A 288,358-nucleotide genomic window follows, 5' to 3' on the forward strand; every position below is an offset into this window, starting at 1 on the left:
GGACCAAAAACAGATTGTTTGCTCATGGTCACATGATAAAGTGGCCTCTTAGAAGCCATGTGATTGCAGGAAAGCCTCTTGCTCTGGTTCTCCCAATGCTCGTCTGCAGGATGGTTTCAGATGAGCATTTGGCTATGAGGTATGCGTGACACACACACTCCAGGCCCTGAAGACCCACTAGTTCCCTTCCATGGCTGTTTCACCCTTGCTGTCAGTGAGAGTCTCAGGAAGAAAGAAAGAAAAGCGAACAGATACCTGTCTGTCAAGGACAGGACACTCCTATAGTAAGAAATAGTTTAGAATGGTTTTAGCATAATTTCTACAGCTAACATTTTTATGTTCCTACTCTATGCCACTTAATGTTCTAAATACTTTACATGTATTAATGCGCGTAAGTCTCACAGAAATACTCTAAGGCAGGTACTCTCACTACCTCCTTTGTGCACCTGAAGAAACCGGAGCCCAGAGAAGTAAAGTAACTAGCCCAAGGTCACACAGAAGGAGCTGTGCTGAATTCAAATTCAGGCAGTCAGGAGCCTAAAGTCCTCAACACATTTTCGTGCTGTCTTGAGACAAACCACGTAATTTATTTCAAGTTGTTTTTATCTTTTTAAAAAAGTCATGACTACATCAAAATTGCTTCTGGTGCTTTATAGATTATTATTCAGTGATTGTAGGTTTTGACTTTCCTTGTGAGGCATTTGTATTTCTTTGTCATTGATGAAGCTTCCTGATTATAAATACTGTTAATGGGTCCAGTGAAGGAGGTGAATTCGACCTCCCCCAGGACACAAAGGTTCTGTGGACCCTCCATATTTTTACGTGTCTTTTGTGATGGGAACAAAGGAGTCTGAGAATTGCAGTGATATGATTATCACAGGAAAGCTCATCGAGGGAGTCAGAGGTAAAAGAAAAGCAAATGAAATCGTCCGTCACTGATGGAATAGGACTGAATTACCCACTGTCCTCGGCTGCTGCTGGCCCACAGTCTAGAAGAGAAGTTAGAGAAGTGACCACACTGAGGGGCATTAGTCACAGCTCAGAACATGACCTGGGGACGCAGAGGCCAGGAGTGGGTCACACCCACAGCCTGGAGTAAGCATCCCCAGGGTGAGGAACACGGCATTGGGAATTTTATTAATAGTCTGTTCACAAGGATAAAAACATTCATCTTTCTAAAGACTAATTTTCAGTGGATTGATCATTCCTGGAGTGGGGAGTGGAGCTCGGGGGTGCAGGAGACGGAGTCAGGGCTCCCACGTGGTCTCAGGAGCAGGTGACTGGACCCTTCTACATCCTCTGCTGGTTCAGGAAACACGTGCATCACGTAACAGTACACACAGGCTGCATAGCACACATGCATGTGCACCCACATAGATTTCGTGGTAACATGTGTGTGATGGGTGCAATGGTGTGTTCCCAGGCACCCTCCTCCAGAGCCCTGTGGAGCAGTCTCGCCCGGGAACCGTGGTCACCCTGGACATTTTCTGAGAATCCCCCTCAGCTACCCAGAGCCCCCCTGCCCAGAAATGTGCCCCTCACTTGGGGTAACTCGGATCTAGTGACTGACCAACGCCAGGCACAGGGGTTTCAGGTGAGAGCAGCTCTGAAGGGTGTCCGGACTGAGTACCTGTGGGACTGGCAGGGATGTCACTGTGACAGACCCGAGTTCCGCTTCTCCCTCTGCGGGGTCCCACCCGCGTTCCACCTCCTTGCTTCCTGCACCCCTCAGGCTCAGCTCTCAAAGCATTGGGGCAGGAAGGAAAACTGCCTGCAGACCTCCGTCTCTCAAGGTCTGTTTCCCAGGGAACCAGATATAAATAAACACTTGTCTCCTCCTGACAGGGTCGAGGTGGGGGGAGCATATCTGACCCTAATGGAAGATAGGGGTGCTCCCTGCTCTGCTCCTTTCATGGATGCTCAGAAGGCTACTCACGGACCAGGGAGCTACCAAAGCTAACTGGAAGTCCAAACTGCAGTCTGTCCCCGATAAAAAGTGGACAGTCGAAACCTTAGTTATCGCAGCTAAAATTTAGAAAAATCTGTGGGAAAGCTATTGCTACATAAATTTAAGAACACAGAACAAGGAATATCCTAGATTCTCTTTGAATGAAAATTAAACCATTTCTGCTAATAGTCATGTTATTTTCTATCTTGATATAAGATACTTTCACAAAAATATGCTCTCAACTGTTATCTGCAGACTTTTTAGATGGAAATTGCAGAACTAAAAAGGCAACTTAATTAGGACTCCATCAATTTTTTTTTTAATAAGAAGAACCCTCTAAATTTTAGAATGGGTATTAGTGACAGTAAATGAATAAGAAGTCAGTCAGATAAACAGGACACAGAGTAACACACATCAGGCCTTTATACCAGATGTCCTTTTGAAGGAGAGGAGAGAGGAAGAAGGTGAGAGAAGTCAAACCTGAATAAATTTGATGATAATTCTTTTCTGATATGGAGATGTGAATGGATAGAAATGGTATATGGGGCATATGTCTGTGGATTTCTTTTTTAAGATTTTTTTTAATGTGGACCATTTTTTTTTAAGTCTTTGGTAAATTTGTTATAGTATTGCTTCTGCTTACTGTTTTGGTTTTTTGGCTATGAGGCCTGTGGGATCTTAGTTTCCTGACCAGGGATTGAACCCACATCCCCTGCATTGGAAGGTGAAATCCAAACCACTGGACCACCAGAGAAACACCTGCCTTTGATTTTAGAAAGTGGGACATTTTGCTGTGTCATTTCTGATCTTTTTTCAGCCACATGCATCTGTGATCTATTCAGGTTGGTTTGCACACCTGTGTTCCTGTGACTGGGTCTTTTGGTTGGTCATGGTGGAGGATGGGATTGTCGGGGAGAAAACCTGTTTTAGATATGATGAACAGTTGCAAACCTTGATGACAGCGTTTCAAAATACAACACATAAAAGAACTGCAAAAGGAGTGTCTTTTCAACCAAGTTTCTATTTCCAGCTCTACACAAAGCTAAGGATTTGTATGGTAGAATTTTAAATATCATGAAGAGACTTCTAAGGAACTAGGTGGCATGTCCCACAAAGGAGGACGTGCTGAAAGGCCACATGTGGGCTTCTAGAGCTTGGGCATCGTGATGACAAACCTCCGCAGGGATGGGAAGTACCCCTACTTGTCACTCTACTGTTCTTTAAAGAGCAGGGCTCACAATGGAAATGAGTGTGTGTGCTGCTCTTTCCAATGAAGCACTTCATCAGGACACAGAAAATAAAGTCATTCGAAGCAACTCAAACGCCCCTTGCCCTACAGTAACTACACACACACACACACACACACAGAGTAAACACAGGGAGAATCTCTAGAGAGAATGTGGGAAAAGAAATTCACATCTCTGGAATTTCTCAACAGTCTGTTCTGTACTGTGAGGTTTCTACTAAGACCTTATGAATTCCAAAGATGAAATTAGAATACCCTCCTGTACTGCTTCCCATACAGAAAAAAAGCTAAAAATACATCCGTGGGTGTTTTATATAATGCTTCCAATCTTATTTAGTCTTTTGACAGTTTGATAAAGGGAACGTGGAATATTTGATCATTTAACTTCCTGCCGGTCAATAAAGCACATGAGAGAGATGGGAACAAGGCTGTTAGGGGGTCTGGTCACTCCCACCGTCCACATGGGACCCCAGGTGAAGGGCTTTCATCACATGACCAGGACACAGCTTCAAGGCTTGCTTAGAGGGTCACTGGTTGCCCTGGAGATGTGATAAGTGCCTAGTGGAGGCATCTTGTTTGCTCTGATTAAAGCCCATGTCAACACTTAAGAGATTCATTACCTTGGCCTTTGAAAACCATGAAAGTTCAGATCAGAACTGAGGGGAGCAGATGAAAGGGGCACCCGGGTTTTCTGCAGAGACATCAGTGCCCAGGACCCCTCGGGGCTCCCTAGGGACACTGCCGAGCTCTGGAAAACAATGTATTCTCCAAGGAGGGCCTTCTTCCTGAGGATGTTTTCCTGTCCGAAATGTCAGATCACTTCCACTACTTACTCCTCACTTAGTAGTATTCAATTTGTATTTGTGATTTTATTTGTCTTTCTAATTTGTATTGAAATATAGTTGATTTACAATGCCATGTTAGATTCAAGTGTACAGCAAAGTGGTTCAGTTACACATGTATTTTTTTCTTTTCCCTTATAGGTTATTATAAGATATTGAATATATTAATAGTTTCCTGTGCTATACAGTAGGTCCTTGTTGGTTATCTATTTTGCATATAGTAGTGTGTGTATTTTAATCCCAAACTCTTAAAGTATCCCTCCCTCTCCCCTTTGGTAACCATAAGTTGTTTTCTATGTCTGGAATTCCATTTCTGTTTTGTAAGTAAGGCCATTTGTATCATTTTTTTTTTCCAGATTCCACATGTGAGTGATATCATATGATGCTTGTCTCTCTCTGACTTATTCACTCAGTATGATTTTGAATTGCTCCACTCTCTAAATAAATGTTGTATCACAAGTTTTTATTCACAAATTCTTTACTTTAATACAAACATTGAGATGGGCCTCCATGGAATTAATGAGACATTTTTAGTCACTGGAGAGAAAAACTCAATGGATGCTTTCCCACGTTCACTACTTAGGACCTTGGGTGAGGTCCAGGGTTTGAAATTTGAAACTTGGAAGTTGAAAGGGGGAATTCTCTATGGCAATTTCTTTTTGAAAATGTATACAAACTCCCAAGTTTCAAATCCTGGCCATGTGCTTTCTTTGTCCAATGACAGACACAGTCCAGAATCCTTATTCAAACATCTGTGTTTAGAATTGATACCCACACCTTTGAAACATGGCTGGAAGCAACTGTCAGTAGAAGTTAAAGATGTGCCAAGAAATGAAGGGATGAGGTAGTCGTCACACTAAAAATCATAAAAGCAGTTAGAGTGAGGGAAGACTGAAATGCCCATCTGTCCCAATGCCAGCAATGGTCAGGGGTCAGGGGAAGTGATGGAGAGCTGGTGGCTGGACTGGGGACTCAGGTGAAAGCTGACCTCGACAAGAACTGTCGGGAAAAGCCCACTGCGGGGGCTTTCAAGTACCCAGAGAAGAACGGCAGGTGTCAAGTATTGCCTACAGGACAGTGAGGAACAAAAACAGACAATGCAAGCAATTAGTTTGAAAAACTGAGAAAGATGAGCTGAAGTGTTTTAATAACTGGTCTCTTAGATTTAGTGGTTATAACCAGACTCGTGTTCTCTAAGTCAGTGGTTTCATTAAAAATGGACAGCTCGATCTGTTTCTAGAAGTTTTGCATCTGTAGGAAGACTGGGAGGTATCTAGGCATTGATCTCTCAAAGACCACGGCTGTGTATATGATCACATACTTATTTTTTCACATTTTTAATAGCTCTGAAAACAGAATGCATCTTACAGTTGATGGCCGTTTTCAGTGTTTATTGGCAGTATGTTTTCATTCTCTGTGGTTCATAACATAATGGTACATTTTATGATCAATATTGCTTAGACTCCATAAAATATGGGTGTATGATGAGTGACTCAGCTAAGGAGAGGGAGCTATGAGTGGATAAAAGATGCAGGAGAAGGAAGCAGAGGAGATAACTCTGAACAGCCGTGTCATTCAGTAAATATTTGCTGAGTGCATGAGTTATGCACACTGATGGGGTGGTGAGGGTGAAGTTTAATTATACTCTGTGTCTAGGGCTGGATGGACAGAGGCAAGATGTATGGGGTGTGGAGACGAAGACCAGCTGATTAAAACCCTGGGTGGAGTGGCCGACAAGCTCGGAGACGCCATGGAGGACAAACATCTCATTAGGAAGGGGCCTTTCTGGGGAGAGCACCCCAGTGTGGTGTGTGCTTGATTGGTGTCACGAAGGGAGACAGAGGTTAAGGCCGTGGGTGTCCTAAACAACCCATCAACCCTGATGTGGGTGTTGAGAGGGCACTCCATGGGTGGAACAGGGCAGGAACGACTGGAGGAAAACCCAGTCGGGCTCAGAGTCCTGCAGGGGGCCCAGAGCAGATTTTTCTGAAGCCAGGAGAGCCCCAGTCTCAATTTCTCCCTGGAGGCTGGGCTGTAGCCACAGAAGACTCCGGTTTGATCCCTGGATCAAGAAGATCCCCTGGAGGAGGGACTGGCAACCTACTCCAGTATTTTTGCCTGGAGAATCCCATGAACAGAGGAGCCTAGAGGGCTATAGTCCATGGGGTCACAAAGAATTGGACATGACTGAAGCGATTTAGCATGCAAGCACACAAATATTTTAAAAATTTTAAGGACAAGGAGTCACTTTTTCCTAATCCAGAAGTAAAGATTGCCCCTCTAGATGATAATGTGATAAAAGAGTACACAGTCTGCAGTCTGCCTTCCAATTTCAGCCAGATTCCCGGAGGACAAAGAAAATAGATAAAAACAGCTGATGGTGGGTGGAGGTAGAAACACCATCCCCCCCCCCCCCCCCCGGCCCTGATCCTGGTGTGTTTCATGTGATGGCAGCTGCACACACTCCAGGCAGAAACAAACATCAGCCATAGCTCTTAGCCACTGTTGTCCTGTGATCAGATGATGCCTCTTTCAAGTAAAACATCTTTGTTTGAAAATTCTCTACTCTCCATTCATTTCTCTAAGTCATGCACAGCCACAGTTATATGTACATATATGAAAGGCCCATTGAAAATATTTCGCTTACCCTAGGAATAAATTCTGCAAACCTCTGCACCCTGGCCCTGCCTTCTGATAACTCACATATGACAAGCCCCAGAGAAGGGGTCCAGCCTCTGAGGTCCAGGGTGGGAGGCTGATGGAGACCCTGCAGCTGCTGACTCTCTGCTTTCTTGTCCTCTACCCCTGGAACTGTCTTCAGGAACCGTCCCATCCTCCAACGTAACTTTCCAAATGTGCTCTTTTCCTTCTCAAATCCCTTACAGTTGTATCCCCTTGGTAGCCGTTTAGTTGCTAAGTCAATGTTTGACTCTGCAGCCCCATGGACTGTACCCATGAGGCTCCTCTGTCCGTGGGATTCTCCAGTCAAGAATACTGGAGTGGGTAGCCATTCCCTTCTCCAGAGGATCTTCCCAATCCAGAGATTAAACCTGGGTCTCCTGCAATTGGCCAGTGAATTCTTTACCACTGAGCCACCAGGGAAGCCCTTGCATTCCCTTGCTGTTGCTACTGCTGCTGAGTCGCTTTAGTCGTGTCCGACTCTGTGCGACCCCATAGACGGCAGCCCACCAGGCTCTGCCATCCCTGGGATTCTCCAGGCAAGAACAGTGGAGTGGGTTGCCATTTCCTTCTCCAGTGAAGGAAAGTGAAAAGTGAAAGTGAAATCGCTCAGTTGTGTCCGACTCTTCGAGACCCCATGGACTGCAGCCTACCAGGCTCCTGTCGCATTCCCTTAGTTGTTCTCAGATTTAATTCTCTCCCAACATAAGAGGGGAGTGAGACACCACCCAGGGACCCCACACAAGCCTCTCCCCTGGGACATGGGAGGGCACCCGTCACCTCCCTACTGCCCTCAATACATTTCAGTCTCAGCTCAGGGAGCAAGCCCGACTTAACAGACAGCTTTCACTTCAGACAGCCAATGCAGGAGACACAAAAGACATGGATTTGACCCCTGGTTGAGGAAGATACCCTAGAGGAGGAAATGGCAACCCACTCCAGTATTCTTGCCTGGAGAATCCCATAGACAGAGGAGCCTGGCAGGCTGCAGTCCAGGGGATTGCAAAAGAGTGGGGCATGACTGAGCAATGGATCACAGCACAGCACTCTGCTCCAAGGGGGGTTCTGCTGTCTTTAGGAATTCACCAACTCTGGGAGGGGCAGTCTCTCCCTGGTCAACATGGGCCCATGATATGAAAACACCAGAAAATACAAAACATGATCAACATAATCATTCAGGCCTTCGAGCCACCCATCCCCACCCCCACTCCAACCATGACCACAGGCAAGGAGAATCACTCTGCTTGATTCTAGAGATTCGGAGAGAAATAAAGCTTCGTTAACGTGCACTAAGCCCAAGGGCCTCAAATTTTATCGTGCATGTAATTTTCTGAGCCTTCTTAAGAAGGTTTCTGATTGGGTGGGAGGAGTGGGATCTGAGTAGCTTCAGGTCTAACCATCCCCCAGATGATGCCTTGGCTGCTGATCCATGGCCCACACATGTGGGAGGGCATTCAACTAGAATCATGTGCCCCATTTTTTCAGGCATGTTGATTTGTTAACTAACGACGGAGAATATTATTTAATGTGTAAAAACGAGCATTAACCTAAGACTTGTTTATTCTAAAGCAATTACATTTAAGGCTTTTTTTTTTTTCTGTACCAGCCACTTTCTATCCCCAAATAAAATTCGATCTTACCATAAGGCTCATCTAATGAGAACTGGCCCAGGGACCTTATTAATTCTCAAGACAAAAGGGTGCCCTCAGCCCCCTGTTGTTCAGAAGCCCTGGACTTAGGCAGGAAGGAAGTGGGTCTGTTGAGGGGGACAGACCTGGAGGCAGGTTAGGAGACTATGTCTGCCCTGGCATTATATTGGACATGTAGTCATCCCTGTGATGGACTCCGCAAATGTAGAAACTCCAGCATATTTTGAAATCCCAATCGGGTTTGGTCATGAGAACAGAACCCCAGCTGGGTGGTCAGGGGCAACTTTCTGTTGTTCAGTCACTCAGTCATGTCCAACTCTTTGCAACCCCAGGGACTGCAGCACACCAGGCTCCCCTGTCCTTCACTATCTCCCAAAGTTTACTCAAACTCATGTCCATTGAGTCAATGATGCCATCCAACCATCTCATCCTCTGCCGCCCCCTTCTCCCCCTGCCCTCAATCTTTCCCAGCATCACAATCTTTTCCAGTGAGTTGGCTCTCTGCATCAGGTGGCCAAAGTATTAGAGCTTCAGCATCAGTCCTCTCAAGGAATATTCAGGACTGATTTGCTTTAGGATTGACTGGTTCAATCACCTTGCAGTTCAAGGTGCAGCTTTAAGGGCTCCTTAAAACCAGGACCACAGGACTTACAGTGGGCATCACCGAGCAGGCTGTGGCTGCTTCTGGGGGATCACCCACCTCACCACCGGATGACCTGCACCTCCCCTTCTCATCCAAGGGCACTCCTCACTGCTGGCCAGTCTCTAAAGCTGCAGTTCTCAACCTTGCCTGCCCTTTGGCATCAACTGGGGAGACTCAGAAACTCAGAAGAACAAATCCTAGAGGCTATTAAATCAGGGTGCCCTTGGCCCCGCAAGGGGTAGATGCAACCAAGCTGAAACCTACCAGAAAGGTTCCCCTTGGACACAGGATGCAAGAGGCAAACAGAACCACCTATAGTGCTGCTTTTAAAAGGTTTTATCCAGGGGAAAATAAAGCACATGCTCAATTCCACTCTTTTCCTCTTCGAATAAATTTCACTTTATTGGAGAGAATGTAGCATCAACTGTTTTACTCTGTGTGGAGCTTTTCAGTTTTCCTGTTCCATTTTGCAGCACCTCCACTCCTTCAGCTGTAATTTTATATGATGCCTTGCCGGCATTTGCAGAGTAAAACATTACATGTAGTTCTAAGTGCCAAAAGGTATAGGAAGTTTTGTAAAACTCTGGAAGGGAGAGAGCAATAGGTTTATCTTAAGGTCATAAAATTTTTTATTTGATTTTTTTGCCCCTCCTTTATACTTGTTGCTGTTACTTTAAAAGTCTTCGGGCATTTAACTGGCAATAAACAGGGCAAAACAAACTGTTCCTTCCTTTAGATTGTGCAATTTTTATGGCTTCAGTTTACAGCCACCAAATATGCCTTTTCGAAAAATGCTTGTTTAACCACCTTCTGTTTGTAAGCAGTAGGGCTGTGAGCCAACCCTCCCTGGAGGTGAAGTCGTACTGTCTGAGTGCCCCAAGGTTTTCAAAGATGCTTAGAAACAATCCAAAGTTAAGTGACACTGATAATGCTGGTTCCTTAGCCAGACAATTGCGTGGAATTGAATCAAAGACAGCTGAGCTTGTGTTGTACCCACTTGTCACGCCCAGGCATTTAAAGCAAATGGAAAAGCCAGCAGGAACGTGGTTGTAACCAAAGGAATCAGGGAGGAATTGTCCATTTCCACGATAATTTAGAAGCCAGTGACCAGAGTAAATACTTCCACGCTAAATCAGGGAACACATTTTGGATCCCGTAGGCAATGTGGGCGGGGAGGGTGAGTTTTATTTTGGCTGACACTATGCCATGCTTCCAGTTTTCACATCTTTTCGGTACATCTCCACCTCAACCTCAAAATCTTCAGGGTAATGAGTCAGGATCCAGCTGGATTGGGGGGAGGGGGATTGGGGATTGAAAGGTTGCCTACCAGTATATTCCTTGGGCAGGAAAAGAAAAGTAGGATTTCAGAGCAGTAAGTACTGTCAACATAAAAAATAGTCACACCCTAAAAGTTGAGAGTTACGTTTTATTTGGTGGGAATTTTTAAAACGTCAAGCCTACAAGACAGCATCTCAAATGATCCTGAAAAAACTGCTCTTAGGAGGTAGAGGGTGGCGGTGCGGGGCAGGGTGGCAGTGAGGGGGTGGTTAGGGGTGGTGGTGGGGTGGGCGGGGGGAGTCAGGTTATATAGAAGTTTGCAACAAAAGGTAGCTAATCTGAACATCAAAAGTATTATTGTGAATTAAAGAAAACCAGATATCTCAAGTTCCTAGAGAAGGAAATGGAAACCCACTCCAGTATTCCTGCCTGGAAAATCCCAAGGACAGAGGAGCCTGGCAGGCCACAGGCCACAAATGAGTCGGACATAACTGAGCACACACAGATATCTCAAGTTAAGGAATTTAGCACTTTTCTGTTTATGGGAAGATGCAAGAGTCTGGGCTCACTGAAATCAGTCCTGTATCTAGGGCCAATGTCCTGTGCTTTTCACATCCTGAGCTCCTCAGGGCTCCCTGTGGGGAATGGCTACATACAGGCTGATGGCCGCCATGTAACTCAGGTCTTCTCCTTCCTGGATGCCCTGGAGGGCTGGAATCCCTGAGGATGGTGACATCCTTGTTCACTGAGATGGCAGGAAATTACTCTGTTTCTCAGTACTTAAACATTTAAAGACAAAATTCGAAGAATTCGGAGGATTTTTACTCTTCTCTGAACACCTATGTTTTTTGGCAATATGTTTAGCCTCCAAGGCAAATAGAGCAATAATCTCCACCATCACATAGCTTTTTTGTTTTGTTTTTCATCATTGACTTCTTTATTTATTTATCTTTGTAGTCATGGCAGCAACATGAAATGAAAAGGTTATTATTTCCTATTTGAAAATAGGAAAATCTGGAGCTTCCAGATACCCCCCAGCTCCACAAAAATCCTTCCTCCAGAGTTTTCTATCTCCTGTCAGTTATTACACAATGCAATTAGAATCATTTGTCTCTAATATTGCTTTATCATGTTGCCACCTTCCTCAAGAACACTGTAATAATAACAACAATATTATTTAATTTTATGGCACATTTCCTTCCCACTAGACACTTTGCTAAGTACATTATCCACACTGCTTATTTAGTATCACATTAGGAAGCTCTTATTATTTTATTGTATCATTTTACCATTAAGAATCATCAGCAACTTAAGTAACAGCCAAATATAGCTAGAAAGTTGAGCCCAGCTCTACAATAATGCATGAGTGCTCAATCACTCAGTGGTATCTGATTATTTCTGACCCCATGGACTGTAGCCCATCAGGCCGCTCTGCCCTTGGGATTTCCCAGGCAAGAATACTGGAGTGGGTGGCCGTTTCCTCCTCTAGGGCATCTTCCCAAACCAGGGATCCAACCCCCATCTCCTACACTGGCAGACGGATTTTTTTACCACTGCGCTACCAAAGAAGTAGTTGTCTTGCCTGCTGATAGAATGTTGAAAGCTGTCATTTTCTCCCTGTAGATCTGACAGTGTTTCCTCTCAATAGTTCATTGTTCAGCGCACTAAGCTTAGCTGTTTGTACATGGCCAGTTGCTTCAGTCATGTGTGTTTGTGACCCCATGGACTGTAGTCCACCAGGCTCCTCTGTCCATGGGATTCTCCAGGCAAGAATACCGGAGTGAGTTGCCATGCCCTCCTCCAGGGGATCTTCCCAACTCAGGGATCAAACCAGGGTCTCCTGCATCTCCTGCACTGCAGGCAGATTCTTTATTGTTGAGTCACAGGGAAAGCCCCAAGCTTAGCTAGAAATCATATCAAATACATATGTAAATATTTACCTATTTATTTATACATATATAATTCCATAGATGTAAATTAGATGAGCTAAATTTGCTCTAGTGTCTGGTGATTCGAATCTTACAACTAAGTGTGAAGCACATACAAGTCTGAGGCTCTTTCACATAGGACACACCAAGTTTTCAAATGACCAGTCTCTGGGCAGGGTCCCAGTCATGTCATGACCATCTGAGGATGAGAAGGGGCAGCTGATGGGGTCGACAGGTGGCCTTTCTCTCCGGTGCTCCATTGATCACTGCTGGGGGCATTCTGCACACACTCTCCGGCTAGTGGGTCCCTGTGCAACTCTCTCCATGGTTTCAGGACAGCTCCCATCCCTGAGCATGTCCAGCCCCTATTTTAATGCTGTGTTTGGAGGTCATCTCATGCCCTTCACATGAAGGGCTCCCTGTGATGAGCCGGCAGGAGGTGAACCTCGTTTTTAATCCCAGCTCCATCATTAGGAAACCGTGTGTCTTGCACTTCCGGCCTGATTACAAATGGGGGTGGGAGGGCTGTGGCCCTTCTGATCCCTGGGAGGAAGATGAGATCATATTTGTGCACATCTGTGTGTTGGTGTGTGCACACGCATGTGGAGTATTTCTTTCAAGAAGTGGGAAAGCCCATGAATAGCAGGAAGCACTTATTTTTTCCCCCCGCATCTGCCAATGTTTTCTGGGTCCTTGGAGAGGCACTAAACACCTGGTTCTCACCATAAACGCTCTGCAGAAGAGCGAATCCATGCTTCCCTCTGGGCAGGACCTGCGGGACCCAGGGACCACAGGGCCTTCATCCCAGACTCACCTGCCTTCCCAGCACAGGCAGCCTATACCCATGCAGGCATAAGGGTAGCAAGTCATCTTTTAATAACGTTCATCGGTATATTTGGAAAGACAGTTTCTGTGAGCAAGAAAACAGAAATGAGTTGCTTACTCCTTGTAAGGGAAGACTGTTCAGTTTTATTGTATCTTTAATAACCAGAGAATTAACTCTGACACGTTTGACTGCCACTAGGAAGGGAAAACAAAAAGCAAACAACCCAGCAACCCCTTGCTTCACCCTGCACGTGTTTGTTTTTGAAATGCTATGAATAAAGAGTTTAAATACTGTCCAATACTCATGAAGATTAGTGAATAACCTTCTTCTTTTTAAATATATATACCTGCATACATGCGTGTATAGTTATCATCCCACTTTTTTATTATGAAGGATAATTTGTGGGTAGACAAGAGGGTCATGTCAAATTATAGCTGCAGGGGTCACTAGTTTTACGAACTTGGAAAATCACTCCAATTCACTTTTCTTTATTTATAGGTGGGATTGCAGTGATGCCCACCTCAAGAGGTTTCGTGAAAATTCGATTGGAAGAGTCCATAAAATTTTATCTAGGGCAAGCAATAAGGAACCACGACCACACAAGTGGCAATGAAAAATTAAAAGTAATCTTCGTTAAAAAATGTGAAGTCAGTTTTTAAAGCACCATAATCACATGAAACCACATGAATCCACAATGGAGAGGAGTTCCTGTCTAACTGCATACTGGCTTCTTGCCGTTCCCACACCTCCCTCTCTGGTCCCATCTCTGTGTGTGGTTTTGCTGCAGAAATAGGACAGACTCCCTGAGATTCATCACCTCCTTCCGCCAAGCAGTGCTATGCTCGGGATGTTGCTAAATGTAAACACAGACCTGGATCAGCTCGTCGTCATTCATGGGCGCCTGGTAATCCACAGTGTACCTAAAACAGGACTTATCTGACCAGTCTCCCACTGACAGCCCTTCATGGTTCTTACTTCCTTTCTGTCTTTTCTGTAATGATGATGCTTACTTTTCAGTTTTTGTGAATGTGACCTCTTATTGGATAAATTCCAGAAAGTGGAACTGAACACTCAAAGGGTCCACATTGCTAAGATTTTGGGTCCAGGCTGACAAGTTGCCCCCAAAAATATCATGACAGTGTACTCCCCCACAAATAACACATGAGGACATCTACTTTCCCACAGCTTTTCAACCTTTGCTAATTTTTTAGCCCCAAATTATCTTTTTATTGTGATAATGCATTTAGTTTTGATTGCTAGTATAAAAGACGTGGTGAGGTGACATTTATGAAATTAAGTCACCAGGTTGCTGCAGAAAGTGGGAGACAGCAAACCACTGTGATGCACTGAGAGGACTGCAAGTTCCCTGGACTCAAGGGGAGGCTGGGGCCCTGTAGGCGACCCAGAGAAGGTTCTTCCAACCCATGGTTCTAAGGAAAGACAACGTACTCATGGTGGAAGACAGCTTGGGGGTGAATGGATTTACGACTCTGGAAGGGCTCATACCCATGGAGGGTGTAGGCAAAGCTGGAACAGTCTACCGGGGAGCCACCTAGTGACCCCCTTTAGTGTCGAGCAATGACTGTGAACCACAAAGGTTACAGACCTGAGGGCAGTGGTCCAGTACCCAGACCAAGAGAGGCATTCCCACCAATGAACACATCCATCTACAGAGCGCAAGCCTGACTCCTGCATCCCTGCTCTCCTTCTCTTTGCCTGATGTTTGGAGTAGGATGGTGGCCGTTGGGACCACGTAAGCCCCAGGATCTCTGGATAATTGAAAGGAAGTCTCAAGAGGGTAGAAATGCTATGCCATAGACTCTGCAGATGAGAGCATGTCAACATTGGAGCAATTTGCTGGGAAAGAAAGAAAAACCAAGCTGGGGAAACATACCCAGTGTCATTGAAAGAAAATTTCACATGATTACTGGCCTTGCAGAATTCATGTTCCGAAATTGTCCTATTTATAGCCTCCATCCATTTTTTCCTGGACTGCTTCTCTGGCTCTTGGAACAGGAAAGAGCTGTTTATATGCTGGTGATGTTGACGTTGTTGTGAACACTGGAAACATCAGGGAAGGGAAAGACCTAGGGGAGAGAAATGGAAATGCAAAGTGAAGCAACTTCTGGTTTGTGAAGACTTTTTGTTGACTTCTGCCTTCACCAATCAATTTTTAAATAGGTTAAGCAATAAAAACATTTTAACACATTTAGAAACCTTTTAAAGCATTCAGGGATTCCTAAGGGAGCCTAGAAACCTCAACTTCTTTGAGGCTTAGAAGCTGCAGAATGTGAGCTGGGAGTTGGGGGATGGATAGGGGAGAGGACTCAGTCATTCCATACGTGGCCCCGAGAATGAAGGGCTTTGGAGCAAGGAGAATGCCTGTGGTCAGAGTACTCTCTCTTTTTTTTTAAGTTGAAGTATAGTTGATATACAATATCATGTAAGTTTCAGGTGTACAAAACAGTGATTCACAATTTTTAAAGATCGTATTCCATTTATAGTAATTATCAAACATTAGTTAAATACCCTGTGCTGTACAATATGTCCTTGTAGCTTATTTATTCTATACATAGTAGTTTGTACCTCTTACTCTCTTACCCCTATATTACCCTGGTACAGTATGTTCTCTATGAGTCTGCTACTGCTTCGTTAGTTGTATCTTTTTAGATTGCACATATAAGTGATATCATACAGTCTTTTGCCTTTCTTTGCCTGACCTGGTTCACTTAGCTTAATACCCTGTAAGTCCGTCCACATTGATGCAAACAGCATTATTTCATTCTTTTTTTACAACTGAGCAATATTCCACTGTGTATATATACCACATCTTTATTATCCATTAGTATGCTGATGGACACTTAGGTTGCTTCCTTGTCTTGGCTATTCTTGAACATTCTAGTCGTCTAATCCATACTCCCAGTTGGAATTGGGACAACAAAGAATGTATCATTCAGAAAACAAGTTGACCTATTTTTGACAAAAAGAAAACCATGAAACCACATTTCAAAGAAGAGTCAGAAGTCTGATTTCAAATGGGAGCATGAATACTTACCATCCAGGAGCCTTGAGAATTCTCAAGCAAACATGTTCTGAACATCAGCTCCACGCCAGGACACAGAGCTGTGTGGGCACCAGGATTTTTAAAGATGTGAATGAAATAAACGATTTCAGTCAAGAAGCAGCCCAAACTCTGTAAAGATATGCAGATGTGTCAACATACAAGTGCAATGCAGCCGCAGGTAGTGGCATGTAATGACAAACACAGTTCAGCAGAGCAGTTAGGATCAGAGGAGCTGAAGAATAACCAGGTTCCAGTCGTTAGCTGTGTGACCTTGGACAACTTGTTTAACTTCTCTGTGCTTCACTGCTTCATCTGTAGAATGAAAATAATACTAGTCCCTACTTCCCAGGTTTGACTGAGGATGAAATTAGTTGATACTCATGAGTGAGCAGAACAAAGCCTGGAACATAATAACAGCTCAGGAAGTGTTAGCTGTTGTATGTTCGTAAACAGCTCCCAGCCTCAGCCTTCCCATCTGTAACATGGGAGTAATAATTAGAGGTTGCCTTTAAATTATGACCATGGGGCTTTCCTAGTAGTTTAGTGGTAAAGAGTCTGCCTGCCAATGAAGCAGACATGGGTTTGGGAATATCCCACATACTATGGAGCAACTAACCCATGGGCCACAACTACTGAGCCCCTGCTCTAGAGCCTGAGAGCCTTAACTACTGAAGCCCATGTGCCTGAGAGCGTGTGCACCAAAACAAGAGAAACCTGTACGGTGAGAAGCCTGTGCACTGCAACTAGAGAGTAGCCCCTGCTTGCAGCAATGAAGACCCAGCACAGCCTTAAATAAATAAATAAAATTTTTAAAAGGATGACCAGAATCCAACAACATATTAAAAAAATCACACACCATGACCAAGTGGGCTTTATCTCAGGAATATAAGGATTTTTTAATATCTACAAATCAATCAATGTAATACACCACATTAACAAATTGAAAGATAAAAACCATATGATTATCTCAATAGATGCAGAAAAAGCCTTTGACAAAATTCAACATCCATTTATGATTAAAACTCTCCAGAAAGCAGGAATAGAAGCAACATACCTCAACATAATAAAAGCTATATATGACAAACCTATAGCAAGTATTACCCTCAATGGTGAAAAATTGAAAGCATTTCCCCTAAAATCAGGAATAAGACAAGGGTGCCCACTCTCACCACTACTATTCAACATGGTTTTGGAAGTTTTGGCCACAGCAATCAGAGCAGAAAAAGAAGTAAAAGGAATCCAGATAGCAAAAGAAGTGAAACTCTCGCTGTTTGCAGATGACATGATCCTCTACATAGAAAACCCTAAAGACTCTACCAGAAAACTACTAGAGCTAATCAATGAGTATAGTAAAGTTGCAGGATATAAAATTAACACACAGAAATCCCTTGCATTCCCATACACTAACAATGAGAAAACAGAAAGAAAAATTAAGGAAACAATGCCATTCATCATTGCAATGAAAAGAATAAAATACTTAGGAGTATATCTACCTAAAGAAACAAAAGACCTATACATAGAGAACTATAAAACACTGATGAAAGAAATCAAAGAGGACACAAACAGATGGAGAAACATACCGTGTTCATGGATTGGAAGAATCAATATTGTCAAAATGGCTATACTACCCAAAGCAATCTGTAGATTCAATGCAATCCCTATTAAGCTACCAAGAGTATTTTTCACAGAACTAGAACAAATAATTTCACTATTTGTATGGAAATACAAAAAACCCTGAATAGCCAAAATAATCTTGAGAAAGAAGAATGGAACTGGAGGAATCAACCTGCCTGACTTCAGACTCTACTACAAAGCCACAGTCATCAAGACAGTATGGTACTGGCACAAAGACAGAAATATAGATCAATGGAACAGAATAGAAAGTCCAGAGATAAATCCACGAACCTATGGTCACCTTATCTTCGACAAAGGAGGCAAGGATATACAATGGAAAAAAGACAACCTCTTTAACAAGTCGTGCTGGGAAAACTGGTCAACCACTTGTAAAAGAATGAAACTAGAACACTTTCTAACACCATACACAAAAATAAACTCAAAATGGATTAAAGATCTAAATGTAAGACCAGAAACTATAAAACTCCCAGAGGAGAACATAGGCAAAACACTCTCCGACATAAATCACAGCAGGATCCTCTATGACCCACATCCCAGAATTTTAGAAATAAAAGCAAAAATAAATAAATGGGACCTAATGAAACTTAAAAGCTTTTGCACAACAAAGGAAACTATAAGCAAGGTGAAAAGACAGCCCTCAGATTGGGAGAAAATAATAGCAAATGAAGCAACAGACAAAGGATTAATCTCAAAAACATACAAGCAACTCCTGTAGCTCAATTCCAGAAAAATAAATGACCCAATCAAAAAATGGGCCAAAGAACTAAACAGACATTTCTCCAAGGAAGACATACAGATGGCAAAAAACACATGAAAAGATGCTCAACATCACTCATCATCAGAGAAATGCAAATCAAAACCACAATGAGGTACCATTACACACCAGTCAGGATGGCTGCTATCCAAAAGTCTACAAATAATAAATGCTGAAGAGGGTGTGGAGAAAAGGGAACCCTCTTACACTGTTGGTGGGAATGCAAACTAGTACAGTCACTATGGAGAACAGTGTGGAGATTTCTTTAAAAACTGGAAATAGAACTGCCATATGACCCAGCAATCCCACTTCTGGGCATACACACCGAGGAAACCAGATCTGAAAGAGACACGTGCACCCCAATGTTCATCGCAGCACTGTTTATAATAGCCAGGACATGGAAGCAACCTAGATGCCCATCAGCAGATGAATGGATAAGAAAGCTGTGGTACATATACACCATGGAATATTACTCAGCCATTAAAAAGAATTCATTTGAATCAGTTCTAATGAGATGGGTGAAACTGGAGCCCATTATACAGAGTGAAGTAAGCCAGAAAGATAAAGACCATTACAGCATACTAACACATATATATGGAATTTAGGAAGATGGTAATGATAACCCTATATGCAAAATGGAAAAAGAGACACAGATGTACAGAACAGAATTTTGGACTCTGTGGGAGAAGGCGAGGGTGGGATGTTTCAAGAGAATGGCATCGAAACATGTATATTATCTAGGGTGAAACAGATCACCAGCCCAGGTTGGATGCATGAGACAAGTGCTCGGGCCTGGTGCACTGGGAAGACCCAGAGGGATCGGGTAGAGAGGGAGGTGGGAGGGGGGATCGGGATGGGGAATACATGTGAATCCATGGCTGATTCATGTCAATGTATGACAAAAACCACTACAATATTGTAAAGTAATTAGCCTCCAACTAATAAAAATAAATGAAAAAAAATAAAAAGGATGACCATTACCAGATGAGACTGTGCAAAGACTTGGAGCATGGTCAGGACTGTTCAAAGGCAAAATGTTACTTGAATGATAACGTTCCCCTGCAAGACTCTTCAGCATATAAGGTGTGTGTTTGTGGATTACATCACAAGGCCATCTGCCTTAACTTTCCACAGTGTTACACTTTGTGATTTTACAAGTATTTGTTGGTGATGAGGCCAAAATCATGCTGTGATGCTCTGCCTCCCATGTCACACATCCCGTTAAAGAGAAGCAGAGGGGACATATATACACCTATGGCTCATTCATGTTGATGTTTGACAGAGAACAACAAAATTCTGTAAAGCAATTATCCTTCAACTGGAAAAAAAAAATTTTTTTTTTTAAGAGAAGCAAGTAATGGATACAAATCTAGCTCACACAAGACTGACAACAAAACCTTTTGCCTTCCCAAAGATACAGGAACCCAGAACCTGCTTGCTTCTGCTGGGCCGCCGAGGAACCATACACGTGCAGCCTCTGGGGATCAGCACCAGGGTAATGGATTTGCGCCATCACAGAGTCAGGCCCAAAGCAAAGTCCTCACCACCAAGTGAAGGATTAGTACGGATGGAGCGGCATAACTAAACTGCTGACCACGTGAATTGCTGTCATCATTTGCCACTCTCCAATCAGCTTCACCGACTATGCAGGGAAGTCCCCACTGGTGTCTGAAACCTTCCCACCCCGACAAACGACCCCTGAGGACACTAGCCCATCCTCCTTTGTCCATAGGCTTCCCCTTCCAGCCCCTCTCTCCACCTGTCCAGCTCTTAACCACCCGGAAAACCCCAAGCATGCACTTTCCAGCTTGAATGTTTGAGCTGTTCATTTCTAAAGCCCCTCATGCTTTCCTGCAAAACCTTTAAAAAGAGCAGACAGATAGATGAGGCCAAAATAAACACACAGGTCTTACCCGGCCCATCAGAGATGCTCCAAACCATGAAAACAGGACTTCATAAATGTTGCTCTGTTAATACCAGGTCAAATGTTCCTAATCACTAGAAAGTAAAGTAAGATTTCTGTCAAGTTAAATGCCATTGTTCTCATCATTAGACCCTGGCATCTGAAAATAAGAGAGAATGTGTCTTCCTCTTTGCTGTGAATGACAAGCCATGAGCCATCTTTACTGTTGACTGACAGCTGTTTAATAAGCCATGTGATGGGATAAAGCTTGTCTTTCAGCCTAACTAGTGGCTCATCTCTGTCCCTAAACACCTGCTGAAAGTGAAAGTGAAAGTCTCTCAGTCACGTCCAACTCTTTGTGACCCCATGGACTATACAGTCCATGGAATTCTCCAGGTCAGAATACTAGAGTGGGTAGCCTATCCAAAGATCCAGCAGATCTTCCTGACCCAGAAATTGAACCAGGGTCTCCTGCATTGCAGGCTGATTCTTTACCAACTGAGCTATCAGGAAAGCATAACACCATACCCTGTTACCACTACAGCCACGGAAATCTTAAGTCTGTTAAATGGACATTTCTTTTTTTTTTTTCTCCCAGTTATTGAATTTGGAATGTTTCAGGTTACTGAGACAATCAAACAAATAATGATTAGATATCATTTCTACGTGTCACACCAAATGCTTTCGGAATGCCTCTTTTTTGTTAGCTTCATATATTTTGGTGATTTGTTTTCTGTTCCTATCACTGATGCTGAAGTAGCTTAATGCAGTGGTCCTTGTCTTCCAAGAGTTTCTCATCCAAGTAAGGCAGTGGGATCAACCACTGTGGAACAACTGGAAAAGGCGGGATAATCAGGGAATGAATGACGGTGGGTTTCTGAGTGAAGAACACCCCTGAGAGCTGGCACAATCAAGGAGAACTTCTGGGGGAGGTGCTTCCGCTGGTCAGAACCCTCCCATGATAAGAGGAGACAGACCGTTAGCTGGCCCTGGACCATGGCAGGTGAGCATCAGGGTCGGTCCCTGGAGGACCTCGTGAGGCAGTGGGGGTGGCGGTGGGACCTGGTGCCTTGCGATACGTATGGTGATGGAAAATGAATGAGCAAGGAGACAGATGAAAGTAACCTTTGAGGAAGGTTAATCTGGCTGTAGTGCACAGAATGGGGGGAAATGGGGGAGAATGGTCTGGCCATTCGTCTGTGAGACTGTCGCAGAGATTCTGGGGTGATGGTCGCAACCTCTCCTAAAAAGACACACCTAGAAAAAGTTGAGGGGAAATAACAGGACTTGGTGATCTGAGGAATAGTGAAGGTATCTATGGGGCTTGGAATACATGGTTCTCCCTGTTTTCAAAAAAAACCAATGACTTTGAGTCAGCTTTGGGGGGCTACACTCAAGACTATAGAAAACCCTAAAGACTCTACCAGAAAATTACTAGAGCTAATCAATGAATACAGTAAAGTTGCAGGATATAAAATTAACACACAGAAATCTCTTGCATTCCTATACACTAACAATGAGAAAACAGAAAGAGAAATTAAGGAAATGATACCATTCACCATTGCAACAAAAAGAATAAAATACTTAGGAGTATATCTACCTAAAGAAACAAAAGACCTATACATAGAAAACTATAAAACACTGATGAAAGAAATCAAAGAGGACACAAACAGATGGAGAAATATACCGTGTTCATGGATTGGAAGAATCAATATTGTCAAAATGGCTATACTACCCAAAGTAATCTATAGATTCAGTGCAATCCCTATCAAACTACCAATGGTATTTTTCACAGAACTAGAACAAATAATTTCACTATTTGTATGGAAATACAAAAAACCTCGAATAGCCAAAGTAATCCTGAGAAAGAAGAATGGAACTGGAGGAATCAATCTGCCTGACTTCAGACTCTACTACAAAGCCACAGTCATCAAGACAGTATGGTACTGGCACAAAGACAGAAATATAGATCAATGGAACAGAATAGAAAGCCCAGAGATAAATCCACGAACCTATGGTCACCTTATCTTCGACAAAGGAGGCAAGGATATACAATGGAAAAAAGATAACCTCTTTAACAAGTGGTGATGGGAAAACTGGTCAACCACCTGTAAAAGAATGAAACTAGAACACTTTCTAACACCATACACAAAAATAAACTCAAAATGGATTAAAGATCTAAATGTAAGACCAGAAACTATCAAACTCCTAGAGGAGAACATAGGCAAAACACTCTCCGACATAAATCACAGCAGGATCCTCTATGACCCACATCCCAGAATTTCAGAAATAAAAGCAAAAATAAACAAATGGGACCTAATGAAACTTAAAAGCTTTTGCACAACAAAGGAAACTATAAGCAAGGTGAAAAAACAGCCCTCAGATTGGGAGAAAATAATAGCAAACGAAGCAACAGACAAAGGATTAATCTCAAAAATATACAAGCAACTCCTCCAGCTGAACTCCAGAAAAATAAATGACCCAATCAAAAAATGGGCCAAAGAACTCAACAGACATTTCTCCAAGGAAGACATACAGATGGCTAACAAACACATGGAAAGAAACATCACTCACTATCAGAGAAATGCAAATCAAAACCACAATGAGGTACCATTATACGCCAGTCAGGATGGCTGCTATCCAAAAGTCTACAAGCAATAAATGCTGGAGAGGGTGTGGAGAAAAGGGAACCCTCTTACACTGTTGGTGGGAATGCAAATTAGTACAGCCACTATGGAAAACAGTGTGGAGATTTCTTAAAAAGCTGGAAATAGAACTGCCATATGACCCAGCAATCCCACTTCTGGGCATACACACCAAGGAAACCAGATCTGAAAGAGACACTTCATCGCAGCACTGTTTATAATAGCCAGGACATGGAAGCAACCTAGATGCCCATCAGCAGACCAATGGATGAGGAAGCTGTGGTACATATACACCATGGAATATTACTCAGCCATTAAAAAGAATTCATTCGAATCAGTTCTAATGAGATGGATGAAATTGGAGCCCATTATACAGAGTGAAGTAAGCCAGAAAGATAAAGACCATTACAGTATACTAACACATATATATGGACTTTAGAAAGATGGTAACGATAACCCTATATGCAAAACAGAAAAAGAGACTCAGATGTATAGAACAGACTTGTGGACTCTGGGAGAAGGCGAGGGTGGGATGTTTCAAGAGAACAGCATTGAAACATGTATATTATCTAGGGTGAAACAGATCACCAGCCTAGGTTGGGTACATGAGACAAGTGCTCGGGCCTGGTGCACTGGGAAGACCCAGAGGGATCGGGTGGAGAGGGAGGTGGGAGGGGGGACTGGGATGGGGAATACATGTAAATCCATGGCTAATTCATTTCAATGTATAACAAAAACTACTGTAATGATGTAAAGTAATTAGCCTCCAACTAATAAAAATAAATGGGAAAAAAAAAAAGAAAATTTAAAAAAAAAAAAAAAAGGAAGCAGCGGTTTGGAAGGAGACCCTGCACAGACTTCCTAAAGGACCAACACGATTCCTTTACAGGGGGCTCCTCACCCACAGCCCTGCCATTCCAGTGTTACATGAAATATCCTTCCTTATCATTATGTGAGCCTCAGCAGCCTACAAATCTCACAGGAATAACTTCCCGCCTTCTCTGGAGGCTTGATCCCAGAGCTGCAGACCCCGAGCCCCTCATCAGGCCGGACTGACTGATGGCCTGGTGTGGACACAGCACCCGGCTCCCTGCCAGGACACCTTCAGCACCCTTGGTGAGCAGGTCCAACTGCAGGTCAGCTGGTCTCCCATGGGTTGGGTTACAACCCTTAACAAAGCAGACCTGGAATTCTCCTCATGGAGCACAGTATCCAAAATATCCTTTATAGTGAAGCACATTTAAAGGTTTCTTTTCAAAACATCCTCCCAACTACTGAAAACAACCTTTTTCTTTATTATTTTTCACAGTGCAGGATAGCACAAACAACCTTGATCACTCATGTGTCTAAAACACCATTCTAATGAAAGCAATGATAAATCAATTGTGGCTGTCACAGGCCGTTTAGATTTGGCAAATTTGCGGACTTCAGTGTACTCACCTGGCTAAGTCATGCCCGGGACTGTAGAGTTTCTAGGAAGGACACATCACTGCTGAATTCTACTTCCAAACTCTGAATCCTGGGAACATGCATTACACCCCAAAACCAAACGCTGTATTGTTATAAGGCCTCGTAAGCAATGAAGAGATGGTTAATACAGTATATGACACCAAAGATAAATTATCCAGTTATACCTCCCATAATTAAGAAAGAGGCATGAAATCAAAGGTAGAGACCTAGACAAAAAAAAAAAAGGAAAGCAGTTATACTTGTAATTCTGGCTTTCTGGCTATTCTTGTTTGCTTCATAAAGTGATTGTGTTTGCACACACCTCAGTGTTCATAGCAGTAGTGTTAACAACAGCCCAGACATGGTAGCAAAAGAAGTGTCCACCAGCTGATGAATGTTTTCTATTGCCTGCCAAGGCAGGAGATGCAGGAGACGTGGGCTCAGTTCCTAGATCCAGAATATGCCCTGGAGAAGGAAACGGTAACCCACTCCAGTATTCTTGCGTGAGAAATCCCAGAAACAGAGGCACAGAGTGGGCTATAGTCCATGGAGTTGCAAAGAGCCAGACACAACTTAGCGACTAAACAACTATGTATATATATAGTCACATCTTCTCCATCCATCATATATATATATATATATATATATATAAAACCACCGAAAGTGAAAGTCGCTTAGTCATGTTCAACTCTTTGCAACCCCCCATGGACTATACAGCCCATGGAATTCCACAGCCAGAGTACTGGAGTGGGTAGCCTTTCCCTTCTTCAGGGGATCTTTCCAACCCAGGGATGGAACCCAGGTCTCCTGCATTGCAGGTAGATTCTTTACCAGCTGAGCCACAAGAAAAACCCCATATATATTATGTATAAATATACATAAAACTGCTCAGCCATAGGAAAGAATGAAATTTTGCCATTTGCAATAATATAGATGGACTTATTATTTTGCTTAGTGAAATAAATCAGAGAAAGAAAAATATGGTATTTCTCACTTATAATGTGCGATCTAAAAAAATAAAACAAATTAGTCAATGTAATAGAAGAAGAAACAGACTCATAGATATAGAGAACACACTAGTGGTTATCAGTGGGGAGAGGGGAGATGGCGGGGGCAAGATGGAGGTAGGGGATTATACAAACTACTATGTATAAAATAGATAAGCAACAGGATATATTATACAGTATACCTGGTATTTTATAATTACTATGAAAAGTATGATCTTTAAAAGTTGTGAATCACTATGCTGTACACCTTACACTTACATAATATTGTACATAAGCTATATCTCAATTAAAAACTCTATAAACTCATCCCCCGCCCCCTCCCCCAGTGTAAAGAGGTGATTAAATAAGAATGAGGTCATCAAGGTGGCCCTGGCCATATCTGACTGGTGTCCTTAGAAGAAGAAAGGCTCAGACACAGAGGAAGGCTCACATAAGGACACGGGGAGAAGCTGTCGACGTGCCCAGGAGAGAGGCCTCAGAGAAAAGAGCCTGTCCTCACCTTCCTCCAGGACTATGAGAAATAAGTTCCTGTTGTTGAAGCCGCCCCACTGGTAGTGTTGGTTATGGTGGCTCAACACACTTGGTGTGAGTGTGTGCCCAGCCCAACCTCGCTCCCTCTGCCAACTGGAGCTTTTCCATCATCCCAGGCCTGATAAGTGACAGGTGGTGTCACAGGACCCTGGCAGAGCTGTAGACACCAGACCCATTAAATCATCAAAGTTCAACTTCCTCTACCTTCCTGCTGGGATGTGCAGTGGCCGCAGGTATGGGGAGATCCAGCCGAGATGAAGGCCCGAGCAGAAGAGCGTCAGAGCAAACCCTCTGCAGGACCACACACCCTGCCTGGGAGAGGAGGTTCCTCCAAGCAAAGTGCCTGATTATAGATGTTGTGATGTGGGGAAAACAGGATCAAACTGGTTGATCAGAATTCAGACACGAAAGAAAAGACTGAACTTGATTTGGAGAATAACAGAAATTTCTGTCTCTGAGACAAAAAACCTTGGGAACAGATTTGCTAGTTTTTCATTCTTAAAAATAGAATTTAACTGTCACATCCTCACACCAGGATGGGTTTCAGTTCTGAAATCAAACGTGTCCTTGTTCACAATCAGTGTTCCATGACGGTAATCAAAAGATGAAAATTTCACTTTTTGTCTCTTTTTCCCTGTTCATCTGGACAATGCATTGCTTTTCCTTTGAGTGTGTTTTAAACTTTCCCTATTTCTTCATTTTCTTTAAAACCAAAGGCTTCACATTTTAAAATTAAGATGAGAAAGAAACATATTGTTTATGGTGCAAAGAATCCCAGATCTCTTTGATCACTGATATACTCTCAACCAATGTATTTCTATGAGTATAAATGTCTCAATAATTTATTTACAAAACAGCAGCAAATCAACATGACCTCATCAGCGGACACTAACTAGTTGTGTTGTCTAGAAAGTGCTGACGTGGTGCTACAGCTGTTGGTGATTCCTCCTGATGAGTGGAGGGGAACAGAAATAGAATTTCTTGGCACTGATGGCCGTGTCTCCACACATACAGTCAGTTCCTTCCACTACAGGAGAAGAAGTGCCGAGCCACATGGCCCCACGAAGATTAGATGCAGGGAGGGCTTTGGGAGGGAGAAGGTGGGAGGTGAGTGCTGGGAAGTGGGGTCAATGGAATCAACACGGATGACAAGCCCGGAGTGACTAACACTTGGTGTGTCTTGGGTCACAGCTCTCAACTGGCTGACGGCCGTCAACAGTCAACAACTCCTACCAGAGGTGCTGCTCCTGTCCTCACTCGAAGCTGTTCCTTATCACTCAGTTGATGTTCTTCATCGCTTGTTTCAGCAGCTCATCAGACTGAATCCACTGCATGTCAGGCACTGCGGTAGACTCCAGAGTCGTGGCTGTGAGCTAAAAAGACAAAAATATTAACGTCTGTCCTTGCAATCTGTTATTAGCATCTTGAAGCTGTCACCTTATGAAACAGGATACAATAATCTGATTTCCTGCATTTTTAGGTTACAATTAAGATTTGAGTTATGTTTTGCCTTCATTGTTGTTTTGTTCAGTGGCTAAGTTGTGTCTGACTCTGCAGCCCTGTGGACGCAGCCTGCCAGGCTCCTTTGTTCTCCACTATCTCCCAGAGTTTGACCTCCTAAGAACCCCTAAATGATGACAGAATAAACAGGATGTGTATTTCTCACTCAAGGGGTAGTATGTGTAGCTAGACCCTTGATGATTGGGCAGCATTCTATCCCCCGGTGAGTTGTGTTTCTCAGGTGCTATTTAGGACCCCTCGGAGAGAAGTTCTTTCTCTTCCTCTGGAAGCAGTATGGGATGCAAACTCAATTCTTGGGAATTTTGCAGCCATTTCATCATCATGAGGGAAACAGCAAAGATGAATCATGGGGTTGGTTAGCAAACCCCAGAGAAATCCAAACAATCATTGCCAAGGTACTGCTCAAACCATACTGTAAGAATAATGTCTAATTCCTACAGTTAGACAATTGTGTATTTTGTTTTAATGGATAGTGTTAGTATTAGTCACACAGTCGTGTCTGACTCTTTGTGACCCCTTGGACTGTAGCCCACCAGACTCTTCTGTCCATGGAAGTCTCCAGGCAAGAATACTGGAGTGGATTGCCATTTCCTTCTCCAATGGATGGTGGTCAGTGTCAAATCACTGACCACATGGAATAGTAATTGAATCATTTCATTTTTATCTGCCCATGTTACAGCTTACTGAAATTTACTTCTCTTGCAATTATTTAAACTCATTTTATATGTTGGTTTAATAAGGATTATGAGGTTACAGTTTTCAAAATAACAGAATATAGCAATGAAAAACATTTGAAGATTACTGATCTGGAAAACATCACAAAACATCCATTCCAAAGCAAAGTTATCTGAAACTTGACACTTTTAAATTTATTTGAATATCTTTGTCATTTTTCTCAAAAGAGAAATCAATGAAAAATACCTTTCATGTTTCAATGGTGAAGTATGTATTATTTGGTTTAATTAACTAATAATTGCATCATAATTTCCAGTGATGATCTTTCTTGAAGCTATACCTCCAATGATATTTATTTTGTTGGATTTTTTTAAAATTCCCTCAGAATAAATGTTTTAATATTTTTTCCATTTATTTTTATTAGTTGGAGGCTAATTACTTTACAATATTGTAGTGGTTTTTGCCATACATTAACATGAATCAGCCATGGATTTACATGTATTCCCCATCCCGATCCTCCCTTCCACCTCCCTCCCCACCCCATCCCTCTGGGTCTTCCCAGTGCACCAGCCCCAAGCACTTGTCTCATGCATCCAACCTGGGCTGGTGATCTGTTTCACCCTTGAAAATATATATATTTCAATGCTCTTTTTTCAAAACATAAATTGTATGGTTCATATACATATTAGAGCTTCCCTTGTGGCTCAGAGGGTAAAGAATCTGCCTGCAATTCAGGAGACCCAGTATCAATCCCTGGATCTGGAAGATCCCTTGGAGAAGGCAATGGCTACCCACTCCAATATTCTTACCTGGAGAATCCCATGGACAGAGGAGCCTTGCAAGCTACAGTCCATGGAATTGCTAAGTGTGGACACAACCGAGCAATTAATACACACATACACACGTTTTAACAGAAACATATAGCATCTTAATAGAAACACACATATGCACATATACGTAAGAGATTTTAACTTTCAGGACCTTAGAATGAATTTGGAGTTCTTATTGTCTTAAACAATTTCAGCAAACATACAAAAGAAAATGAATTAAGTTACAGTAGGTGGTAAAACTCTACAGTGTACAGTCCATAGATGTAACCATCTGGATGCCTGTGGAGAGGAGAAGAATATAGCTTTAACTGATATGTTCTGGTCTGAACAGATGTTTCCAAATCCACCTGGAGGATGTGTCTCTGAAAATAACACAACAGTTCCAGGTGTAACATTAGAATTGTTAGCAACAAACTGCTATTTGCTAAAACTAATAAAGACAGAACATCAGAAGTGTTTTATAGGGGAGAGAGTCACAATACACCCTCACTGAGAGGTACCCAACAAATATGTGTAAGTGCAGCCACACTCACAATCATGTTAAGAAAAATGTGTAAGTCCTGGAAGCAAAAGGATGGGTATTTGTGTGTGTGTTTATGTGTGTGTATTAAAATCCTTTCACACATGAGAAAATCCTCCCTGGCAGTAAGTTTCAACATTGCTTCTCAGCTGAAATCTAAGAATAACATTTTCTCTATTGAGAGGCATTCTGTCCTGGTCACACTCCTGAACTGAAAAGCAATTCCGCCATTTACATGCCATCATCCTACCCTTTAAGGTGCAATGACCAGCTCCTGCCTGTTTCAAGTGTGACAACCAAGCATCCAGCATCTTGTCCGTAAGTGCTACCCCTATTGTGTAAAAGTAAAAATCAGAAAGGAATCCGTAAGTTGGGGAAAGAAGAGGAGGAGAAAAATGATCACAAATAAAGATTTGCATTTGTTTTACACTTGTTTTTTTGGTGGGTGTGGGGGAGGGTGGGGGGCATGCTCCCTAAGGCAGGAATGAGGTAAAGGTGACTGGGACAAAATGGTGATTTCACCCTGAACATACAAGTGGATTACCAAAAGCAGGTATTTCTCTTTCTGAAGAAGTGAGAGGAAGCCAAAGAAGTTATATACCAACTTCTGATATATTCAAATTTGACATAATAAGCTGTGGATGCTTTAATTAATGTGGGATAAATTATACAAGACGAAATAAAACATCAAGGTAATACGTCAACATGGGAAGTATTTGTCTGAATGTTTTAAAATTTTTCTGATGAGATTAACAATTGACATAAGAAAGTCTGTTTTTATACAAAACTGGAAATCAGTGTAAATGGTGTCCTTTTTAAAGCAGGTTTCTCAAGTGGCTCAGTGGTAAAGAATCCACCTGTCAGTGCAGGAGATGCTGCTTTGGTTTCTGGGTCAGGAAAATTCCCTGGAAAAGGAAACGGCAACCCACTCCAGTATTCTTGCCTGGGAAATCCCATGGACAGAGGAGACTGGGGGGGCTACAGTTCATGGAGCCGCAAAAAGTCAGACACAACTTAACTACTAAACAACAACAACAAAGAATCATTTACTTTCAATGATTCTAATATTTTTGTTTCTCTCTGTTTCAGAATGCTGTCCCCAGTGCCTACTAGGATTAAATTAGATTTTTCCCTCAAATTAGGAAGTCTGTGTTATTAATTTCCAACAGATGAGTAAAACCAAACTAAATTGCAAAGTTTATTGCTTATTTTTGTTAACTCCCTTACCTGCTGGTGGCAATTATGATTTAGGGTTAGAGGCACATAGCAAAGAACTCCCATAAACTCAATAACCAGACAGCTCGGTTCTTGGAGTTAAACATTGAAAAGGAATCTCCTCGTACATAATGTAATTTGCTTGACAACAAAGAAGGAATATTTTGTAACTGGACTCTCTAAAGAATACCTTTATGGCTTAGAGTAATATATGACTTCTTACCAGAGTAAAGTGAACTAGAAGTTTTAAAAAATTAATTCTAAGCTTTTCAATTTTCCCTTGAAGAAGAACTCTCTCTATTGCACTCCTGCATGTGCAGAATGTGGGAATCAACTGATATAAACAAGGTTTCCAGGGTGCTGAGACACAACCTCGCACCGTATTTCATTGTCTGACCAAATATTTGGGGAGCAAATCAGAGCACAGACATGGGGCTAGAACTGTAAACAAATAACTGGTTATCTAAAACGCCAAGGCCTGCAGAGTTAATCTTGGACTTTGCCAGAAACAGGCAGCAGGCTTCCCTTCAAGAATCCAGATATCGGTCTGTTCTGGGGCCATAAATCCCATGAGCCTGATGTGCTGGGACATAGATTTCTCCAACAACATTCTTGCCTTTCTTACTCATGCCGGACACTGTGTTCTGCTTTCAACTGTCAGAGACCAGCACAGACGCTGATGGACAAGAGAGGCCCTCCCTGGTGTTTATCAGCCTCAGTGAGTTATGTGAGATGTTCTGCGTTCCTGAATGTCCTTTTACGGTTATTATGGACATACAAGGTTCTAATTCTTAAGGGGCTTCAGAAACGCTGCCCCACACACCACTTTGGCATATTGGTCACTTTTGAGCTGGAGGTCTGGAGAACCAGCAGACACAGGAAGGGCTGTCTGACCTCCCATTTGCTCACCCAAAAGCAGGTCATCAAATTCCCATGAGAAGGGTGCCCTCCCTGGACCAGGAAGATCGGAATGTTCTTACTGATGCTGGAACGAACCTGTACAAGCCACTTCCTAAAATAAGACCGAATCATCCATTAGACTCCCCCCACATATCTCCCAGCCCCTGTCCCTCAATTTATCACCCCCAATCCAAGCCCCTTCTCCTTGTCACCTCCCCACTGTTCCTCATTCTTTATATAACAGACATATAAGCTTTGGAAATGCAGAGCTTCTTCAGATCTTCATTTTTCTTCTGAACACTTCCCTGTGCACATAAAAGTATTCAACACAATTTGAATGCTTTTCTCCTGTTCCTCTGTCTTGTGTCCATGTGATCCATGGGTCAGTGGTGAGTCTAAGAGTGTGCAAGGGAGATTTTCCTCTTCTATGAGCTCACCTTGTCTTAAGGCTCCTTCAGAGGAGTCCTTCTCCCTCACATACTCCTGAAGCTTCTGTTTCTAACAGGGGATGACTGCAGGGCTCAGTGGATGGGGTTGGGTTGGGGACTTCCCTGTGAAAAACTTCTCCTCTGACATCTAAATAAGACATGAGTAAACCTTGAAAGATGTTGTCCATCCAGCCAAAAACATGCAGAATCTCCTTAAATATTTGTGGAGTAAATATCTATCACCCCATTAGTTTTTCACATGGAAAAACCAGCAGAGGTGGGACTCAGTCTGTGGGACTGACAAGCCATTGTGGGTCGGCTTTTCTTGTGTTTGGAGCTGACTAAACTGCTCGTTTTAAAGTGAAAAAGAATTCTTCTGAAGTTATTTGCTGACTGTGCACAATTTGCATCTTCAGAGTGATACAGTGCAATATAGTTGGATTTTTTTTTTTAAGTAAAATATGAAAAAAGAAAGAGCAAAGAAAAAATTGTACTTCTCTCTCTAGGAAAAAATGTAATTCTTCAGTAATAAACCCTAAGTTGAAACGCATACAGAGGTGTATGTATATGTGTGTGTGTGTGTGTGTGTGTTTGTGTGTGTGTGTATATATATATATATATATATATATATATATCTCCAGTAGCAACATGGTCATGATGGTTTAGTTGCTCAGTCATGTCGGACTCTTGCAACTCTATGGACTGTGGCCCACCAGGGTCCTCTGTCCATGGGATTCTCCAGGCAAGAATACTGGAGTGGGTTGCATTTCCTTCTCCAGGGGATCTTCCCAACCCAGGAATTGAACCCAGGTCTCCTGCATTGCAGGCAGTTTCTTTACCAACTGAGCTATGAGGAAAGCCCAATATCAACATAACTAAAGGTTTTCTGGTCATTTTCTACTTAGATGCATGTCTATGAGACACATCACTCAATCCCTGAGCCCCCAGCTCAATAGACACTAAACCTTCACAGCAAGCAATGTATGAGACACTGGACACTGATAATTTGGAATAGATAATGCCTAGTTCACACTTATTAAGCTTATTATATAATACTTATTACTAAAGTAGAGAAATCCTATTATAGATGTTCATTTCAGTTCAGTCACTCAGTCGTGTCCAACTCTTTGCAACCCCATAGACTGCAGCATGCCAGGTTTCCCTGTCCATCACCAACTCCCGGAGCTTGCTCACACTCATGTCCATTGAATCGGTGATGCCATCCAACCATCTCATCCTCTGTCATCCCCTTTTCCTCCTGCCTTCAATCTTTCCCAGCATCAGGGTCTTTTCTAAAGTGTCAGTTCTTCGCATCAAATGGCCAAAGTATTGGAGTTTCAGCTTCAGCATCAGTTCTTCCAATGAATATTCAGCACTGATTTCCTTTAGGATGGACTGGTTGGATCTTCTTGCAGTCCAAGGGACTCTCAAGAATCTTCTCCAACACCACAGTTCAAAAGCATCAATTCTTCAGTGCTCAGCTTTCTTTATAGTTCAATTCTCACGTCCATACATGACTACTGGAAAAACCATAGCTTTGACTAGATGGACCTTTGCTAGCAAAGTAATGTGTCTGCTTTTTAATATGCTGTCTACATTGGTCATAGCTTTTCTTCCAAGGAGCAAGCGTCTTTTAATCTCATGGCTGCAGTCATCATCTACAATTATTTTGGAGCCCATGAAAATAAAGTCTCTTGCTGTTTCCATTGTTTCCCCATCTATTTGCCATGAAATGATGGGGCCAGATGCCATGATCTTAGTTTCCTGAATGTTGAGTTTTAAGCCAACTTTTTCACTCTCCTCTTTCACTTTCATCAAGAGGTCCTTTAGTTCTTTGCTTTCTGCCATAAGGGTGGTGTCATCTGCATATATAAGGTTATTGCTATTTCTCCTGACAATCTTGATTCCAGCTTGTGCTTCATCCAGCCCAGCATTTCACATGATAAACTCTGCACATAAGTTAAATAAGCAGGATGACAATATACAGTCTTGATGTACTCCTTTCCTGATTTAGAACCAGTCTGTTGTTCCATGTCCACTTCTAACTATTGCTTCTTGACCTGCATACAGATTTCTCAGAAGACAGGTCAGGTGGTCTGGTATTCCATCTCTTGAAGAATTTTCCAGAGTTTGTTGTGATCCACACAGTCAAAGGCTTTGGCATAGTCAATAAAGCAGAAGTAGATGTTTTTCTGTAACTCTCTTGCTTTTTTGATAATCCAACCGATGTTGACAATTTGATCTCTGGTTCCTCTTCCTTTTCTAAATCCAGCTTGAACATCTGGAAGTTCACAGTTCATGTATTATAGATGTTACATTGTTCCATCAGCAGCAGCACCTTGTGAGCTGTGAAGACAAAGCACTTTGCCCTATGGCACCCAGCTAGCAAGCTGCAGAACACTTTGGATTAAAGGATTCCCCGAAAACAGCGCCCACAATACATATCCACGGGGGTGGGGCGGTCACAGAGATTTATGTGTTCTTAGAGGACAGTCTGTGTCGGACTGTGGGATCATCATGGGCAGTGACTTTGAGGATTGGGAGGCTTTTTCTAAGTTTTGCTTTCTTTTAATTTTTATTGGAATAGAGTGAAGTTACAATGTTGTATTACTTTCTGCTGTGTAACACAGTTAATCAGTTATACATATACATACATCCACTATTTTTTAGATTCTATTCCCATATAGATAATTACAGAGTATTGAATAGAGTTCCCTGTGCTCTAGATGATGTAGATATTTATGCATTATATAGATTATAGTCTATAAAATTAAAATATAAGTATTATATAATATATATGTTATATATTAGAATAAAATATATTATGTATTATTGCATATTTCTATATAGTAGATACATTATTTGATCTATAATTATATATATTCTGTTTATTGTGATTATATCATATAATACAAATACTATATTATATAATATGCTATATAATTTATAACATTGTATATTATATATGTGATATTTAATTTATATATCATGTATATAATATAAATTGTACTATATATGTACATATACTGTACAATTTATATTATATATAATATACAGTAGTTAAGTGTAACTGTCCACTATTATAGCATGTTATGTAGACATATGACCATTCCTATGAAGCAGATGGTCTTGGTCACTGCACTGGAGCCCATCTCTCCCCTGCCAGGTTTACTGGCTGCTCTACCTGCTGTGTAAGTCCCTCCCTGCACCCCCAGATGAACTGCTGCACCCCATCCCTCCCAGCCAGCCTGAGTCCTGGGGTCTGATTTGTTTTACAGCCTCACAGTAGCTCTTGTCTCATCGCAGAGCAAGTTCAACTCTGGCTATATTTGTTCAGGCTGATATCCGCTCGATACCAACTGGCCGCACGGTCCCCACATCACCACTCGTTCTACCCTGGTACCTACGGTCACTCTTCAGTCAGTCAATCCAGAAAGACTGTCCAGCAAGGGCTAGCTTAATGAGTCAAATACTAAGAACCATTAAAACCTTGATATTTGAAAAATGAATATGTTTTCAATAATCAATTCTAAACTGTACCCAGTCGTGTTCGCCTACTGGTGAAAGTGGATGCGAATGTGTCTCATTAAGCTTAATGAGATGTGAAATAGGAGACTGGAGTTATGAGCATGAACACACTCAGAGGAAAGATCCAGAGCCGTGAGAGCCCTGAGCCCGTGTCTCTCACCTGCCAGTCCTCACTGTCCGGCCTAGACGACCCCTGTGGTCCTCTGTCCTAGGTGACCAACTCCAGGGAAGTACCACCCCCACCCAGCATTCTGCCCCTGAGAAAAAGTTCACCTAAAATAACACATTCGGGAGACCCTCTTCTCTGCTGAAAAGGATGAGGAATCTTACCTAAGGCATCTAAGCTTGTAATTCAGATGTCTTATTCTTCTCTTAAATGTGTCCAAAAATCTTACCCTTGATACGGAACTTATGTGAGCAGGGGGACCAATCATGAAAATGAATGCCTCTCCACACATTCTTGCTGAGAAGTGGGCTGGGGAGGGGGGTTTGGGCTAACTCCACCAGCGAGGAGCAAAGCCTGGAGGAAGACAGCTCTAAAATAACAACCAGACTTTCCCTCTTCATTTAAACCTCCCTCACAGGCTGTTAACATTCCATGAAAGTGGCTGACATATTTGTAAAAATTACTGTATTTCTCAGCCTTGGGGGAGGCCCTGCCTGAGAAACAGCATGTGGGCTGCCTTTGAAATAAAACCTCAGACCCAGAGCAAGAAGACACTGTGCACCCAAGGAACCCAGGTCCCCACGAGGAAGTGCAATTTCCTGTCGATCTCTCCAGTTCCCGGGGAACCCAGGACCCCAAGGGCACAGGGGTCCCAGGCCACTGGTCCATGGGGGCCCCTCACCTTGACATCTAACTGTAGTGTTTCTCTCCCTGAACCTGAGTCACCCAGCTTCTTCTCCTGATCCCTGAATTCTGCACTTGCCTCATCAGGTTGATCGTGAGAATTCCTGCCATCCCAGCCTACTCCCAGCTTCCTGGAGAAAGTGTTTTAGACACCTTTTATGAAGTAGAAGGAAGGAGAAAGCACAGTTCTTGGATGCCCTGTTTCCGAGCTCTGCAACCTTTAACCTTGGATGGAAAAGGGCCATGAGGAAGGGATGACCACAGCCTCCTGAAGTGACCGTGACTGGAACAACACCAGAAAGTGATTGGGCCATGTCTCTGGTCGTGGACTCTGACCCACGGGCTGTAAATTCATCTGTGGGCACAGGGGGTGGGTCAGGGACCAGCCAGGTCAATGGGCCTCGTGTAAAGAGGATGGTGGAGAGCTCTGCACAGGACTTGTTTCAGAAACATGAGCTTTTAATATTCATTTGGCTCCTATTTCTTGAGTTCCCATCAGAGGTATGGCAGGGGCTTCAGAGATGAACTTATTTACAAAACAAAAATAGAGTCACAGATGTGGAAAACGAACTCATGGTTACCAGGGGGTAAGGGAGTGGGAGGGATAAATTGGGAGATTGGGGTTGACATACTCACACTGCCGTATACAAAATGGGGGCTTCTCTGGTGGCTCAGATGGTAAAAATCTGCTTGCAATGCAGAAGACTCGGGTTTAATCCCAGTGTTGGGAAGATTCCCTGGGGAAGGGAATGGCTACCTACTCCAGTATTCTTGCCCAGAGAAATACATGGACAGAGGAGCCTTGCTGGCTACAGTCCTGGCGTCACAAAGAGTTGGACACAACTGAGCCTCTAACACGTTCACTTCACTTCACATGTAAAATAGATAATCAACAAGGACCTACTGTACAGAACAGGTAACTCTACTCAATACTCAATAATAACTTAATGGGAGAAAAGTAGATAAACATGTATGTATAACTGAGTCACTGTGTGGTACACCTGAAACTAACACAACATTATAAATTAACTGTACTCCAATAAAAATTTAAAAAAAGAAAAGAAATGAGAGACTTGTTGGTAGAGGGCAGACAGAGCAAGAAAAGTGCACAATAATGACTTGAGGAGGTAGCTGGAAGGTTCAAGAACACAGCATGCCAGGGAATCCAGACAAGCCCCATTCTCCCTCTAAAAGTAGTCACACGTGGAGAGTCCACACTCCAGGGACTAGTGCCTGATGAAGCGTGTTAATTATTGAATGATGCAACTAATTTCCATTGTACAAACAACTATCTGTGTGATCTTTGTCTTGGACTCTTGGATGAAACCTGGTTTCTCTTGCTCCTCAGAATTGAGGAAAAGTGACCAGCTCTAGATTCCCTGGTCACATTATGAGTCCAAGATTCCAAGGTGGCCTAAGCAATAATAATAGAAATCAAGGTGATTATCCCTGATCTAATTAAGTTGTAATTAGGGTGCAGTAATGTGAGGGGCTGCTGACTTCCGCTCCTGGGACTGGCTCTCTGGCATGGTTCTGAGTTTGGATCAGCACAGTGATTGCCAGACATTGTTTTTCTGCTCCATAGCGTTCAGTTAATTGCATGAAACACTGACTCATCATTGGCCAGTGTCCTCATTCAGAAGAATGTCCATTAGAGTCAAGTCAACTAAAATTCATAATGGAATGGGTGCCCTGAAGCTTTCCTTTTAGAACAGAACACGTAGGAAATTGAGTCTGTTTTGCCCACTTGACTATTTTAGGGGTTTTATTTTGTTGGTTGGGGATAGTATATACATATTCACTTGACATCTTGAGTACTTTTATGCTTTGATTTACCTGTGATCATTTTGGAATATCAAGGTGAAAAAGGATTCTATGTGAAAGACTAATTCTGGGAAAGAAAGAAATATCTTTCCCTCTGAGAATCTTTGGGGAAGGTAAAATTTGTCATGGTTGTGTGCTCAGTCACACAGTAATGTCCACCTCTTTGCAACCCCATGGACTGTAGCCCGCCAGGCTCCTCTGCCCATGGGATTCTCCAGACAAGAATGCTAGAGTGGGTTGCCTTTCCTTCTCCAGTGGATCTTCTCAACCCAGGGATTCAACTATGTCTCCTGCATTGGCAGGCAGGTTCTTCGCCATCTGAGCAACCAGGATAGTTATTAAAAAATGCTAGCTTATTCATTATTGTCAAAACATGACATCAACCAAGACATCCTTCAAAAGGTCAATGGGTACATAAACTGTGATTCATTCAATGGCTATTCAGCCAAAAACAGAAATCTTGTTATTTCTTCTAGTCTTAAGTCCTGCTTTTTTGAACATCGAGGTGTGTTGGTTATGCAGGAAATAAAATTGAGTCCTTGCTGTGGATCCACAGACGACTGAAAGGTAATACCCATGGATCCACAGACGACTGAAAGGTAATACCCAGCCTCTCCCCAACACCTCTTATGGGTATATGTATATATTTACATATATTCATAGATACATATCTATCTACATACATATACATATACAAACATGCAATTTTATACATATACACACATCTCAGGGTTTTTCCACCTCAGCACTTCTGACATCACTTGGGGCCAGGTTATTATATGCTGAAGGGACCATCCTGACACTGTGGTACCCTTAGCAGCCTCCCCAGGATCTTTCCACTAGATGCCCATAGCCCTCCCCACCCCCAGTTCCAACACAGAAAACATTCCTAGTCATTACCAATATCTCCCAGGTTAGGGCGGACAAAATCCCCTGACTGAAAATTACTGATATATATACCTTTTTGTTTTCAAGAAATATACATAAAATGTAAAAATGCTTTGTATCTTAAAAACAAATGAAAACATTCTTTGATTTCTGTCACTGAACCAGCATTTGGAGAACAAAGAAAGCAGATCTAAAAACCACTTTGCTGTCTCATTCTGTACAGGCCACACCATACCACAGTTGGCATGTCAACCAGATCTTCCCAATTCTGAAATCACTGTTTGATCCATATTTCCATAAAATGAAGAGCTCCAAATAGAAAAAAAAAAAAAAAAAAGGAATATAATTCTACCATTTATCTTCAGATTTCCTTCCAACTATTTTTGGAGCTTTGCCAAGTAAACATGACTGCCTTGTGACTGTTTATTAGTGGACCACTTCACTTGTGTCTGGAGATGAAGATAGAAAACATCACCTCAATCAAGAGAATTGTGACTGATTTTTAAATATCACAAAGCCACGTGGTTCCCATCCCTACAGTTGGCCAAGCTGGTGGGGTGAATGTTGACTAAGCCCTGGTGTGGAGGTTGTCAGGTCGGGGGTGCCTGCAGGGAGCAACCCCAGGGAGGTGGGCCACAGCAAGCACCTTCCTCCTCAGACCCCATGGACATTGCTAGCCACTTCTTCATCTCCCCTCTGGCTTGGTCACTGCCTGGGAACATGCTCCCCCTGAGGTAAAGCTCAATCGATCCAATGGTCTCATGAATGACTTCTGCCCCACTGATGTCCACCTAAGCGGTACAGAAACAGTCAAGGTCCAGTCTCATCACAAAAAATCTTAGCAGAGCTGACTTTGGACTTTTCCACCACCAAGTTCCCCCAAAGTCGAAGTCTCATTCCAACCAATAACTATTCAAAGGCTGTGATTTTCAGGACTGCCAAACAAGACTAATATTCTAGTGTCTAAAACTAAATAAACAAAAAATTACCAAGCACAACATCTTGGGTCATTTATCAATAACATCATTGAGCTCCAAAGCTCTAAGAAGTAACATTGGCCAAAAGTGAGAGGAAACAAAAGACCAAGTTTATTCTGAAAATAGGTAAGGTGTGGCTAACAAAACACGTCCATACAGTTAAACAGTCCATGACCTCAGGTGGGAGGCAGGCCATGCTCCTGTCAGATGGGGTTGCTGGTAACCATGCCCTATAGGTGGACGTCCTGGATGGGCCTGGGGAGCTGCACAGAGAAGGATACCTCTGTGCTCAGAGCCCAGGGAGCCCGAGGTGAAGGTTACAGGGCAGCCGAGGGGAATTTGGGGGAACTGGAGTTGACCTGGCTTTTCCCAGAAGACTGCTATGCTTATCCCAAACCCCATCGCCTTCCAAAGCCTGACAAGGTAAGTCAGTATGAGAAATCTCAAGCATCTTTTAATCTAGATTTCATTTTCCCAGCTTGGATAGACAGACATCAGGAAAATAGTTCCATGGGAGAAAACATGAATAGGCAGCTGCCAGGCGATGCTAACCCACGTGGGATGTTGGCATGGCCATCGCATGGCATCTGGCCACCATCACTCAGTGGTCTCAACCTCAGGTAATAGCTCCAAAGTCCAATGCTCCCAAAGGCCCCTCTGCCACCCCTTCCAGTCCCAAGTGGGATTTCTCCGTGTTTAGCCATTGATTCAGAATTATTTACCCCACCCCAAGAAAATCATTTCTGTGAGTGAATCTGGCCCTTAGCCCAACAGAGCGGGCCCTCTGGGTCCTGTCCTCAGGGGACATGTGAGGAGCCGGGGCAGGGGACTGTGGTCACTCCAAGGCCTGGAATGCTGCCCATCAGACCCTGCTTCCTTCGGGTCCAAGTATGGATTCACTGTGTCCCCAGTCAGTGAACCAAGAGTCACCTGAACCATCCTTTGGTCTGACCCATTGCCTCCAGCTAAGAAGCAGAACATTGTGCACTGAGGACCCTTTCATTTGCCGTAAAGTCCGTGATTTCTTCAAAGCCTGCGTTGCGATACCTTTCTCCATAGATTAATTTACTTAGAATTTGGAAAATGTGCACAGATGCCCAACTACTCGTCTGTCTTCATTTCACTCCTAGTCTCTAGCTTGACACACAGACACACACACACTCACACACACACACACACACACACACCCCTTGCCTCCTCACTAGAGACCACATTCTGCTTCAGTTAAAAAGGCCCTGCACCTGTGTGTGTGTTGTGTGTGCAGTAGTTACAATGCCTATCTGACAGTTCTGAGTATAAAAGCCACATATCAACACTGAGCTGAGTCAACACTCACTCTGTACGAACACGATGACAATGGCACTGGGATCAGATTCTGCCCTACTAAAAGAGAAAACAATTTTTTCAGAAAAAAATTAAGATTGTGAAAGTCACATATGCCAGGAAAATATAAATTTCACTCTTCCTGCAACACTGATAGGAAATTCATTGCACCCTTTCATCTAAGACCAAAATGCTCAATGATCAGAACTGACATGAGTCATGATTCCTGCCATAGGCTGATGAGATGAAATGCACTCGTTGGCCCCAGATTGATAAAAAGTGCAGCTTCAGTAACACACCAGCCCTCTGAATGACAGAGCCGTTTCATGGGTTTTAGAAAATAGGAGATGAGTCTGATGTGCTAAAATCTTATCACCATCATTCCACCCACGCCTTCAGGCAACATTAAATGTGGAATTGTGATTTTTAAGAATAAAGACTTGGAACAGGCAGGAGGATTCTTTGCTCCTGGAGATATGGGAGTCTTCAGGATGTGGACCCTGCTGAGTTCTCCTCTGGGACCATGGGCATTGGGTGAGATGAGGCACTGACCTTCCTGTCTGAGCCACAGACGTCTGCTGGCACTGACCACCCCCACTATTGATTTGCATCAGCCCTGGGTTATTGACCTGAAGACGTGGGTTATGCCGGTCTGTGCTTTTGCCACAAATAAGTCACACAACTTTAGAGACTCACCAAACCATTTTCTGCCTTCCCTGGCCAATAGGCATCATCATGCCTGACCCCTGTACTCACATAATTATTGTGGGGAAGATGTCAGTGATAGAAATCGTGAACACACTGGTCTTCAGTGAATCTTATTTTGGTCTCTAACCCTGATGCTGGGAAAGACTGAGGGTAGGAGAAGAAGGAAGCGACAAAGGATGAGGTGGTTAGAAACATCACTGACTCAATGGACATGAGTTGAGCAAACTCTGGGAATTGGTGAAGGACAGGGAACCCTGGCGTGCTGCAGTCCATGGGGTCACAAAAAAGTCGGACACAACCGAGTGACTGAGCAATAACAACAGCCCTTGGAAGTGTTGAAACATTAGAGAAACTGTAGTTTTATTAATTAAGAAACAAACTCCAAAGAAAGAGACATATACCTATGAGAACTAGAAATTGAGATGAGCAGTTTATTTGGAAGTGCTAACTATAATAAATTAGAACACTTAATCATGTAACTGGTACCTATGTGCTCACTTTGAGCTAAACCCAAAGAAAGGCAATGCCAAAGAATGTTCAAACTACCACACAATGGCACTCATCTCACATACTAGCAAAGTAATGCTCAAAATTCTCCAAGCCAGGCTTCAACAGTTCCTGAATCATGAATTTCCAGATGTTCAAGTTGGATTTAGAAAAGGCAGAGGAACCAGAGATCAAATTGCCAAAATCTGTTGGATTATCGAAAAAGCGAGAGAGTTACAGAAAAACATCTATTTCTGCTTTATTGACTATGCCAAAGCCTTTGACTGTGTGGATCACAACAAACTCTGGAAAATTCTTCAAGAGATGGGTGTGCCAGACCACCTGACCTGTCTCTTGAGAAATCTGTATACAGATCAAGATGCAATAGTTAGAAGTAGACATGGAACAAGAGACTGGTTCTAAATCAGGAAAGGAGTACATCAAGGCTGTATATTGTCACCCTGCTTATTTAACTTCTATGCAGAGTACATCATGAGAAATGCTGGACTGGATGAAGCACAAGCTAGAATCAAGATTGCTGGGAGAAACAGCAATAACCTTAGACATGCAGGTGACACCACACTTGTGGCAGAAAGTGAAGAAAAACTAAAGAGCCTCTTGATGAAAGTGAAAGAGGAGAGTGAAAAAGTTGGCTTAAAACTCAACATTCAGAAAACTAATATCATGGCATCTGGTTCCATCCCTCCATGGCAAATAGATGGGGAAACAATGGAAACAATGAAAGACTTTATTTCTCAGGGCTCCAAAATCACTGAAGATTGTGACTGCAGTCATGAGATTAAAAGACGCTTGCTCCTTGGAAGAAAAGCTATGACCAAAATAGACAACATATTAAAAAGCAGAGACATTACTTTGCCAACAAAGTTCCGTCTAGTCAAGACTATGATTTGTCTAGTAGTCATGTATGGATGTGAGAGTTGGACTATAAAGAAATCTGAGCACCAGAGAATTGATGCTTTTGAACTGTGGTGTTGGAAAAGACTCTTGAGAGTCCCTTGGCAAGGAGATCCAACCAGTCCATCCTAAAGGAAGTCAGTCCTGAATATTCATTGGAAGGAATGATGCTGAAGCTGAAACTCCAATACTTTGGCCACCTCATGCTAAGAGTTGACTCATTGGAAAAGACCCTGATGCTGGGAAAGATTGAAGGCAGGAGGAGAAGGGGACGACAGAGGATGAGATGTCTGGATGGCATCACAGACTCAATGGACATGAGTTTGAGTAGGCTCCAGTAGTTTGTGATGGACAGGGAAGCCTGGCATGCTGCAGTTCATAGGGTCGCACAGAGTCAGACACAGCTGAGTGACTGAACTGAACTGAACTGAACTGGGCCACACAAAATCACAAAGCCTGTATTCACTTACATGTTAAAGTTAAACATACACAGACAGACCTGCTGGAGCATAGTGGTTGATTGATTATTCGTATGTTATCATATTTCATCACATTACAGAAATTATCAAATTTAATGGATAGCATTATTTTCTATACCACACAAATCTTTAAATGGTCAGCACAGACCCACATCTGTCAAAATTTCTAAAAAATCAGAATGAACTTTTTCTCTTCTTTTTTTGTTATTTTTAGATGAGTCGATTTTCTCTGAATGAGATAAATCCCATTTCTGCCAATTTTGACACAGTTTTCAACAATTGTCTGCTCTATAGCAGTTTCCTCTCTTCAAAACCACTGAAAATGAAATCACGGAGCCAGCCGTGCGCTCTGTTGTGGTCTCTCCGCATCTTCCTCCTGAGCTGACTCAGAACCATCCCTAGTTCTCCCTTGGGTCTCCTGGACCCAACCCATTGCCTCATTTAACCATTTTCCCCATCACTTCTCTGGCTCACTTCCCCACTTGTAAGAAATGTTTTGTTTCCACATTTGCTAAATCCACACATGGCTATAAATTTGGCTCTGGTGGCTGAAAACAGCTGCAAGGTGAGCTGAAGATGAAGCGGGGGTTCCAGAGAGGAGCTGCTCAAGCAGCCTCTCCTGCTATGACCTGAACTGGGAACAGGCCAGTGGTATGGACCTGGAGATGTCCCACCATGGACAGAAAGGGCTGGAGTCAGGCCTCATTCCAGCCTCACATGTGCCATAAAACGTGCCCTTTGCCAAGCAGTTTCTGCCTCTGCCAGCTCAAGACAGGATGAACAGAAGCTGCCGGGGAAACCGAGGGGAAACCCCGCCAAGTGTTGGCCCCACGGAGCGAGTTCCTGTTGCTCCATCAGATGCCCTATCTCTCACTGCAGAGCATGGTTTCCAAGAGCTAAGCAGAGTGCAGAAAGCAGGTGCTGAGCCACTGCTCCGGAGAGGCTATGCTGGGAGCCAGTTCCCATTACTGCTTCCCAAAGACAAAAATAGATGCTCTAGTCAGCCACAGACATTCAGTAATGACTCCAGCACCCTCAGCAGGTAACCACTGTGACACCTGAGTGCCACGCCAGAGGACACACCCACACCCCTCCTGCCAACACAGAAAGAGGGATGGAGGAAAAGAGGGAGGGAGGGAGGAAAGAAAGAAAAGAACAAAGAAAGCAAAGAGAAAAAATAACTGGCACTATACGAATAGAAAATATAAAAGTGACTGCAAGGAAGTGCTCGAGGTGTGACACCCATTGTTGTGGCTCATTCTAACATGTGCAAACAGTTCACGATCTCCTAACACCTGTGTGCACATTTTTCAGCTCACTCCACATTCTTCTTAAATTTTGGTTAAGAGAGCTCTGCAAACATTCTTTCTGTCACCTGCCAGTCTGCCCAGAGGTAAACCAGAGCAAGCCACACACACATGTATCACCAGTAGCCCGAGGTCCTAGACACTGACCGCGATGGCTGAGGCAAGAGACGCTTCAGGAACGTTTGGCCCCCCTCGTGCTCAGAAGGTTTACTCACTGGGCAGAGCAGAGACGTGTCTGACATCAGGTCTGTGCGGCACCAGCAGTGATCAATGATGAATGATGATTGGAACATCGTGTATAAAAGATTAGCAATAGACTTTTCTGTGTCAGAGCTGTCCAGGGTAGCAGCCGCCAGCTCCATGTGGCTACTGACATTCAGAAAATTAGAAATTAAATGGAAGTCAGCATTCAGTGCATTGACCACAGGTGAAGGGTGGCATGAGGCTCCCGACTGCCTCACCAGGCCTGGCAGTTGCGCCATCATGAAGTTTCCCTGGGACCCCCGTCCCAACACTGACCACCTGCGTCCCCCGTGCCCTCGGGGCCACCATGGTACTGTCCGGCTTTGCATTCTCCCTCCTTCTTGCAGAAGGTCAACTTTTTTTTTTTTTTTTGTAACTTGTCTCCCTTTCATTTGTTATTTTGGCTCCTGCTTTTATCAAGACGACAGTCGTGGTGCTGTTTTAGGATAAGTGAAGATGCAGCCCTGCGAGGCATCAGGATGCAGTCAGAGCTCCCCCACCCCTGAGAACAGGGCAGAACACCAGGGTGGGCTGCTGTCCAGAATATCCTGACCTCACCTCACTCCCGACTCCCCGTGATTAATTGGTTTATTGATCTGTTGGAGTCTGGGGTTTGCTGGCTTGCTTGCATTTCAGAGCTAGTACTTTCTGAGCCCCTGGGGGTAAGTTCCAGATCACAAAAGTCATACTGAAGATTCTGGGATCTTTGAGTTGGGGCAGGATCTATGGTGACTCCTACCTATTCAGTTCAGTTCAGTTCAGTCACTCAGTGGTGTCCAACTCTTTGCGACCCCATGAATCACAGCACGCCAGGCCTCCCTACCCACCACCAACTCCCGGAGTTTACTCAAACTCATGTCCATCGAGTCATGATGCCATCCAGCCATCTCATCCTGTGCCGTCCCCTTCTCCTCCTGCCCCGAATCCCTCCCAGCATCAGGGTCTTTTCCAAATGAGTCAACTCTTAGCATGAGGTGGCCAAAGTATTGGAATTTCAGCTTCAGCATCAGTCCTTCCAGTGAACACCCAGGACTGATCTCCTTTAGGATGGACTGGTTGGATCTGCTTGCAGTCCAAGGGACTCTCAAGACCTGTTACTGAGATTTAAATAATTCCCTTCAATCAGCACTCACATTAGTCAAGATCTGTATTTTACACAATCAATTGCCACTCCTGTGAAGTGAGGGATTCCTTCTGACCTTTCAGTCCTGCTGGAGAAGGTATGTTAAGTCCCACCTTTGCCCGCCCGCATCACACTTATTTTTAACTTTCAAAGGAGGGTTGCATCCATTATTCAAAGCCCCTTCCTGAAGATCTGGGACAGATTGCGCTCTGGATATCACCCTCAGAAGCTGTAATTTGCCGAGCCCCCAAGCAGAACTTTTTTCTGCTTTGTTAGGGTTTTTATCCATCACTTCCATTCCCTGAATCAGTGAGAGCAATCATTATCACAGAGAATCGTGGACATGACTGTACGGAGGAGTTGATGCTGGTCTTGAATTTGTGATGCCTTGTTTATTCTTCTAATCGCCTCAGTTTACATCCCATCTGCTGAGTTAGAGGGGTTTATTTTCCTTCTTTCTATCAAGATTGAGTGATGAGTGTGTGTGTCTGTGTGTCTGTGGACGTGTACTTCAGCTTTCATTCACTTTTCAGGATAAAATGAACTTCATTGGTCTCAAGGTATTTCTCCATTTTGCCACCTGTAAGAAAAGATGATTCCATAATAGATGTCTGTTTATTTTTATCCCTGTGTGTGTGTGTGTGTGTTAATTGCTCAGTCATGTCTGACTCTTTGTGACCCATTGGACTGTAGCCCGCCAGGTTCCTCTGTCCATGGAATTCTCCAGATAAGACTACTGGAGAGGAAATTCTCCAGGGGATCTTCCTAATCCAGGGATCGAACCCAAGTCTCCTGGATTCCAGGCAAGTTCTTCACCATCTGAGCCACCGAGGAAGCCCACTTTCATCCCTAAAAATATCCACCGTGGTATTAAAGCAGCAACAAGTTCATGGTGGCATCTGACAGCAGGAGTAGCTGATGGCAATGACTGCGGGCACAGCATCCTTTCCTTGCATCACTGTGTGATCTCTGTAGAAAGCCTGTGTTTCACTGATCCAAGGGCACCATGTGGACAAGGGCCATTTTCATCAAGTTCACCAAATCCCCAGTGCACAGCTTACGGCTCTCATCCATAGCAATAATTACGGTTTGCTTTTGAAATAGCCAATGCAAAAATGATTCTTCTTTAGTTGTTATTTTAGTTCCTACTTCTATCAAAATGACAGTCATGCATGGGTTCTAACAACATAATCTAGTATTTTTTACGAATTTCACTTGGGAATGAATGCAGGGCTTTCAATAAAGGAAGAGGACTTTTTAATGAAAGCTTTGGAAAAATAAATTGTTGAAAAGAATGTGAAGAGCACTGTAGACCGAGTTTATACTGATCTACCCAATAAATGTAACACCATTCAGTAGCTTGTCTTTTAATTTTATCAATGGTTTTCTTTGCTGAGCAAGTATTTTTAAGTTTAATTAGGTCCCATTTGTATTTTTGCTTTTCTTTCCTTTGCCTGAGGAGACAGAATCAATTTCTGTCATGGTGTCCCACATACGTTTTCTTCTAGGAGTTTCATGGTTTCCAGTCTTACATTTGTCTTTAATCCATTTTGAGTTTATAGTTGTGTATGGTTTTAGAGAACAATCTAATTTCATTCTTTGACATGTAGTTGTAGAGTTTTCCCAGTGCTGCTTCTCTGTCTTTTCTCCATTGTATATTCTTGCTTCTTTGTCATAAATTAATTAATGGACAACCAGTGAATGGGTTTATTTCTGGGCTTTCTTTCCTATTCCATTGATCTACGTGTCTGTTCCATGTACCATGGAACAGATGGTACCATGCTGTTGTGATGACAGTAGTTTTGTGGGATTGTCTAAGTCAGGGTGTGAGGCTGGACCACACTGATTCCATCCTGTCAGTTCCATCTCAGGTCCCCTGTCCCACCCCTGCCCTGAGGTTTGCTCCCCCGATCCATCACCCCTCCCCAAATGAAAGGCCCCCCTCTGAGCAGACTGGTCAGTGCGGAAGCCCCCTAAGCTGTGCTTCCCTCTGTGGACCAAAGCCCCCAGAGGATGGGGCCAAGGCTTCTGCTTCTACACTGAGCCCTTGGTGCAGGACGACAACACACATCAGCACACGACTCTTTGGGCTCAAAGCTGCATGAGATAAGAGTTGCGAGTCAAGAAAGGAACATTAACAGTGATGGGCAAAGAGAGGTAAAGAAGTAAAAGTGACAAATACCTACTAGGGAAGAAATGCCTGTGGAATGGGTCTGGATAGTAAGTGCCTGGAAGCACAACAATCACATTCGCAAGGGACGTTCATATCCTCTTCCCAAGAAATCATGAGGAGTGGGAGCCTTTACCTTAAACAAATGTCTCCCCCAGGAAGAGGGACAAGCACATTGACTGAGACATTGAGAATTAATTGTGCTGGAGAAGTGATTTTTAAAATTCCACCGGGAGTTATAATTCTCTGGCAATAATATATACTCAACAAAATGTTTCCAGTTCTAATTTCATAGGACCGGATGAAGTTCTTATTTTTATTCCCTATATGTGTATATATATTTAACTACCATCTTCTGAACTTTAAAGAGAGCTAAAAATTGGGAAAGAAGTGGTAGATATCTTTGAGAAAATATGCATGATTTTAGAAATTTTGGTTCTCACATCACAAATGAAATATTACAGAACAATAAGGTTAACAAAAAGCCAGCATCTTCATTCATAAAATCTGCCTTAAAAAAGAGCCTTATCTTACTGACCCATTTATTCCATCATGAGTGTTTACTGCACATTCATCTGGATTCAGTGTTGAGTTCCGATGGGCAGGGCCTGCTAGGGGCCCCGCCCTGTTTGTCACCACCTGGTTCCATCCAATATGCATATTTTTATCTGAAAGTTGGAGTCAAAATACCTGCTCTGCTTATTTCACAGAGAATGGAATAGATGATTAGGTTCAAAGAAAAAAATTAAATAACTCTCCTGGCACGCCAGATGATTTTATGTGATGGTAGAAGAAAGACACTAAAATATTTATGCGACAGATAAAACCTAATCTATGATTAAGTGCTCAAAACAGCAATACATACAGAAAGTGCCAGGGGCTTTCAGAAAATGGGGGACTGGGGGGAGTGCCAGGATATGCTGCTCCGGATAAGCAGGTATAGTTACCTAAAGACTAACTTAGTGTCTCGCAATGCACTTTTATCTCTAACCCAGATCTCCACCCGACATCTTCACCCTGTTCCCACTGGTCTCGTCCCCAGAGGAACCTGCCAAGCTCCCTGCTGGCATGAAGTCAGCCTTCAGTCTTCCTGCCATTTGGACTCAGGACCCAGCACTGCTCAGGGAAACCTGGTTGGCATGCCCCATCAGTCTGAGATCTGGTCTCAGGAGAGTTTTGCTCGTGGCCACTCCTAAAATTCTGTAACGCTCTGGTTTCTCAGACTGCCCTCCGCAAACCAGGAAGCCGTCCTGTCACAGGTCTCCCCACCGTCCTCACCATCTCCATCCTAATAGCTTCACTTGCAGGGTTAAGTTCTCCGCAAAGAAAACACATATACATTGCAACCACGTGACTTCACGGGCTTGGAAATTCTTTCCAGTTTTCCTAAGGGTATCTTGTGATACTCAATACTTTTACTTTTTCCCAATAGAGTGTCTAAAAGAATGTAACTTAGGAACCCCTAGATCGAGGAGACGCACAGGGCACGGGGTACAGAAAGGATGAGCGTGTCTGTGGCCTCTCCGGACCCCACTCTTCCCAAATCTTCATATATTCACCAGTCTCAAAGCTCTTGAAACCCCATTCTTTGGGTCTTTTACAGGCTTTTTATGGAGGCAGAGCTGGGAAACTGAACCTGTCACCCCCAATTGGCAATGACTCACTTTCTGAAAATTGCACTTCCCTGATCATATCAAGCCTCCCTACTGATTTATAGTTCTGGGGTGATGATTCAGAGGTGAAGAGGTTACCCCCCAAAATATGTGGAATGGGCACACTAGTTATTTTGAACTGAGGGTATTTGCACATACAGGAAGGGCTTTCTAATATCCCATTTTCCACCCAAAAGTCAAATTCCATGAGAGGGGTGTCCTCCCTGGACCAAGAGGACAGAAGACTACTACTATTGCCAGAATGAACCTATTAAAACAACCTGCTAAAATAGCCCTAATCATCTACTAGACCCGGGTCGGCATATCTCCTAGTCCCTGCCCCACAATTTACCACCCCCCCAAACTTCTTTTTTTCCTTTGTCCCTTCAATCTCTAAAATTTGTCATTCTTTGTTAAAATGGTGTCTAATTTGTCAGGCCTATCTGCTTCTCTGAATTTTTATTTCTTATATAGGCAGGACTCTGTATACACACAGAAAATTTACATTGAATAAAATATGAATGTTCTTCTCCTGTTAATCTGTTCTTTACTCAGTTTAATTTTCAGGCCCAGGTACAGAACCTAACAGGGTGGAGAGAAAGTCTTTCCTCCTCTGTGATTCCAAGGACAAGCTCATCTGACTATCAAAGACTGTAATGATGTGACACCAGCCAAAATTCAGAAACGCTCCCATCAAAATGACTTTTCGTCTAAAAGTATCCATCAATGATCATTCCCCAAATACATTTTTTTCTTGATTGCCATACTTTATGCACTTACTTTAATTTGCTTAAGCAGGTGTTATGATTATAAATTGGCTCTTGATTATCCACAGAGGTATTATCTTTCAATGCTTTCTGAAAATAACTAAGCAGAAGCGGTAACTGGGTTGTTTATTTTCCTTCACTTTATTCTGCTTGTTCCCTTACTTTTCTGGTTCCTGTGGCCTATGCGGGATGGGGGGTTAGAAGCTGAAATTCTCCATCCCCTGAAAGAAAGACAGAATAAACTTAGGAGGCAAGAGAGCTCCTGGCAGCTTTGCTCGAGGTGCTGGGACTATGAGCGACAAGGGGGCTCAAGCAGGATGGCTTCCCAGAGGAGGGAGTCCCAGCAACCTTGTGTTTGGCTCCAGGCTGCAGGTTCAGAGCTGTTCGTTAGTTTATCATGTGATGCCTTCCCAAGCAGCCATCGAGAAGCCACCTTGCAGAGAGAGCTGAACAATGTGGGAGGATTCTTCATTCCACTGTCTCCTCAGTAGTGTGAAAATGGAGGAAGTGGCCTGGTGCCAACAACTCCCAGTGCTGAGAGAGCCACCTGGGCACCTCGGCCAAAATGTCCTGTCTTCTTCCTACGAGGGTGGGGACCTGTGCTCCGTTCACTGAGACACACGTTGTGACCAGTGTCTCTATGCTGGGGGCCTGTCTTAGTCCCTCTGGGCTGTTACGGTAATACACCACAGACTGGGCAGTTGAACAGCAGACCTGCTTTTCTCCCAGTTCTGGAGACTGGACGTCGATGGTCAAGGTGCAGGCAGATTCAGCATCTGGTGAGGACGGCGTCTTCTCCCTGTGTCCCCGCCTGGAGGAAGGGGCAGGGGGCTCTCTGGACCTCTTTCATCAGGATGCTGATCCATCCTGGGGGCTCCACCTTCATGGTTTTGTGACCAGAGGCTCCACTCCCAACACCATCCCACTGTGGTTAGGAGTCTACAACTGAACTGTGTGGGGATACAACAGTTTACAGCAGGCCCTGTGACACAGCCCTGAGAACAAGCCTGGAGGCCCCGTGTGAGAGACAGGGATGGGGGTGTGAAGCCAGCTTGGCCAGGGGGCCACCCGCCGGCCTAGAGAGGGTGCACGACCACCTGAGAGGCTGGTATGCCTTGGGGGCTCAGCCCCACCTTCCAGTTGGTCACTCCTGTGACTGGCCTTTTATTTCCAGAAACGTGCTCACCTTTTCTTCTGGGGTCAGGCTGATCGGCTGCAGGGCTCCAAGTACAGGAGGCCTGCAGGCATCAAAACAATGGGAGACCACCCGTCCATAGCAGAGCAAGGATTGGAGGGGAGAGGCCTAGTCCAGGCAGTGGGAAGACTGAGGTCACAGCTTCCCCTGGGGCCTGTGGGCATGTCCTCAGCAAGGGCAGGAGACCTGGGGCCATCGGCTGTGACCTGGTTTCTAGAGCATCCCCACGACCCTCTGCTGAGCCTTCCTTGTAACCTATGGAGTAACCTCCTTCCTCACAGGGGTCCTCACGGGCTGCCCCAGGCAAAGGTCACTCCAGTGGGAGAGAGGGAAAAAGAGAGGCGGGGGGGTGGGCCGCTTGTGTGCAGTTTATTCGCTGGTTTGTGGAGGGAGAGGTTCCGAAGGTTAGAGGGGGAAGAGGTGGGAGAAAGTTCTAGAGAGAGAGAGACAGCAAGAGAAACAGCCAGCACCCACCATGGAGGACAATAAGATTTTAAAATACATCAATGCCTGGATTCAGCTTTAATTAGTAAAGACGGTGAATTTCTCACAAATCCTGAGATGGAGTCAAGGGCCATCTTATCTGGATGTCAAGTAAAAATGATGTCTCAGGCTGGGGGATTGATGATCATTTGGATTATACTAAAATTTATATCACATTCTTATTATAATGACCAAAATCTGAAAATACAGAATGCATTTGGTATATCCTAAACACCAAGTCCAACCCACTCCAGTACTCTTGTCTGGAAAATCCCATGGATAGAGGAGCCTGGTAGGCTGCAGTCCATGGGGTTGCTGGGAGTCAGACACGACTGAGCTACTTCACTTTCACTTTTCACTTTCCTGCATTGGAGAAGGAAATGGTAACAACTCCAGTATTCTTGCCTGGAGAATCCCAGGGACGGGGGACCCTGGTGGGCTGCCATCTATGGGGTCGCACAGAGTCGGACACGACTGAAGTGACTTAGCAGCAGTAGCAGCACCAAACACCAAGTCATTGAAAACCTATGGCAGAAGGGGGCTTGGATGGGAGGGACAGGGGACGGAGGTAGCAGAACACACCTTTCTTGTATCTACCAGGCTGCAGCCTGACCCCAGGGGCTCTGGGGTGAAGGTCAGCCTGCAGTGGCCCCACCAAGGGGACAGGGGTATCTGTATCTGGCCTCAGGAAGGAGAATTTCAGAGCCCTCAGCTCCGCACCCTGCAGCCCTTCCTGGGTGGGGAGAGGGGAATGACAACCCCACAGAAGAGTCTGCAGAAGAGCATGGACTATAAAACACACCTGGGAGCTGAGACTCAGATTTCATTTTACAATGATCTCCTTGCATTCTTTTTGTTTTTTTTTTAAGATTTTTTTGATGTGGACTATTTTTAAAGTCTTTATTTAATTTGTTACAGTATTGTTTCTGTTTTATGTTTTGGTTTTTGGGCCCCAGGGCATGTGGGATTTTAACTCCCTGACCAGGGTTTGAACCTGCGCCCTCTGCACTGGAAGGCGAAGTCTTAACCTCTGGACCACCTGGGAAGTTCCACCACTGCATTCATTTTTAAAGGTTACCTTGTGGAATTGAACAAAAATTATAGAAAATGTCAGTGAATCTTTATTTTCAAATATTATTGAATCATCTGGGACATCAAGCCTGAGAAATAAAGGGGTGGTTATTTTTGTCACAGTAAGTTTTTTTCAACCTTTAATTACCAATTACTGTAAACACTGAACGGCATGTGGATTTGATTTTGCTAATGATTTCAGGAAAGTAGCGATATTAGGTACACAAATAGAAGGACCGATTTAGAACTTAAACATATCATGAGAGACCTACACATCGGGGTCAAGTAAAACAGAAACAATTACGTAAAAGTAAACTTACCATTCTCTGAGAGGCAGGGCCAAGGTCACGACTGAAAACACGCGCCCTGGAGCAAGACTAACCCTGTTTTCACATCTGCTCCTAGACTCCTCCTGGCTGGGGGACCTTCATGTAAGAAGGGAGAGAATAGTACCTATTCCAGGGCTGTCGCTGTGGTTTATGTTGGACAGTAAATGAGAGCACTGAAGTGAAGGGCTCAGAATACATGCATATGCTAAAGAAATGCTGCTCAGCAAATGGAGGCATCTCTCCCCCAGGAAGCAGCCATGTGGGTGATGGAGGTGGGACCAGCACGCTCTTGTCACTGCGGTGATGTCATAACCAAAGCCACAGGCAGCAGAGTTATTATGTATAAGGCAGACTGCGTGTAGTCAGACACTTAGATGGGAATTTTATATCTCACATCTTCCAATCCTCACTACAGCCTGAATATCAGGTGCTATTATCTCCACATTTCTGCCAACCGAGACTCAGGAAAGTTTAGTCATCCAATAAATGGATAAAATAGAATTTGAAGCTAAGTGTAATACTTTTGGATGGAAATTGAAAATTGATACTTGTTCAAGGAGGGGGATCATGGAACTAGGGCATCCTCCAGAAACTCAGCATAACCCCATAGGGTGGTAGAGGAAGGCTCTGGCCATAGACGTGTGAACTCAGTCTCAGCCCCTCTCCTCTGCCTGGTGGGCAGGGATCCACCTGAAAGTTCCAGCCCTCTCGGTAAGCAGTTGGTTCCCATGGGGACCAGCCCTCATGCTTAGGGGACCTAGGGACTTCCCAAAAGTCACCTGAGTAACACAATAATGCACACCTTTGTTGCTCAGATCCCTTAGGGTGTCCCAAGGGCTTTGGGGGCTCTGCGCCAATGGACCCCTACATTGCTGTTCAGTCACTCAATCATGTCCGACTCTTTGCAACCCCATGGACTGCAGCACACCAGGCTTCCCTGTCCATCACCAACTCCCGAAGCTTGCTCAAACTCATGTCCATTGAGTCATTGATGCCATCAAACCATCTCGTCCTCTGGCGTCCCCTCCTCCCCCTGCCCTCAATCTTCCCCAGCATCAGGGTCTTTTCTAATGAGTTAGCTCTTTGCATCAGGTGGTCAAAGTATGGACCCCTCCATACATACCAAGTATGTACCTCTCGTTGTGAATTGTGACATCACAGTATCACTAGTCAAAGACTTTGAGCTGGGATGAGAAGGGTCCCCACTCAGGGTTCCCCCAGAACCAGAGTGAAAATGAGGGAACATGGGCACCAGGAAATACAGTCCAAGAGTAACTGACTTAGTGTCAGTGATGCACCCAAGTCTCTCCGTTCAGTCCACATAGGGCTCCCCTTCACGAACTGAACCTCTCTCTGGGTAAAGGAGCTTTACAGAAGGTCAACGAAATCAGGCACATGAGCTCAGCATGGCATCAGAAACAGCATACTCCTTAGGAAATAGTGACTATTTGGTCATTAAAACCTCTGCCACCACCTGACAATTTCCTTACTTTATGTTATCCCATCTTATTTTGCTGTCCTACTTTTCAGGCTCTGAATCTGATATCTAACCAAAGATAGCAAGTTCCAACATCTATATTCTACAGTTTAGCCCTTTATGTTCACATTGTCTAAACTACTCGCAGCACATAGAAGTGTTCAGTAAATCCAGGGTGAATTAAGGAGATTTTCATGTTAATAGTATTAGCATTTATGATCTTTTTTTTGCACTAGGCTCTGTGCTAAGTGTTCTACATGCTCAGACTCATTTAATCTCTGCTCATAGCCCTGAAACGTAAGCACTCTATGAATGAAAGACGTTTCTTGATGTGTTGCAAGGATGCTGCTTTTGTTGTCATAGCAACAGAGGTCTGGAAATACAAATCCAATTTTAGAAGGCATAATCACTGTTTTGCTCCTCTTTTCTGTCACAATTTTAATGTGTTGTTAAGGGTATTCATATAAAGATAGCTGCAGAGGGAGGCCTGCCCCTGGGAGTTTTCTGTCATTGATGTCAGGTTTCCTACAACTGAAAGTGGATGTTCTAGAACCTAGACCCTCAGAATCCACTCAGGTCTCCCCTTCATGAACTGAGATGCACTGACCTCAGAGGTTCTTGGAACATGCTCAAGGCATATGAAACCAAAGGCAGAAAGCTGGTGTATATTTAGGGATCTTGGCTTTAATTCAATTGTTAAATGAAAATGAGTGAAAACATTAGTCTTATGCTGTAATTGGCATGCTATCTCATGGAGAAGTCAATGTTTGCAGGAATGTTTCATATAAGTTTGGAGTTTGAAGCTGCTGCCATGGATTGTTCAGACTTCCATGGTTTCTGCCCAGGTTCTTTGGGAGCCCAGAATGGGTCCCAGGAATCTCTGGTGTGCAGGCGGTCTCATGTCTAAAAAGAAACTGTATCTAAAAATGTCCTTAGCAAGAGGTAAGGACTGTACCCTTTATATTGCACTGTCTACTGGAGCCTGTAATAAGTCTTGGATAGTCATTCAATGCAGAATGAAAGCATAAGTACAGTTTTGTAAAAAAAAAAAAAAAGATGCTGAAGAGATATATACAAATTTACAGAAATATATATGTATGTGCTACAGATTTCCAAGTTTCAAAAGGTAATTGAAAGTCAAAGTGCGGTAGTCCATTTTTCTGACGTTTTTGTTTTAGTAAAATATGCATCTTGCAAAGTTTACCATTTTAAAGATTCTTAATAGTGATTTTTAATATTTTCAGTTCAGTACTGTTAAATACATTCACCTGTGGTGGAACCATCAGCACCATTCATTCCCAGAACTATCTCATCTGCTCAAAATGAAGTCCCAGCAAACACACACACACACACACACTGCTTTTGTTTGCAACAGCTATCACAGTAAACACTGCATGAAGATTCTTGAAACACTCATGTATATACACATCCGTCTCTCCTATTATGGGATGGTCATATCAGATGAATTCCAAGGCATTGAAGACCTGTTCTATGGAAATGCGTGTCATGTGAAACTTAGAATAAAGAAGTGACTTCTACTCTGTTACTGTGCTAAGGATTATCATGTGCACACAAGTCAGTAGATATCAAGCTTGAAATTTGAATAAATACTGCATGACTGGGGAGAAAAAGCAAAGGCAGCTGTGTCTAAAAGGACCCGGAAAATGAAGTGGGTGGAGCTGCCTACCATAACAACTTCCAGTAAAACTATGGTCCAGTCTCTCGGGTTCATGTGTTAATCTCAGGCTCAAAATGAGTTCCATGAGATTACTGGACTGGACATTACTTTGCCAAAAATGGTCTGTCTAGTCAAAGCTGTGGTTTTTCCAGTAATCCTGTATGGATGTGAGAGTTGGACCATAAAGAAAGCTGAGTGCCAAAGAATTGATGCTTTTGAACTGTGGTGTTCAACACTTGGACTGCAAGAAGATCAAACCAGTCCATCCCAAAGGAAATCAGTCCTGAACATTCATTGGAAGGACTGATGCTGAAGCTGAAGCTATAATACCTAGGCCACCTGATGTGTAGGGCTGACTCATTAGAAAAGACATTGATGCTTGAAAAAATTGAAGGCAGGAGGAGAAGGGGATGACAGAGGATGAGATGGTTGGATGGCATTACTGACTCAATAGACTTGAGTTTGAACAAGCTCTGGGAGATGATGAAGGACAGGGAAGCCTGGTGTGCTGCAGTCCATGGGGTCACAAAGAGTCACATGACTGAGTGACTAAACAACTGGGTTAGTGGTAAAGAACCTGCCTGCCAATGCAGGAGGCATAAGAGATGCAAGTTCGATCCCAGGGTTGGGAAGACTCCCTGGAGCAGGGCATCCAATCAGCTCAGTATTCTTGCCTGGAGAATCCCATGGACAGAGGAACCTGGCAGGCTATAGTCCATGGGGTCACAAAGTATTGGACACCACTGAAGCAGCTTAGCACACATTCTTGCATGCTCTGCTACTAATACTGTTATAATTCTACATTCTAATAATCTCATGTCTCACTTGCCTCCACAGGTTGGTCTTACGACTTTTGTGGGTGATGCTTTAAGTGGGGAGAAGATGGAACCACCCAAGCAGTGGATCTATAGCATGGCAGTGACCACCCAGCATTAATCTACTGCTGCTGCTGCTGCTAAGTTCTTCAGTTTTGTCCGACTCTGTGCGACCCCATAGACAGAAGCCCACCAGGCTCCTCCATCCCTGGGATTCTCCAGGCAAGAACACTGGAGTGGGTTGCCACACCCTTCTCTAGTGCATGAAAGTGAAAAGTGAAAGGGAAGTCGCTCAGTCGTGTCCAACTCTTAGCAACCCCTTGGACTGCAGCCTACCAGGCTCCTCCGTCCATGGGATTTTCCAGGCAAGAGTGTTGGAGTGGGGTGCCATTGCCTTCTCAGCAGCATTAATCTAGGACTTGTCAAAGGCAGCTGTGAAATGTTGTTGCTGTTTTTCAGTTGTCAAGTCATGTCTGACTCTTAGTGACCCCATGGACTGCAACATACCACACTTCCTGGTCCCTCACCATCCCCCAGAGTTTGTCCAAGTTCATGTCCATTGAATTGGGGCACCACCCAACCATCTCATCTTCTGTTGCCCTCTTCTCCTTCTGCCTTCAATCTTTCCTAGCATCGGGGTCTTTTCCATTGAGTCAGCTGTTCGTATCAGGTGGCCAAAGTATTGGAGCTTCAGATTCAGCCTCAGACCTTCCAAAGAGTGCTCAGGGTTTATTTCCTTTAGAATTGACTGGTTTGATCACCTTGCTTTCCAAGGAACTCTCAAAAGAGTTGGGAGAACCGGGTCTAAAAAATCATAGAACTAAATTCAGTACATATTTTTGAAGGAGAATAATTCTGATTCCAGAATTAGCTTTTATAATTTTTTTTTCTTTCCCAAATGGATGAGCCTCTGACTTGTCAGAGGACTTTTCATTCATTACAGATTCATTGTTCCATCTCCTCTGGAGGACAGTCCATGAGAGTTAGAAAGAAGTGACTTGCATTACTAAGTATCTCTATTTTAATAGCAGTATGGCTGGGAGAACATTAAAGCTAAGCTAATGACAAAAAATTGTATTTCCCTACTTTCGAATTATCTGCTTATGTCTTGAGGCTGTGTCTATATAAGGACATTCTTACTGATAGCTATGAACTAAATTCTACATATTTTATAACATTTATAAAAAATCCTGTTCTCACCAACCTGTCTCCCTAAAATCTCAAGAAACTCTGTCAGAAACACTAGATTTTAAGTAAAACTGAAAGAAATTCTGATTCAGAAAAAAAAAAAAGAATGTATATAACTAGAGTATATAGAACGTAATTCTATTAAAAAAATTTTTTTGAAAAGGAAAGGAAAAGGAAACAAGGGCTTCGTGGTGAGTCCACCATAAATTAGAGGCTCTTTTGACCTTGTTTCAGGTCCACACCACAGAGACTGGACTCAGGTTCTACAGCAATGCATTAGACTTCAACATCACAGAGTGATTTGATAGAAACTTGCTTGCATGTTAAGTTGTTGTAGTCGCATCCAACTCTTTGCCACCCTATGGACTGTAGCCTGCCAAGCTCCTCTGTCCATGGGATTCTCCAGGCAAGAATATTAGAGTGGGTTGTCATGCCCTTCTCCAGAGCATCTTCCTGACCCAAGGATCACACTTACATCCCTTACGTTTCCTGCATTGGCAGACAGGTTCTTTACCACTAGAACCACTTGGAAACCCATTTGGTTGGTTCTTATTTCTATTAGAGATATTTTGTCCATAAAACTATTGGCTCTGGACATCATTGTCAAAAGGAGCAAACATACTAATATTAGAATCCCAGACAGTGAAAATAAATCATTAATTAAGATAAATAAAGAACAGATACTTCCTTCTCTAAATCCTCTGAAAGCAATCAGCTGGCCCCATGGGCAAAGAGGCTGGTCCATGTAGGAAGTCTGCCTCAGGCTCCTGTCCAGGTAGACCTCCAGCTGACCATCACCTCTTACATCATCAGTCCCTCCCAACTCCAAGTTTGGGGATGTGGAGACAATAATTTGTTGCAGTAACTGCTTTCCAATCACCACTGCTCCCCTCCTGGCACTTCCTTTTCTATCACTTGTCTGTCCAAGGACAATTGACTGGAGGCTTCTGCCAAATGTTGGCTCTTTTCTAAACCTTGGGAGTTGAGAAAGATGTGAAACAACTCTGCCACTGGCAAGAACAGTTTCCAACCTCTGCTGTGGTTCTTGAGGATTGATTTAGTTGCTTCTGGTTTCCTGGGCTTCCCCAATGGCTCACTGGTAAAGAACCCACCTGCCAATGCAGGAGGCGCAGGTTCGATCCCTGGGTCAGGAAGATCCCTTGGAAGAGGGCATGGCAACCCACTCCAGTATTCTTGCCTGTAGAATCCCATGGACAGAGGAGCCTGGCAGGCTGCAGAGCCCCGTCCATGAAGGTCGCAGAGTCAGACAACTGAGCACGCACACACACACAGTTTCCCAGGCAGAATTTCCTTGAAACACTAAACAGACCTCTACTTTCACAGCTATCAAGTTCCTGGCCCCTCCTGTTCCTCTCCAGTATTGACCATGAGTTTTGCATGTGAGGGACACACACAGCCCAAGCCTCTGTGGCCAGAGCACTTCCCCAGGGTCTCTCCCAGCCTTTAACTAGGTTAGGAAAGACAGCCCACCACACAGAAGGCTTGGAGTCCACCATCCAAACTGAACATCTCATCACGCTCACTGCCCAATGTTCACTTAAACAAAACTAAAAAATTGCAATTAGGAAAGCAAAACGGAAATGGAATGCTAAAACCCACTTGGGGGGAGAAGGAGAGGATGGGACAAATTTAGAGTAGCATTGACATCTCTACACTACCGTGTGTAAAACAGATAGCTAGTGGGAGGGAAGCTGTTGTTTAACAGAGAGGCCAGCTGAGTGCTCTGTGATAACCTAGAGGGGTGGGACTGGAGTGGGGGCAGGAGGGAAGCTCAAGAAGGAGCGGCTATATGTATACATATGGCTGACTGGAGTTGTACAGCAGAAATTAACACAACATTGTAAAGCAATTACGCTCCAAGGAAGAAAGAAAACCCACCTCACCCAGACTAGCCACAGTGGGTGGTGGGTATTATTATTCCCCACTCCTGCACATAATGGTTTAAGTTTAACAATGGTCATAAATATTTTAGCAGACAAAAAAAAAAGAAGCTTTTTCTTAATAGGAAATCATTCAAAATATAGGATAGTAATTAAAGAAAACTGTGGGTGTTTATAGCCTTATAATCCCCCCATTAAAATGAGAGATGTATGGAAAAATATGTATATCGTAAATGGTGATTATGGGCAGGGGAAGATTATCTATTTTAAGCTACATATAAATAATTCATATGTTTCCCATAATAGCACATGCTATCTTGGATCTTTAATATACATGCATGACACAAAGAAACTGATAATATTACTCAAAGACAATCATTAAAATATTTCTAGTTCCCATTTTCTACCACAAAAAATTGCTGGTAATTACTTAGAGCAGGAGTTTCAGGGTTTTTGTTTTGTGTTTCTTTTCTGAAATCACTTGAACAAAACCACTTCCTTTAAAAATGCATGGTGAAGGGAAGCCTGCTGCTCATTGCAAAACACATCTGGGCAAAGTTGCTAAAGACTCTCTCCTGATATCTCGTTTCTTTCTGTGCATCTCTAGTGCTTTGATGGTCCCTGGAAAGTGCTTGTCAATTTGCAGGAGATTTTGTATGGAATGTTACTTTAGGTAGAACACTGGTTTAGGTAGAAAAAATAGTTTACACATTACTTGTGTGGCCTCAAATACCTTCTTATTACCTAGCTGTACCATGTCTGCTTCCAAAGTAAGATTTGGGCTTGACTTAGAAGCACATGGATAGGATACAAGCACAGATCATTAACAGGAGACTGAACGGGCTGGTTAAGCACCTGATTTTCCTGAATCCTGCAGGAAAAATTCCAAAGCTTGTATCCTCTCTGGGCCACACCTACCTGAAAATGGCAGATTGTATCATAAGAAGAATCTGAGATAGGAACTACAGATCTTAGGAAACTCCAAATGTCTGCCATGAGTTTTAAATAGTCGTATCTGACTCTTTGCGACTGCGTGAACTACACAGTCCATGGAATTCTCCAGGCCAGAATACTGGAGTGAGTAGCCATTTCCTTCTCCAGGGGATCTTTCCAACCCAGGTATTGAACCCAGGTCTCCCACATTGCAGGTGGATTATTTATCAGATTAGCCACCATTGAAGCCCACATACCCATCAGCAAGAGCCTAAGAATGATGGAAGACAGGAGAGAAGAAAATGTCCCAGACAAACAAGCTGGCAGAACAGAGATGTTGATTTGTGTTGTGCTGTGCATGGTTTCCTCTTCTTTCACGTATTTGGACCCATTATTCACAACCATCACCCTCCATGACCAGGTGGGTAGATGTGGTAAAATTAATAGCAAAGAGTCATCGATCAGTCATAGAGAATAAAGGGAAGTGAGAAATTAAGACTAGCCTGTAAGTTTGGAGTTTGAACAACTAGAGTGATAGATGGGTAAGTAGGAACCAGAGAAACACTGATCTGCTCTTTATTTATTTATGTTTATTTATTTGCTCAAGAGTTCCTCTTTTGTCCAAACTAAACCTGTGCAGTATATTAACACAGCAGAGATTTCAAGTACGCAGCAGCTTCACAAGTCTGAAGCTCGTGAGAGAAGTCATAACTAAAAATACCAACAGCAATTCCCTTGCAGAATGGCGATTTTCAGAGCCATACATCTGAATGAGGTTACCTGGGAGGAAAAACTGCTAGAGAATAAAAGGGAATCAGAAATCTATTTTTCTGACTTTTAGCTTTGAGAAGATGAGAAAGAGCCGGTAAGATAGACTAAGAAAAAGTGGCCAATAAAGGAGAAGAAAAATTAGGAAATAATAATGAGAATATGTGGTCAACTGTGTCAAAGACTACTGAAAGTTCAAATAAAATAATTCCAGAGGAGCAAACATTGGATTTTGCAATACAGAGAATGTTGTTGACCTTGAGAGAGCAGTTCTCTGTGGAATCATAGGAACAGAAGCCTCCAGCATGGTTAAGTGCTAAACTCAAGATGTGGAAAACAAGGTGAAGACATGATATTTCTATCTATCCATCATCCACTTATCTATCTGTCCATCCATCCATCTATCCACCTATCCATATATCTGTTTACTTACCCAACCATCCATCATCCATCCATCTATCCATTCACCAATCACCTACCTGTCATTCCATCATCCATCCAACCATCCACCCACCTACCCAACCACCTACCCATCCATGCACCCTTCTACCCATCCATCCATCCATCCATCCATCCATCCATCCACCCACCTACCCAACCACCTACCCATCCATCCATCATCCATCCATTGTCTATTCACCCATGTCTCAGGAGAAAGCACTGGATTAGAGAGAGAATGATGCCCTAGTGACCTAATAGGCAAGGGCTATTTGAAGTAATGTTTCCATGCCCAAGTGGTATGTCTGATAAGGACAAAAAATTCCAGGAAGAGATTAGGCTGCATATAATGACACAGAAGATACTCAAGTCTATGAGTGTAGGTAGGACCAGTGAGGAAAAGACTTACCGGGAAGAGGGAAGAGGTCCATGAGAGGAGGCCCAGTGCCCAAGGATAGAAGCAGAGAAATAAAATAAGCCAGAGGGTAAAGATAAGCTTTCATCAGAGATCCAATTCAGGGCCCAGACCGAAAAACTGCAAGAGTACAAGAGGTTATTTAGGCAAATTCAAGCCAAGGTGCAGGAGGCAAGAAGTGAAAGTACCCTCCACTATGACATGTTACCGAGAAAGAACCATCACATACCCCCAGGACGCAGCTAGAAGCTCTTCCACAGGCCATGCCAGTAGCACCTAGGTGAACCGGGTTGGGGACAGGAGGGGGGAACATGGCGGGGGGGGGGGGGTTGCAGAGGGGATGGTGAGGGTGGTGGAAGGGCTTCTGGGGCTTCCAGCAGCCTGACAACCCTTCCAGAGGGCAGACCCACATTCCTTCTGAAAAAGGAGAAGCTGCTCTCCTGGAAGATCATAAAGCCATGAGATGGAAAGCACCTGGAAACTAATGTCAGATATCACCTTGGTGTTCCTCCAACAGAGGCTGAGGAAGTAAATCAAAGAAGAACCAGGTGTGGGAAGCAGGGAAAAAAATACCTTGTGATACACTTCAGGCTATTCAAGTGTCCATGAATAATTTTCACTCCTCATGAGAGTTCTACTTTCGCAGGGGTTGGGAAAGGATGATTGGATTTGGTGCCATGAAGAGTCATCTGGTAACAGGTACCTTACCCACGAGGGGCTTTCCCACTGGCTCTGGAACCCAGGCTCCCCCCTCCTCATCCTGACAGGGGCTCCCAGGATCACAGCTGAATGTTTGCAGGAGATAAGCGGCGAGCTGGCTGGTCTACTGACCCAAAGCCCATTGCAGAAGACGCTAGTCCCAGCCTTCCAGGTCAGCCCCCCACCTCAGCCCACAGGCAGCCCTCTCACCCCTCCATCCAGCTGCTCTGAGACATCCTCTCTCCAAGCTTTCCCTCCGGGGTGCATGGCATAGTGAGCTTCTAACATTTAGGGCTTGGGAAACCAATGCTGCTGGTTTCAAGATTCAAGACTTTCATCTGTGTTTACTTGTATCCCTACTATTCTCATTTCCTCAGCAGGAACCCATGAATACAGGCAGCCTCAGTCTTTCGTGAGGAAGAATGGGGACACAAAGGAGCAAATAACTAGTTTGTGTCTTAAAAGATATTATACCACCACATAACATACCCCAACTTCAGCATCCCTGCAGCTAAAAGTGGTGCTGCCTTTCCTTCGCACGATAACCAGCTCGGTTCCTGGATCTCCTCACGTGACTTAGCCTCAGTCACACCCACCATTTCCTATCACCCTCACCAACAGAACCTGCTCACCTCCAGTCTCACTCTGCCACACTGTGTCTCCTTTAAAATTTTTAAATAATGGTCCTTAGACATTTCTCTGGAAAAATACCATTTTTGGCAAATAAAACTTCTCCCAAAAGGTTGGCTAAATAAACACAAACAACTGAAAAGTCACTCAGTTATATAGGTCAGTAAGCAAATTACAACTGAAAAAAAAAAATTCAATGAGAAGGTTTCCTGATCAAAAACATGTTATTATTCGAAAGGATGCCTGGGAGTCCTTTCTCTAAATCAGCCTCACTTTATAAAGGAACTCAGATGATACAAGGGAAAAGAGTGCTCATTAACAGAACCCAAATCAATGCCAATGTAATTATTCAGGTACCAACTCTGTCTGAACACTCAGCACTGCCTTGATAAGCATCTCTGTTAACCAGTAGAAGGACTTGCAGTGAAATGACTTTTAGCTGCAGAAATTTGTGGCTTTCATAACTAGATAAGAAAGATTAAATTTAATTAATTTTAGCATAAAATGGAAGGACCATGTCCTGATTCCCTTAGATACTAAGGCAGCCATTTTCTAAGATAATTGATTAGGACTACCATATGCAGCTTTCTATATTTTTCTCAACACATAACATTCCTGTCTGTCTTTCCAACTACCTGACTAGCCCTCAGTAATGGCTTAAATATATTCTGATAAAAATTACCTGATATTACTATAAATAAATATATTTGTGGGCCAAAATCTCTGACATGAGTTTTTTTTTTTTAAATAATGGCTACATTTTAGAAGCTGAGAATTAAATGATAAATGAGATTCAAAATTCACATCATAACTACAAGGGTTTTTTTTTTCCTATTTAAACTTAGGTCTTTACTAAAATAACACAGAATATATTTTGTATTGAAGTATAGTTGATTTATAACATTATGTTAACTTCATCTATACAGCATTTTTGAAGATTATACTCCCTTATAGGTGATTACAAGATAATGCCTATAATTCCCTGTGCTGTACAGTCAATCCTTATTGCTTATCTATTTTATATGCAGTAGTTTGTACCTGTTAACTCCATACTCTTAACTTGCCCAGTCCCCTTCCCTCTTCTCTTTAGTAAGCTCAAGTTTGTTTTGTATATCTGTGAGTCATACAGAACATATTTAGTCAATGCTATTTGATTTCTTAGAACTCTAGCAACTGGAAATTTTTTTTAGCAGAATAAGATTTCCCTGTGTTTGAGAAAGCCACAGACACTGTACGTGTCTGCAACTGCGAGAGGCATGATTATGCCTATTGCTTTACTAGTATTTTGTTTCCATGGATTTTTTTTCTTTCTTTTTTTTTTCCTTCATTTACTGAAGGAGTGATTAGGACTCCAGGTTTTGCCCCCGTATATCAGATAGTTCTTTCCATGGGTTTGGCTTTGTTTTATTTCTGTTTTGTTTTGCATTGCTTTTCATAAAGAAGAAAGTAAATGAAACTTTTAAGACAGAGCTTTCTTCCTTTCACTCAAATAGAACATGCTGGTACTGAACTTTTGGAAATTTCCCATCATGATCTATTACGCAATAAGCCACCAAGAGTGAAAGTTCCAGGACACTCTGCCGATGTAGTCTCTGGTACTTGGCGCTCCTGGGCAGCTTGGAGCAAGGCCTTATGACTCACACTGTGCCCAGAGGAAGGGGTTTCCTTATCTTTGATTTCTCTCTTTTTCTTAGTATAACTTGAGCTCTAAGTAAACCACATTTCCAAACTGTATAAAATCAGCAGGTGCATAATAAAGGTCTCATTTGAAAGAGACATTTAGTCATTTGGCAAGACTGGTTAACCTTAACACCACTACCTATTTCCAACCCCTTCTCTGCCAATATCACAGGGGCTGTGATTCACAATTGAGCAAAGCTACACCTGAACCTGGTGACAAATACCAAACATGTCATCCAGTCTTTCTTCTAAAAAAAATAAAAGGAAAATTCAAACTAGGTTAAAAAAATAAAAAGGTTTATCTTTTCCATTGTAACTTAATGGCCCTCTATATTCTAGGATGAAAAAGCATCTAATGTAGAGATCACTTTGATTTTCTTTGATCAGTTATTTCAGACTGGTTCAAATTAGTTTATTTGCATTAATTTTTCTAAGATAGAGCAGACTCTGATGCCTGGATTACCACCTAATTAGACCTACCCCTAGTCTCCCCTTGAGGGTGACATGGGTGGTAGGTCCCTGATTCACAGCCAGGCCCAATTTCTCCAGGAGAGCTTCCTCACTGACTTTTTTTTTTTCCATTTATTTTTATTAGTTGGAGGCTAATTACTTTACAATATTGTAGTGGTTTTTGTCATACATTGACATGAATCAGCCATGAATCAGCCATGGATTTACATGTATTCCCCATCCCGATCCCTCCTCCCACCTCCCTCTCCACATTAAAAAGAATTCATTTAAATCAGTTCTAATGAGATGAATGAAACTGGAGCCCATCATACAGAGTGAAGTAAGCCAGAAAGATAAAGACCAATACAGTATACTAAAGCATATATATGGAATTTAGAAAGATGGTAACGATAACCCTATATGCAAAACAGAAAAAGAGACACAGATGTACAGAACAGAATTTTGGACCTACTGACTTTTTATTTTACTTCTAGGTAACAAATATTCATGGGCTTTCCTGGTGGCTCAGACAGTAAAGAATCCACACGTCAATGCAGGAGACCCAGGTTCAATTCCTAGGTCAGGAAGATCCCTGGAGAAGGGAATGGAAACCCACTCCTGTATTCTTGCCTGGAGAATCCCATGGACAGAGGAGACGGGTGGGTTACAGTCCGCAGTGTTGCAAAGAGTCAGACACGACTGAGTGACTATACTTTCATTCTCAACAAATATTCATCTGGGGAGGTGCAGTGCTTTTGTGTGTCCTGATCTGCAGTTTGTAATATATTCCATCAGGAGCAAAAACAGTCATTTACTGAAATGAGGCCTAGTATGAAATCTGCATGACCCTCAGAAGAAGCCGTGCATTAGATGTGACCAGCGCACTTTTACTGTCACCCTGTGGGAGGCGCTGTGGAGGCTCATGAACGTGTGAGGGAACAGAAGCTTGGTTCTGCTGTGTGGCAGATCCCAGAGGGTCGAAAGGGACTGTTTATGCTTAAATTGTTACCAAAAAAATTACCGTCATTAAAACACTGATAATGCCCACTTGTGATTACCCAGGGGAAACAGTGCTAAAATCGAGAGCAGCCATATTCTTCCATCACAAACTTAAAACTTTCAAAGTCATAGCCATCACCAATTGTCAAATATTTATTAACCAAAAATTTTTTTTAATCTTCAACTTACCATTTGTATTCTTCTTCCACAAGTGAACAGACGACGGAAGACGTGGAATCCTAGATGGATGGTAATAAAACCATCTTGGGATCAAAGTCATATTAAATAAGTCCAGAGGCGAGATGTGCACACATAAGTGTGTCCCGTTCAGCTGGCCATTAGAAAATGCTGAAAATATGATCTAGTGCCCTAAAGAAATAATGCAAGACATAAAATTCACTAGAGCCTTTTAACCCTAGCCGAGGTTGGACACAAAATGGCAAGTTAAGGGCAGCCCGGTGTTTTTATCCTAGCTTATAAAACTGCCAACAAGCATCACAAAGTTTGGAGGCTAATTTCAAACTTGTAGACCAAATGTCTGGATGCCGGGGGTGGACCAAGGATGCTGCAGGTGGAGGGAGAAACATGGCCTGAGTACAGGCAGTGGGGCATGCGTCATCTCTGGAGAACTGGAAACAGTAAGGAAACCAGCTAAGAGTCTGTCTAGGAGTCAGTCCTCCATCTGCCAGGAGCTGGCATTGCACACAGCATCAGTGATCAAGTTTCGGTCCTAGGGAGACCTCTGCCCTCCCACCCATCACCCACCCCTCAGCCCCTGACCACATCTGCTTCCTGCTCTACAGGTCTCATTGACAGGAGGGAAATCCCAACATTTTTGAAACATTCATCCTCATCACCACTTGCTTATAATCATCAGTAGCTTAAATAAATATAAAAACTCTCCCTTAGAGCCAACAGACATAAAATAATACTGGATCACAGTTATTTGATGTGTTGATTGTCATCCCCCTGTAGTTCAGGCTTGGGTCATATGTTGTCTAAAGGACTGAAGTAGAAATTGAAGCCGGCATCTCCAGAATGGAAGGGACACCCTGCTATCATCTGATTGAACATATTCAGTACTTCCAAGGGATATGTTTTGGAATACACAGTCTGGAACACTGCCATGACTTTCTTTTGGTTTCATTGTCGAAAATAACTTCAGATGGACTTCAGCCACCAAGATTAAAGAACCTGGTATGTTCCATGAGCAGCGCTGTTGAAATCTGCTAACTTAAAGCAGCCCATGAACATTTTTGAAGTGCTATTTTTTTTTGCAGTTAATTTATTCTCTATAATATGTGCTAACACACACCCTTGCAGTTCCAACATGAAAAATGAAAGAAAGATGCAACATTCCAGGCACGTCGCTGGGGCCGAGTGAGAAGGCAGATGAAAGAAACACATCAAAGAGTAAGCACATTTCCAATCAGCCTCTGAAGAGAACACAGGATGGGGTGTATACAATTGGTCCACACACACACACACACACACACACACACACAGCCGATGCTTAGTATTTATGCAGATATAGAGTTGGTATTTAGTAAATGTGTGTAACCAGCCATGCTTAGTGTAGATTTATGTATACAGTTGGTACTTAATGTGTACACATGTATAAAGTGAGAGTTTTACCTGCAAACACTTAGGGCCCCAACAGCCCATATGTAAAACCTATAAGAACTGAGATGTGGGCTAGTCTGTGAAGAATGGCCAGCAGTTGTTTTTGTTGTTTTCACTGTTAAGAAACAGGAGTGAGGAAATAAAATCACGGATGGACCACGCAGGTAAACACTCATACTTAATCCTACACTAGAGAACTTTCCTCATTTCTGCTGACTCTCCACACACTGAACGCACCTTGAACTTGCCTCTTCCGTCTTCAGAACAACGAGGATCTTCGCAAAGAGCATATACTCCCCTCCGTGTGGGGCTTCCGGGTCAGAGATGCCCCTATCATCATGTCCTTCATCCTTGGTCTTCCCCTCTGCATCCCTTACGGTCTTACAGTCCTAGGCATCAGCAGCTTGGCATTCCAGAAGCTGAAGATTACGGTGAAAAGCAAGGAGACTATGAAGGTTAACAAAACTGGTAAATAATGGGCCAGAAAGATGAACACTACTTTTAATTAGGTTTGGTCTCTCAAAATGGTAAGGAAAAAAAGAAAGAAAAAGCAAAGTGAGTAATTTTGTCTTTGAGTAGCTCAAAGCTTTAAGACTGGAGTAGGTACTGAAGTTGCATCAAATCACTTAGCACTCAATTAAAACAATAAGGGGAAAAAATCTGCTCCCATTGATACACAGCCTACTTGGTTTCAAGTGGGTAAAGCAGCATTTCTGACACACAGAGGGCAGAGTTCTGAGGTCTGGTCACAAGAACCTGTGGCTGGAAATTCCTGGTCACCGGCTGCCACCAGTGACCTCTTGAACCACATGGGCCAGCTGGTCCCACCAGCAGGGGCTTCACTTACCTGTGTAAGTTCAGCAAGAAACACAGGCCATGGCCAATCACAGCCAGGGCAGGATCAACACCAGTGCCCTTGCCCAGGCCTCTGCTGGGGGCTGAAAAGCTCATCTGATGTCTGTATTTTTTCTGAAATGGCTTCTTCTATTTGCTGCCAAAGGCAGAATCTTCAGATTCATTATTTTTGTGACTGCTTCACTCCACCCTTCTCTTAAGATGAGAACTTTGAACTGCTGATGGAACACAATGTCTTCTAAGATGAGTTCAATTTGGAGCCTTAAGACCATGGTCAAACCATTCAAAATACACCAGCTCATCTGCATTGTTTTTGTACATCGCCCTTAGCAATTTTGAAAATCCAGGTTGATCCTAACTGGCTTGTCATACCAACCGAAGTCAGAAAATTTAGGGGCTTTCATGTTTCAAGGTTGTTTTCTGTGGGGACATGATCAGCACCAACCATGTCTTCTCATTCTAGACATTCTTATTCATATCTTATATGTCCTGAAATCATTTGGACTGCATACCTGAGTTTGACATCCTTTCCCCGTTGAACAGGTTGGATGACAATTGTGAATTACAAGGTTTTATTAATAGTTCAGTTCAGTTCAGTTCAGTAGCTCAGTAGTGTCCGGCTCTTTGTGATCCCATGAACTGCAGCATGCCAGACCTCCCTATCCATCACCAACTCCCGGAGTCCACCCAAACCCATGTCCATCAAGTCGGTGATGCCATCCAACCATCTCATCCTCTGTTGTCCCCTTCTTCTCCTGTCCTCAATCTTTCCCAGCATCAGGGTCTTTTCAAATGAGTCAGCTCTTTGCATCAGGTGGCCAAAGTATTGGAGTTTCAGCTTCAACATCAGCCCTTCCAATGAGCACCCAGGACTGATCTCCTGTAGGACGGACTGACTGGATCTCCTTACAGTCCAAGGGGCTCTCAAGAGTCTTCTCCAACATCACAATTCAAAAGCATCAATTCTTTGGCTCTCAGCTTTCTTCACAGTCCAACTTTCACATCCATACATGACCACTGGAAAAACCATAGCCTTGACTAGACGGACTTTGTTAGCAAAGTAATGTCTCTGTTTTCTAATGCTGTCTAGGTTGGTCATAACTTTCCTTCCAAGGAGTAAACATCTTTTAATTTCATGGCTGCAATCACCATCTGCAATGATTTTGGAGCCCAGAAAAATAAAAGTCAGCCACCATTTTCACTGTTTCCCCATCTATTTCCCATGAAGTGATGGGACCAGATGCCATGATCTTAGTTTTCTGAATGTTGAGCTTTAAGCCAACTTTACATAAGTATTAATGGGCTTCCCTGGTGACTCAGTGGTAAAGAATCCACCTGCATGAGAGAGACCTGGGTTCAATCCTTGGTTGTGAAGATCCCATGATGAAGGAAAAGGCAACCCTCTCCAGCATTCTTGCCTGGGGAATCCCATGGACAGAGGGGCCTCTGCCGAAGGTACCTTCACAAACAACAGGTGCTTTGCAGGATGGAGCTCTTTGCAGAGTCCATGATCATGATCTCATTATTGTATTTTCTTCCATTATTCATTAATTTTTATCTCCTCAATACTGGTCAGATGTCAATTCAGAAACAGATAGGAGTCTGAAGTCTGTCTAGAGTTCACAATGTCCCAAAGAAAATACTTAACTTGTGACAATTTTGTACAACTCCTATTTCCAAACATGAGGATTCAATCACTTCCAAAATTGTTCCCAAATCCACAGCTCAGGTGGTGATATTCAGGGAAAATGTGCCATTTTCAACCCAATTGCTTGTATTAAGCTGCACATCAGAGTATCAAATAAGCAGCTGAAAACGCTTCTTAGGTTCAGCAGGAATTTCATTTCCTCCAAATTTCTCCTCCTGTGTCAGTGATGACGGTGGTGTGTTAGGTCATGTCTTGTTCTAAGGTGAGGTGACTGTTTCCTGCTGCTGAGATGGCTGAGATGGCTCTGGCCGGGAGCTTGCCTGCTGCCACCGTTCCTGGCGTGATGATGATGACAGTGGTGACTGACAGTAAGATACTAATCCCACTTGTGTAGCTCCTGTGGGATGGGTGTATGGTGTGGGCCAAGTGAGCCCTCAGAATGGACACACTTGTCCCACTGTCCTCCAGGATTGTGGGCAGCTGAGCCCTTGCCCCGGAATGGCTCTGACCCCCAGGACTCATCTCACCCAAGGTTCCTGTCTCTGACTGGGGACAGTTAGATCTGATGACTATTCCAAAGGGGACGCAGAGGCCTGGCACCTGGCTTCGACTCATGAGACCCTGTGGGGCCTCAGCCCCCAGCTCCTCCTGGGGTTACTACCAAGGACTGGAAGGCATCAGGGTCCAGCTTCTCTGGCAGCTCAGTCCTGCCTCCTCACTGCCTCCCATCTGTGATCTTGAGAGTGTTCTCACCCCCAAAATCTCCATCTCGGAGTGCTTCCAGAAACCTGGTCCTTCCTGGACCCTGCTGACCACAACATATGCATCATGTTCCCTGTGCAGCTTCCTCTCATAGAGGAAGAGACAGATGTGATTGAGAGACAAGAGAAATGAGACTTGAATCTGTAGGAGACTAACATCAGGGCACGGGTTCAAATAGAGGAAACGTGAATCCACAGTTTGCAGTCCTTCCGCCATGTCCTGGCAATGCCCACCTCATTCTCCAGGAGATACTTAGAATCTTTCTGACATTTATCATTCTTAAAAACCACTTATGGTTCCCAGAGAACTGTTGTATTAAAAAATTAACAACTCACTTAAAGAAGTAAACAACATTCATCAACAGCCACAGAGTGGTCGATCACTACCTTTCTCCCAATTTAACTGATCTTCTATAAAATGTATGCAAGAGTGAACTGATTTCTCTGTAAAATCTGAGCACCCAAAAAGCACAGGTTCTGAATCTCTGGAACACCCATTGTTTGAGAGGCCAGCGTGCGTGGCAGGGAGGCCATAGTTCTGGGATCAATCAGCACGGCTACTTCCTAGGCCTTGGTGCCTGGCTCCCTGCCAAGCTTCCTAAACTCCGTGTCTTGATTTTCTAACAGGGACAGTCGTATCAAATACCCCTCAGTGCCACTGTAGGGATTAAAGTAGTTATGTGTTTATCTTTTATTGGGTTTCCCTGGTGGCTCTGCAGTAAAGAATCTGCCTGCAATGCAGAAAATGCAAGCTGATCCCAGAATCGGGAAGATCCCCTTTAGGAGGGAACAGCAACCCACTCCAGTATTCTTGCCTGGATAATTCCATGGAAAGAGGAGCCTGGTGGGCTACAGTCCATGACATTGCAAAGATTTGAACATGACTTAGAGATTAAACAACAACAGTCACCCTTAGGTGTCCTTGATGCAGCTGTGGTGGGTAAAGAAACGAATCAGTGTTCCAAAAATGCTTTTTAAAGCCATTGATTCAAATTTCTAAAAACTAAGACACATGACCAATCATAACAATGTCTGTTGTTAGTAAGTATTGAAGTATGCCGTGGTGAGTCCTAGATGTGCCCTCAAAAGTTTAACTCAGTCAGGAAGCCATCAGAAGTCTCTCAGATGGGGGGTGGGTGGGGAATCCCAGCCAGCCTCCTTTGAACCACATAGAGAGAATTCCCATCAGGATGCCCGCCTTGTAAGCAAGGTCATGTCACTAAAGAGTAGCAATCAACTCTGGATGTGTCAACTACAGCAAATAACTTCCACTCCAGGAAGCAAAATAAAAGCTCATGGGCTTCCCTTTTGGCTCAGCTGGTAAAGAATCTGCCTGCAATGCAGGAGACCTGGGTTTGATCCCTGGCTTGGGAAGACCCCCTGGAGAAGGGAAAGGCTTCCCACTCCAGTATTCTGGCCTGGAGAATTCCATGGACTATATAGTGCATGGGGTCACAAAGAGTCAGACACAACTGAACAACTTTTTCACTTTCACTTTCCAAGATTTGTCTTCTATTTTGACCAATCCTCAGTAAAGTCCCACAGGAACATGGATGTATAGGTGTGGAGGAGGGCAGAAACTCAGGGTGTGGGGCAGGGAGCTGGGGGAGAGCAGACAGCCTGTGTGTTTTTGGTCTGTTCCTGACCCTTGTCTGGAGCAGGAGATATTCTTAGATCCTTTTCTTGAGGTGGAAGAAAAAGACTGAGAATCTCCTAGAAATAATTTTAGGTAACCACAGCTATTTTTATCTCAACATTCAGGAGCTAGTGTTTAATTTAAGGACAGAAATGAAAACAGTATAAAAAAAAAATGTCAGTTGTATGTTTTGATTTCTTTTCAGTTCTCTCTCCAGAGGCAAGATTTGCTTAGTCACAGAAGCCAGAGATGTCTTCTTAAAAGGAGTTTAAATCTGTAGCAGAACATTATTAAGAAAAGTTAAACCCATTGTCAAATGAAAATGAAATCTATAATGATAAAGCTAGAGTTAATGTTTAAGAAATGGAAGCCAGATGCAAGCTAACCAAATGCCATCTGCAAACCTTAGTGACATAAAAGGGGGCTCTGAACCTTTCAGCCCAGGGATGAGATTCTGTGGAATTCCAGATGACCTCAGGTTCACAGGGTAGCATCTGGAAGGAGATGATCCCCACGTGAATCTGGAAGGTCTCTAACAAGGTGGGGGCAGGATGGGGTGGGGAGCAGTCAGGATAGGAGTATCCATGCCTGGGCAGGGGTCCATAACCTCAGGCTTCTGCTCTACGTCTGCTCTGCTTTAGGAAAATGCAAGTCACTTCTCTAGGGAGAGGAGTGCCATGGATGAGTCACTCAGTCGTGTCTGACTCTTTGCAGCCCCATGGACTGTAGCCCACCAGGCTCCTCTGTCCATGGGATTCTCCAGACAAGAATACTGGAGTGGGTTACCATGCCCTTCTCCAGGGGATCTTCCTGATCCAGGGATCGAACCTGGATCTCCTGAGTCTCCTGCATTGGTAGGCAGATTCTTTATCACTGTGCCACTTGGGAAACAAACACCTATCCGTTTTCCTTTCAGAGGCTACACAGGTTCACTGCACACACACCCAACAGCAGAGCCCAGGCCAACATCTGGTCAGAGCAGTGCAGGGACCTCCCTCCATCTGCAGGGAAACCCCACATCTTAACATCTCTCCTCTCTCCTTCCCTGGGGACATCAGTCTTCCAGGCACTGTTTGTTGCTTGTGTGTGTTAAAGATACAGAGATGGGAGTGGAGATAAAAGTATGAGAAAGAGAGTTCATCATTATTTTTCTTTGGTTCCCAGTCGCCATCTCAAGTGCCACTGTAGTCTCCAAAACCTGGCAGCATTGTAGGAAGAGAGGATGTGTCCACCTTTGGGGCATCCTGTATCAGATGAACAAGACATGGGAACAATGTGCTGCCTTCAAACACAACCTTTCTCTTCTTCACACAACACATAAGTTAGATGCTTAACATTTGGCGCAAAAATTAAGAAAATCTAATTTTCTGGGCTTCCCTGGTGGTCCAGGGGTTAAGAATCTGCCTGCCAATGCAGAAGATATGGATTTGATCCCTGCTCTGGGAAGATCCCACTTAACTTTCGCTGGGCAACTGAGCCAATGTGCCACAACTACTAAGACCACTCTCTTGAGCAATGACTGAAGCCCTGGTACCCTAGAGCCCATGCTCTGCTACAAGAGAGACCACTGTGATGAGAAGCCCTCACATCGCAACTAAAGAGTAGCCCCCACTCGCTGCAACTAGAGAAAACCCTCGTGTAGCAATGAAGACTCAGCACGGCCAAATAAATAAATATTTCTAAAATCTCCTTTCAAGTTTCTTTAAGACCTAAGATACCTAACAGTATATTCCATAAATATCCCTGAGCATCTAAATATCTAATGCCTTTGATAAAAAAAGATAAGTGCTGCCAGTAACAATGAACTTGCTGATTGTTTTGGGTTCAAGAAGTTGGACTGTGATTGTTATTTATGGTTTTTTAATTAAGACAAAGATCAGCAGCTTTGCTCATCAGATTTAGATGGCAGTGAGATTTTTAACTCTGGCATCATTGGATTAGGAATGAGCATCATAGACAAGCTCTCTGTTCTCAACTTATTTACATTTTACTCTGCATTATATGTGTTTTTTTCTTACAAGTAAAATATCAACAACTTCCTGAAGATAGCCCGCGAAGTTGAAAAAGACTATGATTTCATAAACGATTAGACTATAGTCAAGTTATCTTGCTGTTTTGGTTTCTTCCTTATGGCTTAATTATACACCACAGATCTTTTGCAGAAGCAGTCTTTTAACTAAACATGTAGAGATCAGCCCCACACAAAAACATGCCTCAGTGTGTGTTTTCTTAATCTGTCTCAGTAAAGAGTATATGTGGCAATAAAATGGTGTGGTCCTCGAATTTGAGCAGTACCAGCTTGTCGGTTAGTCATTAAGTTGTATCGGACTCTTTGTGACCCCATGAGCTGTAGCCCACAAGGCTCTTCTGCCCATGGGGTTTTCCAGGCAAGAATAATGGAATGGATTGCCTTTTCCTTCCAGCCTCATGTCAATAAAGCATTGTGTTTACTTTTGGGGGAGATGAACATATACTTCCAGGGGGTGGGGTGGAGTTTGCCTTTTCCTGGAGGCAGGAGAGAGGCTGTCATCATCACACTCCCGGTGACACTGTCACCAAGGCCACTGACCAGCAGACTGTGAGGGTTCGTCCTCTCTCTTACCTCTGCTTTCTGAGCTCCAGAGTCACAGTAAGCCAGAGCACCCCTAAGACTCCTGTAGTTCTTCATGTGGGTGGTCTGCACAGAAAGGGAATTTGAAGTAATACATCATCACTCACACTTTTGATTACTTTGATGGGAGGCGGTGATGACTCCCTCCTCTTGTTCTTGCAGGATCTCTGAGGGGATTATGTTTCTCTCCGTCGGGGACCTCTGTCCAACTCCTGAAATGCAGCCCTGAGAACCGAGCTTCCTCATCTGGGAACCTCCTGGGCTCAACAGTGTTCCCACTTGACTATCGTGTGACAGTTTGATAAATGTTCTCACTATTGTTTATTGTCATGGTTTCGAGGGGGACAAACAGAACCACTCACTTACCCCCTAAGTTAAGACCTCTTATAATCTTCCTAATGGTTTTTCCTATTAAGTATATTCAATAAGTAACTAAAATTCCATAAAAACACTTTCCTTCTGCAAACCAAGTTTTCATATTTCTAGGGCTTTTTAAAAATTGTATACCCATTTCTTTTGTACATGAGTATTTTTTTAAAGGATCTATCATGAAAAATATGTACTGTAGCCCTTACTTAAATATCTGTTTGTTGGTGATGTTAAAGGAGAACAGTGCCATCGTGTTGAAAAACATCACTGATAACTTTTGGACAAGGAAAATAAGAAAAAAGAAAGTTGTAAGAGAAAATGGCATCTGAAGTGGATTTCTGAGAAAAAAAAGTTCATAAAGATAGTTACGACAAATAGTGAAAGAAGTGGTGCAAATGCTATTGTAATATTAAAATGACATTGGTCTGAGCAATTTAGGCTTCAGTGCAGTACTACTGACTAAGCATTCTCCCTACTCTATTTCTGTGAAGGAGCCAGGCGTGCAGCTGAAGTTTCGAAAAACTACTTAATTTCTAAGGGAAGATGAAGCCACCTGGTTTGGACACGAAAAATGAAGAAAGTAGTATTAACTGTCTGAAATATCTTTAACTTGGGGGAAATCTGACACTGCATCTCTGGGAAAATATGTGTCACGTATTACGGGGTCATCGTTCGGTCTGTCCCAGTTCAGGCACCAAGTGCTTTTCAAAAGCAGAATATGATGAGGCAGCCCTGGTTGGAAGGGGCACTTGGGCGGGGAGGAGGGCTTTTCTCTACGTGTCCTTGAGCGGGCGACTGAGACGCATTTGTCTCCATTTCTGCATTCATAATGTCAGAAATAAAACATGCTTCTAAAACTACTGAAGGACCCCTGATAGAAGGTGAAGAGACCCACTGGCGTCTTTATGGAGCAGTACATCAGAGGATTAAAGACTACAGAGAGAAAGGCCATTGCCAGAGAATAGATGGTTGCAAATGAAACAGCAAATTACATGCAGATTTAAAGTTAAATGTAATGTCCTTCTGCCAGACCCTCTGAAAATCTATGCCTTGGGTATTTGAACCTGGAGGGCACACTCATTTTGAGAGTATATAAATTTCTTTAAAGCTACAGTTATTTATAAATTATTGGTTATACACTTTAAAATTTTACAGTTTAAGCTCAGTGGGTTAAGTGACAAGACAGGAAACCTTGGGAAGAAAGTGGGTTACTCACTGTCAAGGTGTCAAAGGTCATGTTGGAAAATCTACTGGAATTTTATTTTAAATATAAGGCAACAAAGTAATGGAGTCGGCCCTTAACTGGGATGAAATCTTTTAAATTTACATGTCTATAAAGTGAACCACTGTCTCAGAATCAGAAATACAGGGGCTAATAGATGATTTAGTTGATTTAATTTTCAAGATTTTGATACATACTCCTTACTTTGAAAGGACTAATATGACTTGTCACTTTTATTTTAAAACAGTTAACAATTTCCTTCATCTTGAGCATGTCAGGTTCTCACACTTAGAAAATAAAACTTTTTAAAGTGTGTGCATTTTCTAAGGTGACGTTGGTTTTAAACAGAGCCCCCAGCCTCTAATTCTGCTTCCATCAAGACTTAGGGGGCTGTCCACTGCCCTTGAACGTGGGCTCTGCAACTGCCTGCTGGAATGTGGTAGAGGGGACACTGCAGGTTCTCTGTCCAGGCCCTGAGGAACTGTCTTTTTCTCCAAGAAACCCCTGAGGGCCCCCAGGAAGGTAAGCAAAGCCCTGAACCCTCAGTCTAGCCAAGCTCCCAGCCAACATCGCGCTCCAGCCAGCCATGATGGTGCACCGTCTTAACAGTGGGGTCTCCAGGGTCACCTCCCCAAATAAGTTCCTGTTCCTCATTTGAGCCATTAAGTGTGGGGGTGATTTGTTCTTCAGTCGTAGGTAACCAGGGCAGATCTGCAGACCTGGCGTCAGGGTGCTGCCCTAACAAATGTTTAAAAATGGGCATTGACTTTGGGACAGCGGCAGGGAGATGCCACAAGGGCCTGGGGAAGAATTTTTGTAAAATCCTGAAACGCTTCAACATGCCAGAAGTGAAGGGCCCCGTGTGTGCCCTTTGCTAGGTATCTTCTTGTAAACAACTTCGCTCCCTGCTGGGATAGGGGTGGGACAGGTTATAGTCAGTCAGATGGTGGGGAGTTCATGGTAAAGTTTCATGGTAAAGCAGCATTTTCATTCCTTCCATTTGTAAAAGTTTGTCCTCTCCCTTTTGTTTCCAAGTTCCCAAAATATAAGCGCAGAAAGTCACTTTCAAAGTCTGTAAAAGGAGAAGTGGGAGGCTTTGCCTTCCCCCATCTGACTCACTTGTCTCTCTTCCCCACCTGGATTTCTTGATCTTGCCAAATTCCATCCCTTGCCCTCCAGGATTTGTGAAAGGCTCACCTTTCGCTTCCTGTCAGAATTCAAAAGCTGGGGCAGGCAGGCTCGTGCGGGACCACATTCAGGGCAGTTCAGAGACGGCCTGCACAGCTAATGAGATGTCGCAGCCCCGCGGGGGCTGGGGGTTCTGGGCAGAGCCGGCTTTGGGGGAGCTGCAGACATGACACCAAGCGCTCCCCACGGTGAGAGACTGCGGGGATGAAAGAAGCCCTTCCCGCCTGGCCTAGATTTCAGATGTCTCTGTTCAAACCAGAGCACTAAGGCCTGGCAGGCAGCTAGCACTTTTTCTCTTTTAAGAAATAAAAATGGATCCAGCAAAAGGGGGAATCCAAAAATAGGAGTTGGTCATCTAATCAGAAAGATACCCCACCAGCCTGGTGGGGTTCATGTGTAGACGGTGTGCTTGCAATATTTTTTTTTTAAGGAAAAAGAGAAAGAAAAGGTTCTTTTATTGTGTGTTTGGTTCATTTGTTCAGAAACTCCCCCTCCTAAAGCCTTAAAAAGAGATAGCGCTTTGTGCGTCTGAGAACTTTTAAAATTCACCCTGTATTATTTGAGAGAAAAATCAGCAGGAAACTTTTTTCTGCAAAAAAGATGTTTAATTTTATACTCTGAGTAACAGCACCAGCAATGACTAAAGTAACCAGCACCAGATGAAGAAATGATAAACCAATTTGTTTTACAGAGAGTCCAAATGCAGGTTAAATGTGCAGAACCACTCCTTAACTGCTAAAGGGCCTTTCAGCATTTAAGATGTTTTTCTAATGGGTTTTTCTTACTCAGAGCACAATTTCATGCAATTTTTATGCAGAAGTCCCTGCAGGTTTATTCCCTGAGTTGCCTTCCTCATTCAGGATACTGCGGAATGAAAGCCCTGCGTAGTCAACACTCAGTGTGGAAGATGTTACAGGCAAATAACAAGATGTTACAGTCAGACTTACAACAAGAACCCTTGCCAAGTGCCATGCACCATGCAAGCATTTTATATCTGTTACCTGATTTATCCTTCACAGCCAACCAAAAGCAGGCACCTTAGGCAGCATCCTTACTTTACAGATGAGCAACCTGAGATGGAGAACATTCTCTGTCCCTCCCCGAGGACCCAGAGTCAGAAGAGGCAGGGTGAGGGGCCCACTCAGGGGGTCTCTGCAGGGAGACCCCACCCCTGCCCACGCTGTCTCTCCTCCTTTATGATGGTCAGGGTCTTTCCTTCCCTTCATGGCCAAACACTCTGCCTCTCTCCACTCTGTATTCCATAAAGAAGCCAAAGAGTTCTTTTCAAAAAAATTCCTGAACTTCAGCCACTGAATGTCTTCTCCATGGTAAGCTCCATATAGACAGGAATTTTGCCTCCTTTTATTCTAATTGATCTCTGCCACCCTCCTGGTACACAGATGCTAAGATGTATTTGTTAATGATGGTTTGAGGAGGGGCTGTCTTAGCCTTTTAGATCTAGTCCTTAACCTGGTTCACCTTGTAGATCAGTACATTTGATTTAAACACTCATTCTTAGTGATGTGAAAAGGAAATCTTTTTGATTTGGGGACTTTTTAAAAAGGCTTAGGTCTCTAAAAAGGTGGTGGAAATCGGTGTAAACAAGAACTTTAAGGTTTGTAAATGTATCCTTTTTAAATAAATGAAACAAGTTTTACTCAAAGCTATTCTTCCCTACTTTTAATAGATTACATGACTTCTTTAGATTTGGAAGATAAAATTCTAAATATGATCATTATTCTCCTGTCTGTATCTAACATTTGAAGTTTGGTCTATGCTGGAGAATTTTCATCATTTTTTATTTTTGTTTTTGTTTTGTTTTGTTTTTGACTGGGATATACAATAAAAGTAGAAGAGAATGAAGGAAGAAAATCTCCAAGTTACCATATATAACAGGAATACAAAGATGACATATAGCTGCTCCCTCCAGCCCGCATCCTGGTCCTCAGCCACTTAGAACATGGATTGCCCACATATTTTCATATAAATTTTCTTACCCTTAGTGGAAGCCATGCAAGCATGCTAAGTTGCTTCAGTCATGCCCAATTCTTTGTGACCCCATGGGCTATTACACACTAGTTTCCTCTGTCCATGGGATTCTCCAGGCAAGAATACTGGCGTCGGTTGCCATTTCCTTCTCCAATTGGATGCCATGTTCTCTATATTTTCTATTTTATTCCATCCTATTCAGTTATATTATTCCATAATGTTTTGATCTATTATATTCTATGCCATCCTACTTTAAGATATTGCTTTGCTACTGCTGCTAAGTCGCTTCAGTCCTGTCCAACTCTGTGCGACCCCATAGACAGAAGCCCACCAGGCTCCCCCATCCCTGTTATTCTCCAGGCAAGAACACTGGAGTGGTTTGCCATTTCCTTCTCCAATGCATGAAAGTGAAAAGTGAAAGTGAAGTCGCTCAGTCGTGTCCGACTCTTAGCGACCCCGTGGACTGCAGCTGACCAGGCTCCTCCATCCATGGGATTTTCCAGGCAAGAGTACTGGAGTGGGGTGTCATTGCCTTCTCCAAAGATATTGTTTTACAACCCCCTAAATTAAATTACCAACATGGCATGTCTTTTTCAAAATCTGCAAGATGCTAAAATTGATGCTTTCAGAGTAGAACTAACTCAGACAAAACAAAACCAAAAAACATAGTGCCATTCTTTATCAACTTGTTTTGTCGCTATGTCTTTTCATCCCCAGAGATATAAGCTACAATGATTGTAAAGATTAGCATAAATCTGGTGAATAAATACAGAAGAATCTTTCCCAAAGTTTTGCCAAATTTCAGTATTAATCAGAAGCACATGGCCACAAACACCTGTTCCATGAGGAGAGGCCCTTTTGTAGTCAAGAGCTGTTCAGAAATGTTGAGCTGAATTATGCACAGTTTATAAGTCCTAAAATGAATCAAACTCTGCACAGAGGAATTGCCAGTGAAAACCACACATCCATCTATTCAGCTCAATAACTCAGATATGGAAACCTCCAGTAAACTCTATACTATTAAGAGATGGGACATCCTGGTGACTCAACTGGTTAATAAAAGTGGTAGTCCACATGCATTAAGTCTAGACACATTCATTTTCTCTTTACCTGGAGATATCTAGCAAAATCAACTAAATGGCTAACTTTGACTTCAGTTGTTATGGCAACAACTGTAAACAAAAGTTTAGCTACTGGCTAAAGAATACGTTGAGTTCTTTTTTTTAACTAGTGAGGTCTGTTAACAAGGTGAGGGGAAGACTCTCCCATGAGCTGGTATCCAGGAACTGTCAGAGTATTTATAGCTCAAATATCTGCCCAGGGAATGACTGAATGTGTGATTGGAGTGTTTTTAGAGTTTTTTGCTAGGTGTCAAAAGAGATGAGTCCAAAATTCTTACAATTCTAAGACCTAGTGGCAACTCTGAGAAGTTTCTGTTTGCATTCATATTTTTCTGGACCATTTATATCAGGACCCATTAGCCTCTTAACATCTAATAACTTGCCTCCTATGACTCAAAAAACATCCTGCAACAGTCAGCTTCATAGGTCCTAGGCCTGCTCATGGCGTTCTGTTCTTCCCAGAATCTTATACACAGACACAAACAAATTCTCTTCCATTATTTTTTCCATTATATTTTTCATTATTTTTGTCCATCAGCCTAACACCTTGTCCACATCAATTGTTCTCTTCTCTATAGAGACTGATGGTTGTCCCTTAATTTCCTTTTTCCTGATGTTCCAGAAACAGAACCCCTGGATTTTGTCTTTCACAAATGACTGCCCAGAATAGATCCTCTATTTTGAAATTAAATGAAAAGTGTCATGTGACAGCTTCCAAGAAATGTCTTTTCTGCTTTCTCTTTGAATCTCTCTTTATCCTGCTACTTGGACATGGATGTGAAGGCAGGCACTCCAGCTGCCTTTTGGGGCCTTGAGGATGAGGGCTATACCTCAGGGATGGCTCTAGATGTCTCAGGACTTTGTGGAACTGAGATGCCCAGCTAGGTCTGGGTCACTATCTCCTAGTTCTTTTGTGTCGGAATGCTCCATGCATGCCAGCTTCAGGGGCTACAAGAGATAGGCTTGATGTTGTGGTTCAAAATGCCATGCTATGGAGCAGCATCCACCCATGTGGCTGGTGTTGCCTGAATCTCAGGCGGCGCATGGAGAAGGGAGTGCCAAGGGCAGCTACAAGAACCAAAGACAGAGAGGCAGCTGTCGATTGCATTCAGTCCAGCCCAGGCTCAGGTCAATGCAGCAAGTTTTACACAAAGTTGAGATGAGGCCATGAATTTATTTTCTTCTCTTTAATACTCTTTTTTCCTGCTGGTATTTAACATTCACTGGCACTCATTCGCTCTGTTTCTACAAACACGTTCATTATGCACTTCCTCCTTGTAAATGTATTGTTGCATCTATCTTTAGCATCTAAGCTTTCAAGTTAGCCCTCAGCCTTTTTATCTCTATGAACTCTTTCAAAGTCAATATTAACATAGAAAGCATCAGTTAATCAAATTGTCTTTTCTTTTTTCCTTTGACCCTGCATTTGATGTATAAAATCTTTCCAGATGAACGGTAATGTTTTGTTTTATTAGAGATTAACATCCACTACTGTTTTCGGAGAACATTCCAACATCTTTCCACATCAACTTGCTTTTAAATTAGCTCGGGAGACTTCAAACTCCAAGCCTCTCAGCAAAGGGCATGTGAAACAGCATCTGAGCAGCTGCCACGGAGTAAGGACTCCGTTTGATGTGGACTTGTTACTGGATGAGCGCATCAAAGCTCTCCCAAATGCCTGCTGGCCTGGGATCCAGGAGCAGAACTATCCTGGGAGAAACCATAGGGAGATAGAAATCGCTCCTGGTTGAAACCATGGGCAACACAATTTCATTCGTGGAGGAGCCAACATGTCTGTCATCTGTGCTTCTGGGGACTCATCCTGACTTGACACCCACCCTTCTCGAGCACACCTCCTAATTTCCACTCAGGTGGCAGAGAATCTGGTCTTTGAATAATAGGGAAGAATAGCACAAGAGTAGAAGTATGCTTCGCTATTTTTAAGTTTCATATTTTAAATATGTGGCTGTGTGTTTTTGTAGAGAGGACAGAGGATGGTGACAGAGACCCTAAATTTGGTTAGGGGCAGAGGTTTGACAAAGCCCTCTCTTGACCCACTGACACCTGCTATGTCCTGGACCGTATCAGAGCTCCCGCATTTAAGATGCTTTCCCAATTAGTTCCGCAGACCCCAGAGGCAGAGAGATGGTAAAGTCGCCTTCCAGCTTCCCTCATTTTGCAGACAGGGAATCTGGGCCCCTGACCAGCAACGGTCTCGTCCGGAGTCGGGCAGAGTCCCAGTGCCCTTGGGTCCCAGGCTGCATCTTCCAGAATCTGTCACTAGGATGTGTAAACCCCAAGCCTTTGATACACAGTAGGAACACAAGTCTGGCCATGATAAAGGGGTCTGTTCCTTACAGACTCCCCAAAGAGTTAGCTCCCTCTGTCATTGGGACCCCAGGCTCAAGGTCAGCCAGTATGATTTCACAGTAGTTCTGATTAAGCCAGGGTTGGCCAGGCTCAATAGGTCAGTTCATTGCTACTTCATTATATTTTAGTTTACTTGATTATACTATATTTTACTTTATTTTATATTTTATTTTATTTTCCTTTGCATTTTTACTGTATTTTATTTTTTACTTTGTTTTACTTTACATTTTTACTGTATTGTATTTTATTTCGCTTTGTCTTATTTACTTTATTTTTCTGACTTCTGTTTTCCTTTAAACAGTGATGGACCCCCCTCCCTACATGGGCACACGGAGGCTCTTCCTGCAGGCCCTGGGCTGGTCTCTGACTCGCACCAGGAGGGTCGCTGCAGCTGGAGAGGCCTCAGGTTAAGTTTCACAGGAAAGAATGTCCTCCAGTTAAGTGATAGCTGAGTGAATCAAGCCAAAGCCCAAAATAGCAAACCTGCCTTTTCAGGGAAAAGAAACAAGTTGTGAAGATAACTTTTCCCACAGATCTGCTGGGAGCTGCAGACCTGGCTTCCTGAGAAGAAGTGATAGGTGACCTGTGACAGTGTGTGCAGCGGGGAGGCTGGGGACACACTGCTCTCCAGGAGCAGATGGAGTGGGTACAGCCTGGGAGGAAGCTGAGGCCCCAGAGTGGGCTCCAGCTGCTCTCCAGATGCTGGAGGGGGGCAGCGGGACCAGGCAAGTAGGAGACTGGGGTGATGGGCAGAAGCAGCGGGACCCAGGACAAAGGCAGGGACTCAGATATGAGGCCAAGGGGGTTAGGGACACAAGACTCCATTCCTTTCAGGCCCCTTGGGATACCCCAGCCTAGAGAAGCCCATGCACAGCCCGTGGAGGGCAGGAGACTGCAGACCTCAGGCTGAACTGCAAGGGGATGAGGGGTAATGGTAAACTGTAAACTGGCCTGTCATCCCCTGTGATCAGTATCATCTAGAGAAATGAAAAGACACGAGCATCCAGAGAACTGCAGCCTGGCTACCTGGGCATCACTCTCTGCAGCTCCGCCATAATAGGGGAGGTGAATATAGAGCCCCTGGGGTGTCTGCTCCCTCACCTGGGAAACATGGTCCGTCACGTATGAACCCTGGTCCCTCATCTGTGAACCCTGGTCCCTCATCTGTGAAGCTTGGTCCCTAATCTGTGAACCCTGATCCCTAACCTATCAACCCTGGTCCCTCATCTGTGAACCCTTGTCCCTCACCTATGAACCTTGGTCCCTAAACTATGAACCCTGATCCCTCAACTTGGGAACCCTGGTCCTCATCTGTGAGCCCTGATCCCTCACCTGTGAACCCTGGTTCCTCATCTGTGAACCCTGGTCCCTCATCTGTGAACCCTGGTCCCTCATCTATGAGCCCTGGTCCCTCATCTGTGAGCCCTGATCCCTCACCTGTGAGCCCTGGTCCCTCATCTGTGAGCCCTGGTCCTCATCTGTGAGCCCTGGTCCTCATCTGTGAGCCCTGGTCCCTCATCTGTGAACCCTGGTCCCTCATCTGTGAACTCTGGTCCCTCATCTGTGAGCCCTGGTCCCTCACCTGTAAACTCTGGTCCCTCATCTGTGAGCCCTGGTCCCTCACCTGTAAACTCTGGTCCCTCACCTATAAACTCTGGGCCCTCATCTGTGAACCCTGGTTCCTCATCTGTGAACTCTGGTCCCTCATCTGTGAACCCTGGTCCCTAACCTATGAACCCTGGTCCCTCACCTGTGAGCCTTGGTCCCTCACTTGTGAACCTTGGTCCCTAACCTATGAACCCTGGTCCTTCATCTGTGAACGTTGGTCCCTTACCTATGAACTCAGATCCCTTACATCTGAACTCTGGTCCCTCACCTGTGAAGTTAGGTAACAGCAGCTCTACCTCACTGGATGGGGTCAGGATGCAATGGGTCAACACACAGAGAGCTGGGACACAGCGGGTGTTCCATAAATAAGAGATGACAGACAGGTGAGTGGGTCTGAGGATGACAAGAAGAAGGGAGTCCCAGGGAAGGCAAGAACCAAGGAGGATATTTACTCACTGCCTGTCAGCAGTGACATGAAACTCTCAGCCTCTCAAATAAAATAAAGATGTTTGGGGATTTTTCCACGTCACCCCAAAACCAGAAAGCTGGACACTTGCTAAGACATCATGGTCATTACCACGGCACGTGTAGCTTTGCTGAGCTGTGTCAGGGTGCAGACCTCGAAAAAAACAGGACAGGAGCAGGGTCAGTTGGTGACGAGCCACGGTCCAGAAAAGGCACGTGCAGCATGGGCGCATAGGAGGGGTGGCCATAGACGGCTCATAGACAGCGCTGAGTGGAGGGCAGGCGAGTGACGACTTCAAGGCAGGTTGAATTAGCCCGTGGCTGGGAAGATGGCTTGCTGGCCATCAGGACGTGCACCTACAGGGACGACTCTAGTCTCTGAATGCTGACCCACATCTGTTTCATGGAAAGTATGACCTCATTCATACATCTGTGGGTCACAGTCTATGCCTTGACGCGGTGGCCCTGAGGTATGGTGTGAGGCATTGGAACCCTGATCTAGGACAGCATAGTGCTGGCTGCCATGGCCACAACTCAAGTCACTCTCCTCCCCCCAGAGTCTGGAAGCCTCTGGTCCCTTCTGCCCTGATTAAGTCAGAACTGTCTGAAGGAAACAACCACACATGAAGCTGTGCAGGTCAGCCTGCTCTTGCGGAGCAAGTCCTGGGCCCTCGGTCCTTGTCCTGGGCAACAGGTTCCGGGGCCTGGGTCCTAAGTGTCCATTCCCAGTCCTAGATCCTGGATCTTGCACCATGAATCCTGTGCTCCTAGGCCTGGGTTCTGGAACTTTCTCTTTCTGGCAATTAAGGGGCCTCAAAGCAAATGGCTTTCTCGAGTCCCCAGAAGACTGGACTAACTCCCACTTCATGAAAAGAAGACCACTCTCTCCCTTCTCAAGGGGAAGAGCCTCCTCAGGGCTTCAAGGCACTGCTCCAGGGGGCCTAAGTCTCTCTTTCTTCTCCCCCTGAGGGCCACCTGGGACCCCAGGGCCCCACGGGTGCAGTCTCATGACAGCACTCAACACCAGCGCCGCAAGCAGGGACTCGGGGTCCCCAGGATTGACCTGAACGAATATTGCTGAACTGATTGTAAAAGAAAATGCTTGATCTTTTTTCCCATAGATCGTGACTGATGCAGTGAGAACACAGCCACCTGTATCTTGAAATTTTCAAGGTCCCCTTCCCCCGATCCTTCCCCCAGCATCAGATGTTAAATGGTGATGGGGGCTTTGAAAAAGCCCCTGGGTAGCAATCACTTGGAGTGAGGAGCCGCTCGGCAGTGACGACAAAGGGATTTCATAAATGCCTAGACGAGCCTAACGGGATTTCAGTCATCAAATATCATGGTTTGTGTATTTACCACATTATGGTGGGAACACTCAAGAGCCAGCTTCTCTCCCGCTCTGTTCCTGTTAGAATTTTATTCTGAGAGTAAATTTACATCAGTTCCACTTGTGCCATGGCCCAGGTTGTGTCTGCACTTTCATTATAAACCGTGTTTACTGAAGGTTTACAACTTGGCTGCAAAAACCAATTGGCACCAGAACGGGACACTTGGCATGAACTGTTTGGCATCGACATTGCCCGGAAGCAGTTTTTCTCTCTAAATCTGAGAAAAACAGGCTAGGTCATTTTCAAGTTATTTGTGTTATTCATGCATAAATAAAATGAAGCCTGACAGCTTCAAAACGTTGTTTGCTTTGCACTCCTCAAAAATAGACACGATCCAAGAAAAGTAACATTTGGTAAACAAATACTTCATGATGGACTATAAAAAAATGAGGGGAAAAAAAAGTGGGCTAGAGTACATTAAATAGAAAGGGAAAATGGAAGTGTTTCAAAAGTCACTCTGTGTCAGGGAGTAGGAACTCAGAGAGACATTACCAGATGATCTATGGGTTCTGGAGCCCATTTAGAGATGCCCAGGGACTCCAAATTAAAAGTGTAAACAAACCAAAGACAGGCTTTCAAATGAAACAAAAATCTGTGAAAAACTGAGGCACAGAGCAACTCAGCATTCAAGGTAACTAAACGTCTGATGGGCAAGCAAGCAACCAAGAAACAATTTTTAACTGTGTTTTCTAAGAGCAGTGGGCTTAAGAAAAAAAAAAAAAAAAAGGAAAGAAAGAAATGGAAGAGATGATAGAAAGAAGATGTAGGGACTTCTCTGGAGTTCCAATGGTCAAGACTTCTGCTTTCAATGCAGGGGGTGCCAGTTCAATCCCAGGTTGGGGAGCTAGGGCTGCCTCAAGGCCATGCCTTGCTCCCATGCCTCAAGGCCAAAACACCAAAACATAAACCAGAAGCAATATTGTAATAAATTTCAGTAAAAATTAAAAAAAAAAAAGATGTGAATGGCACCCAAAAATGTGTAGATTTTAAAAAACGAACATCTATTATTTGGTATCAGGGTCTGAGGTCCCTTCGCCTATCTGTGTGTTGTCCAAAAAGTTTAAAATTCAGTTTGTGGGCTTTGAATTCCAGCACCCGCAACCAACTTTCTATAGGGGGCATGACTGGCCTAGCCCTGTCTCCAAAGAAAGCCCTCTGGCAAATTTAAAAGTCAACCTTGACGTCAAGTGAGTGCTGACAACACTCGCTTTGAGCTCTGTGCATGTGGGCAGAGGGAACTTTCACTCTTTCTGCTCTATCGGGGGAGAAATACAACCAAGCCGAGTCAAACAGAAAGTGAAAAATAAGTCGAAGAGGAAAGAATGAAGATCAGGGAAGAGGACAGCACAACTTGGGGCTCTGTCTGGAACCATGACTCTTTTTGTTGTGTCCCTGAGGGCAAAGATACTTTGCTTTGAGGGGCCATGCCTTTCACGTGGGTTTTCAGCTGCTGTTACTCCTCAGATCAGATGCAGGAAGATTCAGGGGGTGTTCTTGGAAAGAAAATTGGCTTTAGGCAGACTGGAAGCAGAGAGAGAATTCTATCATTAGACAGGGGACATCTTTTGGCCATCACCTCAGCTATAGGATCAGTGAGTCCAATCTGACATGTTCACTCAGGCTACAGACAGTCCTGGGACACATTCCAACACTACTGGTCCCCAGAACCATCAAATTAACCAGAGAATCTTCAGGCTGCACTCACTGTCTTCTGTAGCAGACACGCCAGACACTTTCCACTTCAGAGAAAGTGTGAAATCATTCATTTGCCCTAAAATCTAGATTGTTCCCAAAGCAGTAATGGGGCATAGTGAAGTGAAAGTGAAGTCGCTCAGTCGTGTCCAATTCTTTGCGACCTCATGGACTGTAGCCTACCAGGCTTCTCTACCCATGGGATTTTCCAGGCAAGAATACTGAGGTGGGTTGCCATTTCCTTAAGGATTTCAACTCATTCTGGAGTTTGCAAACAAGTTTTTATTCCATGGAGAGCTCACCCTCCTCACTGAGGAAACAAATATGTATACAAATAAACACACAGAATCTCCCGATTTACTCTCCCCAGGAAGACGTGAAAGACCCAGGAAGTGTTATCTGGGCCCCAGAGGCCAGAAACAAAACAAATTTCTAGCGGGCAACAGTCCTCACAGAGACTAGAGGGTGAGACTCTAAGTCTTTTCTCAGAATTTGCAATTATTGGGACTTCTTGGTGGCCCAGTGGCTAAGACTCTGATCTCCCAATGCAGAGGGCCTAGGTTCGATTCCTGGTTAGGAAACTATATCCCATATGCGGCGACTAAGAGTTCGCATGCCACAACTAAAGATCCTGAATGCTGCAACTGAGACCTGGCACAGACAAATTAATTTAGGGGAAAAAAAGGATTTTGCCATTATTTCTCCCTATGTTCCTTAAAGGGGCATCATTGGCCTCACCTGACTGGTTCTACCAGCTAATTCCTTGAGACCTGGGATGTATTTTATTTCTGTATTATCTGGCTTCCAAGGTGGCTCAGTGGTAAAGAATCTGCTTGTAATGCAGGAGACACAGTTTCAATCCCTGGGTCACGAAGATACCCCCTGGAAGAGGAAATGGCAACCACTCGAGTATTCTTGCCTGGAAAATCCCATGGAAAGAGGAGGCTGGTGGGTTACAGTCCACAGGTTTGCAAAGAGTCAGACAGGACTGAGTGCCTTAGCACACGCAGGACAGCTGTATCCCCAGCACAGCTCCCAAGCACTTCAGTATCATAATTACAGGGATGGAGCAGTTGGCCTGGGACTGATGATGTGACCTTTTGAGTGTTTATACTTATGCACAGGGAGAGAGGTCTTCTGGTTTTAAGACTGAAGGAAAGTCTGGAGTTTGCAGCCAGGATGGTTTCAAGGTGTACGTGTCCCGTATCTACAGAGCAGGGGCCAAGTGAAGAAGGCTTGTTGGCAGGGCATGATCAGAAAGCAGGGACCGTCTCTAAAACAGTGCCCTCTTTAGTTGAGTCTTCTAAACCTCTGGGAGCTGACAGCTGGAGAAGCAGTTCCCTTTCAACCTTGGATTTGGGTGGTTAAATGGTGAGTGACGGAAACTCCAGCGGAAATAAGTGTAGGCATGGACATATAGTCTGCACAAAGATTCCATAATTCAGTATAAACGTTGTAACTGGGGGAAGACGCTGTATTTTTCATTCAGTGTAGGCGGATTCAAGAGCAAAGCTCAGCGCGATCTCCGAGCAGGATGGGCCCCCACCCCTCATCATCCCCGTGGCAGACAGTGGGGTTTCAGGGCCCCCACGAGGACAGTGTGCGTGCCCTCAGCTCCTCACACTCCACCCCAGGGCCGGGTGCAGCCCTTTGGCCCTTGACTGTTGCCCAAATGTGTGCTCCTCGTCCAGACTGGAAATCAGAGTGTGGGAAACATGCTGTGACAGATGAAGCCAGCCCAGCATCCACGCTCCAAAGGGACCCACGTGGTCCTTTTGTCCACACTTCCTCAGCACCTTCTGGGGCATCCCGGGAAGTGAAAGGGAAAGCTAAGGGCCAGCATGAATTCTTGGAACTGAGCTGACAACAGAGAAGAGAAGAAACACAAAGTGGGAAGGGCTGGAGTTTCACTTTCAGAAAGAACTGGGTTATTCCTACCTCTGCACTTGCCAGACTGTGAATTTGGGCTTGTCAACTTAACCCACCAGAGCCTTGGCCATCTTAGCCACAAGATGAGGGGACTTATCCTGACATGGAGGGGACTCCACAGAGAGGAAGGGTTGGAAGCGGCGCCTGCATTCCTGGCACCTGAAAGAACTAGGCAGGACCCCCTTCTCCCCACACCCAGCGACTCCATCAGCGAGTTCATCCTGATGGACCCTCACTGCCCCCGCCTCCCAGGCCTCATGAGCTCCTGCTTGGACCAGCCCCAGGTGCTCACACTGCCTCCCTGCTTCCCCTCCAGCTCCCAGAACCTGTTCCCACAGCATCCCTGTGGTCCCACAGCATCAGCCTCTTCACCCTCCCCTGCCCTCAGCCCAGGTGGCTTCCTGACCCTCTGAAGATAAAGGGGCAGGAATCCCCCACCCACTGCCGTCTGCACCTTCCTCAGCCCATCCTGACTTTCTTCCCCGTTTCTTCCACACCAGGCACCCACCCTCTGCCCCCGGCTCTGGGGCTGTTGCTCCCACAGTCCACATGCAGTGCTGTCTTCCAGACCTTCCTTGCCTGGGTCCTCCTCATTGCTCTCATGTATGATATCACCTCTTTGGAGAAATCTTAACTTTTCAAACTATTGGAACCTGGTCACCCTCCAAAACCCTCTGTTTACTTTCTCAGAAACTCTCACCTGAATTCTGCGGCTCCCTCACCCATTTGTTTCTGTCCCAGTCCACTCTAGCTGCTGTGACAAATAGAACAGAGTGGGCCTCACAAACAACAGACACAGATTTCACATGGCTCTGGAAGGTAAAAGTCTAAGATCAAGGTGACATCTGCCTCTGTGTACAGTGAGGGCTCTTCCTGGTTCACAGACGGTGTCTTCTCACTGTGTCCTCACCTGGAGGAAGGGCTGAGGAAGGGGTGTGCTCTCCTTTATAAGGTCACTGATCCATCCTGGGGCCTCTACCCTCATAGCGTCATCAACTCCCGAAGGCCCCACCTCTTGACACCATCACTTTGGGGGTTAAGAGTCAGCATATGAATTTTGGGGGACACAGACAGTCTATAGCAGTGTCTATATCAGTCCCCCAAGAATGTAAGCTCTTAGAAGTGCAGGACCACTGAACACCTCCAGAGGGTACTATTCCCTGGAATCCTGGGAGAGCAGTGCCCATGGAGGTGTGATGGCCTGCTGGGCCCCATTCTTAGTCCCTGGTGCAGTCTGGGTCCATCAAAGCCACTGGACATGTTGGAGGGTTGAATTGATTATAAAACAATTGCATTCTTATGTTGTAAAATCAAAATGCCAGCTGGCTTAGTGAGAACAGGGAGGTTTAGGAGAAGTTGCACCCAGGCTGTTGAGTCTGCCGGTGGCTGCAAGATGGGGCTTGGCGGCCCAGCCTTGTGGACACACAGACACCAGTGAAGGGATTTATGGGTGGTTTAGGCAAGCACTCTGGCTGAATCACATTTTAATGCCTTTATCAATTGCTTTATTCCTTTTCAGTAAGAGCATTACTGAAGTGAAGAGGTCAGTTAACATTTTTAGTTATTTTTTTTGCATTTTAGGGGAAAATTATAACTTACAGTCGAATCTGCAAAGTTAGGTGTTTTCAAAGGTCGGGGATGACGTGACTAAGAAACATGAAGGCGACACCAGGCTTGAGATGCTCTACCGGCTGCTGTAAGAAGAGCTTCTAGTCTGCCGCACATTTTCTATCTCATCCCAGACGCCCAGCCTCACCTTCGCACAGACGGCCTGGGGGTGGGGTTCTCAGCTCAACCCTGAGATGTCCTGGGGCCTCACGGCAGAGAGGGGTCAAGGCTGCAGGACTGACCTACAGGCGGGACCCCTTCCCCACATCTCAGGATACAGAGAGGGTCACAGGATCGACAGGCACCAATTCCCAAATGGCTCAGGCTGTGAACACCTTAGGTCTCATTTCCTGGTAAAAGAATCTGACTGTTGTGGGTGGGTGATCAACAAATAAAGTAAAATTTAAAAAAATAAGACCTGTTCCATCTTTGTCCCATGCTTGTTGGGGGTGATTAAAGAAGAGGGGATTCAAAGGGAAATAAACGCATTCAAAAATGTGTTTAGAAAAGGGGGGTTCGATGTGGATTTATGGATTTACTTGAATATCTCGTCCATTAAGGCACAGTCACCCTGACAAGTCACTCACATGTGTCTCCATGGATGTGACACAGATGCCAAGGGAGGACGGTGGACTAAAGGAGGAGGACACGGTTACATGTGGAACAGAGCTGGGGTGGAGGGTGAACTGTCTAATCAACAGAGGGAAAAGGAAAAACAATGAATAGCCATCTCTTTAATCCTATTGTATCCACAATCTCAAGGGCTTCCCAGGTGGTGCCAGTGGTGAAGAGCCTGCCCGCCAATGCAGGAGATGTAAGAGATGTGGATTTGATCCCTGGGTTGGGAAGATTCCCTGAAAGAGAAAATGGCAACCAATTCCAGTGTCCCTGCCACATGGACAGAGGGGCCTGGTGGGCTACAGTCCCTGGGGTCGCAAAGAGTTGGATACAACTTCAACAACAAGCCACAGTCTCAGATAACATTTTTGAAAATGTTTTAGAAATTTTGCTATGAAGACAGAGAAAAATGTTGCCACATGCAGTCCTGTCTGAGCAGGGTCAGGCTCCACTTGATAAACACGGTTCATGGTACTTAATCCCACACCCAGAAATTCTTTGACAAGAGAAGCCATCAGTGAAAATCACTTGTAGCTGAACAGGAGCGTCACCCAGCTTCGGGTAAAGCTGGTTAGTTTGTTCTAACACAGTATTTGCTTCTAACAAAATAGAAAATACATGCACTCTTCAGAGTTTGAGAACCGTGTGAGGTATGCTCAGCATTTCAAAAGAGAAACTTCAATAACACTTTCAATGAATAAACATTTTGCTTTTCCTCATAGGACTGAGTTATGGATCATTCCCCTAACACTCTTTCCCATTCACTTATCCAGTTGCCAGGAAGCACGTCTATTCAGAAAGTCCCTGCTTTGCATGTATGCAGAGCAGATAGCCCCCAGTTACTCCCAGTACTGTTTGCCTATGCTGTGTGGAGCTCCGCTCTGGCAGCCTGATAATAGCAGAGTTTCAGAAGCTTAGGTATATTCTCGGAATGACCCAGTTCACTCAATCACTCTCCAGATACAATGTGGGGCTATTGAAGGGTCCGGACCCTGGTGGATTGAAGCCTTTGTCCTAATTTCAGGATGTCTTTGTCCCGACAACAATGGGTGACATCCCACATAATACGGGGCCATTTGTACCACTGCTGCCCAAACTTCCTGTTTGGAATGGGGCAGGGAGGTTTCTGAAAAGCCTGGCTGGGAAGAGAGAAAGGAGCCACAAAAAGCCAGATTTCCAGGATCATGTCTCGTGGAAGATGAAGGCAAATTTATGTATGGTGTTAGCTGCTTTGTCATGCCCATCTCTTTGAGACCCCATGGACTGTAGCCTGCCTGGCTCCTCTGTCCAGGGGATTCTCCAGGCAAGAATATCAAAAGAGGTTGCCATTCCGTTCTCCAGGGGATCTTCCTGACCCAGGGATCAAATCCAGGTCTCCTGAATGGCAAGCAGACTTTTTCACCCATCTGAGCCACTAGGGAAGCCCTTATGGAAATGACAATGTCCCACAGGATGGCCAATATGGCTAAAACTGAACATTCACGTCCGTGAACTCACCAGGCTGCAACGGAGCTGGAGGTGGCCCTGAGCTGTTCTCTCAGCTATCCGAGTACCTGCCAGTTCTCAAGAGTCTCTCCCAAAGACCACTGTTTACCAAAAGAGAAGGGAGGGTCTCCTCAAATTCTTGGAAATACCTTTTCATGGTTTACATAATTTTGGCATATTCTTGGGCTCTCTTTCTAACTGTACTATTTCCCCAAAAAAGGCTGAAACCTGTCAAGTGAAGGACAGAGGCAATGTATCTTCTTAACAAAGTGTCTGTCACTGAAGAACCATGCAAGTCAGGGCATTTGCTATGGGACCTACACAGAGATGCCCCACTCACACACACACACTCATGCACACACACCGAATCCACCACTCACGCACACAGCCTGAGCCCACAGAGGGGCACGGCAGGGGTCGGGTGGGGCATTGGCTGCAAAGGTCTCAAGTCCCAGCTTGACACCCAAGCCTGAGGTCCTGAGCGAGCAGCTGGGCCTCCCTGGGCCTCTGCCTCCTCCTGGGACAGGACAGCGCCTTGCACTGCGGACCAAGGGCTCGGAGTTCATCATGGTTCTGCCCACTGGAAGCGGACCAAAGAGACATTTCTCCACCCGAATCTCCTTGGACTCCTGGACTGCTCCGTTGCACCCTGGTGAGTTCACAGACGTGAATGTTCAGTTTTAGCCATATTGGCCATCCTGTGGGACATTGTCATTTCCATAAGGGCTTCCCTAGTGGCTCAGATGGGTAAAAAAGTCTGCCTGCCATTCAGGAGACCTGGATTTGATCCCTGGGTCAGGAAGATCCCCTGGAGAAGGGAATGGCAATAATTTTGTGACTTCTAAGTATTTCCAACAGAGCTTACCGAAAGAGCTTTCCAACAGCCTAAAACCTTTTGAAGGGAGATGCTTATACTATGGTCGTATTAGTTTCTGAGGAGGGTCTCAATCTTATATGGAAAGCAAGTAGGCCTTATTTGTGACTTGTTCATGCAATACAAAGAGGTGAAGAAACTATTTGGTAACTTAAAAAAAAAATAATACATTTAGGATAAGCACCTAAGAACATGCTAATGGTAAAAAATGCACTTTCTTATTTGTTAATAATAATACTAGCTCACAATTACTGAGTAGTTAGATTGGGAAAGACACAGCTCTCCACTTTATATGCAACATTATTCGTCATTCGTCACACAGAGAAGGCAATGGCAACCCACTCCAGTACTCTTTCATGGAAAATCCCGTGAATGGAGGAGCCTGGTGGGCTGCAGTCCATGGGGTCGCTAAGAGTCGGACATGACTGAAGTGACTTAGCAGCAGCAGTAGCAGAGGGACAAGCCATTAATTTCTTGATATAACAAATGAGAAAATTGAATCAAATGAGCTAGTAGACCCTTGATCTTGGACAAGAGAGAAGGTTAGATGTGGGTTAGCAGCAGATACTCAGGTGAAAATTTTTGATTATAAGGAAATTCCATATAATACTTAAGTCACTGATGTGATAGGTAAGGAGTGAGTCACTTTGAGTGAACACATCTCTCCGCCTCACCTGGATAGACAGGTAGATGAAAAACCGATTCTATCACATGATTTGTGGCGAGTGTCTGTGTCCTTCTTCACTGCCATTCTGTCACCTTGCCATTTCAGAACCTGTAGAATAACCACAACAATATCCTAGCAACCTTGGGCTGGTGATTAACCTCACTGTTCCTCAAAACGGGCTCATAATAACAGCGCCCACTGGAGTGGGTACCACGAGGACCAGCTGAACTGAGGTGATGCCTTCAAAGCCCTTCAAGCACATAAGGGCTCAATAACTGATAGCCTATACAGTGACAGGGTATTAAAAAGCAAAGACATCACTTTGCTGACAAAGGTCGATATAGTCAAAGCTTTGGTTTTTCCAGTAGTCCTGTATAGATGTAGGAAGCTGAGAGCCAAAGAACTCTTGCTTTCAAATTGAGGTGCTGGACAAGACACTTGAGAGTTCCTTGGACTGCAAGGAGATCAAACCAGTCAATTCTAAAGGAAATCAACTCTGAATATTCATTGGAAAGGCTGATGCTGAAGCTGAAATTCCAATACTTTGGTCACCTGATGTGAAGATCTGACTCATTGGAAAATACTCTGATGCTGGAAAAGATTGAAGGTGGGAGGAGAAGGGAACAACAGAGGATGAGATGGTTGGATGGCATCACCGACTCAGTGGACATGAATCTGAGCAAACTCTGGGACATAGTGAAGGACAGAAAAGCCTGGCATGCTATAGTCCATGGGGTCACAGACAGTCATACACAAGTTAGCAACTGAATAACAACAACATGTATTGATCATGGATGATCACTCCTTCATCTGTTATCAATGAATAAAGAAACCCAGAACTCAGTGCTGAGTAAATGGTGAGTTACAACACCGTCACACTCCCAGCCTTGCAGGATCTGGCTACCCCCACCTGCCCCCATCTCCAGCACAAACCATTGTCAGTCTCTCCTGGACTGCTTTGAATTCTTCTTCCTTCTTCCCTATCGCTCTCCATGGAGGGAAATGTGGTCAAAAGCAGCTTCCACACACTGGAGGGCAGGCCGTCTCCTCCATCTGCCCGGCCCCAGCAAACCTAGCCCCTCGGTTACTCGATGTTTTGTCACTTTCTCTGGAAACACCAGGGTGTCTGTCTTCTTTGCCAGTGTTTACACTTAACAAATCCTGTTTTTTCTTGAACTTGTACTGCGAGGATTTCATCCAGAGTACATCTGTGTTCATTCCGTCAGTAAAATTGTATTTTAAGATGTTCCCAATTTTTTTAAAGAACATGTGTCCCCTGGGTACTAACAAGCAGGCAGCAGGCTGGGGCTGGAGATACAAAAGGAAATAAAATGAGACCCTTCAGTGTGCAGTCTTCCCTGCCTGGCATGGGAAACAGACATCATCATGGACAATTGAAATGAAGTGAGTCCTATGACTGCAAATGAGTGTCCAAGGAGTGCTGTCTGGGACGGTGGCGTCATCCTGGGGGATCCCGACCCCACTGATGCCCAAGAGCTGGTTCACTGCTGCACAGAGAACACAGAAATGAAGATAAAAAACCCCCTCCTTTCCCCCATCTTCTGTGGACCCTGGGCCTTGGGGCCGGTAAGCTTGACCTTGAGGAGAAGGCTTGGGAGGAGGACTGGGAGAGAATGACTTCATCCCCTTCTCCTGCACAAAAAAGGCTTTTCCAGGTGAAGAAGGTTCAGAGCAGACCCCTCAATTCCAGCAGCATTTCTTCAATCACAGCCCTGTCTCCCTGGACTAAAGAACCCAGGAGCCAGTCCTGTAACAATCCCACCAGGCAGGTGCATGGTCCCCTCAGGCCCCCTGCAGACCCCCACCTGCATCTCCTTGGCACCTCTGTGATTGGCGGTTGCACCAGAGAAGCCCGCTCAGATTGTCATTTTCAGCTCCCTGATCAGAAGGCAGTGTGTGAGCCATCAGGAGAGGCGCAGAAGGTCATAAAGGTACCATCTAATTGAGGCCACTCACGCAAGGAAAGAAGAATGTGCGTGCTCAGAGACAGAGTCATGTGACTGATCGCTGTATCTTATCTCCTAAAATTTCTAAGAGTTCCTATTTCTGGCCCAGAGAGAAGAGACCAAGAATCTGTAACACCACCTGTAATCCCTGCTCCCAGCCATCCACCCTGACTAACTCCTGAAGAACAGACAGAGGCAAAGATTGGGGACACGGGGAGTGGGCTATGTGGTTCTAAAATTAGAAGTCAGATGGGGGGGGCAAACGCTCCCCAATGACAAAGGATTAGTCTTCATGGTCAGACTGTTATTGTTGATCAGTCACTCAGTCAGGTCTAACTCTTTGTGACCCAATGAACTGCAGCAAGCCAGGCTCTTCTGTCCTCCACTATCTCCCAGAGTTTGCTCAGTTTCATGTCTGTTGAGTCAGTGATGCCATCCAACCATCTCATCCTCTATCACCCTCTTCTCCTCCTGCCCTCAACCTTTCCTAGCATCAGGGTCTTTTCCAGTGAGTCAGATTTTCGCATCAGGTGGCCAAAGTAATGGAAGTTCAGCATCAGTCCTTCCAATGAATGTTCAGGACTGATTTCCTTTAGAATTGACTGGTTTGATCTCCTTGCAGTCCAAGGGACTCTCAAGTGTCTTCTCCATTACCATAGTTCAAAAGCATCAAATCAAAGTCAGAGTTCATCTTTAACACATGCATTCAGTGTCAAACTCATACATACCACAATGTTCACAGATGACCCTAGAACTGAGTTGGGAGAGAAAGTGATTCAGAGAAATGCCCAGGGTGATCCTCCTGTCTTTTGAGCTGGTCGGGGTAACATTGTTCTGGATTTGAAACAACTTATTTGAGGTCCTGAGAGATGCCCAGGCTCACATTCACATGGGGTTGTTTCTTTCTCCCTCCATTGAGAAACTGTGGACCCAGCACTGTCTGTGCAAGATTTCCCCAGCTAGTGGAAGATGTGTGATGTAAACACGTCCACAAGGGAAGAATGATCTTTTCCTGGCAATCTGTATGCACTGCTGAAAAATGCCCATCTGTGATCAAATTATTAATGCTTCTACATCAAACCGAAGTTCCTTGCTCATATCCCAGGGTGAATATTGGATGCCATTTTTTCTCTGCTTGGCATTTTGATAGAATTGTGCAATAACGTCCAAACGAGTCCGTGTTTACATAGGCCAGGTGACAAGCGGCATGTGTGGAATTACGGCATTTAGGAAGGAATATTAGAAACATCAAAAGCATAATGAAAGCTATATATTGAAACATAATTTTTCTTCTGCAGTTTTATGTGTCGTTGACAAAAAGGCAGGCGGGAGAAATGACTGCAATGGTGGAAGCGACTCCAGGCTCCACTCTCTGTAAAAACATTCCTCTTATGGACAAAGTCAACAATGAACCAAGAAATGACCAGAGAACCAGGTAAAGGAAAGCGTAATTACAAAGCTATTATAACCATGTAGAAATCATTTCTAAACGTGTGAAAGGTTAATATGCACACTCCTGTATGAAGGTACATCAGACTACAATTTTAAATCAGACTGACTCTCAAAGACTAACTAATTACCAATCTGAACCAAAAAAAATTACAGTCCCTGTGCTCTGGCCGGATTCTTTGGTACTGGACTCAGACTATACCATCAGAGGGCATGACCTCACATTCCTTAGGAGACTGGCTTTCTGGACCACATAGATTTTAAGACAAGTGGAGAGAAAGGCAGACTGGATCTGGAGTAATCTACCTTCAGCTCTGGTTTTCGTAAGTCACTGTGGAACTCCTGTTTGATCTCTAGATGTGAGGGTAAATGATATCATTCTGCAAATATGGGAGCAATTCTTAAACTGAGACTGCAACGCATCAAATGATCTGAGGGACCAGTTGGGTTGACAGGAAGCCTAAGATGCCATAGAATATCTACAAGAGATGAGTTTTTAAACCGTTGTTTGAAATGACTTGACTCACGCCCCCGTCACTAACGAGCTGTGCTTGGCCATATCCCTGACTTCTCCTCGCGGAGCACACATTCCCTGAAGAACGTGCCTCACAGGACTTTGAATACTAAAGGAGAAGAGAGATCCCTCTATCGGTTGCTGCTTTTCTCCCTCTTTTTTTCCTGCTTTTGCCAAAGAGAATTCATCTCATTATTATGAGGAAATTATCCCACGATGGCCATTTGGGCCAAAGTTGAAGGCTCTGAGGCTATAAAGCTCTCCTAACAACGTCCACTTCCAAGATATGTGGTCACTGAATCACGCCTGTCCCCACACCGTAGAGGATGGTCCCCACTTTGCTGTTTGTCCTTGCGTAGTTATCGTCTACTAAGCTCAAGTTATCAGTAAAAGCTGAATCAGAGGCTGGAGCCCATTCATCCACTGCTAAGAAATCCAGGAGAAAAATATTTGTGGAGATGGGTTACTAATTATTCTAAACTAGCAGAAATCCACGCCCTGCCCTTTAAGTACTCAGAAGTTAACTGCTGACTAGGTCCAAAGGCCTCTGTAGCAATGTGATCGTTTAGTCTTTTAAGACTTTGTTTCTGCTTCTGTTTTGTTATGAACAATAGAAGATAGGAATCAGGGAAAATAAGCAAAGAAGGGACTTCCCATCAAAAGTGTTTTTAGAAAGGACTCAGAGTGCCCCCTTGCCCCCCATGCTTACTGTGTGCTCAGACATTTCAATCATGTGACTCTTTGCAACCGTGGACTGTAGCCCGCCAGGCTCCTCTGTCCATGGGATTCTCCAGGCAAGAATACTGGAGTGGGTTGCCGTGCCCTCCTCCAAGGCTCTTCCTGACTCACAGGTCAAACCCACATCTCCTGTGTCTCCTGCACTACAAGCAGATTCTTTACCACGGAGCCACCAGGAGACACCTAATAGCCCTGCCTTTCGAAAGCACTAATAAGAAACCTCCTGGAAGGCTCCAGGGGCTTGTTGGGCTTGTTGAATACACTTGAGCTTATGACAGTGGTACAATGCACAGATCCCTAAATTAATAGAAAGGGTTCTACTGAAAGTTTACAAGTTCCATGTTGTGGACAAGAATACAGCTGCAAACATAAAAGTCAGGATCACTTCATGGCAAATAGATAGGGAGAAAGTGACAGATTTTATTTTCTTGGGCTCCAAAATCACTGCAGATAGTGACTGTAGCCATGAAATTAAAAGACACTAGTTCCTTGGAAGAAAAGCTGTGACAAACCTAGACAGACACACACGTGTTCCCGGTGCCCACCGCACCCCACGCCCTGCGTCTGCCCACCCCCCAGAGTGGAACGTCTTCATATCAACGCGCGGGCACCAACCACTCTCCCTCGGGGCGGGGCGGAGTGCCGGGGGAGCTTACTACTGCCAGCCTCTCCTGGGTGGTCCCTCGGCGTCTGTCTCTGCCACGGGCCGCCCTTCCTGGTGGCCCCAGCGCGTTGAGAGGTGAGGACCGCGGTGAACCGCCGCAGCTCACACCTGCGCATCCGCGCAGCCTCATGCTGACCCTTGGGGACTGGGCAAGCCCCGGCTCCCTGGTGCCTTGCAGGATGCTAATCTCGGAAACCACGTCCTCGTCGTGGGCTTCAGCCACCTTGTTCTACTCCGCTACTCACCCCATCTCTCTACACCCCTTGGACCTGCGCCCGCCAGCCCTGCTCTCACACCCCAGCAAACACAGGACCTGCTTCCACCCTTCCGTCAAGTCGAAGTATTTAGTCTCTCAGTCATCTTCGACTGACTCTGTGAGACTCCCTGGACTGTAGCCCCCCAGCCTCCTCCGTCCGTGGGACTCTCCAGGGGAGACTACAGGAGTGGGTTGCCACGCCCTTCTCCAGGGTATCTTCCTGAACCAGGGATGGAACCCGAGTCTCCCACATTGCAGGCAGATTTCTTACTGCCTGAGCCACCAGGGAAGACTCACCCTTGTCAGCCTACTTTGCTGACAAAGGTCTATCTAGTCAAAGTTATGGTTTTTCCAGAAGTCAGGAGTGAATGTGAGAGTTGGACCATAAAGAAAGCTGAGAGATGAAGAACTGATGCTTTCAAATTGCGGTGCTGGAGAAGACTCTTGAGAGTCCCCTGGACTACAAGGAGATCAAACCAGTCAATCCTAAAGGAAATCAGTCCTGAATATTCATTGGAAGGACTGATACTGAAACTGATGCTTCAATACTTTGACTATCTGATGTAAAGAACCAACTCATTGGAAAAGACCCTGATGTTGGGGAACACTGAGGGCAGGAGGAGAAGGGGATGACAGAGGTTGAGATAGTTGGATGGCATCATCGATTCAATGGACATAAGTTTGAGCAAGCTCTGGGAGGTAGTGAAGGACAGAGGAGCCTGGTATGCTGCAGTCCATGGGGTCGAAAAGAGTCGGACATGACTGAGTGAGAGAGCAACAACTGGGAAAGAGAAATCAAAACAGATTATAAACGTTACAAAGCTGAGGATCACCACAAACTTCACAAATTCCAGAAGAATTCATTTTGTTTGACTCATTAATGACCTGATGACTCTAACATCACTCTATCAGATTCTTTTTTTACTTATCTCTTCTCTAATTGCCTCTCCATGGCAATAATTTTACAATATAATTTTCTGGAGATGGTAGGAAGACAATCTTGTCTTCTCTCTAGAAAGAGTCATCAAAAGTAGTTGTTGCTGTTATTGTTTTTTAATCAGCCTTAGCTTAGAAAAGTTCTTTTCAGCTTCATAACTCCTAATTGATAATGTCAGGTAAATAATTTACATTTCTCGTCAAATTCTGGAGAACCTCTATCAACATCTTTAACCTATAGTCTGTAAAAACTTCAGGGCATTCTATGTTTTCTTACAGAATAATTAATTGTACACAATACTCATTGCTTCAATTAGAAACTTACCTCTTCCTTTTAGTGAATGATGGCTTTCAGTCTGACCCGAAAAATTTTTATACATCTTACTTCTCAACTTGAGAATGATTTCTGCCAACGTTACTGCTTGTTACTGATTGTTCTTAGTTCATATGCTGTTGATTGTTGTCTGAATTTTCCCTCTCAGTTTTTTTGTAAATAAGTTTAAAGATATCCTTTAAATAATGTGTTGTGATGTGCTCAGTTGTATCTGAATCTTTGTGGCCCTGTAGACTGTAGCCCACCTGGCTCCTCTGCCCATGGGATTCTCCACGCAAGAACACTGGATGGGGTTACTGTGCCCCCAAGGGATCTTCCCAACCCAGGGATTAAAACCCATGTCTCTTGCATTTGCTGCATTGGTAGGCAGGGTCTTTACCACTAGCGCCACCTGGGAAGACCAACCTTTAAATAAAGGTACTCTTCAAATTCAGAAGTCTGGGATTTCTAATTTGATTGAAACCTTCTCAAATGGCATCTCAAGTGGCTCTTAAAATGGCATATCGCACTCCTGGAAACGTTCACAACACACATGCCCGTGAGCTCACATGAGGCCGGAAGCCTCTTCAGCTTCATGGAAAGTCCACCTGGACACAGGTCGCCTCTCACGAAACACAGGAAAATTTAAATTACAACAATGGATTCTGCTGCCTAGAGATGAAGAAGGCTAGAGAGATGCCACTAAGCTCTCTATTAAAATTCTATACCCTCGCAACACCTTTTAAAACCTATGGCTAACAGATCACCAGCCCAGGTTGGGTGCATGAGACAAGTGCTCGGGCCTGGTGCACTGGGAAGACCCAGAGGGATCGGGTGGAGAGGGAGGTGGGAGGGGGGACCGGGATGGGGAATACATGTAAATCCATGGCTAATTCATTTCAATGTATGACAAAAACTACTGTAATGATGTAAAGTAATTAGCCTACAAAAAAATAAATAAATAAAACCTATGGCTAACCCAGCAAACTGCCACGCGGTCATCAGAATAGGATTTTGCATAGCCTTTCAGCAGTTTTGGAAGTGTCTTGCCTCCAACACTTTCTAAAGGTGCGTTACTGCTGGTTTAAGGCACATGACACGCATATACTTCACTGGTTCCCTGATTCACCCATTTTTTCATCCTTTGTGCCTTCCTCTGGGTCAGGCACTAGATTCCAGAAGATGGAAACAAAGCAGGACAGGCTCCTTGAGGAGTCAGGCTCCAGCCAGGCTGACAGGGAGGGCCACATGGACAGCACTCAGTCAGAGTAAGTGCCTGGAGAACAAATGCAGCAAAGTCACGTGGACCTGAGGCCTGGAGGGGACAGACAGGGATGGGGCTGGTAAGAGTCCTGGGCCAGCTCGTCAAGAGGTCAAAAGTAAGATTTCTGAACTAGTGCTAGCAAAGTAAGACAAAGGTCATTGAAGAATGCCATGCATGGGGAAGAAGCAGACAATAACTGGGAGCCTTAGAGGAGGGCTGATTGCATTCAGTTAGAGTTCATTAAAATGCGTGTGTATTGGGTAACTTGCCCCAGGTCCACTCTGGAGCCAGATATACTTAATCTGTGAGAGTCGTTGCAGTTCACTGTCAACTTGGCCACTAGGCTACCTTCCTACCTGGGGGATGGGTGAGCAAAGCCATTCACTGTTTCTTACTTCAGTTAGGCCCAAAAGTAGGGGAAACAACAGAGAGAAAGATAGAGAATGAATGACATGGAGATAAGAAGTGAGATAAAACACACAATGAAGTGGGTCACAGGGCAGATGGAGGGGTTAGTGCTGAGAGGGTTGAAGAACAACTGACAAGCAGCCCCTGGCTACTGTCCCAGGCCATTTCATTTCATGTCCACTCATCTTTAGAAGTCAGTGGCAGCAGCCAGTTCTATCACTTATATTTCCCTTTTAGAATTTTTTGTCCTAAGTGACAACTCTGAGAATAATTTCAATGGTGAACAAAAGTCAACAGACCATTTTTTCTTTTAACAGAAATACTATTTTTGTCTAATTCTCTGCCATTGTAATCAGTCACCACTAGTGAACATCTTCACATTTAGTCTAGATCTAGTATGTGTAAACGATGTACAGCTCAGTCTTCCCTATGACTTCAAATTGTTTTATGATCATTCCTTATGCAATCTGAACTTTTAGGGATGATAAGCTTGTGGCTCAGCTGGTAAAGAATCCAACAGCAATGCAAGAGACCTACATTTGATCCCTGGGATGGGAAGATACCCCGGAGAAGGGAAAGGCTACCCACTGGGCTCTCAGCTCCCTTAAAGGAGACAGTCAGACAAAGTAAGGGGTTGATCCCTGAGGTGGAAATACTTTCAGATGCTGAGAGCTCAATTAGAAAAGACTGAATGAATTCCAATATTTTCAGGGCAAAAAAGGACCCTCACAAGAGCATTATTTCTCCTAGAAAAATTGAGACAGAGGGCAAAAAGAGAGTTCAGATGGATGACCTGTTCTCTTCTGTAGGATACTTGATGGGTATGGATTCAGTTTTCAGAAAGATATGTGTAAGCACTGATGAAGCTACCCTATGTCTGTGATTCTGCTCAAAACCATTGTCTTGAAATGAATCAAGTCACACTTGGGGAGGAGGGGAGCACACAAATCAATTTTCTTCTTTAATGTAAATGACTTTTGCAAAATGTTTTTTTTTTTAATATTTGAAACTCATCCATATATGTATATATCCTATTCTAGAAAAATCCTTTTAAAAACCTTGAGAGAAAAAAAGAAACCAAAAAAAATAAAAAATAAAAACCTTGAGAGACAGGACTTACCTGGTAGTCCAGTGATTAAGACTTTGCCTTCCACTGCAGGGGATGTGGGTTCAAACCCTGGTGTGGGAGCTTGGATCCCATGTGCCTCATGGCCAAAAAGCTGAAACATAAAATGGAAACAATACTGTGACAAATTCAATGAAAATTTAGAAAATGGTCCACATTAAAAAAAATTTTTTTTAAACCTCTTTAAAAAAGAAAAAAAATTTTTTTGCAAGACCAGGAAAGGGGTGCTATAAATTGGAAGGTCAGGAGACTTGGACTGCCTCTGGGCTCCACCACTGACCAAACTTGTGGTCTTGGGTAAGCTCTCTTAGCCCCCTTGAGTCTCCCATCTATAAAGGATAGATGATAAAATGTCCCTTTTAGAGCTGGCCTTGACAGAATGACAAAATGTCTGTCCCTTGTCAGACCTTGACAGAATGACATCTGTGAACACAAGCTTCTGTCAGGTGAGAAGCAACACCACCTTGCTGCTAGAAAGACAGAAAGAATCCCACATGATGATGATGGGGTAAGGGAAGTGAATGTAACATTACACTATCATAATATGCTACTAATAATGCACTATTAGCAGTCTGATTGGATTATTACCAAAACCCCCAAAGTTAAGATGTCAGGAATAAAATACTATGTGGAGTAGAGAGTGTAAATCCAAATGCCTCCACGGTCCAAAAAAGTCACATAGAGAGAAATGGAGGCTAAGAGTAAGAAAAATAGACAAGGAAGTACAATAATGATGGGCAGGAAGTACAATAATGATGGGCAGGAAGTACAATAATGATGGGCGGGAAGCACTTGACCTCAGTGTTTTCCCCCTCCGTGGGGGGAAACTGTAGGGAATGCTAGAGACTGTGGAAAAATGAGGAGAGTGGTTCCTCTAGAAAAAGGCAGTGATACTCATCTCTGGCCAGTTGTGGTATCAGAGAAAAGTGACTCTTACCTGGCCAGGTTTCCATCACCTCCAGCAGAAGATGGGAATCTAGGTGTGTAAATAAAATCTTCCGATTTTTTTAAATGTTCTCTCATATTCTTCCCCTTAAAAGCACCATGTAGGTCAAACTGGGACCCAGGAAGCAGATAACTTTGGATCTTCTTGCCTGTTTTACTCTTTGAAGGGAAAATACAAGAGACAGAGAGAGGAGGGCTTGGAGGTTGGGTACATCCTTGTTGATGTCAAGATTCACTAAAACTCACTATTTGGCTGATGTGGAATGTGGATGTTATCAAAGATGGCAGTCACAAGAAAAGTGAAAGCTGAGTCATGGCCAAGTCATTGGTGGGAAAAGTCCGCTGAGATCACCCGTCCTCAAGTGAAACTGACCTTTCTTATTTTTTTTTCCTACTGCCAAACATTCCTGAGGTTAGCGTAGGTGCCTGGAGATGAAACCAAAAGAGCTCCCTCTGGCCAGAGAGCCCTTGATAACAGGAGAGATGGGACTGGCAAATGCCCCACAGGGACCAGGTGGTGGGGAGGTGAAGCTCACCCCAGCCAGACCAGCTGAGCCCAGAAAAGGGTGCCTGGCCCTTCAGAACGGACTTCCCCAGAGAAACTTGAGGCCAAATGGGCTTGACTCGGTGACCAAGTTTTGACAGCAACATTTTTATGGCATCTTAGATAACAAACAAAAAGGATAATGTGTACAAAAATAAACACCACCATGTTAGAGGAAAAAAAAAAAAAAAAACAGAAATAAAGACACCCTTTGATCCTGGAAAGAGATCCTTATTAGCCTGTTTGATGAAGATCTGTATTTATCACACTAGTAGCAACCAAACAAGCCAGCAATCCAGAGCTGAATAAAGTTACATAAAATTGAATGTATCAACCTATTTTATTTTAAAATTGAACATAGGACCAGGGTGTGTGTGTTACGTGTGCACTAGGGGTGGGAGAGGTGGTTCAATAATCAGAGCTGTTATTTCCAACTTTTTATTAGTTGCAGACTTTGGGGGGGTGTTTTTGGTATCATGCTAAAAAAAAATCCATTTTGATTGAATCAAAATAATTGAGTCATAGAGAACAGACTTTTGGACTCTGTGGGAGAAGGCGAGGGTGGGATGTTCTGAGAAAATAACATTGAAACAAGTATACTATCAAGTGTGAAACAGATCGCCAGCTCAGGTTGGATGCATGAGACAAGTGCTCAGGGCTGGTGCACTGGGAAGACCCAGAGGGATGGGATGGGGAGGGAGGTGGGAGGGGGGATCAGGATGGGGAACACATGTAAATCCATGGCTGATTCATGTCAATGTATGGCAAAAACCACTATAATATTATAAAGTAATTAGCCTCCAACTAATAAAAATAAATGAAAAAAAAATAATCGAGTCAACTGAGATTACTAGTCAGGTGGTAATTTTCTTCTTACAGTTTTAATGAGATCAGCTATGGATACGGCAGTACAAAGGAGATTTGGATATTTACTTCTGATATCAAAAGAAACTCAGTATTTCAGATCCCAAATATAGATTGACAACTGCAAGAATTAATGGAAACATATAATCAAGGGAAATTTATGTCTATCTATATTTTTTCTGGGCTCACCTGGTGGCTCAGTGGTAAAGAACCCATATGCCAATGCAGGAGAGTTGGGTTTGATCCCTGGGTCAGGAAGATCCCCTAGAGAAAGTTAAGTCATTCAGTCGTGTCCAACTCTTTATGACCCCATGGACTGTAGCCTGCCAGGCTCCTCTGTCCATGGAATTTTCCAGGCAAGAATACTGGAGTGGGTTGCCATTTCCTTCTCCAGGGGATTTTCTTGACACAGGGATTGAACCTGGGTCTCTTACGCTGCAGGCAGACTCTTTACCATTTAAGCCACCAGGGAAGCCCAAAAGAAGGAAATGGCAACTCACTCCTGTATTCTTGCCTAGAAAATTCCATGGACAGAGGAGCCTGGTGGGCTACCATCCGTGAGGTCACAAAAGACTCCAACATGACTTAGTGACTAAACAGCAACAACATTTTTTCCACCCACATTTTCCTAGACTCCATCCCTTGGTCCATCCATAAAATTGCTGACGGCCACGCAGCTTAGTCTGTCAACATCCTGGTGCACACTAAGCAGATTTTAGCACCTTTGGTCCTGAATAAGGGGAACCACGCCAGGAGATAAGCACCCTGGAAAACAGCACCCTATCTTGGAGCTCCAATTCATTCCTTATTTAATTCACACTTATTTACAGAGGTCAATGTGCCAGGTACGAGGATAAACACAGAGACCAAAGTTGGCTGGTCATGACCTTGCCCACAGGGACCCTTCCCTCCACCCCCACCCCCACCCCAGCCCAGCCCTCTGACAGTGTGTTTAAAAAAAAAAGTGAATTCACTCAGTCTGTCCGACTCTTTGCAACCCCATGGACTGTAGCCCACCAGACTCCTCCACCCATGGAATTTTCTAGGCAAGAGTACTAGAGTGGGCTGCAATTTCCTTCTTCAGGGAATCTTTCCAACCCAAGAATCGAACCCAGGTCTCCCGCGTTGCAGGTAGATGCTTTACCATCTAAGCCACCAGGGAATCCTGTATAAGTAGTGTGTAAGTAAGTAGCTGCTTAATTCCTTGAGAACTGGCCCTGAAGTCAAGAATGATGATTTTCATCTCCGCAGTGACCGTTGACCAAGCATATTTGAGGAATAAATGAATTCGTAGTGTCAGGAGCGGAAGGGAGGCAGGCAGGGAAGTCTGGGAACACACATTTGTGTCTGGGGCCACTTCGGGCTCTGAGATTCATCCCTCCCAACGTTGAACTGCCGTGGTCATCACTGACCCCAGACAATGGCATGCGAGGCTCAATGTTGCCAGGGGATTCTCCTTGGAGAGAAGGGTGGATTTCTTCTAATCTACTACTTTTCCCCACCTGCCTTGAATTCACAGGAGCCTCGGGAAACATCTAGAAACTTGAGATGATGGATAGAATTACATGAGAAACCCAGCAAATCCCTTTGAGCATGTGATAATTGTCTGGTAAGAAGGGCTACTCAGCCTGCCACAGAAGGTGTTTTAGTAAATCAACCATTCTCCAATAGAAAATGCAAAAGTTTTGATTAATCAAAAAAATAAAAAGTGTTTCACAGTCTGTCTGGCTGAACCAGGACGGGACAGGACACCCCCAGCATGAGGTAAGGCTTCCTGGAATTTACTGATAAGCAGAGTGAGGCTTATACCTCCCACCCCTGCAGGGATCATTGTTCATTAACTGGTAGAAAACAAGTCCTTTTATTCCCCTAGTTATGTGGCTCAAGGAGGAACTTTCATCATCTCTTCTTATTCCTCATTTGCTGCTGGAGATTGTCACTAGCAGGAGCTAGCCCTGCTTACAGTTTTAATCACTCTGTCTCTGTCTTGGGTTTCAAGCTCTGCACAGTTCACCTGTGGTTTGGAGTTCCCTGTGACGTCGATAATAACTGACTTGTTTATCGGCCCTCCCAGATGCTGATCTGAAAGCAGGGGTTTGAAAGAATGGACTTCAGAAATCATTACCCTCCTGTGAGCACAATTAGTGATAGGAAAACCCACAGCGAGAGCTAGAGAGACAAGGGAAAGTCCTTGTGAATCCTGGGGAGGGGAGAAATCCCTAGGAAGGTCAGAAAATGCCTCCTTGAAGGCCAGATCAGTATCTCTGGCTGTCATCAGGGTTCCTCTTTAGCTGACAGGAAGTTCGGTTTGGTTAAAACCTCTATAGCAAGTTAGTTAGGATAATAGAGTCCAGTTCCTTTCACCTTAACCAAAACATTACCTCACCTGCAAAGAACTCCCATTAACCATTTAGACCATGAGGTCAAATCCTTTTTCTAGGTCTCTGGAAGTTTCTTGCTTTCAAAGCAGTTCAGAATGTGACCCCCTATCTCCAGAGGAGAGGCAGCTTAAAGGGTCACCTACCTGATCTATAAGAGAAAGGAATCTGAGCTCCTGGAAACTTCTGCAAAGTGAGAGGAACTATCATTTTAGAAAAATACCAACACTGAATTATGTGAGATACATATGAAAGAAAACAATCAGCAAGTATTTCAGGAAAAAAAAAGAATGCCTAAGAAGACTGACTCTTTTGAAAAGACCCTGATGCTGGGAAAGATTGAAGGCAGGAAGAGGAGAAGGGGACGACAGAGGATGAGATGGTTGGATGGCATCACCAACTCAATGGATGTGAGTTTGAGTAAACTCCAGGAGTTGGTGATGGACAGGGAGGCCTGGTGTGCTACAGTCCATGGGATCACAGAAAGTTGGACATGACTGAGTGACTGAACTGAACTGAAGAAGACTTCTCCTCAAAGAGTTGATGTTTAAAAGAAGGAAAACAGTGAAGCATCCATTTCTAACACAAGCTACCAAAAACAGGACCATTGCTTAGGGGGTGGGCAAGGCATCCAAGTGACCCAGAAACAGAGTCTCCAACCAGGTCACCGTCTCTTCCTTCTCTCCTGCAACAAAGCTGAACTCACACTTCCTCTTCACCAAGGAAGCTTCATGCTAAACAAGTCAAGTTCAGTGTCAGCCTGGGTGGGGAAGAAAGACTCTGGTCTTAGCGGACAGGGTGGGGGGGATGACCACCTCAAAAGGGGGTTTTCTGCCCCAGGAGTCAGACCTGGAGGAAACACAGGACATGAGTGCCTAAGCACGCTGACTCAGGCAGCGTGGACAAGATGAGACCCAGAATAAGAAGCAGAGAGCAAGGGACCACCCATGTCAACGTTCACACTCTAAGACAGGATAGAAGTGAGTGAGGATGGGAAGAGTCAGGAGTAAGGACTGACCCTGAGCTGCACTTGACCCCGCTGCAAGTCCTCAGAGATCTTCCGGAGAATGAAACGCACCACTGCTGAGGGCAACAGGGCCCAGCCTGGGAGCAAGGGTGCGTCCTTCAGAGTCACAGGGCCAGTGTGCGCTGAGTCTGCGTGGGTGGGAGGAAGTGTTTCCTGACCCTTAAAAACCTAAAGCAGTTGTATGATCTAGAAATAAAAGACTCTGAATGATCCAGAACGTTCAACTGCAAATACTCTTTAATAAAGATGACTTGGTAAGTTGGGCCATGTGAACTTGAAAGAGAGCTAGAGGGTAAGAAATCCTTCTTTTTAAGATTTTTTTGGTCCTCCATATAAAATTATCATGTTTATAAGTCCAGGGCACTCAAGGTTCTTAGTGTGAAAACCTAGCTCACATGTGACCTGTTGTGAGTGGTGAAGACTATAACTGCCGGGGACTGGGGTTTCCTTGTGATTTATTTTTTTTACTCACTCACTACTGTAACTTCGTAGATCTATATCTACACATCTTTAAGCATCATTCTTCAGTCTCTTCCCTCAATGTCACTCTGGTTTCCTAAACAGAGATCTCCCTTTGCCATCTTTGAACAGCTTCCCCAGGACTTCAGCCTCCTCTCCTTCCTCTTTGGCTTCTCCTGCATCCTTTCCTTTAAGTCAGAACCAGTGTTGTCTCGCAGGCAGAGACTGCACTGCACCTGCTGTATGTTCCTGTTACTCCCTTATCTGTCTCCTCCCTAAAGCTGGGCAACTTACCTTTGTCATGGTCATAAACTCTCAGTCACTCTCATCAACAGTGCCATGTGATCCCATAGCTTCTGCTCCAAGCAGCCTTGGAAACGACTTTATCAACAGTCAGAAACAGCACCCCAACCCCTCCCAGTGTGTACTATCCAAGCCAGGCACACCTTGTTTAGTGCACTTCCCTTACTATGCTTTGTAGACCCAAGTATTTTGCAAACTGGAGGTATGCGGCAACCCAGTGTGGAGCAAGACTATTGGTGCCATTTTTTCCAACAGTAATTGCTTACTTCCTGTCTCTGGGTCACATTTTGGCAATTCTCGCACTATTGCCATGTTTTTAATAATTATTATATTTGCTATGGTGATTTGTGATCAGTGATCTTTGATGTCATTATTGCAATTGTTTTGGCATCTTTAGCAAGAGTACTTTTAAGGTACGTACATTGTTTTCCAGACATAATGCTGTTGCACACTTAATCAATGATAGTATAGTATAACCCTGAGTTTTACATGCACTTGGAAACCAGAAAACCTTGTGGCTTGCTTTATTGTAATATTCGCTTTATTTCAGCGGTCTGGCACCGAGCCCAAAATATCTCTGACGTGTGCCTGCATCTGGAATTTCCCCGAATTAGAATAGCCTCTGATCTTTATCTGATTTGCATGCCTATTAGAACCACATTTCAAAATTTCAGCAATTTTTATTAAGAAATATCAGCGATTTCTTTGCAAGACAATCCTAAATCAAAGGTCACTTGAGTACACAGCGAGAAAAGAGCCATCCACAAGGCAGGAAGGGGGTCCTCACCAGATACTGAATCTGCCAGCACCTTCACCTTGGACTTGCAGCCTCCAGAACTATAAGAAAATAAACTTGTTGTTTATTCTGCGGGTATTCTGTTATGGCAGCCAGAGCTGATGAAAACATTTGGTCACATGGTTACTACTGAGGTTATGTTGACAAAGTTAAACCCAGAGTTTAAGAATTATTTCATACCCAAAACATCTGAAATTATCTAAAAGTCCTGGTCTTCCCAGCCCTTTCTTCTAATACCTGACCCATTACTAAGCTCCCTCTAGAATCTGAGATCTTAACCTGACTTAGAAGCTTCAGAGCAGCTACATGTTTGCCAAGATTACAGAATCAAAGTGGAAGAAGTTTATAATCAGCTTTAGCCAAATGGGAAGCAACTCATAAAAGCGCACTCTATGACTAATAGTCTCCATGGCAGTTACAGGAAACATTGTTCACTTTCTAATCACTGCTAGCACTTCTTGGTCACTTGGGCAGAAGCAGTGCTCTAGTCACCCCGTGTACGTGATCTTGCTCCTTCCCACAATGGCCTTTGCCATCAGGTACCGAGATCACTGTTGCCAAGATGACCATGTCATGTGAGGGACAGAGAGGTGAGTGAGTCTCTCAAAGTCAAGCAGTTCAGCAAGTGTTGAGCTGGAGTCTGAACATGAGGTATCCAACCACTGAGTCCTGAGGCTTAATCATATTCCTCAGATGCTACTCCTGTCTGTTGTTGGTGATTCACCCCCAGGTTATTCTGTCACGGCTTTGGGGCATCTTTGGTAAACCTGATAGCTATCTTGAAGTGTTCATGTACAGGGAAAATCTTCTGAGCTTCACCTTGCATAAATAAACTGCAGAAAAGCCCCATAAAATCATGGAGACTTTGCTTGTGCATCCCCCTTCACGATTGCACAAAACAGACTTAGAAGAATGGCTTCATGGTCTCAGCAAGTGAGAACTATCCATCTGACTGAATGTGTGGCCCTGGTGATTTGGAATGGTGGATTGACTTCACTAAACCAACTATTTGCTAAGTTTCCCTTTTTCTTTGTTCTGTGCAAACACCAGTTCGGTGTTAATGCTTTATAGCACAACCAGAGATGCAATAGGACAAGATGAATGTTTAATTTTAATTAATACAGCCAGTAGAAAACATACATGCATTTCTCATGGAAATAAATACACTTGCTTACATCTGTGTTTTATAGGCTCGGGGGTTTTTTTTGTGTTTTTTTTTTCTCCACCCTTTTTTATTTGGAAAACAGTTTCTTTCTAAATCATGATCATCTATATTAACATTCTATTAACAGAGAATCAAGAGAATGGTTATCTATTTGAACTGAATATTCAATTATAGTCATTATAGACTTTCAGAGAATATTTGCATTATTTCCTTCTACTGGACTGTCAGATTTTTCTACAGCATTTGAAACCATCATTTATAAAAGGGCATATCTATACATACATATAACAACATGTGCATAAGAAGCAGGGGAGAGCTTATGCTACTTCAGTGTTGTTTGTTAGATACAATGAGATAAGAGTCAGGAGTAATATCACTTCGTAATACTTGTTGAACATTGTCATTTGCCTCGTGCTACTCTAAGACCTTAACTGTTGTGAGCTCATGTGCCCCTCATCATGTGAGGACAACACCATTGTCACCCATATTTTTTACATACTAGTTTATCATTGATAGTCGAGGAATTTTTCATGGCAAACAAGCACTATTGGAAAACTGGATGCCTCATTTTTTCAAAGAAAACTGATTTTGTTATAATTCTATTGCTATTTTTGAGGAGGGCAAGTAGACTCATCGTGATTCACTATGAGGTTGGTGCCAGAGGAGTGAATGTATTTAATACAAATAAAAATGAAAATAATCCTGTGTTTGCATGGACTTATTAGAAACCACTATCCCTTTGGTTCTTGGAAGCTTATACAATCCTTGACAATGAGATCATAAGTGAAGAAAACCCAAGTGACAAAATCCCCTAGAAAGCCCTGGATTCTTTTTTAGACCATTCAAATACAATTTCCTTTTAAAATATCTCAGAAAAGAGCAAGTTGCCATTCAAAGGTGTCCATGAAAGAAACACTGCTATTAAGATATAACAATGAAAACACCAACAAGTTTCAGAAGTATAAAAGAACAGAAAATCAAGCACAATTTCATCTGAGAAAATCTAACTGGATTTGTTATACTGTGTACATAACAAAAGGAAGTAAAAACATACTTTCTTAGAGAATTCCAAAACATTCAGTATATTGTATTTTTTTATAATTATGATATACAGCCAGAATCTCTACTTGTTTGTAGATGAGTCACTGAACTTCTAGTTGGCATATTAAACTATTTCTGATGATCAATTCAAATTCTGTTATACATTTTTTCTTAATACAACTGAACCATTTTGATCCTTGGACTCATTGCTGTTCAATCACTAAGTTGTGTCTGACTATTTGCTAACATGTGGACTGCAGCACACCAGGCTTCCCTATCCTTCACTATCCCTCAGAGTTTGCTCAAACTCAGGTCCATTGAGTCAGTGATGCCATCCTACCATCTCATCCTTTGTCTCCCCCTTCTCCTCCTGCCCTCAACCATAGGAGAGTCAAATCAGCTGATTTGAATATATGCACTTCTGCATCTATCTGGATTTGTCCTGCATCCAGAAGGAGGAGGAGTATCACATTTGATCTTTGAGATGGACCCAAGAGATTTCAGCCAGCCCAGTTTCTCCATCTCACAAAGAAGTCATGTGCTATGTGTGTGCTACGTCACTTCAGTCATGTCAGACTCTTTGTGACTCTACAGACTGTAGCCTGACAGGGTCCTCTGTCCATGGGATTCTCCAAGCAAGAATATTGGAGTGGGTCGCCACGCATTCCTTCAGGGGATCTTCCTGACCCAGGGATCAAACCCACAAGGAGGCCAAGTTCAACGAACCTGGGTGGTCTGGATCTTGTACTAGAAAAAGAACCCCAAATACACCAAGGTAGTTTGGGTACCCACTGTTACAAGAACTGGCCCCTAATTGGGGTCTTAAAAAATCTGAGAAAAACTCTGATTTGGGGAGGGTAGGTTCTTCTCATTAAAATGTGGTCCCTGGACCAGAGTCTTTGGCATTACCCAAGAATTTGTCAACCACACAGAAACGCAGTCCCCACACAGACCTGTGAACCCAAATTCACATCTCAGCAAGGTCCTGGGTAATTGTTTGTACACGAGAGGCTGAGAGACACTGGTGAAACTACACTTCAAGGGTGGCAAGGAGGAAAGGACCCCTTCTCAGGGGCTTTCCACGTCACAGGGCTGCTGTCTGTGGAGGGAACCCACATGACGAGGCATCTTTGGGAAGTCCGAATGCCAACCTCCCCTGGATCGAAGAGTTAAGGCTGCCTGCTGCGAGTGGGCAGGAGCCAGCCCAGTGAAACCTGAAGAGGCTTGATCAGGGCAGAATGTCCACAGACACATCTCCTCACAGCACTGCAGGGGAATCGGGCTCTTTCTGACCCCAAACTCCAAATTATCAAAAAAAAAGGAGTAAATGTCGATAAATCACAATGACCACCTCTTAGCTTAGTTAGTCACCATGTTCCTTGTTTGTATCTCCAACCTCCCAACAATTCTGCACACTGGGTATTACTTTCCTGATTTTATAGATGAGGTAACAGAGGCTCAGATGAGCTAAAATCACAAGCTTCAAATCCCACAGCTTGGATGTCGGAGCTGAGTTGGACTGGCTCAGAGTCTGGCTGCCCCCAGCTCTCCACCCAGGGTGCAGTGAATCCCAAGTTTGACACCAGCTTCTGTCATTATTAGGGGCTTTCCAGGTGGCTCAGATGGTGAAGAATCTGCCTGCAATGCCGGAGAACTGTGTTCATTCCCTGGGTTGGGAAGATCCTCCGGAGAAGGGAATGGCAACCCACTCCGGTATTCTTGTCTGGAGAATCCCAAGGACAGAGAAACCTGGAGGGCTACAGCCCATGGGGTCATAGAGAGTCGGACAGGACTGAATCGACTAATACTCCTCTGTCATTAGGGACTCCTTTCCCCACAAGGGAGCAAACCAACTCAACTTTGCAAATGACTAGATTATACCCCTATCTCAGGGCCCTTCCTGCTAAAATTGAGATGGCTTAATTAGGTCCCATTTGTTTATTTTTGTTTTTACTTTCATTTTTCTAGGAGGAGGGTCAAAAAAGATCTTGCTGTGATTCATGTCAAAGACCGTTCTTCCCCTGTTTTCCTCTAAATATTTTATAGTATCTGGACTTACATTTAGACGTAGGTACCCTGCCACGTGTAAAACAGACAGCTAGTGGGAAGCTGCTGTTTCAGGGAGCCCAGCTCAGGGCTCGGTGATGACCTGGAGGAGTGGGGTGGGGTGAGAGTGGGAGGGAGGCTCCAGAAGGAGGGGTACAGGTATACTTAGAGCTGATTCCCTTTCTCGTACAGCAGAAACTAACACAATACTGTAAAACAACTCTACCCCAATTAAAAAAATATATTTTTAGATTGAGATGGGAACTCATTTAAATCTGTTCTTCAAGGAAGACATATTCAAAAGGAGAGTGAAGAGTAGGCCTCTGAAACACCCTGTTAAATGAGGCAGAGCTCAGAGCACTAAGATGCGGACGTGCACAGCCCAGCGGCCTTTTACAAACATCTAATAGGACATGGCAGTGTTTCGGGACTGTTAATACAGCTCCCTCACTTTGGGTAAATAAGAGCAATCTTCCCCTTTCCTCCATCCTGCAGGTGGCCACCTTCTCCTCCAAGTGCCCTGAGGCCCTCCCGGAGGAGGCAGACATAATTCACCCAACTCAAGCAAACTGGATAAGCTGGGGGGAGGCCACAGTTCCATTTCTGAAAGAGTCCAAATGACTTGCTTCTTAGAGAAGAAGTTAAGGGTAATGATGAACCAGTTTAAAAGCAAAGATCCGAAACTTACTAACTTTTCTCTTTGGTTTCAATCAAAGAAAACAGTAGCCATAAATTTCCCTTGAAGTCTGCTTTGTAGTTGTTCCTGTGGGGCTGTAAAATAAAAAGGCAAAAATGGGTAGAAATTACTTAAAATGAAAAATGGCAAAAGGAAATATTGCTGTGGGTGACTTATAAATGACTTTAGAGATTTAGGGAAGCTGAATTATCCAGGCCAACTGAAAAACAGTCATTTTAATCTGAAGATGGGTAAACTTCTCCTTGTATATTGTTCACATATTGAAACACTCTTTTATTAAATTATAGTGTTTTATAACCAGTGAATAAAATTGGTATCATGTTTGCAATGCAAAATTCCCACTATTTTTCAAACTGATATGTATTTTAATATGAAATTGAAATTTCATATTAAAAGCACTAAACAATAAAACCAACCCACCTAGCTTCAAACCCTCCTTAAATTATTTTTTGAGTTTTGTATCTAATAACATAGCACAATAACAGTGAAACAAGATTAACACTGTGATACTATTTGTTTAGGAAACCAAGAGTGTTGCTATGGAAACAGACGTTCTGCATAACTATGGAAACAGTGACAGTGTTGTAAATAATGACACTGAAAAGAGAACTATGTAAACTTAACGTAAAAATTCTAAAAAGAATAGAGAATGAGGAGGTGGAGGGAGGAGGAATTATATTTCTTTGAAAAAGAAACATAGTTCTATCTATTTTTGTCTTCTGGTAGGACTTCTGGAAGTTTTCAAAAGCTTGACCTCCACAATCCGTTAGTTTCTCTCATATTAACTGACAAAATCGTAACGTTATGTTTTTAATTTTGTTTTCTGTAACCTATTTATACTTCATAAGAAAATTCACTAAAAACTGTTTTTGATTCAACTTCACTTTGGTAGCATTTTATAGACCAAGTTACTTTTCCTAAAAATGTTAAAAAGAAAAGAAATTACAGAAAGCATGTTTAATTTATTACACTTGGAGATTCTAAAATAATTTTCTTAAAGACCTGCACATAGTATTTACCAAATACAGTTTTCAGTTGGGCTAGTAAAAGAAAATTACTTTTTTCTAAACATATGACTGTTTGAAACCATGCATTGGAATGCACATTATTCTTGGTTGACTTGTAGCTCATTCCCCGCCTATATCATGTCCCACTAGGAGGAAATGATTATGTCTTACTCACCTTTGCAGTTCCCCGGATATCAGCTAGACAGCCAGGTGACCAGGAAATACATACACACTGTGTGTGTGTACCTTTATAGAAGCAATTGAATATAAAGTAAAACAATATAATGTCCTAAATACAGCAAAAGGCAGAATGGTGCCAACTTCCTGGGAGTGATTCCATGAGTCTGCCCAGTTACAAAGGTGAGAGGCTGACCTGATCTCACTGAAAAGGTAATGATGTTGTAACTCAAAGACCATGAAACGAGGGAAGCAACTTCAAGAAGGGAAGGAAGCTGAAGCTCAGCCATTAAAAGCAGGTGAAAGGTGCACAATCTGTTTTTACCTAGCAAAACCCAGGACTCACAGGGTGTCCTGAGATTTCATTATCTCATGGGTTTGCCACCACCATGAAAGGTGAGACAGAGACAGACATAGCCATCCCTTTGGAGCTGAGAGCTGTGTTTACTCCTAAAGTGTTGTTCTCCAAGTCTTATGAGAATTTAAGTTCATGTTCAAGCGCTCCCATATATCCTGGCATCTTTTTATAACTGTAGAAAAATGTTTTTTTTTTTTAAATTCTGTCATTTTTTATCTAAATTACTTCCTTACTCCAAATATAGACACAATATTGGTTAGGACTTCAATCTATGGATTTGGGGGGTCGAGGGGGGAATGATGGCAAAGCAGTGTTACCCCTGCTTTGTTCTTTATGGTTTAAAGAACTGGAAAAAGCAATATAAAAATGCAATTGTTAGTTAAGTGCTGGTATAACCACTTAATAGAGCGTTGCACACTCATTCAATATTATATTTTTCAAGGTTCTTCCAAAACACAGAAAAGGCCTTGGATATATAAGTAAAAGAAGTCACATATAATAGTGTGTATGTACACAGTATATTGACAACCTCTTCCCAGAAAAAAGGGCAGTGGGTATATTTGATTATTTTTTCTGGCCTGCTGTTCTGTATTTTCTAATATTGTGTTTTCCAATATTACAATTAAAAATATTATAATATTATTACAATAATATTATAGTAATACAATACTGTATTTTCCAATATTCCTTTATGCATATGGGTTACTTATTTTTTCAGGATAAAATAAATACAATCATTTCATAGCTTGTACGTAAATCATACCATCATGCCATGTGCCTTAAATACACATAATTTTTATTTGTCAGTTATATTTCAATGAAGCTGAAAAAAAATGTCACTTTTTCCTGAGACAAATGGTGAACAGTAGCACAGTATGCATGAGAAATGGTGTCTGTCCTTCGTTTGTATCTAACCTGTATTTCTAATAAGCTGCAGACAAGTTTTGAGAGGCTGAGTGGGTATTACCAAAATGGTGACCAATGTATTGGGGAAAAACAATAATAATTTGTTGTTGGCCTTCTAGACAGTACAAGATGTCTCAGACAGACAGCTGTACATTGGCTTTTATTAATTTGAAGAGCTCTACATGCAAAGTAAGCGCATTGTTCTTTTATCAGTCCTCTATCCAATTACTCTAAGGCTCATTTTTAAACGTGACATCAAACTTTCCTTTTGTACTTTAATTACTGCAATCACATCATAGAATTACTCACTTTTAATTTTTAATTCAATGAGTGATATCCTTAATAAGCACACATGGCCTAGATAAACCTCCTCTGTTCTGATTGGTGCAGGGAGAGATGTGTAAGAAAGGATTGGGAGGTGGTTAATGTCAACACAGGGATCAATAGCTCGCAGCAAACCAAGGGTTGAAAGAAGGGTGAGTTACTTGCAGTGCATTTCACAAGTATAGAATATCCAAGAAGAAATCTTGCCAGGCAGTAGGGATGACTAATTATTTTTAGTAGCACTTTGCAATTTTGAAGTTCCAGAATGAGTCAAATTTCCATTGTGGTTTTAAGCGATTGCCTCTGTCTCATTGTCTCTAATATTTAAACTTATATTTCAGGAATTTCCTCAGAGAAAAGTAAAATTATGATGGGGTTTTATTCTGCACCATAAAAGTAGAGTTTTCATGAGCTGTTGAAAAGAAGGTACAATTACGATATGTCATAACAAATATGAGCACGCAGTTATGCCTACTAATAGAAAATTAAAGAAAAAATTCATAAAACAGGCCAAAGCTATATTTAAAGGCAACCCAAGTCAATTATTAAATAAAGTTTCTTTTCACTTTCACTAGTAATTGAACATTGAAAATGAAGTTGAGTTTCATAAGCTCTACAAACGGCAAGAAATATTTCCATCTTTAAGTATAAAATCCAATTTTTCTTTAACGATTTTAAATGATAAAGTCATTCCTGGGCAATAAGGACCTTGCCATAGGCATGTCCTGTGTGTTGACTTTTAACAGCAATTATAGAGCTCTATGGAAGTAGCAAAATTACATTTTGCAGTTTTGTTTTTCTGTTGTTGCTTGAAATGGTATGTAAAGAAACACACACCCTCCTGGAAATTTTGAGCCTGGTGATGACCTTCTCCTCTCTGACACCACCTGACACTCTCACTTACCAGGGGGTCATTTCCACCAGGCTGTGTCTTTGGATGGCCAGTGAGAACACAGGACATTATTAGTCAGAAAAGAGATGGGGTCTTGGCTTTTGGTCTTTCTTTTCTTAAGATTTTTATTTTTTTGGATGCAGACCATTTTTAAAGTCTTTTTTGAATTTCTTACAATATTGCTTCTGTTTTGGTTTTTTGGCCACAATGCATGTGTAATCTTAACTTCCCAGCCAGGCATGGATCCCACACCTCCTGCATTGAAAGGTGAAGTCTTATCCATTGCATCACCAGGGAAGTCCCTTGACTTTTGTTTCCAGCATCCATCCCCCAAGCTACGGGCTTTGGGTTCTTCCTCTAGATTCATTGACACCCTTCCTCTTTCTTTCACTCTAAGCTGTGGGACTTTTTGGAGGTTTTGGTCTCTGTTTCTTTTGGTCCTCTGATTTCTGATAGTATTTACAGTTTGAATTACTCTAGGGCCCTCCCTCAAGGATGCACCTGTAGTTGCTCAGTGTTTCAGGGGGATCGCTCACTAAATTCACCATAAGCACCTGATGGGTGTGGATTATGTTGGTCACGGTTTTGACTGTCTGGGTGTCCAGTGTATTTGTCTGCTGGGGCTGCCATAACAAAGAAGCACACATTGTGTGGCATCAACAACTGATATCCAGTGTCTTATGGCTCTGGAGCAGCCCCAGATCCAGGTGTTAGTAGGTGATCCCTTCTGAAGGTTCCACAGGAGAGTCTATTCCAGGTCTCCCTCCTGGTGCAGGTGCCGTCATGGCAACCTCTGCCAGCCCTAGGCCTGTAGACGCATCCTCCAGTCTCTGACTGTGCTGTCACATGGCCTTTACCCACTGTGTACGTCCTTGTCCTAATCTCCTCTTTTTAGAAGGACACGGTCTTGTTGGATTAGGACCCTCCCCATGACCTCATTAACTTAATATCCCCCCACAAACCCATGAGACCCTGTCTCCAAATCAGGTCACATTCTTAGATAGTGGGGTTAGGATTTAACACAGGAATTTGACACAGTTCAACCCACGAATGGAGGAGCCTGATGGGCTACAGTCCATGGAGTCACCAACAGCCAGACAAGACTGAACGACTAAGCACAGCACAGCCCATTATACCTAAGTGAAGCCCACAGATGACTGAACTCACAGAGCCCTCAGCATGGTCAAAATGCTGACATTTTAGGCTGAAATGCAGGACAGAAAACTTGTTTTTATAAGGCTCTAGTTGTTGAAAATTCTAGCTTGTCTACATGTTTGGTTTGTAAATTTGGGTGACTTAATCAAGCATCTTTCTTATTTCCCCTGATCCCACCTCACTCAGATGACAAAAGCAGAAATCACAGCCTTTGCTTTCACATTCATCTGTTTGACTCAAAGAGAAGACAGAAGTTTCTTTCTCTGTTTTCATTTTTAAATCTCACAGCCTATCTTAATTGGTCATTCTAGCAAAACCAACACCAGATCTGAAGTCGGGAGAATTCACTTCTACTTATTCCTACTCAAAGTCATCATGAGAGGCAGAATAAAAAATCAAGTCTTTTTTTTTAATCCAATTTATTTTATCTAAGAGTTAATGAGTTCACCTGGGTTTAAGGAGATTTGTAATGGATTTTCAAATTCTTGCTATTATTATTTTTATTATAATGTTGGATTATTAATACCAAGCTAAAAATGTCACTGGATATGCAAAATGAAGTGAGAAGTACCATTTGGCTTTTAAGAAGTACATTATAGAAACAGTCCATTAGGGAAATAATCTCAGGTTATAGCCAGCTCTCGAAAGGCCTGGGAAATAAGATTTTAAAATCAAGGCACTTGCAGCCCATTATGACAACTAAATTGGTAAAACATACTAAAATTGCAGCATAATAAGTGCTCCTCAGAGAATACTGACAAATTGTATTAATAGTGTATTTCCCAAAAAGTGAAAAAATAAAAGAGTCAGTTAAGGTTGAAATGACCACTATCCAATGACATTAATGAGGATGGACGCAGCATCTGCGAACGTTGTAAAAAATAGGCTGGAGAGGATGCTCGGTCCTAAAGTGAGGGTCACCCAATGGCCATACACTGACCTTCCAAACAAGTGGCAGAAGTGCCTAGTCATCACCCAGAGCTCTGCTCACAGCCTCAGGAACATGAGAGCAGGTCCTCTCCTATTTGCAAGAAGGCAGGCTCCAGTTGTCTGCAGGGGTCAGTGAGATGTGGGTCAAGGGCAAGAAGAAACCAGAAATCCTTGCCTGGAAGCCTGAGGGCAGAGCAGGACAGACACAGCCAGGCAGGCAGGGAGAGCCGAGGTGGATACTTGTGCACAGGGAAGGCTGCTGCCGTGTTACCTCCAGGATACACAGTGCACCACTCAGACAGATACAGTGCTCCTGCTCAGACAGGCACGGTGCTCCCGCTCAGATAGATACAGTGCTCCCGCTCAGATGCTGACAACTGAGGATCACAACTCTGTCAGCCCACAGAAGTGGGAGCTGTGGGTGTGGGTGAGTACCAGAGGGATGCAAAAGGAAAGTAAAGTGAAGTGAGCATGACTTTCTGCATTCACAAGCGTGTTTCCTCCTGCTTGGACATGAAGTCCTCTGTGCGTGTGTGTGTGTATGTGTATGAAATCCAACTATACAGAACCACCAATGCACTTCCTTCATTTTTACCTTCATTTTTTCATTAAGTCACACAGTTTCAAATTCAAAAGATAGAATGAAAAGGAATTAGGAAATTTCTCTTTTGGAAAGGTTTTGGGATTGAATTTTGGACACAAAATGACTTCAGAGTCACACTTCAACTTCTGTTTGTTTGTTTTTGCTAGAAGTCAACATTCCCCCAATGAATCACCCACCACCACTAAGAACCATGAAAAGACTGGGCTTCAAACAAAGGTCATTAATTCCTAAGTCCTGAAGGTTGGGAGGGCTCTAAAACACCCACAAGAGAATTCCAAACTGTTTTGAGCAAGCGAAACATTCCTAGTCCAGGATGCAAATTTTCTGGAATCTTCTTAACAGGTCTGAAGATTCAGGCAAAAGCTGTCATAAGACTTAGAAATTTAGCCTTTGGCAACTCTATCACTCCGTTAATTCAATTAATTGTAGCTGGCATTTGTATTATCCACTGAATTGCTTGTTTTTTTGGATGACTGTTTTGATTGCTCAAATAAAAGTAAAAAAGAAAATATTCTGTGGCTTTTGTACACTCAGAGTAAAGTTCAAAACTTCTCATCAGACTGTTCATATAAAAATAGAATTTTAAACTCAATTGTTTCCTTCCCCATGGCTTATGACAGTAGAAAACTTGGGCAAATACCCTCATGAATTAACCTGTGGAACTTTGCTCTCATCAGTGTGCAAGATGACAAATAGGTGGTTCCTTTAGAGATATAATCACCTTTTTCTTCTCGCTGTTCAATGAAACCCCAAAAAGAAAAAATTATTACTAAGGATTCTTTTAGGGAAGGATCATACACTGGAAGTGACAAATAGATCAAGGGATTAGATCTGATAGACAGACTGCGTGAAGAACTATGGATGGAGGTTTGTGACACTGGACAGGAGGCAGAGATCAAAACCATCCCCAAGAAAAAGAAATGCAAAAAGGCAAAATGGTTGTCTGAGGAGGCCTTACAAATAGCTGTGAAAAGAAGAGAAGTAAAAGGCAAAGGAGAAAAGGAAAGATATGCCCATTTGAATGTAGAATTCCAAAGAATAGCAAGGAAAGATAAGAAAACCTTCCTCAGTGATCAGTGCAAAGAAATAGAAGAAAACAATAGAATGGGAATGACTAGAGATCTCTTCAAGAAAATTAGAGATACCAAGGGAAACATTTTATGCAAAGATGGGCACAATAAAGAATATAAACGGCATGGACCTAACAGAAGCAGAAAATATTAAGAAGAGTTGGCAAGTATACATAGAAGAACTACACAAAAAAGATCTTCATGACCCAGATAATCACGATGGTGTGATCACTCACCTAGAGCCATATATCCTGGAATATGAAGTCAAGTAGGCCTTAGGAAGCATCACCACAAACAAAACTAGTGGAGGTAATGGAATTCCAGCTGAGCTATCTCAAATCCTAAAAGATGATGCTGTGAAAGTGATGCACTCAATATGTCAGCAAATTTGGAAAACACAGCAGTGGCCACAGGACTGGAAAAGTCAGTTTTCATTCCAATCCCAAAGAAAGGCAATGCCAAAGAATGCTCAAACTATGGCACAATTGCACTCATCTCACAGACTAGCAAAGTAATGCTCAAAATTCTCCAAGCCAGGCTTCACTAGTACATGAACCATGAACTTCCAGATGTTCAAGCTGGATTTAGAAAAGGCAGAGGAACCAGAGATCAAATTGCCAACAACTGTTGGATCATTGAATAAGGGAGAAAGTTCCAGAAAAATGTCTACTTTGGCTTTATTGACCAGGTCAAAGCCTTTGACTGTGTGGGTCACAATAAACTGGAAAATTCTTCAAGAGATGGGAATACCAGACCATCTGACCTGTCTCCTGAGAAATCTGTATGCAGGTCAAGAAGCAACAGTTAGAACTGGACATGGAACAACAGACTGGTTCCAAATAGGGAAAGAAGTATGTCAAGGCTGTATATTGTCACCCTGCTTATTGAACTTATATGCAGAGTACATCATGAGAAATGCTGGACTGGATGAAGCACAAGCTGGAATCAAGATTGCTGGAAGAATTAATAAACTCAGATACGCAGATGACACCACCCTTATGGCAGAAAGCAAAGAAAAACTAAAGAGGAGAGTGAAAAAAAAATGGCTTAAATTTCAACAGTGGGAAAACTAAGATCATGGCATCTGGTCCCATCACTTCATGGGAAATAGATGGGGAAACAGTGGAAACAGTGACAGACTATTTTGAGGGGGCTCCAAAATCACTGCAGATGGTGATTGCAGCCATGAAATTAAAAGACACTTGCTCCTTGGAAGAAAAGGTATGACCAACCTAGATAGCATATTAAAAAGCAGAGAAATTACTTTGCCAACAAAGGTCTGTCTAGTCAAGGCTATGGTTTTTCCAGTAGTCATGTATGGATGTGAGAGTTGGACTGCAAAGAAAGCTGAGCACCAAGTAATCGATGCTGTTGAACTGTGGTGCTGGAGAAGACTCTTGAGAGTCCCTTGGACTGCAAGATCCAACCAGTCCATCCTAAAGGAAATCAGTCCTCAATATTCATTGGAAGGACTGATGCTGAAGCTGAAACTTCAATAGTTTGGCCACATGATGCAAAGAACTGACTCATTGGAAAAGACCCTTATGCTGGGAAAGATTGAAATCAGGAGGAGAAGGGGACAACAGAGGATGAGATGATTGGATAGCATTGCCAACTTGATGGACATGAGTTTGAGTATGCTCTGGAGTTGGTGATGGACAAGGAAGCCTAGCATGCTGCAGTCCATGGGGTTGCAAAGAGTCAGACATGACTGAGCGACTGAACCGAACTGAACTTAAGCTCAGGGGACAGAATACCACTGGACATTCTGGCTTCTGTCCCTGACCCACCATTTATTTCAGTCCTGTGGTTGGAGGTTGATATAACTTTCCTGTATCTGGTTGTATCATCAACGAAGTGGGGAAAGTAAAAGAACAGCCCCTCACATGGCTGTTGGGAGACGTCAACTGAGTACCAGATGCATAAGCACTGTGTCCAGCACATAGGAGCCCTAGATTCGTGTTAGCTGGTTTTATTCTTTTGCTTTAGATCAGTCAATTATGTCTTTTAATCATTAAAAGAGTTTTCTGTTAATGCATTTACTTAGGACCTTTTAGAACATAGGTCATGGTAGGCTTGTTACCGCCATAACAATTAACTGCCCCATCAACCTCAGAATGAGTTTTCTTGGGGTACAAATTCAGTTAATTTGCCTGCAAGCTTCTGTGCAAAGAAGAAAAGCATTTGCTCTGGAATAAGGCAACTCTGGCATCAACTCCCTATGTACTGCTGACCAGAGAGGCAATATTCCACAGATAGGGGAATTTCTTAATTTCTTTCTCATCCTGGGTCCATATAAGCAACTGAGGATAGGATAGTTTGGCTCACAAGGTCATTGTATGGATGAATTTTGAAACTGTCACCCCCAGAACACAAGGAGCTCTCAACAAATGTCAATTGATAATATTATTATTAAATATTTCCCTCTATTCAAGAAGTTGACCAAAAGGTACATTTTTTGTGATGCTTCCTCCAGAAACCTACATTGATTCCTTGAGTGTTTACTTCTGAAATGACTCAGTGTTTTGATGCATTTAGAATATCATTCAGTTGCAAGTTACGGAGAGTGCAATTAATAGAGGCATTTACGATTGAGGCTATATTTAACTCGCATAAAAATAAGTACCGAGGAGAGTTCAGAGCTAATGAAGCTTCACAGTTAACGTCTTCAAGGATCAGCTTCCTCCTCTCATTTCTGACCCCTCCTCCCTGCTCTCTGGGGTCATTCTCATGGTTCTAGGATGCCTGAAGCTGATATAGCAGAAGTTTTTAAAGCAGTTATCTAAATAATCAATCCAATAGTCTGAGCAAAACTTTTATAACGTCAACTGTCTCTATGGGTTGTTTTGCCCTGTGTTGTGGAGGAGGAGACTGTGGCCAAAACCACTGAAATGATTAAGTCTTTGCTTCTCCTACCTATGCTTTGCTGAGATGCAGCTGACAGCATCAGTCAGGTGGGGCTCAGGCAAGTCACATAGCCACCAACTTGTGATGTGGCCTTTTCACTCAGATGTCATAATTTAAAGTAAAGGTGGCAGAGCAGTTTTTTAAAATATATTTGCAAAGTATGGAACTGATAACATGACAGATAATACATTTCTGAACATGAGTGTTGATTAAGCAAATGTCCCCCAAATATCATCTGAACTAAAGCTGATTTTTACACATAAATAGAAAAAGCAACTCAAGATTCCATGACGTACATCTAGCATGTTAAATTAAGCAGAGGGTCATTTTAGGTTAGAAAAGCGAATGAAAAATCCTTTGGGATTATTTTTTGACACACAGTCTTTCTGTACAAAGAATTAAAAATCAAGATTGCTGGGAGAAATATCAATAATCTCAGATATGCAGATGAGACCACCTTTATGGCAGAAAGTGAAGAGGAACTAAAAAACCTCTTGATGAAAGTGAAAGAGGAGAGTGAAAAAATTGGCTTAAAATTCAACATTCAGAAAACTAAGATCATGGCATCTGGTCCCATCACTTCATGGGAAATAGATGGGGAAACAGTGGAAACAGTGTCAGACTATTTTGGGGGGCTCCAAAATCACTGCAGATGGTGATTGCAGCCATGAAATTAAAAGACGCTTACTCCTTGGAAGGAAAATTATGACCAACCTAGATAGCATATTAAAAAGCAGAAACATTACTTTGCCAACAAAGGTCCGTCTAGTCAAGGCTATGGTTTTTCCAATGGTCATGTATGGATGTGAGAGTTGGATTGTGAAGAAAGCTGAGTGCTGAAGAATTGATGCTTTTGAACTGTGGTGTTGGAGAAGACTCTTGAGAGTCCCTTGGACTGCAAGGAGATCCAACCAGTCCATCCTAAAGGAGATCAGTCCTGGGTGTTCATTGGAAGGACTGAGGCTGAAGCTGAAGCTCCAATACTTTGGCTACCTCATGTGAAGAGTTGACTCATTGGGAAAGACCCTGATGCTGGGAGGGACTGGGGTCAGGAGGAGAAGGGGACAACACAGGATGAGATGGTTGGAAGGCATCACTGACTCAAAGGACATGTGTTTGAGTAAACTCTGGGAGTTTGCGATGGACAGGGAGGGCTGGAGTGCTGCGATTCACAGGGTTGCAAAGAGTCGGACATGACTGAGCGACTGAACTGAACTGAACTGAACTGAACTGAACTGAATCGAATCCCTTGAAGCTTCAGTTCTTATGACTTGACTTTCTGATCAAGCTCAAGGTATCATTAATTGAAAATCCTGCACCACATTAAATCGAGTGGCCTAGAGTAAAGAGTTTAGTTGATTTCACCCAGAGCAAAAGAGGGAACACAAAGTAGAAAGGAATCATTTCTGGTTCAAGGGATTTTCCCCCTTTTCTACAAAACAGAGATTAAATAATTATAAAGAAGAGAACAGCATGAAGGCACTCTGATCTAATATCAGATAATTTAATGGGATTGTAGTATGATTGATAAAATGGCCTTCGTTCAAAGACAATTAAGGGAGCTTTTCGTAGACTCTGGTGTCCTGGGTCCTGTTCTATGTCCACATGCAGGCTAAAGGGCAGGGCTGAGGTAACCCTCTCTGTCTGGATCATTCCAGGAGAAAAATAAACTGCACATTCATATCGCCAAATAGACAGAAATTTTGTGCATAATTATCCCCATGTATCTTTGCCAATTCTGAAACCAAAGTAAAAACAAACTATTGCAACATATCAGGTCCAATTTAGCTCATCATCTCTCAGACTAATTAATCAATCAGCAAATATTACACTTTATATTGTGAGAAACGTACTTGGCTGGTAACCGAGGGGTGCAAATCATGATACAGCCTGTTACTGGAGTTCTGAGCGTGGAGCTTCTAATCCAGGTGGAAGGCAGAAATGCTGTAGAAGGCCCAGATCACCGCCCAGCAGAGGGCAGGTGGGGAGAGCAGGGCTGGCCCCTTGGAGGGAGAGGCCCTCTGTGTCCAGGTGGGCAAATGGGCTTTGTCCCTGTCAGCTCGGCTGGCTTAGCTGAGTCCTACAGCTGAGTCCAGGCGGCATAGACAATAGGACTTTGTCTCTCATGGTTTTGGAGGCTGGAGGCCCAGTCGAGTGCCGGTGAGCCATCTCTTCTGGGCTTGCAGATGACTGCCTCTTCCCTGTGTCCTCATTCACAGGGAGGAGAGAGACAGAGGAAGAGAGACAGACAGACAGAATGGGAGGTGGGAAACGAAGTTCTCTGTTCTCTTACCCTGAGGACTCTAACCCTATCACATGAGAAAACCTCTCTGGTCACCTCATTTAAACTCCACCACCTGCATAGAGGTGGTTGTTCAGTCACTCAGTAGTGTCCGAGTCTTTGCAATCCCATGAATGGCAGTATGCCAGGCTTCCCTGTCCATCACCAACTCCCAGAGCTTGCTCAAACTCATGTCCATCCAATCGGTGATGCCATCCAACTATCTCATCCTCTGTTGTCCCCTTCTCCTCCTGCCTTCAATCTTTCTCAGCATCAGGGTCTTTTCCAATGAGTCAGCTCTTCGATCAGGTGGCCAAAGTACTGGAGCTTCAGCTTCAGTATCAGTCCTTCCAATGAATATTCAGGATTGATTTCCTTTAGGATGGACTGGTTTGATCTTGCTGTCCAAGGGACTCCCCACCCCTAAACACAGGCACCCCAGTGTCTGGGCTCCAAGACGATACTCTCAGTCAAGAGAATCCCAAAGAGAACCCACCTGGACTCATGCATATCACCTGAGCCCCAACCCAGCGTCTCGGCTCAGTGACCACATGAGGAGGCACCAACCTCTTCCTGGACTTGGCTTTGATGGTCCCTTCTAAGTAATTTATCTACTTGTGCTCCAACAAGCTCTTACAGGAAAGCAGATCAAAACAGAGTTGTCCAGTTTGTGAAACAGATGAGGGATGGGGACATGAGGAGGCTTAGTGTCCACCTGGTACACTAACTGTCCTGGGGGCCAATGCACTGCCTCAGCAGAGTCTCAGATTCCAGATAGGGAGTCAGAGCGCTGTGATTTGTCAACAAGGAAGGAAAGACATGCAAAGTGACAAATGTCTTCTGGGCCCTGAAGTATTTGAAATTACCCCACCCTCACCCCCAACACACACACACACCATCCTGCAATGTAGTATTTAGACCGAAGTTCATCCAAAGAAGTCATTGCAAAGCACAGAAAATACCTTCTAAAAAAAAGTAGAGTCCCATGGATTTCCAGAGACTTAAAAATTCCAATGGCCTTTTATCAAGAAACCAGAGCGAAGAAGCACTAAGACAAGCTCTTGCCATGAGAGTCAGTATTGACCTACTGCAACCTGACCTCTGCCATGAGCAGGTATGTGGAGTCCCACTGCCAGGGGTGGTGGCAGGCTTTGCGATGACCCAACAGTACTCTGTTGGGAAGTGGTTGGCTGATGTTCTGGAATGTTGTCTGTGGCTATTCAATGAATTCTTTCCTCCGGGCAAACAAGCTGGCTCTAGAAGTAATCACATGTGGCCATTTATTCCCATTAGCAACCCCAAACAAGCCAGTGGCCTTACCCAAACGGCAGGAAAACCTAGGTTATTTTTAAATGCACTCAGTTTAATGTTTCATAATTCATGATTTCCCAATGACAAAAAGAATTAATGGCACAGCTGTTAGAGTTACAAGAGAATTCAGAAGAAGGAACGCCAAGTAGGGAGAAAGGCAACACAGGGCAAGTTACATGTTATTACAATATAAATGAGCGAAAATAATGAAGTCCTAGTTAGAGGAGCTTATTTCCACCACTGCAAAGTCTACATGGGCTTAACAGACACACACTAGCACATACAGAACAGGTAAACAACAACGACCTCCTATATAGGGCAGAGAACTAGATTCAGTACCTTGTAACAAGCTGTAATGGAAAAGAATGGGAAAAAGAAGCTGATGACTAGATAGACAGATGTATAACCGAGTCAATTTGTAGTACACCTGAAACATTGCAAATCAATTATACTTTAATTTATACTTTATTAGTTTATACTTAAAAAAAAAAATCCTCGTAAAATCTAGTCTAAGTAATGAGCTACAACTTCAGGTGATATTCAGAGGATTGTGTTGATCTAATGTTTTTCTCCCAACAGGGTTCTTGGACTTTAAAAAATAAATATGCTCCAAACTGGCTTGGAGGAATGTGTTTGTAAAAGCAGCCTGACTGTAAAACAGATAAAAGATCTAAAGACAGCCAGTCAAGGAGAAGGAGATCTCCTGCTTTCCCAAGATAGCAGTGGTCTCTGAGTCAGTTCAAATCTACCCAACTTGGCTGGAAATCCCCAGCCCCGTGAACCTGGACTGTCCATCATTATGGAGGGGGTATTCCACACCTCCCACACAGATGTCCTCCACAGATGTCCAGAGTAACAGCTGTAATGTCACCAGCAAAACATGTCTGGTGGAAAATAAAAACAAAAATTGATGTTGATTCCACATTTCAGTTAATGGGAAAATTTCCATCATCTTTACTCCTGATTCCTCCACAGGAATTCTTTCTTATAAGTAGCATCTGAAATCAGCAATGGTTAAGGATAAAAATGGACCTGACTTTTAATGTTTGACATTATTTCGTAAAGAAATTTGCTTTTTCATAGACCTCATTGCTGACAAGACAGTGTTACCTTCAGTTTTGCTTTGAAAAAGCTCGCCACATATTACCTGAAGGAATCATGACTTACCTGGGGGGATTGTCATTTCTCGGACAATCCGTTTTATCTGTAAATGAGGAAATGAGTCAGCTTTACTAAGTGCTACCTCATCACTGGCATTCTGTCATTCAGCAGGGATGGGAACGCATTTTGTTACTCACAGAAGCCTGGATCACCAAACGTACAGGTCACTGTGGAAATCTGCTCTTCAAACAATGACAGGTTCTGTTGTCAGAGATCTTAACAGTCCCTCTGATTGGAAAAGTGCCTGGCTGGTCACAAGACAGCATGACTCATTACCGCTCCGCAACTTGAGCTGCACACAAGGCTAAAAGAATAAACCAACTCCCTGATGTCATCTCTTTTCTATGTATCTTTAACATAGTTTAGATAGAGGTTGTTGAGTAAGACGCAAAGCTTTCAGATGAGAATGCGTCTGAAATACTTAGGGAGAGAAAACACCAGACACGGTCCAGGAATTCTGGGTGTGTGGTCTTCGCTGATACACAGCCGTCCACAAGGTTTCAAGACCTATAAACTAGTCACCTGGTTGGTCAAAGTTTAACTCGATTGAAATATTTTAGGCTTAGGTAACCATTTAAGAATGTCGAGTTTCCAGTACAGATTGAGGTGCTTTCTCATTTCCAGTTACTGGGTACCTACAAACTTCATGCACAGAGACTTCCTAAATGTGCTTCAATGTCAAGGAATATGCGAACAGTGTTTGTATGTGAGTGGTGAGGATTATCAGTAACTTCTTATCTTTCTTCTATTCTTTTCCAGTTCTTTAAAGAGCAGGGATTGCTTTCATAGTGACAAAAATTAAACAGTAAAAAAAAAGTTTCATGTTTCCTCAGAGGTGGCTCCTTGAGACAAAAAACACAAAAGCTAAAACAAACAAAAGAAGTAAATTGACGACTACCTCATGTCTTTTATTACAATGTCAGTAAAACTGCAATGACCAAAAATGAGATCACTGTTTAACTCATTACGCTAGTGGTCCCTGAAGAGCAAGAGTGAGAGGGGTCCCATATTCATTAGCTGTTGTAATGCTGGCAGCAACCTCTTCTAAGAAGCTGGATCACTCATTCTGGTAAAAGTCAGCCAAGAAGAACGTGTACAAGTCACTGGACAGCCAAGATGAAGGAAGTATTTTTAATTAAGCTGATGACACCACTACTTCCTCAGGGTGGCTTTATTTAGAAAATGAGAGAACTGCAGAGAAAGGGTTGTTGCATTAGGATCGGTTTGGTATCACATGGAAAAGTTATGTTTCTTTCACACTTAGCCAAGCATTGTTTAACTTCCCTTTTTTCTTCTTTTTTCCAGCATTGCCTATTTGTGTCTTAAGGAAATATAGAAGATTTGTCAGATGCTCACGAGGAAGTCCAGAATTGTAATGAGACAGCATTGCCCACTGTCAGAGGGCATCCTGAGCCATCTCTGAGGCTCTACCTCTGCATCTCGAGGGTGAGTGTCCTGAGCTCCTGACATATGTGACCACGTCTGTTCTCCCTGCCGTGTGCCTCACCGCTTCCTGAGCTAATGGTTATTTATCCTCAGCTTTCACCTGCCATCCTTACATCCACAGAGTAGAATGGATGACTTTAACCTTGAGTAATTACCAGAAAAGAAACCTTTGCAACCAAAGATTGGCATCAAGAAAGGCCAGGACTGTTCATACTGACTGCATAAAAAACAATAGAAGGGCCCCCAAACAATAATTAAATGTATATTGATAAATATGTCAGTTGTTTCCTGTGTATTCTCTCCTTCCACAGAGATTCAAAGAGTTAAAGATGACCAGATAAATGTGTTTTTCAATAAAGACAAAATTTAGATTACTCTGAAGACCAGAAAAGTGGTGCCAAAAGCCTAAACCTTATCTTAAACTTGAAAAAACTGAAACTTTAAGGGGTGAAAATGACAAATATAAAGTCACTTTTTTTTTAACATCTTGTTTAAAATGTGTCTATTATTTAAGATTAAGGTAACAAGGTTTTCCCCATAATTTAATGACTAAGCTTTATTTTATACAAGCTTCAAAGGCCTCTTAAGATGTGTTCCTCTCCTCTGGGTGCTCATTAGTTGGTACCCCAACTTCATTTCCTGTAGCCCCCCTTACATCCTACTAATGGTGCATCCTGAGCTTGCTCCTCCAAAGCCAGCTGTGTACACAGAGTATTTTATCTACTGTAAAACAGAGGATAAACTCACTCAAACTAGAGTAGCTGTGACTATCCCCTCTTCCAATTGTGTTAATGTTTTGAAAAGAACATACCAATGAAAAATAAAAGAGCATCATGAACAGAAGTAAGAGGCTCCTTCCACAGCCCCAGAAATTTAAACACAGACTTAACCAGTTTCTTCTGTTCTGTGAATATATAGATATATATATACACATACACACACACATATACAAACTTAATTAATAGTTGAACAAATGAGTTTTTTCAGATTAGTAATTTTACATAGATATGAAATTCTTACACAGTTACAAAATTTAAACTACATGTATTGTGCATTCGATAGCTTTCCCCCACCAAATGGAGCAAACTCATTGAAAATCATGGAAAACATAAAATTCCTAGTGGCCACACTGACCAGTAAAACTGGACAGTTAAGATAAGGTGCTGGTAGGAATCATCATCATTAGCAAGAGCACTCTTCTGCCTTTATTGCCCAGCAGTAAAACTATCCATCCTCCCCCTTTTATCACAAATTTCAATCTCCTCCTCACTGACCACTCCCATCAGAGTCTTTTCTTTCATAAGCGCTAATAGTTTTAATAAAAATTTAATAAAATCATATAACTACAAGCCATTGCAATCTTGTTCGATTTTTATGTATTGAATAAATGTGCGTGTACGCTCAGTCACTTCAGTCTTGTCTGACTCTTTGTAACCCCGTGGACTGTAGCCCACCAGGCTCCTCTGTCCATGGGATTCTTCAGGCAAGAATACTGGAGTTGGTCACCATGCCCTCCTCCAAGGGATCTTCCTGACCCAGGGATCAAACCTGAGTCTCCCATATTGCAAGCAGATTCTCTACCCACTGAACCACCTGGGAAGTCCATCGCACAAATAAAAGCAGGATATTGAATGAATATTTACACATATTTATACATATACTTCCAGTTGACACTTGGGTTCCACAGTCTCAAAACATTTGCCATGTGTTATATATATGTGAATGAGTAAGAAATTTTAGAAAGGAAAAAGGAAGGAAAGGAAGAAGAAATTCACTCCCCACCCAAACAAGTAGGAGAAAGAGGTTAACTACTACAGGGAATGTCAGATAACAAATTTCAGCAAAGTAAACAACCAATGCATTTCAGAAAAGGTCCTGATATGATTTAGTTCATTTCTACTCATCAGGAAATAGTTTGAACGTGTCGATTTGAAATGAGATTACCTAGAACATTCATGACAACTTTTCTAGATTCAGGCTGCCTTATATTTTTATAGTTATCATTTCATTTAGCATGGGAGAAAGAAGAGAAATGTGTGTGTGTATGAATGTAAAACTATATATAGTAATATGTATATATAAACTACATGTATAATGTAAAACTATTTATAATTTTACATTTTTATACATATGCAGAGAGAGACAGAGAGGCAAAGAGAACAGATAGAGTCTAGGCTGTAGGGTTTTTTCTTCTCTTGATTTAAAGATAATAGTATCAGTATCTTTATTTCAAGAAAGACCATTCTCTCATGTTACAACACCCGTTAAATATTGTGTAATTATTTGAGACGTCGGATGATTATTGATCTCCTTCCAAACATCCTAACCTCAAGAGCAAACCCAGCTGCAGAGGCAGTGATCCAATTTCAGAGTCTCCTGTACGGCTGACTCCTATCTAGTTATTTCTAGACTGAATCACCGCCATTGACCCCAGGCAAAATGGTAAAGTTTTCGCTTTTGAGTGTCCATTGATGTTTTCAAAGGCAGGTTAGCAGAGAGAAAAATAGGCTTAATGATCGTATACAAAGTTTGAGATATTTTCTCAAATATAGTTCTATTTCAGGAATTAGAAGTTCCTACTAATTTGCAATGAACAACAGCATCCAATAATGCAACATTTTGTAAACCAGAAATCACAGTAATTGGTTATTTGGCATATCTAAGATAATCCCCAGCCCCAGCAATTTGACGTCTATAGCTCACACAGTAGCAGACTGGGGTTATTCTAGTGAGTGTTTTGTTTACCCAGATATGTCCCAAGAAATGAAAGAGAAAGAAGAAAAAGCAACTAGAATGAAGTAACTCTCAAGGGACTGATTGCACAAAAAAAGTGTGTCAAAATTTCTGAGTAAAACAGTTATTACACTATTCTAAGCTTAATAAATCTGCCTAATGTACTGAATAAATCTACTTTTAAAAAAAACCCACTATCAAAGAAGCAATAAGGGAACAGATATTTTTAAAATGAAAAAAAAGAAGCAATAAGGGAACAGATATTTTTAAAATGAAAAAAAAAAAAATATTTTCCAACATTGCTGGAGGTTATGTCATGTGGCTTCAAGCCAGTGACCATTTTTAATGAAAATATTCAGACAATTCTGTATCCACATTCTGAGGAGATGATACTTGCAAACAAAATTTTAAATGCAAGTTCTGTAGTACCCTCAAAAAAATCATGTAGGGACTTTGTAAAAAAGCAGATTTCTGGGCCTTTTCCCCAAATTTAGTCAAGTTTATCTCTATGAACCCTCAAAACCTCCCTGGTACTTGGCAATATAGAACCTAGGGAGTTTCTGGAGTAAGTCATCACAGTTCTAAGTTCATATACTTCCCTTTTGAGACAAAAGTGTGTGTGTGTGTGTGTGTGTGTGTGTGTGTGTGTGTGTATGTACTTATTCTCTAAAAATGTTATGTGTGCGTATGCCAAAAGTGAATAATTTTAATCTTAATCTTTGTGGATTTTTAAATAACACAGTATTGCTGTGCTTAGCCGCTCAGTCGTGTCCAAGGCTTTGCAACCCCATGAACTGTAGCCCACCAGGCTCCTCTGTCCATTGAACTCTCCAGACAAGAATACTAGAGTAGGTTGCCATGCCCTCCTCCAGGGGATCTTCCCAACCCAGTGATTGAACCCAGGTCTCTTGCATTGTAGGCAGATTCTTTACCGTCTGAGCTACCAGGGGAACCCACACATTATGACAATTTAATTTAACTAATACTATGTCATGATTGGGGCTTCCCTGGTGGCTCAGAGATAAGGAATCTGCCTTCAGTACTGGAGTTGCTGAAAACACACGTTTGAACTCTGTGTCAGGAAGATCCCCTGGAGAAGGAAGTGGCGACCCACTCCAGTATTCTTGCCTGGAAAATCCCATGGACAGAGGAGCCTGGAGGGCTATAGTCCATAGGGTCTCAAAGAGTCAGACAGGACTAAAGCAACTTAGCACACAGACACTCATGTCATGATTACTGTGCACACACACAAAGATAGATAGATATAGAGATTTGATATAAATATAGATAATGATAATTTTCAGATTACAAGCTTTCTGGAGGGGGATGTCACTTCTGTCTTACCACCTGTTCTCGACAACTAGCAAAATGCCTGGCACTTGGCCGGGAATCGTTGAGCATCTTGAAGTGAATAATAATGTACAAAGAATGCCGTTATATACTCCAACTTATCCGACAGGGAGATTGCATTGCCCTGGAACCAGCACAGAGCAACACCCAGGAAGCCCACCCTCCCGCACCCTCCTGCGTGGACTCTCTGGGTGACTGTCCACGTGCTCTAGCTCCTTGATGGTTGGAGCACCATGGACTGTCCCAAGGGTCGTCCAGCCAGGGTCACCACTTCACTGAGGGTTCCTTTTAGGTGTCTGATAAAAGCCTGATAAGAGCACAATGGACCTCAGGTCTTCATTTGTTTTTGAACCAGATCAGATTGTCATGGGGTCAGTCCCCTGGACTTGGGCCTGACCTGCCAGGACGGTGACCACTCAGCCGGTTCCTCTCTGCAGGGAACCGGGTTCCAGACTGTGCCCGTATGACTTGAAGCAGAGACTCAGCCATGGACAGCTAAGCGTCCTCTCCAAGATCTACAGTTAAAGACACAGAACCTACACTGTGATCCTGGCTGGAATGTGTTTCCAGGGCAACAGTACACGTAAGTTTACTTTCCAAAAATCAGCAATACTTCCCACCATAACCATCAGCTTGTGGGCCCTCTCAGTGAGCGACTGTGTGGTATCACCCCCCACTCCAGGTCCCCTGAGCATCAGGGATGGAACCAGCGCCTTCAGAGTCTCTCTGGCGGAATTCACGGCCCAAACACCGTGGCCCTCGGGTAACCTCAGCCTACTCTATGCTTCTGCAGGACTATGAGCTAAGAAGGATTTGTACATTTTTTAATGGCTGAAAATCAAAAGAAGAATAGTGCTTCTTTTTTTTTTAATTTATTGAGGTATGACTGACATATAACATTGTATTAGTTAGCAGTGCACAATGTAATGATTCCATGCTTGTGTATATTGTGAAATGATGACCACAATAAGTCCAGCTAACATCCATCACCAAACAGCGTGACAAAAATTATTTTTCTTGTTCTTAAGAACTTTTAAGATGCACTCTCTTAGCAGCTTTCAAATATACAATACATATTTATACAATCATCATACAGTGCAATTCCATGCCCAGGAAGTATTTATTTATAGATGGAAGTTTGATGCTTGTGCCTTTGACTCCCGCCTCATTTTGCCTGCCCCTTCTCCCCACCTTTTCATACTATCCATGGGGTTCTCCAGGCAAGAATACTGGAGTGGGTCACCATAGTGAAGGAGGAAATAGAACAGGCTCTATCTTGAAAGCAGGACTCCATCTTAGGCCAGACTGTGGACTTTGAGCTATATGCCCAGTATCTATAGAAACGACACACCAACTAGAAAACCAGGCCTCTGGAAGGAAGAGCCCCAGGGTTCTCCATTGCCTAAAAAAATACCCTAATTATCTGTGTAACCGAATAGAATCATACAGTCTATTATGCTTATTGGGGTATTACCATAAGCTATTGATAATAGTCCACTGTTAACTACATAGACTTAAGGCATATGAACCACTGGTTAACTTTGATTGTATCTTTCTTTTTCCTTTGTTCAGACTAGTTTCAGGGAATTTGGGGAGGTGGGTTTGGGCACGTACACTTAAGGTATATAAGGTTTTCACAAAAACTGGTCGGGGTCCTTGGCTAAGAGGAGACTCTGCCTTGTGCCTGTTGGTGTAATAAACTGCACTCCACTATCTGCATTGTCCTTCTGAGTGAGTTTGTTTCCCGGAACGCGTGGCTACCACAATAGCCTCACCAACTCAATGGATGTGAATTTGAGCAAACTCAGGGAGATAGTGGAGGACAGAAGGGCCCAATGCAGTGCAGTTCATGGGGTCACTAAGAGTGGGACACAACTGAGGGACTGAACAAGCAGCAACACTCCCATCTCTGACAACCATCAGTCTGTTCTCTGTATCTGTGAGTTTGCTTTTCTTTTTTTAGATTCCATATAAAAGTGATATCATACGATATTTGTATTGCTCTGACTTATTTCACTTAACATAATGCCCTCAAGGTCCATTCATGTTGCTGCAAATGGCAAGATTTCATTCTTTTTTATGGCTGAATAATATTCCATTATGTGTGTGTGTGTGTGTGTGTGTATATAATGAGTCAGAGAAAGAGTTGGGTACAACTGAGTAGCTGAACTGATACACACACACACACACACACACACACACACACACACACAATGTGTATGAAAACGCTCATCCGAGTCCAACTCTTTGCGACCCCATCGACTGTAGCCTGCCAGGGTCCTCTGTCCATGGGATTCTCCAGGCAAGAATACTGGAGTGGGTCACCATTCCCTTCTCCGGTGGATCTTTCCAACCCAGGGATTGAGCCCAGGTCTCCTGCATTGCAGAGAGATTATTTACTATCTGAAACAACAGGGAATACATATATTATATAAAGTTTTCAGTTTTCTTCATCAGTCATCTGTTGATGGACACTAAGGTTAAGTTTCCATGTCTTGGCTATTTTAAATAATGTTACAATGAACATGAGGATTCAGATACCTTTTCAATCAATGTTTTCATTTTCTTTGTGTAAATCCCAAGCAGTAAAATTGATGGGTCATGTGGTAGTTCTATTTTTAATTTTTTGAGAAACCTCCATGCTATTTCCATGGCGGCTGCATCAATTTCCATCTCCACTAACTGTTTATGAGGGTTCCATTTTCTCCACATCCTTGCCAACATGTCTTATTTGCTGTCTTTTTGATGATAACTGTTCTGACAGGTGTGAGTTGATAACCTCCAGGTTTTGATTCTCAGCCACTCATTTTTTTTTTTCTCAGAAGCAGACCCAGAAGTGACCTAATCTACAATTATTTTTCCTTCTTTCTCCATTCAAATACTCAAATGCTTCTTTTTAAGCATATGGTCTAGTCAGTCCCTTAATTTTCATATGAAAACATCAATTTTGTCTGACATTTTGATTCACATAAAAATAAATAGAGTTCTTATTTGCAAAAGAGAATTTGGGCTTACTGATTATTGCCAGATCAAATCATCGTAATTCTGTTGGTTGGTATTAAAAGGCACTGGGAATTCCATAAGGATGTGGAGTTGTTTTAATCCTCTAGAGATTATAAATCATAGTCTGGTTGGAGACTATCAGAAAGCTATACACTTGAGCAATATCATTTAAACCTGCCCTTTCTTTACTAAATTGCCCTTGATATTATTTGTTGCCTACATTGATGCATGAAAAATAGCAATTCAGTTCACTGACAGGTGAATGGAAAATAAAATGTGGTATATTAATACACCAAAACACCATTTGCACAGCAGTGCAAATGAGCACACTGCAAAACACTCAGCAGCGTGGATAATTACCAAAAACATGATATTGAACAGATAAAGCAAGGAGCAGAAGAATGCAAATACACCAATTCCATTTAGATTCAGAAAATCTCAAAAGTAAATAATATGTTGTTTATGGATGAGTGTGAAAGAAAAGTATAAATCAAATCAGGCAAGCAATAGGTACAAAATTTTAGCAAGTTTAATAGTATACTGTCAGAGAAGGATAAGAAGGTCTCAGAATTATTGGTAATGTCATTTAATGTATAGAGAGATTCTTTATTAGTATCTTTCATAGTGCCTTTCATATTCATGTCTGTAGGCACATGTATAAAACTTGTATATATGTAATGTTTTATAACAAACAAGAGTACCAAGGTGGCCCCCCAAAATCTGTTCCCATATGGACACATATAGAGGTGTGCTGTGTACTCAGTCACTCAGTCGTGTCTGACTGTTTTGTCCCCATGGACTGCAGCCCACCAGGCTCCTCTATCCCTGGGATTTTCCAGGTGTGAATACTGGAGTAGGTTGCCATTTCCTACTCCAAAAGATCTTCCCAACCCAGGGATCAAACCTGCATCTCTTGCATCTCCTGCATTGGCAGGCAGGTTCTCTACCATTGAGCCACCCGGGAAGCTGTAGGGGTGTGGTGGGGACCCCGCTTTCAGGAGGCCTGTTGAAAATGCTCCTCACGGCTCTTAGAACCAGGAAAAGTTAGTGATTCGACTGAGCAACTGGTTTGTTTTGAACTTTTGAACTCTTGTAATGAAGCTAATTGCTTCTTTGTTCTAATCAAAGGGAAGTTCAGAATTCAATTTACAGTCCAGCATGAAGAGCTGAGCAGGGTCAGGCCAAGCGTGTGATGCTGACCTAACTCTTCTGGGCCGTCTGCCTTCTCCTTCACTGTCTCAGCAACCCCCATGAATCTGACACCCTGGGATATCCCGTCTTCTGGAAAACAACCTCAGTGGTCTCCTCTTCCCCACTGTTCTTTCCCTCCCCCTCCTCATACCCCTCTTCTTCAAGGTCGAATTGTCTAAGGCTCTTTAGAAGCTCTAAGATAGTTGTCAGATGGGTCGGGGGAGGGGTACCAGCAGATTCTGCTGTTCAAGGTAGGTGTGGCCTTGGTTGAGCTTAACTCAGATGAGATTCAGTTCAGTTCAGTTCAGCAGATGAGACTAGCAATAAGCTTTCAGAGTCTCTGACTCCCACCCAACTGCTTTGTTGCTGGCATTTCGATTTTTGCTGCATTTTTCTAAAGTACAAGTCTAGTTACGCCATCTCTTTGTTTATAATCTTGCAGAGACTCCACCCCAACCCCTACTCCCATCTCATCTCCTCCAAGACTCAGCCTGGCCTGGACACCTTTCTTCCTACTGGCCTCAGGGTTGAACACCACCAATAAAGCACTTATCCAACCACATGGATACTGCCCCACCACCCTGACCGCCGGGACAGCTCCCAGGTCTCACCTGGAGGCTCCATCTGGGGCCTCCTCACCCCAGAGGAAAATGTGACTCTCACCCCTGCCCACCCCCAGGTCCACTAAGTGCCCCTTTATAGCCTCATCACCAGGTAGTGTTAACACTTAGTTTCCATTTCAACTCCCCTGGCTGAATCTTACTCTGTTTTTATCTCAAATATCCAGGCCATTTTAAGCACACACATCCACACTGAAGGAAGAAGTGCAGTACAATGTCCAGATCTGCAGCATTTTAATTTTCAGTCCATTAGGGTAAATACTGCCAAAATTGCAATAATGCAGTTTAAGCACCCTGAGTTACTAGAAGCCTACTATCCTCTTATTACACTAATGTCACCATTACTTTCCATCTAATGGATGTCAGCTGGCCTCTCACTCCTCTGAGCGACCTCACAGTCAGTGTGGGCATTTGTGATGCATCGTATTCAGAAGGAGTAATTTTCAATACAGGGTAAGAGGCAAGACTGGCTCTGCTCAAGTAGGACAGAAGGATCATTCTAGAAGAGAGATCATCCCAGAGTTGGGCCCTGAGATCCATTTGCCCAGCCTGAGCAGAGAGGGTGGGTGACCTGGGAACTCCTGAAATGACCTGTGCGTTAGAGACCCACAGAAAATTCCTGCCGAGCTGCAAAGGTGGAAGAAATGTCAAGAAACCACTATTGAGCAAATAAGGGTGCTTGAAGCCACTCACACGTGTTAGAAAGATACCATCAGCTACAATAGCTTTCACCATTAAAAACAGAGTAGATATGTTACATAAGATTTGTTCAAGTGATATAATTTAAATTTAAAATTTAAGCCATCCTGGATAATTTTGACACAGTGAGTTGTCTCATTATCACTATTATTATTATTGTTAGGGAAATGTACAGCTAACACAAATACAAATACAAATGCATACCAGGCGCTGTTCAAATTGTTTTAAACATATTCACTCACTTTATCCTTGCAAGAACCCTCTGAGATAGGTACCACATCCTGGATAAAAACACTGAGACGCAGAGAGATTAAGCAAAGACTGATGAGGCAGGACTCAGAAACAAATTCTGGGCTTAAGAGTCTGTCCCTTCTCTGTGGAAGGGTGGCTCTCAAGAAAGAAGGGAGTAGAAATAGTTGGATTGGCAGCTTCTTCCTATATTTAATTCCAGGTGGCTAAAGTGAGGTTGATGACCTGTCAATCATCTGGTGAATCTGGTCTGATTTGCTCTGATTTGTGCATATGTGTCTACACAGGCCTTATTTTGTTGGGTGAGGAAAAAAATACCAAATTATTTACATTGAACATTAAAAAATATAAAACAACAAGTGACTTAAAGCAGCCCTTTTATAGTGTTAGAATTGAACTAAAATTTCTGCATGTTTTGGAAAAATGATCTTAGCTATGGACAGCCAGCCAGATTCTGTTCCAGGGATAGACAAACCTCCATAAGCATGTATGTAGGAAAACATTCAAATCAGGGTTTAATTTCCATGGAAGCGTAAAGAATGTGGAATGGCTACATCATGAAGGCCTTGACTTGGTCTTGGTAACACTGAGGAGTTCACTGAGTAGGGCATTCTATAATCTATAAACTGTTATTCCAGTGGTAATTAATAAACTTATTGCTTCCAACTGTAAGAGTGTAGGACAATTTGACAATCTGAGTGGCTCCAATTTTCAATTTCATGTATCTATATCAAATCCATAGAATTTAGAAATATTATTTTTAAACATGTTGAGATTGAAAACATTCCTACCTAGACGCAATGACACAACAAAAACAATACACATATGAGATCATTTCAACGCTAATCTATTCCTAGATATGAACGCTTTAAAATCAAATATAACTATGGGTACAGATAGATCACTACAAATACAGATGACTTAAAATACAGGTATGAGTTTTCTTTTAGTTTCTTTTTGGTCTTTTTTCTGTCATTTTATTTTTTTAAATTTTTTAATGAAGTGTAGTTGATGTACAGTATTATATAAGTTATAGGTGTACAATATAGTGATACACAGTTTTTAAAGGGTATACTCCATTTGCAGTTATTATAAAATATTTTCTAGATTCCCTGTACTACCCAATTTATATGTGTGTTGTGTGTGTGTTAACTTGTAGCTAATTTTATGCTTAATGGTTTGCATGCCTTAATCCCCTGCGTCTACACTGACATGAGTTTTCTAGAGGGTATTGGGTATAGTGGAAAAAACAAACACCATGCTATAGTCCACGTAAATGCATAAGAAAAAGTTAATGCCATATTATAACCTGCATCCATTGATGAGCTTGTTGCTGAGGTAGATTTAAAAGTCTGTAAGTCACACATTCTTTAAGAACCTAGTAGGATTGCCAAATATGCTAAACTCATTAAGATGCTTAAGAAGTATCAGTAATTTGCCCCAGGGTCTGCCCAGCCCTTCATGTTTTAACCACCTTCACAGTGCTTTTAAAAGGTATGAAGCTGTAACAGTAAAACTGAGCCAGGCTGCAGTAGTTCCGGCTGGCAAATCCTGGGAAGACAGCAGCGAGCCTCTGGGTGCATCTTCTGCTAACAGCTCACCTCTGCTCTATCGTCTCCAGCTCCTCAGCCAACGGCAGCTGTTTGCAAAATCAGCACAGCCAAGCGTCCATAAACCAGCCTGCCTTTGACAAGCAGTTGACTGAGAAGTGACTGGCTTCATTGGGGTTAAAAATTATGATTTTTAACTGACCAATCTCCAAAAAAATGACTTGAAAACTCAGAAAGTAGTTTGGTATTAAAAAAAGAAAAAAGAAGAAAAAAAACCACAGGGACCTACCATATATATAGCACAGGGAACTCTGCTCAATATTCTATAATAACCTAAACAGGAAAAGAATTTGAAAAAGAGCAGATATATGTATATGCATAAGTGAATCACTGTGTTGTACACCTGAAACTAACACAACTTTGTAAATCAACTGTAGTCCAATATAAAATTAAAAATATTTTAAAACTCCGTATAGTGTATGTACTGGAGGAAGGATGAGGGAATTTTTTGTTTAAACTTTGTTCTCCTCAGACTTTAAAGAATTACAATTGAATCAAAGGTCTTTTCAAATCCCTCAGAGAAAATAACATGAAAAATGACCTAATATTACACAATAGGTAAGTGTATTTAGAGTGTTATTAACATTTATCAATGGAGTTAATAAATGTAGGCATTTATTAAGAGATTTAATGAATAATTGAAAAGTCTTAATTATTAATTTGAACAAATTTTAAAATTCAGTTTTACAAATGTATCACATATTAGAATAAATAACAAAGATTCAATTCTCATGTACGCATTTTCACACAATAAAATTTTATTAAGTAGATAAAACATTCACAAAAGGAAAATCCATAGGAGGAGTAATGTCCATATCATGGGAAATTTTCAACAAAAAGTCATATATTTTTAAGACAGGTTTGGCTCATTAAAGTTTCATTCATTGGAATTAAAAAGAAAAACAAAAAATAGTGCATTTAATTCTAAGTAGTGTGATTAATTCAACTAACTACATACAGAATTAAAGCAATTTTTACTGTTTTGTCCACATAATGCTGAAAATTTTTGACTAAATATACCAATTATTTTGTCATTCTATGCCTCAGTCAGGTCTTCTTAAACTTTGGTCTTCATTCTCTTCAAAGACCATCAGCTCTGTTTCTCTTCAATAGGTCAAATTTAATCTCATAGCAGGAAGGTTTTTTAAAGATCTGTATGGAAAAGCACTGTGTGTGACAAACACTTTGATGAAACAAACCCAGAATAAAGATGAATAAACCCAATCACATCCCTCCAAGAGAGTGCAATCTAGTTTACAGAAATCAATAGCTCTAACCTATAATAGATTTGATGATTATCCCACTGGGGATCTCACTTTTTTGTTAAACTGTACCTTGAATTCTAAACAAATATTTTTGGACTTGGTCAAGGTCCAAAGGTATGACTCTAGAAAATCGTCTTTATAGCGACGAGAAGACTGAAGAGCTTGTAGCCGAGCCAACACTGCCCTTGGTGTGTAGATATGATGGGAACAAGGTTGGTCCTTTCCCATGGGGCTGAGAGTATAATGGGGGAACAGAGCCAGCGTCACAACCTTCTCCACTGCAATCCAAAGAGCTAGAGCCCAGCTTTCTGCTCAGGGTCTCTGGCACACATTTCATGCAGAGGGGTCCGGAGCGGCAGAGGAGGCATAAGTAGAATTGAAAATCGTGTGCCTTCAGCCATTCTCAAAACCTCTCTCCTCTGTGTTCCCACAGGATGAAGTCTGCCTGCCAACCTCGAGTGTTCCTGGTTCACTTCAACAGCTCTCTGAAAACTATCCTCCATCACCAAAGCAGTGGGCTCCATCCAGCCCAAGTCCTCTACCACCAGGCTAAAGTGGAAGCACGTCCTCTGAGACCTTCAACTCTGGACAGAGGATGCTTTAGCACTCAGCTCCTCCCATCAAATATGATCCACTGATACAAGGACATTCGGAACAGAAGCAGCTAAGAGTAAGCACCTACACAATCACATGGATTGTCCCGTTTTTTTTTTCACAGTAGCCCTGGCAGGGAGCTGTCCCTACCCTCCTCATTTTAAGTTGGAAACCAGAGTTTGGATGGATTAAATCTTGAACCCTTGATTGCGCCACTACTACCTGGCAGAAACACCACCTCCCCCTGGACAGCCTGTCTGCAGACCTCAGGATCTGAGCATTACTCTCAATTAGACACTGCAGTTAAACCCTGGAAAGGTATGGGACCACATGGTAGTGCTTCAGAAAGTTCCCCTGATAGCATTCTCTTTCATACAAGGGGTGGCCTGGTGTGCTTTGGAACCAATCTGAGCCAGAGTTGGGATATCTGAGCATCCCCACCAGCCCCACATTGGGTCCTGCCCCGGGCAGGCTTCCCCAGAGAAGGCAAGTGTCACTCTGCAGGATGTGAGAATATAAGAGGCGGAGATCCCCCCAAGAGCCTTTCCACAGTCAACTCTCCAGGACCATCCTCTCTGTTGGCCCAGGGTGTGAATATCTCCCTGACTGTCCTGCTCACCTCTGCTCTTCCATTTATAAGCTTTTATGCTTCTGACTCTGTAAAGATTCTCATTCTCTTCCTCAGGACCAGCCAGCCACTGTCTTCAGAAAAAAAAAAAAAAAAATATATATATATATATATATATTTCCATTGATTTCAAATGATGCTTTATACTTTGATAAGCAGCTTAAAAAAACAAAGAAATAAAACCCATAAACCAGAGCCCAGGCTCTACAATAGCATCTGGTGTCTAGAGATGAAAGATCCCAGCAGAAGGAATTTTCTACTTTAGTGATGGGCAATAGCTATGACCTTAAGCTGCATTCTCATCCATGTGGCCACCAGTAAAATAATTTCCATCTCTTTCACTGCATGAGATGTGAATATTTAATCAGGTGAAAGCACTGAACAAGAAGGCACAACACTTGGTTGTTGTCTTCCTCCTGAAGACTCTAACCACAGGATGCTGAAGTCTAAGCATCCCATCCTTCACTCATGAAATGAGAGTTAAATACCTCAGCATCCTCACAGAGTGATGGTATGGGAAATAACAAGTTTATGTGAAAGTTAAGAAAATGTAAGCATGATCACCACGCTGTTATAAATAAAACTTCTTCCTTCCTTTATTTCTGAGGAAATTGGCTGTAGCATAATTTTGCTTTAATTAAAAATTTGTTCCCCAGACTTGTGGTTGCCAAGAAGGGGGAAGGTTGGGAAAGGGATGCAGTGGGAGGCGGGGTTAGCAGATGCAAACTATTATACACAGAATGGGTAAACAACAAGGTCTTATTCTATTGCACAGAGAACAATATTCAATATCCCAGGATAACCCAGGATGGAAAACAATATGCATGTATGTGTATAATTGAGACATTTTGCTGTTACAGCAGATATGGTGGGAATTAACAGAAATGAACACAACAGTGTAAATCAACTATAGTTCAGTAAAAGAAAAACGTTGGGAAAGAGGAAAAAAAACAACACATTTTTAGGTACCCATTGCTCTGGCAGTTGCTAGCAAGTCCACAGTAAGAGTTGCTGAACAGAACTAAGTGTCAGGGTCCTGTGACCTGCAAGACTTTGCAGTCACACACAAGACACTGAGGCTGCTCCGATCAGTTTCTCCCAAAGCACAGGTTTAATTCAGGTGCAATTGGCGATAAGGGCAAACAGCTTTAATTTTTTCATCATCTGAACTCTTTATGCAGGTACATAAACTCATGGCAGTATCATTAGGCCCCAGTAAGAGAAAATGGCTCTTCCTGATGTGGAAGGGTGCAGACCTCAGTCACAAGACTGACAGGATTTTAGTGTCCCTCTTACTTCACGAATTCGTAGAAATCACCCTTGTAGCCAAAGTACTTCATATAAAAGCCACACACCGAAGGCATTTTGTAATGCAATGCTCAATGCTATTCAGAAAAGGTTGAGGCGTCATTGAAAAATAAGGAATTCATTCCTTCTACTTCCCAAGTCTGATACGTTAACCACAGCCTCTGTTTTCCATATGTGTCATGTTACAGCTAAATCATGTTGGTGTGGACATAACAGAAGTGTAATTGAATTAACTTCCCAAAAGAAACCTGATCTCAACCAGAATGATCACTTTTGCAGTACAATATAGAGCTTATCTTTCCAAATAAATGGGGAAAAAATAAAGCTGTACAATTTTTCCATTAATGTTGCTTTGCCTTACTGCCCCCCACCCACCCACACATACACCATCATCTCCTGTCACCAAAACCCAGGAATAGCATTAAAATCAGCTCAAATTCCAGGTACAGAACACTATAAATAGCCTATCTTCAAACCCTTGTTTAGAATGCAAATAAAACCTCTGTGGATACAATTTTAAATAGGAATTGCTAATACATTTTGTATGCATCTTAGGGAAAAAGTTTTCCTTTTATGGGGAAAGTTATTTCTGTTGGACACGTTTTGAACACACCTCAGTCTTTTAGAAAAGAGATTAAAATCTAGTCTTCCCAGTGAAAACATTGACGACCTGATTTGCACATTCTGCCATCTTCATGTTTGACTCACAAACTGTCATCAGTGTCTTTTTGCCATCAGAATCTTCTGTGCTCCAGCCACAGGACAGAATTTCTAATGAATGTGCTGTTTACTTTCCAAATGTATTGGGACCTGTGTGCTGGAATTCTCTGTTAGTTGGCTTAGATGTTTATTTGAATCAATGAAAGAAAACCAAATAATTAGCATATTAGCATTTTTCAAAACAGCTGAAATTAAATCCTGATCTGGATGTTGGTGATTAAGCAATGCTGTTTGGACAGCCTGTCTGAATGCCTTCATACTGTTGGTTTAAAAAAAAAAAAGAACTATTTGCTTCATTTGTCAAATAAGTTTCAGCATTTTCTGAAGTCCTGTTCTGCCCTCAGTCAGTCAGTTCAGTCGCTCAGTTGTGTCCAACTCTTTGCGATCCCATGGACTGCAGCATGCCAGGCTTCCCTGCCCATCACCAACTACTCACTGTATTGGACAGTTACTGTGTTTTAGGCACTGTGCGAGACAGTGTGTGTGGTCTGTAAGTCTGGATTATATACACGTTTTAATTAAAGGAAACTGGCTTAGAGAAGTTATGTGTCACACAAGATCTACTCCTTTAAAAACCTATATAAATTTATCCTTGGACTTTATATAGAAACTAAAGAAATCAAAACAGCCTTTGATGCTAGGTTGTACAAACAGAAACTCTTGTCTTGTTTCTTGATAACAATGCTCAGAGTTGAGATGGTGTCTCTGAAGGGCTTACAGGGCTAATGCCGAAGTCCTGTTTTTCCTCATTCAGTTTCCATTCTGATTGCGATTTAAAAGGAACTGAACACTAGTTCAGAAAAAAGTATATGTCATTAAATATAAGTCCAAAAGACTCAGCAGTAATAAAAGAAATGGACGCGGGTGTGGGGAGAGTTCTGACGTCAGAGCGCTGAGAGCAGTGTCTGCCTTGAGGCACTTTGTTGTGGCATAAAGCGCATCCTTTCCAGCTGTGCCTGTTAACTGTTTCCGAAGTCATTTCAGAACAAGTTTTGCGAATGTTCATAAACTCATTCTTTAGTCAAAGTGGTGGATCTTTATGCCATGGGAAGATCTGTGCCCATGGGCCCTGAGTGGGCCCAGCTTTCACATATTTGTGCTGAAACATAGGGTGGGGCAGATACCCTGGAGTGTCAGAGAGCTTTGTGGCCAGTATGCGGAGTATGTGTGTGTGTGTGTGTCTGTGTGTGTATTGTGTGTGTGTGTGTGTGTGTGTGTGTGTTTGCTGGGAACATACCAGTACTCAGGCAGCAAACCGCATAACCTCATTCCAGCCTGTAACGCCTCCCCTGCCCTGTGTGCTTACACACACACACACACACTCACATGCACACACAGACACAGATACATATGGGCACACATAGACACACACACATACAGACAAATGCACATGTGTAGACATGTACACAGAGACATATACACACAAATGCACACATAGTTACGTATATGCTCCTACACAGACACACACACACATGGATATACGCACATGCAGTCACATACACATGCATGTACACACAGATACACATACCTATGGGCACACACACACACACAGACACATGTATATACACATATACACACGCACACAAAGACACGCGGATTGCTTTCTGGGTCTAGGTGGAGGCAGAGGAAGTAGCCTCTCCTTCTTCCATCTCCCCTCCCCACACTCCAGCCAAGGCTCACCCAGGCCCCACCCCAGGCAGGAGGACCACTGGCCAGGGTCTGGACGAGGCCCCGGTCTGGTGTGTTGGACCAGCAGTGAGGCAACCCTGGGCAGGCATGAGGAGCTGGGCTTGAGTATCAGATAAAGATACTTGTGAGCCCAGCCCCCAGGTCTCCTCTGGCCCAGACTTCTGGAAACCTGCCCTGATTCTACAGGAATCCATCTGGAACCACAGAGCCAAGGCTGGTCAGTTAGGAGGCTGGGACCTGACACAGAGTGGGCTGGCGCTTTCCTCCCATGGGAGAGGCCACATCCCCAAGGCTACCTCCTCCAGGGACACATGGAGCCCCTCTTTTGCAAGAGGGAGGGCTGTAACTTCTGCCCACACCGCTTCCTGGGGCGGTCCCCCGCGCCCCCTGTGAAATGTCCAGTGAACCCAGCTTCTCCAGCTCAGCCACCGGCCAGCCTCTCCTGTGACACTGTCCCATCCACCAGGGCAGATGGAGGGATGGAGTCTCTATATGTGTGTGTGCATGCATGCACATGCACTGGGGCAGCGAAGGGTGGAATGAGAGGCTGCGGCCATCTCAAGAGAACATTCTGGAAACACCCCTTTGTCCTCTTCCTCATTATTGTCCTCAAAATTGCAGCCAGTTCCAAGCATTCTTTCCCTTATTTTTCAGGATCCTGTTGGCGCAGGACCTGTCCTCAGGGGCCTGTGGGGTTTTCCTGATTTTCCAAAAGATCTGTGATACCAGGGTCTCCTGGGCAGGCTGACCCTTGCTGATGGTTTGGGACCTCAGCACCCTATGAAAACCTATTGACAAGACCATTTACATAAATCTACATACTTCAGATGTCACCGACTCAGTGTAACTTTCCTATCATTAAATTATTCTGTTCTCAGCTTTTAAGTGTTTTAGGTGCCCCCCCCTCCCCCGTCCATCAAGTGTGCTCTTCTCTTTTTAAGACCAAGGAGTTGGGACAGTTTCTTCAGCTCCTTCTGGAAGGCTGTTTCAATTTGCAGGTTTTCTCCAATATCCACTCGGTTTTATCCACTTTATTTAAGGTAAACTGAGCTGTCCTGATGTAGCCTGCAGTTAGAAATCTGTTGATGTTCCAGTGCTCAGGCTAAATTCCAAGCTTTCTCATCATCTCATACCACACAATCTTCGACCTTATCTCTCCTCCAAGTAACCAGTTTCTTATTTTCAGAGCAGAGGCTTCCCCATTACCTCTGCTGGTGCAGTCTGCCCCTGGGGCTCTGGACACACCACTCAAGCCTCTGCTGACCCTTAACTGTTGACACTAAATACAAGTGTACTCACAGTCAGACTTCCCTCTCCAGTTATTTTTTTAAATGCTTTTTAACTTTTGCATAGTAAAGGAAACCATAAAACAAGACAAAAAGTCAATCTTTGGAATGGGAAAAAAATATTTGCAAATGAAGCAGCTGACAAGTGATTAATCTCCAGTATATTCAAACAGCTTATGCAGCTCAATATCAAAAAAATAAAATAAAAAATGACACAAATAACCCAATCAAAACCTGATCGGAAACCTCAATATGCTTTTCATACAGATGACCAAGAGGCACACAGAAAGATGCTCAGTATCACTAATTATTAGAGAAATGCAAATCAAAACTACAGTGAGATAACACCTCACACCAGTCAGAATGGCCATCATTAAAAAATCTACAAACAATAAACGTTGGAGAGGGCTTGGAGTAAAGGGGACCCTCCTCCCTGGTAGCTCAGACAGTAAAGCGTCTGCCTACAATGCGGGAGACCTGGGTTCGATCCCTGGGTCGGGAAGATCCCCTGGAGAAGGAAATGGCAACCCACTCCAGTATTCATGCCTGGAAAATCCCATGGACCAAGGAGCCTGGTGGGCTACAGCCCATGGGGTCACAAAGAGCCAGATATGACTGAGTGACCTCGCTTCACTTCATTTCACTTCCTACACTGTTGGTGGAAACACAAATTGATACAGCCACTATGGAGAATAATATGGAGTTTCCTTAAAAATATACAGTTTTTTTTATATTATTATTATTGCTTGGGGTTCCGATACAAATATGGCAATATTTCCAGCCCGGAAACAACACAGGAAAATGCATTGTGTCTATATGACTTATAGCAAACCCATATATCTATGTTGCTGGTATATGTCTTTCACTTAATATATTTTCTGAACTAAAACTTTTTTCCTTAAAGAAAACTCAGCCTCCACATCTACCAGACGACTGTTATCCAAAGAAAGGCTCAACTTGGACCTAAACAACAAAAAGTCAAACAAAAATGATTACATTTTTAGCCAAAATCTCTTCTGAGAGATTGAGTTATCAAGTGAAAATAGACTGGTGGGGAAGTCATGAGAACCACAAAGAGATATTTCACTCATTCTGGAGACTTCTTCACCTTAGCTGAACAGTAAAGTTGTTTTAGTAATGTTGTTAACAGTTGTAAAATTGATTGCAGAAAACCTAAACATACTAGATGACTACTCTGGATATTGTTCTTATATAGAGTATCTAAGCATCTAAAATTGTGACTTGGATCCGAGGAATACTACAGATTCATAGTCATTGAGATCCACCATGTGAGATAATCATACTAAGTATATATTTCATTTTTTAAGCATGCATTTCAAATGTTTCATTCTTAATATACCAAAGTGAAAAAGAAATTGCCTTTTATTCTGATACTGCATAGAAACAAGTATAATATACACTTTAAAAGTATTTGTTCCCTATGCTACTCAGAGAAGAGAGAATTAGTATACTGATCAGCTCTAACCCTCAAATCTGCACTTCACTAGCCAAGTGGCTCCCCAAGGAAGTTACTACATTTCATCAAGTTCTGAGTCTTCTTCTGTTTCATAGAGACATTGATATCTCTACAAAGTCCACACTGGGCTTGGGAATGTCAGTGAGATAAAGTTCTTGAAAGCAACCTGATCATTGTATTCTAACGTTTCACTTTCATTCCCACAAACCTTAATGCCATACCTAGAACAAGGGAATCTATATGGACAAGAACTACAGGCTTTTCCTTTCCTTTCCTAATAAAAGTTAGTATTAGTGGAAATCAGATGGGTTACAGACAAAAGGTAATTCTCAGCATCTGTTAAGACTCTCCATTGTCACTTACTTTCTCCTTCAATTCTATGGCAGCATCTTATCCCCTGTCTATGTTGTTTTTCATCCAGGTTTTATTTCTCTTTGAAGATCATGGAGCATAGCTGGGGCTGATCTTAGACACATATGCCAAGTATCTAATCAGTGTGGCTGATAGCACTTACTCATCTTGTTGATAAACAGGAGGGAAGAATAGCCGAATTTCCCAGAAACCAAAATGAAAGTGCTCTACTTTCTTCCTCCTTAAACAAAAGAGCTAGCCAAAGAAACAGTGTCCTTAGGAAGAAAAGTCACATCATGTCTCATGTGCTCCCTACAACACAACGTTAATCTTTTTTAAATTTTTACAATATTATGTTAGTTTCTGCCATACAACAATGCAAATCAGTCATTTGTCATTGTTGTTCAATCTCTCAGTCGTGTCCAAATCTTTGCGACCCCATGCCCTGCCGCACGCCAGGCTTCCCTGTCCTTTCACCATCTCCCAGAGCTTGCTCAAACTCATGTCCATTGAGTTGCTGATGCCATGACCATCTCGTCTTTTTGTCCCCTTCTCCTCTTGCCTCCAATCTTCCCCAGTACCAGGGTCTTTATCAACCATAAATGATATATGTATGAAAGTGAAAGTGTTAGTCACTCAGTCGTGTCTGACTCTTTGCGACCCATGGACTGTAGCCCATCAGGCTCCTCTGTCCATGGGATTCTCCAGACAAGAACACTGGAGAGGGCAGCCATTCCTTCTCCAAGGGATCTTCCCAACCCAGGGATTAAACCCAAGTCTCTGGCATCGCAGGTAGATTCTTTACTACCTGATCCACCAGGAAAGCCCAAAATATATATATATATATATACACATATATATATATATATATATATACATATGTGTGTGTGTGTGTGTGTGTGTGTGTGTGTGTGTGTAGTCACCCATAATTGTACATATAAACCCTCCCTCTTGAGCCCCACTCCCTTCTCCAATCTCACCCCTCTGGGTCATCATAGAGAGCCAGACTGGACTTCCTGTGTTACACAGCCACCTCTTAGCAGGCATCCACTTCACACATGATTTATACAGAATGAAGTAAGTCAGAAAGAGAAGAACAAATATCGTATATTAACGCATATAAATGGAATCTAAAAGGTTGTATTGATGAATCTATGTGCAGGGATGGAATGGAGACCCAGATGTAGAGAATGGATTTGTGGACACAGTGGGGGAGGAACCGAGTGGGACAAATGGAGAAAGTAGTAGCAGTAATGTAATTCCTGACTGAAATATTATTCTTTTCCATGTTTCAGTCTTAATGATGCCGCGCTAAGGGCCTTGTACATTTTAATTCACACTAAATACTGTGTTTAACTCACCAAATGTAGGTCAGGGAACAGAGTTGCTATTTGAGAGAGAAAATGAAATGAACAAGGAATTCAGTTAACTTCACATGTTTTCCAAAAACCTCTGATGATTTCAGAAAAAAAGAGTGTCTTTTTTTGTTGGGGGTAGAAAAGACTCGTGTATTTTCATTTAATTTAAACAGATGACATCTCTACCACCTCTGACTGTACCATCATAGAAAACAGAGAGGTCACCCTCCTACTCTGACATCTGGATGACATACAAGGATTCTTTGGAAAAGGTGCCATCCTTAGATACTTTTAGAAGAATTCTTGAAATAAATGCATTTTTTTTTTAAAGTGCAATAGATGCTGAAGACACCAAAAAATTACAGAATTGCCATCTTTCTAAATAGTCTAAGGTGATATCCTGCTTTAGAATAATAAGTGCTGCAGCAAATTATCTGCATGTGAGCATGAAATCATTGGTCCTATGACTACAGCTCATCTGTGTGGGTACATCTTGATTCTGTGTCTTCCTTCCAAAAGGAAGTTGATTTACAAAAACATCATGTCAGCATCCACATGTTACACTATCTGAACATGTTCTTGGAGAATGCCCAAAGATTAGTCATGAGAAAAATATCTTATTTATTGAAAGCTTACTGTAAAATTTTTGTTTACCAAAGTCCCCATTGTGGCATTTATATATATATGTGTATATATATAATAATATATATGAGGGCTTCCCTGGTGGTTCAGCTGGTAAAGAATCCACCGGCAATAAGGGAGACCTGGGTTTGATCCCTGGGTCTGGAAGATCCCCTGAAGAAGGGAATGGCAACCCACTCCAGTATTCTTGTCTGGAGAATTCCATGGACAAGCGGAGCTTAGCAGGCTATAGTCCATGGGGTCGCAAAGAGTTGGACATGACTGAGCAAATTTCACTTTCACTTACATAATAACATATATATTATTTACACATAACATATATAATACACACAACTAGATCACCATGCTATACACTGAAACACGGTAAATCAACTATACTACAACTTTAAAATAGAAGTATTAGTTATGACCCCCACAGCCTTCCTGATCAACCTTAGGGCAGTGGGTTGACAAGCAGAATATGAACTGACCTGCGGTGTCTACCTTCTATTGTACAGCTTTCTCTCACCTTGTATCACACCTTCATACAATGAACCTTCTCAAGACAACCAACCCTGAATAGTCTCTGCTACTTTCTACAAATTGAGTTGTGGGGACTGGAAGTAAATATTTTTAAGTGCTCCTAATGAACTGTAGTATATATTTCCCCTAAGGATAAGAAACCTTGAAGAGGGACGTTGACCCTAGTTAATAAGCAAGTGCAGAAGACAAGGATGTGGACAGACTTCAGCCACGCTCCTATGTAGGTGTACAAGCGATGTAGTCATGAGTGTAACTTCCACGAGAAAGGTGGCTATTTCCCTAGCCAACGGAAGTGTCCCTTGAGCCTTGTTCTTTTACTGAGCAGTGGAATCTGTTACCTTGCTGTGTGTTTGCAGATAGGTCCACCGATTTCCATGGGGAGAAGTCACTCTTTATGTCCTGAACCTTTGAGGTCACAGACAAATGGGGACAGTAAACAGTGAAGTCCCCTGTGTGCAGGTCCAGGTTTCTGTTGGGTTCATTTGGACTCGTTCCTGTACTGAGATAGGGAGGAGTCTCCAGGATGGAAAAATAATGTCACATGGCCTCAGCCTGCTTGTCTACCTTCCGCTTAGGAAGCTTGGCTTGGGGGTGGGGCCACACTTAATACAAACACAGATGAACCCTTTTCCTGGGTCAGAAGCCTGCCCCAAATGCATTTTCCCCTGGGCTTATTTTAGCTCTGTTGTTTTTCTCACAGGCTTTCTGGAAAACAAGATTCTCCAGATGCAGTCATAAGCATGCGATTCTTAGCAAGAAGCATCGAGTGAATCGCTCTGGGCTGGTGGAGTGCAGACACCCAACTCCTTCCTTCCTTGGCATTGGAGAAAGACAGAGAGCAGGTGACGAACTGCCTCCTTCCTCAAAACTCAAGTCTAGAACTGGACAAATAAGTGAGCCTCAGGGCCAGAACAGTCTTAAATGGATGTATCAGAGGACATGTAGGGCTGACAGGTCCCACTTCCAAGGTTATATCCCCACAGAAAACGAGAATAGAGCACCATTAGAACCTTCTCCATAGCCAGTCTATTTATATGCACAGTCAGAAATATGCTACACAAAATTTAATTGTGATCAGCAAATATTGACCCCCAGTCTGTCTTGACTGTCACATCAAGATACCGCTGTGTTTCTCTTCTTTGAACAAAATGCCTCCATGTTGCACTGTCATGTCTAAGCAGGCCGATGAAAGCACAAAGGACCCAATGTCAACTTGCTCCCAATAATGCATGATTGAATTAGGGACGAGCCTAACATAGATGACAAATGGTGCCTCATGTTTTAGGTTTTCTCCCTTCACGGGGTGGGGCCTATGTCCTTCCCCATTGACTCCGGTTGGAGGTGCGGCAGCTTCAACCACAGCTTATGGTGAACGTGAAGCTACAGCGCTCTTGAAGTGTGGTCAGGGAAGGCTGTGCACCCCAATGTGGCTCTCTCAGGATGCTTGCAAATCCAGCTCTGCAGAGTCTGGAGTCATGGGGGTCACCTGCTGGCGCTCCAGGCGGTACCTCCGCCAAACTCATAGCCAACAGCACTGAGCCACCCCAACCTCCAGCCCAGGCAGCCTTCGGGGGACAGCAGCTCTGGACAAGGTCCAGCTGCAATGTCATGAAGGGCCCTATGTGAGAATTGCATGCTTGAGCCCGTCCCAAGTCCTGGCCCACAAGGTTGCCAGGAAAAGTAGCTAAAGGTGGGAGTTACCCGCATACAGCAGCAGTGATGCACTATGTACCATCAAATGGATGCGCAACCAGGAGCACAGGAAGGGCGCTCCTTGATCTGAGGTGAGTCCAGAGCCCCTGGGGAGGGTGCTAGAGCATACAACTCCCAGATGTCTTTTAAAGGATCCTAGAAATAGGGGGTGGGGGGATAAAAGTAAAGGCAGTGGATGAGGTGCTGTTACCAGGAAGTGTCAGCCTGACCTGGGTTTAATTCCACAGGCACACGTCAGGGTCAGAGCGATCTGTCATATGGGGGGTGGGGAGCTCTCCTCTCCATCCCAAGGGTGACAGTTGGGGCAGCCCACTTCTGAAGGTGTAATAGTAAACTCAGTCACCTCAGCCTTCTGAGCTGGCTTGCCTGCAGAGGTTCACGACATTCACACAGATGTGCCTGTTTCACCATGTGACCCACACTGCACCCAAGTGAAGAAGCACAGATTAAAAACCAAATTCATCAGTACTGTAAAACAGTCGCCTTTTCCCCCTCTTTATCTTTGCAGAGCTAGAAGGGGAAACAAAGGGAAGTCTTCTGTTCACTTGTTATACACAAGAAGACTCTCAGGCAGCAGAAGATAAGATGTCACTGTGAAGAAGGTATCAGAGGATCCCTGGGAATGCCTGAAATGTGGACCTAAAGTCATATTCAGAAAGACAGGTGGATTTCACTTCCTCTAGAGTACTGGAGAACATTCGTGTTCAGAAGGCTGTGATGCTCCTCACGTAGAAAGTGGATATCATGATAGTGTTTTAAGTGCTCCGTGAGTCTAGTTAATGGAACCAAATCAAGAGAGTGGAGTCTGCACAACCATGAAGGGCAGATGACCCCTGTCTCCATGCGGGAGCAGCAGGCAGTTCCTGATGTGTCCTGGGGGCAGGAAAACGTCAGGGACAAGACACAACATTAACCTTCCAGACTGGGGAGTCAACTCAACTTAGACCTGAATTCTGGCTTTGAAAGTTACCAGCTATGTGATTTGGAGACTGACCAAACTTCATTAGTTAAGCCCTTGGTCTCCCTCACATACCAAGGAACCACACCAGACAAGGTGAGAATGTAATTTTATGGCAACAGAGGATGTCTCTACCCAACCCCGGGGAAGCTGTGACTTGATGAACACTGTGGTGTGCACCTTCCAATTGCTTAAAACCTGGAGTGGAGACGTAATGGTCAGACAGAGATAGACCTGCAGCACATGGGATGGGTGTGTGAGGATAGACAGGGTGACTGGCTATGGAAGGAGAAGTCAGGGCCACAAACCAAAAAGGAAACACCTGCCCCATGCAAGACATGTGGACACAGCCATTCTCTTTAGCTGCCTGCGCAGTATTTTCTGGTGGTTCCATGTGGCAAAGGTAGATATCTTTGGGGGAGTTATTTTGATACATGCTCTAATCCAAGAAGGATGATGAATGGTCACAGAAAGGGAATCCAGCATGGCAGATTATGAGTGTTTATAGAATCAATGCCATCTACAAGGAACACGCCGACTGCCCGGAAGCACTCAGTGTAAGCTGGGGGAGGAGAGAGCTTAGTCATGGGTCCAAATCACAGGTAAGCACATCAAAGCCATAGAACAGGTGTCCTGGAGAGTCCATCTTTGGGTTTTGTATCAACCTTGTGCCCATTCTGGAAATGAAGAGCTCAGAAACATTTAAGGCTTAACTAAAAATGGAAAGAAATGCTAGCTCTTATACCTGTAAGTTTTAGATTTAGGGGAAATTTTTTTAAAATTAATGTCTAAAATATATTTATCATAAAGCACAGCAATGTATGTGAGGAATATGAAGTACTATATCCTATAGAGTAGAGTCTCAGCCATGACAGAATTTGGGGGAGGGGTGCTTTCTCACGTCCCAACCTGAGTCCCTGTGGATTCTGTTCAGCCCTCCTGAAGTGCCCTACTATCTTGGAGGGGAATTATGGCAGGAATGAGCAGTGTTACTATGGTGATATGGGACGTGCGTCAATAAAGTGAACACAAAGCACCGATGGAGAGGAAGATGGTATTTGGATCCCCTGATAGCCATCTGCACAATGGCCCAGTGACCAGCACCTGATGACTGCAGTGTTTACCAGCACAACCTCCATGGCCTCGCAGGTACTCAGGGGCCCTTTTGGATCTGCAATTTTCACTCATTCAGAAATGCCCAGATCGTGTCTGCTGATGGGTCAGTGTGATTGATTTTTGTCTTTCCTCTCCAGGTGGAAAAATTGATGAGGTTATACTGTACTCTGTTAATTCTCACAAGCATTGTTAATAAGTGAGCACTGCTTTTGAAAGTGTATAATACATACCTACTAAGAAGGTCCAAACTGATCACCTTGTGAATCAAATTTCAAAACTGCTTATTTCTACATTAAGGAATGAAACTCCTTACTGTATTACACACGTAATATGCAGCATGGTGACTATGGTTAACAATACTGCAATGTGTATTTGACAGTTGCTTAGCGAGTAGAGTTTAAGAGCTCTCATCACATGAAAAAAAAAAAAATTGTAGCTATGGATGGTGACAGATGTTAACTAGACTTAATTGCAGCCATCATTTCACAGTATATACACGTATTGAATTGTAATGTTGTACACATGTAACTAATATATAATAGAATATATATGCTCATTATATCTCAATTTTTAACAATTTTAAGCAGAAATAAAAGGAGAAAAACTCCAATTCTCAGAAAAATGTTTAAAGCCCCTGCCTCTTGTAGAATCAAAGAATATGAGGGAAATTTCTCTTTTGCTAACAAGGAGGTTTTCTGTTCTGTAAGTTGTACGTTTTACCCAAGACAGACCTCACCAGCCACTTGACCTGCCACCATCTTGGATGCTCCAAGCCGGAGATGTGGTTTAAGTAGAAGGTCTATGGGGGCCCGGGGGAGCATGGTCTTTGGAGGTAGACTGTCCTGGCAGTCAGTCAACACAACTGGGGAAAGTGTCAGCAGAGAGACTAGTGGAGGACTCTCCAGAGAGAAGAGTTTGGTGAGCCAGGCAGCTTCAGACTAGCCTAGCCTAAGGCCCTTTTCCTGACTCCAGGTAAAGACAGCAGGTGTGGGCAGAGGACACAGGTTGGAGATTAAAGTCCTCCAAACATCCCCAGGCCTCCAGATGTTATCAGAACTGTAGCCCTGGAGGCATTTTTCCAGGGGGGCAGGGAGTTGATCTTCTAAGGGAAAGGTTGTTGAGTGAGTTGGGGAAACAGTCCTAACTGCCTAAAGTCCACCCCTCTCTCTTCCACCTGGGGTGCCTCCAAACAGATGACCCTGAAATATTTTGACTAAACTGATGGCATAGACAACAGCTGGGTGCTGAATGGCATAGCCCTACGGCACACCTGGACTGTGAAACCCAGCTCTCCCTGAAAGGCAACTTCCCAACTCATAGCCACCTCCTCACCTTCCCACCTCCCACTCCAGCCCCTGCAGGTCCACTGGCTGTCTGGAGACTGAGCCTGAACACACAAGCCCTGTAGAAAGATTATTTTTATTTTTTAACAATAAGAATAACAGCAACTCTCTTGCGGAGCCATTCTTCACCCAGTTTAGCATTCTGAGGTTACTCAGATTGGACTGTTCCTTGATGGCTATCCAACATTAGGATTTTCTTACAAAGAGTTTCCGATAAAGAGAGCACCTGCTTGAGGGGCTTCCCTTGGCTGCTCTTCCACAGTGGAAATCGATGAGCCCTTCAGGGTGACCATTAAACAGCAGGGACCCCTCCTTCAGAACACCAAGTTTAGAACCACTTCTGGAGTCTAACCAGCTCCAGGCCTGATGGTCAAGGATGTCAGCGGATGAGAGTTTAGATGATTGAATCAATTGACTGCATGCCAGGAAATGCCATATTTTATTTATTTTTATTATTAATAATTTCTGTTATTGGAGTATGGTTGCTTTACAATGTGGTGTTAGTTTCTGCTGTATAGCAAACTGAGTCAGCTACACATATACATACACCCTTCTTTGTCACCACAGAGCATTGGCCTGAATTCCCTGTGCTATACAGGAAGTTCTCATTAGTTATGCCATATTCTAGAACTTAATCTCAAGGCCACTCCTAGACCTGTGAGGACAGCAGCATGTGGTCCAACAGAAATGCCATGGACAGACACTTAGTGACAAGCACTGATGCACCCCTATTGCAATGAGATCATTTCCGTGCATTCCTTGACATATTTGTATTTACACTGAAGCATCAAAAACACATTATATTCGTAGGAATTTAATTTTACTCTTTGAGCAAAGTAAGTTATGTAACTAGCTTAAAGGAATGCAAAAGCAATTTGCAAACATGAAATTGCTTTAAGGAATAAATGTATGATGATGCTATTAAGATTATCATCAAAATTCAATTAAATGTTCACTAGTTTTTACTTATGAGAAGGAGCACATATACAGAAGTGAAATGCTAGCCAACTGTTAAATAATAATTAGTGGAAGCAACATTTCTTGATTCCACCCTGAAAGTTAGTGAAGCATTTTAAAAAGTTTTATAAAAGCGAGTTTAAAACCTACCTGGAGTCTCATTCAGCATGCCTTGGGAATTTGAACTCCTTTTCACAGATGAAAGTGTAAGCATTTTTCTGTTGTGTGCAAAAAGTTTTCCTTATTTTTTTTTTTACTTCCTGTTGAAATGGCTACTTTCACCCATATATGGCTTCAAACACACAAACCATTTCAGAGCGCCTGTCGAAATTATTCACTCTTGTCCTAGAGCTAATTTTGGACCTTCAGTCCTAACGATCTCTTCTGGGAACTTCGTCAGTGAAAACAGCATAGTAAGGCACATGTAAATACCATGTTGCATTCTTGAACACAAACCAACCTGTTTTTGTATTTGGTTTATTTGTTTCTGGAACATTTGTTTATACGAAGTTGCCCATGACAATTGGGAAACACATTTTCAGCCGTGTGTACAGGAGGACTTTGAAAGCACTTGCAGATTTCAAAGCAAGGCAATAACTTTTCGGTGACGTCAACTTCCACTCCCTTGTACCGGGAACTCACCGTCCTCGGAACTGAAAGTTAGGAGTGGATGCCAAAGGTCTTTCACCTGTGAGTGTTTTTCCTGTAAGCCCAGTTAACCAGGCATGCAGAACTGCCAGATCTGGGAGCGAGACAAGACTCTTCGGTTTGTACAAGCCTCAGCGTCAGTGCTAATTCCTCAGTTGTCCCCAGAGCATGGCCAGTTCCACGTAGAGTCCCCACACCTCCTGGGTGACCCCTGTCCTCCTCAACTGCCTGGGTCCGGCACTCAGAATTAAGCTGAAGATCAACACAAAATACTGTGACCCTCGTGAGCACAGCACGTGTTGTCAAGTGTGTGTTACATACCCGCAGCCAGAGCTTGTTGTGCTAGCCCCTCCACAACTATGCATTCGCATGCTGAAGTTCTCAGGGACACATGTATCTATAGGCTGTTTCAGTGAGCCTAGAGAGCCTAGGTCCTGGGGGCGCAAGAAGCATGTCATTCAGAAAACAGAAGAGTAGATGAGGGATTTCATGCACACACACAGAACACACACACACACACACGCGCGCGCGCGCGCACATGCATGCACACACTGTAGACTGGTCCTCACAGCCCGTCCCTCCCCGACCAATTCACATCACTGGGTAAATCTGACTTCCTCAACTTCACATATGAAAATGAAAACATTCTAAGATGTCTCTTTTGCTTTAAAGTGTTTAAAAACAATTCTGCATGGAAGATCATGTTCTCATGCTCTCACATTTCTTTATTTCCTTCTGGAGGTGACATGTCACCATGTAAACTTGGATAAAGATGTGGACGAGCCCTGGGCCACGACAGAGTCTGCCCTTTGGGAACAAGGCCGTGCCAAAATAGACGGCAAAGGAAAACGAAACCCTGAGTGAACAATACAGGCCCCAAAATAGCAGCAGGGTTGACAACCACAGCAGCAGGAACGGCTGCTCATCGCCTGCCAACAGCTCTGACCCTGGCCTCTCGCCCTGGGTTGGGGGGGGGGGGGGGCTGCACACAGGGGACGTGGGGCCCACCAGCAAGCCAGCTGACAGCACTCTGCTCTGAACCTCAAATCTGAAACGCTGTTAACAGACCTGGGGCGAAACCATCCTTCTGAAGAACTTTCTAAGGAGATCGAATAAGCCAACTTCCCCAGGGCCACTGAGAACTAGAAGGAGACAGCCTCTGTCCACAGGACCAGGAGATGCCCTGAGACAGGTCAGAGCATCCCCAGGCCATAAGTGAGGGAACTGAGACCAAGGCAAGACTGGCACGCAGTCCCACAGCTGAAAGCTCTGTCTAGAAACCATCATCTATGGTGGGCTGGGAGCCAGGGAAAAAGACATCCCTGACCCGCATCCTTAACTGAAGATGCTGTGCAAATGAAACCATAGTTGTCAAAGAAACACTCCATCTCATGGGGACACAGGGCGCAGCAAATGCACAGAAGAAGAGCCGTTGTACCAGGGATGGGGGATGATGTGGTCAGGAGGAGGCAGGATGCTTCCAGGAGGGAAGAGAAGCCTAGCAAAGCCAGAGCCTTAGGGGAGAAGGTTCATGGTGGAAATAAGCCAAGGGAAGGGAAGTGGGCTTGCAGCTGTTTACCATGTCCTGGGCTGGGAAGTAGAGTGGTGAGGAGCTGCTAAGGAACCCCGCAGGCGCTGACCACTGGGAAGCTTGCAGCTAGATCCCCAGGTGAGGGAAAGCCTGGAGGAATAATTCTGAGACCTTCAAATGGGGGGTAAGAGACCAGGTGGATTCTGTCCCTCCCAGGTAGGAAGATCCACATCCCCGTGACACTGCCCGCAGCGGGCAGGCCGGAGACCTTCGATGACCCAACAGTTGCTTTAACATGAGCGGAAGCAGGAAATTACAGCCCCAGTTCCTGCACAGCCCACAAGCTCTTGATAAGCAGAAGCAACTGAGGAGTGGACTTTGTATTTCCGAGGTTCTGCCCAGGACCCAGAGATCCAAATTACTTCTAAACTCAAGGGGTAGACCACATCACTCCTGAATGGATGGAAACCCTGTGAATGGGTCCACTTGAGGCTCTCCACACAGTGTCTGATCAGAACCAGAACCAGGACCCGTGGCCCATAAACATTCCGTGGGCCCAACGCTTGAGGATGACACACTTTCCCATAGTTCACCCCTCCCCAGGAATATCAGGCTCCCAAGGAAAACGTATTAAGACATTTTCATCAGCATCTTAAACAGTACATGTAGCCAAGTCCCAAGTGGAGCACAGAAGGAATAAGGAGTGTGCACAGAGCAGAGATAAGTGGGGTCTGTGCAGGAGGCACCAGGCTGGTGGTTACAGCTGAGTCCAACCCAGCTGTGTGCAAGCATTGCTCACACACACGCCACCCTGGGTTATCAGTGACAGGAAAGCAGGGTCTTGCCCATTTTACCCATTTTTTATAACCGAGAATAAATATTGACTTAGCACTTATAGAATACCTCCCACCAGATTAGAGGTCAGTGTAGAATTCTAGTGAATGAAAATAAGTTGTTAATTATTACAGCTTCATGGTGCCTTTAGAAGGAAACTTGGGATGCATTTTTAGCCTACATTCGAGAGAGCCATGTGGTCAGGGACAAATCCTCTTGGATGGGTTTGAAAGAGAAGTGGAGAGTCCAGATGTTCCCTCACAGGCAACAGGATTCTTAACTGGGGCACAGCCACGACTGGGTGTTGGTCTGAGGCTCCCTCCGATAAGATGCTGGGTCAACCTCACTTGAGGGGATGGACACCCATTGCTCAGCCAGGTAGTTTCCTGCAGATAAACCTGGCAGGTTCTTGAAGTGGGTCTCCGTGTTAAGAATCTGAGCCAAATCACATCAGCGTCCAAGACGGCCCATGGCAGGATTTCAGAAGCATGGGGACTAGAGGCCTCTGTTCCCCTCCCAACCTCACCTTTGCCCTCAGAGCTCCAGACGATGTCATCTACCTGATCTGACTCAGGGCCAGGTCTGGACTCCTCCAGCTGCTGAGTTACAGCAATTTTCACAAGTGGTAGCACCAAGGCAGGAGCCATCCTGCCCTGGAGGTAGTGTGGTGATGATGAGTCACAGACAAATCACCTTAATGAGTCCCGGGGGTGGGGGTGGGGAATCTCGGGGGTGGGGGGCAGGTTCTAAACTCAGCGAGTGTCAGACACCCATACGTGAAGAATGCCAGCTCAATTTCCTGGTTCCAGGAAAAGAGCCATTTTTTGTTGGAAGGAGGCTCTGAGACTGTACAATTCAACACTGCTGTTTTATAGAAGTGGAAATGCAAATCCAAGCTCAAATAGTCACTTGGTAGCCAAGCCAGGCAGAAGTTCGGTTCCCTGATGTCCAGTCCCTCTGCCACTCGGCTGGAGCACACCTCTCAGTCTTCGGAAGCCAATGTGCATTTGTGTTAGGGCTTTGGTGACAGGAGTGAATTATGACTTCCCTGGGCAAAACTGCAGCTTCACTTAGGCTGCTGGGCAAATACTGTCCCTTCCGTTAGGGAAGCTTCAGTTATAAATAAATAATGAACAAGGCAACAGCTGCTGCCAAAACCACTCGCCGAAACTTTCTTTCTTGGTAATAGAGCAATGAGTGTGTTTTCCCTAAGAACTTGTTTCTGGCAACGTGTACAAACAAAGCCACACACACGGTGACAAACTGTGCTGCTTACAGTTTTGCTAATGACACTCTTGTTATTGAAACAGGAAGTGACTCAGCCACGACCAATCATATATTTTATTCCGTTGTGTTGGTTCACTTGAAAAAAAAAAAAAATAACCTATTGCAAGGCAACAGCGTTTGTTTTCCAAATAATACACTTTCTTTGAGGAAAAAATATATTAGAGACCACTTTGAGATTTTAATGAATGTTTTCTAGGAAATTAGGGGAGAGTTCCTCAATCGATATATCATCAAATTATTGCAAAATAAGCTTCACAAGTATCATAGAGAATCAAATAAGTATTTTTTAATGAAAGGAAATGTATGCTTAATATTTTTAAGGATATGGAATCTGGTATTTGCCATTCAGTTGTAAAACCTTTTACACCTCTGAATGGTATATGACTGCTACTAACTGCAAACTTAAAAGTGGTTAGGGACACCCTCACAGACATTGGAAGGTACTGCACTTTCAACTTTTACTAACTTCACCATGACCTGAACTGAAGGATTGAACTGAAGTTTGCCTTTGTCCAATACAGCTTTGCATCTACACAGTGCAAATAAATAATATAAAAAAATGTGTTTCAAATATAAGATGTTTAAACAAATTGCCACATAAATGACTGAATCTGATTGCCTGTTAAATACTGAGTGTGTGTGTGATAGTTCATGGGGGTGTTCAAGAACCATGCCTTTTCTACTGAAATGTGCTTCAAATGAGGAATGAAGGATGTAAAAAATTTTGATCTTTAGTTGTTCATGAAGTCCCCCACCCAGCACTTAAGTGATTCAAATAGAAAAGCTTCACTGACAATGGAGTCAGATGCCTGACATTTCTTGTCAATCACTGACTTTTCTAGTAAGCCAAACTTCCACCTGTGCCTTATGTATTTTCTATAAACTCCTCCCACTTTGAGGCTTCCCTGGTGGCTCAGACAGGAGAGTATATGCTGCAATGCAGGAGACCCACTTTCCATCCCTGGGTCCGGAAGATCCTCTGGAGAAGGGAATGACAACACACTCCAGGATTCTTGCCTGGAGAATCTCATGGACAGAGGAGCTTGGCTGGTTTCAGTCAATGGGGTCACAAAGAATCGGACTCACACTTTCACTTTCTCCCACCTTGGGATGGTGTGGGGAGACTGGATGGCTCTGTGGGGGACCTTCAGTCCCACTGTGGGCTTCCTACTGCTCAGGAGACAGAGGGTTGGCTGGAGGCCCGGCCTGGGTCACAAGCAGACCCAGAACCAGGGCTCATGGGCCCTGCTCATCCATTCTCTCAAAGCCTTGCCATCTCCCCTCGTGGGAGAATCAGGACTACCCTGGTTCAATTCTCGATAGCATGCTCAAGTGTTCAAAAGACATAGGCCCTCTCTCTGTCTCTCTCTCTCTTTTTTTTTTCTTCTTTTCCCTCCTTAAATCTAAGAATGAATAGTTTTCATCTGTAACTGTTGGTTTTATATTTTTAAATAGTGAACCAAGAAACTTAATGTCTCATTATCTCTGAAATGATTCGTGCATTCGCTATACACAACTCTGCTGATAACGGCCCAAGACTGTCACTTCGTCTGCTCAAAGAAAGTTCCTTTTTTAATTTTTCTTGACTGGTCTGTGGATTGCCAGATATCTGCTGTTTCCACTCTCTGCATAGATCTAATTTAAGTAGTATTTTAAAAAAAAAAAGATACCCCAGACATTATCCTGGATTGGCAGTTTCAGAAACACGTGCGGTTTCAAGCCATCATTGCAAATCTGAAGCAAATTATTTCTGTAAATGTGTGAAAAATTGACTTTTCTCAAGAATGGCTCATGAAGTACACAAGCCGAGACCTATTCAGGAAAACCACAGCTCCTGACATTCCCTCTCCATGATTTTCCTAGAGACGAGGAGTCCTGAATAAATTCAGTTTTTCTAAAATGACAGATTTTGTCAATTTGCTTTTTAGAGTCCTGTGTTTTCTTGGGTTCTGTCATGTAATATTTTACTTTAAAGCATTAAGAAAACATCTCTCTGCTCTGACATGTATAAGGGCTCCTGGGCTCAGGAGAACAACATGATTTCTCACCCCAGAAGTTCAAGGCTTTGAGGTCGTATGCTCACTGCACAAAGAAACAGTCACACCGTAAGGTTTTCTCGCTACCATGACAACATGTGATTTCCAAGTACCAATTTTTCTGCCAGGCAGCTCCAGGATTTAACTCCCAAAGAGATGTTGCCTTTCAACAAGGTAAACTTTTAAAATAGTGCTATAAATAACTCATCACCCAGAGGGTTTTCTTTCCAGAGTGAGGTGTCTGAGGATAGGTAATTCTAGACAAATATTTGCAACCGACTCAGACCCTAAAATTAATTATTGAAACACTCCGAAACTTGGCATGTTTTTATGAATTGGTTTATCACAACAATACTATATTTTGAAAGTAGTCTAAAGATACTCATATTGTAATTTGCCTTAAGCCAACTGGAAAAAGAACATCCCAAGAGAGAACTCTCCTCAATACAGCCAGGTGAACATCATGTGTGTGTGTGTATCTCTGTGTAAGCATGCCTGTGAATACACGTGCCTGGGAATGTCTGTGTTTTTGTGGGTGTGAATATGTGTTTCTGAGTGTGTCTGCAAATGTGAGCATCTCTGAATATCCTAGTGTCCAGGTGTCCCGGACACTAGTGTCCCAACCAAGACTTTTGGACAGAAATAAAAGCTAAGCAAACAAAGAAATGAAGGAAGACTGATTGTGCTGGGACCAGAGCCACAGAGCAGACTGCACAGAGGTGCCCCCAGCTCTGCCCACTGCACGCTGGCCACCAAGGACCAAGAAAACGTCCCAACTTGGGGCCACTCTGGAACAGTCCCATGGTCTGAGGCTGGGAGGAGGGCGGGGAAGGAGGGCAGAGTGTGGCCTGATGCCTCTGTCACCGAGCAGAGGGGAGACGGTCACCTTCCACCATCTTGCCCTTCTCCCCATGCCCACCACTGTGCTCCCCGGTAGGAAGGGCCTCTATGGTCGCTGGTTGACATGACCCCCGCCTTCTCTCTGAAGAATCCTCCCAGGAGTCAGGCTGAATTTGTCACTGGGCCGTAGACAAAATCCTACTTATAATTAGCAGACCATCTACTATGAGCTAAGCATACATGAGCTCATTTCATTGCCAACCAGTCCTGCAAAGGAAGCGTGCTTTTAACTGAAGCATGTTGTTAACAGCCTTTGTTGTTAGAATTCCAGTTGGGCCCTGACATCTACATCTCTCATCTCAGACACCCCTTCCCAGAGCCCTTCGCACATGACCAGGACCCCTGGGCAATGCCTCCCGACTGGTGAAGCCTCAGTGTGCAAGGCGGCCACTGGGCTGGGGAGGCCACAAGGCCCCCCACACTGCCCAGAGCTCCTATGGGATCCTGGAGTCAGAGAGAAGGAGAGGACCCCTTACTAAAACAGAAAAGAAACTCCTCCAGAAAACCAATCATGCAAATGATGCACTCACACAAACGGCTCAATTACACAAGGGACCCAAGCAAAGATTTTTTCCTGGAAGTGAAGCTTGCATTTACTCCACTCTCAGCAGCTTTGGCATCACAGGAATTAAATCTTGGAGAATATCTGCCTTGGGGTGTTCCATGTTCTTAATCAGATCAGCAAATGGAGATGTTCTAATGGGAGGGGAAGTGTTAAGCAAAATCATTAGTCAATTGAATTAAAAAGCCAATTTTATGTTTGTTTCCTAAAATTAGAATATACTACAGCATTAACCTGTAGATAAATCCCTTGTGCATACATAGGTCACTCAGGTTATCAGCCTTCGAAAAGTATTTATTGAGCAGCTGCTAGATTCTAGGCTTTGTGCTAAACACTACAAAGACACCAACCAATATGTAAAGCCCTGAGACAGACTGAAACCACAATCACAGAAAACTAACCAATCTAATCACATGGACCACAGCCTTATCTAACTCAACAAAATTAAGCCATGCCATGTAGGGCCACCCAAGATGGATGGGTCATGGTGGAGAGTTCTGATGAAATATGGTCCACTGGAGAAGGGAATGGCAAAACACTTCAGTATTCTTGCCTTGAGAACCCCATGAACAGTATGAAAAGGCAAAAAGATAGGACACTGAGAGATGAACTCCCCAGGTTGGTAGGTGCCCAATACGCTACTGGAGATCAATGGAGAAATAACTCCAGAAAGAATGAAGAGATGGAGCCAAAGCAAAAACAACCCAGTTGTGGATGTGACTGGTGATAGAAGCAAGGTCCAATGCTGTAAAGAGCAATATTGCCTAGGAACCTGGAATGTTAAGTCCATGAATCAAGGCAAATTGAAAGTGGTCAAACAGGAGATGTCAAGAGTGAACGTCAACATTTTAGGAATCAGTGAACTAAAATGGACTGGAATGGGTAAATTTAACTCAGATGACCATTATATATACTACTGCGGGAAAGAATCCCTTAGAAGAAATGGAGGAGCCATCGTAGTCAACAAAAGAGTCAGAAATGCAGTACTTGGATGCAATCTCAAAAACGACAGAATGATCTCTGTTCGTTTCCAAGGCAAACTATTCAATATCACGGTAATCCAAGCCTATGCCCCAACCAGTAATGGTGAAGAAGCTGAACTTGAACAGTTCTATGAAGACCTACAAGACCTTCTAGAACTAACACCCAAAAAATATGTCCTTTTCATTACAGGGGACTGGAATGCAAAAGTAGGAAGTCAAGAAACACCTGGAGTAACAGGCAAATTTGGCCTTGGAGTACAGAATGAAGCAGGGCAAAGGCAAATAGAGTTCTGCCAAGAGAATGAACTGGGCATAGCAAACACGCTCTTCTGACAACACAAGAGAAGACTCTACACATGGACATTACCAGATGGCAAATACTGAAATCAGATTGATTATATTCTTTGCAGCCAAAGATGGAGAAGTTCTATACAGTCAGCAAAAACAAGACCAGGAGCTGACTGTGGCTTAGATCATGAGCTCCTTAATGCCAAATTCAGACTTAAATTGAAGAAAGTAGGGGAAACTGCTAGACCATTCAGGTATGACCTAAATCAAATCCCTTATGATTATACAGTGGACATGAGAAATAGATTTAAGGGACTAGATCTGGTAGACAGAGTGCCTGATGAACTATCAATGGAGGTTCGTGATATTGTACAGGAGACAGGGATCAAGACCATCGCCATGGAAAAGAAATGCCAAAAAGCAAAATGGCTGTCTGAGGAGGCCTTACAAATACCTGAGAAAAGAAGAGAAGCTAAAGGCAAAGGAGAAAAGGAAAAGTATACCCATCTGAATGCAGAGTTCCAAAGAATAGCAAGGAGAGGATAAGAAAGCCTTCCTCAGTGATCAGTGCAAAGAAATAGAGGAAAACAACAGAATGGGAAAGTCTAGAGACCTCGTCAAGAAAATTAGAGATAGCAAGGGAACATTTCATGCAAAGATGGGCTCAATAAAGGACAGAAATGGTATGTACCTAACAGAAGCAGAAGATATTAAGAAGAGGTGGCAAGAATACACAGAAGAATTGTACCAAAAAGATCTTCATGACACAGATAATCACAATAGCGTGATCACTCACCTAGGGCCAGACATCCTGGAATGTGAAGTCAAGGAGGCCTTAGGAAGCATCACTACGAACAAAGCTAGTGGAGGTGATGGAATTCCAGTTGAGCTACTTCGAATCCTAAAAGATGATGCAATAAAAGTGCTGCACTCAACATGCCAGCAAATTTGGAAAACTCAGTAGTAGCCACAGGACTGGAAAAGATGTTTACATCCCAATCTCAAAGAAAGGCAATGCCAAAGATACTATGGCACAATTGCCCTCATCTCACATGCTAGTAAAGTGATGCTCAAAATTCTCTAAGCCAGGCTTCAGCAATACATGAACCGTGAACTTCCATATATTCAAGCTGATTTTAGAAAAGGCAGAGGAACCAGAGATCAAATTGCCAACGTCTGATGGATCATCAAAAAAGCAAGAGAGTTCCAAAGAAACATCTACTTCTGCTTTATTGACTATGCCAAAGCCTTGGACTGTGTGGATCACAACAAACTATGGAAAATTCTTCAAGAGATGGGAATACCAGACCACCTGACCTGCCTCCTGAGAAATCTGTATGCAGGTCAGGAAGCAACAGTTAGAACTGGACATGGAACAATGGACTGATTCCAAATAGGAAAGAGTATGTCAGGGCTGTATATCGTCACCCTGCTTATTTAACTTACATGCAGTGTACATTATGAGAAACACTGGGCTGGAGGAAGCACAAGCTGATATCAAGATTGCTGGGAGAAATATCAATACCCTCAGATATGCAGATGACACTAACTTTATGGCAGAAAGTGAAGAAGGACTAAAGAACATCTTGATGAAAGTGAAAGAGGAGAGTGAAAAAGTTGGCTTAAAACTCAGCATTCAGAAAACTAAGATCATAGCATCCGGTCCCATTGCTTCATGGCAAATAGATGGGGAAACAGTGGCTGACTTTATTTTGGGGGGCTCCAATATTACTGCAGATGGTGACTGCAGCCATGAAATTAAAAGATGCTTGCTCCTTGGAAGAAAAGCTATGACCAACCTAGACAGCATATTGAAAAACAGAGACATTGCTTTGCCAACAAAGGTCTGTCTAGTCAAGGCCATGGTTTTTCCAGTAGTCATGTGTGGATGTAAGAGTTGGACTATAAAGAAAGCTGAGCACTGAAGAATTGATGCTTTTGAACTGTGGTGTTGGAACAGACTCTTGAGAGTCCCTTGGGCATCAAGGAGATCCAACCAGTCCATCCTAAAGGAGATCAGTCCTGCGTGTTCATTGGAAGGATTGATGTAGAAGCTGAAACTCCAATACTTTGGCCAGCTGATGAAAAGAGCTGACTCATTTGAAAAGACCCTGATGCTGGGAAAGATTGAAGGCAGAAGAAGGGCATGACAGAGGATGAGATGGTTGGATGGCATCACCGACTCAATGGACATGAGTTTGGGTAGACTCCGGGAGTTGGTGATGGACAGGGAGGCCTGGCATCCTACGGTCCATGGGGTTGCAAAGAGTTGGACATGACTAAGTGACTGAACCGAACTGAACTGAGTATTCTACTGCTCAAGGTTGGTACAGACATCCTGGAAGGATGAATCGGTGTCATGTATACAAAGCAGTGCAGGTGCTCAAAATCTGATCATCTCCACTATTTTCCTCCTTTGAAATTTAATTTCCTTGGGAAATTTCTACTGATTGCTAAATTTTAAGATGGCATTATTGGTGGTTCATTTTTATACAGGACATAGTTGATCAAAATAACACAAAAGGTCTTCACCAGCAAAAATAAACATAACTTATTTAATTTACAAGCACAGGTGTTAGTCTTACTTACTTTTGCAGATCTTCAGTTGTTTTACTCAATCATAATTTTTTCACGTTCTTCTTAACAATTTAGTGCCCGATGACAGGCTTTGGATTCATACCAAGTGTGTCAATCATTAATCTTCGGCAATCTTCCCTTTTCTTTTTGCCTCCTTGTAACTCTAGCTCTGAATCTTAATTATTAGAGGTTGCCTTACATGCTAGTCAGCAGCATTACCTCCTTTAGAAAGTTCTCCTAAGATGGGTGCCCACTGATATTTCCGAGGAAGGAAGGGTGGCTGAAGACTCAGATACGAGTTCTTTGAAGTAGACAGTCTAATAAGGAAGACTGGCATTCACAAGTTACACAAGACAGCAGCAACCTCCAAACAGGGGAACGTGTGGGAAGTTGGCCTCTCAGGCACCATTTTGCAGGAAGTTAACTGAGTTGATGCAGCATCTGACTGGAACCATAAACCCTATCCCTCTTTGAAGGCCGTGTTGTGGTGATGAGATATGAGGATGGGAGTCGGGGTCCCTTTTTAGGGAGCTCACAGGTCTCGGGGAGGGGATGAGCATAACACAGAGGTGACAGGGGGCATGGTGAGGGGCCTGGCACTGAGATGGACTGACAGGGAAGTCTTCCAGGGGTGCATTGGGGCTGAGTCCCAAAGGACAGGCACACTGGGCTCTCAATATTCAAAGATTAGACACACACCTGGCTGACCAAGTCTGGGAGGGCTGGAGGAAGCAGGGGCAGCGATGTGACAGCCGCAGTTTCAGCAGCCAGGACCCAGGTGAGATAATGTGATCAAGGCTGGTCTACAGGCCCCCAGCTCATTGCTCCAGACCTGAGATGGATTAGAAGTTGCTTTATTTCCCTGGTACAAAATCCTGTTATCCTCGGAATGAAACATACCTTCTTTTCTCTCATCCCCATCACTAGCACCATACAGCTCTGTGGTCCTGCCTGGCACTCAGACTGCCCTGGTCCAGTTCCCAGCCCCATCGCCCTGGAGCATCCTCCCACCCAGCTCTCCCCACCTTTCACCATGGGCCATACACAGCCAAGCAACCCCGGGGAAGGGAGCACTTCACCTCTGCTCACTTCAGTTTCCAGGTCTATAAAATGGGATAATGATAGCCAAGCTTGGGCTGCTAAACATTTCACTGAGTGAAAACTGCTCAGTTGTGTCTGATTCTTTGCAACCCTGTGGACTTAATCTATCAAATTCTCCAGGCCAGAATACTGGAGTGGGTAACCTTTCCCTTCTCCAGGGTATCTTCCTGACCCAGGGGTCAAACCCAGGTCTCCCGTATTGCAAGCGGATTCTTTACCAGCTAAGCCACCAGGGAAGCCCAAGAATACTGGAGTGGGTAGCCTATCCCTTCTCCAGGGGATCTTCCCGACCCAGGAATCAAACCGGGGTCTCCTGCCTCACAGGCAGATTCTTTACCAATTGAGCTATGAGGGAAGCCCATACAAGATGTCATGTCTCCTTATTACTCCTGAATAATCTTGAGCATGTTATATAAACTCTTGTGCCTTGATTTCTTCTTCATTTAACTCCTCAGCAGTGGCGTGATGGTAAGGATTCACATGGATAATCCACAGAAAGCCCCAAGCATAGTCATTGGTAAAGGATGAGGTGGGGTCCAACTCTGTTTCTGTTCGGCCCACCTCACGAGAGCCACTTCCTGGTTATCATCACTGCCCAGCTCCTTCTTCACTCTTACCTGCCTGTTGTGCCATCTTCCATCTGCTGGCCCACACTCCTGCTGGAACTGCTTTCCAAGAAAAATTCCCCTCATGTCCTCCAGTGTCACCCTCCCAGTGCTCACCTCCTCATAACACTGGGCAGCAGGCCAGCATCACTTCTAGTCCTTCAATCTGCTTGTCACCACTGTCAAGACCACCATCATGATGTTCCCCATTCCTAAGTGAAATCGACACCTCCCTCCGACATTCCCGCTGCACCACCCGCCTCTACGAAAGGTCTCCTCTGCCTTCTCCAGGCTGATGACTTTATTCTGAAATGCTGGAAGGAAGGGGGCCTTATTCCAAATCCCTCATCCACTGGCCAGAAATTCTGTTTTCCTCTGCTTTCAATATAGACCAGCTCTGCATGCTGGATACACCACCCTCAACATGGGTGGCCCCCATGTCTATCAGGTTTTTATGGGAACCCTGAGACTTGTGCCTGAAAGGGCTGATGGATACTAGCTTTTATTTTTTAGAACAAAAGGATTAAGCTCTGTGTGTATGTGTGTAGTCACTCAGTCCTGTCCGACTCTTTGTGACCCCATGGACTGCAGCCTGCCAGGCTCCTCTGTCCATGGGATTCTCCAGGCAAGAATACTGGAGTGGGTTGCCATGCCCTTCTCCAGGGGATCTTCCTGACCCAGGGATTGAACCCAGGTCTTCTGCATTGTAGGCAGAGTCCTTCCTGTCTTACCAGGGACCCAGATTAAGCTCTAAAAGTGACCATATTATGTTAAAAAATTCTAAAAATTTAAGTAACATATTCTTTACTATCCAAAAATGTTTAGTGTTGACAATCTAGGAAACTAGGTGGAATCCATCATATTCCATTATTCTATTACTAAATACTATTTAATACAAATTAATTTATATTGTTGTATGGACTGCACACACAAAAAAAGACCTCCCAGAAGATAATCACATTAAGACCCTGGAACCTATTAGCATGATCTTATTTGGAAAATGGGGCTTTGCAGATGTAGTTAAATTATGTTTCCTGAAATGAGATCATCCCGGATTATGGAGGTGGGCCCTAAATCCAATGACACGTGTTTTTGGAAGAGACGAGAGAGGGATATCTGAGACAGAAGAGGAAGAGGCCGTGTACTAGGGAGGTGAGATGAGAGGGATGAGGCCACAAACCAAGGAAGCTGGGAGCTACCAGCAGCTGGAAGAGCGGGAGGACCCTCTGTCAGAGCACCCAGAGGGACTGGGCCCTGCCAGCACCTTCGTTTAGATTCGTGGCTCCAGACCAGGAAAGAATAAATTTCAGTTGTTTCAAGGCACCATGTTTGCACTTACTAAACTAAGTACAAACATCCATACTACTAAACTAATCTATACTAAACTAATACATGATAGACAAATATGAATTTTATATTCTGACTCACTAGATGCTTTAAATCAACATCCTTTCTGTCTCTGTCTTTCTCTATTCCAAGAAGACTGCATACCTTAGCACACTTCCCCTCTGCAACTTCCCCATCATTAACTAGTTCAAATTTGTTTATGGTTCTTTGTGTGCATGTGTGTGTATATGTGCATGTGAAATTTACAGAAAGTTAAATATGGATCAGTAGTGACAAGTGCAATCATCTGCATAACCCGCACCTCCATCCAAACACAGAACAAACCCATCACCATGACCATGACCCATGACCCATCACTCATCACCAAGAGAGTTTCCTCAGGCCCCTTCCCAATCAAACTCCAGTCCTGGCCAGAAGCAAGCAAACATCAATTTTACCTGTTCTAGAACTTCATGTAACCTGAATCTTGCAATAGGTATTCATCTGTATAAGGCTTCTTTCACTCATTCTAACATTCCTGAGATGTGTTGGCATTGGCACACGTGCAGCAGTTTGCTCTGTTTGCTGACAAGCAGTACCACACTGGACAAGAATACCACATCTCCTGTGATGGACATCCGGGCAGCATCCAGCATTTGACTATTAAGGATAAACTGCTATGAACGATCTTGTACAAATCTCTTTGTGAACACATTCTTTCACAGCTTCTGCTTAAACGCATGGAAGACGGAAGAGCTGAGTCACAGAATACGTGTATGTTGAACTTTAAAAAAGAGCCAGACCATTTACACAAGTAGTTGTAGCATTTTACATCCTCACCAAATTGTAGCAAAGTTCTGGTTGCTGGTCATACCTTCCCACCAACTCTCCAGGTCTCAGAGCTTCTTAACTGTAGTTATTTCAGTGGGCTGTATTTCACATTTTCCCAATGATGAACAATGTCAAACACATTCTCATGTATTTACTAACCATTTATATATATTTCTTGTGAAGTATCTGTTCAAATATTCTGCCTATTTTTTTATGTTCTCTAAAAAAGATGTTGTACATCTATGTTTTCCATGTTGCTTCTTCCCCTCAATAAAAATAAAAAGCCAGACCATCTATAAAATCCTCATTTTCTTTGGCCTGTTAAAGAGCGGAGGCGGCAGCCACCACGTGTATGGAATCTCAGAGTCTCAGCACTCGCTGAAGAACAGCCGCACACAGCAGGTGAAGATGGACGGGTGCTGAATTCACGAATGGATGAATGTCTGAATGCTGACTGACTTCAGCTTACTGAATGACCACTCTCTGCCACAAACCAGGGACTGTGATGCATAATCTTCAATTCTACCAAACTAATTTTTATCTCCATTTAAAGGACATGATCAAGGCTGCACACCTAGCATAACTAGAGTCTACAGTTCATCTTTCATACGGTGCCATGCTTCCACCCTCTGAATGACTTTCACCTTCTATGATTCTTCCTTGTTTTTTTAAAAAAATCAGCTGTAGTATTGCTTAGATCCCATGAATACCCTTTTTCATGTAGGAAGCTGACATTACTTCCCACCAAGAGGTCATGTGCACCAGGAGTGGTAACGCCATTGCTTCAAGATAATGACCTCCCTGTGCATCTCCTGTCTCGTCCTGTCTCAGGGAGTTTTGCCTGCTCTGTGAACGGTATGAATCCCAAATACCTAGCCAGTCCATAGGACGTGAGTAGCATGTGCTATAGGGCTAATGGATACAGAGGGAAGTCATGACGGTTATTCTCTTTGAAATTCAACCTATGTATTCTGTTTCTACACCTTTTCTTCCCCTCTGAAAATGACCATTTTGAGTGTATCTGTATTGTGTCCAATTCGGCTGACTTTAAAATAAACTATATAATCTAGGCACTGAGAAGTGCACGTACAAGACAATGACAAACTTACATTCTACAGGAAAGTAGAGGGAGAAATGCATTAAAAACAATAAATAATTACCATGAAGAGATGCTCAACATCACTAATCGCCAGGGAAATACAGATCAAAACCTCAATAAGAGATCACCTCACCCTGGTTAGGGGGCTTCCCTGGTGGCTCAGATGGTCAAGAATCTGCCTGCAATGCAGGAGACCTGGGTTCCATCCCTGGGTTGGGAAGATCCCTTGGAGGAGGACATGGCAACCCACTCCAGTATTCTTACCTGGAGAATCCCATGGACAGAGGAGCCTGGCAGGTTGCAGTCCATGGGGTCTCAAAGAGTCAGACACAACTGAGAGACTAAGCACACCCTGGTTAGAATGGCTATCATTACAAAGTCCACAAACACTACTGTATATAAAACAGGTAACTAGTAAGGACTTAGTATAGAGCACAGGGAAATATACTCAGTATTTTGTAATAACCTGTAAGGAAACAGAATCTGAAAAGGAATATATATACACACACACACACACACACACACACACATAATTATATCCCTGTGCTGTACACCTAAAACACAAGGCTGTAAATCAACTATACTTCAATCTAAAAAAATTCACAAACAATAAATGTTGGTCAGGGTGGAGACAAAAGGGAACACTCTGACATGGTCAGTGGGACTGTAACTTGATGCAGCCACTATGGAAAACAAAATGGAAGTTGCTCAAGAAACAAAACATAGGACTATCATATGATCCAGCAATTCTACTTCTGGGCATATATATGAAAAAAATGAAAACACTAATTTGAAAAGGTTTATGCACCCCAACATTTATAGCAGCATTATTTACAATAGCCAAGGTAGGAACACACACACACACACACACACACACACACACACACACTGGAATACTACTCAGCCATAAAAAGGAATGAAAATTTGCCAACAACATCGATGAACCTGGAGTATATTATGCCCAGTGAAGTAAGTCAGATGAGAAAAATAAATAAGTATATTATGACTTACATATGGAATCTCAAAACAGTAAAACAAACGAATGAATATAACAGAAACTGACTCACAGATGATGAGAACAAACTCATCAGTTACCAGTGGGGAGAAGGATGGAGGGAGGGGTAAGATAGGGGTAGGAGATTAAGAAGTACCAACTATTATGTATAAAAAATAAGCTACAAGGATATAGTGTACAACATAGGAAATATAGTCAATACATCATAATGACTATAAATGGAGTATAATCCTGAAAAATTGTGAATCACTATGTAGTACACCTGAAATTTATGTTTTAAATCAGCTATACTTCAATAAAATATAAAATATTACAGGAAAGCAAAATAAAAATTGTCCAAAAGGTGAATAAGAATACTGTAATCATGACACCCACATGCACTGCACAGAGAGTTATCATGGCACCTTACATTAGACAGTGTCTCTCTCCCTTCACCTAACTCTCCTCCTTACAGTTCAGGATGCTGTTTCCCTTACATATTTACTGGATTCTTGCTTCCCTGGACCATTGCCACCAATTACTGAGAAAACCCACTCCCTGATATAAGCTCACTCTCAGACCCACGTCCCAAATATAACCAGCTGCTAGGCAACTGGTGGGCACAACTAGGTGGGCACAACCTGAAGCTGGTTCAAGGCAAGCCAGTCCCAATCCATGTCTCCTCTATGGAGGGCCAGTCATGACACTGTTTCCAGGATAAAATAACACTCAACAGAAGCCAGTGATCATTGTAATCAGCTCACCATGAATCACCCTTACAGACTTTTTAATACAATACATACAATAAGATAATATCCTTTCCTAACTTTTGATTGACAAAGGTCCCTGTCTAGAATCTTACAGGGTCATAGGCAAACTCAAGTCTGCTAAAATCTAACATACAAAATCCTCTCAAAAGTCTTTTACATATTTCATTTAAAAAAAAAGAACTTTAAAAGATGTCTCATTAAATTCTATTTTGAAATAAAAATGGAGGTAGTAGCTATAATACAGTTTTCCATTTTGAATTTTAAAAGGTATATTCTTCCTGGTCTTGGCATTTTGCTAGAAAATGAACATTATGGTATATTTCAGGAGATAATTTATATAGCAAAAACACACACACACACATTAAATGTCAGCTTCAACATAACTTGAATTGCTTTCACACTCACTAGGGACAAGTCTAGTTGCTAATCTTCGTGAGGGTCTCCAAATGGGTCTTGGAATGAGGACTGCTCTGTGGTAGGCGACAATGACAATGTCTATATGGTAGGCAACAAGTATAAGGACAATGTCTAGAACCCCCATTTCCCAGACTTCAGTGGCAACTGATTCACCTGGAGAGCTTAGTTAAAACACAATGGCTGGGACTCTCTAGGTTTGGGATCAGACCCTGGGTTTATAAAATATACACAGCTGGTGTGGATGGGGGACCCTACTAAGATTGGTTATAGGCTCCCTCTATTTATACCCCCACCCCCCACCCCCGCCCCAACAAGATGCCCTCTTTTTTAAAATAAAAATGTGTTCCGGTAGAATCAAGAGTACACATAACCCCCTCAAGAGCCAGGAGATCCAACTCGGGTCTTACAAGCCACTCTGCTCCTGCAGGTTAGGCATGCAGAGGGGTGACGATGTGGCACAGCCGTTGTCCCCCAGTAAGTGCCCTGTCCTTGTGAGGGAGGCTGAAGGGGGAAACTCAGATTCATATACAACACAGGCCAGCGACTAGGGCCCTCCTTGTCCCTCAGCACACCTGTGGGGGCTGGTCAGTTTCCCACCCCGGGGTCACAGGTGCCACCTGGAGACAGAGGGGGATAGAACGCGGAGGGAGGGGGACACAACGAGGTGGGGGTGCAGATGGAAACGGGGCAGGTACAGAGGGATAACGGAGCGGAAAGGAGGGGGGAAAGAGGGGGACAGACGGGGATGGAGATGGGAATCCACAGCTGGGGCAAGAGGGGGCACCGAGAGGGTGGAAGGACGGAGGGGGCCAGAGAACGGCCGGCCAGCCTGAGGTCGGAGGGAGGGACAGAGGGGACCCAGCCGCGCCCCCGCAGCTCGGCAGAGGGTCAGGAGACCAGGGCCCGGGCGACCGACCCGACGGACGTGGACCAGGGTTGAGGGGACAAGGACTGGGACGGGACGACGGGGATACCGGGGCCGGGGCCGGGCCCGGACGATCGGCCCGACAGACGTGGACCAGGGCTGAGGGGACGAGGACGGGAAGACCGGGGCTGGGACCGGGACGGGAAGGGCAGGGACACCGGGTCCCCTCGGCCCGGCCGGCCGCGGCTCACGCAGCTCTCGGCCGCGCACCTCCCAGCTCCGACTCCTCCGGCGCGAGGCGGCCCGCGCCTTATATACCCTGCTAAAAATAGCCTGCGAAACCGCCTCCCAATCAGAACCGGCCGAAGTTCGAATTCCGCCAATGGCGAGGGCGGTGATGGAGAGGCTCGGTCACGCCAGGCGGGGCCGCGGTGAGCCGCCTCCTGCGATTGGCCGGAGCTGACATCATCGGCGCGCAGTCCCCGGACCGGGAGCGGCGTGATTGGGCGGTGCGCGGGGCGGGCGCGGGCGAGTCACGTGGGGAGGCGGCGGTGGGGGGAGCTGGGCGGGGAGGAGGGGAGGCTGGCAGCGGAGCTTTGAATAGGGAAGTTTTGCAGGGGTTACGTTTGCAGTCAGTCCGGTGTTTGCAAATATTGTGCGGGCTCGCGAGCGCGTCTCCGGGCTCCGGCCAGGACCCGAACCCGCGGCGCCTAATCGCTGCGCACTTGAGTTTGCATGAACTTCCCCGGCCCTGCAGGCACGGCCGCCGCGCTCCCGACTGCAGACCGCACGCCTCCCTGTTTTTACAGCAGCGGGGACGGTCTCTTCCAACCCGACATGGATGTGCTCCCAATGTGCAGCATCTTCCAGGAACTCCAGATTGTGCACGAGACTGGTTACTTCTCGGCGCTGCCCTCCCTGGAGGAATATTGGCAACAGGTAAATAGGGATTTTCGTGGGCCAGGTGCCCCGGTGCGCCGAGCAGGGAGTGCGTGCATGCACCCGCAAGACGGTGTGTGCTTGGAGGTGCAGTTCCTTTTCATTTTCTTCTTCTTTTTCTTTCTTTTTTTTATGGTTTCGGTAAAATTTTTTTTAAAAATTAAAATAATTACTGTTAAAACGTACTTGTGCCTCCGGCGCGGAAGACACTTTAAAGGGGCCTTTCAGAGCGTGGAGCGGAGTTGTCATCTGAGTGGGGCGCAGCGGCGTCGGGCGCTCCCCGTGTTCTTGCCGTTTTCTGGGGCTGCTGAACCGTCTTCCCGAGCAGAGACCGAGCTCCGCGGCCTGATCTCGGCCCCAGCCCTTGGCAGAAGTTTGGTGCTTGTTCCAGCTCCAGGCTCTCCACAGCTGGACCTGGTCATATGAACCTGCATGGACTGCCAAGGCTATTTTTTCTTTTTTTTTTTTTTTAAGGGATTTTGTTTTCGGTTTGCTTTTTTGGTGTTTGTACATAAAGGTTTTTCTTTCTTTCTTTTTTACTTAAGAATTTCACCAGTGAAACACCCACAAGCTCCTTTTCTCTACCAGGCCATTTTCAGTTTCTTTACCTTTGGAATCCTTAATTAAGATTTGCCTCCATCTGCCTTGTTTTTCTTACCTGCTTCTTTTGTTGACCAGGGCAAAAAAAGGAAAAAAAAAAAACCAATGTTTGCACAACCAGTGACTTATCAGTCATATGACAATGAGCCTGTCCGAATTGCTTCTAGTCTCAGTTTGGGAAGAGGAGTCTGTTTCCGGCTTTTTTTTAGTGGAATTGGAATTTGGGGCATTGGACATTTAAAAAACTTAATTTTTCCCTCTTCTCCTGCGTTAGGATTGCCTGAAGGGAGAGAGATTGTGACACTTGTCCCATTGTCTTTAAAAGATAGAAGGAGGGTTTGGGGTTGTCTCTGCCCTACTAGGCTGTTTGCTTTTTGTCACAAAGTGAATTAGCAGATCGCATATATTCTGTGGGTTTCAAAGCTTAGAAGGCTTTTAAGGGGGATGAAATGCAAAGTGGAACAACCTTCACATGCCTGCCTCATTGTTCACAGCCCTCCCTTTCCTCTCCCCTCCCAGCTTTTCCTTCTAAAGAAGCTTCCTAGGATGTGATTGAAATCGATCTAAGTAGTTTCCTTGGACATTTGGGATTTGGACCACAAGCCAGGCTGAGCTCTGGGTTGCCTTCAGAGGCTTTTAAACTCTCCCCGAGAGCTTCGTTCTGGTCCCCAGTGCTTCTTGGCATAATGGGGATTTTAAATTAGCCAGATTATTAAAGTTTAACAAGGTCTCAGTAAACATGCTTTCCTTTTTCTTTGGAACATCCATAAAATATCTTGCCAGTCTCTCCTCAGAACGCTGGAGGGTGCTTTGTAACCTAGACGTCTAATTTTAGGGGTAACAAGAAAACAGTGATTGTTTTTTCCCCCTCTGCTTGCTCCTGCTTGCGATGTAAAGAGTCTGGGGGGCGGGGGAGGGGGGAAGGATATATTCTGATAGCGGGCACCTTGCTAAATAAGCAAGCCTGAGCCCTTTGGGTGGGCTTGGCTAGCCCTGAAAATGATTTGCTTAAAAAAGAGCGGCGTTTGCTGTAGCAATGTAAATCTGTAGACTTGCAGTTGTATAGACAACCTTATATGGACATGTAGGCAGTTGATCCTAGTGAAGATAAGGCAGACATAATATAATCCTAAAATGTTTCCTACCGTTTTTCTTTTCCAGTGGCTAGAAAGTTTGAGATGGTGGGGAGAGGGGATGCTGGTGTCTCGGCAGTTGTAGCTTCTGGAAAGGTTGGTTGTGGGGCTGGGGGGGGGCACTCTGTCCATGACACACTGCATGTATATTTGAACCGGGTCCTTTTTTGGCCGCTGGTCAGAATTTCAAAAGGAAGTCTCCTTTGGCATTGCGTGAAAGAAATAGAGTGATGACTCATACAGTTGTACTCTTGGCCAGCAGATAAAGTTCTCGTCCATTGTGGGACTCCCAGCAGGGCCGGGAAAGGAATTTCCCCTCCCGCATCCTTTACAAAAGCAGATGGCCATTCTGGAACCATTTCTCCACTCCTGTTGTTGTTTTCCTCTGACCACTGTGGAAGTCATTTAAGTTGTGTGCGCACATGGCCCTGCACTTGGGAATGGCATTCTTTGAAAGCCTACTAAGGTCTGGGCTCCTCCACAGGAAACGGGTAGCTTCTGGGCAGCTCGGTTGATGTTCCTGACCCTAGACGTCCCCCTGGCTGCGTCCGCCTCCGCTGGGCGCGGCCTGTGCTGTCAGCGGTTCTCCAGAGGGGACACATGGCCATGTCAGAGCTCACCGTGCTGTGTGCAACAGGCCCACAGAAGCAGGCTGCCTGGGTGTCCTTCATGCACAGGGTTCTGGAGGCTGTCAGATAATCTGGTTAAACCTGTCGGGTGGGGGTGGGGGTGGGGGTGTCGGAGGCTGGTGTCCTTTGTGTGGCTAACAGAAACTCATTAGAAACGTCAACACTGTAACTCTTAACAGAAACTAGCTCCTCCGTGGCCATCAGCCATTTGTGGCCATTGTGGTCCACCTCAGGGAAGCGGGGAGAGGCTTCGCCCTGGTTTTCCTTCTGAACGTGTCCCGTTCTTAGAGATAGCTCTCCTTTCGCTCTGCTACAGACACGGAGTCCTATAGTGGCAAGACCACAGTTGATCTGCCCTTGGCTCCTGCATGTTTTTTTTTCTTTTGGAATTGTGCTTTCGGTTCCGTTTTCGGTGTGGTGACAATCACGTGCCTCCCTGTGATTCTTTCGCACAGACCTGCCTGGAGTTGGAACGTTACCTGCAGAGCGAGCCCTGCTACGTGTCAGCCTCCGAGATCAAATTCGACAGCCAGGAAGATCTGTGGACCAAAATCATCCTGGCTCGGGAGAAAAAGGAGGATGCGGACCTGAAGGTGTCCTCCTCTGGCCCGCCCGAGGACGTGCTCCACAGCCCCGGCTTCAGCTACAACCTAGAGACCAACAGCCTGAATTCGGATGTAAGCAGCGAGTCCTCCGACAGCTCCGAGGAGCTCTCGCCCACCACCAAGTTTACCTCCGACCCCATCAGCGAAGTCTTGGTCAACTCGGGGAATCTGAGCTCCTCGGTCACCTCCACGCCTCCGTCCTCCCCAGAACTGAGCAGGGAGCCCTCGCACCTGTGGGGCTGTGTGCCTGGCGAGCTGCACCCCCCCGGGAAAGCGCGGGGCGGGACCTCAGGGAAGCCGGGCGACAAGGGCAGCGGGGACGCCTCCCCCGACGGCCGCAGGCGGGTGCATCGCTGCCACTTTAATGGCTGCAGGAAAGTTTACACCAAAAGCTCCCACTTGAAAGCACACCAGCGCACCCACACAGGTCAGTCCCTCCTGCGACCTGGGCGGTGGGGCGCTGCTGAATTTCACCCGCCCTGGGAGGGGGCTGGGCAGGAGGCTGTCGGAGCAGACACATCCTCACCTCCTTTCTTCCCCCCCCGGAAAGAGTTGGGTCTCTGGGGAGGACAGAGTAGGCGCTGAAAGACTGGACTTGTGTGCCCGATGAATGGTTTATCGCTTTCTGATTAAACACACAAGAGGTAAATCACATTCTTTGTCTACACCCAGTCCCCTGCCCACTCCCAACCACCTGGGTTACAGAGGCCCCACTGTGCCCAGTCAACAGTGTCCATGCATCATGTTATGTGGAGTTGCCTCTGACTTGTGGACATGAAGTTCGAGGGTTGGGAGGGGGTGGCCTGGCCACCATTGGGGGTCGTCTTAGCTGGCCCTATCAACTGCGAAGTGGTATGGTCGGTGGGTACCTAGTAAATATTTCTCTGCATGTCATGCTGCCTTTGTTTTCCGATGCCAGTTTTTAAAATGAAGATAACTTCCTAGTGAAATATCACAGTCTGGAGAATAGTTCCGCTTCAAGTTAGTATGACAGCCTAGGATAACTGCTGGAATGTCACAGACATCTTAGAACTGGGAGGGGTCTTGAGGGTCACGTCACACAGAATCCCATGCTGCTAGTAATGAGAGGAGACGGGGATCCCCAAAGCAGCTCAAGGCAGAGCTGGAATCAGGACCTGGGTGCCCTGGACTGGCTCCTGATGGTACCCGCAGCCTGCTCAGGACTAGCTGTGGGAATTTTTTTTGTTTTTAATTTCTCAGGTAGCACCTTTAGTGAAATCCTATTTGTAAAATGGCCAAGGGATGAAGTCAACTGGTGTCTTGCTGGTCCTTTAGAAAGTGCTTTGAAAGCTTTGGAATGGGGCTTCCCAGAAACTCATGACCTCGGTTTTAGAGAAATGTAGTTTCCCGGAGGAAACTACAGAGCCTCATTCCACGGGGAAGTGAGTAAGGAACAAAATAAGTGCTTGAGAGAAACCGTTTCCATGGAGAAAGCAGTAAAAACCCGGCCCTGGCCAAGGCTGTGGGTCCAGTGGCCTGACACATCACCTCGGAAGTATTTCTCTGGTCTGAGTAATTGTCATTCTTCCATGTTGGCTCTGGTCACGGTCATGCGGCCCTGCCAAGCCTGGGTCCGTCCCCCAGCAGTGGGAGTCCCCAGGCTAGGTTAGAAAAGAGCCCCTGCCTGGTACCTCGGGAGGGCTGGCTCGTAGCCCTAACGGGTGTGTGTTCTGAGTTCCTGAGGGCAGTGACCCCCCTAGCCTGCTCCTGAGGGGACTTTCCGGCCGTGTGTTGGGGTCTCGGGGCCCCTCCCTCACTGCTCAGTGAAGTCATGGCGTGCCTGTCCTGTGCTTTCTTCCCAGGAGAAAAGCCTTACAGATGCTCATGGGAAGGGTGTGAGTGGCGTTTTGCAAGAAGCGATGAGTTAACCAGACACTTCAGAAAGCACACTGGTGCCAAGCCTTTTAAATGTTCTCACTGTGACAGGTACGTGCATGAACCACAGGGGCGGGGGTGCCAACCCCGGGAGCAGGCATGCCATCACCCCGCAGTAGGCAGCCATCTTCTGGGCCTGCAGTGGCATTTTCTCTTTTCAGCCCAGGACTTTTTTAAAAAGGCTCTTGTTTGCCAGTTGTCCAGGTTAGGAAGCCCCAGATACTTGAATGCCTGAGAATAGAGTGATTTCGTTCATACTTCAGAGGAGCGACCCTTGATCGGTTTTCAGATTTGAAGGCCGGGTAGTGAAGTCCAGTGACATTCCCAGGAACTTACTGGTGGCCTGTTTGATGTAGATACTTCTGTCGGTTGGAATTTCCTGCCCCAGATGAGGATAGGGTGACTCAGCGTCGTGGGGAGAGGCTGAGGTTGGGGAGCTCGGGGCAGAGGCCTGTGACGGGCAGGGCAGGAGAACTGATGTCTGGGATCCCGATTCTCTCCACAGGTGTTTCTCCAGGTCCGACCACCTGGCCCTGCACATGAAGAGACACCTCTGAGGGGGCAGAGCGGCAACTCCTGCGGGCTAAAAAGGCTTCCAGGCTGAGACGGCCGCGGAAGGAGGGTGTGTGTTCCAGCCAAAGCCATTTTGCACCCTGCCTGGTCGCCTCCAGGACCTACTGGGAAGGTCTTTCGAGGGCGAGAACAGTCACGTCCGAAGCGGCAGGGCACCCGGGGTGTGTGGTGTCTGGGTGGCCCCGGCTCGCCACTGGTTACCTGTCCTCTGAGTGGTCCCTAAGCCTTTGCCGTGAGCATGTGCACTGAGAATGTTAGTGGTGGGTGGGCTGTATGTGGAGGGTCTCCTACGGACTGGGTGACAAGGCACGTCCTTTCCCTGGCGAGACTGCAAGAGACAGAAAAAAAAAAAAAACAGAGTTTGAATGTTCTGTGTGTGAGGCATGTTCCGTGAGACGAGATGACCATCCGTCATTTCCTGAGGGGGTGTCTGCGCCTTAGAGGAGAGAAAAAAAAAAAGACAAGAAGAAGGGAAGATGCAGAGGGCAGGCGTGGGCAGTCAGGACCCCAACTGACGAGTGGATGTTGGTGGGGAGAGCCCTTTCTCCCCCCGGTGTGTGACGGGAGCGTTCGATGTTCGGTTCAGCTGTGTGAAGTGAGTAGCTGGCGCTGCTTGCTGCGACAGAGTTCATTTGTTACCTGTTGTATACGCTGTGTACCTACAAACATAACACGTGGATAACTTTTCCTTCTAAGACAAAAGTAATGCATGGTCTGGGGAATTATCTGCTTTTCCATTTTTAAATCAGGACTACCGTTTTGGTTCCAAGTTCACTGAGCAGCTAAGATAACGATTGGTCGAATCAGGTGACCCCCTAGCCATCTGGGCCTGGCAATATGTGATGCTTCCCCCCCGCCCCGACTCCCGCTCCTTGGATTTATTCGTAACACTCCCCTTCTAGAGAGGCATTGTGCAGTGTAGGACTATTTTGTCAGTGGTTCCGAATTTGTATTACCTTTTTTGAGAATTTCAAGATGCCCTTGGGAGACATTGGGCACGAGTTGGGTGTCTGGGACACCAAGGCTGGGAATCGCTGGTCTAATGTCCCACTAGACTCAGAACCTAAAATTTTTCTCAGTTGGGTGGATAAAACCACTAAAGCTTAGAAACTGTTTTCTCATGCAGCTAAGTTTCTCTTATTTATGCCTTGAGGACTCATTTCTGGTTTTCTAGCTGTTAATGCACTGTAGATCTTAATAATGGTGCCTTACGCAAGTGGCCCCTCCTGTGGGGGTCTCATACAGGGGAATGGGTGATGCATGCTTTATTAAGGCTCTTTTTTCACCTGGCTTTGTACTGTATCAATATTTAATACAGAAAAAAAAAAATCTCTTTAAGGTCCTACTTCACAAAGTCAAATAGATGAAAACCCCCCAAACAAGTCAGTATTTACTCAATAGCTTAGACAACTTGACTGTCAGTGTTCAAGTGGGAAACACATGATAATTGGAAAATCAGACCATTTCTGCCACCATGAGGGTGAGACTTCAGTATAGACTTTGCACAACACTTGTACAGATCATACACCGGCTGTGTTTAATATGTAACATTTTCACACGTATTAAAGATACAGAAGTATTAAAAAACAATGTATTTGCTTAAAAGGCACAAGTTTCTCGCGTATCTATCTAGCTATCTGTTGGTAACACAGAAGGTATATTACTTTTTTAAAAAGTGGGCGAAATTCTTGTGTATGTACATTTGTGTGTATAGTATGTGTATGTGTGTGTGTATATATATATACATATATATGAATAATATATAAATATTTTTTTAAGGAGAAATTAGAATGTATAGCTAGAAAATTCCACAGCCTGTGAAGACCTATTTCAAAATGGCCATAAAGGAGGTAAAATGAAAACTATAACTTTTATAAAGGCTTTATCTTTCATTTAACAATTTGCCACAGGCCCTTGGCATCAAATCTCTTCCAGACTGCCAAGTCACTCATAGTAATTGGCAGGTCTGGGATAGGGTCCCTTGGCCATTCAGAACTGCCATGAACGGAATACTAGCCCACTGGTTGTTTGGTCTCAGACACACTAAGGTTTTGATTTCGAATGTCAGCCTTATTGAAGATCTAACCTAAAAGTAAGCTAATCACAGAGATTCTTTTTGAGAGCATTTTTTATGCAGATGAAGCTATTTTTTTTTCCAGCACATAGATTGTTCCAGTTATTCCAACAAGTAATTTCCCCGAATTGGCATACCGCAGCATGGACAGCTGATCCTCCATGCAGCTGCTGGTCGAGGGTGTGGATCTTCTCTTTATATATATTTATATATATATATATACATATATATACACATGAGTCTGGCTGGGCTGGTATTTTGTTTGATCTTCCTGAAAATGAGCAACAGTAAAAGCTCATATAACTGGTTGTTTTTGTTTTTTTTTTTCTAATCTGGGCTGATGGATACACTTACCTAAAGAAATCATTTTGCTGAGGGGGAAAATGCACTTTTTTCTTTTGGCAGTTCCAAATCCAGACACTTCATTTGCTGGATTTTGGAAAAAAACTCCTTTTTTGGCCCTGCTGTGTGCTTAGCCATAACAGTTCCATTAAGCAAGAAGGTAAACAAAAGACAAAAAATAAAAAACTTGCACTGGCTTGTCTCACTTATGAAACACCGTGGAGTGGTTTGATTGGGTGGGGCTGGGTGCCATGTATGTCAATGCCTGTAATTTTCATAATAAGCAAGTATATAAAGAATTACAATTCTGTTCAGGTGATAACTGAGCCTCAATCAAGCAGAAACTTTTTGCTTGACATTAAAAAAAAAATTTCTATTAGTGAAATTTCTTTCTTTTTTTTTGAAGCACCCTGTTATCTAAAAAAAATCTTTGTAAGATTTTTGTAAAATTTTGTTTTACAAGATTTTATTTGAAATTGTTTTTTGCAAGATTGTTATATTTCTGTATGAATGTATTTTTTATTGGAATAACATAAAAGAATTCTTATCAGCATCTTGAGTCTGGCTGTTTTTGTGTAGGGGGGAGGAGGGAGGGAGTGTTGAAACAAATTCCTGCCAGATTAATCACTGGGCTCCTCCTTGGGAAATCTTCCTTATGCAACCCCAGCAGCCACTTGCCTGTCTCCCTCCCACTCACCGTCCTGGCAGCAAAGGTGGAAATAGGAGCCTGGGGTTGGTCCCCTGATGCGCACTGGGTTCTCCTCCAGGGCCTGGCCAGCAGGCTTTGGGGCCCTGGAGGAAACTCTGGCTGTGCTTTCGCTGTCACTCCAGCCTGGGAATAAACTGCAGAGGCATCCGAGGAACGTGGAACAAGCACCTCCTGTTCACTTCCGATGCTCCTGGGGACCTGTTCAAGGTCAGATGCTCCTGGGCAGCTGTTCCACCAAGGCCTTCAGAGCTGGGGGCCACCCCCAACCTGGCCCAAACACCTGGCTGGGATGTCACCCAAGAGGGTGCAAAGGACACAGTGGGGACAACAAGCCCCAGAGCAATTCCTCTGGCCTTCAGGACACCCTTCCTTACCTCTCCCCCACCACCACCTTCTCTGGTCAGACCAGCAAAATAGGGCAGGAGGTGAAAGATTATTTACCTGATCGCCAGATTATTTAATTTTTTTTTTCCTTCAGGCAGATGGAATTCATTCAACGTAAATTTTTTTTTTGAAAATAGGGTAGCTTTTGGTTTTCTAGAAATGTTTCCCAGCATGAGATCATAGTCCTGCTGTGTGATGAGTGGCAAACAAGTTTATGTTAAGATCATATTAAGCTCCTTAGTGGGGACAGGGTAGAACTGGTGTGTGCCTTCTGGAGGGGGCAGTGGGATGGTGGAAATTTCGAGAGATTGAGCTTCTTAAGCTCATTCTTAGTTTAAGGAAGTTCTCTGGTTGTTGCTGGAAGGGCTCCCTGCGTCTGTAGCCATTCTACATTTTGCCTTGTGAACGGGTTTACACGAGCTGCCTTTTAATTTGATAATTGGGGAGGAGAAGCTGAAGTGCATCCCCAGATTAGGAATGTTAAGTAATTTTCTTTCTAGAACTGCGGTAAAAATACCAGCCATTCGAAAGGAGTGTGGTGTGGGAGGGTGAAGGAAGCAGATGCAGTTTTTGCCGGGATTCTTGGGTGTGTTGTGTTCGAAGCACATGTCAGGATGACTAATAGTTGGATTGCTGTGACTGTAGCGCTAAATAAAGGCTTGATAATGCATTCTCGGCTACTAGTGAGATTTGACCACTTTGTCATGCGAGGACTATGCTGAACAGCCCAGTTATGTTCAAATAAGGCTGCTAGGAGAACTGCCATGCAAGGAATCAGCTGTAAACCCAGGATATTTATAGAAGGACAAAAATTTTCACTCTGCTTAACAAAAGTGTTGAAACCTAGCTAAAAGAAAAGATCTGTTCTGTGTGCTTTTGGACAATTTGCTGAGCCACACTGGACCTCAGCTTTCTTATTGCTGAAATATTTTGGGCTTGGTCACATGTATCTAGCGTTTTGTAGAGCACTGCAATTCTGTGGTTTGTGAGTATAGGGTGGACTTCAAATTACACGTCCACCCTCCTCGGAATGCTCCGCTCAGATCTAGAAAGTTCTCTCACTCCACAGTAGACGGTATTGTTGAGAAAATTGCTCTGACTTAGAATGGAAAGGGGAACGTTCTCAAATATCCCCTTGCCCCTTTAATTATAGTTAAGTTATTTAGACATTTGGTGCCATAATATGTACCATTTTTTAAATTAAAAACAAAAACAAAGAACAACTCTTTGAAAACAGCCATTGTAGCCACGGCAGACCCAAAGCCTCTAAGTTCTCCCAGCTCACCAGTCCCATCGCAGAGGTTCCCAGCTGACCTGTGTGCCCAGAGGGCGGGGGAGGCGATGGAGTCAGGTTGTTTACTCTTATATTTTAATTGCTGTGGAGAAAGAACATAGCTTTCCTATGTAACTTCCTTCTTAGTTTTTAACCTTATGCCACCATGAGCTATTTTTTTTTCTTTTTCTCTTAAGTCTTTTAAAATTGCATTTATTATTTTATTTTTTTATCTTTGGCTGTGCTGGGTCTTCATTGCTGCAAAGGCTTTTCTCTAGTTGTGGTGCCACAGTTCCTCACTTCAGTGGCTTCGCTTGTTACAGAGCACAGGCTCTCAGACACACAGGCTTCAGTAGTTGCGGCTTGTGGTAAGCTAGGCTTTTTTTTTTTTTTTAACACCTTTCCTTCCCAACTTGAAATATTCCCCTCCTCAAACTGGGTGATGATGAAAGCGATAGTATCTACCATTTGTTGTGTCTTAACTATGAACTGGGGAGGGAACATGTTATATATGTGTGTCTGTGTGTGACTTTATATATATTTCCCAGTGTACTTCACATGGCAGACATTATCCCCACTTCACAGGTGAGGACTACTGAGGCACCACTAGATGAAGTTGCTTTATCTAGGTGGCTCAGTAGGATGCATCAGGCCTGGCATCCAGGCCATGTCTCTCAAATGCCAAATACCAAGGGTTTAATCAACATCTGGCACTAGTTTCCGTCTCACCAGAGCCTTCCACTCTGATGGATTTACCTTAAAATGAAGTTATGTTTAAGAAAGGGAGACAGAACTTTCTTATAATTCAGAAGCACTGAAGCTATAAACTGTGCTGTAATCCTAAGCAAACAAAAGTAACCGTTTTGAATTGCTTTCAAGAAATGAGACAGATGGCACGTATTTATTTTTAATGTTTAAGAAGCTCGAGAAAGCAATCAGGGATGTGACATCCTGCATTAATTGGCAAGCATCACCTAATGTACATAGTTAAGACACAAAGAGAAGAAAATTAGGTCCATGCATCACATAAATGAGGCAATACAGCAAAGTGTATTTAACCAGATTTATTTTATAACATGGTCTCTCTGTTTCATTCTAAGTAATTTTAATGAGAATTCCCTAAACGTCTATGAATGGAAAGCGACAAAGACGAGCTGGAGTCTGGGTACCACATGTCCTCATAGGAGCCGTGCTGGACTGAGCAGTAAGCACAGAATTTTCAATAAAAGTCAGATTTAACTAGAATGCCCTTTGTCACCATTAGTTCCTGCACACTTATGTTGCTAAACCTTGTGCTGACTTCCCTTTACATAACTGTACTAAAAGAAAAAAAAAAAAAGATATATGATCTAGAACTCTTCCTTAAATTCGTAGCTCCCGTCCAAAGCTGACGTGAACAAACAATTAGTAACTTTTTACAAGGCTTAGCTGCTGACAGTGGATCATGTTCACCATGATGCAGAAATCACATCTTGGAAACTTTGTACTTGCCTGATTTCCAAGCACACATGCTGGTGACTTGCATGTATGGACTGAGCCTAGCTCTGTTCCCCTCGATTTCTTAAGCTTCACGTTACCACATTTCATTGTGGTTGTGCAAGACTTGCTTCCAGATGCTCAAGATAGGTGATGACAAGCATGGGCTTTATCAATTAACTCACCCTCAAAGCAGGCGGCCCTGCCTGGGTGTCATTTGCTGATTGCATGGCCACGGAGATGGCAAAGTGGTGACCCCGTGGGGCAGGTGAAGTGGCAGTAAGTGAACTGTTCCCTGTCTTCCCTTTCAACAGGAATTTGACAAAATCTTCATCGACTGTCACCCCTATGTTCACTCAGTTTACCATCCTCCCCAAAATAGGTCATTTACTCAAAAGTTCAAAAGCTCTGCTGACTTCCCAAGAGACATATATGTATACATGTGTGAGTGTTTTAACTGTACAAATTTAACTCTTTGTGGTAAACTTGCCTTTGGGCAACATTCAGATAGATAAAATATTTAGTGGAAGAAAATGGAAGAGAACCTCAGTGTTTCCTACGAACTGAACCATGACAATATGATTTGGACTGTCTGTCTGTCTCCAGCTACATCAGATGATGGAGAGGAGGTGACAGGAGCTGAGACCTCTGAGAGTCCAGCGTGGATGAGGCTGCCCTCTGTGACCTGGATGAGCTCCAGTAAAGCCGGGATGGGAGCCTCTGCTGGGTGAAGGGTAGCCAGTGAGGACAGCCCAGGGGATCACCACCCACCTCCTGGGTTTCTCCAGCCCCTGATGCAGGGCGCACTTGGAGCGAGTCAGGAGGAGGGGACCAAGGGACCAGGTTCAGTCCCATTTTGGCCAGAAATGTTTACGGCGTTTGAGAGGAAGGCTTACCGGCAGCTTCTGGTTCATCATTAATCAGTCATGACCCACCCACTGGGCTTCCCGTAGGTAACAAGGAACTTGCCTTCCAGCAACCAGTCTAAATGGCATCTGGAAATGAAGAGACAGGACGAGGATGGGGAAAGTCATTCAGGGAACGTTGTTCACCTTTCTTTATGGTGACTTTCCTTGGAAATCCTTAACAGTAGCCCATGCCAAGAATTGTGTGTGTGTTTTTTAAGGGAATTCTATGAATTGTATTTTGCAAAGACTGGGCAGGTATTACCCTATTGAGATCCTGGGAGGCAGCGATGACCGTTTTCACCTGTAGCTCAGGGGATGAATCGCTAATCCCTGGCTTGGAGATGGTTACTGGAAACTCTTTCAGCTTTGTTTTTCCCCATCTCTGAAATGAGAATAGTGAGACCCTTTTCAGAGAGTTGAAAGATTAGAGACAAGGGATATAGGGATCAATAGTAGTCATGATCATATCCCACGGTGGATATTTATCTCTCAATTAGGAAAATAATTTTTGTCTTCCTGTCGAATTTGTCTAGCAGTGGAATTTAACACACAGCATTAGGAAAAAGTCAGCCACATTTAATTTCCACAACATAATTTTGCAGTGAATTCAGTGAAGGACAAGCCCATGTTTACGTTGCATTTTATGATCAATAAAGCAGTTTCTTTCTGAAATGCTTGCTGCGCTGCAATCTTACAGGAAGGAAGTTCTGCAAGTCTTTGAGAGAGATGTGCTTTCCTGCTGAAAGCTGTGAACACTCTGACCAGTGGCAGAACTGAACTGACCAACAGGCTCAGTGAGCTGAACTTACATTGCTTTTGACGAATGACACAGAACCCAGAGGTCTTGGTTGACTGCCATTTTCAGAAGCAGTTCTAAATCCTGAAAGTGTGTGAGTTGCTCAGCCGTGTCTGACTCTCTGTGACCCCATGGACTGTAGCCTACCAGGCTACTTTGTCCATGGGGTTCTCTAGGCAAGAATACTGAAGTGGGTAGCCATTGCCTTCTCTAGGGAATCTTCCCGACCCAGGGATTGAACTTGGGTCTTTTGAATTGCAGGTGGATTCTTTACCTTCTGAACCACCAGGAAAGCCCTGAGACAGGTCTAATTCTTCTGAGTCAGGTGGGCTCTGCCTGGCTGGCCACTGAACCACAGTCTCCTCATAGTTCTCTGGAATTAGTGCATTATTTGACTTGTTACTTTCTTCTCGATTAAGTGGATTCTGTGTCTAGACTATCTTATCCATGAGCAGGCAGCAGCCTAGATGCTAGAAGCACTTGAATTTGGCATATATTCTCTCCAATTAAAATTCCTGCGCTTACCTTCAGATACATTTGTTGGTTATTTTCTTTATTTTGTCTTGTTTTGAGTTAACCGGTGTTTATTTGCTTTTTTTTTAAATTTTCACCACCCATTTTCTTACGTGCTAACTCCCATTGTCGTGCATTCAATGTCTCCTTAATGTAAATAAAATGCCGTATAATCTGCAGAGGTTTTGTTTGTTTTGGTGTCACTGTTGTCTGTGTGTAAAATCATCTCATGGCCATTACCTCGAGAAGCAAGCACTGGGATGACGGGATGCAGGCTGCATCCGACTCTGGATGACAAAGTCGACAGCCAGCATGTGAGTCAAACTTCATTTGCTCCACAGGCTTCCAGTGGTCAGCAGGGCAGCCACCCACATTCTCCTCTTGCAGGGAATGAACCCGAGGCCCAGTCAACCAAGCCATACGGTCAGTGGGAGGCAACCCCAGAGATAAGCCAGCCCATCTCTCTCCACTGTCATAATAGGTTTTGCTTTGCTACCGTTGATTTCTGCAATTTTTAGATGCTATAGACATCACAGGCGCCCACCTCTGCTTAAAGTGTGGGGCAGAACCACGTCTGCCTCCTCCATAGTCCTCAGGAGTCAGTGATGGAGCATCAGGGACAAAGCCCATTCATTCATTCATTCATTCACTCACTCACTCATTGGGGAGTGTTGATGAGCTGTCGCGCACCCTGCAACGAGCCCCTCTGGCTGCCAGAGCAGAAGACTGAGTCCCAAGCTTTCTCTTCAAACTGTAGCTTATACACCAACCTGGCCCCCAGCCTCCCAGGCCACACCAGCGATGGAGGGTCCCCTTCCCGGAGCTCCTGTCCCTTGCCTCCTGCTTGCCTCCTCTGATACCAGTGGGAGATGCCTGGTTTCTCATTCGTGATGCTCGCCTAGAGAGCTGAGCCTTTGAGAGCAAAGCTGGCTGTGTGTGTACCAAGCCGTGCCGATGACAGTGCACTCTCTACACCCATGGTCCTTCGCCATCAGCTCACAGCCCTCAACTTGGGATCCATTAGACCTGCTAAGCAGTCCCTGGGGGCCCCCATCTGACCACACAGCCCAGCCACGCGATTGGGAGTCACGCCTGATGCCCCTTTGACTTCTGCAATAGTGCTGGAGCCTCTACACCTGACAGCCTGGGAGCTCCCAGTCAGGACACAGATGTATTTGTTTTCATCTGTGCTGCAGAGTGTGAGTACCTGGCGCTTCCTCCCCAAGGGGTAATAGTCAGAAACGGAGGAAAGTGTCCCCACACCCCAGGCCTTGTCTGCTCTCCAGAATCTGGATCCATCACCCGCCTCTGCTCTGGCTTCCTTAGTCTCCCTCTCCTCTGGGCTTCCTTAGTCTCCCTTTCCTCTCTTTCTCTCTCTCTGCCCCCCTCCCTCTCTCCCTCCCTCCCCCTGAGTAGGAGTCCCTTCCCACAGTTTTACATGTCTGAGAGCCCAGCCCCTGGTGAGGGTACTCTAGTAATGCCTCTTCCACGAATGAATGAAAAGATGACCCTACCACAACTTCCTCCTGTGTCCAAAGCACGGAGACCTTAATTCCGAGGATAAGCGCTAAATAAAATCCAGCCGCCCAACTTATCCACTGTATGAGACCTCTACGGTACATCTATCCCTGGATGTCTATCCTTAGATAGATATCTATCCCTCTGTGTCCAGAAAGGCTGAACATGCCTCATGTTCAGCCCATGCTTCTCCCCTGTCACCTTAGATGGAAAAGTTATTCAAGAAGAGGAAGTAGCTGAAGATTAGAGGAAAAGGATTGGGGAAATCCACGCACCTGTGGGCATGGCTTTGTGTAAATGGCACCAGTGGGATCTGTGGCCAGCAGGCATCACCTAGGAAGTGCCCCTGCCTTCAGCTCATGTGAATTGAATAGAGGCGCATTGAATGCTCCAGAAGGAGCCTCATGCCTCTGAGTGGAGCTACTTGGGAAATGAAAGCAAAGCTGTAGGAAAACCAGCTTTCTGTACTTGTCAGTACAATTTAAATATTTAAGTGTTTTGATGTATTACTTCAACACTGAATACAATGCATTTTTAATTCTGGATATGAGTCTTTGGCACAGGAAGAGTAAATGGGTGGGCTTCCGGGATGGCTTAGCGGTAAAGAATCCCCTAGCCAACACAGGAGACATGGGTTCAGTCCCTGGGTCGGGAAGATCCCCCAGAGAAGGAAATGGCAACCCAATCCAGTATTCTTGCCTGGAGGATCCTATGGACAGAGGAGTCTGGTGGGCTACAGTCCATGGGGTCACAAAGAGCTGCACACACTGAACAATAGGCAAGGTGTCCTTGATGACCAATTAAAATGTCTGCAAGTTCCTCTCTCGCAGCCTGCTCCTACATCCTGCCATGGGACATTGGTTTTGCTGCTTGCAGTCCATGGAGGTTGTCTTTCCTTCAAGGTCAAGTAGGTGACTAAGCTATCATCATCATGTGACTCATCAAGTGTTGGATGTTATTGCACACTACAAGGGCTTGCAGTCTTTTCCCTGCTGAAAGTAACATGATCTGGAGAGTGTTTGAGGTGAAAAAACTGACTTTGAATGGCTCCCATATGCATCTGTGTAGCCAGAACAAGTTCTGGAAGCTCTGAGCCTGCTCTCTCCTGAGGAATGGACCCTGCTACAGGGGCCATGGGTATTGACCTGAGCAAGGGGCCCTTTCTACGTGGACTGCAGGTATTGACTAGAAGACCCACACCAACATTCCTGATTCTGTCCCCGGTCCCAGGAGACCTAGAGGAAATGAGGTCTCGTCCACTTTTCTCTTAGATAAAAGGCTGTTTTTGTCTCACATCCCTTGGGTAGAAACTTTTCTCACATGCCATCATTTGTTTTTAGCAACTTTCCCAGTCAATTGATTTTTATGAGCCACCCCAGGGAAGCATCCTTTCAGGACATCTCAGCAACAAATAAAATGCTCTGGCACCTGAAGGCTGGTCCCCGGCCAGGGTCCACCCCAGCTCTGTCACTTCAGTCAAAATGTTCCATGCAGGCAGAGATGCTGGTCTCCCTGGATTGCTAAGGCTGGTGCCACAGCCATCAGGAGCAAACACACAAAAAAGACACCCCAAATGGAGTTGCTGCTGTTCAGTCACTCAGTTGTGTCTGACTCTTTGAAACCCAATGGACTGCAGCATGCCAGGCTCCCCTGTCCTTCAATATCTCCCAGAATTTGCTCAAACTCAAGTCCATTGAGTTAATGATGCCATCCAACCATTTCATCCTCTGCCACCCCCTTTCTCCTCCTGCCCTCAATCTTTCCTAGCATCAGGGTCTTTTCTAATGAGTTGGTGCCTCTCATCAGGTGACCAAAGTATTGGAGCCTCAGCATCCCTGGAAGACTGGGCTCAAACACTAGGATGCTGCAGCCCACCCACATCCCTTCTTTTTACCTCCTTCTGCTTTGATTCTCTCACCTGTAACACTTGGGATGACAATAAATAGTCAAGGCGCTGACTGTCATTAGGACTAGAAATGATCCACGGAATGAGCTCAGCTTGGGACCTGGTGCCAAGGCGGGTGATTCCCATCAGAGTTTGCTCAATTCAGATTCAGCTGATTGCTGTGCTTTCTTTTTTGTCATCTGGGAAAAATAATTTTAAAATAGTCTCCTGAAATTAACAGATATAGAAAAATGTCAGTCCAAAATAGCACATACAGATACAGCTACTATTCTCGGTATGACTTGAGCAGTTAAGGCTGTTTGTTGAATATGCCTACACTTTTGCCAGCTCTGCTCCAGCAAGTTACTCTAAAAAATGAAAGACAGAAATCAGGACTGCAGCCGCCTGCTTCCTGCCTTACAAGGAGATGCTGCTGTAGTTTCCTGTCCTGGATATGCATGTCACATAGATAATATTCATCTTTCCCTAATGATCAGTCGGTTTCTACTATGGGCCAACTACTGAGAGTTCTCTTCGTATAAAGAGGACATGCATTGCTGGTAGAGAGAAGGTTTTCTGAGATGGTGGTGTTGCTAAGCACTGGTTGAACAGACTGGCAGCCGCCTGCTTATGAAATGGTCAGGTCACCCTCATTTGCATAACTCAGATAGAGCATGCTTTGTCTACACTTGACGTTGTCCTCCTGAAGGCTCGAGTTTGCTGTGCTTCAAGGTTAGAGAAAACTTTGGGAGCAAGATGAGCTCAGGACTGGAGGAAAACAGAACAGTGACCAGACTCCTTCACTCCCCCACTCCTAGCAAATAACAGCAGTGACAGCCACAAACAGTATCGGCTCCGTGGGTACAGACCACACTCGAGGCTTGCACCTACAGAATGGACAGGCTGGTCACTACCTTGGTGAAATTTCCCCTTCAATTCCTCAACATCCTTTCTGAGGCCTCTCCCAATGCAGTGGTCACTGGTCAACCCATCCATCCATCCCCTTTCTACAACTGTGATGAAGTGAGTGAGGGGCCACTGGGGACAAGTCTCTGTACAGGCCTTAGACCAGAAGGTGGAAGTGCTTTAGGATCCAGCAGACCTGAGCCAAAGGGCAGCTTTGGAAGTTTCTAACCATTAGATGAGATCTCCTGGAGTCCCTTAAACTCTGGAGTGTCCCCTCCTGAAATGGGGGACATCTACCTCTCAGGTCCCCCCATCTCAGGAAGCAGAGCCCAGATGGGAGGGATTTACCTACTGGCAAAGGCTCAACAAACCTATGAAATCTATGACAAACCTAGGCAGCATATTAAAAAGGAAAGACATCACTTTGCTGACAAAGGTCTGTATAGTCAAAGCTATGGTTTTTCCGGTAGTCATGGGTGGATGTGAGACTTGGACCATAAAGACGGCTGAGTGCTGAAGAACTTACTCTTTTGAACTGTGGTGTTGGAGGAGACTGTTGAGAGTCCCTTGGACAGCAAGGTGATCAAACCAATCAATCCTGAAGGAAATCAACTCTGAATATTCATTGGAAGGATTGAGGCTGAAACTGAAGCTCCAATACTTTGGCCACCTGATGTGAAGAGCTGAGTCATTGGAAAAGACTCTGATGCTGGGAAAGATTGAGGGCAGGAAGAGAAGGGGATGACAGAGGATGAGATCGTTGGATGGCATCACTGACTCGATGGACATGAGTTTGAGCAAACTCCGGGAGATAGTAAAGGACAGGGAAGCCTGGCGCGCTGCAGACCATGGGCTCACAAAGAGTTGGATATGTCTTAGCAACTGAATGACAAAGGGCTAAACATGTGACAAACAGTATAATCTGCTTCAGCTTTGAGCTCAATCCTATAACGTCTTCTAGATACGGAGCCCAGGCTCCTCAAATGTCACACGTCTAAGTCCCACAGAATGTAGCTTCAACAGGGACCAATTTCAGAGCTGCAGCTTTCTGGTGTCTGCCTGTTATTCCCCATGTGTTGATCCCTGAGTCTGAAATACAAATGCCATGAACTCTCATGTAGCAAGACCTTAATGTTAGGCCTGTTAGAACTCAGGCCTTCTGGCTCCCCACTCTGTCTGCTTCCTGCTGAGTCACAGTCATGGCAGCTTCCTTGACCTTGGAGGTCGTGGGCCGGCCACAATTAGGGGATGGAGAATGGGTTACAACAGCACGCATTGCAGCCTGGGCTTTTGGACTCCAGTGCTGCACTTCAGATGGCATGTCTATCATGGGGCTGAGAGAGTGTGCTCACGAATCCATGGTGAATACTGTCTCACTTCACTCTCCCCCAAACTTGTGAGAGCAGGTGCCCCCGTCCCTGTCTAAGAAAGGGGCCCCTAAGGCTGCAGCAGCCAGTGTCCCTGAGACCCAAGCACCATACAGACCTTTATTCAACTAAACTGCTGGTGACCCCTCGGCACTGCAGGGTAACTGGAGCATTATTCAGGCTCACGGGGTGCGGCCCTCTGGGAGCTGCAGTGACTCAGATCTCCTCAACTCGCCCCCAGATGGCCCGTGAGTCAGGAGGGGGCCCTGGGGGTGGGGCTGTCGAGCAAGAGTCTGCACTTTCCTCACCCATCCGTACCTGTTCTGGGAAAATCGGTCAGGCTTAGGAAAGTTGCCTGACGCATCTCACCAGGACTTAGTCTCCTGGGCCTGAGTCCAAGAGGCGCCGCGCCCTCAGCCTCAGACCAGAAGGAAGGACCTGGGTGAGATGCCTGAAGAGATTCGAGGCATGTCCTCACAAAACTGGATAGTGGGGTTGTGACTTGTGCCCTGGGAGGAGGCCTGGGACCATAGAGTGCAGGGGGATTTAGAACCAAGTTCGAGTTCTGCCATGCCTGAGCTGTGTGACTGTGTGTGAGTCACTCAACCTCTCTGAGCCTTCAGCGTGACATCTGTGGAAAAGGGACAATATCTTCCTTGAAAAACTCTCTGGGAATCCTGTGAAACAGGCATTTGCAAATATTAATTCCCTTTCTTCTCAAATGAAGTGAACTTACTTTTCTAGAGGCCAAGGAAGGAATGGTCCAGGAGGCTGGAGAGTAGACGGTGAAGCAGAGCCCATCTTAGCTCATGGCCTCATGGTTGTGGGTTCATTTCAGCCTGTAGAGTCAGGTGGGGCAGCACATTGTAGACTCAGAGATGGGGGGATGTACTAACCTTACAGATGACTATTGCTTAGAAAAATTTATTTCCAGGATAATTAGTTTGGGGGGTAATTTTGTGTTAGTTGATATAGATGGTTACTTTATCCCTATAGTTAATCCAACGAAGAAACTGTTTTTATCCTTATTTGCTAAGGAGCTTGTGTCATGCCTAAAAACTCTCAGGCTTCCATCCTTCTGTCCACCATATGCTCCTGCTTCAGCAAGAATGACAGTTAGGACAAGCTTGGAGGAATCCACTTGCCCTTAGGTACCTCCCATTAAAACAATAAAATCTACAGACTGAAAAAATAAACTCTAAGGTGTTGCCTAAAGGCTCTCAGGTCCAATAAGTAATACGTGCTTACTAGACTATATTGACGTGGCGTATTCACAACAGAAGAGCTTGGGTTTGCAAGTCGCTTCCCATATGAAATCTATTTGCTGTGTTCTTATAGAGAGAAAAATTTTAATTCAACTGTCGCTTCCAATGAGCAGATGGATGGGAGAGGGTCCTTGTGAGCTGCAGGTCTCTGAAGGTTTCCTGAGAACAAATGCTGGAGGACAGTGTCACTCATCAGCAATCTGAGCTTCATTATTTGCCCACGAGAGATTTCTGAAGGCTGCTCACGATCAGTTCCCTTTTCCCCCAAACGCAGAAAACCATACACGTTTGGTCTTTTAACGCTTTGCAGAATGGGTCTGGATCAAAGGTAGATGCTCAAAGAATTGCAAAATTGTTTGCATACGAGTCCCATTTTCTAACTGCAGATTCAGTAAGTCAAAAGCAACAACCCCAAGGATGAAAGGCTTACACAGTTGGGGCTGGGGTCTCGAAAAGATTACCTTGGCTTATAATTGCAGCTCATTTAGTCTTCAGTTTTTAATAAATGTGTCCAACTTATTATTTTGGCTAACACGCCTTTCCGCAGTCAGTGATGGCTTTATCTCCATACTCTTTTTTTTTTTCTTAATCCCAAATATTTGACTTAGAAATGAAACAAAGAGTCAGGGTTTGAGGTGCTTCTCCACTGTCTCAAGGACGCCCAGAGAGTAGATCTAGCTGAGCACGGTGAGGCTGTGATGGAAGGACGGTCCTCCGATCAGAACCCTGGGTGGAGAACACCTCCGAGTGCAGAACGGGCAGAGCAAGGAAATGAGGTGTTTTACTACTGCTTTGCTTTCAGAGTCAAACCTAAATCAAGAGACAGAAGTCAAAATGACTCAAGAGGTTTTGGACAAAAAATAAAAGACAAGTCTCCTATAGAATTGCGTGTTTTTATACAGTCTGAGCAGAGAGAAAGTTGTGATTAAGGATCTGCAATTTTTATTTGCAGACTTTCAGTTCTGCTGTCACTTGGTCGAAACTATTGGTTCCGTCTTTCATTTCCTGTGTCAGGCCTATCACTGAGAACAGCTTCTCTTCACCCCTACATCATCCAGATGGGCATTTGGACAAGCCAGGACTCACTGGTGTCTGCTGCCTGGATGGGTTGGAGGTCCCCGGCTCACTCTGAGCTGTTCTTCCCACCACAGAGAAGTGCTCTGATGCTGGGACTCCTGGAAAGAGAGCATGGCCTCATTCCCGAAGCCAGGCATGTAATCAAAGACTTGATACCAAATGCAGAAGTCACAAATGGGAGAAAATGCCCTCTCAACTGCACGTGGAGCTATGGTTTTTGAACCAGAGGAACTTGAAAGTTACCCGAGGGCTTTTGCTCAGAGATTAAAAGCTCAGCTTCTCTTCATCCTAAATATTATGCAGATTCTCACTTCTAAACATGTAACAAAAAAAAAAAAAAAAAAGAAAGAAAGAAAGAAGAGAGAAGTGTGCATATTTTGGGACCACTTTGTAAAAGAAGGGACCGGTCATTACCAGTGTTCAGTGTTCTCCTTGGTTCTGAAATTTAAGCTCAAATTTCTCTAAGGATAAGGCATAAGGGTCCTTCCTAAGCATAAAACTATTTAAAAAGAAAAGTACTGTGAGCTCAGAGGTGGAGAGATGGGGACCTGAGAGGTGTCCCCTGACCATGCTGGTCAGCCTTACAGTTCTTGTCATGATCACCCCTTATCCTGGCCTTCAACATTGGCCAAATTTCAAGAACACTTGTCACTCTACATCATTCTGAAAATAACATGGAACATATTTGAAGAAGAAAACAAAAAGCCCCTTTGATTGTTTTAGGAGCTCAATGTCTCAATGACCTTACCTTGGAGGGGGTAGGGGGAAGTCCACCACGTGTTTGCTGGGCCCTTTTGGCTTGAGGTCTGTAGCTTGAATCCATCTCGGGGCCACATGGTGCGTCATGGGTCTGATCCTCGGAAAGGAAAGGGGGGGGGGTTCGTGGTGCCCCAGCACCCAGAGGACCCCAGAGCAAACCAACTCTTTCCAGGATGAGTGGGAGGGTGACACACAGAGTCCTACTGCCCTGGTGGAGCTGGGACACGGGGGTGGAGCAGAGGGTGCAACAGGCTCCCAAGTCACAGCTGTCCCCAAGTCGATGGGCAGGACAGAGGCCAGCCTCAAAGGACACCTGTCTCAGGTGACCCAGCATCGTGGACCCACCAGGCACCTCCACAGCACAAGCCAGTGTGGCCAAGGATGGAGCCATCCCGCTGATATCTCTGCTGTCGTTCTTGTGCCTGAAAAACTCGCTGTCCTCTGCTCTCCATCCCCTTCCACCCACTTGTCAGATCTTCCACGTGATTCCATTTGCTCAAATAATAATTGGAATAAGGAAAACAGATAAGTTCAGTGATGCCAGAGCTGAGCATCCCTGAAGCCACTCTTTTACTGTCCTCGTGTTCCTGGGTTTAAAAAGCCAGCTCAATGCCATGTTCCTGAATGTGCTCAGCTGTGGGAGCAGCTCTGCTGTGATGGATAAAGTGGGGGAAGGAGGAGGGTGTGGGGAAAGGAGGAGAAGAGGGCGTGTGGGGGGGAGATGGGGGCACACCCACCTCATCACACCCACCAGGCTGAGCCAGACAGCACCGCCCGTACGCACCACAGGCACCTTCTCCCACCTCTGGGACTGTGCCCCAAGAACTTAATTACCTACTTTAAGGTGTGTGTGGCCCCCGCAGGGTATGTCTCTTAGTTAAATGGGTGTTATGTTCATGCAAGATGTTAGAGAATTCTTTGCTCCTTTTTAGTGGGTATTTCTCTCATGGGAAAAATTTTAAAAAACACTTGTTCTTTCAATCTGGAACTTCAATCTCATCATTTATATTAAGAAAAGAAGGATGCGTCCCCATTCTGTGTGGAAGGGACGGGACTTGCCCTCCCTCTTCTGGAGCATCCCCAGTTGGGGAGCTGTGTGGGGCCCTGGGGAAAGTAAAGATCTTCAAGTACTTGGACACAGTGAATACAGAAAAGTAGACCACTGCCCCTGCTCCATGCCAATCGCCTCCCGAGGGAAAATTCAGACGGGACAGCAGCCAGTGCACCACTGAGTTACTCACAGGACGTTAGTCGGCGAGGCTCCTCAGGATCAGCTGTCCCAAGTCCCTCTCCAGATGGGCAGACGGTGTTGGGTGGGTATGCAGCTCCCATCACCTTCTCTTCTGCGCCTCCTGGACTGGTTAGTTTCTTGGAACATTCTTGCATAAACCACAGCCCAGAAAGCTCCACAAGGCCATTTAAAAATGTTACACTCCACTAGAAGTGGTGGGAAAGGACACTTCTGTGCAGGTGAGTTAACTTTTCTTTGGAAGCATTCGAGAAGCGACTGAACTCATGGTGAACCCTGGTTTCGTGGCTATCCCACTGGCTAGTCCTCAGACTTTCCTGGTGGCTCAGCTGGTAAAGAATTCACCTGCAATGTGGGAGACCTGGGTTCCATCCCTGGGTTGGGAAGATCCTCTGGAGGAGGGAAAGGCTACCCACTTCAGTATCCTGGCCTAGAGAATTCCATGGACTGTATGGGGTCACAAAGAGTCGGACACGACTGAGCAACTTTCACTTCACCACTGGCTCTCGGGCTTCCTTCCTGAAGGCCCCAGAGCCTGTTACGTCAGATGTGGGTCCTTCCACCAGTTGAAAGGCTGAGGTTCATGCCCTGTCCTGCTGCTCCAGTAGGGATTCTCCCAACAGATACCACTTCACTCCCTTTACAGTCTGTGACAAGAACTAGAAAACAAGAGCTCTTACTGAGAATCGCATTTCATTTCTTTATTAATCAATACAAAGGACCCCATGTTAATACATGATTTTTCTGAGTCACCTCAAATTTAGGTTCATTTCCATGTAACAGCTCAGGTGCAATGCTAAAAACTTTAGAGCAAATATCTATTCAGGGTTTATTATTCACAAAACACCAATGTAAGTGTTTTATGTTATTTAATACTCTTGGAAACTCTGCAGTAGACATTATTTTTAAATTTTTTAAACAGTTTTTAAAGGTTACTTCCCATTTACAGTTATTACTAAATATTGGTTATGTTCCCTGTGCTATACAGTTACATCCTTGAGCCCATTGGAGTAGACACTATTTATATCACACTGTTACAGATGAGGAAACTGAGGCTTGTCGGGCTATGTGAGGTCATGGGGGGCCAGGCACATGGACCACACTGTTGTTATCGTCCTCTGTAAGGCAACAAGTTTAGCTTTCTAACCTAGCACTTTCTTTCTGTTTCATATGCCTATGCACATGTATATATGTATAAACTTATAAATACATGCACATATATCTATTCATATTTTTCATGTACAACCAAATTATAAACAATCATAATTTATATAAAGTTTATGATCATATAATGCTAATTAATCATATATATCTATATAAATATATTTATAATACACTCATAATATATTTATATATTATAATGTGAAAGTGTTAGTCATTCAGTCCTGTCTGACTCTATGCTACCTCATGGACTGTAGTCCACCAGGCTCCTCTGTCCATGGGATTCTCCAGGCAAGAATACTGGAGTGGTTGCCATTTCCTTCTCCAGGGGATCTTCCCAACCCAGGAATTGAACCCAGGTCTTCTGCACTGCAGGCAGATTCTTTACCATCTGGGCCACCAGGGAAGCCCATATATTATAATATGTGAAAATATGATATATAGTACATTTAATATATCATTATAATAAATAAAATATATAAATACATGTTTATATTTTATTGTATAAATCATATATACTATGTACTTATATACTATATAGATTATATATGATTTGCATTATATGAGAAACATGCTAATTGTGTATATACACACATTTAAAATCTACTTCCTTCCAACTACTTTAGACTATGTCTCCACATCTCTACTGACATCTCAGCCCAGATATTTCCATGGGTGGGGCCACCATGAGCACTAGGGGAGGACCAGTCACACCTCTGGCCCCCATCCACTAGTAGCACCCGCACCCCCAGTTATGACCCCCAAGATGTGTCCATACACTGCCCAGTGGCCCCTGGCAAAGGCAGTGAGAGGAAGGGCCAGATCACCCCCAGCTGAGAACCATTGGCTTAGACGCCTTGGGACAGTTTTATCCTTGAGGTTCTACTTCTCAATCTGAAACACAGAGTGTGTTGTTGGCAAATACCCCAGCAGTCGCTGGTTAGATGGGAGGAACTTGGCCTGCTCTCTCCTACCTTTACCCCATCACCCCGGGGCCTGAGAACTTCCCAGGCTTTCACCCCTCATCCCTGAGACCAGGCAGGAGCCTCTCCTATCGGCGGCCCAATTCCAGCTCTGACCCTACCCCGTGTTCCTCAGGTCCCCACTCCTTGATGGTCATATCTGATACAGCATCTGACAAAACTGTGTGACCTTGGTTCTAAGCCTTCAGATTTCTCTGATGAGATGTTTTTCTTCTCTTTGGAAAAGCAACAACAACAGAGTATTATTATTGGTTTGTCAATCATTCCTGGACCTTACAAGCAGGCTTTCTCCTCCAGAATATCTAGAAAAATATCTCACAAGAAATTGACTTTGAAATAGGATGGTTTTCTTGAGTCCTCATGTGTTTTTTTATCACACAGACCACCTGTATAAATAGGTCATGAGGCCTACTGAATAAATGATGGAAGTACAGTGTAACAGTACACAGTAGCACCTTTAAAAACGATGCTTGGGAATTCCCTGGCGGTCCAACGGTTAGGACTCGGCGCTTTCACTGAGGTTCCAGCTCTAATTCCAAGATCCTGCAAGTCCCGTGGTGTGGCCAAAGTAAAAAAAAATCCTTGTTTTTGTGTCTGGGGTAGATGGTCCTGTATCAGCTCTCTCGGCAGGAGGCATCCACCGAGAACCGGCGCTGACCTGAGAACCTCGGCCCAGCAGGGAGCAGAGTCCCCTGGGTCCTTCCCAAGGCCTGGAGGTTGAGCAGGAATTTCTCCAACACCTGTTCCCCTTTGGCTACAGTTTCTCCTTCACGCCTATCACTGTTTCCAAATAATGTAGAGTTACAGTACAGGAATTTCCCTCCTGGATCCCGCCTTAATATATAACTTTCTGAGCCGACTTCTGCCTCCTTCCAAATGAGTGTATTTCTGAGTCTACACTGATACATCCTTGAGAAAGTTGACTCAAATTTCTGAGACCTGAACTCAGCCTGAGTGCTTTCTTGTTCTTGTCTTTGGTTTGCTGAGCGGTCACTATTTAGGAGTCTAATCACATTAAAGTAAAAAGATGAGATCGAATTAAAGGGGATACAGGACGGATTTCTAAAAGATTTACACATTTCTAAGATTTCTAAACTCTTTTAGAGTGAGGACTAATCTGAAATAAGATATTCTTATTTTTAGGTGAGGTGAGGAAAAGTTTCTATCATCAACTACATATTTTCTTACAGAAGAACATATTTCTTCTTATGGAAAAGACTATGAATAAATTTAATGGGAAAATATGTATTCTAAAATAGCTCCTAATATTCTCTTAACATTCTGTACTGAATTTATTATTAATAAAAATCAAGGAATAATGCCACTGGAATACTCTGCAATGGAAAAACTTGCACTTGTGCAAGAGAATCAATACTATGTGGCATTTTCCCCTGCATCGATAATTGATTGCTGTAATATCTTTTCAAGCTCCACCACTTAAAACTCTTCTAAGCACTAAACAACTCACAGTGCATATTTTCCCTAGTCACCTACATGATGTTTACACAGTAAATCATGCCTTAGAACAGACCTCATAAAGCATTTGGTACCTTGCATAAACATAAGACTCCTTCAGGATTTTCTTATAAAATGAGACAATATGGCATCATATTTTTGCTCCCATACAATGGGACAATGCAAGTGTCATATGTTCCCTTAGTTTTTATCCATTTGAATGAAAAGAAACTGAAATGCTTGGAATCCATGAATTTCCCATCTGGAACTCTGCAGTGTGTCTATCATGACTGACGTCAGAGGGTAAAAGAAACCTAGCTCTAGGAATTGATCCGAAGCAGCAAAACAAGCCACACTGGACTGTGTCCTTCACCCCGGACTAGGGGGCCTCCTGCAACACAGGACTCACAGATTATGTCTGAGTTGTTGGGAGATCGTCCCATGTATGTGTGTATGTGTGTATTTCAGGGGGGAGGGGTGGAATGTTTTTCTTTATCAGAAACCATTTCCTGTATTCAAATGTGCTTTCTAAATTTATCTGCAGTCTCAACTGCAGTCTGAGGCAGGGAAAATAGACACACGGAAATAAAGATTGAGTCCAGCTGGGTCAGTCAAGCACCTGAGTACGGTCTCTGTCTCTCTCCCACCCCCACCTCCTCTCAATATCTTGCCCAAAGATTAAACAGTCATTATACAATATGTTAATAGGAATGCAAGTGAAACAGTCCCCCTGAAACTTGAAACTTCCCCGTTTAATCTCTCCATCCTACGGCAGATAGATGGACAGCTGGATGGATAGAGAAGTATAGTAAGGTAAGTAGAAAATGACCAGAGGGAAGCCAAACAATAACCAAATAATAGAAAAAATTGGCCTGAATTTTCCTTTCCCAGTATTTAAGTTATCATAGGGAGGCCTCAGCACAGGTATATTAATCAAATATTCCTTAAAGACCCCCCCCACCCACACACACACACACAAAGCAGTGTCAGTTCCTTTATAGAAGTATGAGCTCCCAGAAATGCCCAGACAAAGTGTTGTTTTCAGTCCTTGGACAAGGGCCAAATAACCTATGGACTACTTTGGGGAGAGAAAGGCTGGCCACTTTGTCTCCAGCGCTAAGTCCATCTTTTGGAATTGAGGAGCCCAAGGGCTGACCCCAACTGGGCCAAGGGGCAATTGTCAGCCCTCAACAGGCCATTCGCTCCAGTCATTTCTCTGATGTCACTAAGCTGCTGTGACAGAGGTGATGTAATACAATTTTCGACTTGGTCTTAAGCCCAAAGGATGTGTCCCATTTGCTCTCATTTTATCTCCATCCTCAAAACACCTTTACAAATGTAACTGATGGGAAATCAACTGTCACAGCCACCCTTTGACAATCAGATCTCAGGGGCTGGATGTGACTTTGTTGTGTGTTTCCTGGTGGTTCAGGTTTTACTTCTCACTGTTCTCAGTCATTCTCCCTCCCAAGCAGGTGGGGACAACTATTTTTAGACTCAGGCGAGCCCCAGGGTGACAGACAGTAAATCTTTAGCTGTGACTTTAAAATAGTCCTGAGCCACTTTGAGAAGGAGTATTTCTCCACGGCCTATGAACTTGGATCTACATCCCACCTATACATTTCAATCCCCATAAACACAATGAAACCCGCCTCCAAGGCTGCTCACAGCTGATGGTATCTGGGTTGAGGTGAAGTTTCCAAACTGCCCCCCCAGGTGGGGGGGAGCGGGGGGGTGGGGTGGGGTGGGGTGGGGGGAGGGTCCAGTGTTGCTCCCAAGTGCCTGGATAACAATCCAAAAATAAATTAAAAAAAATAAGTCTCCCAGATCCCTTATTCAGCACTAAACTCACAACAGAGGGATGCTGTGTTGAACTGTACACTTAGTATTTTCTTCCATAAGGTCGAGGTCAGATGTGGACAGAACATGACCTCTTAGATCTGGCTTGAATGTTCTAAATCTGCAAAAGCAAGGTCTTCTGTAAAATTTCTGCCGCCAGTTTTTGCCTCTTACCATTCATAAAATTGCTGAATGCCAAAAATGTGTCTTTCTAGACTCTTCATTTTACTGAGAGGAAACTGAGGGTTAGAGAAAGGAAGCGACTTTTAGGAAAGTTGTGGTAAAATCATGACATTAGAGTCTGGACCCCTGAGTGAATGATGTCTTGGTAGTAAAACATTCTACCTGACATAATGGGGGCTTTTCTGTGTATTTCAGCGCAGTTGCGGGCGTATTCACCTATAAGCATCACTTCCCTAGACGTTTCAGGGAGAGGAAAGGAGATGAGATAGTGAGGAAACACTTAAAAATTCAAATTCCCTGCGATAATTCCACACATCATAATCTCATCTTTAATTAGGCAAGTGGGTGAGGAGTTACTGCAAATGGCATTCTGCTCATCAACGTTAACTATCTGGCTTTCCAAAATAGACTCTTCTTTTGCTGGTCTAAGGGACATTCTAAAACTGGAAAGGATGGAAGGACTTCGCTGGCAGTCTAACTGTTAAGACTTCACCTTTCATGCAGGGTGTGCAGGTTCCATCCTTGGTGAGGGAGCTAAGATTGCACATATCTCACAACCATAAAAACCAAAACATAAAACAGAAACAAGGTTGTAACAAATTCAGTAAAGACATAAAAATGGTCCACATTAAAAAAATGGAAGGAGGGGAAGAAAAGGAAGAAAAAGAGAATAATAGGAGGCTTTTGTTTTGGTACTTTTTTTTTTTTTTCCTTTTTACTAGAGGAAACTCTTTCATACCAGATTTAAAAAAGGAAGGCAGTTTAGAAGCCACAGATGCAAATAGCCACCTCCACTGTTTGTTCAGCTTTGGCCAAGTTAGAGGTCAATTTCCAGTTGTTGACAGGGAAAGTCTAGTGAGCAAAATACCTTTATCGTTAAATATTATCTTGCAAAAATATTTACTAGGGTGTAAGTTAGAGCATTGTGCTAAGAATGGGACATACACATTTTGAAGCTGTGATCCAGTCCCGAGAAACAATACCCAGGAAAAAGCTGTGTTTTCATCTCTCGCAACTGTGCACTCTGCTCACAGCTCTCTGCAGATGCATTAGGAGCTCCTATTTTCACGATTTCCATGACTCTTGGTTGGACTGGATACTTTTTATTACTTCCCCGGATGGAACGTAAAAGAGTTTCGAGTTTATATAATTAAGTCAATGCCCTCCTGAAATCAAACTTCATTAAAATCATATTCCGATTTGCTGAACACTCTTATTTTCTTCCATTTTAGCTCAGTGCTGTATTGCCTGGCAGACTGTTGTGCCTTTGGCTCTGCTGGGTCGTCAGTGTGTATTAGGTGGATAGATAGTTCAGTAGCTCAGTAGTATAGATAGTATATGGATAGTATAAATACATAGTATATTGAGATACAGAAGTTTAAAAAAATCCATCAATCCAAATTTTATAGTTGTTATAGAATTTTTTTTTTTTTTTTGTGGCTGTGCTGGGTCTTTCTTTCATAGGCTTCTCTCTAGCTCTTTGGCATGTGGGATCTTACTTCCTCTACTAGGGCTCAAACCTGACACCCCTGCATTGCAAGGCAGGTTCTTAAACACTGGACCAACCAGGGAAGCCCCTGTTACTGAATTTTAAGACCTCTTCATTTTTGAGGTGGGGACACTTAGGTTCAAGTGGTTCAATCTTGTTGTTCAATTGCTCAGTTGTGTCCGACTCTTTGCAACCCCATGGACTTTGACTAGGGTGGTTCAGTAGCCTTCCTAAATGTCTCGATAGAAAAGCTAGAAGAACCCCCTCATTCTGTCCCCCCAGACCTCAATGCCTCTGCACTGCATTGCACAAATTATAAGTGTGTAACTGTTCAGTTCAGTTCAGTTCAGTTGCTCAGTCGTGTCCGACTCTTTGCAACCCCATGAATCACAGCATGCCAGGGCTCGCTGTCCATCACCAACTCCCAGAGTTTACTTAAACACATGTCCATCGAGTCGTTGATGCCATCCAGCCATCTCATCCTCTGTCGTCCCCTTCTCATCCTGCCCCTAATCCCTCCCAGCATCAGGGTCTTTTCCAATGGGTCAACTCTTAGCATGAGGTGGCCAAAGTATTGGAGTTTCAGCTTCAACATCAGTCCTTCCAATGAACACCCAGAACTGATCTCCTTTAGGATGGACTGGTTGGATCTCCTTGCAGTCCAAGGCACTCTCAAGAGTCTTCTCCAACACCACAGTTCCAAAGCATCAATTTTTCAGCGCTCAGCTTTCTTCACAGTCCAACTCTCACATCCATACATGTTACTAGCTTCAGAGTGCATATTTGCTCTAAGTATTAGCAGAAAAAGGGGACAAACAGAAAACTACTCTCCATCTAGCATTAACTGTATTTATAGATCCTAGAGGAGTCCTGGTCACTTGTCTTTCTCTTTTTCTTCCTGGTTTTATGATAGAATCCTATTTTACTGTTTGAAGCCTGACTCTTTTTCATCAAATATTACAGATATCTTTTCACATTAATAGATAGGGCTCTAAATAGCTACTTTCAGGTTGACATGTTATGCTACAGAATGGATATTGTGAAATTGTGATCTATAATAAGAAATATTTATTTGGTTTTCTCTCCTGTTCTGGCACAGAGCTCTAAAACCTTTGGAATTTCCTAAGTGATAAGAGTGATAAAGATGTTTGTTATGCTAATGAAGTGACTTTTGGAATGCACCTAAGTTACCACCTAAGGCTGGAGGGTGGTGGCCAGGAGAGCTGACCTTGATTAGAGGGTTAGAACTTTCAGGGAGGACCTTTCAGGAAGGGTCTTCCCTCCCCCAGACATCCTGGGAAGGAGAAGGGCTGGTGGTTGAATCAATTATCAATGGCCAATGATTTAAAAAATCTTGCTTCTGTTATGACGCCTTCATGTTAAGCTGCTTTAGTCTTGTCTGACAGTTTGGGATCCCATAGACTGTAGCCCAACAGGCTCCTCTGTCCATGGAATTTCCCAGGCAAGAATTCCATTTCTTCCTCCTAGTGATCTTCTGGACCCAGGGGTTGAACCTGAGTCTCTCACATCTCCTGCATTGGCAGGCAGATTCATTTCCACTAGCACCACCTGGGAAGCCCTAATGAAGACTTCAGGAAACCCCAAAAGGAGGAGGTTTGGAGTGCTTCCAGGATGTTGAACACAGGGAGGTTTGGGTGGCACCTTAAGATCATGGAAGCCCCCAGCCCTTCCCCAGAGCTTGCCCTCCACATCTCTCCCCTTTGCCTGCTCCTGAGCGATATCCTTTTACAAGAAGCAAGCAAGCCAGTTAAGTCAAGTGTTTCTCTGAGTTCTGTGAGCAATGCTAGCAAATCCATCAAACCCAAGGAGGGGACGGTGGAATCCAGTAATTTATAGCCAGTAGATCAGAAACACAGGAGATGACCTACACTTCTGATTGACAACTGAAGGGAGGCAGTCTCATGGGACTGAGCTCTCAACCTGTGAAATCTCCAGGTAGACAGTGTCAGAATTGAGTTCAATTGTAGGACTTCTAGCTGATGACAGAGAATTGTTTATAAGTGGTGGTGATATTGGGGTGTGCGTGTGTGTGTGTGTGAGGGGGGGAGGGTGGAATCCCACCCAGCCCCAAACATACTTGTCTGAATTGTGACCAAATAGATATAATGCCATTTACTTTAACACCTTCATGTTGTTGGGCATTTAGACTGTTTCCAGTTGCCATCATCTTTTTAAGGTAAATATTTTCTGCATCAATTTTATATTGGTGTTTCTCTTACTGTGGATGATTTCCTGAGACTTTTTTTTGGTCATGGATATCCTGCTGAGATTGGTAGTAACACTGTAATATTTCATGGTGCTCAGTCCCGACTCTTTGCAACCCCATGGACTGCAGTCTCTGCCAGGCTCCCCTGTCCTTTACGATCTCTCGGAGTTTGTTCGGACTCAGAGGCTAGTCTTTCAAGCTAATGACCACTCTTGGAAGGGGTGTGATACATTTTTGTGAGTTTGGAATTAAGGTCTTGCTGATATTCGTGACCTCTTCCATGTGAGCTGTACCTGCTTCATTGTCCAGTGTTCCTGTTCTTGTGACAACTCACAAAGGGAATGGTGCTTCTGAGAGATGGGAGAAGGGGCGCTCCCCTCACCCTCTCCCCTATCACCTGCTCCAAAATGCAAGTAGAGTCAAAAATATATGTACAGTGACAAACGTGTCATGAAGAACAAAAAATTCTGGAACTAATTTAACTTTTCTTCCAAGATTGAGAATTTGGCAGTTCATAGAGCCCTAATTAACAGAGAATATTGGTTCTGAGGAGTGAATGAGTGACAACAGAAGAAAGGGCTTTGATTTCAAGTGTGAGGAGAAAGCGATGAGGTGCAGCCAGCTCTCATCACAGGTAAATAATGAATGCAGGTATGTTTCTGCCCAGGATGGTAAAGGGAACCAGGAGGAAAGGAAAGAACACAAACCCTGATTGGCTGGTAATGTTCTGATGGGTTATAAAGATGGGTAGTGACTGTAAGATTTTTAGGAGTAAAACAATATTTTTTGCATCTTAATTCAATGAGGAGTTTTATTCCGACCCTGGGATTTTTTTCACAATGATAAAAGATGGCAGGATAATGAAACTGTCAAATGTTTGACCCTGGAGGTCAAGGACAAAGCCTTATTTATCACAAATCAACAACACCTAGAGCTAGCACAGAGCTGGCGAGCCCAATCAATGTCTCCTGATGTTTCTTGAATGTGAACCAACCAGCAATGAGTTCCATTGTCCGCCCTTGCTATTCAAGCAACAGCTTTATGGCTCTCCTTAATTCACAGTTAATTCAATCAGCATTATCAATAAAGATATTTTGTGAGGTACTGTCATTGTTTCAACCTTCTTTCTCCTCTCGCTATTGACAGTAGAATTTCAAAATGTCAATTAGCTATTTATATAAGTTTGGAATAATTTGAGAAAAATACAAAGATGAAGATGATAGGAAGAAGTAAAATATATAGACAACCAATTCAGGAAGTATTAAAAAAAAAAAGAGTAGGAATTTCAGCCAAAGAAAAATAGGAGAATAGAAAGAAATGATAAAAGAACGCAAAAATGTTTCTCAAACCTAAAGAACATGAGCCTTCAGATAAAAAGGACCCCCAAAGTACCAAACAACTCAAATAAAAAAGACCCACATCTAGATATGTGCTTCGGATTTTTACATAACCAAGATTAAAAGACGTTACTAAAAAGTTCAAGACTAAAGAAAATCACTGAAAAAAATAAAGGATTATATGAGTAGTACTGAATGAAAAGAACAGTAAAGCAAAGTTGTCAAATTACCGACTGAAAATTATTTTGAAATGCTATTTGTTAGATTCAGCTACTGTCTTTTCTTATGTGCCTATATTAAGGAAGATATTTATGTGTTTGCTATTTATTCTTTAAAATTATTAACCAATACATTTAGATACGCTATTGCTACTCAGCCCATCTCAGCTATTTTGAGCCACCAGAAGAGAAATTCTAAGCAAATGATTATGTTAGTTTTTTCCTAAAATTTCACATCAACAGTAATTGATTGGTGTAAAGAGAACACACACTGGGATTTTTTTTCTTCTTTGCCAAATTTTCTTTTGTCTGTTGACATATATAACCAATTATAGTTTTCTTTAAAGTTTAGCAGATTTTTGGTATCTTTTCTGCAAGTTAAACTACTTTTGCCCTTTCATTCATGTGTTTACTCCACATTTACTGAGGATATACCTGATGGGGACGCGGGAGACCGGGTTCAACCCCTGGGTGGGGAAGATCTCTTGGAGAAGGAAATGGTAACCCACTCCAGTACTCTTGCCTGGAAAATCCCATGGACAGAGAAGCCTGGTAGGCTACAGTCCGTGGGGTCGCAAAAAGTCAGACACGACCGAGCAACTTCATTTTCTTTCTTTTTTTCAGGTGGTAAAGAAACAGCCTGCAGCGCAGGAGACCTGGGTTCGATTCCTGGTTTGGTAAGCTCCCCTGGAGTAGGGAATGGCTACTGTCTCCAGTATTTTTGCCTGGAGAATTCCATGGACAGAGGAGTCTGGTGGGCTACAATTCATGGGGTCCCAAAGAGTTGGACAAGATTGAGTGGCTAACATTTTCACTTTCACTATTGTAGATTACTCACTGTGATACGTAATTGTTGTATTGTATAAAACAAATAAACTGCTTTTTTTTTTGTCTTCACGGAGCTTATAGTCTAGTGGGGGAGTGGGTAGTTGGTGATAGACAACTAAGGAAATAGGTAATCAAAATCCAAGTTGAGAGGACTTCCCTGGATGTCCAGTGGCTAAGACTCTGTGCTCCCAATGCAGAGGGCCCAGGTTTCACCCTTGGTCAGGGAATTAGATCCCACATGCCACAGCTAAAGGTCCTGCATCCTGCAATGAAGATCCAGCACAGCCAAATAAAAATAAAATTAAAAAAAAAAATCCAAGTTGATAACTGCTACGATCTGGTCTGAAGAGTGGGCTAAAAGACTCACAGGTCGGCCATTTCAAACTGCACAGACAGCAGAGAAAGCTTCCTGGGGGTGTGGACATTGTAGCAAAGTCTTGAATTGTTTTTAAAAGGAGATGTCTGGTTGAAAGGAGGCTAAGGAATTAAATTACTAAGGAATTTGGGCACAAAGGAAGAAGCATCCTATTCAAAGTGAGGAAGCAGGAGGAAGGGTTTATAGAGCATGAGGACCTGCGGACAAGGGGAAGGGGAGAGAACTAGCAGGATCAGGTCACTAATACTTTGACTCTCATGCTCTTTGGGCCTTATCTTGAAGGTGGTAGGGGCATGTTCTAAAGTGGGGAGGGGAGTTGTAATACTGTGTGTGGTTTGTTAGGAAGATACTCCAGTGAGTATTTAACATGGGGGCAAAATCAAAGGCAAGAATGTCAGAAGGCTGCTTCTATGGCGGTCAGGAGAGACGGACGAAGGAACCAGGAAATCAGGAAAAAGGCATGAAAAGATGAAAGAGATACTGCACGGGGATTTTGACAGGATTCCTTGCTCAGGTGGACACGGAGCTTCGGGAAAGAAAGAGGCAAGAGTAACTCAGCCTAGGTGGGGGATATTCAAATGAAAATGCACAGATGCTATTAGGTTAAATGCATGGAGACTCCTAGGAGAGACCTGGAGAGAGTTGGAGATGGAGCGCTATCTGCGTACAGTTGGTGACAACACTGAAGTAAAGGCCAAGGTCACGGAGGAGAATGTGTGATATCACCCAGGGAACTCTGAGCCCTCAGGGCTGGGCAAAGGAAAGGACTCCAAGAATGAATGAAAATGGAACACCAGACAGGGAGGCTAACAGTCATCTAATCTTGCAGAGGTAACCAAGTAAAAACAAGGACAGAATATTTTTTGCTGTATTTGGCAACAGAGAAATTACTGATGGTCTTAGCAAGGGTAAGATGCTGTAGCTATAAATAACCTCATGTTTGAAACAGGTTGTAAAAGATTTTAGGACAGAGGCTTCACTATCTTTTACTTTTGGAATGTGGGGATGGATTCTGACATTGAAACCGTTTTGTCCAGACGAGTGAGAGACAAAGCTGTGGCGAGTTTCCAGATTCTCCGTCCCGTGGGAGGTGAGGGAGATGCCGTTCCAGTCTGTTATGTGGTCATTTGTCCTGGCCTCAAGCAAGCTTTCAGAACTCTCTTAAGAGAGGCTCAAGCGGAGGCTGTCACTATAATCGCCGGCCCCCATGTTTCCATATTCCAGAACATTGTAACGTCTGTACTTCATCTGATCCTTCTCTGGCCCACGTCCAGCACGCTGTCACTGGCTTTTACTCTTATATTGTGCTGAGTTATTTTTCCTCCCCTTTTCCAGTTCTCAGTGTTCTCCTTACTATTCCCAGCCACTTACTGGAATAAAAACACAAATCATTTTATTTGATTTTTTTTTTCTCGTCCCCTTTTTTCCATCTTCTTTCTTCCCTCTCTGCTTTTTTTTCTTATCTTCATTTCCTTTTGACATCTCAGTCTTCACAATTCCACTGACTGAGTGAATTTTGAGATCCTCATAAGTTTATTCTCTATATAATCTCCACATTTGTTCTGCCTTCATAGTTTACATCTCCTCACTTGACTGGCTCCTAAACTCCTCAGTGAAAAAGCTCAAGACAGTGAGATGAAAGGAAGCTGTTCTCAGTGGGAGCAGGCCTCACCTTTGCAAAGGATTTGGTCCATCACCTGCTAACCGTGTGCCTTGTACTTCGACAGCCTCTGAAGAGGGGTGCTACTAAGAGATACTGTGAATATATCATTCGACTTAACAGAACAAACCGTTTTACTGAAACCTGTGAGATAACAAACATAAGGCTTCCCAGGTGGCTCAGTGGTAAAGAATTCACCTGCCATTGCAGGAGCCTCAGGAGACACAGGTTCAATCCGTGGGTTGGGAAGATCCCCTGGAGGAGGAAATGGCAACCCACTCCAGTATTCTTGCCTGGAGAAAACGTTGGCTTTCCTCCATTAGGAATGGGCTCTTGGTACAACGGAATAAATTATGCTATTAAGTATTAGATTATGTCAACATGTATTAAATTTGACTCCTTGTGGTGAGCTGGAAAATTCTTGGGCCGAGTCCAGAGTTCCCAATGCCTGAACTGCTTCTCTTATCGACTCAGTCATACTGGTTGGTTCCAAGAGTAGGACTGACTAAATCAGAGCACACTCCCTAGAAACATGTTCTTGTATTGCTGGCTCGTGTTCTGACTTCAACAATCTGCTGTGTCCTTTTGGAGATCTGGATTTGATCTCATGTAAGATAAAAAGACTATTTGGGAGACAGCAGGCAGGCCTAAGCAAGTTCTTGTCAATGATGGCACTGACTTGGTTTTCTAAGGACAGGCGGTCTCTCCCAAGTGGGAGGCATTCACAGTCCATAAGATCATGTCAGCATCAAGATGAAAGAGATGCCTCAGAGCATGGACATCAAGACCTTGCCATGTGTAGAGCAAGGTGCCTATTCATCAGGATGTGTACATGAGAATCTCTGCTTCTCAGATGTCCCTGGAACCATCGTTGATCTAAGTAGCTCAGCACCAGCATTACACATAATAAGGTTAAATATAAGCTGAACTTGAGAAGATGATGGACTGGTCATGCAGCCTATTCTTGCCCCCAGGAGGTGCTTCCCCTTCCACAGTGTGTGTGCCTGTGCAGCTGCAGGTGTCCCCGCTGTCCTCATGTCACCATGCTCACATCACTATGCTCACATCACTGTCCTCACCACCCTCATAATCCCTGCGGTCATTGAGACCCACACACTTCACCCTCCACGTATCCACTTGGAATCGAAATTTTAGGTACGGGGTCATTCCAGGAAGACAGAAAACACCAGAGAGACATTTTTGACTAAGGTGAAGGTGCTTCCTAACTGGCTCAGAGTGGTTTCTACACCCATGCAAACATTTCTCTACCCTGATAATGTCTCAGGTCACTGAGACCCCATGGGAAGGTTGCAAAGAGCCATGCTTCTAAATGCTAAGAAACTTGGTTTGAAAGAATGCTAAGGTAGGCCAGGCCTTCCACCCTGAGTACACAGTCTAGTGGGAAGCAGCTCCAAGCTCTGTGAGTGCAAAGACTATTTGGCTCAAAGAAGTCTTTACAGGTCTAGCATAATCATTAACACATAGGAGATGATCACTAATCACTGGGGAATACATGAAATTTTTAAAGGAAAATTACACTTGAGGCTTGAGGGCAATTCTTGAGCATGTAATTATTAGATCTCCAGTCATAAAACTGGGTTTTTTCTGATTGGTCTCTGATGATTTTTTTTTTGTTGTTCTGCTGGAGGGCTGAGCTTTGACTTTGCCTCCAGTGTGGACCTGGTTTGCCAGAGGGGTGGAGAATGCCAAAGGCTTTGAGCTGAGCTTAAAAATGACACTCTACTAATTAAGCCCACCCAGTGAATTTTTTTATTTCAGTTATTGTATTTTTCAGTTTCATAATTTCAGTTTGGTTCTTTTCCATACTTGCATTTTAGAGTCTACTTTTTTTTTTTCATTTGTTTGGAGATAACTTGTAATTGATTGCTTGAGCATTTTTACGATGCCTGCTTTCAAATTCTTGTTGATTATTCCAGTGTTTAATTCATTTTCATGTGGGCATTAGTTGATCTCTTTACTCATTTGTGATTTTCCTGTTCTTGGTATGACATGATTTTTAAAAAAATTGCTTCCTGGAATTTTGCCTCTTACGGGCCCCATTTCTTTTATTCATTTATTTTTGGCCTCATCCTGAGGCATGCAGGAATCTCGGCTCCTGATTGGGATTGAACTTGTGTGCCTTGCAGTGGAAGCGTAGATTTAACCACCGACCCTATAAGAATCTCACATTTTTGCAAGCAGTCACGCTGTTTAGGTTGTAGGTTTGGTGGTTGTGGTTTTAATGGCTGTTTAATTCTCAGGGCCTCTGTCAAGCTACTGTTGTCTGCTTGGTTTGTCTGGTGCCTCCCGGAGGCCACTGATCCCCGCTGGGAGGCCTGAAGGGATGGCAGTCACTTGTGAATTGTCCCCTTTGCCAAGGCCCCCAGAACATCTTTGACTCAGGGAAGAGGGGCTCCCTGAGTCCTGGACCCCGTTATCCGCACACCTTCCTCCTTCTACACTTCACTCTGTCTCTTGCTCATCGCCGGATTTTATAGTTGCCTTTGGTGTGAATGAGTAGGGAGAGACGGGTCTACATTACCTTGTCAGAACCAGAACCAGAGCTTAATGATATTCTCTGAATCTCCTTCCTAGACAGGGTACCGGGATCGTGGATTTGGGGGTGGGGGGGGGGTGGGTGTCTGTCTTTGGGTTGACAGGATGAAAAAACAATTCTAGGGATGTGTTGGCTGCCCACGCTCAGGTCTTGGAGGGGATCTATCATCCCTTCCTCCTAACTTCTCTTTCTAGGACAACAGCCCAAGCGACTGGTCAACGCCTTCTTATCAGGAGGTGGCGGGAGAATAAGTTACCCTGTAAGGAGTAGGCACTTGCCCCTCCATGTGCCTTCCCGTCGTTGCTGCTTCTTGGCACTTTTGTGCACACGCATTGCGGAATTCTGAGGTGAGGTGTCCAGAGTCCGGGAGAGCAGGCAAGCACAGGTCGTTACACCTACTCCGTCCCGGGCCGAACTCGCAGGGCATCTTGAGTATCCGTAGCTCCGGTGCTGCGGGATTGTGTGTCGGTTTCCAGGCATTAATTAGGTGGAAAAGCTCTTTTCCAGTCTGGAAGGAGGGCCCGCCCCTAACAGGAGACCCCAGTTGTTGGACCTAGTCCTTGGCTGTCTCTCGAAACCTGGTGAAGGTCTCAGACGTGAGTCACACCTTCAGCGGGGCCCAGCGGAAGAGGGGACCCCGGCAGCCAGAGGTTCAGGCTCCTGAAGGGCTGTGAGAGTGAACACAGACAATGCGGGGGACCAAGGCACGTGAGCCCACTACCCGGCCAAGCTGGACGACCCCCAGCGACCGAGCAGAGCTGGATGACCTACAGCTGCTGGTAGCTGTGCAAACCCGGGGGCAGACGAAAACTCCGGCCCCACGTAAGCACCCGATTTAAAGTCCGAGCTACATGTAACTCCCGCCAGAAGTAAACGCTGGTCGACAGGTAAACCCAGATCCGCCGCTAAACCTGGGGGCCTGCAGAAACCTCTCATGCATAAGCCTGGGGTCGGTCCCGAACCTCTCAGAGGTAAACTCGTGGGGGTGTAACATACTGGATGTAAATAATCCCCCAGCCGTAAACCTGGGGCCCCAGATGTGAGTCCCCTAGTCGTAAACCCAGGGCTCCAGATGTATGACCCCAGCCGTAAACCTGGAGTCCCGGATGTAAATATACCTCACCCAGCTGTAAACCTCGGGCCCCGGATGTAAGCCCTCCAGCCATAAACCTAGGGCCCCTGTTTAAGCCCACCAGCCGTAAACCTGGGGCCCTGGATGTATGAACCCAGCCGTAAACCTGGGGTCCCGGATATATGACCCCAGCCATAAAGCTGGGCCCTGCGTGTATAACCGCAGCCATAAAGCTGGGGCCCCGGGTGTAAATCCTTCCGACATAAAATGGGGGTCCAGGAGTAAAGACCTCTGCGGTCAGGTCTCCAGTCAGTTATGCCCGAAGACGGCAACCCGGATCAGAGCTGTAACTTGGTGCCCTACGCTGAGCTCTGGAGTAGAGCAGGCCTGCCAGGCCTTCGCAGGCAGCGCCCTGGTGCCTCAGACCCAATGCCCGGTGTCAGAGGACTGTGGTCACCCTGGATCCCCCAGTAGGAGGCCACTCCTCAGGCCTCCGTCTCCCGATCCAGAGGGCTCTGACTGGACGCCGGACCTCAGGGGCCTCCGTGGCAGGACAGCTGGCGAGGTGAGTGTGCGTGTCTCCCTTGGGTCACCGAGCTGGCATGGCGGGCGCTGTCTTGGAGTGAGGCCCCTCTTGACCGGAGTATGGGGTGTGTGTGTGTGTGTGTGTGTGTGTGTGTGTGTGTGTGTGTTGAAGCCGAGACCACCGCCTCCCACCCTGGTCTCCTTGAGCCTCTCGTCCGGGCGCAATGAGACCTCGACCGGGCCGGGCTGTTCCCAGGGCCGGCTGTCCACGGGGTCACAGGTCTGGGCACCCCTGCGGCACGAGGGGCCTGCTGTCAGGGGCGGGGGCCAGGGCATCGGGCAGGGCGCGCCTACCGGCCCCTCGCTCTGCGATCGTGGTCCTGCCCCGGCCCGGCGGGCAGTGTAAAGGTGGACCGAGCGGACAGGCTGGCCTTCGGACCACAACTTTGGGGTGTGATAGGAGATGGTGGTTCGGTGTTAGCGCTCTGTCTGAGGCCAGCATCTGGCCCGGGGTGGAGTGCTGAGGTCCTGCTGGCCGCCACTCGCCTGGGGAGGGGTCCAGCGCAGCCCCGCGTCCCCACCCCGAGCCCGGGCTGCTCCGTCTCCGTGGATTCTGGTCTAGGTGTTCGGAAGTTGCCTAGTGCGGCCCTTTCCTTCACTTGGCCTGCCATCACCATAGTGTCTTTCCAGAGGTGAAACTGCAGGATGTGAAGATGGCGAGGTGGAAACTGAACAAGTTGGGAGACATGGCTGTACCTCCTGTTGGACTGGGAGTGTTTTTATTTTCTCCCCAAATGGGCTAGTTGGCCAGGGTGGAGCAAAAACCCTTATCTCTCAGCACCCCGCCCCTCATGCAGGGCAAATTCCCTCCCAGCTTTATTTGATCGTGGTTGTGGAGTGTTCTATTTATACAGGGAGGAGTCCTTAAACAAAAGCATTTGTCAGGTATCTAGTTGGGAGAATATTGATATGCCTATTCTTAAGTCAAGGTATGTATTCAATATTGTTTTCCTGGTTCCATTAGCAGGCAGAGTGTGTATAAAGTTGATTGATACATTATATTAGTGCTGTTTAGTGCTTTTATGAAACATACGAACTGTAACTGGTTGAAAACATTTTTTTTGTCACTTGGGGATACATTAACATATTTTTTCGGATTGAAATGTGTATCATATTCATGGTAGTAAACTTGGAAAATACAAAAAGAAAACAAACTACTGAAGACTCACCATTCACAGGTGGTATCTGTGAATATTTTGTTGTGTTTCTTTCTATGTCTGTTTGTCTCATACTTGGTTGCAATTTAGGTGATGACTTTTTCCCCCCCTTAACATCTAACGATCATGAAATAGTTCAAATGTTCAATTTTAGCACTTTCAGGAAGCTGTTCTGTGTAGTTGTAAAATGGAAAAGAGAAGGATTTAATATATTTATTCTTAGAGAGTAATCATCATTCTTACTAAGAAATGAATGAAGAAGGTAAACATTTCTCATCATTCCATCACTTAGACATGAGAGCTGCAAGTTTTGTCTCTTTGTTGATTTATTTCTTCATACTTTCAATGCTTATGGGACTATTTTTGTTCTTAAATGGCATGGTTTTATTTCAAGTCAGTATATTACAAATAACTTTACATACCAAAATATCACTTTTGCTTATTTCTCCAGGAGGCATTTATTTTTTTGGTAACAAGAATGAGAACTTTCTTCCATTTAATAAAAAAGTCTAATGGTGTAACATGATTACTAAGGGAAAAAAGTAGTCCTTTTAGGTTATCCAAGAAAAAAAGTCTCACCGTTTTGCAGTAACTTCTTTGCTGTATCTACTTCTGTGTACAATTTTTTTTTTTACCACTTTAACAATTTTTTTTCTCACAAAAATGGGATTGTAATATATATTGTTAACAGATTGTTCAAATGTTTGATCAGATGTTAATATAGTGAATATTGAATTCAGTTCAGTTCCTCAGTCTTGTCCGACTCTTTGAGACCCCATGGACTGCAGCACACCAGGCTCCCCTGTCCATCACCAACTCCGAGAGCTTGCTCAAACTCCTCTCCATCGAATAGGTGATATCACCCAACCATTTCATTGTCTGTTGTCCCCTTCTCCTGCTTTCAATCTTTCCCAGCATCAGGGTCTTTTCCAGTGAGTCAGTTTTTCGCATGAAATGGCCAAAGTATTGGAGTTTGAGCTTCAGCATCAGTCCTTCCAATGAATATTCAGGACTGATTTCTTGTAGGATGGACTGGTTGGATCTCCTTGCAGTCCAAGCGACTCTCAAGAGTCTTCTCCAACATCACATTTCAAAAGTATCAATTCTTCGGTGTACAGCCTTCTTTATGGTTCAACTCTCATATCTATACATGTCTACTGAAGAAACCATAGCCTCGACTAGATGAACCTTTGTTGGCAAAGTAATGTCTCTGCTTTTTAATATGCTGTCTAGGTTGGTCATAGCTTTTCTTCCAAGGAGCAAGTGTCTTTTAATTTCATGGCTGCAGTCACCATCTGTAGTGATTTTGGAGCCCAAGAAAATAAAGTCTCTTACTCTTTCCATTGTTTCCTCATCAGTTTGCCATGAAGTGATGGGATCAGATGTCATGATTTCAGTTTTCTGAATGTTGAGTTTTAAGCCAACTTTTCATTCTCCTCTTTCACTTTCATCAACAGGCTCTTTAGTTCTTCTTTGCTTTCTGCCTTAAGGGTGGTGTCATCTGCATATCTGAGGTTATCGCTATTTCTCCCAGCAATCTTGATTCCAGCTTGATTCCTGCATTTTGCATGATGTGCTCTGCATATGAGTTAAATAAGCAGGGTGATAATATACAGCCTTGATGTTTTCCTTTCCCAGTTTGGAACCAGTCCATTGTTCCATGTCCTGGTTCTAACTGTTGTTTCTTGACCTGCATATAGATTTCTCAGGAGGCAGGTCAGGTGGTCTGATATTTCCATCTCTTGAAGAATTTTCCATAGTTTGTTGTGATCCACACAGTCAAAGGCTTTGGCATAGTCAGTAAAGCAGAAATAGATGTTTTTATCTGGAACTTTCTTTTTTGATGATTCAACAGATGTTGGCAATTTGATCTCTGGTTCATCTGCCTTTTCTAAATCCAACTTGAACGTCTGAGGGTTCACGGTTCATGTACTGTTGAAGCCTGGCTTGGTGAATTTTCGGCATTACTTTGCTAGCCTGTGAGATGAGCACAATTGTGTGGCAGTTTGAATATTTTTGGGCATTGCCTTTCTTTGGGATTGGAATGAAAACTGAGCTTTTGCAGTCCTGTGGCCACTGCTGAGTTTTCCAAATTTGCTGGCATATTGAATGCAGCACTTTCACAGCATCATCTTTTAGGATTTGAAACAGCTCAACTAGAATTGCATCACTTCCACTAGCTGTGTTCTTAGTGTTGCTTCCTAAGGCCCATTTGACTTCTCATTCCAGGACATCTGGCTCTAGGTAAGTGATCACTTAAAGTATGTATAGTGAATATATTTAAAGTTAAATGTTTGAGTATATCCATAATGATTTTATTCCATTTCAAAGTGGAATTAGTGGACCAAAGGGTTGAGTCTTTCTAAGGTTTTTATAGGAATGAACAAATTTAGTTTGCACAAGTATGTATCAGCTTGTCTTTCTCTCAGTAGTATTGGAGGCTCTTCACTCCTCCTGTCTGGGACAACATTGGATACTTTAACTTACATTTAATGTTTCATGATTTCTTAGGTGGAAACAGTTTATATATTTTCTCTTTCAAGTGACTTGTTCATATCCTTTGTCCATTTGTCTATGGAAGTGTGTGTCTCTTCAAATTTCATCAGTCATTTATGTTCTAAGAATATTAATTCTCTGAGACCGTATCTGTGGGAAACATTGCCTCCAACTTTTAAGTTGTTTATCCCATCTTGAGGCCTCAGGGAATTTTAGTTATGTATGTTATTATTTCTAATAAATTCACTTTGCAAAATCAGCTTGGGAGGGTAAGTTGGTTTTGACCTTCCATTACAAAAAAAGAAAATCTTATTGGCAAGTGAAATGTTTCCAGTTAGAGGTTTTTTTTTTTTAAAGTTAATTTGTATTGGAGTATTGCAGCTTCGCAATTTTGTGTTAGTTTCTACTGTACAGCAAAAGGAATCAGCCGTACACATACACATACTCCTCCCTGACGGACTTCCTTCCCATTCGTGTCACTGCGGTGCAGTCAGCAGAGTGCTCTGTGCTGTGCAGTGTGTTTTCATTAGTTTTGTACTTTATATATAGAATCGATAGTGTGTATGTGTCAATCCCAATCTCCCAGCTTCTCCAATTAGAGTATTTATTTATTAGTACCCTCCTAACATTCTTAAATGAAAAAATCAGATGAAATAAATGCCTCTGATGTGGGGATGGCACCAGTATTTTCCGAGATAATTGTATAAAGACAAGCTGCACTTTTGGTTTTAGCTGGTAGCCTGATCTTTCTCCATGGCTCATCCCTCAATCATTTAAATCTACAGTAGGGCATCTCACACTTGTCAGAGAATGAGTCTCCTTGTTCCCACTGGGCACAGACTCAACCTGTGTCTCTCTGTGTGTATGGAAGTCAGCATGATGATTGTGAAAGGCTGAGATGCAGAACTAGGTTAGTAGGATGTCAGAATGTCTGTGTGTGCCCCTGACTGGTTCTTCGAATGACTTTAATCATGATTTCCGTGTCAACATACCAGAATTATTATATATAAAATTAAAGATTATTCCGCCATCAGGTACATCAGGGCAGAAAGGATTCTTCTGGTTTGTGCCAGTATGTGAGTGGTTGCTTGTGCAGACTAGATTCCCCAAACTTTTCTCATTGTAATAACTTCAGAACTAGGATGCTACACTGGTTAGTCCAAGGAATAGTTTTGAACCAGAGTTGTAAGGTCTATGAATGGATCAAAATGAAGACCTTATTCCAATATCATTTCTCTAGCCATGTTTGGAAGTTGCTTTAATACTTTTGAATCTAATATTTTAGATTGCTAGTAAGCTTGCTGAAGACTCCACCACTCCCTTTTGTCTGGTGCCCAGTCATTTCTGCCTTGAATGTTACCTAGTTGGCCTGTCACAGCATTTGCGTTTGGTTTCCTAGTCCATATAGTAGATACTCATGGAGTTGTCAAAGCCAGAAAGATGATGGGGGGTGGGGGGCCTTGAGGTCAGAACAGATCATTAGATAAGGTGGAGGGAGCAGAAATGTGGCTCGAAGTTCTCTTGCTAGAACAGACAGCCTGAGGCAGCTGCCCTAACCAGTGAGTGGAGATTGTGAAAAGTAACATCTGTTAAAAGACATGGGAGGACTAGGGATCAGAGAAGCGGGGGAAATAGAAGGTGGGCTGGGGTATAGTGTGGCAGCAGGAGGGTCCCTGCTAGGCGCAGCTACAGGTCTCGCTGGCATCCCCAGGTTGTGACCGACTGTCTGGGTCTTGCAAGGCCTACGTGTGTGTCTGGAATCAGATGTTTGTCTTCCCCCACCTGCCAGTGTCTTTGGCTTGAGCACGGTGAGCTATAAAGGCAAGGCGTTGATAACTCATTAGGATCGTGTCTCCGAGTTGTGAGTTCCTGACTCGCTTCTCTTCCAGCCTGGCGTCACTTCACAGAGCACAGAGTCACAGTGAGTAGAGACTCACCCTGTGATGAGCCAAATGAGAAAGAATTTTTTTGTGTCCTCATGGGCTGTTGTGTGGCAGAGTCCTGCTGCCCAGGACTTTACAACCTGGACACTTTTCCACTGACTTCTGGAGCACTCTGTTTTCTCTTCTGAAAGACAGATGCTAGCAGTCATTAACCCTCAAGGTTATTGAGATAATCAAGTGAGGTCGTCTTGCAAGCGTGCTCAAAGTGATACCTGGCCCATGGCAAGCATTCAGTAAGTCTTAGCCGCTCTCACGTTTATATGGAGTTTGGTACTTTGGTAGCTGTTTATTAAGGATAATGTACCACTGCTAGTGCCCTATGCTCATTCTCTCACTCTCACAGCTCTAGGAGCAGGATTTAGGGGAGGCACACTGATGTGTACAATTTCTCTTTCCTAAGCCATATGTAAAAAAATGTAGTGACGCATATGCCTCTTTGACAAATGTGTGTTAGAATGAAATGAATTACCTCGAGATTCCATATCATCCAGTGCTAACATTTTTAACTGTGTCATAAAATCCTCAGAATGTTGGCTGGGATAATTCTTTGTGCATGAAGCTGAAAAATGATAGATAATTTTTCACTTTATGGAACATAAAATCGCTGTATGTTTTACAGATTCTCTTATCTGAACCTTTTAGTAGCACAGTCTAGGAAAACATTGTATTTCTAGTTTAAAAAATAGTAAAGAACCCTCCGCTCCAAACCTGTAATTTGAAGCGTACGTTTTTCTGGAAGGCAGATGGATAGCAGATAGCAGGGGCCTCACTGTGACCTGGTCCTGGTAGAGCCAGAGATTCCAGAAAGGTGAGAGTGAAGATTCCTGTAACTTAAAAGTATTTCGATAACAACCATAATAGTCACTGGAAACATCAAGTTAATTTCTCAATGATCATTATATAAAAGGCTAGTCTCCACATTTAACCTGGGTGCCTGATAAGAGGAGAATGACAGTGATTGTTTAATTCATGAAAAGTTAAAGAAACAAAGCTGTGTTGTGCTTGGGCAATGATCCGTCTCTGTGTTTTATTTTCTAGAAGATGCAGTGCTTGCCTGTCACTTTTCTCTGTTTACTCTTAAGAAATACAAGATACAAAGTATTCATAGGAAGCCCTCTTTGTTTTATTGCTGAATTTTAGGTTCAAATTAAATTTTTGCTACGTAATAGTTACCTTATTTAGTAATGATCATGCTGTTTTTATTGGTTATATTGTGATAAAATCTATTCTTTGAAATTTATGAGACCTTCTGCTGTACTGTCTGTTGAATAATGAGGTGGTATTGCACACATAGAAGGTTTCTTTATAAATGACCATTCTGACATTTGGAAAAACTATACTGACCAATCACATCCCCTTACCTACTGATATAGAAGTGATACAGAATACAAAACACTTGTTTCATCCTTTCTGAGTTCAAGCTTTTCTTTCATTGTGCATAATTTAATAAGAAGGATATATTCGCTGAATAAAGTTCAAATTTTACTGAAAAATTTTTTTATTGAGTAAATGACAAATTCCAGGTTGGATGCTAGATATTATAAAAATGTAATTTCTTTTCATATTAGTGTATAATCTGGTGTAATTCCAGGCAAAATCTAAGTGAAATTCTTTTGGAATCTCATAAATTTAAAATATACCTTAAAAGTAACTTGGTATAAATAACTAAATGACTGTTGAGACAAGAACATAATAACATGCAAATAATTGTCATAATATGTTTTGATATACTGCATAACCCCAAATCAAACCTCATACATGTAAAAAGCTATCTTCTTCCTTTAAAATCTGTATATTCCATTAATATGATTAATCTTTGATTAAATCCACCCTAATGCTGATATATTCAAATCCAGTCATATGGACTATTTTGTTCAAAATGACGTACATTTTTCAGTTATATGAATAATTAGCATTGTACAAACATACTCATGAGGATATGAGCTTATCAACAAAGTATTTAGTATTACACTAAATCTTCCCCAAAGATACTGAGTCAGTGAATAAACTTTTGAGCCCTGCCAAATTTGGTAAACTGGGTTACCAACTTTGTAATGTACATCAAGTTCAGGAGGATTTGCTGTAATCAGGAGGACCCTGTGTAATCACTCTGACCTTTAAGCTTCTGGTTTCTTCAGAATTGCTTGTGTATACTTATACAGTGCAGTGATAACATGCAAGCATTATAAAATTCTTTATCTGTAGGCGTGCATTTCCTTATTTTGACACATAAAGTGTTTGATACAGATTCCTTGAGCAAGTCTCAAATGTGTAAACCCAAGGTAAATTGTGTGTTCAGTGTATTGAACTATATTTAATATTACATTAGATTTCTTTGGGCTGAAGAAGACACTAAAAGGGCATAGGTGCTGATTCACTAATTGGCCACTCTGGCAGCCTGAAAACTTACCTACAACTGCTTACTGCACTCTCAGGCTGGGGTTTAAGACAAGAAAGATCTGGCTAGTACAGGTGGTTCCTAGCTGAAACCATTTGAGTTAAATTTGTTTCATTGTTGGAGGGAAGCAATACTGCATTAAGAATAAACTCTGAAACAGTTTCTCATGTGACATGTATACTGTTGGGTAATGTAGGCTGTAACTATTAACTGACCTGAAGCAGGGAACGGGCTTCCTTGGTGCCTTAGATGGTAAAGAATCCGCCTGCAAGGCAGGAGACCCAGGTTCCATCCCTAGGTTGGAAACATTTCCTTGGAGAAGGGAATGGCAACCCACTACAGTATTCTTGCCTGGAGAATCCCATGAACAGAGGAGCCTGGCAGACTACAGTCCATGGGGTTGCAAAGAGTTGGACACGACTGAGTGACTAAGCACAGCACAGCTCAAAGCAAGGAAACAGAGATTATAATTTTTTTCACTGACCCACTCGTTCACCTGTGTACCAACCATTTCTAAAGTTGAATCTCTTCCAGCTAGGAAGTGAAGATACAGAGTTGAATAAGACTCACTTCCTTTGTGGATGGCCCCTGCAGCAGTCCAGCAAGAACTGGACACAGGGCAGAGCATGGAGTTGGGATGCCCAGAGAGTGGCTGAGGGCATGGAGGCAGGGGCAGGGGAGGTTTCCGTAGAGAACACAGAGCTGATGCTGGATGGCTGTCAGAAAGTCAGATGGTCCAGGGAGGAGGGTGCGGGGTGACATCCCAGCAAGGGACTCAGCCATTTTGTATGACTGGACCTTAGGTTCCTGATCTGAGAGGCTGCGCATAACCCAGCCCTTCTCTCCCTTGTCCATTCCAGCTCATGCTGCTGTAGTTGCACTGGCCTTCCACATTCCCTGAGCAGGACAGAGGAATCCTGCCTTCCAGCCTTGCAGTGGCTTTCTTCTCACAGTGGGCTTCCCCACGACATCCACATGAGGCACTCTCTCCCTCCTTCAGGGCTCCTTTCAAATCTCACCTGCTCCATGGGGACACACCTCCAACCCCGCTGCCCCTTACAGTGACAGGCAGCCCTCTCCCCTTTTCTTTCTGAATCTACATTTTGTATTCCCAGGGTATTTTCTGCTTTTTTTCCTTACTGTTAAAATTTACTTAGTCAGGACATCCCTGGTGGTCCAGTGGTTAGTAATGTGCCTTACAACGCAGGGGATGCAAGTTCAGTCCCTGGTCAGGGAACTAAGATCCCATGTGCAGCTAAGCCTGTGGGCCACAACTACTGAGCCTGCTTGCCACAGCGAGAGAGTCTATGTGCCCAATCCAAAGATCCTGCATGACACAGGGAAGATCCTGGGTACCGCAGTAAGACCTGATATGGCCAAATAAATAAATAGATAGATAAAACTAAAAACTAAAATTATTTATTCATTTTGTTGCACATTTATATTTGTTTTCACCTGCTACAGTGTTCAGTTCAGTTCAGTCGCTCAGTCGTGTCTGACTCTTTGCAACCCCATGAATCGCAGCACGCCAGGCCTCCCTGTCCATCACCAACTCCTGGAGTTTACTCAAACTCATGCCCATCGAGTCAATGATGCCGTCCAGCCATCTCATCCTCTGTCGCCCCCTTCTCCTCCTGCCCCCAATCCCTCCCAGCATCAGGATCTTTTCCAGTGAGTCAACTCTTCGCATGAGGTGGCCAAAGTACTGGAGTTTCAGCTTCAGCATCAGTCCTTCCAATGAATACCCAGGACTGATCTCCTTTAGGATGGACTGGTTGGATCTCCTTGCAGTCCAAGGCACTCTCAAGAGTGTTCTCCAACACCACAGTTCAAAAGCATCAATTTTTCAGCACTCAGCTTTCTTCACAGTCCAACTCTCACATCCATACATGACCACTGGAAAAACCATAGCCTTGACCAGACATTTGTTGGCAAAGTAATGTCTCTGCTTTTTAATATGCTATCTAGGTTGGTCATAACTTTCCTTCCAAGGAACAAGCATCTTTTAATTTCATGGCTTCAGTCACCATCCACAGTGATTTTGGAGCCCCAAAAAATGAAGTCTGACACTGTTTCCACTGTCTCCCCATCTAGGTCCCATGAGGTGATGGGACCAGATGCCATGATCTTAGTCTTCTGAATGTTGAGCTTTAAGCCAGCTTTTTCACTCTCCTCTTTCACTTTCATCAAGAGGCTTTTTAGTTCCTCTTCACTCTCTGCCATAAGGGTGGTGTCATCTGCATATCTGAGGTTATTAATATTTCTCCCGGCAATCTTGATTCCAGCTTGTGCTTCTTCCATCCCTGCGTTTCTCATGATGTACTCTGCATATAAGTTAAATAAGCAGTGTGACAATATACAGCCTTGATGTACTCCTTTTCCTGTTTGGAACCTGGTGAATTCTAAAACACATAAGCAGTATGGAGCTTACAGTAGGTACACTGTAAGTATTTGTTGAATGAATGAAAAAAAATTAGTTGGTTAGGCAGTTTTCTGAAGAGGTAGAAAACATACTTCGAAAGCCGTTGAGTTTGGACTGAAAGGGGAAATTCCCACAGCAGTGTTACCATGGTTACTTTCACTTGACTAGGAACTACATCATCACTGGCCCCACTGAGAAGGCACCTTCACCACCATGCTGGCACGGATACTCTTCGCTCTCACTGCCTGTTTTTCACTCACTTTTACATGGATTTTGCCTGTTTAGCATAAGCCAGGTGGCCTTGGTGATCTTAGTAGCGAGGAAACCTGTGACAGTGGTTTTGAAATCTCCACTGTCAGACTACAAGTCCAGACAAGGGGTTTGACGTGGGAATGAGTGGATCTGTCTAACCTAGTTAGCTATGGCTTTCTCTGTATAATGATCTAGTGGTTATCCTGCCAGGTGCATTCCATCTGGCTTTTTTCTTTTTTCAGTTAAATTTTATAGCAGCTTTTTGGGAATGAATGCATTATTAGTGTTTTAAAAATAAGAAGTTGGAGCTGGAAGAGATCAGATAATATTCCAAGGTTAATCATTTAAGTTAGTTAGTGATAAAATCAGATTTTGAACACAGGCAATTTTATTTCAGAGTCCATGCTGACTATGCCAGCTACCTACACCTGCTTCTGTTTATTTGTAAAAGAAGAAGGAAAGTTTCCACTTTGTGTCTCCTAATCAGACTAGAAGGCACTTTGAAGTTCTTGTCTGAATAATGCCATGTAGAACCAACCAACTCTAGGCAAACTTTATTTTACAACCGTTTGGTTGTCAATGACCTCTACATGTGTTAATGCTGGGCTCAGCCTTAAGATAGATAGACTATTGTAAACTGACCTTTTTGTTTATAGACATTCAATAGCGAGTTGACACAGCAGGTCAGTGGGGGAAAGACTGACTTTTTAGCAAATGATAGCTTTTGACTTTTGGTTATCCATTAAGGAAACCCAAAACTAAAGCCCAAGAAATTAGTTCTTACATCATGTCACATATAAAAGTAAATTCCAGATTGATAAAAGTCTTAAATGTGAAAAGACAAAAATGTAAATTTTAGAAGAAAGCAAGGAGAATGTCAATAATAATGAGATTTGGGAACGATTTTTAAACAAGACTCAGAAATGCACACCATTAGGTAAAAGACTGTTACACTTTGACTATATTGGGAAATTTTGCTTATCATAAAAATACTAAAAGACAAGCCACAAATTAGAAGAAAATACTTGTAACACAAGAAATCAAGTGTTTAGAATCCAGAATATATGCATATATATTTTCTTGTGTGTGTATATGTGTGTGTAAGAAGTTGACAGAGAGGGAAGAAAGTGCATAAAAGACACAAAGAGGCATTGCACAGAAGGCTTCATTAGGGCCTTCTATGGGCTTCATGCTCACAAATGATAGCTGTCAATACCCAAAGAGATGCAGAAACTATCTTAGGGCTATGGGAACTAGAGAGCAGTTGAATGTGAGGAAAGTGATGGACCCTGAACGTATTTCCATTTTTCTTCTAGTTTTTTTTTTTAATAGTCATTTTTTTCCCATTATTTTTATTAGTCGGAGGTTATTTACTTTACAGTATTGTAGTGGTTTTTGCCATACATTGACATGAATCAGCCATGGATTTACATGTGTTCCACATCCCAATCCCCCCTCCCGCCTCCCTCTCCATCCCATCCCTCTGGGTCTTCCCAGTGCACCAGCCCTGAGCACTTGTCTCATGCATCCAACCTGGGCTGGTGATCTGTTTCACCCTTGATAGTATACTTGTTTCAATGCTGTTCTCTCAGAACATCCCACCCTCGCCTTCTCCCACAGAGTCTAAAAGTCTGTTCTGTACATCTGTGTCTCTTTTCCTGTTTTGCATATAGGGTTATTTTCTAGTTTTTATGTTTATGGAAATTCCTGTTGAGGCAATAGGTGCTCTGGATGAGTAAGATTCTGATAAAAAAAAAAGCCACGGTCTCCTGAACTGGAGGAACCAGGAAGAGAATGGAGGAGAACCCCAGGGAGGAGGGGGAAAAAGAGGGACATCTGACTCTAAATGTAAATGCAGCCCAGGGCTGAGCATTGGATCCCACATGCTTGGGGCAGACCAACAGCAGCTGCATCAAAGACTTCAGAAGCTGAGCTCGAGTCTGGCTGTCTTGTGCAACAGTGGCATGAGGCTCTTTACACTGAATCTAGTCAAGCTATTTGCTTGTGGTAATAAAATAAAAACATCCATACTCTAAGCAGTGGAATAAAACCCAGAATCTCCACAGTATGGTAGACATAATCCAGAATTACTTAACCTACAGAGAGCAGGGAAAATGTGACAGCCCTTTCCCCTCATCTTAAGGGAGAAAACAGTCAGTCCTGAGACAACCCAGGTTAGACTTACCAGGCAAGACTTAAAGTAATGTTGACACTGTGGTTGATGTGTTTAAGGGAAACATGTCAAACAAAAACACAGGAAATGCTGTAGAGAAATATAAAATAGAAAAATGACTGAATGGAGAATCTAGAACTGATAAAATATGCAAAATAAGTTCACTGAAGGAGCTCAATTGTGGGTTAGAGATGATAGAAAAAGGAGTCTGAAGACTTGAAGATAGAGCAATAAAAAGTATACAATCTGAAGAAGTGAGACAAAGTGGTTGGAATCTTAGGGAACTGGAGACAGTTTTACAAGTCTAGCTTATGTGTAACAGAAATTCTAGAAGGAAAGAGAGAACAAAAGTCATCTTAGAACAAAATGAGAGGATGAGACAAAAAAATAATTGAGGAAATAATGGTTAGGGCCTTCCCAAATTAGGTGAAGGATGTAGATGGACAGATTCAGGAATCTCAGTGAACCTCAAACAGGATAATATAAAAAGGAATCATGGCTAGTCCCATCATGGACAAATTGCTGAAAATCAGAGATGAGAAAACCTTGAGTTCACCAGAGAAAACTGACAAATTATATACAGGACATTGATGATTTTAATTATCACAAATTTCTCATCAGAAGCTATGGAGAATACAAAAAGGTGAAAACACCTTTTAAATTGCAAAAAGAAGAAACAAAACACATGTTAACCCAAAATTCAGTGTTCAGTAAAAATATCCTTTTAAAACAAAGTACAAGTAAGGACATTTTTTCCCCAGAAAAAATATTAACTAAAGGAAGTTTTTGCCATGAGACCTATACTACAGGAAATGCTAGACAGTGTTGTTCAAACTGAAGTGATACCAGAAGGAACCTTGGTTGTTTAGGAATGAATGAAGTGTCAGAAACGGGAAATTTATGGGCAGCCATAAAAGGGATATTTCTCAATTTCTGTAAAAGCATAGTAAGTAAGTAAGTAAAGTCACTCAGTTGTGTCCGACTCTTTGTGACCCCATGGACCGTAGCCTGCACCAGGCTTCTCTGTCCATGGGATTTTCCTGACAAGAGCACTAGAGTGGGTTGCCATTTCCTTCTTAAAAGCATAGAAATGTTTAAATATTATAACACTGTCTTACGAGGTTTATAAGGTAGGCATGCAACATACATGAAAAGTTAGTGTAAAAATTAGTACTAGAAGATAAATGTTTACTGTGGCTGAAGATTTTTGTATTTTAAGTGAATTGGTACAGTATTAACTCTAAGTAGACTGAAAAGTTAAAAATGCCTATTGTAATCGCCAGAGCAACCATGAAAACATGCAAATCTGTACATTTTAAAAAGTTTAGTTTTTCAAAATATAAATTAAAAGCATTTGTATAATCTAAAAGAAGGTGGGAAAGAAGGAAGACAGAAACAAAAAACAGAAGGAGCAGCAAATAATAAGTTGATAGACTTAATCTGAACATATCAATGCTTACGTTAAATGTTAATGTAATATGAGAGAATACCAGAATGGATACTAAAGGGAGAACCAACTATTTGCTGTCTACAAAAGATGATTTGCTTTAAGTATATTTAAATAATGGATGGACTAAATAAGCTATTTGAACAGGTGTATCAGATAATTGGAGTTACTGTATTAACAGCAAGTACCTACAATTTCAAGGCCAAAATTGTTATGAAGGATAAGAGAATTCCAAACTGAAAACAGTGTCAATTCATCAGGAATTTATTAATAAACATAAGTTTGTATGAACCTAGTAAGAGAGCCTCAAAATATTCTACATGAGGAAAATATCAATAGTTTGAAAGGGAGAAATAGGAAATTTCACAAACATAATCTTCTCTTAGCAATTGATGGAACAACCAGACAAAAATTAATGAAGATATAGAGACTCTGTCAGTTACCTTGAGCTAGTTGATGATAGAACACTGAGCCCCAAACGACAGAGTGTACATTGTTTTCAGGCACATGTGGTATGTTTGTCAAGGTAAATTCTCTATATTGGGCCATAAAACATGTCTCAATAAATCTGAAAGGCTTGAAAGAATACATGGTTTGGTCTGGTCACGGTAGAATTAAAGTAGGAATCAATAATAAGCTATCTTGAAAACACCCAAATGTTTGGAGAACATCACACTTCTAAATAATTTATAAGTCAAAGGAGAAAAATCTCAAAGGAAATTAGAAAATAATGAATGATAAGAAAAATAAAAAACATCTGTTCCAGAAAAAACATCTACTTCTGCTTTATTGAATACATCAAAGCCTTTGACTGTGTGGATCACAACAAACTGTGGAAAATTCTTCAAGAGATGGGAATACCAGACCACCTGACCTGCCTCCTGAGAAATCTGTATGCAGGTCAAGAAGCAACAGTTAGAACTGGACATGGAACAAGGGACTGGTTACAAATTGGGAAAGGAGTACATCAAGGCTGTATGTTGTCACCCTGCTTATTTAACTTCTATGCAGAGTACATCATGCGAAATGCCAGGCTGGATGAAGCACAAGCTGGAATCAAGATTGCTGGGAGAAGTATCAATAAGCTCAGATACGCAGATGATACCACCCTTATGGCAGAAAGTGAAGAACTAAAGAGCCTCTTAATGAAAGTGAAAGAGGAGAGTGAAAAAGCTGGCTTAAAGCTCAACATTCAAAAAACCAAGATCATGGCATCCAGTCCCATCAGTTCATGGCAAATAGATGGGGAAACAATGGAAACAGTGACAGACTTTATTTTCTTGGGCTCCAAAATCACTGTAGATGGTGTCTGCAGCCATGAAATTAAACGATGCTTGTTCCTTGGAAGAAAAGCTGTGACCAGCCTAGACAGCATATTAAAAAGCAGAGACATCACTTTGCCAACAAAGGTCCGTCCAGTAAGAGCTATGGTTTTTTCAGTAGTCATGTATGGATGTGAGAGTGGGACTAATAAAGAAAGCTGAGCTCCAAAGAATTAATGCTTTTGAACTGTGACATTGGAGAAGACTCTTAAGAATCCCTTGGACCGAAAGGAGATCCAACCAGTCCATCCTAAAGGAAATCAGTCCTGAATATTCATTGGAAGGACTGATGCTGAAGGTGAAACTCTGGTACTTTGGCCACCTGATGTGAAGGCTTGACTCATTTGAAAAGACTCAGATGCTGGGAAAGATTGAAGGCAGGAAGAGAAGGGGACGACAGAGGATGAGATGGTTGGATGGCATCACCAACTCAATGGACATGAGTTTGAGTAAACCCCGGGAGTTGGTGATAGACAGGGTAGCCTGGTGTGCTGCAGTCTATGGGGTCACAAAGAGTCGGACATGACTGAGTGACTAAACTGAACTGAACTGGACTGATATTTTGGGGATGTATGCAGTTTTTATAGGGGTATTTACAGCTTTAAATGTTTGTTTAAGGAAAGAAAAAGTTCTAAGTAGTGGCCCCATGGTTCCCCTTAAGGAGACAGGAAAAGAAGAGTATATGAGAACATCACTGCTCACCAGAGGAATTTGGATTCTGAGCAGTGGGACACTATTGCATAGTCAGTAGAATAGGTAAAATTTAGAACAAATGTCCATCTATATGTGGAGAAATTGAAACTCTCATGTACTCCTGGTGGGAATGAAAAATGCTGCAGCTGTGTTAGAAAACTGTCGGCTTCAAAATGTTAAATATGAGGTAGTGTTAACCTTAGAATATTGAAATAAAATTTATCAGTTGTAAAGTGGCATAAAATTTACAGTACTCATTAACAAGAAAAAGACAATATTGAATGTAGGAAACATGAGTAAAATGATAAAGATAAATTTAATATTATGATTATAAAAATGTATTTGTGTCAAATTTCAGTTTTGATGAGAGAGAAAGCAATATATGATCTATAATTGACATATAAAGATATTCAGAAATGTTGAAAATTACAGTGTGGATTCAGATGCAGATATGTCAGGCATAAATAAAGCAAATGAACAAAAAAGCAATTTTAAAGGGAAACGAAATTTAATTCAAAACAATAATAAGAGACAAAAAATTACTGAAAAAATGAATCAGAAGTTGCAATATTTAAGCGTAATATAGCCTAAAAATTCAGAAAGTACAACTCATAAAATTATAGGGAAAATAGATTTTAGAGATTTTAACATATATGTTGGGAAATTTTCAACTCAAGTATACAAAAATAGTACAAAAGGTAATCTCATATACAGAAGTTTCAAGTGTGCAAGTATATATATATATGTATACATATATACATATATATTCTATATGTAAATTTACATATAAAAATAGAAATTTCCACTTCTGCTGCCCATATGGAATACTTACAAAAAAAGATTTTGTAGCAGGCTACTCCGCATATCTTAATACATTTATAGAAGAAAAATAGCTGAACAGTCTAAGCTTGGCTAAAAATACTATCAAGTTAGACCTAATTAACAAAATAAGCTTAACAAAATTCATTTCGAAAACCTAAAATAATGCTACAAAAACAACTCTTGAATTAAAAAGGAAATATAAGAGCAGTTCTGAAAATTGGGTGACATACCAAAATGTGAGGGACAGCACTGAGGCAGTACTCAGATGGGAAGTTATAAATGTGACCAGAAATACAAAGACTGAAAACAAGCTGAATTTTCAACTTGAAAAGTTAGGGGGGAAATGAGCATCAGAGTAAAATCAAAAAAGTAAGAGGACAGTTATAAGGACAGAAATGAATGAAACAGAGAGCTATAACAAAAGCTGTCTTTGAAAGGCTCATAATTAAGTCGTCAATAAGACTGATATGAAAGGGAAGTTACTGTCACAAAAGGGTGTTGAGTCAAGAATGAAAGAAAATTTCAACATCAGAGTATTTATCACATTATTTTTTTCAAGAACTGCCAGGACAAAAACCTCAGGATAATCTTCACAGATGAGAAAATATATTTAAGTTCAAATCTGATATTTAAAAATCTTCAGAAAAGTATGGAGTGTTCTTAATTCAGTTGATATTTATCAAGTGCCTACTGAGATCTAGACATTGCACATTGAAATATAACTTGGGATTTCCTTTATTTTCATGTCAGTATTCATGTAGATACATTCCTTCATAGGGAAGATAGTGTACCCATAGTATAACCATTATGTAAACAGTTTTGAATTGGCACATTGTATAACTGCCTCTCAGATCAGAAGCTCTATCATTCCTACACATAATGACTTCACCTTTTTCCTATTTGCCTTTATGTGTATCAGCAAATGTTAGCGTATATGCTGAATGTTATATTCCTGAAATCAAGACTCAGAGTTATCAAGTAAAATATAAAACTACAGATGTTAGATTTCAGAGGGTAGATAGTCTGTGTGTGTATGTTTGTGTGGTTTGTTTATAACTTGACCTTTCCTTTCCTTGAGAAGTACATGGGAGGCATTCCTAGATGGGTTCTTCACATGTCCTTGGTACAGAAGTGGCTCAAATCTAATTTTTTTGCAGGTGCTAAATAAAATCAAGACAAAGTTAAACAGATGGTCACACCTCCCTCTTCTCTTCTCAGTTAGTCAGCCTGATTAAAATGGTCATTCTTCAAAAACTTGTATGTCTTATGCAAATGCATCAAATATTTCCACAAACCATATTTCCAATATCCCAACTTAAGCATGAGTAGATCTTTGTGAAAAGTTGATATTGGCATCCACTCTGATAATGCATGCTTGGAGATCCTCAAAGGAATTCTGATGAGGTATTTTTGCTTGATATACACCTACAAAAGGTACAAGCTTTAATTCAAAGAATTAAAAATATTGTCATTATAATATAAATATTAACAATCAGTACTCCAAGAGAAATTGACTATGCACTTCACAAAAATTAAGGCTTATGTCTTGTATAACAAAATGGCATTTTAGCTTTAAGTAAAAATTTTAAAATTCTTAATATGTTGAAAATGGGCTTCCTGGGTGGCTCAGTGGGCAAAGAATCCACCTGCAAGGCAGAAGAGCAGGAGATGTGGGTTCAATCCCTGGGTTGGGAAGATCCCCTGGAGGAGGGCATGGCAACCCACCCCAGTATTCTTGCCTGGAGAATCCCTTGGACAGAGGAACCTGGCAGTTTACAGTTCATAGGTTTGCAAAGAGTCAGACACGACTGAAGTGACTGAGCAAAGCATAGCACAAGTTGAAAATTATTCTTTTTCTTTTAAAATTTAATTTGAATTTAACTTAATCCCATTGTCTACAAAGATCTGTGCTGAGCAAGCAGGTCTAGAGTTTGGAATGAATGAGCTGTCATTTTTCAGTTTCTACTCATGTGGCTGACATCTGCTTGAAATGAGTTGAGTCAATCAGTTATCCAGGTCTGTGTAGTAGCAGCTGTAAAGGGGCAAGGGAGGAACCCCTTCCTGCCTCCTCCCAGCACAACTGCATGTACACACAGCATATCTGGGAGACACACACCTGTGTGGTTCTTACACACACAGCTTGACAAGTAGTGTCAAGAATGTTTTACAACTTGAAGAATATTTCACAACATGACAGCTGGTGTCATCAGGTTAGCCTATTTTAGTATTCTATATAATTTTAAGTCTAAAGGGCTCTGGGATAACACCAAGAGCTTGTTAATATATTCCAGTTTGGCACATAAATTCATTCAGCTCCTGTGAACATAGTTTGAATCAGTATTGTTTAAAAAATTCACTGTTAAATATGTTTGGAACTACTTTCAAGTAGTTTGGGGCTACAAAACAGGTATTAAGTGAATGCATGAGTAAATAACAGAATTTCTGCTTAGGATTCTTCAAACAGGCTGGTGGAAGGAGCCAGGCTGTGGTTTCAGGCTACAGAGTGATCCTGGGTCCACCCATTCTGGACGCTTACTTGGGCACTTGGGTCTCAGGTTCTGTGTCAGCTATGGGGATAATCAGATCTCACTCCAGGGAGAGTTTGAGGATTATCCCAGATAATAACATGTGTGACAAACCTCTCCTAACACATACTTTAGGAGCGCGGTCAATTCCTCTGTCCATAGCAATATTGATAAGGTGTTCTAATAATTTACCATTTGTGGAGCTTTTACTTTGTACATGAAAGATTTTAAAACAGTATACGTTTCCCGCAGGGAAATACTGCCACTGATTTCACTGATTCAGATTTCTGGACTCTTTTTCAAAATGCTAGTTGAAATGAATGCCCACATTTAGAATATTCTTAAATGAGATCTATGCTGTAAGGGGATTCTTAATTATCTGGTTAACTGGGACTGTCAAATTCGCTGTTAATTGGTCTGAAATTAAATTACCAATGAATCCCCCAGGCATAGCAAATGTTTAGTTATTCATACAAACACAGGTCACAGACTCAGTCCCCTCCCGCACCCTGGCATATATCCCTTATTTGATGAAATTATAAGTATGCTCCTGCTTTATAGTAGCTTCAGAATCAAAGCTAATTACTGCCTCTTCTTGATTAAAAAAAATGCATGATTTTAAAACAAATCTACATTTAATCAAATGTTTTATTAAAGTAATTTTAAAAAATAAAAATTTAATGTTTTGCTAAATATACTATTAATGTATTAATAGTTACAGTGTGTCCACTTGTATTAACTAATCAAGTAGTCCAAACTTAGTGCTACTGTGATTATGTTCCAACAAGTCCACAAATAGCAAATTTTAAGCCTTTTGTGAGTTAGTATGGAAGTAGATGGCAGAAACTCTATGCTTTCTAATTCACTCCTTCTGTTCTTCTCATTCCTAAAGAAGGTTCTGCAGTATAATTTCAATCGAGTAGACTTGTCACCTGAATAAGAGAAAATTCTTCTTGTGCTTATATGCAATAGTATGTATCAGAGTTACTTCTGATTTCAGGATGATAATCATTTTTCCTGCTGGAGCTGAGCCTGATGCTCACATTCAGTTCAGTTCAGTCTCTCAGTCGTGTCCGACTCTTTGTGACCCCGTGGACTGCAGCACGCCAGTCCTCCCTGTCCATCACCAACTCCCAGCGTTTACTCAAACTCATGTCTATTGAGTTGGTGATGCCATCCAACCATCTCATCTTCTGTCGTCCCCTTCTCTTCCTGCCTTCAGTCTTTTCTAGCATCAGGGTCTTTTCCAATGAGTCAGTTCTTTGCATCAGGTGGCCAAAGTGCTGGAGTTTCAGCTTCAGCATCAATCCTTCCAATGAATATTCAGGACTGATTTCCTTTAGGATGGACTGTGGATCTCCTTGTAGTCCAAGGGGATCTCAGGAGTCTTCTCCAACATCACAGTTCAAAAGCATCAATTCTTCGGCACTCAGCTTTCTTTACAGTCCCATTCTCATATCTATACATGACTACTGGAAAAACCGTAGCCTTGACTAGATGGACCTTTGTTGGCAAAGTAAAGTCTGCTTTTTAATATGCTGTCTAGGTTGGTCATATCTTTTCTTCCAAGGAGCAAGTGTCTTTTATTTATTTATTTATTTATTTATTTTTTGCATCTTTTAATTTTATGGCTGCAGTCACCATCTGCAGTGATTTTGGAGCCCAAGAAAATAAAGTCTGTCACTGTTTCCATTGTTTCCCCATCTATTTGCCATGAACTGATGGGACCAGTTGCCATGATTTTAGTTTTCTGAATGTTGAGCTTTAAGCCAACTTTTCACTCTCCTTTTTCACTTTCATTAAGAGGCTCTTAAGTTCTTCTTCGCTTTCTGCCATAAGGGTGGTGTCATATGCATATCTGAGGTTATTGATATTTCTCCCAGCAATCTTGATTCCAGCTTGTGCTTCATCCAGCCTGGCATTTCGCATGATGTACTCTGTATAGAAGTTAAATAAGCAGGGTGACAACATACAGCCTTGATGTACTCCTTTCCCAATTTGTAACCAGTCCCTTGTTCCATGTCCAGTTCTAACTGTTGCTTCTCGACCTGCATACAGATTTCTCAGGAGGCAGGTCAGGTGGTCTGGTATTCCCATCTCTTGAAGAATTTTTCACAGTTTGTTGTGATCCACACAGTCAAAGGCTTTGGCATAGTCAATAAAGCAAAAGTAGGTGTTTTTCTGGAGCTCTCTTGCTTTTTTGATGATCCAACAAATAATACCATGGATTAGACAGTTTATAAAGGAATATGTTTATTTTTCAGAGTTGTGGAGGCTGGAAGTGGAGATAAAAAGGCCAGTGTGAGAGCTCTCCATGGTGTGGACACCAGCTTCTCTCATTTCATCTTCTCATGGCTGAGGGTGGAGAGGAGATGCAAGCTCTCTGTGACTCTTGTAGAGGCATTAATCTGATTCATGAATGCCCCACTTTCATGGCCTCATCTAATTGCTGCCCAGAGGCCCCATCTCTTTATACATCACATAGAGGGGGTTAGGGTTTTGACATATGAATTTTGAGGAAGTGGACATAAACATTCAGTCTATAATAATCATCTTTCAGACCATTGTGGCTATATATTCAGTTATACCATCAAACCATTGCCCCTTTACATGACTCTCAATCAGTAGAGAATAAGTTTTAAAAACTGGAATTGTATTCTCTGCAGGCATACCAAACCCGTTAGTGGGGTGAAAGTAAGAGCCAAAATAAGTTTGAAACATCCCACTTCTGCTGTGGCAGCCCAGTGAGCACTGAGACCCTGAGTGTTTTCTGGTACAAAGTATCCAAGTTGGAGTAACTGCCTCCTGTGTGGTACAGACAGGGTGTGATGGAAGCTGCAGAGGTGAAGGCAGTGTGTGCTCCTTTAGACAGACTCAGAGGACTTTGAGAACAGGTGCTTATGAATTAATCTCATCTTCGTTTAGTTTATTTTTGATCTGCCTGAGGGTCACAGACTGAAAATTCCTTGTTTATTGAGAGGTCAGAGCTTCTCTTCCTAGCATGTGAACAGCTCTGCATCAACACGGTATGTAGTAGCCATTCTCAGAGTGCTAGGTTGTGTCTGGTCCCTTCTGACTGTCAGGCTGCCTCATCCTGCCAATGCCCCTGTCAGATTTCCAAATGATTTCCATGGTTCTCTCAGTATGATCCAGGTCTAAGACTCTAATGTTCCAAAAATCTTCTTTCCTGCTGAGTCCCAACCACCTGGCCACCTTCCCCATCAGGTCCTCCAGTCTCTACTTTTAGTTTCCTGGGAGACATGGACCCAGGCTTACGATGGGATGTGGAGCAACCCATCAGAACCCATAACGGATCTAACATCTGGGCAGCTCACATGTGCATTATTTAGAAACCACTAGGTATCTAAAATGGGAAGACGTCTACTTGGCAGTTCGAACTAGTGCATGTCTATCTTGTGACACTTCCTCGGCTTCCTGGAATAGAACGTAACCCCTCTTCCAGAACCTCCTGCAGAATATGTGATTTGCATTTGCATAGTCAGTCTGGGGCACTTCATAAGTCTGCCTTGGTGACCATATGGTTACATGATTCACATATTTTGCAAGCTAGGAGCTTGGGATGAGGAGTGGTATTAATAACGTCTGTCCATGCTCCATATCATATGATTGAATAATGTAGTAGATGGCTCCTGTCACCCCTAGAATGTTGAATATAGTATCAGGCTAATGTGAAATAAATAATACAATTCAGAGCAGGCTTTTGCTGAACTGGAATGAACATGTCTTTTAAGTTAACCTTTAACCAGAAGATCCTGTGAAGGGATTTCTCTTTTCAAGTGTGCTTTCTGTCCTGGGTTAATCACAAGATACCATGATACTCTGGACTTTCTTTGCCCCCTTAATGACAAAAATAATAAATTGGTTTGGGTTAAGTCAATCTTAATTATTATTGCACCCTCCCCCCACTTTTTTTTTTTTTTGCTTAAAACTTACTACATAAAGCTTGGAAGCCCGAATTCCAATTGCAATGCTGGAATTTCTTCTGTTTCTGACTATGAACACTGGTCTGTTCTTCATGTATCCTGACTTGTGAGGGTCCTCTCTAGTGCAGATCTATGGCCGTCAGGGGCCGTCTAGATCTGTGTGACTTTGGTTTTGCCTGAATCTCTTGAGATTCATAATCTCATCCTTTTCATCATTCATCTTTATCACATTCCTCCTTTAAGTGGTTCTCTGATACTTTGCTTGGGCTTGCTTTTTGGGAAACCCCCAGTAGCTTTCATCATCCATGATGGTCTTGGCCCTCCACGCTGTGGGCCTCCATCCTGTGGGCCTCCATTCTGTGTGCCTCCCTCCTGTGGGCCTCCATCCTGTGGGCCTCCATCCTGTGAACCTCCATCCTGTGGGCCTCCATCCTGTGGCCCTCCATTCTGTGTGCCTCCCTCCTGTGGACCTCCACGCTGTGGGCCTCCCTCCTGTGGACCTCCATTCTGTGTGCCTCCTTCCTGTGGCCCTCCATCCTGTGGCCCTCCCTCCTGTGGGCCTCCATCCTGTGGGCCTCCATCCTGTGGACCTCCATCCTGTGGGCCTCCATCCTGTGGGCCTCCATCCTGTGAGCCTCCATTCTGTGTGCCTCCCTCCTGTGAACCTCCATCCTGTGGGCCTCTATCCTGTGGCCCTTCATCCTGTGGGCCTCCATCCTGTGGACCTCCACGCTGTGGGCCTCCCTCCTGTGGACCTCCATTCTGTGTGCCTCCCTCCTGTGGCCCTCCATCCTGTGGGCCTCCATCCTGTGGGCCTGCATCCTGTGGGCCTCCATGCTGTGGGCCTCCATCCTGTGGACCTCCATCCTGTGAGCCTCCCTCCTGTGGCTCTCCCTCCTGTGGGCCTCCCTCCTGTGGCCCTCCCTCCTGTGGCCCTCCCTCCTGTGGGCCTCCATCCTGTGGGCCTCCATGCTGTGGGCCTCCATCCTGTGGACCTCCATCCTGTGGGCCTCCATCCTGTGGGCCTCCATGCTGTGGGCCTCCATCCTGTGGACCTCCATCCTGTGGGCCTCCATCCTGTGGGCCTCCATGCTGTGGGCCTCCATCCTGTGGACCTCCATCCTGTGGGCCTCCATCCTGTGAGCCTCCCTCCTGTGGCCCTCCATCCTGTGGGCCTCCATCCTGTGGGCCTCCATCCTGTGGGCCTCCATCCTGTGGGCCTCCATCCTGTGGGCCTCCATCCTGTGGACCTCCATCCTGTGGGCCTCCATCCTGTGGGCCTCCATCCTGTGAGCCTCCATTCTGTGTGCCTCCCTCCTGTGGGCCTCCCTCCTATGGGCTTCCCTCCTGTGGGCCTCCATCCTGGCAGCCCTTTGCCACTCTCTGGGCATTGTCACATCCAGCAGGATCTCCATATCAGCTTCTGTGTCACCCCAACACCCACAGGGAGCAGGTGTGAAACAGATGCAGATGGAACTGGTCTGTGGGCCGGTCCAGATGCCTGGTCAGCTGTGTCCTCTGCTGGCTAAGGTTGCTATCCACAAGGAGGGTGATTCTGAGATGCATGTGGCTTGTTGTAGCCAGCAGCCTGGTGTCTTGCTGGGCCGCTTCTAAGTATCCCACAGACCCCCATTTTCAGTGATCCTTTCATACCCACAGTCCCTGGACAGAGGCAGAGGAGCCTGCTGGCTCAGCATCCAGCACGGGCCCAGGTCCACCACATGGTCCTTTCCTTCCCATGCAGGCTGCTATCCTTTCCCCACTGGGCCCTGTCTTATAGTCAGTCTGGTATCCACACCTGGGGGTCATCACCTTTTAACTGCTCTCATCACACTGAGGACTGGAGTCCTTACTTCAATCCCAGGTCCCATGACCAGCCCTCACTTTCCCTGAGCATCATACCCTCACCTGCAAACCAGACCCAACAAAGCCCCTTTATTTGGGTTATTGTAAAGGCTGAGCGAGGTCCTAAGAGCTGCTGCTGTGCAGGGGCGGTAGACATCAACTGACTCGCCTTCTTTCTGCCTCCTGGTGCTCCACACCCCCACCCCCCCCACCCCCACCCCCCCCACTGCATGCAGCAGCTTCATGGGCTGCACAGCCTCAGGCTTCTGGGTGTTCTAGAATTTATCCATCTCATCCCAAAGGACATCTTGGTTGCCTCCAATTGTGGCAATTATGAGTAAAGTTGCTGTAAACATCGCTTTAAAAACTTAACAAAATCTCTGTAGCCAAATGCAGGTAGCATTTAATTCTTCATACCTTTTCTAATCTCCAGTTTTGAATATTCTAAGAAGAAATCTAGCAAAGGAAAGTTGTTGTGGGGGGCACCTGCCCAATGGGAGGGGTGATCCTGTCCTTGTGTTGAGTGAGTTGGAGTTCTCAGAGGTCTGGGGAAGTGACCTTGCCCCCAGATGGTGCCGGACTTTACCAGAGAGATGCTCACAGCATCTCCTCCAACACTGATCCTGGCCTGGGCATGACACAGGCACAGGTCTCCAAATCTCAGGGTGCCCCCCTGGGATGCAGGCCTGGGGAGGTTGCCTATAGACTGAGTGAGTATTGCACCCAGAAGGGTTTACCTGTAGGCAATCTGTGGGCCAGTGTTGTTTCCAGTCTTTGTTTGCAGACTCAAAATATAGCTCAAGGGCCCCCAGACTCTCCAGGGAGAGAGCTGCACAGGGAGCTCTAGGACTTGACGTGGATTTGGATCAGCTGGTCCCTTCCTCTCACCAGACTCAGGCCCCTCCCTCCTGTGCTCCTGTCCCAGCTTCCGTTCAACTCTGGGAACACACAGCATCCGTGCTCTGTCCTCGTAGCTGTCTCCAGCTTCTCTCTCTGAAGGGCCTGCCTCCATAAGCATTTAAACCTGAGCAGATAGGTGAAGGGGACTGAAGCCTCTGCCACTGCCCTTCCACTGCCACCGTCTCCCCCTCTGCACAGCCACATTTTGTGAGAGTGGGTTGTATTCCATTTCTCACTCTTCAGTCACTTTTTATATACTAACACATTCCACTTTATTTCTCTCTTTTTTGTGTTGTTAAGTGGAAGGAGTGTTTCTTTCTCCTTTTATACTTGCTCTCAGTGGAATTCAGTCTATCTGGTCATTTTTCCCTTCTTTCCTTTGTTTTACCACACCATACGTTTTTGCTCTTTCCACTCAGATTGTTTTACCTTAGTCTCATACTTTTAGTTTCTGTGCCTGATCCTTCAGTCTGAGACATGTTCAAGGCTCTGTCCTCAGCCCTCTCTCCCTACTTCCACCTCAGGTAGTTTGATCCAGCCTGTGTATTCAATTGCCTCCCATACACGCATAGTTCACAAGTAAGTCTCTAATATAAGACTTCTTCTCAGAGCTTCAGAAACATACCCCTAGCCATCAGGTCGGCAGTTCCATTCAAGTGTTAAGGTTGATAATCCTTCCAAATGCATGAGCCAGAAATCTGGGAGTCTTCTGCAGCAGTCCCCTCCTCCTTCCCCCTCCCTATGCAGTCCATCACAAGCTCCTCAGTGCTTTGGCCTCCTGGCTGCACTCCGTTCATCATTTTGTCTCCATCACTCTGTGTTACATCACCCCTCTCATCCCGTTTTTTACACTCAATTTCTGTTCTGCACCTGAAATGACCTTTACATTTATGGCTTTATTACATTTTAAATGCTTCAGTGATGAGCCCTCAATCTGTAAGGTGGCTGATAATACCTCACTGCATCTCTGCTCAGACTCCCTTTCACCTCCTGGCCTCAACTTCACATCCTTCTCGTTGTTCCTGGGGACTTCACACCCCTGTTCTCTCTGGATGAGACACCTCTCTTCCCGTGAACTTAATGAGCTTTTCTCCTCTTTCAGACTTCTGGGAAAATGCTGCCCCCTTGGTGACTGAGACTAGTTCAGGTCTCCTTCACACTGCGAGCTCTTCCTCCTGGCTCTGGTCGTTGCTTGAGGTTTTGTGTGTGGTTGACAAGGTGACCCTTAACCTCTGATACAGAACCTGGCCCATAGCAGCTATTCAGTTAATATCTTTGAAATGAATGAACAAATAAATGAATGAGTAAATGAGAGAAAAAGAGGACAAATAAATCCATTAAAGGGCAAGTTAAGATAGACCAGAGTTTCATGTGATGGTGGGATCAATCCTGCAGACTGTTCTAAGTTTAGCCTTCATGTATAGTCAGTAATAGCTGTTCGTTTAATGTTGCCACATAGTAGGTCTTTTGACAGACATTTCCTCACAAGAAGTACTTCTCAGTTAAATCCTCAAGTTTTCAGTTTTAGTGTTTGATGCTTTCTGCAGCTGGTTCTAACCCACACTGATGCTTTTTTGTCTGGGGGTTTGCCTGGAGTAACCTAGAGGTGGTGGCAGGGAGCTGGCTACTTCTACCCTCTCCCACTTTCTTGTCCTGGGTGAGGAGGGGAGTGGGACCTCACATGTGTGGGCACAGGCCCAGAGCTGTGCTGCTTGCCGGGTGCCCTGTGTGGGAACCCATGTTTATGGCAGACAAGATGAAGAACCAGGATGGCCAGGAGCCTGGGTGACCCTCTGCCTGCCCAGGGATAAGACATTCTTCCTTCTGTTTTGAGCACCCTTCCTGACATCATACTCTTTAACAAGGGGAATTTGAGCCCAAGGTGGGATTTCTAGAGCTGAGAGAAGTTGTATGAGAACTGGGAGTTTGAGCAACTTTTCAGGAGTCTTTGGAGATTGTCTCTGCTGCCAGCTTTCTCATGAGTCTTCCAAATCCATCCTGGTCACATCTGGAGAACAGACTTGTAATTTTTCCAGCATTTTCAGAGACTGAATGGTTAAGTGGTAGGTTGGTTTAATAATCTCTCATTTGCCTGTCTTCCTCAGAGGGAATTGGAAGGAAGGGTAGCAATAGCACAGTCACAAACCTAATCTGTTTATTCTATACAAGTAATCTTGCTGTTTTTAATTGTAGCAGTACTAAATCACAGTGGAAGTTGTTAATTAATGTCCAGTGTTATGCAATACTGTTACAGTTTGTAGCTAGTGATACTATTATTAAGTGTAGCAATACTAAATCACAGTGGAAGTTGTTAATTATTCTCCACTGTTATCCAGTACTATCACAGTATGTAACTAGTGATACTGTTATTAGTGTCCAGTGTCATACAGTACTCTTACATATAACTAGTTATACTGTTATTAATTATAATGATACCATATCACAGTTATTGCTGTTTAGTCACTAAGTCATGTCCGACTCTTTTGCGACCTCATAGAGTGTAGCCCACCAGGCTCCTCTGTCCATGGGATTTCCCAGGCAAGAATACTGGAGTGGGTTGCCATTTCCTTTTCCAGAGGATCTGCTTGACCCAAGGATCAAACCCACAACTCCTGTGTTGGCAGGCAGGCTCTTTACCATTGATCCGATGTTACACTGTTTATAAACTACTATTGAGTTGGCCAAAAAGTTTGTTGGAGTTTTTCTATGTCATCTTATGGAAAAACCAGAACGAGCATTTTGGCCAACCCAATATGATTAATAATGCCATTAACTTTGGTAATACCACAGTTACAATAGATAGTGTTAATTGTCTATTTGAGATGAAAAAAATGTAATTGAAAAAGAAACATTTGAGCAAATCTTAAACATAGAATACATTCCTTATGTTCTTAAAATAAAACAAACTAACTTTTGGTATAAATGTCTCCTCCTCTCTCTGGAACCTTTCTACATTTATATTTGATTCTCCTTTTACCTGTCATCAGGCACGAATGTATATTCCAAGTGTTGAATTTTTTTTAAAAAGTGTATTCATGACGAGTGATAAGGAAATTCTTTTCCTTAAAAGGGAAATTGTAGATATACACTTTCTTGTCAAACACTTTAGACATCTACTAATAGGTATTTCTAGGCTCTGCTTCATAATCCTCAAAAATCTCCTGGTGAGACTATTCTATATATGGTTTGACTGAAAGTAGGATGCACAGTTTCTCCTTTTCGTAAAGAAAGTAGCTTCAGGGAAAACCCAGATATACAAACCAGGCATTGTCATTCAGATTCTCAGACCTTGTGGGAAGGCAGCGATCTGATCTGCCCTTCCTTAGCAGAGATGACTCCTTCCCCCTCCCGCCCGCCCACACTTTTATGTGTTTCTTCCATTCAGCAGCATGTTTGACCAGAACAAAACTTTTTTTCAGACATACTTGTCTGGGGAGTTTGTGAAGATTATTTCTTTAAGTAGCACCAGTTTTCATTTTTGAAAACTATTATAGCAGCAAAGGGCTTCCCTTGTGGCTCAGCTGGTAAAGAATCCACCTGCAATGCGGGAGACCTGGGTTCAATCCCTGGGTTGGGGAGATCCCCTGGAGAAAGGAAAGGCTACCCAAAGGGGCTTCACAGGTGGTGCTAGTGGTAAAGAACCTGCCTGCCAGTGCAGGAGACATAAGAGATGCGGGTTCGATCCCTGGGTCGGGAAGATCCCCTGGAGGAGAGAATGGCAACCCACTCCATTATTCTTGCTTGGAGAATCCCATGGATGAGGAGCCTGGTAAGCTATGGTTCATAGGGTCGCAATGAGCTGGACACGACTGAAGCGACTTAACAACAGCAGCAGCAGAGCAGCAAAACCATTGCCTAAGTTAATCCTGGTTTCTGAGAAGGAATTCAAGCTAGAACTAGTTCTGTGAGTTTCTGGTTTGTGGTCCAGGGTTCTCTGACTTCGTTTATAGAAATTTAGATGATTTTTTTTTTTGTTTTTACATGGGGGCAGAAAAGGTAAAAGACATTATGCTCTGCACATAGGTGCTTCAGTGTTTTGGGAAAACCTCCAACTGAGAGAGACATTGACATTGTTTTCCAGTTCTGAAGATGCACACCCTAGGGAAAATAGCAGTGAAGAATAGCAGCCCCTAAAATGGTCAGTGGTTCCCATAGTTGCTGAGCAGCCTGTGTGAACTCCTCTGCCCACCCTTTTTGTGAGGAGCCACTGTATTTCTACTGAAATCAGAAATTTGAAAGAAATTCCTACAGTTTCTTAGTGTGTTGCTGCCCTATCCATTCATCTTTGACTTTGGATAGTTGGATTTCAAAATACCCATTTATCGGTTACTCTGGTATTATGCGACCTCAAAATTAGATGAAAGATGTATAGTCCTAAGTGTTATTAGAGGAAAAGGAGATAGAAGATCTTTAGGTTCAGTTTCATTTATTCCTGTTATATTGTATTTCTTTCATATATTGTGTATTTCCTTCCTCACCAATACTGTAATTCTTGTGTTCATAAACATGGTAAGGTTAGCTATCATATAAACACAGTAATTCTACATGTTTTGACTGGATGCCCAGTACTCAACAATGTCACGTTTTTAGTGCCCGGTTCCGGTCAAAACCCATCAGGCATGGGAAGAAGAAGAAAAGATGTACTTAAAGGAGAAAAATTAATAAAAATAGACCTAGAAATGACAGAGATGATGGAAGGAGCAGAAAAACCTTAAAACACATGTAATTAAACTTGAAAATATGCCAAACAATGGAATGAAAACGTGAGTATGAAGAAGAGAGAGATGAAGATATAAAAAGATCCAGTTGAATCACCAGGGGTGAAAAGGTGCAGCGTTCAGAAGCCAGTTTGCAGGAGTGGGAGGGTGACACTCCTACATCTTTATAATATTTGAGCTAAAACCCCCAATATTGATGAAAGAACTGATTGGCTTAAGTTGGTCTCTAAAAATTCTGCTTTTCCTGCATGTAACCATTGACCCTTTACCAGACTCCTTTCCTTCTCAAAGAGTCTGACCCGCAGTCAGCTGCCCTCTTCTTCAGCATGGGAGACCGACAGCCACAGGGTTTGTCATTTAGGAATTCATACTGAGAATTTACAGCATGCAAAATTATTCCTCTCATCCCTTCTTTTTTCTGACATCCAATAATAACCCAGGTTCTTTCAGGCAGTGCTTTCTCTCAACCTCTCTTCTCCAAACATGGGTAGGAAATGCTCCAGAGTTCCTCCACTCTCACTTACATGTGGGGTGTGTTGTGTGTGTTCGCTGTGTGTAGACATACATCCATGCGTTGTGTGTACATGCACACCTCACATGCACGCGTGTTATGTGTGTCATGTGTTGTGTGTATGCTTAGTATTTTATGTGTGCCTGTGTCTCATGCACGTGATTGGATGCACACAAGCATGTCGTGTGTGCACATATATGTAGACATGTGTCTGTGTGTGCATGTATATCTGTATGTGTTATACCCCCTGGTTCACTCCCATTTGCTTCTTGGGCTCACCTGGGCCATGCACTTTCCATGACAGCCAGAGTTTGGGTCTGGTCCTCTCAGCATTTGTACTTCCTCTCTCAGGACTCATCACACTTCGTTTTAAGTGCTATTCACATGTGCGTATCACACAGACCACGGGTCCTTTGTTATCTCTGGACCTAGGGCTTGTGACCCTTTGTGGAACATGGCCTTACTATTTAATGCCCCGCAGTGCTGTCCTTAGTTGCCATGATGCTTGTCCATGAAGATAAAATTCACTTTGAAATCTGGAACCTGTGGGACATAGGACAGGTAGACACAAACTGAGTGAGGTAGACATTTGCCTGGATGGTGATGTTAGAATAGGAGAGTGAGAACCAGAGGGAGGCAGAGTGGTGTTCACCAGAGCACCTTCCACGTAACAAATGGCTGGAAAATGCTCAGTATGCTCCAAGGACTAGAACCCTTTTAGTGTATTGCTTAATCACTTTTCCTCATTAAGTATAATTCTTTATAGTGGTAGAAATGATTAAATCTAGATTTGCTGAGGGGTTTCTTTTAGTTTATTGGATACTGGACCCAGATGGGAGATTTCTTTTGGTTTAATATTTCTACTTCCTTTTGAAAAATATTTCATTCAACCGGCATTTGGTACTATATTTGACAACCTGCTTTGAGATAAGTCAGTTTCCTTCTGGGCTTTGCTAGTTCTCTCCAGCACAGGTCATTTGTAGGGAACTCATATTTAGGGAGTGATTTTTTTAAACCCTTTTACCAAATTCACATTATCATTATCACCACCAACTCTTTTTGTCCAGGCTGTTCAAGAAATGCTATTGCTCGAAGCTTAAGAGCAAGTTGATTATCTTCCCCAAAGGAAAACACCAGAAAAAATCATTTATCACTTCATCCTTTGCCATTTTGAGGATTTCTTCTCATAGAATAAGTCTTGTCCCTGAGGCTGTTTGGAAATTGACAATTCAGGAAGAATCAGTGGGGACCTGCATTTTTGATGGATGAAACATTTGAAAATTCTGTGGCATTCTTCCCATGACCTTTTCTAAAGACAGATAAATAGCCTTCCAAAGGTTGCATTTTATTTTATGTTCAAAAAACTAGCCAGTCTGGGTATATTGGAAACAACAGAGTCATGTTAGGCTTGTTCCCAATGTGAATAAAAGTAAATAAAAGGAGAAAAGATAGTGCAACCTAGAGACGTTTTTTTGGAGGAGACAAGAGTGATTTGCAAAGAGAGGGGAAACAGCACTAAAGGAGTTTGAACCCAGAGGATGCAAAGAATGCAAAGAAGTTCTTCATTTGCTTATATTAATAAAATGACATTCCCTCTCCATTAATCATTCTGGACCTAACATAGCTTAACTTATATCTTGCCCCCCGGTGTTGTCTGATTCCATGGTCCATGATATATTACTAAGGAAAAAAATTAAACACATGGAAATGACAACAGCTCAGCAAGATGAAACATGGCATTATCAAATATCAAGATTTGAATTATATAAGGGCATACCAGATGTGAGAGATGCTTATAGCATGTGAGTCAGGAGCACCTCAGAGAGTTTCTTATGGGATTTGAATGTGGGAGTAGAAAGAAGGATCTTGAAGAATTTAAATGATCCTATAGAACAAAAGTAGAACCTCCAGGATGGGTGAAGCCCAAGCATGTGGGCAGTACTGGCCAGAGTGCCCTAGAAGAAGCAGGAGAGAAGTGGTGAGGTACACCTTCGTATGACGAGGATGGTGTAGGGTCATCAATGAGTCACACTCAAAGGTGGTCAGTAGTCTGTCAGAATTAAAAGGTCTTGAAATATTTAAAACATAATTTTATTTAAGTGAATTTTTTGTTTTGTTATGCTGGGTTTTATTGTGTTTACATTAAGTCAAGAAAAGGGATTCATGTGCTTCATTGCTGGGTTTTATTGTGTTTACATTAAGTCAAGAAGAGGGATTCATGTGCTTCATTACAGTGGATTTGTCTCGTATATTGATACCTTTAATCAAAGTAAAAACATCTTATTTACTGAATTATTGAGTTACATAGTATGTTATACACTTTACATGGCATGCCTTATTAATTCCCTTAATACTCTGTTTTGCAGAAAGTTTTCACTTTCATCCCAGGTTCAAAGGATTTGTTAACAAAATAAGCCACTTGTTATATACAAATAAATAATACAGATATATATTAGAGAATTATCTAGCTTACTTTGAACACACTAACATTAAAAAAAAAAAAAGAAATAGAAAAGAGCAGAGAATCCATCTCCAAATTGGATTTTGACCAACATCCAGACTTAAACTGCACTGGTGAAGTCCTGTGTCACAGTACATCTGGATTCCCAATTGGGAAAGTGTCCCAGGCAGCATCAGCTCCATGGGTGAGTCTCCAAAGATTGCCCTTTGGGATTCCCACTTATAATTCCAGGACGCAAACTGTTTCATCATCAACCTGTGACCAAATTACAGCTCTGGTTTCAAGTTAATTCGGTTGGTTTTGTCATGTAAAACTTGGAATGTTGCCAAGCCTAGGGCTTGGTTGCCCAGGCCCCTTCCAGGGGCTCTACAGTCTCAAGATTCCTCCCCCATCTTATCTATGGTGCTGGAAGTCTTGCACTTACAGCAGGCAGTTACTCAGAGTCAACTCACAGCCAGGGCAGTGTCCAGGCAGGTTAGAAGCAAGGTCAGAGGCCTACTCCGCTTTGCAAAGCCTCAACAAGACTATTTATTTAATTTCCCTAACATACTCTTAGCACAAGCTGGAATCAAGATGGCCGGGAGAAATATCAATAACCTCAGATATGCAGATGACACCATCCTTCTGGTGGAAAATGAAGAACTAAAGAGCCTCTTGAGGAAAGTGAAAGAGGAGAGTGAAAAAGCTGGCTTAAAACTCAACATTCAAAAAACTAAGATCATGGCATCCGGTCCCGTCAGTTCATGGCAAATAGATGGGGAAACAATGGAAACAGTGACAGACTTTATTTTCTTGGGCTCCAGAATCGCTGCAGATGGTGACTGCAGGCATGAATTTAAAAGACCCTTGCTCCTTGGAAGAAAAGCTATGACCAACCTAGACAGCATATTAAAATGCAGAGACATTACTTTGCCAGCAAAGATCTGTTTAGTCAAGGCTATGGTTTTTCCAGTAGTCATGTGTGGATGTGAGAATGGGACTATAAAGAAAGCTGAGCACCAAAGAACTGATGCTCACATCACCAGAGATGTGATGTTGGAGAAGACTCTTAAGAGCCCCTTGGACTGCAAGGAGATCCAACCAGTCCATCCTAAAGGAAACCAGTCCTGAATATTCATTGGAGGGACTGATGCTGATGATGAAATGCCTATACTTTGGCCACCTGATGCGAAGAGTTGACTCATTTGAAAAGACCCTGATGCTGGGAAAGATTGAAGGTAAAAGGAGAAGGGGACGACAGAGGATGAGATGATTGGATGGCATCACCGATTCCATGGACATGAGTTTGAGCAAGCTTTGGGAGTTGGTGATGGACAGGGAAGCCTGGCTTGCTGCAGTCCATGGGGTCGCAAAGAGTCAGACACAACTGAGTGATTGAACTGAACTGAACATACTCTTAGGGTGAATGAACTGTTTTTCCATTTTATATTTTCAGACAGTGGTTAGTACAGTGGCTACAGTGGTTGTAACATTTCTGGGAGATACTTCCCTTGTGGCTCAGGATAAAGAATTCACCTGCAATGGAAGAGATGTAAGAGATGCTGGTTTGATTTCTGGGTTGGGAAGATCCCCTGGAGGAGGGCATGGCAACCCACTTCATTATTCTTGCCTGGAGAATCCCATGGACACAGAAGCCTGGTGGGCTATAGTCGATAGGGTTGCACAACTGAAGCAACACGACTGAAACAACTTAGCATACACACACACAGGAGGTACTTGATAACGCATCACATGCTCCTATTTTGAGAAATTTGTTTTCAATGTTTTTTACCTTACTTATTGTCGTCTTAGTAAATTTACCAATAGTAAATCAGAAGCTTCCCTTGTGGTTCAGCTGGTAACGAATCCACCTGCAACGTGGGAGACCTGGGTCCGATTCCTGGGTTAGGAAGATCCCCTAGAGACGGGAAAGGCTACCAAATCCAGTATTCTGGCCTGGAGAATTCCATGGACTACAGGTCATGGGGTCGCAGAGTTGGACACGACTGAGCAACTTTCACTACTCACTAATCACCAACCAAATTAAAGATGAGGAAATAGAGAATTATAATTTTTTGTTAAAAATAGTATCTATGAAAAGAAAATTAAACATGTTATCTGCAAAAATAATAGAAACTATGAAAAAACAAGCCACTTTTATGTAAGAGACACTGCCTGAGTCTACAAAATTGTAAAACACTCAGATGAAAAAAAAAAAATGCCTTGAGGGAGTTCCTCGGTGGTCCAGTGATTAGAGTTCAGTGCTTTCTCTGCTGTGGCCTGAGTTCAATCCTTTGGCATCCCTGGTTGGGAAATTAAGATCCTGCAACCAATGTGGTGTGGCTGAAAAAAAAGCAGTGAACTTTCCAGGAATGAAATAAAACCCCAAACAAAACACCTTCAGTAAAAATCCATTATGAACAGGGAATAATTTTCTGATCATAACACAAACAAATAAAAACCTGCAAGAGGGGGGTTCACTGTATCGATGATGAGTTATTTGAATCATATAAATTGGGGAAAAATTCTTCTCTGAGTATAGATGTTCATTTTATTGATGTTTTCTCTTGACTCACTAAAATGAAAACATTTTGGAAAATTGAAATATTTGTTAGAATTTCAAATAGATTTTGCAAATTTTAACTCATCAGTTTCCATCTACATTATCATGAAATCCTCGTTGAATGCATTTTTTCATTTAGGTCTTGGGCTTTCACTGTCTCTTCCTTTGCAGACTCTTCAAGGCTTGTTCATGTGGTCAGTTTGTTGAGCACTTACTGAAGGCCATTAGGTGCAATCTCTTTACTTCTCCCTCACAGCAAGTCTCTGATGTTGACAGTGATCATCAACATCACTATCTTACAGGTCAGACGACTTCTAGTAGCTGAGGCAAGTGAAGAACATCCAAAGGTTTTCCCAGTGCCTCAGTACAGGAGACATGGGTTCGATCCCTGCGTGGGGAAGATCCCCTGGAGGAGGAAATGGCAACACTCCAGTATTCTTGCCTGGAAAATCCCTGGCAGGCTGTAGTCCGTGGAGAGCCGGGCATGACTGAGTGACTTAGCACACAAAGTACATCCTAGAGAAAGAAATACATCATTCTCCAGACCCTCATGTGCTCTGATTATTTGCTGTGTTTTGCACAAAGCACCTTCCCAACCAAATCCCAGACTGTTAACTGTGAACTTTAGCCAGTGGCTCATTTATTTAATGTCTAAATCTGTTAAGGAAACCCATGATGCATTTGGAAAACCATTCATAATAGAGAAACAGAAAAAAGCGTATAACTATGTTTTACCATGGCCAACTTGAGACTGATTTTTTTTTTTAACCATCTCCATTGTCTTTTGGATTGTTAAAGAGGTTACTGAAGTATAGGCCACTTTAATAAAGCAACATATTGGAAAGAAAGAAAAGGTATTTAAACCTGTCTAAGCAGTATTCTGCACACTGGCATGCCTCTGAAATCATTAGACGTCTCTATCACACCTTAATATGAAAAAAACACTGAAAAATTCACATTTCTAATTCAGAATTTGCTAAAAGCAGTGAAACAGAACCACTTTGTTGTGTGTTTTGAACATTTTGGTTTTTTAAGACGTTTTGCGTGAAGTAGTGTTAAAATTATTTCCTCTTAGTGACTGAAGATGAAACTTTGCAGTAGTTTGCAGGAGGCAGTCTAGCATAATGGTTAGGAGGTGAGCTCTGGGGGTGACATGGGGTGGTATTCCTGCCCAGACTGTTAGCCCTCTGCTAGTGGGCCAAGAGTCTCATCTACCTCAGCTGGGAGAACAGTAGCACCTGATTCACAGAGCCACTCTGAAGATGGGCGGCAAGATGCCCAGGAAGCCAGCTCAGTGTCCAGACCCTGAGGGTCCTGCAAGCACTGCTAGTACTGTCAGTACAAGTGCTCATACTGTGAATAAGATCACCTGTTTTTACGTGTTTTCTTGTCGGAAGGTCCATTCAGTCATGTCAGCACTGTGCAAATTGAATGCCTGATTTAAAATTTTTTGTTCTTAAAAATCCATGCATATTTAACACATTTCAGAAATAAAAAAATGGGGATGAAAAGCCCTGTGCATACCTCCTCTCCCTCTCATATCCTTCTTCCTTGTCTGGACCTTTTCTAATGATGGAGACATTACTGACACTAGAGTTAAATTTTTTTTTTCTCTCTCTTCTCTCATTCTAGCTTCTTTCCTATGATGAGTTATTTTATTTTCCCCACAGAGCTGTCTTCTCGGTGTTCCCTGCTCTGTTTGGTTTTCTTAGCCTGATACCTCCATTCTCACCTTGAGAAAGATTTTCAGGCCACTGGACAAAATCACTCGTGATTTGTCTGTGTCAGTATTTATGCTGCCGTGTTTCTGAGTCTACTGGAGTTTGTCTCCTTCAAAATTAGTTATTAAGTTCTCAAAAAAGGGACATTCTGGTTTGACAAAATTTTTTAATATGAAACTGTGCAGCATTTTTAATTTAGAAAAATAAGTACCTGGGCATTCTAAAGTTCTAATTAAAAAAGGAAAAATACTTGTTCAATTTCTGCCTCACTAAATGTAAAAATTGTTTTTTTATCGACGTTGTTTACCTTTACATGTAGCTTGACAGTGTTGCAGTCATAATGCAAATTATTTTTAATGCAGAGATCACTTTCAATTCCTCCACATTGCCTTCATGCTCAGCCAATAACTAGAGAAGCTATGAAACAAGATCCAGGAGTAGGACACTGCAAAAAAAATGCGGGACATCGTCAGAAATCAGATCTGTTACGTAGTTGGGTCTGGTGCAGTGAGCTCAGGTGCAGCTCTGCTCAGAGAGGCCATGATAAAGACGTCAGCCCCTGAGCCTCTGATGCGCGGAGGTCCCTGATCGCCACCTTGCAGGGCTTGAGCCATGGTGCTGACCCAGTGCTGCTGTAGAGCGGTTAGCACACTGCTTGCGGGTAGTTTTCTGGTGTCATTGTTCCCTCCTTGTGCAGTAGGTGCTCTTTATTTGCATATACTGCTTACAGAGAACCAGGTCAGACATGGGAAGAGGGAGGGGAGGATATAGTCCATGAATTCTCCTCTGTTCTTACGTGCAGCCCATGAGGGGAGCCTGGTGTTGGCTCTTTGTTTGCCGATCAGCTGACCCTGGCCTGGGGTTCTATTCAGTTGTAATCCATTATCATTTCTGAATCTGTTGGATGAGTCTTCTTCACACTTCTGTCTTCCATATGAAAAATATGCTTCTGTTTCCCTTTTGAGATGAAAAGCTGTGTCTACAGAGAAGTCAGCGGTTTGATGGATTTGTCTGCCTGAATACTGACTCATCTACATACCAGGAATCAAAACATGAAATTTGTACCATGTGTATACTCTTATCGCATGGAAACAATTCAGGCTTACAGAAAGACCAGACAGCTTCTGTAATAAGTGTGAATTGTAGAGACTATAAGAATGACATTTATGTATAGAGATGACTATGGGAATGAATCTCTTGACTAAGTGTCCTCAGGATCGTTGTATAGAAGCGATTTTAGTAGACTCTTGGTGCTGTCAGTGTTTAACTCTCCTAGCTTTACTGTTTCAAACTCACCTTGATCATAGAATTATGGGTAATTGAATCCCTGGTTAGTGCTTAGTTAGCCGAATTCTCTCTGCTTAATCAGTGGTCTTTACAGGTCAACACTGTGGTCCTGTTGGCCCTGTAATGCTTATGTCACTCAGTAAGTAACACATTTACTCTGACCTGCCTATCTTTCTGGAATAATTAAACTCCAGAAGGAGCCTAATACATCAATTTCATCTCCAAATATAGTTCAACTATGAATCGCTTTGTCAGAAGCCAGCAGATAGAGCCAAGTCTGAAGGAACTCATAGGAGAGAGACAGGATTGCTCTGCACAGGTGAATATTTCAGAAGCAAATTAAATGCCCAGGAAACCTAAACATTACAAAACATGCAAATTTATGACTCTCTGGCAATAGTTCTAAGGAGGAATTTAAAGCTATGATGTTTGGTTTGAAGAATTCCAGGCTGGTTTTTATTTGCAATAGATGATGCTGTGTTAATGACAGAGCATCCGTTTTAGCATGCTAAGAGCCTCACCACTGTCTCCCTGCTAATTCTGTTTCATCATCGCAAAAGCACACAAAGCAACAAACAACTCTGGAAGCTGAACCCTTTAGAAAAGGCCTCACAGGTATGTGGGTGAAGCTTGAGCCAAATCTTTATTGAGTAAAGCTAAACAAAAGAATTGTCAGTGGGTAATCGTCACTGAAATATGGGCCATAAAAATGTGATAATGAGGAATCCGAGTCAAACACATAAAATAAGCCCCAAAATGTAAAGTCACTTGTTTTTGAAGGACAGAATCACTTGATATATGGAGGGGTTTGAAGCACTGGGTGAATACCCTGTCTGGCTTCTGCCCTCCGAGTTCCACAGAAACAGCTTCTGCAAAGGTCACTGGTTATCTCTATGTCACCAAATCAAAGAGGCATTTTTTTCTTCCTTCTGTTTTGAAAGTCTGGCAGGATTTGATGCGGTGAACCACTTCTTCCCTGAAATGCTTTCTTCCTTTGGGCTCCACAATACCCTAATTTTTGTAATTTTTCTCATACCATGCTGGAGGATCTCCCTTAAGTGTTGCCTTTCCACCAGGTTCTTATCCATGTTGGCAGCTTCAATTGCCATCTAACGGCCGATACTTCCCGTTTGAAATTTCTGGCTCAGACTCATATATATAAGTGTTTATTAAGCATTGCCACTCAGTGTTTCAAAGCACCTTAATCTCAACATAACATGTATGGGAACTGGGTTTTCCTTGCCCTCTCTCCCCTACATTCATCCACTGTGTCCCCGTCAGCCCGCTTTAAGCTCCCGTTGATCCCTGAAGGGTTCCTTCCTCCACCTGTTTTGCCATTCATCCACATGGCAGACCATGGCTATTTCAAGACTCCCCCAGAAAGACTTGTGATCTGTTAATGGAACAACTGTGCACTGGGAAATGGGGGAATACCCAGATTTCCTCGGGATTATTAGGTAATTCCTCTGACAGGACATTAGTCCCTAAAGACATAGTTTGTTTCTGTTGACCAAAAATGGATTTAAGGTAGCAGGTGATAGATTCACAGCACAAATCTGTTCACAGAGGGTCCAGCTAGGCCATTGGGCTTCACTTGTGGCTATTTCCAAAGCCCTGGAGGCTATTAATACATTTAATAACTGTCAGAACCCCACATGGGTCCTATTACCACTGGAGTGAGGACTGTTATGGTGGGAGGCCCCAAATGGAAGTATCCTCAAAATAGTGAATTGGATTATAGGGGAGAGTTAGAGATTTGTGCCTTCGTGGAGATGGCGGGATGTGGAGGAGGGGATTCCTATCTCACTCCCCTCTATCTCGTACACTCGGCTGCTGGAAAAGCCAGATGGATCTTGCAGAGTGACTTGGATTATCACAGATGTAATCAGCAGTGATAACAATCGCAGCTGCTCTACCAGATGTGGTTATCTTTCTTGGAATAAATCAGCATAGCCTCTGGCCATTGCTACCTGCCATGTACCCATTGGTTGAGTAAATGCTTTCTTTACAGTGCCCATTAATAAAGATAGTCAGACAGAGTTTACCTGTATCTGCCAGGGAAGCCATAAACCCTTAATGCCACACCACAGAGCTATGCCCAGCCTCCTGCTACTTGACCCCAGTCTGCAGATGCTTTGACTATCCAGTAGAATAAAATACCAGTTATACCAGTTACCTCATACTAACAAACAGACAAGCAAGTGAACAGTTCTGTGAGCCAAGATGCCAGCTAAAAGGGAGGGGGGCCATGCAAGTCCAGTGGAAGAAGGAAGCTAGGAAGGTGAAGGAGGGTCCTTGTAAAGGAGGGTCTGTAGCATCGGTGTTGTCTGTTTATTCTTCCTTTCCTCCCCCTTCCCTTCTGTTCCTGTTGCTTTCCATGAAGGGCTCTGGATGTGCATCATATTATCATTTTGGTTCCTGGTGTAAGTATGATTAAGTGGATAGCATTCCATAAGGATACAGTCGTTGATGGAGACTGAGTTTCCTCGTGTTGGGTATGTTAAGTTTTACATCTGAAAGAAGGAGAAATTGTTTGCTAAATGGTGAAAAGGACAGATGATGCCGGTGATTGTCTTCATGTCCCTCCAGATCCATTTCCTGCTGCTTTCTGCTCTGTCTGTGCTGTGAGATGCTCGCCTCTGTGAATGGTATCGGCTGGTCTTCTTGGCCTCTTTGATGAATACAGCCAAGAAGAGGTATAGAGGAGAGAGGGTAGGGGTTTTTAATCCCCCCGTTCCCTCTCTGCTGGGCCATGGCTTTGGCAGTGCTTGAACACTTTTAGGCAAACTGTCTGAAGCACACCTTCATCCCTGGATGGGGCCATCAGTGATTCTGGTCAAATTGGCTTCAGGCCACGGGATCATTACTACTAGTGCTTATTCTCACAGCTTCACCGGTGATTTTCTAACCCTTTCTATAACTGTTGTAAATATTCTTTGTATAAACCTTGTCAGTTAACCCTTGCTAATGTACCATCTGTATCATCTGTTTCCTGCCAAGACACTGATGCACTTAACACATAGCTCTTTAATCTGTCTACTTTTTTCTGTCTCTGCTTATATAGTGAGCTTAGACTACTCTAGCAAAATACCAGAGGTTGGGTGGCTTAGATTACAAGCACTTACTTCTCACAGTTCTGGAGGCTGGAAGTTGCAGATCAGGGTGGTGCAGGTTCAGTTCCTGGTCAGAACACTTTTCCTTGGCGGCCACCTCTTTACTGTCATAGAGCCAAAAAACAGTGCTCTGGTGTTTCTTTCTCTTTTGACATCATGGTGGCTCACTCTCATGGCCTCACCTGAATGAATTGTTTCCCAAAGCCCCCACCTCCAGACACACCACACCCGGGCTTAGGCTTCAATGTATGAGTGTTGGGGACACAGACATTCAGTCTATAGCACATCTCTTACCACCTGCAGTCTGTGCAATGTGGCACCTGCTCTGCTCTTAGTGCTGCTATTTGATGTGCGCTGTGCTATGAGCACCTTCTGCTCTCTGAGCATGTGTGGTGGCTGATCAGCGCTTCCAAGGCTCTACTCCTCTCCAACAGGGGGGTCACTGTTGCTTGCAGGGCCTCCCAGCAGAATGTACAAAGTACGAATCCCATCTCATTGGTTTTGCTTCAACCAGTGGAAAGCTTTAGATCCTCACTTGAAGAGGCACTTATTGTGAGCTGCTCTGGCCACTCGGACTTTGACCATCCAGTGAGAAGTACCAGCCCTGACTTGCTGTGGAGTGACATCAGCACCAGGGGCCGACTGGACACTGCCTGCAGCCTCGGACAGGTCCCCATCACCGTGCTTCTCAGAGTGCGTGACTGAAAGTTATAACTTCTAACAGCTGAGGAGTGTGTAAGTAACCTACTAACATGTGTCATAGTCACAGACTGTTATATGACAACAAGTCTGTTTAGTTGCTGAGTCATATCTGACTCTTTGCAACCCCATGAACTGTAGCCCACCAGGCTCCTCTGACAATGGGATTTCCAAGGCATGAATACTGGAGTGAGTTGCCACTTCTTTCTCCAGGGAATCTTCCTAACCCAAGGGTTCAACCCACGTCTCCTGCATTGCAAGCAGGTTCTTTACTGCTGAGCCACCAGGGTGGCCTGTATGACAAACAAAGAGGAGGTTATAATGGCTATAACATGAGACATGGTAGGAAGATAGGCCATTAAGTAGAATAGATTATCAGTTACGTATGGAATAGACAAAGGTCACACGTAGAGGAAAGTTAGAAAGAAAAAAATAGAACAAAATTGCTAATAGCCATTTGCCTTTCTAAACAAAAAATATTTCAGTTTCTTTATATTTGAAGCAACTTGGTGGCTCAGATGGTAAAGAATCCACCTGCCAATGCAGGAGACCCAGGTTTGATCCCTGGGTCGAAAAGATCCCCTGGAGAAGGAAATGGCAACCCACTCCAGTATTCTTGCCTGGAGAATCCCATGGACAGAGGAGCCTGGTGGGCTACAGTCCATGGGGTCGCAAAGAGTCAGACACGACTGAAAGACTGAGTGACTAAGCACACAATGGAATAGAAAGAGCAAGAGTTTTGAAATTACACAGGTCTAGACTTGAATCTCCACTTCACCAGTCATTGATTATGTGATACTGGAGGTTATGAACATCTTTGAGCCTCTGCTTCCGTAATTGCTTCCTCATCTCTCTTGCTTATTTCAAAAGACTGTTGGGTGGATGTATGAGAAAGTGTATGTAAAACATCTGCAACTGGTTCTGTTTTCTTCATATTATATATTTTAAAAGAAAAAAAATAGAGGAAAGGGAGGAAGGAAGGAAGAAAGGAGGAAGATCTTTTTCTCAGGTGAGGAAAGTTACTGTCTCTGTGGGAGGGACTTGCCAGGAACCCCCTTGGTGGTGATAGACAGCCCCCAAAACAGTAATAATCATCCAGTGACACCCACGAATGTGTATTTTTAAGGAGTTCCACAGGTGCTGTAATTAGCAACCAAATCTGGCACCACTGTGTGGGACTCCGAAAGAACTGCTGTATTCTTGCAGGAAGTTTTACACAAACTTGCCAGTAAGCCCTGGAAGCTGGTTTTAGGGCCTGGGGCTGACTGGAGTATTTCAAGTTAGTTCAAGTTTCTCAGCTACTTCTAAGAAACCAAGCCAATCTTTTCCCTATATCTTTCTGTGAAAACAAAGACAAAGGGTGAAGGAAGAGTAAATTAAGAATGAGTTTGAAAGGCTATAATACTCAGTCTTTATTGTTCAAAAGACAAACTCAACAAAGCAGATGGGCCAGGCTGGCCTGTTATTCTCTAAGCTGTCTCCTTATTTCTCTGGTCTGAATACAAACAGGGATGCATGTCACTGCACCAAGACACCTAGTGACTGGATGTTTCCTGATGGAGTTTTCTGATTTATAAAACTTCGGTGACCACTGGGCAAAATATTAAGTGAGTTCTGGGTGATGATATCTGAACCAAGCCAAGTGTTTCTAATAGTGTTTCTGTTGGCAGGAATTGAGCTGCCAGTACCATCTAGATGGAGTATTGTTTTATGGAACGTAGAGTCTGTTTGCCAGGATCATCGCATCAGCGGGGAAGGGAATGAGCGGCCATTCTCTGCGGTCCTCTGAGGGACTGCACTTGTCAGGCAGGATGGCTGAACAGCCACAGCAGCAGTACACAGCGCTGAACGGCACCTGTGAATGAGAGGTTACCATCAGACTACAGGGCTTCCCTCGTGGCTCAGCTGGTAAAGAATCTGCCTGCAGTGCGGGAGACCTGGATTGATCCCTGGGTTGGGAAGACCCCCTGCAGAAAGGAAAGGCTACCCACTCCAGTATTCTGGCCTGAAGAATTCCATGGGGTTGCAAAGAGTCAGACATGACTGAGCCACTTTCACTTTTACTTTTCATTGCAGCACAACCCCAGCACAAGGTGCAGTCACCTATCCCATAGCAGGGAAATGGGGAAGTTACTACAGCAAACGTACAAATCCCCAGTGAGTCAGAGACAAGCCTTAGAAACAACAGATTGTTGAAATTTTAGGATTTGTTTAGCCCTGTGAGTCCCTATCAACTGGAAATTGTCAGCATTGTTTAAACTGTATATGGGACACATTGGTAATGCTACATGCAATTCGATTCAGTGAGAGAATGTGTGAAGTCCAGTGCTTCACATTTAATGAATTTCATATTTCAGTAAACTTTTTACATTGGAACACATTAGAGGGGTGAATTTGACTTCTGATTCATCTTACTAAAATCACAAAAAGAATTTCTGTAGATATTATAACTTTGCTAATACAATAAGTACCTGAAAAATGTGGTGAATTTCTTAAATATGTGCTAGGGATCACATAGATCATCAGATTTCTTGTCACTCAGACTTGCCTTGGCAGTGGGTAAGCTGCCTTTACTTTATTTAAAGAATGAAAATTGCAAAAAGTAAAGTCAGTGGTTTGAGGTAATAATGGCCTCTGGAGGGTTTAATCTATCTAAATCTGACTTACATGTATAGGTTCCATCACTTGTGAAGAAACTGAGAATACTTGTATCTGTGATGGCCTCTTGGAGCTGAAATTTCTGTTGTTTAGGAAGCTGCTTTTTAAGTGAGACACAGCCTTTTTATTCATCATTTCAGAGAATTATTGGTCTCTCTGGCTTGTTTTGCAGCTCTCTTGAAGACAGAGGTTGCTATGACATTTCTTACTGCCCTTTCCCCTTGTGAATATTTATCTGCTGTCTTGAGAAAGCTTTGGAACTGCTGTGCAGACTATTCTGACCTCACCGAGACTCCCAGAGCAGGCTTTAACCTTGCTACTGCCGAGTGGCTGCGTGACCCAGAGCTGGCTGCCTTTCATTCCTAGGCCCCTCATTTATTTGCTGTCTTCTCAACTGAAAACAAAGTTTTATTAATTATGTAGAACATTACCCCCGGTATAAATACACAGGATACTTGAACCAAAACATTGACTTTTTGAAGAAGGGAGAGGGAGCATTAGCTAGAGCTAGTCTGCTTTAAGCATCCATCAGTCTGGGTCTACCCAGGGCAGTGAAAGTTCAGCATTTCTTTGAGAAGTTTGGGTTGAGGAATAAAGAGCTTTTGGGCCACTGTTCTGATTGTTTAGACAACCATCTTAGCAAATTACCTTACTGCATTTTTCATTGTAGACAAAATACTTGTGTTTGGAGGAAAAGTAAGGTATTGTTGATAAACCCTGCACATTGCTGCAACACTGTGGACACAAGAAGCACGTGGCTTCTTCAGGGAAGCAGCACGACTTTGGACTCAGGACTTACGCGTTCTGGTTCTCCTCTTACCCAGTGTCCTTGGCAGAACAGGTTGATGGGCTCGGTGAGTCTGATCCCCATTCACATCTTGCTTTTCCTTCTAGCCTCATGGGATTGTTTAGAGATGAAGCAGCACTCTAAAGCACCTTTGGTAGCCCTCAACAAGAGTTAACTCCGCATATGTTATTTTCTCATTTTGCTAAGATGCCCATGTCTTGTGAATTTCTGTATTACTGTTCATTTCAGTCAAAAGGTGTGTGTTTAGCTAACGACATGTGTGCTTCGGGGGCTTCATGTACAGTTTGCTGGGGCTACTACTTTTGCTGTGCTCTAGCAGTTCCTGGTCTAGTAGTGGGTGAAATATTTAGGCAAAAGATGGTACAAATAGGCAAAGAAGGAAGTTGTCACCCAGCATGTCACCTGATACACATCCTGCATTACCTTTCGCCTGAGAGGTGTTTTGTTTCTTTACAGTTATTTACATCAGGCATATGAACCAAGCTTGCCCTTGTTTGCAAATTATATGGTCAACTCACCTTTGTTTTCCCTGGAAGATTCCTCACTTCACATTGTTGTGCTATAATATATGGGCTGGTATTAAAATATTTGAAACAGGAGCATCTGCTGCTGTGAAGAACTGTGGTTCACTGCATGCCAGAGTTTGATGAGTAAACAAATAAATGAATGAATAAAGGCCTTGTTGACCACCATTTTAGTTCTTCTTTAAATGAAAGTAAAACAGTTTAGATTTCTAATTTTCAGATATCCTTTTCCTCAATAAGAAGTTTCTTTGTTTCACATTTTAAACAGTGTACCCAGTTATTTTTGATCACCCTAAACACAAGCACCTTTTATATATGAAGTTTATCTTTAAGAATATAGCATTAAAAAAAAAATTTTTTTATATGGCTGTTCTGGATCTTAGTTGCGGCAGAAGCAATCTTGGTAGCAACATGAGGAATCTTAGTTGCGGCAGGTAGGATCTAGGTCCCTGACCAGGGATTGAACCCAGGCCCCCTGCATTGTGTGCTCAGAGTCTTAACCACTGGACCACCAGGGAAGTCCCCCAAATGTAATATGTTTCTAAAGCCAGGGGAATTCTATCATTTATCATTTGCTTTCAATGCTTACACACAGTTAAGGGGAGCATTGGGTAGAGGAAGTGAAAATGCATTGGGCTGGAAGATTGGATTTTAGCTTTAGCTCCAGCATCTGTAAATTGCTTTAAATCCTAGCTTCTCTAGAGGTAAAATGGGATAAAAATTCCTCTTCTTAAATATCAAATGTGATTTCTATTATAAGCAAATAAAAAAAAGTGTGAGTGCTTTGAAAGCTCTGAAGAACTGCCTAGTTATACATATAAGTGTTAGTTGCTCAGTCACGTCTGACTCTCTGCGACCCTTTGGACTGTAGCTTGCCAGGCTCCTCTGTTTGTGGGATTTTCCAGACAAGAATACTGGAGTGGGTAGCCATTCCCTTCTCTAGGGGATCTTCCCGACCCAGGGATCACACCTTGCAGGCAGATTCTTTACCATCTGAGCCACCAGAGAAGGCCCGCTATACACTAGTATCATTGGCAGATAAAATGCAGTGCACATGGGGTGATTCATCACCTGCATGCTCTAGGTACAGGTTTCAGTTTACCTTAATATGACCCTGCAGTTGAATATTACTATTCCTGTGTTATAAAACTGTAGTATATTTATTCCAGAATTTGAATTAATTATGAAATAATTAACAAAAAATGTATTCCAAGGCAACCTTAATAAAGGAGACAGAATATTTTTAGAACAGCTGAGTAACTCTTCTCATTTTTTTAAGATGTGCAAATTCTTCACTAGGTTCTGCTTAGTGCTATGTTAACAACAGCCAAGAAGGAGTGCTCTATATTTCACCCAGGGTCCTCAGTGTAGATGGCATCTATTCCCACTCCTCCTAAATGGTAGGAAGGTGTCAACAAACTTGAATTCCAGTGGGCTTTCCTCAGGTCAGCCTGTGACTGTAGCACTTAACTGCTGTCCCACAGCTATGAGGAGCTGCTGAAAGGTTTCCAGCCGAGAAGAGGTTGGGTAGAATGTCGATGACTGCCAGATATACCTTGGAGCTCTGTAGTGGTATTCCAGAAATCTGTTCAAGATACAGTTTGTTCTTACTTGTCCCTTTCACTGCTCCTACCCCAACTGGACCTCTGCAGAGTAAGTCTGAGTTTTCCTGATGTACCATTCTAGTTGTTCGTAGGGTGCATTGTAGAATAAGTAAGAAATGTCCATTTCAAATTACGGAGTCATAAGCTCATCATTCAGAGTACCTGAGAGTCAGTTAGACTTCAGAATTGCCCTGGGGAGGAGTCTCCTTTGTAGCAACACTGCTTGTCACCAAGCCCTACCTGAATAATTCTGGTGATGGCACTGCATGCCTTAAGAGGTCCCGTGGATTCAGACCTTCTGAATAGCATCCTTCAAAACACTGAGGGCAATACATCTACTCTTTTCTTCCCCAAACCAAGGACCCTCAGCTTTTTCAACTATTTGTCTAGTGTCTTGATTTACAGATCTCTTTAGTCAGGCTAGTATTTTTTAACGTAGTCTTAAAATTTACTAATATTTCACTTAAATATAGCATTTTTAATTAAGAATATCAGATGTAAAGAATGGACCTCACTTTAAGTTGACAGAAGTAAATGAAAGCCAAACAAAGACCAGGATGAGAGATAAACTGATTTGTGAAGCCACAAAGCCCAGGAGCAGAGCAGTGCAGTCATGAGTGTATCCAGATGCTCAAGGAATTGACCTGTCTTTGTACTTCTTCCATGTAGGTTAATGCTCAGATGGGTTATCCCCGCATGGTAAAGAGATGGCTTACAGGAGGTTCATAAGGACATTTGGCAACCCTTTGAAGGAGAGCCCATCCACTAAGGATTCCAGCAAAGGCTCTCAGATTGAGTCTAATTGGAATGAATTGGGTTGTTTGCCAAAAAGAATGATGCCTGGTTAAATGCCTACTCTTAGAAATGAGTGGGAATGCGTTCCATCCAAAGCGTGTGTTGTGAACTTTAAGAAGGAGCAGCTGTGATTGCCAGGAGAGGGGAGGACGAGTGCTAGAAAGACAAAGCAAGAAATGCCGACCAAGCACAGCCTTTTCAGTCTGACTCATCTCTGGATAGCCACCAGTGATGTGGCTCTACAACAAGTGTGTAGCACAGAGGTGTTGATGACACTCAGGACTCGCAGCTCTTTCAGACTCTGAGTTGCAGTAATCCCAGCTACCTTGCACTCATCAAAACCCTATAGACACCTGACTTCTGGTGCTTCCTTGGAAAGAGCAAGCAATTTCTCCTGTCTCCTTGTAAAGAATTGTACATAACTGATGAACAATAAAAATGGCAAAATGGAAGGGACGTGAGGAAGTTCCCATAGTCCAGATTGCTGACTGATATTTTTAATCCTAATTTAAAGGCTTTGAAAGGATAAGTTGTGTTATATTGTTGTTCCTGGAATTCAGCAGTCTCTTCCTATCTTTAGCCACATATCATTTAAAAACATTTTAGATTGTTGATATCACAGTCTTATCTCCACTTTAGAGGTTAATTTAAGTAGATAATATTATTTAATCTAATTGTTTAATTTTTTATGTTTCTCTTCTTTCCTGGGCCCTTTTAGAATTCTTCAAACTTTTTTCCCCCTCTACTTTTGAGGACCCAATTCTTTCCAGTGGTCTTATCTATGTAAGGTATTATGGAAAAGTTAATTTTCAGCCCAAGTATATCATTTTTGATTTTATTTCTAGGTAGTGTAGTCATGACCATAGAAAGGAAAATGTGAAAGGTAGTCAAATATTAGTCTCTGTTGACCAAGAGAAAAATCCAAGGGAAGATGAGCTCTGTGCACACAAATACTGCAGGTTACCTGTGAGCCGTGGTGGCTACTTACTATGTTGTAAAAGTTGAGATTCTCAGTACACTAATTCAGAATTTGCAGTAACAGAGATTGAGGCTAAACTGAGTTTATTACCTGCATTCAGGGCTTCCCAGGTGACTCAGTGGGTCAAGAATCTGCCTGCAGTGCAGGAGATGTAAGAGTCGAGGGTTTGATCCCGGGTTGGGAAGATCCCCTGGAAGAGGGCATGGCAGCCCACTCCAGTATTCTTCCTGGAGAATGGATAGAGGAGCCTGGAGGGCTATAGTCCATAGGGTCACAAACAGTCAGATGCAACTGTAGCAAGTGAGCATGCAGGCACATGCCCGCAATCAAAGAATTTGCTAAGTTAAAAAACTGTTTGCAGAACAGTATTCTCTAGGACACAGTGCTGCAGGTGACCCTTAGGAAGTAACTGAAAGGCTGTGTGAAAATAAGCTCTGTCTTTTCTGACTAAGGAATCTTTTAGTTCCTGAGTGTCAGAATTCAACCTCAACTCCTTACCTGGTAGATGAGGTAACAGAGTTCTTCATCTAAGCAGCTTCTGAGAATATAATTTTCCTACTGATGGGGGTATTGCAGAGCAGAACCTCCCAACAATGCTATAGGAAGTGAGGAACCTTGTTAGATGGTGACTAACGGGCCTCTTTAAAGGTCCAGGGTGATAGATGGTAAGTCACTCTGATACTGATGCCCAAGAAAACAGCAGATTGAAATAGCATTCATCGCCAAGTTTCTGGAGCCTATGTTTTCTTTCACTTCCTCTTTTTATTCCTCCTCCTGCTCTCCTCACCTCTGTTTCTGTCCTCAATTTATTTCTTCTACCTTTTCTTCCTAAATGGCTTTTAAAGTATATTGTGGAGTAGAATTAAATATAGTATCTCTTACTTTTCTGTTTGTTCTTTCTTTCAGTTACAAATATGAAATGCCAATCCAACAGTTATCCAAAGAAAAACTGGTTAAAATCATGCCAGCTTGCTGCGGTCAGATTATTCCATGCTAAGTATACCCCGAGTTTCTGCAGGGGAAGTCTCTTGTTACCAAATGTGTACTTAGCTTCACCACATGGAATTAATTGGAATACCTATTAATGTATGTATGGGAGTGATTTGGGTCTATAAGATAAACATTTGGTTACATGCCTAGTGAATTATTTTGAGTTGTTGGCATTCTGTCAAAGCATGTAATTGTGGTACCAACATTGGCTTGGTCACATTTAAAGTTAGAAATGACCGCATACAAATCATATCTTCTAGGAAGACATACTATGTGAGCTATGGGTGAAAATCTCTATATATTAGAAGGATCCACTTAAGTGTTTTATGCTTTTATCGTATCTAAACTATGTTAAGATGAAATCAAGATTTGACTTTAATACTCTGTGTTTTTCTCAAAAAGAAATGCCAGAAAGTTTTCTTTAGTTTTGCTGATACATCAGAACATTCTTGTAACCAATGAAAACCAGGCTGATTACAGATTTTGGTTTCTGAGGTAATGTACATTAGACTTAGGAACAGTTGGAGTTAGGTATCAGCCCTACAATCTTTGCTTGGTACAGTTGGGTCCAATGTAGCTTCTTTTATTTTTCTTAAGATTTTATTTTTTAGAGAAGTTTTAGGTTCACAGCAAAATTGAGGGGAGGGTACAGACGTTACCCATGTATCCCTCCCTCTCTCACAGTCTTCCCTTGCTACCAGCACCCCTCACTAGATGGTACATCGATTACATTGCCGACCCCACACTAACACATTGTCATCAACCAGACACCACAGTTTGCATCAGGGTTCACTCTTGGTGTGTACATTCAGTATGGATTTGGATAGATGTGTAATGATATGTCCCTGTCCTTGTCATATCATACTATAAAAATCCTCTGTGCTCTACCTGTTCAGGCCTTCCTACCTCCCAAAGCACTGATCTTTTTACTGTCTCTGTAGTTTTTCTTTTTTCAGAATGTTGTAGAGTTCGAATCATACATGTAGCCTTTTGAGACAGGCTTCTTTGACTTAGTAACATGCATTTAAAGTTCCTCTGTGTCTTTTCATGGCTTGATAGCTCATTTCTTTTTTGTCCTGAGTAAATACCCCATTGTCTGGATGAACCACAGTTTATTTATGCATTCACCCACTAAAGGATATCTTGGTTGCTTCCAAGTTTGGGCCATTATGAATAGAGCTCCTGCAGACATCACAGTGCAGGTTTTTATGTGGACATTAGTTCTCGGTTCCTAACAAGGAGTGCAGTTGCTGGGTTATATGGTAAGACTTCCAAGAGGCGGTACCATTTTGCATTCCATGTAGCTTCCTCTAAAGTGGAAATTAATTCTAGCTCTCAGTGTTCTTAGACCCAGATGCTGCTGTCCATTCTGTCGGCCACAGTGTCTGGGGCTGTGCATTAATATGCAGACCGTGACCACCTTGCGGGGGAGACAGGCCACCCAGGATCGATCTGTCTTTGCGTGTGTCAGCGCGCAAAGCAACTGCGCAGCACATCCCAGAGCAACTCTGCAGCCCTGCTGGCTGTGTGACCCCGAGGGCATCTTAGTTCCCTGTGCCCTGTGACAATGCTGCCTGGTCCACGGGACACTTTTCCTTTTGTTTTCCCTGCCCCTCTAGCAAATGGATGGAAGAAGTGGAAAGATCAGACTACTTCTCCTTGATTCCACTCCCCACAGAACGGCTGCTGCAGGCGGAATCCGGAGCACAGCTGCCTGGCCGTGGCGGCTTCGCAGCTCCCCATGGACACCCCTGTGAGAACAGGGGCCAAGCCCCACTGTACAGTTGGAGTTGAGAACGGAAAGCAGAGTGAGATGCCGGGAGTGAGGAGGAAGGCAGGGCTTCTTTGGATCTTTTTCTTCTTAACTCTCACTTTTCTTACTACTAATGAGCTTCGCCCCTTCGCTTTGTTTATAGCCAGCCACAGGGTGTTGGGGTCATAGCATTGTGGATGCAAGCTTGTAAGATGCCCGGCCTCAGCTGGCACCCTGGTCTCCTAGTGACACACCAGCCTTCTCAGAGACAAAGCCTGCTTCACGACAGAACCCGCACACTTGACATTTACCGCTGACAGGGAGCTCTTTATTCCCATCTTTCTCCTGCGGTGTCCAGTCTCTCCTCCACTCTTCAGTCCTCAACAGCGATTTCCTCAGAGGGAGTCAGTAGCCTGTTGACTCATCAGGGGTCAGGCCAAAGAGCTTTCAGCCTCCTTGTCCCAAAACCTCCCCAAGTCCATTGTGTTTATTGTAGAAAAATTTAGAGATGACATTATTTCTTTTTTTAAAAAAATAAAGACAGGAAATGTAAATGTGGCTTTTGAGGACATTCTTTTCCTGCCCTTGGTGTGATTTTGACATGATTTTGATGGCTCAGAGTGGGGATGGTCGGGAGAAATGGGCCTTGACTTTTCGAGCACAGGCTCCAGGGACATTAGTAGATAAGTGAGTTCAGACCGATTTGAATTCTGGTTCAGATACTGTGTCAGAAGACAGCCAGGTCACCAGACAGCTGAGTCCTTAGCATTCTCATGGCTTCAGAATGTTCACATGGGCTGGGTCATGCTACCGCAAAGTTGCCGTTGATGGCGACGGTGATGCAGATTTCTGAGCTAACTCAGAATTCTTGGCAAACTAATTCAAACCAAACTAATTGTTGGTAGGCCGAGACCTGTAACACAGTCACAGAAACCATTCAGTTGTCCCTAAACTCTGCCTATGATACATCCCCAGTGGCTTCCTGAATTTAGTCCTTAAAGTGCTAACAGTTTCAGTTAACCCCAAGTAGCAATTTTAAAAGTGTGGACTGTGATAGGAGGACAGGGATATGGGTGTGAAAAGAAGGCACTCACTATTATTTTAATTTTTAGCTAAGTATGCACATACTGCTGATGCTTGATATTTTATGATGTTTTGTATTTGTCCACACTCAAATAGAGCTGAATCTGTAAGGTAAGGCATTGAGTTTGTTGTTGTTCAGTCACTAAGTTGTATTTGACTCTTTGAGACCCCATGGACTGCAGCATGCCAGGCTCCTCTGACTTCTCTCTGGGGCATTGAATAGCTAATCAAAAATTATTGTTCGTATTTGCTTATTGTTGTGGTCCTTTCAGGAAGCCATAGAAGAATACTTGTTGTACCTGGGTGGCTTATAAACAATAGACATGAGCTTCTCCCAGTTCTGGAGGCTGGAAGTCCAAGATCAAGGTGCCGTCAGAGTCAGTGTCTGGTGATGACCCGCCTCCTGGCTCATAGGCGGCGTCTTCTCACTGTGTCCTCACCAGGAGGAAGGGACGAGAGAGCTCTCTTGTGTCTCTTCTATAAGGACACTAATCTCGTCCTGACAGTCTCATCACACCCCACCTCCAAAGGCCCCACCTTCTAATATCATCACTTTTAGGGTAGGATTCAACATGTGAATTTTGAACTGGGAGATGCAAATATCCAGAGAATAGTACTAATATATTCACTGAAGAATAGAGTTTTTGCCTCTCCTGAGAGTAGAAGGCAGCAAACTCCGAGAGATAGTGAAGGACAGGGAAGCCTGGCATACTGCAGTCCATGGGCTCACAGAATTGGACACAACTTAGCAACTGAACAGCAACAGCAGGGTCTATCTTGAGCCTCATTCATCACTCAGATACAGTTGTGAGCACAGAGAGGAAGGTGCTGCGTGTGAGGAGCTGTGTTAGCGTTACAGGCCTGCCCAGGTGTCTGTGTGCCTGTTCACAAGTGTCCATATTGAGTTCTCTGCAGTTCTCTACGTGCCTGTTCACAAGGCATCCATATTGAGTTCTCTCCAGTGCTGAGACGGCCTCTGGAGTGCAGGGTGTGAGTCTCGGCACCTGGGAAGCAGGAGGTGGGGTGTGAGGACCCAGACTGCCTCGTGTCCTGCCTTGGATGGAATGGCCAGCTAGAGCTGCCTGCTGATCCCACTCCTTCCTGGAAGGGGCATCTGGGGGCACAGCTCCATGTCCACCATACTGGTTGAGGACCAGGCAAGGCCAGAGGTAAGAGGAACTGAGGATGGTCCAGTCACTGGGGCAGCAAATGGGGGGCCTGGGGTGGTGGATGCCTCACACAGTGGGGAGAGAGGGTTTAACTGCCTTGTGAAGGAGGAGAAGGATTAGGCCAGCAGAGAGCCAGGCAGGGAAGCACGCTCAGCAGCAGTGTGGAGATGCCAGCACACTGAGGACAGTGGGACCCTCTGGATGGACCTACGGTCCCCTGTGTCTGTCAGGAGGGGGTGGTTTGGAGGACTCCACGCACCACCAGAGAGACCTGTCATGGGTCTTTGGGTGCTCTGGAAGACCCATGAGTCTCACAGCAAGATGGGGATGGCAGTGTTCTCATTAGGATGTGGAAGAAGCTCGTGCGGCCTGCAGTCATAAAGCACGTGGGTTTGTGTTCTGTGTGTCCATACTCTGTATGTGACCAGGGCCTCCCTGAGTGATCCTGAGCTCTGAGTTCCTTCATCTGTAAGTGAGACAACCTGGGCGCCCCCACAGGGATTATTTGCATCCCAGTGGATTCCCGAGCACAGCGGGACAGGTGTGGACCTCCAGGCACACAGTAGATTCTCAATCCAAGTTGCATGAGTGACTAAACAGGGATGAAGAGGAGAGATTCTTAGGAGATGATTTGAATGGTTAAGAGGTGAGATAACCTACCCCAACCGGGGAGGAAATAGTGAAGTTGAGAGGGACGGTGTAGTGGAAGAAGGAGGCATTTAAATGACACAAGCCCTCACTGGACTTGGGGGCAGGAGCCAGATGAGAAGGAGGCATTGAAGTCAATCACCTGGATGAGGTCATAGCCCCTGTAGCTGCCTGTAAGTAACCATCGTGGTTCTGGCAAAATCCTTTGTGATGTTCTGTGTAACTAGTCCTGCATTAACCTTGTCGTCGAGCCAGAGAACCACAAGGGTACCACTACAGTAGCACAAATCATGGTGCCAGGCAGTAGTACAGGGTTCAACAGGGCTATAGTAATTTGGCTTCAGGTAAATTGTGTTTGGGAAGCTTCTGGAAGTTCAGGCTTGAATCTCCCAAGAGAGACCAAGGTCATTGAGTAGAACTGAGACCAGTCTACAGTTGTGAAGCCAGAGACTGAATGCATTCACCGAGTGGTTACTGTCCACCCTAGACCCAGCCTGACCTCACCATGCCCAGTGCCCTCTCTCTAGTTCAAAGCCTCGTCCTTTCTTCCTTGGTTACTGTAATGAACACAGAAGTGGTCTCTCTGCCCCCTGGTCTCCCCCCACCCCCCCACCCCGCAGCAACTCTCTACTCTGCTACTTAAATGGCGATGTATCTGATGAGGTGTCTCCTCAGGGCAGAGCTGTCGCTGACTTCCTCTGCCGTCTACCACTGCCTTCCTCACACTCAAGGTTCCTGCTCACTGACTTGCTCATCCTCTCCCCATCCCAGCGAGTGTGTACCATTGCTCACATGGAGAGAGCATGTCCCTTCTTCACCTGGGTCTTCACTTCTCAGGACTCAGCTGACTGGGACACTTTCCTCACCAGCTGGTCAGGTCTCTCTTTTGCAGGCTCATGTTTTTGGCAGAGCCCTTTCCCCGCTGGCTGTGCCATTGCCTGGCTAGTGCTGGGCCCCACCTAGTTGATGGGGCCAGGCAGGCACTTCAGATCTGCAAAGCCTGCAGGCACAGGACAGCAGGGAGGGGTGAGAACTGTGCAGACTTGAATGAATCCAAGCAGCCAACTAAAAAGAAGCCATAGTGCTGGTTGAGAGGCGTGGCAAGAATACGCAGAACTGGACAAAAAAGATCTTCAAGACCCAAATAATCACAATGGTGTGATCACTCACCTAGAGCCAGACATCCTGGAATGTGAAGTCAAGTGGGCCTTAGAAAGCATCACTACGAACAAAGCTAGTGGAGGTGATGGAATTCCAGTTGAGCTATTTCAAATACTGAGAGATGATGCTGTGAAAGTGCTGCACTCAATATGCCAGCAAATTTGGAAAACTCAGCAGTGGCCACAGGACTGGAAAAGGTCCGTTTTCATTCCAATCCCTAAGAAAGGCAATGCCAAAGAATGCTCAAACTACTGCACAATTGCACTCATCTCACACGCTAGTAAAGTAATGCTCAAAATTCTCCAAGCCAGGCTTCAGCAATACGTGAACCGTGAACTTCCAGATGTTCAAGCTGGTTTTAGAAAAGACAGAGGAACCAGAGATCAAATTGCCAATATCCACTGAATCATCGAAAAAGCAAGAGAGTTCCAGAAAAACATCTATTTCTGCTTTATTGACTATGCCAAGGCCTTTGACTGTGTGGATCACAATAAACTGTGGAAAATTCTTCAAGAGATGCGAATACCAGACCACCTGACCTGCCTCTTGAGAAACCTGTATGCAGCTCAGGAAGCAACAGTTAGAAGTGGACATGGAACAACAGACTGGTTCCAAACAGGAAAAGGAGTATATCAAGGCTGTATATTGTCACCCTGCTTATTTAACTTATATGCAGAGTACATCATGAGAAACGCAGGGATGGAAGAAGCACAAGCTGGAATAAGATTGCCGGGAGAAATATCGATAACCTCAGGTATGCAGTTGACACCACCCTTATGGAAGAAAGAAAAGAGGAACTAAAAAGCCTCTTGATGAAAGTGAAAGAGGAAAGTGAAAAAGTTGGCTTAAAGCTCAACATTCAGAAGACTGAGATCATGGCATCTGGTCCCATCACCTCATGGGAAATAGATGGGGAGACAGTGGAAACAGTGTCAGACTTTATTTTTTGGGGCTCCAAAATCACTGCAGATGGTGATGCTTACTCCTTGGAAGGAAAGTTATGACCAACCTAGATAGCATATTAAAAAGCAGAGACATTACTTTGCCAACAAATGTCCGTCTGGTCAAGGCTATGGCTTTTCCAGTGGTCATGTATGGATGTAAGAGTTGGACTGTGAAGAAAGTTGAGTGCCGAAGAATTGATGCTTTTGAACTGTGGTGTTGGAGAAGACTCTTGAGAGTCCCTTGGACAGCAAGGAGATCCAACCAGTCCATCCTAAAGGAGATCAGTCCTGGGTGTTTATTGGAAGGACTGATGCTGAAACTCCAATACTTTGGCCACCTCATGCGAAGAGTTGACTCATTGGAAAAGACCCTGATGCTGGGAGGGATTGGGGGGCAGGAGGAGAAGGGGATGACAGAGGATGAGATGGCTGGATGGCATCACTGACTCAATGGGCATGAGTTTGAGTAAACTCTGGGGGTTCGTGATGGACAGGGAGGCCTGGCATGCTGTAATTCATGGGGTTGCAAAGAGTCAGACACGACTGAGTGACTGAACTGAACTGAACTGTCCATAGACTTGCTTGACCTGTTGATCACAGATTATGACCCTCAGACTGGACGGGTTTCCTAAAGGCAGAGACTAGAGAGAGATATGCCTGTTCCTGAAGGAAGGAGATGATAAGCTTCAAGTATTGAAATGTAAAATGGTAAGGGACACAACCTAATAAGAAGAAGATGCAAAAGAAGTTGTTATTGTTCAGTCTCTCAGTGGTGTCCGACACTTTGCGAACCCATAGACTGCAGCACGCCTGCAGGGAAGCACAGGCTTCCCTGTCCATCAGCATCTCCTGGAGCTTGCTCAAACTCATGTCCATTGAGTAGGTGATACCATCCAACCATCTCGATCTCTGTCATCCCCTTCTCCTCCTGCCTTCAATCTTTCCCAGCATCAGGGTCTTTTCTAATAAGTTGGCTCTTTGCATCAGGTGGCCAAAGTATTGGAGCTTCAGCTTTATCATCATTCCTTCTAATGAATATTCAGGATTAATTTCCTTTAGGATGGACTGGTTTGATCGCCTAAAGTCCAAGGGACTCTCAAGAGTCTTCTCTAACACCGCAGTTCAAAAGCATCAATTCTTCAGTGCTCAGCTTACTTTATGATTCAACTCTCACATCCATACGTGACTACTGTAAAAACCATGGCTTTGACTAGATGGACCTTTTCTTGACAAAAGAAGAGGAAGACACAAAAGAAATTTATGCAGAGCAGTTTCTTAACTATTGAAAACAGGGAGATGTTCAGA

At 43.6% G+C, this 288,358-nt stretch overlaps 1 protein-coding gene and 3 long non-coding RNA genes across 7 annotated transcripts; 2 read left to right on the top strand and 2 right to left on the bottom strand.

Annotated features, from left to right (window-relative positions):
* Positions 1 to 12,517: 12,517 nt before the first annotated feature.
* LOC139036495 (uncharacterized) lies at positions 12,518 to 16,623 on the bottom strand. Of its 2 annotated transcripts, XR_011489257.1 has the most exons (3): positions 16,095 to 16,623; positions 14,934 to 15,126; positions 12,518 to 13,123 (listed from the first exon to the last, which is right to left on the bottom strand). It is a non-coding gene; the product is annotated as an uncharacterized lncRNA (long non-coding RNA). The 2 variants fall into 2 exon arrangements; XR_011489256.1 differs by having other exon boundaries at positions 12,518 to 15,126.
* Positions 16,624 to 20,407: 3,784 nt separating this feature from the next.
* Positions 20,408 to 166,574, bottom strand: LOC110129994 (uncharacterized). 3 transcript variants are annotated; one of them, XR_011489497.1, is made up of 8 exons: positions 166,197 to 166,574; positions 120,131 to 120,209; positions 107,865 to 107,964; positions 70,366 to 70,547; positions 68,695 to 68,874; positions 27,261 to 27,400; positions 24,481 to 24,716; positions 20,408 to 20,490 (listed from the first exon to the last, which is right to left on the bottom strand). It is a non-coding gene; the product is annotated as an uncharacterized lncRNA (long non-coding RNA). The 3 variants fall into 3 exon arrangements; XR_002311683.2 differs by having other exon boundaries at positions 120,127 to 120,209; XR_011489496.1 differs by lacking the exon at positions 166,197 to 166,574 and adding an exon at positions 135,356 to 135,448 and having other exon boundaries at positions 120,127 to 120,209.
* LOC110129990 (uncharacterized) lies at positions 98,381 to 112,087 on the top strand. The gene is made up of 3 exons (XR_002311678.2): positions 98,381 to 98,468; positions 101,501 to 101,637; positions 111,743 to 112,087. It is a non-coding gene; the product is annotated as an uncharacterized lncRNA (long non-coding RNA).
* A 19,705-nt stretch (positions 166,575 to 186,279) lies between the features above and the next one.
* Positions 186,280 to 195,044, top strand: KLF6 (KLF transcription factor 6). The gene is made up of 4 exons (XM_020881712.2): positions 186,280 to 186,639; positions 189,457 to 190,033; positions 191,430 to 191,553; positions 192,008 to 195,044. Exons 1-4 carry the CDS (start codon positions 186,436 to 186,438, stop codon positions 192,057 to 192,059), a joined length of 957 nt encoding a protein of 318 aa, XP_020737371.1. The 5' UTR covers positions 186,280 to 186,435; the 3' UTR covers positions 192,060 to 195,044.
* Positions 195,045 to 288,358: the final 93,314 nt, after the last annotated feature.

This window comes from Odocoileus virginianus, chromosome 9 (assembly GCF_023699985.2).
Source record: "Odocoileus virginianus isolate 20LAN1187 ecotype Illinois chromosome 9, Ovbor_1.2, whole genome shotgun sequence".
Classification (NCBI taxonomy): domain Eukaryota; kingdom Metazoa; phylum Chordata; class Mammalia; order Artiodactyla; family Cervidae; genus Odocoileus; species Odocoileus virginianus.

Excerpts from the sequence above, each read along its gene's own strand:
- KLF6 (XM_020881712.2), top strand. The coding sequence starts at position 186,436 with ATGAACTTCCCCGGCCCTGCAGGCACGGCCGCCGCGCTCCCGACTGCA. Across the intron at positions 186,640-189,456 it reads TGGAGGAATATTGGCAACAG|ACCTGCCTGGAGTTGGAACG; the intron begins GTAAATAGGGAT and ends TCTTTCGCACAG. Across the intron at positions 191,554-192,007 it reads AAATGTTCTCACTGTGACAG|GTGTTTCTCCAGGTCCGACC; the intron begins GTACGTGCATGA and ends TTCTCTCCACAG.